This window comes from Pseudorca crassidens, chromosome 10, assembly GCF_039906515.1.
Source record: "Pseudorca crassidens isolate mPseCra1 chromosome 10, mPseCra1.hap1, whole genome shotgun sequence".
In the NCBI taxonomy this organism is placed as follows: domain Eukaryota; kingdom Metazoa; phylum Chordata; class Mammalia; order Artiodactyla; family Delphinidae; genus Pseudorca; species Pseudorca crassidens.
Window position 1 is genome coordinate 25,633,053 of NC_090305.1, and position 278,001 is coordinate 25,911,053.

A 278,001-nucleotide genomic window follows, 5' to 3' on the forward strand; every position below is an offset into this window, starting at 1 on the left:
ACTCCCCTCCCATCCGGGCTGCCACATAGCATTGAGCAGAGTTCCTACAGTAGGTCCTTGCTGGTTATCCGTTTTTAATAGCAGTGTGTACATGTCAATCCCGAACTCCCTAATTATCCCCCCCCACCCCCCACCCCGTAACCATAAGTTCATTCTCTAAGTCCATCACAGCTTCCCTTGTAGATTTTTCTCCAGGGTTAAGGGTGTGTTGGTGTGTCAGGAGCATTCTGGTCCTCCTGGAAATTATTTTCTTCTTGTAAAATAACAGATATCTCTGGTTTGTATATATGTCTCTTATGTGTGTTTTATTGTGGTAAAATATGCATGACTTAAAATTTACTGTTTTAACCATCTTTAAGTGTACATTTCAGTGGCACAAAACACATTTCCACTGTAGTGCAACCATCACCATTTTCTGGGATCCTGTTCTTTCTGGATTCTCTAACCACAGCCCTCTTCCCCTTCACAATTAGTTCTCGGATTTATGTAACCTCTCTCTACAGTTTGTCCTTTATGCCTCGTATTTAACTGTAGTAAAAGCTTTGTCCCTTCAAAAAGGAATTTCAGATCAGGAAATAGGTATGGATATATCAGGGATCAAGGGTCCCTCATGCTGTAACTACACCACATTGAGATTAGAGATTGCTTTAGACAAAGGTCATGAGAAAAAAGTAACATTTACCAGGCATATTCTATGGACCAGGCTCTCTTCCAGGTGCTCTATATCTATTATATGATTTAATCCTTTCAACAACATTCCAACAGGCATATGATCATTTGAGTTTGCACAGGTGAGGAAATTGAGGCCCTGAGAAGCCTGAGGACTGAGATTCCCAGAGCCAGGACCCGGACGAGCGGAAGAAGCCAGGCTTGCTCCTGCCAGGGCCAAGGCGCCTTCTTCCAAAGTTAATAAAAAATGATTATAAAACACAAGGCTTTAAAAAGATCCAGAAATTGTTGGGGAGAGAGCATTCCATCTCGTTTCCCAGCATGACCTCTGATGGCATTGAGTCCAGCCCTGCAGGGACCTCCTTGTTTGGCCTAGCCTCTGGTGAGGGCATTCTAATAAGCAGGTCCTCTAGACTGGTGGCCCAGGGTGGGAAGAGGGGGGTGGGTGATTCACGTTCACTTCCCTGGTAGTGGTGGTGGTGTTACTGTTACTGAGTCCAAGCTCATACTGCTCGCTACACAACAGGCCAATAAATCGAGAGATGAGGTGTTGGGACAAGGAATAGAGACTTTATTCAGAAAGCCAGCAGACCAGAAGCTGGTGGACTAGTGTCCCAAAGAACCATCTTACCTGAGTTAGAATTCAGGCTTCTTTTATACCAAAAGGGGAGAGGTGTGGCTGGTGGCTGCAGACTTCTTGGTGCTGGTCAATCCCCAGCAGGGATGCGAAGCCTTTGTTCTTGCAGCTGTCCATGTAGGTCTGGTCACAGTGTTCTTGTACATCTCCAACAAGACAAATATTGTTCTCTGTTCTGTAACTTTTTATCTCTGTATGAATGGAAAAGTGCCATACTTTCAAAGGTCAGAGTCTTGAGAACGGGCTACTCTGTGTATTTCAGCCCACAGGCAACCGTCTTTTACAAAAGGTGCAGAGCCAGCATGACTAAGCACAGGAGAAGGACCAGATCTAATACGGAGTCAGGTTTGTTCTTCCTTATTACAAGACAGTGCTGCCTCTTTCCTGCTGCGTTGCCCATCCTCAGACCTCTCTCTATGATCCGCCAAAAGGGAGGGGCAGCCCTAGTCTCTCCTGGGGAATGGAATTACAAAGCCTTTTTCATGCGAAGGATTACCCCCTACCTGAACAATTTCCAAAATCATCTTCTGTTTAATCAGGGAATCTACATCAAGAAGAGCAAAAAGATACCCTTGCAGTGTCCGGTTTGTCTATAAACTCTAAAGACAGATGTTTATTCACACACGTGAAATGAATTTAACAAAAATTAAAAATCAGGCGAGTTTGTGAATCCAATGGCAGATTTAGGCTCCATGCTTGGCGCACAGCAGACCCTCCTCCGTAAATCTCAGTTTTTCTTTCCTTCCAAACCTGCAACGGGGTGTAGAGATTTGTGCTGATGACCCTGAAGATGACAGCTGCCTCCAGGTCGGCCAGTGTGAGCTAGGAGGGCTAGAAATCCACAACAGAGACACGTCTGGTGGCAGCACGGCGGCTGGTCCGGGGCAGGGAAGCCTGTCTGCTCCCAAGTGCCTGCCAGGCCCTCCTGCAGTTGGGGTTTGCCCCTTAGGAGTCTCTCTAGGTCTGGGCCCACAGTTCAGGCCTGCTCCCTGTAATTCAAAAAGAATTAAGTATTGAAGAGTGGGATTGTGGGGAAGGGGGTGCTTTACTCTAGTGACAGAAAGATGAAACGAGATGTCTGCATCCTTTAACACAGGTATCTGCTGGAAACTAAATGTTCTGCCCCACGTGTCAGAACACTGCAGAAATCGCTGATAGAAAAGAAATAACACCCCGAGGTCAACAATTCTGGCTGAACAGTGCCTTGTGTGTCTTTTGCCCAAAGCGAAAGATTAAGACCAACAGCCTGACTGTAATCAAGGCAGAAAGCTGTGTCTGAAACCCGATTCTTGAGACTTCAGCCGCGGGCCCCAGTGTCTCCCACCCATCGTGGCGTGGACGGCTCCGTCTGGAGAGCACTCGGGTCTGAACTACTCACATGGTACACGCTTATCCCTCAAGCGCGGCCCCAGACCAGCGGCGTGGGGAGCCCCTGGGAGGTGAAAGGCAGAGTCACAGGCCTGGCCCCAGACCTGCTGAATCAGAATCTGCATCCTAACGAGATCTCATGTATCTATGTGCCCACTGAGGTTTTAGACACGGCCTGTATTCTTACTCATCTTTCCAAACAAACACAGTCTCGGCTCCTCATGTAGAATGTGACCCCCACCAGGTGTGAGAATGTTCTGTCTTCTTTCATCCCCTGTTTGCTGTCTATACCATAGGAATCATCAAGCATTTGCTTATTAAGGACAATTCCAAAACCCTGCCTCCGACTCAAACTAACCAGACACAGAAGGTACCCAGGAGTAGGGTTGTAGATTTAGCCAATAAAAGTCCAAGATGCCAGTTAAATTTGCATTTCAGATAAGCAACAAATCGTTCTTTGGTACAAGTATGTCCGAAGTGTTGCCTGTGTCTACTCAGGAGTCAAAGTCCTGGGCTGCCCAGTCCACCTCCCGGCTCTATCTCTGCCTGCTTTGTATTTGAGACCCTCACATGCTCCCAGTGGTGGTGGCTTTGGTACATGTTTCAAACCCCAGTTCATGGCTTGCTTCCTTTCTTCCACCGAGGGTGAGAGGCATATGGTGAAACTGGCATCAGAAAGACCTGGCGTCTGGCTCTGCCAGATTGGCGACGAAGCAAGTTTTATCTTTCTGAGCCTCTGTCTCCTTCTCTGTAGAATGAGGGTATTGGTCCTCGCAACGCCATATAGATAGTGCCTGGAACAAAATGCATCACCGCTCCACCTCCCTGGCGGCCTTGATTACCTCTTCATAACTGTTGTACTTGGGTCCATACCCTTCTCCAGTAACAACTCCAGAGAACGGGATGTGAACTGCACTTAACGATATAAACCTGCGCTGCCTCCACATAACATCTGTTACTGGTCTGCCCTGAATTCAGCTCTGATTTAGGCAGTTCCTGGGTTGCAAATTTAGGTTGAGATTCTTTACTCTAGTTGCTTCCCAGGTAAAATGTGGTAATGACATGGTTGTTATTTTTGCAACTATGGCAACCTTTTGTTTGAGAGGAACCGGTGTTTAACCACCACCAATCAATGAGTTTTCGTGTCAGTGGTCTAAATTGCATTTCTAGCTAAAACGTGTTTGGGATTTCCATGCATTCCACAAGGAGCGTGTCTTTTTTTTCCCCTTCCATTTCCACCTGCTTTTTCTGTTCTTTTTAACCACAGTTGCTGACACCACTAGAGGTTAGCAGAGGCAAGAAAGCCCATTCTATCCCTGTTGGCAACTCAGTGAGAGAGGAAATTGAATTTTTCAGCGGTATTTTTTCCCAAATGGGAAAAAAAAGCTGAAATTGATGTATATATTTAATTTTTATTTTTATTAAGTATTTGTACAAGCCATATATATATATTTGATAATATCTGAATAATCAAAAAGTTAAAGAAGTACCAGTTTTATGAAGTGTGTTGCTTCTACAGTTTAATTTGATTTTAAGGTAAAATTAGTAGAGAGTCCCAGCACCAGCCCTTAACGTTGCAGACGAAGCTTAGGGGTCTGGGTTACAGTTAAGGAAACAATATTTCAAAATAATGAGAGGAGCTTGGATTAAAATATTACGTCTGGGGCTTCCCTGGTGGCGCAGTGGTTGAGAGTCCGCCTGCCGATGCAGGGGACACGGGTTCGTGCCCCGGTCCGGGAAAATCCCACATGCCGCGGAGCGGCTGGGCCTGTGAGCCATGGCCGCTGAGCCTGCGCGTCCGGAGCCTGCGCTCCGCAATGGGAGAGGCCACAACAGTGAGAGGCCCGCGTACCGCAAAAAAAAAAAAAAAAATTATGTCTGCTTGCTTTTCCTCAGTCAAGACTTTGTTTTGTTTTATTTTTTAATATATTTTTTATGTGGACCATTTTTAAAGGCTTTATTGAATTTGTTACAATATTGCTTCTGTTTTATGTTTTGGGTTTTTGGCCGGCAGGCATGTGGGATCTTAGCTCCCCGAACAGGGATCGAACCTGCACCCCCTGCATTGGAAGGTGAAGTCTTAACCACTGGACAGCAAGGGAAGTCCCTGGTTTTGGGTTTTGGTTTCTATAAACCCATCTAACATTGTTCACAATAGAGTAGTGCCTATCAAGGGCCACTATAAATCTCTTTCAGACACCCGAGAACTGGAAAATTACTGAAGACTGCAAGTCTGTTCTCTGAAAATCCACATCCTGTAGAGACACAGCCAGCCTGGGTACTGCTGGACCAGAATAGACATAAACCCGCCCCCTTTTCCTGCACCTTGCCCTTTGAAGCCCAATAAAAGACTCAAACTCCCACTCTTCGGTGCCGATGCCACTCTATGTGCCTGGCCCCTTTCCTCCCTTGGAAAGTAAATAAAAACTCTCTTTTCTCTCCTTGCTAATATTTCTGTGAATTCTTTCACAACCTATGTTGGCTCACCTAACAGTTTCCAGCTTGCCCAATTTTTGTTAACACAGATATTTTGACCCATGGGTTTGCATTTCTAGCCTGGGCCAGGCTTGGTCTTCTCTGTTACAGACACTCACTCACACACAACATAACTGTAACTAAAAGGAAAGTTTTAGCAAAAAGTACTTAGCCTTACTATGTATGATACACCTTGGTATTTATTATTATATTGCAATTGAAAAATGGTAATTAGAACCCGTTGTGTTGATTTCACAGTCCACAATGGGCCACAACCCATAGTTGGCAAACACTGGTATGGAGAAGTTCCAAGACATAGGTGTCAAATAAAAGTGCATTTGAATAGGTTCCCCACTTGTTTTAGGCTAGTCGCTTAACCTCTAGAGACATCAAAATCCTCAACTGTAAACTTAGAATAATAACAGAATTTACCTCAACTGATTTTTATGAAGATGAAATGAGGATAAAAATGAGAAATGCCCACTCTGTGGTAGACACTAAACATTTGTTAGTTCCTTTCCATATACTATAAAGGGAATGTACTAACATCTCTTTCTCTAGATGGTAAAATAAAATTCACCCAGCAGTGAAAAAATATAGAATTCCAATAGAAAAAAAGGAATGAGCTTCCTCTTCTGTGGAGAGAATTTAGAAGGGTTTGGGGACAGTCAAGGCAGGATTCAGCCCCAGTTAATGTTTTTGAACAAGTGCGTAATGGCAGCCAAAGACTGACACTGCTCCCTGCTCCTCTCCGTAAGTGAAGTTTTCTGGTTTCAAAGCCCCTCACAGGCCTAAGGTGACAGCTGTGTAAGAACAAAGCTTCTCTGTTTATGTCCTCAGAGTGAGGACAGATGCAATCTGAGACTTGGTTTGGTGCAATTTCACAATGATGCCCACTGATAGGTGAGAATTTGGTCCAAGGAAGAACCATGTGGGACCCCTCCAATGCCGCCATGAAGCAGGCAGACACTACCCCTTCTGCTCGAACATACGTTATAAAGTGCAGTTTGCTTCTGTGGTCTGATTCATCCAGCTTCACGGTAACTGAGGGACTGCTATCATGGCAGGAAAGCCCAAGCTTCACTATGTCAACGCATGAGGCAGGATGGTGGCCATCCGGTGGCTCCTGGCTGCAGCTGGAGTGGAGATAGGTCCTCCTAACTTGGATCTAAATTGACTATCAAAGTGCTTTTCTCGTATAAGCTAGGAGACTTCCACACTTGGGGAGCTGGGGATGATTTTTCATTACATAAAAATAGCTGCACATTAGAAAAGAAATGGACTGATTTGACCAAATGAATACGTAAATAATCTTGCCTATGGAAGAGCAGGAAAACAATTTTTTTTTCAATTTTAAAGGAAACAAAAGAAACATCAACTAATCCAATTGCGTGAACCTTATTTGGATTTCATTTCAACAAACTGTAAATATTATTTGTGACACATACAACAAGTGGAAACTTGATGGTTGATTGAGCATTAGTTATTAAAGAACTATTGTTAATATTTTAGGTGTGATTTTAGGTTTATTATTGTGTTTATGTTCAAAATAGTTCTTACGTTTTAGAAATATGCATCAAGTATATAAGGATGAAATGATATGCTATCTAGGATCTTCCATTTTTACAAGAAGGGGAGGGTGGATGGGCATATAGATGACACAAGATTGGCTTGAGTTGATCATTATTAAAGATGTAGGAAGGATATGAGAACCACTGTACTTTTATTTTTGTACATGCTAGAAATTTCCACAATAAAAGGATGAATGTATATAATATTAGAAAATAAATGTAGTTAAAGTTGATATAATCACAAATATGGGAATGAGCCAGCTGTAACGAACCATCTGTTAAAGATTTAATACGTTCACGAAGCAATGATTTGGGGGGAGGGCACCTCTAGTACCAGGCTCTGTACTAAGTTCTGGGGATACAGAAATGAATGAGACAGACACAGTCCTTGCCCTCAGGCAGCTTACACTCTAGTGAGGATGCAGACAAGGAAGTGGGGGATTAAAAGAGGGGTGGGAGCCTCTAGGAGGACACCCAAGCATTTTTACAGTGTTAAAATGCCATATTCCCTGGAGCACATGTGGGACTCTGTTGAGTGCTTCCCTCTAGAGGTATCCCTGAGAAAAGCACATCTTAACTCAGGTCAGAAGGACACAGCAACTCTGGGCTGGTTTCCTGGGAGAGGGAGTCATGGACAGACTCCAGAGATCTGGTCCCTCAGGGGAGAGCAAGCAGTAAAGGAGGGTTTCAGGTGAGGTGTTGTCCTGCAAAGGGAACCTCCAGTGTGCTCTTAGCCTCCCAACAGCGTGTTTACCTAAGCCTCGGAACCTCCAGTGTGCTCTCTTGGCCTCCCAACAGCATGTTTACCTAAGCCTCGGGATTACACTTTGTCGATTGCTTCACGAATGCACAGGACGTTAGCCTTGTCCGTTATCAAGTTCATGAAGAAACAAGTAAATAAAAATGCAAACAGTGCCAGTTTAGGTTGTTTAATTTCTATAAATCAGCAACCACAGTTTTCGTTGTGGTCCAGCTTTGGGGTTCAAGGATGTGTTCAGAGCCCCCAGGCAGGATGAGTTCAGCACAGGAGGCTGAAGTAGGGGGGGATTTTGAGAGGATCCCAGGCCTCCTTTTCTTCAGCCCAGCCTGACAGAGGAGGGTGTGGGACAAGGCTTACCAGAGGCTCTTGGTCAGGACTTCTGGGTTCTCTGGGCCCAGAGGCAGATCCTCACAACCCCATCTCCGTCGGTCTCACAAGCAACATCACACCAGCAAGTCCCATCCTACCTCGGCCACCCTCCCACAGTGACCACCCACCATCCCTTATGTTGTCTAGAACTGGGTGCTTTATAAATTGTTGCCCACACACCTCACTGTCTGTATAATCTGACCCTATGGGATCACGTAGAGCCACAATAAACTGTTTAGCAAGTTAGAAATGCCCAGTTCCCAAACTTTTCACCATCAAGACCCCTTTTCAAAATATAAAGTGAATGGAGGGAGGTAATATACAGCAGAGGCCCCTGGTGGCAGCATCTTGGGGGTCAGTGGCCCCATGGGTACCCCTTGCTGGGGGACACCCAATACTCTGTCCTGATCTCACAGGGAGAGAAAGTCTTTCCAGAGATATTAAAACTCCATAACTAGAAGAACTTCCCAGTCCCTTCCCACCAGTGATATCCCCCTCCCAAATCACTACCTAATCACTGACAGAGGTGGAGGCAGGGTGGAGGTGAATGGAACTTGCAAAATAAGCAGTTACGTGCTGCAACCCCTGCTTTTATCTTGGTGGCTCTAATCCAGATTTCCAGGTGGCCATGATCACTGTCTTCTGTGTGATCATCCTGCCAAACTCAGAAATCCTACAGCCTCCATAGTCTGCACCAGACAGAGGCCAAGCTGTGGAATGAAATAACAAAAATGCTATGGAATGCATGCTCAGTAATGCTGTGGAATGAAATCATAAAAAGTCACTATTTCTGCTTTCCAGTTTGAAGAGATATTTACGGAAACTTCAGAAGACTTGGATAAGTTAAGAAATGGTAAGACCAAGAAACTAAATTCCTCTGATGGGAGGATCGAGTACAAGTCATAAGTTGAGGTCTGAACCCCAGCAATGCCATGTGTGTGCATGGTGGGAGTGGGGTCAGTGGAGAGGGAGAAGCATGGTTAAAGGTAAGGAGTGGGGCTTCTTGAGCAGGTCTTGCAGCTCACTCAGGACTAGGAAGGGCTGGAACTCTGAGTATTTGCTAAAGGAGCCGGCCCGGGCGGTGCCCTGTGAATGCCCTCTCTGTGCACTCCCTGCCTTTCTGCACCGCGAGTGACTGTATCAGTCCAGGATGCCACACAGCCCTCCCACCCAAGGAAAACAAATGCATTAGAAAGAAGAGGGGAGAAACAGGCCCAGCAGTTGCCTTGAATTCTTTTCTCTGGCAAGTTTGACAAGGTAACATCCTAGCAGTATTGCGGAATTGGTGAGCAGGGAAAGGGTCCTCCACGTAGAAATCTCTCAAAACCTGCCTTATATGACGTGAGACTTACCTGAGAACTTCCCATTTGAAATGGCAACCTACTGCAGCTTCTTCCAACTTCTTTCTAAAATATCCGTGAAGACAAATTGACACAGAATTAAAAGGGACCTCCCATGTATCTGAATGGGAAATTAAAAGAGAAATGAAATAATAAGTTCAAAAGTAAAAGGCAGATTGATAGGAAAAAGAAGGACTATAGCAAGCTAAAACCAAATGCCATCCTGCTTAAGCGTTCCAGATCATTTTAGTGTTTCATTTTATATCTGCGGTTATTTCAACATCTTTTCATCCTAGAAGGGTGTAATTCATCAAATGCTTCACTCTATTTCTTTTCTTCTTTCCAAAGAAGGGAGTTTGATGTTCCAGCAAGTGCCCATGGTTGAAATTGATGGGATGAAGCTGGTGCAGACCAGAGCCATTCTCAGCTACATTGCCACCAAATACGACCTCTATGGGAAAGACATGAAAGAGAGAGCCCTGTACGGTACTTTTTCTGTTCTTTCATCAATGATTAATAGGAACGATCTAGGTCCTTCCCTGAGTGATCAGGATGTGCTCACACGGATCATGACCGACAGCCGTATAGACCTTAGTGGGTATAACTGAGTACAGCAGAGACCTCTGAGGATGAGGGAAGAGTGGAACTTGGAGTGGAATCAAGAGCTTATGAAAGAGGATGTGGTCCATGGATATAGTACAGTGACAGAGGTTTCCAAACGCAGGTGAACTATAAAGCCAGGAGGATGCTGGAACCATGACCTCAGGAGCTCAGGCTGGACACCCACCAACAGCTAGAGACAAGGGACAAAGTGTTTGAGTGTCTAGAGGATAAAGACTGGAAAGGGAAGGATCTAAAGGAATTGATTCTTAAGTTTCAGAAATTTTAGGATGATGACCAGGAACCTAATTTATCAGTCCTTTATATGGACTGGCCACTTGACAGAGTAAACAAAGGCTGGTCCTCTAGATGCCAGGATTATCTGCAACATTTTACTGTAAGTCTGAAGCAGCCAGATTTATTCAATACAAGCATATTTGAGGGAAATTTGTTCTCTGTTGTGATGGGGCCACATGACTGATACTAAAATCATGTACTGAACTGTGAACAGTTACTCAGAAAGTTAAACATACAGTTACCATATGACTCAGCAATCCCACTTCTAAGTATATACCCAGGAGAGTCAAAAATACATCCACACTAAAACTTGTACACAAAAGTGCACAGCAATGTTGTTCATAATATTCAAAAAATGGAAGCAAACAAAATGTCCAACAACTGACGAATTGATGAACAAAGGATGTTACATCCATACAATGGAATATTTTTAGCCATGAACAAGAGTAAAGTACCAATACATGTGACAACATGAATGAACTCTGAAAAGTACTAAATGAAAAACACTGGACACAAAAGGCCGCATACTGTATGATTCCAAATGTATGAAATGTCCAGATGTTCAAATCCATAGAAATAGAAAGTAGTTGAGTGGTTACCTGGGGCTGGAATGTGGAGGAATTGGAGAGTGACTGTCAAGGGTACTGGATTTCCTTTTCGATAAAATGATAAAAATAATGTTCTGGAATTAGAATGTGGTGATGGTTTCAGGATGATAGTACAATTTAAAGGATGAAAATGATACCATGTGAATATATTTCAATAAAGTTTTACTTTAAAAAACTCCTATAGGAAGCCCTGTTTGGAACAAAAACAAAAAATCACCCGGAATATACATTGTTGAAACTGTGTGAAGATTTGCACTATTTCACAATATATTTTGTTTTTTTTTAAAGATTTACTTATTACTTATTTATTTATTTTATTTTATTTTTTGGCTGCATCAGGTCTTAGTTGTGCCACACAGGATCTTACGTTGTGACGTGCAGGTTTTCTCTCTCTAGTTGTGGCGCACAGGTTCCAGAGTGGTGCGCTCTGTAGTTTGTGGTATGCAGGCTCTCTAGTTGTGGCGCTAGGGCTTAGTTGCCCCTCCACATGTGGGATCTTAGTTCCCTGACCACGGATCAAACCGCGCCCTCTGCATTGTGAGGCGGATTCTTTACCACTGAACCGCCAGGGAAGTCCCCTGACAATATATTTTGGGTGGAGTCTTGAGAAATGCAAACAAGGCCAGAGCCAGGCAACCGTATGTGGAGACAGTTGTGGAGTCATGTTCTGTGGGAAATAGTTGGAGGAACTACTGATATTGGGCATCTAAATGGTCCTGGTGGTGTAACAGGATGGGACAGGGAGAGGGATGTGACTGGGACCGTGGTGCCAGGACTCTCTCTGGACATGACTGAGGTGGTACTAACGCAACACACTGTGCACAGAACACACCACAACAGACATGGCAAACCCTATGTGTGGTCTCAGTGGTTACCTGTAGTGATTCACCCATTTCTCTCTTGCCTCTGACTCTGGATGGTTCACCGGTGTGCTTTGTCCCTATATTTGATTTGTGTATAACCAAAATATTAGACATATGTCTACCTTAATGGCTTTGTTCTAGAATGAAATGTTAAAATTAGTAAAACTCATAACTGAATGACTGACATAGAAAAATGCACCCAGTGGAGGAGAATTACTTTTATCACCTCCTGATGTCCCACTCTTATCCATTCTTAAACTATAAAATCTAAGGCAGGAGACATTTGACAATTTGGTCATTTTGTTTTTCAGGATTGATATGTATTCAGAAGGTGTGACAGATTTGGGTGAGATGATCATGCTTTTGCCAGTGAACCCACCTGATCAAAAGGATGTCAAGATGACGCTGATCCAAGAAAGAACAACAAACCGCTACCTCCCTGCATTTGAAAAAGTAAGTGGACTGTTTAGTGTTTTTGGCACTGAGATCAGAGGACCAAGAAAAATAGTGCCTGGCATTGCAGGGGCATTGACCTTCACCTCTGTGAGTATTTCTGAATACTAATGTAACATCCTGATTCTCAAGGTATTTTATAAAAATCGACTATGAGGAAGAATTGTACCAGTTTTACCCAAGTTCTAATTTTTCAGCAAAATTTTGATTTACTTAGACCCAGTCTGGAATTCTCTACTTGATTGAATTTCGTGGTTGTACTTAGAGCTTGGGCTGAGAGCCACACTGGAGCCTGGAGTAGATGGATCCTGCAGAACACAGTGCAGGGCCTTTGCTCCAAGAGGAGCACAATGACAGCAATGCATCAGAAAATATTCTGGTAGCATGTGTAGGGGGACATGAGACCAGCTGCCCTTCAGAAGAATGTGGTACTGTTTCAGGGATGAATGAGATGTTTCTAAATAGAGATGGGGGCAGTGGGGTGGGGAGGAAGAGACAGAGGAAAAGCTGTTCAGGAAAAAATAATCTACAAATTTTGAGGACATGGCTCTCAGAATTTTGAAGAAAATCATACAAAACCAAGGAAATGATGTTCCATCATTATACCTAGTATATATCTTAGTTAATGTTTCTCTTTGAAGGTAAGAGGAGAACATTTCAAGATCAAAACTACCTGAAATCACGTGAAACAAAAATCATGAACCAAAAAAAAATGACTTAAAGACTTACATATAAATAAAAAGATTAACATCAACACCCACATCTTTATAAAGCATAGGGTCATTCTTTCATTTATTCAGCAAATGCTAATTCATTGCTTGCATGTCCAGCCATGATATTCAAGGAGTGAAGAATTTAACAGTAATCACAGAGCACACCCTCCTGGCCCTTGTGGTGCTGAGGGTTTATGGAACCTTCACATGGTGATAAGCTCTTCAGTGATTGCAGTTTGAGTCCAGCTATACTTTGAAAACAAAGGGCCCCATGACAACATAAGTAAAAATTATATATTACAAAATACGTTTATTGTTTGTTTGGCTGTACTGCGCGGCTTGCAGGATCTTAGTTCCCAAACCAGGGATCGAACCTGTGCCCCCTGCAGTGGAAGCATGGAGTCCTAACCACTGAACTACCAGGGAATTCCCTATTACAGAATACGTTTTGATGTTATTATATTCTTTTCCAAATAATTATCCATTTGTCCATACTTCTATATGTATACATAAGCTGAAAGTGTATTTGCCAAAACGTTATTATCTTTAGTTGGTGGTGCTGTGTGTGTTTTTTCTCTTTGTACTTTATGATTTCCAGATTGGTGGAATATTTTAATAAATATCACATATTTCCCTAACATATTATTATAAAAAGTTTCATACATGCAGAAAAGTTTAAAGATGTATAAAATGAACTCATATGAACCCACCACGTGGATACCAAAAAGCTTTGTTTTCCATTATCCTATGTCATTATCTCTCCATTCTTGTTCTGTCAATCAAATGTATTATTTTGGATAGATTTCAAAGTGACTTTAAGTCATCAGGGAAGTTCATTCCCAGACATTACAGCATGTGGATCGTACCATGCTGCAAGTTAGGAGCGCAAGCATGGAGTGCAAGTTAGGAGTCAGGGAGACGGGAGTTCAAGTTGATCCAGGTTTATTTCAGGTCCCAGAGAGAGAGACCAGGAAACCAGGAAGCAGAAAAGAGGAGAAATGTAGACTCTGAAATGGTTTTCTCAGGGTTGAAGAAGACTGTCCAGAAGTTGGAGTCACCACCCAAGGGAGAAAGATGAGAGAGATATGAAGGGCCATGTCATGAAGCCCAGGGCTGCACACTTTAGGGTGTGGGGCAACAGAAACACTGTGCAGACGGTGCTAAGCCCTTGGCCCAGGGGAAGAAGCAAGTAAGTCAGCCAGAGTGAGGTGGGCCCAGGACAAGGAAATGGTGGCCGGGCTTCCACGGAGGATGAGGAGGGAACACCAGGAACCCACTTGGCCTGTCTTACTGATTCAGGGGGAGCAGAAGCCTTCTTTATTAAGAAGCCTCCTCAATGAAAAGCCCAAGTAGCCCCCACTCGCCACAACTAGAGAAAGCCCGCCTGCAGCGACGAAGACCCAACACAGCAAAAAAACAAAACAAAACATGTCACGTTTATGGCAACACTATTTAAAAAAGCGAAGACATGGTAGCAACCTAAATGTCCATCAACAGATGAATGGATAAAGAAGATGTGGTACATATACACAACAGAATATTACTCAGCCATGAAAATGAACAAGATGGGGCCATTTGTAGAGACATGGATGGACCTATAGACTGTCATACAGAGTGAGTAGGTCAGAAAGAGAAAAACAAATATATATTAACGCATATATGTGGAATCTAGAAAAATGGTACAGATGAACCTGTTTGCAAGGCAGAAATAGAGAGACACAGATGTAGAGAACAAACTTGTGGACACCAAAGAGGGGAAAGGGAGGGTGGGATGAATTGGGAGATTGGGATTGACATATATACACTAATATATATAAAATAGGTAACTAATGAGAACCTGCTGCAGGGAGGGAACTCCACTTCGCTGCACAGTAGAAAGTAACACAGCATTGTAAAACATCTATACCCCAATAAAAAAATAAATAAATAAAATAAAATTTATTATGTAAAAAAATGAAATAATGCCATTTGCAGCAACATGGATGGACCCAGAGATTATCATATTAAGTAAAGTAAGTCAGACAGAGAAAGACAAATGTCATATGATAATATATTGCTTATATGTGGGATCTAAAAAGGAAAAAAAAAGGATACAAATGAACTTATTTACAAAACAGAAATAGACCCACAGACCTAGAAAAAAAAAAAAACTTATGGTTACCAAAGGGGAAATGTTGGGGAGGGATAAATTAGGAGTTTGGGAGTAACATATACACACTGCTATATATAAAATAGATAACCAACAAGGATGTACTGTATAACACAGGGAACTCTTCTCAATATTTTGTAGTGACTTACAAGGGAAAAGAATCTGAGAAAGAATATATATGTATATATATGTAAATATGCATAACTGAATCACTTTGCTGTACACCTGAAACCAATACAACATTGTAAATTAACTTCAATTAAAAAAGAAAAAAAAAGTTTAAAAAAAAACGGAAGGAAAAAAAAGCCATACTTCAATATTTCACTCACTGGCAGAAAGGGTCCAATCAATCTGAAATTTTGTATTTAATTGCCAACCTTGAAAAGATATTAACCAGTTGTATCATGATAAGGGAATGACTCATCATTTTTCTTTTTTTAAATCTAGCATGGAACCAGTGGCCCTGAATGCTGTGGGAGGGGCTTTTCCCTAACCCGACTCTCCCGGCTTCAGAGAGGAGGAGTTCAGTCAACTGTAACAACAGCTTATAAACACATGTGGACTTGGCTTTGAGGTGCTGAGCCAAGTGGGAGACAGACTTTCATAAGGTACGTACTGATTTTATACATCTGTATAGTGTGCTCATAGCACAAGAAAAACTGTTTTATACTCACATTGTGCCTTCTTGCTGTGCTTAGGGGACAATTTTAGTCCATTGCTCTTGGATACATCGTTACAGAAATGTAAAAATGAAGAATTTAGAAACTTAGGCATGAGAATTTAGATCTGAGAAAAATTAATGATACGAGGAGAAAAAAGAATGATAGCATTTTAAACAATCGGAGAATATGACCAGTGTGTGAGAGAGTGTAGGTGTTTATGCTGGGGTCACTTTCTCTGTAGAAGTAGTCAGTTCACAACAAGTGCAAATTGTGATGCTGTAATACTGTGTGGGCTGTGAAAAATCAAAATTAAGATTCATTAAAATGGGAATAAGTCTGAATGTCAACAGAAAATTAGAGTGGGCTGTGGCAATTCCCCTTCTCTCTCTGGGATTTAAGCAACTCATGGCAAACCTCCAAAGGAAGTCTTGATGGGAAAACTAGATAATACGGGAGCAGAGAATTAGCTTTTAAAAAATATAGAAATCCACCTGGCTAGAAGGTACAAGTCATTCAAATTGGAATGTAGGCGTGAACAATGTGCTGTTATAAGTATTAATGTTGGGGGGAAAAAACAAAGGCCTTAGACAGGAGAGGTTCGGTGAGATCCCGTGGAAGTCCTAGAGCTGTCCAGGGCAGGATGAATTCACGGGAGAATTATAGTATCTGAGACTGAAAAGAGAAGATATGGATACAGCAATGACGAGAAGCACTTTGCAAGATGCTACAGACAGCAGCATTCGGATTGCATGACACGTGGGGTAGAGTCATTAACTTGGAGGCTGAGATGCAGTGGAGCTGAGGCCACCTGGGCAGGTGGGCAGCAACCTCTGCTTTCTCAGCCTACAGCCGTTCCCCTTGCTCTGCCCTGCTTGGCTAAGAGAATCATGGTTCTTGGGTAGAACCAATAAAGTGAAGTCACTGATGGGCCCTTTATGCGCTGTCAGTTGTCTACAAACCTGTTTTTCTGACTAGATTTAAACCCCTTTAGGCGGCCACCACATCAGGCTCCTATCGTGTTCCCCAGCAGCCATCATTTCTTAGCACAGGAAACTGCCCAATGAGTCTTAGTTGAGGAAGTTTGAAGGAAACTTGTTAAGAGAAGGAAATACGTTTATACGTCAACCAGAAACAAGGTGTTCAAGAAGGATCAGAGAAATGTCTGCATTTCCAGGGAAGAAACAGGAGGTAGGAGACAAGGGATCTTTTCCATCAAGTGTTGACAGTGAGACCCTGAGCTTCTGCTCTAAAAAGCAGTGGGTGGAACCCACTGCCATGGCTGGAACGCATGCAAAGGGGCTGGGGGACCAGCAGATTCTGGAGTTGTCCAGATCAGGGAGTGAGTGGGGCTGGGGCCAGGCCTGAGGGGAAAGGCAGGTGGGGTGCATGGTTCAGGGGCAGAACCAGGGGTTAGCTGCGGTCCTGGGGTTTCGAAAGGCTGTGTTCAGTGCTGTGCCAGACTGCACTGAATCTTTGCCAGAAACTTCCTGAATTCCAGGTTAACTAATCAGTGAACATCACTCATCTTTCACACAAGCCAAATAAAAAGGGAGCCATTGTATAACTTGGCTGAAAAAAGTCTGGATATGTATAAAGTCTCATTCCTACTGGAGCTATGGGTCAAGAGGTAGGTAGGTAGATAGATAGATGTAGATAGACAGACAGATACAGACAGAAGAAAGAAAACGCGTGGGCTATCTGGTGTGCTCAGAGACTCGCCTGTCTCTCAGGAAATGAGAGCAGGAGGGAAATTGGATTTCCTGGTCCCTATTATGAATTTTTTATACCTTATCTAGTTTTCTCAACCATCCTCACTAATAGATATAACTATATAACTATATAACTATATAACTATATATATATATTTTTTTTTTTTTTTTTTTGCGGTACACGGGCGTCTCACTGTTGTGGCCTCTCCCGTTGCGGAGCACAGGCTCCGGACGCGCAGGCTCAGCGGCCATGGCTCACGGGCCCAGCTGCTCCGCGGCATGTGGGATCTTCCCGGACCAGGGCACGAACCCGTGTCCCCTGCATCAGCAGGCGGACTCTCAACCACTGCGCCACCAGGGAAGCCCATTAGGAGGTTTTTAATAAATACTAGTTCTCTAGTTGTTCTGCTCCCAAACCCCCAGCCATGCATCCTCACCACAGACTCACCTCTTAGCCTGCCAAGACAATCAGATTTTACCCAATGGAGACTGGACAATGGTTTGTTGCAATTTCCCACAGTTGGCTATCGGGGGTGGGAATTTGGGCCAAGGCAGTCATGCCAGGGACTCTTCCGACTCTGTGACAAAGGAGGCCAATACTTCTTCAGCATTGTTGGTGCTGTTCAGTCATATATCATAAAGTACATCTTGCTTCTGTGGTTTTATTCTTTGTTCATTCATTTACTCATTCATTCATTCATCCATGAAGGTTTAGAGAAACCAGGAGACTGCCATCATGGCGGGGAAACCCAAGCTTCACTACTTCAATGGACGGGGCAGAATGGAGGCCATCCGGTGGCTCCTGGCTGCAGCTGGAGTAGAGGTAGGTCCTGAGTTTGTTCATCTGAAGTTGAATCTAAATTAACTGTATCAAAGTACTTTTCTTACATAAGCTAGGGGACTTTTCATACTAAATGACCTGTTAAGAGTTCTGCATTAAAACAAATCTGTCAGTTATTTAAGAGATAAACAGATTTGTCCTAATATGTTATTAAAATGTCTTCTTATTAGAGAGAATAAACAGAGTAAATTTAAGAAACTAATCACATCGTGTGGGCCTAATTTGGATTTTGATTTTTAAAATTATAAAATATTATTTATGACATTTATATAGCTGTCAAAAACATGAACGTTAAATATCAGTTGATATTTAGTAAACTTTGTAAATGTGTTAGGTGCTATAATGTATTGTGTTTATTTTTAATAGTTTTAATGTTTTAGAAATATACACTGAACTATTTAAAGTTGAAATAGAAGATATCTGGGATCTCTTTCAAATTATTACGAAGGGGAGAGGGGGTAGGCATATAGATAACTCACAGCTGGGTTGAGCTGATAATTATTGAAGCTAGTTGATGGGTACAAGGAGGATTATGATAATTTGCTGTTCATTTTTCTGTATGCTACAAATGTCCATAACAAAAAGACAAAAATATACATATTAGAAAATAAATGTAATTAAAGTTAAAACATAAACCAGAAATACAGAGAGAGGCGGATTGTAACAAACTCTCTGTTAGATTTAATGCATTCACTCAGCAATGAATTCGTTGGGCACCTTGAAATGCTAGGTTCCCTGCCAGGTCGTGGAGATATGGGGGTGAACTAGACAGACACAGTCCCTGCCCTCAGGCAGCTTACACTCTAGTGAGGATGCAGACAAGTAAGTGGGTGATTAAAGGAGGGGTGGGAGCATCTAGGAGGACACACAAGCACTTTAAAGTGTTAAAATGACGTATTCTCAGGATCAAGTGTGGGACTCTGTTGAGTGCTTCCCTCTAGAGGTGTCTCTGAGAAAAGCACTTCTCAGCCCAGGTCAGAGGGACACAGCAACTCTGAGCGGGATTCCTGGGGAGGGAGTCATGGACAGACTCTGGAGACTTGGTCCCTGAGGGGGAGAGCAAGCAGTAAAGGAGGGTTTCAGGTGAGGTGGCATCCTGCAAAGGGAACCTCTAGTGTGCTCTCTTAGCCTCCTAACAGCATGTTTACCTAAGCCCCTGTGTTCAGAGCCCCTGGGCAGGATGAGTTCACCACCAGAAGGTGAAGTAGGGGGAGATGCTGAGAGCATCCCAGGCCTCCTCTTGTCCAGCCCAGCCTGACTGAGGAGGGTGTGAGACAAGGCTTACCAGAGGCTCTTGGTCGGGACTTCTGGGTTCTCTGGGCCCAGAGGCAGATCCTCACAACCCCATCTCCGTCGGTCTCACAAGCAACAGCCCACCAGCAAGTCCCATCCTACCTCAGCCACCCTCCCACACTGACCACCCACCACCCCCTATGTTATCTAGAACTGGGTGCTTTATAAATTGTTGCCCACACACCTCACTGTCTGTATAGTCTGACCCTATGGGATCATGTAGAGCCACAATAAACTGTTTAGCAAGTTAGAAATGCCCAGTTCCCAAACTTTTCACCATCAAGACCCCTTTTCAAAATATAAAGTGAATGGAGGGAGGTAATATACAGCAGAGGCCCCTGGTGGCAGCATCTTGGGGGTCAGTGGCCCCATGGGTACTGCGTGCTGGGGGACACTCAATACCTTGTCCTGATTTCACAAGGAGAGAAGGGCTTTCCAGAGATATTAAAACTCCATAACTAGAAGGACTTCTCAGTCCCTTCCCTCCAGTGATTTCCCCCTTCCAAATCACAACCTAATGATTGACAGAGGTGGAGACGGTGTGGAGGTGAATTGAATCTGCAAAATAAGCAATTACGTGCTGCAACCCATGCTTTTATCTTGGTGGCTCTAATCCAGATTTCTAGGTGGCCATGAGCATCGTCCTCTGTGTACCCTGCCAAACTCGGAAATCTTAGCTTCTCCATAGTATGCACCCGACATTGGTCATTCAAGCTCAATAATGTTATGGAATGAAATAACAAAAACTCATTGACTGTTTCTGCTTTCCAGTTTGAAGAGATATTTATAAAAACTCCAGGAGACTTGGATAAGTTAAGAAATGGTAAGACCAAGAAACTAAATTCCTCTGATGGGAGGATCGAGTACAAGTCATAAGTTGAGGTTTGAACCCCAGCAATGCCATGTGTGTGCATGGTGGGAGTGGGGTCAGTGGAGAGGGAGAAGCATGGTTAAAGGTAAGGGGTGGGGCTTCTTGAGCAGGTCTTGCAGCTCACTCAGGACTAGGAAGGGCTGGAACTCTGAGTATTTGCTAAAGGAGCCGGCCCGGGCGGTGCCCTGTGAATGCCCTCTCTGTGCACTCCCTGCCTTTCTGCACCGTGAGTGACTGTATCAGTCCAGGATGCCACACAGCCCTCCCACCCAAGGAAAACAAATGCATTAGAAAGAAGAGGGGAGAAACAGGCCCAGCAGTTGCCTTGAATTCTTTTCTCTGACAGGTTTGACATGGTAATATCCTAGCAATATTGCAGACTCAAATAACCAGGTGGTGTTGAATTAGTTCGAAGTCGAGGTGAACGTGTGAGGAGGGAGATAAAGAGCAAGGACCAGCATCAGTGGAGTTGGGAAAACAGGCCTGTCCTGCACACCATCCAGTGGTGGGATTTGAAGGGCGTACAAAACACTCTATGTAGGAGTCTCTCTTAGAACTGGCCTCAATGCCATGAACCCCATGAGACTTACTTTGAGAATTTCCCTTTTGACTTGGCAACTGGCTGGTGGAACTTCTCCTACATCCTTCTTAAAAATCCATGAAGACAAATCAAACACATAAAATAAAGGGACATACCATGCTCTGAATGGGAAATAAAAAGTTAACTGAAATAATAGATTGAAAAGAAAAAGGCAAATTGATAAGCAAAAGGATTACAGGAAGCTAAAAGGTATTTCCATTGAAATTTTACCAGGTAAGATTTTTGTTTCCTTTTATGTCTTCAGTCATTTCAACAAAAATTTTGATACATAAAATGTTTCAGTTTACCTTGACAGTATGATTCATCCAACATTTCACTCTATTTCTTTTCTTGTTTCCAAAGAAGGGAGTTTGATGTTCCAGCAAGTGCCCATGGTTGAAATTGATGGGATGAAGCTGGTGCAGACCAGAGCCATTCTCAACTACATTGCCACCAAATACAACCTCTATGGGAAAGACATGAAAGAGAGAGCCCTGTACGGTATTTTTTCTGTTCTTTCATTAATGATTAATAAGAACAATCTAGGTCCTTCCCTGAGTGAGCAGGATGTGTTCACAGGGATCGGACAAGGGACAAACTGTCTGAGTGTCTAGAGGATAAAACCTCAGAAGGTAAGTATCTAGACAAGGTGATTCTCCAGTTTGAGAAATTATAAGAATGATAACCAGGAACCTAATTTATCAGCCCTTTATATGGACTGGCCACTTGACAAGGGTTTGCAGAGACGGAGCCCACGATGCCAGGGTTATCTGGAACATTTTAATATCAGTTTGTAGCAGGCAGATTGATTCAATACAGCCATATTTGGGGGGGTCTCCTCTGTGTTGTGATGGGACCCCATGATTGAATCATGGAATGTGGCAGTTACTCAAAAAGTTAAACATAGAGTTACCATACAACTCAGCAATCCACTACTAGGAATATACTCAAGAGAATTAAAAATATTAAAAATACAACCACACTAAAACTTGTACACAAAAGTTCATAGCACTATTGTTTGTAATATTCAAAAAGTGGAAACAACGAAATGTCCATGAATGGATGAACAAAGGCAGGCACATCCGTACAGTGGAATGCTGTTTGGCCATGAAAAGGAATGGAGTCCTGATCCGTGTTACAACATGGATGAACCTTGAAAACATTCTCTTACAGAAAGAAACCAGACACAAATGATGCATATTGTATGATTCCGTTTGTTTGGCATGTGCAGAACATTGCTATCCATAAAACCAAAAGCAGTTTAGTGTTTGCCAGAAGCTGGAGGGAGGGAAGAACACGGAATGCCTGAAAAAGCACTCAGCGTCTCTTTTGCAAGTGATGAAAATATTTTGGAATTAGAGTATGATGATGGTACAGGATGCTGTGACTTTACAAAGAAAAATCACACAATTTTACACTTGAAAAGGGTGATATTCTGGTATGGGAATTATATTTCAATAAAGCTTCCATTTAAAAAGACTATTGTAGGAAACCATGTTTGGAAGAAAAACAGCAAAGTTACCTGGAATATATACTGTAGGAACGAAATGAAGAAACGCACGATTTCGGGGGATATTTTGGGTGGAGTCTTGAGAAATGCAAACAAGGCCAGAGTTGGGCAACAATATGTGAAGAGGGTTGTGGAACCATATTCTATGGGAAGTAACTGGAGGAAGTGCTGGTTGGGCATCTAAAGGGTCCTGGTAGTGTAACAGGATGGGACAGGGAGAGGGACATGGCTAGGTCCGTGGTGCCAGGACTCTCTCTGGACATGACTGAGGTGTTACTAATTCATCACACTAACTGTGCACAGAACACACCACAGCAGAGATGGCAAACCCTAGGCATGGTCTCAGTGGTTACCTGCAGTGATTCCACCCGTTTCTCTCACGCCTGTGACTCTGGACAGGTCACTGATATGCTCTGTCCCTACATTTGGTCATGTATATAACAAAAATATTAGACATATATCTTCCTCGATGGCTTGCTCTAGAATGAAATGTTAAATTTAAGAAAAATCATAACTAAATGACTGACATAGAAAAATGCACCCAGTGGGGGTGATTTACTCTGCCACCTCCTGACGCCCCATCCTTACCCATTCTAAACTGTAAAATCTAACGCAGGAGACATTTGACAATTCGGTCATTTTGTCTTTCAGGATTGATATGTATGCAGAGGGTGTGGCAGATCTGGGTGAAATGATCATGCATTTGCCACTGTGCCCACCTGATCAGAAAGATGCCAAGACGACCCAGATCAAAGAGAGTATAACAAACCGTTATCTTCCTGCATTTGAAAAAGTGAGTGGACTGTTCAGCGTTTTTGGCACTGGGATCAAAGCACAAAGAAAAATAGTGCTTGGCATTGCAGGGGCATTGACCTTCACCTCTGCGAGCCTTTCTGAATACTAATGTAGCACCCTGACTCTAGGGCATTTTATAAAAATTGACTATGAGGAAGAATTGTACCCAAGTTTTACCCAAGTTATAATTTTTCAGCAATTTTTTTTTTTTTTTTGGCGGTACGCGGGCCTCTCACTGTTGTGGCCTCTCCCGTTGTGGAGCACAGGGTCCGGAAGCGCAGGCTCAGTGGCCATGGCTCACGGGCCCAGCCGCTCTGCGGCATGTGGGGTCTTCCCGGACCGGGGCATGAACCCATGTCCCCTGCATCAGCAGGTGGACTCTCAACCACTGCACCACCAGGGAAGCCCGTCAGCAAAATTTTGATTTACTCAGACCCAATCTGGAATTCTTATACTTAGAGCTTGGACTATGGAAACTCTGAGAGCCACACTAGAGCCTGGAGTACATGGATCCTGCAGAACACAGTGCAGGGGCTTTGATCCAAGAGGAGCACAATGACAGCAATGCATCAGAAAATATTCTGGTACCATGTGTAGGGAGATACGAGACCCTACCCATCAGGAGAATGTGGTACTGTTTGGGGGATGGATGAGATGTATCTAAACAGAGATGGGGGCAGAGTGGTGGAGAGGAAGAATCAGAAGAAAAGTTGTTCAGGGAAAAATAATCTACAAAGTTTGGGGACATGGCTCTCAGACTTTTGAAGAAAATCATACAAAACCAGGAAAATAATGTTCCATCATTATATGTAGTATATATCTTAGTTAATGTTTCTCTTTGAAGGTAAGAGGAGAACACCTCAAGATCCAAACTACCTGAAATCATGCTAAACAAGAATCATGAACTGAAAAAAAAATGATCGTAAGAGATGCAGAAGGCTAACATAAAAATAAAAAGCTTAACCAACACCCTCATCTTTATAAAGTTTAAATCATTCTTTCATTTCACAAGTATTAATTCATTGCTTATGTGTCAGGTCCTAGTTAAGGAGTGAATAATAGTAATCAGAAACTACATTCTTCTGGCTTTATGGTGCTCAAAGTTTAGGCACATTCACATGGTGGAAACCCCTATAGTCATTGCAGTTTAAGTACATCTGTGTTTTGAAATCAAAGACCCCCATGATAACATCAATGAAAAATGTATATTACAAAATAGCATTTGATGTCTTACTATGTTCTTTAATTTTTAGCTATACTTCTATGTTCATACATAGTCTGGTAGGATATTTGCCAAAATGTTATTATCTTTACTTGGTGGTGATATGTGTGTTTTTGCCTCTATGATTTTCATATTGTTGCAATATTTTAAGTAAGCATCATATATTTTTTCCAATATTTTATTATGAAAAATTCAACCATAGAAAAGTTGAAAGAGATGTACAATCAACTCATACATACCCACCACCTAGAATCAAAAATTAGTATTTTGTTATTATGTTTGCTTCATCATGTATCTCCCTATCCTTTTCTCCTCTGATCAAACATATTATTTTGGGGGGTGTTTCAAAGTAAGTTGCAAACATTAAGTGCAATCACCCCTAGACAGTTCAGCATGCAAATTATAATATATTCCACAGTGTTATTGACAGAGACAGGTGGAATAGGAGTCAGAGTCGATTTTGTCAGGGAGATGGGAATTCAGGTTGACCCAGGTTTATTTCAGGTTCCAGAGGGAGAGACCAGGAAATGAGGAGAGCAGACAAGAGGAGAGAAGAAATACAGACTCTGCAATAATTTGCTTAGGGTGGCAGAAAGCTGTCATGAAGGTGGAATCACTGCCCAAGGTGGGGGAGGGGAGAGAGAGAGATGGATGAAAGGCCGCATCATGAAGTTCAGAGCTGCATGCTTTAGGGTGTGAGGTCAACAGAAACACGGTGTATATAGTGGAAGCAAGTAAGGCAGCCACAGCGAGGTGGGAACAGGAAAAGAAAATGGTGTCCTGGCTTCCGCTGAGGTTGAGGAGGGAACAGCAGGGACCCACCTGGCCCGTCTCACTGATCCAGGGGCAGCAGAAGGTCTGAAGGTCCACACCCACCCAGTGAGGCACAGAGGGGGAAGTGGGGCAGGGGAGACAGAGGAAGAGCATTGGGCCCAGCCTGCCCGGGCCTGTGTTCCTGATCTGACCCCTCCATTCGCCAGGTGTTGAAGGGTCATGGACAAGACTATCTTGTGGGCAACAAGCTGAGCAGGGCTGACATCCACCTGGTTGAACTTCTCTACTACGTGGAAGAGCTGGACCCCAGCCTTTTGGCCAACTTCCCTCTGCTGAAGGTGAGCTCTCTCACAGCCTTTGGGGGGAGCCCACATCTCCCACCTCGGCATCTGCTCTCTGGACCCTGGGACTGTGATGCTAGGGTCCCTGACACTGTCCAGGCCTCACTGCCCCCAGGTCTCCACAGTTCACTCCAAGGCCTTGGTCTGGGGCATGGAAAGAATCTGGTCACGCCAAAGACATTGGAGATGGTCGCTGCCCCAAGGAGAATGACTTGCCTTTTCCCAGGAGAGAGACCCAGGACTTAGCGCCTCTCTCTGCCCCGGTTCCATTTCAGTCTCTTTCTTCATTTCCCCTTTGCTTCCCTCCCTCCCAGGTGTGTCCTCCTCTTTCTTTACGTGAGTCTGTCTGCGCAGGTCTGCCACCATCTCATTTCTTCCCCTCAGCTCCTGTTCCTTCTCTTCCAAGTTCATTTCTCTCTCCCCATCTCTCCCTCTCTCCGAGGGCAGATTGGTTCTTACTGGCCCCATTGTCTACCTTTCATGTTTTCTGTCTTCAGTTCCAGCCCAATTCCCCTATACCTTCCTGTCTTGATATCTTGGAGCCTTTATCTGTGTTGTCGTGTGAGACACGTTACTCTTCCTCGTATCGCAAGACAGGGTGAGTCTGCAGAATTTACGTGTAGGAAGAACATGAGGAAGACTTGAGCTGAGTGAAGTCTTAAACTAAGACATCTCTGGGGAAAACGTTATTATGCTTTTATCTTCCTGCCTCACTAGGTGTCTGTGTCCAGCCTCATCCTGGTGCTGATGGAGGGGCCTCGGCTGGCCCTTTTCTGGGAGGGTCTCAGAGTCCCTGGTTTGTGCTCACGACGGGGCTGGTCTTTGGCTGCACTCTGAGCTGTGCTCTTGTGCGTTGCAGGCCCTGAAAACCAGAGTCAGCAATCTCCCTGCCGTGAAGAAGTTTTTGCAGCCTGGCAGCCAGAGGAAGCCCCCCATGGATGAGAAAAATTTGGAAGAAGCAAAGAAGATTTTCAGGATGCAATAAAGCGGGCGTGGCTGCCCAGAACACAGGGGAAAACTTCAGGAGATGGAAGTTTTCCAACAGTGAAGTGCTTTACCTATACGTAGATCCTGGCTACTGTGAAGCTAATGAATATTCCAAAGTAGAAGGGCTCATTTAATTAGAATGCAGATTCAGCTGCAGAGCAATCCATTTTGTTTTGATCACATACGAAATCATGATCTCCGCCTAGAATGTGCCTGGGACTTAAACATAAATAAAGGGAGAGAAAGTGTCATGGGCTCTGATCTGTTCAAAAAATTGTCATACACCAACTATCATAGTCAGAAAGAGTTAAGTAGAAATTGTCATCTGGTATTCTTGGTGACACAAAGATAGTCTTTTTTGAATTTTGCTGCCTTTCTGACCCACAACCTAAAAACTTTTCTTCTCTTTTTTTTTCAGAGGACCTTTTTCCTTCAGGTAATCAAACTTTTTTCCTATTCAGTTATGGAACTAATATTTATTTTATATCTAATATGGAACATTCTGTGCTCCAGGAGCTCAGTAACTAAGGATAAATAAGCCAGATATAGTCCCTGTCCTCAAGGAGGTTACACTAGTGAGAAAAACAACAAAATGGGTAATTCTAATCCAGAATCATGCTAGCCTTGTGTATCATGCTCCTACAGATGCTGTAACAAATGACAACAAGTATAGTGGTTAACACAATGGAAATGTATTCCCTCACAGTTCTGTAGGCTCTTCGTGTGAAATCAAGGTGTGACAGGGTCATACCCTCTCTGAAGGCTTTAGAGACGATCCTTCCTTGCCTCTTCCTAGCTTCTTTTTTTAAAAATTTATTTATTTATTCATTTATTTAATTTTTGGCTGCACTGGGTCTTTGCTGATGCACGTGGACCTCCTCTAGTTGCTGAGAGCGGGGGCCACTCCTTGTTGCGGTCCACGGGCCTCTCATTGCAGTGGCTTCTCCTGCTGCAGAGCTCGGGCTCTAGGCGCACAGGCTTCAGTAGTTGTGGCTCACAGGCTCAGTAGTTGTGGCCCGCGGGCTCCAGAGCACAGGCCCAGTAGTTGTGGCGCACGGGCTTAGTTGCTCCACGGCATGTGGGATCTTCCCGGACCAGGGCTCGAACCTGTGTCCCCTGCATTGGCAGGCAGACTCTTAACCACTGCGCCACCAGGGAAACCCTCTCCCTTTTTCTTAGTTTCGTGATTCACACGCCTTTCTTACCAACATGCTGTCACACTAATCCCATCCAATCCTGCTTCATTTCAAAAGGTCAGAATTTTCATGAAATAAATAATGTATTATCAGTGACAGCCCTCCCCTCTCTGGAGCTCAGGCTTGTGAAGAAGGCTCTGAAAAGGCTCCAGAGTCTGACGTTGGGCAGAAATGCAGCGTGTGGCAGGGCAACCTGGATGAGTCCCAAGAGCGGCATGGTAGGGATATGAAGAAAATTAAATAGGGTCTGTAACAGAGACTAACTGTGGGGGGAGGCGAGGGGAGAGCTCTGCTCTATTTTTTCCTGCTTTAATGCAGTATAACTGACAAATAGAATTGTACAATATTTAAAGTGTATCATGTGCTGTTTGATATACACCGTGAAAGGATTGCCCCCATCAAATTAATTAACACATCCATCATCGCCTTACATATTTAATTTTTTTAAATACAATATAGTGTTATCAACTAGAATCACCATGTTATACATTAGATCCTCAGACCTTATTTATCCTATAACTGAAAGTTTGTACCCTTTTCCCAATGAGAGCTGTACTTTATTTTTTTTTTTAATTTTTATTGGAGTATGGTTGCTTCACAATGTTGTGTTAGTTTCTGCTGTACAGCAAAGTGAATCAGCTATACATATACATATATCCCCTGAGAGCTCTACTTTAGATGGATGGTACGGGAAGGTCACTCTGGGGAGGTGATAGATAGGGTGAGACACAAAAGTGAGAAAGAACCAGACATACGAGAAGATGGGCAAAGAGGGGTCCAGACGGAGGAACCAGAATTTTCAAAGCCTTAGCATGGAAAGCAGTGTCTTTGGTGCACCAAGCCAAAAGAGACATTGCTGGAGAACGGGTGTGCCACGTGGCATGAGAAGGGGCAGCAGACGGCAGATGACACGCTCCTTCAGTCCTGTCAAGGAATTTGGATTTTATTCTAGGTGAAATGGGAATCCAATGTCTGGCTTTCTTCCATAAGATTTTGCCCAGATGATACAGTATTTTGGGAGGTATAGTTTCACACTATAGCTATTTGAAAGCATTGCTTGAACTAAAGAAGTAAAATTCATCTGCTTCTGCACCAAAAAAGGATGGAGAGAAAACTGAAAACCAGTCACAGAGTGTGGATTTGCCAAACTAAACTAAATTAGCTTTCTGGGGTTTCATGGATAAGTATGCTGGTATAATTTGTAAAACTTGTAAAATAAATGAATTGTAAATGACATTAGAAGGACAGGGGTCGAGAAATCGCTGGCGGTCCAGTGGTTAGGACTCTGCACTTTCACTGCCGAGGGCCTGGGTTCAGTCCCTGGTCAGGGAACTAAGATCCCACAAGCCGTGTGGCCAAAACATAAAATAAAATTCTTAAAAAAAAAAAAAAAAGGACAGGGACCAACTAATAAGACTACTATTTACTATTTGCTGGTATAACTCACTGAGAAGGTAAGTGTGGATCAAAACATTTTAATAGAATCATTTAAATATACTCAGGGAGCTATCTGCTTAACCTCACCAAATCATTTCAAAACCTAAAGCAGCCCTGTAATAGTGGGAATAACTGCCTCTAATATTGTTTCTGTTTTTGTCTTTTTTGCGGTACGCGGGCCTCTCACTGTTGTGGCCTCTCCCGTTGCGGAGCACAGGCTCCGGACGCACAGGCTCAGCGGCCATGGCTCACGGGCCCAGTCGCTCCGCGGCATGTGGGATCCTTCCAGACCGGCGCACGAACCCGTGACCCCTGCATCGGCAGGTGGACCCCCAACCACTGCGCCACCAGGGAAGCCCATTTTTTGTTTTTTACATTTTTAAATAAATATTTTAAATAACAAGATCTTGTGACAGGTCTAATAACTTCTGTGATTTTGAGGTAGAAAAGAGTGCAAACAATAACAAATGGATATTTTTATGCTAAGCTTTCTTGAAACAAAGCTTCCAGTACAAGAATGTATTTGTGGACTTCCCTGGTGGTGCAGTGGTTAAAGAACCTGCTGCCAATGCAGGGAACAACGGGTTTGAGCCCTGGTCCGGGAAGATCCCTCATGTGGCGGAGCAACTAAGCCCGTGCGCCACAACTACTGAGCCTGCACTATGGAGCCCGCGAGCCACAACTACTGAGCCCGTGTGCCATAAATGCTGAGGCCCGTGCACCTAGAGCCTGTGCTCCACAGCAAGAGAAGCCACTGCAATCAGAAGCCCGCGCACCACAATGAAGAGTAGCCCTCACTCGCCGCAAATAGAGAAAGCCTGTGCACAGCAACAAAGACCCAAAAATAAATAATAAATTAATTTTTTAAAAAAGAATGTACTTGCGCATTCACACAGATGCTCCATGCACACATACATCCGTGAAGAAAGCATGTACTAAACGCTGATGGGCTGCATTGCACTTAATTGCGAAGTTCCATATTTTAAAATTCTTTGAGAATTTAAAAACATTAGCTAAGGGATAGTTAGGGAGTTTGGGATTGACATCTACACACTGCTATATTTAAAATGGATAACCAACAAGAACCTACTGTATAGCTCAGGGAACTCTGCTCAATGTTATGTGGCAGCCTGGATGGGAGGGGAGTTTGGGGGAGAATGGATACATGTATATGTAGGGCTGAGTCGCTTTGCTGTGCACCTGAAACTATCACAACATTGTTAATCGGCGATACTCCAATATAAAATAAAAAGTTTTAAAAAGTAAATAAAAAAACATTAGATTGATACATAATATGTCATTGGGATTTCTTAGAGAATTGATTTTGCCTAATTTTTTTCCAATATATTTTAAATAAATTAACTTGTTTGCTTATCTAGATATTATCTGATTGATTGGTGGATTTTATATATTTTTTTACAAAGCCTTATATTCCACTGTCAGAAACAATTTAGTTCCTGGTACCAGTGATCCTTCTGCAAGGAGACTGAAGCACAGACCTTTCCAAATCAGAGCAGCGTGTTCTAGGACAGCATCTTTATGGAACAAAGCAAACCTCACTTTATGTCATAAGCGGGACATAAAGACTTTCCATAAACCAGAAAATATATATTCAATATCCCTTAGATGGACACAGGAAAATGAACTGTGTACCAGGTTACTAGACTGACTTTCATAGAAAGGAATATCCGTAGTCTTTCTCTTAAATTACCCAAGAATTCACATTACTAAAACCCAATTTCCATGGACAACACGGAATGGAGGCATGATGCCAAGACAATTGGAGACAAAGTTCTAGAATGTAGGCTGAGGATAAAAAAAAAATAAAGGCATGCAGTTACTGGTCTACTTAATTCCTTTTATTCTTACACACTTTAAACAATGGATTATGCCCTTTAATTTTTTGACTTCAAAGGCACATTTGAAAGGTGTTTAGACAGTGCCCGCAGGGCTTGAAATCATTAAACCTGAATTCAGAAGGCTCATCTGGGTGGAGCATTGATCACACCCGTTCATCCCTAAAGCTGCAGTGAACACAGTTCCAAGTCTCATGATTCAGAAGTCACACCAGGGCCTTTAAAGCTTTAATACATTACGAATAACATCCGTTTTTGCTGAGCAATTAAAAATATTTTTTATGATGGGAAATTTCATACATTCACAAAAATAGAAAGAAGTGTATAAAAAGCCCTATGTACCCATCACCCAGCCACAGCAATTAGCAACAGAATGTCACTCACGTTGCCTCTGTATTTCTACCCACTCCCCCTCACAGCTGGGTTAATTTGAAGTAAATCCCAGTATCATATTATTTCATCCATAAATACTTTGACATGAGTCTCTAAAAGATAAAGATCCTTTGGGGAAAACATTCTATAATATTATTATACTTAAAAAATTAACAGTAATTCCTTATATAAATGTTCAGTCATGGTTCAAATACTCCTGATTGTATCACATTTGAAAAGAATAACTGCTATGTCAGAACGAGAAGCTAAAGGGTCTGCACATTGCATTCATTTGAAGAATGAATCCATTCTCCTAAATCTCTTTAACCTACAGGCTCCCCCGCCTCTTTGATTTTCATGCAATTTACACATTTTCTTATAGAAATATAAAAGTAGAGAGTCATTTGAAATGTATTAATCACTTGAGCTGGAGAACAGTGCTTCTAAACTTGAATGTACATACAAATTCCCAGGGGTCTTAAAATACAGATTCTGGGGTAGCGTTCGAGTTGCTACAACCTCCCAGGTGATCTGTATGTTGCTGGTCTGGGGACCACTCTATGAAGAGCAAGCCTGTTGAGTTCCACATTATAAATATTGCTGATTTTGCTGATTACATTCCTGAGGTGCTTCTCTGTTTCCTGTGTTTCCTGTAAGTTGATATCTAGAGCTCTGAATGAATTCCAGGTCAATTATTTTGGCAAGAATTCTTCATAGGTACTGCTGCATGCTTTCTATTGCTTCACACCAGGAGGACCATCATGTCTGATTGTCCCACATTTAGTGATGTTAAATATTTAGGGCAGTCAACCCCGATATTTCCACTACAGAGATCCCTATTCGTAGTTTTAGCAGCTATTGACATCATCATCATCCTGATGAACGGTTCTCAACACTGGCTACACAGTAGAATCAAGAGTTCTCTTTGAGATCAATTATATCAGAATCTCTGGGGTTAGGCCCAGGCAGAGTGTGTGTGTGTGTGTGTGTGTGTGTGTGTGTGTGTGTGTGTGTGTGTGTGTGTGTGTGTGTGTGTGTTCTTGCACACTCGTGTACCTGAATGTGCTTTAAACCCCTCACATGGTTCTAACAGGTATCATGTAGGGCTGAAAAACCATTGGCCTAGATCACTTTTTTTCATTCTGGTTTCCAAATGGTGATATTCTCAATCGATCCTTTTTTCTTCATTTATTTTGCTGAGCTCTTAATGTGTGGAAGCTTTGGCTTAGAAAATGAGCCAGGTGACAGGCTACAAAATAAATCAGCTCCCATTCATACCATGAAGACACTCCTCGTCCTCCCAAAGCCACCCCCTACCCTCCCCACAGCCCTCCTTGCTTTCAGGGACCCCCCTCCCCAGGTACCTCAAGCTGTCCAGAGCCTATCACTCCACCAGGTCTCCCCCATCATGCCCCATCAACCTCCCAAGGCTATCTTGGGGAGGTGGGGATGAGCTTCTAATTTCTATACTATTTTACCTTCTTCAAAATGAGCATGGGTTATGTTTCTAAAAAACATTTTCATTTTCAGAAGAAAAGGAAAATGTGAAAAGACCCACTTTTTCTAACTCTGCACTTTTGCTTTAAATCCCCAGGAGTCATTGAAAATCCTCTTGATTGACGTCTTTGGGCTACAGATGCCAGCATTAAAATACAGAGATGACTGTAATTTGGAAAGTGAAAAACCTCAGCATCCCCTAATCTCACCCCATTTCACCAGTCAAGGCTTGTCCTGGAAGGAGGATGATCTGCAAGTAGATAAAAAGAGAAAAATCTGAAAACCTAAAATCTTGCCACTTGTCACAGGAGGAAAGCTGGTCAGAATCTTATTCTTCTATCTTCCTGGCTTCATCACTCTCATCCTCTTTCTCTATTTTAAAAATATATCAGTTATTTAGGGCTTCCCTGGTGGCGCAGTGGTTGAGAGTCCACCTGCCAATGCAGGGGACACGGGTTCGTGCCCCAGTCCGGGAAGATCCCACATGCTGCAGAGCGGCTGGGCCCGTGAGCCATGGCCACTGAGCCTAAGCGTCTGGAGCCTGTGCTCTGCAGCGGGAGAGGCCGCAGCAGTGAGAGGCCTGCGTACTGCAAAAATAATAATAATAATAATAATTGAACACTTACATGTTAAAGATGATTTGCGTATACAGAGAGGACACTAAAATGAGAGAAACAGGTTTAAAACAGAAGTTCTTTTATTTGAATACTGAATACATTCTGTTGGTACAGAGTGTGCTGAGGATGAAGTATTTTAAAGAAAGAAAAAACACTGGTAGCAATACAATTAAAATGGAAAAAAAATAATTTAAAATATAACACAAATGACAAATAGATACATTAGCATTCTGTGAAGCCCACTTAGGGCATTCCATCATCTGTAGGTTGTAGTTTAATTTAAGCTTATTTCAGACATGAGTATTTGGAACTGTCAAAAAAAAAACCCCAAACCAAAAAACACACAAAACCACATGACACAGCAAATCAAACAGTGTATCACGATTTATTAAATACCTTTAATGAAACCAGTACCTGACGATTAGAAAACAGTTAAACCATTTGTTTAAAAAAAAAAAAAAATCCCTCAAACCAGTGTCCATATTAGAGGTGACAGTGTTTCTTTTGCAGTTTCTACCATAAAATAAGACCACGGTGAACATTCCATATTGGAATTTATCTTTTCAATACAAAGAGTAGGCTCTGCCCATTACAGCAGAATGACTCAAATTTAGTTTTCAGTTCCTGCGGATTCTCAGAGCAGCAGTAAGACAAGTCTCAGGATCATCATGAGGCTAGATTAAAACAAAAGATAGGCAAGGGGAGGGTGACTCAGGAGGTGTGAGACGGAAGGGTTGTGCGTTCACCTAACCCATGTGGTACTAAACCCTGGCTCCCAGCGTTCTGCCCTGCTTCTACTCCCTGGGGCAGGGGTGATCTCACCATCCCTGGATCCCTGTACTTGAACTTCCAGATGTGACTGAATTAAAAATGTTCACTGAATGAAGGAGAAAAATCAGAACTCACTGTTCTGAAAATCTGGGATGAACCTTTGTGAGAGAAAGGTTTGGAAAGAAATACAAAACTTTCAAAAACTAGTAAAGGCAAGCAGCTTGAAAAACTAATCAAGGGGTGATCTAGGGATGTCATAATTACAATCTCAGCTTCTTTCCACGTTTAGGGTCTTGTCTTCTCGACCTATAAACCCTACTTCTGACCCCTTCCACCACCAAGTATCATTATTAGAACAGGGCTATCATTAGAAAGCAGTCCTTTATAATCACACTTTCATTCCCAAATCATAAACATTATATCCAGCCACACTAGAAAATTCTATTGAAAAACAGAAAGGAGAAAATTACCCATTGCATTACCACCTAGAGATTACTAACAATTTGAAATATTACTTCCTATCTTGTTTTTATATACCCAGACTTTTAAAAAATTGAGATCACGCTATATTTGCTTGTTTATTCTGTTTTCATTTCCTATTATGTCAATATTTTCTAATGACACTAAACAGTTTTTGAAAACATGACATGTAATGCTTGCTCAATATTCCATTAAGTGGACAAAACACCTATTGAACCATTTCCTTACTGGTGAATTTTCAAGCTGTTTCTAATTTTTCAGTTCATCATGTTTTCCACTAGAAATAAACTTGCAATAAACATCAGTCTTTGTATACATCTCATTATTTCTTTGGAATAAATTCCAAAAAGTGAAAACGTACATCAAAGAAAATGAACATGTCGATAGCTGTCAACATATAAAGGCAGCTTCCAAAGAATTTAAAATGTTAAGTATAAATTTTTACTTGGTAATGTGCTTAATCTCATGGACAGAATTACTGAGATTAAGAGAAACTTGAAGCTCCCTATTTATCTTTTTAAAAAATATTAAGTTTTCTCCCTTACAATTTCAAAGTAACTGCGACAGACTTTCACTTTGTCCAACTCTCTAACAGAGATTATCAGATTTAAATGAATACCTTTACTGTCTCAGACAGGTAAATCCTGAGAAAAAATGAGTCTGAATTTAATTCTTTATTCTGAAAAAGGTAACTGTGTACATGTGATCAGATAGCACAGCAACGCTAAGTGTATTTGATAAAAATGTTCACTCGCACATAAATGTCAACGATTAAATGGATGGTATTTTAAGGGTTTATAATCATGCTGATTGTAATACAAATTACTTTGACCTTTTAAGTTAAAACAACTGACTTTTGCCAAAAATTCAGCACTTCAAAATGACGGCAGAGGAAAGAATAGATCAAAATAAGTTTTTCTTACCTTAAACCTGCAACCAGCCCAGCTGGCATGATTTTCTTGGATCTCTTAAACCTCACCCCCATTATGGTGGCCAGGAAGAAAGCTGTAACTAAAAACCAAACCGGTGCGTGAACCAGCGTTTCAAACATGTTATCAGTGCTTGCTTGGGGAAAAAATGGATTTCATTTCAGCTTTCTAATATAACAACTATTATGTATTGGTACTGAGTTGCTATTTTCTTGAAAAGATAAAGTGCTCTATTAAAACACTTTACAAAATAGCTTATCAAAATAGTTTCTGAGGAAACAAGCACGTTAAAATCCATTCCTGAAATAGCTTCAAAAGAAAAAGTCTTTTTCTAACTTAATTTCTATTTATAGAACACTCCTGGGAAGGTCAGGACTGTGTCTTATTCAAGTTTCCTTAGGAACACTAGGCAGTATACCTAGACCCACAAGAGACAGCCAAAAAATGTTTAGTTAGCTGAATGGAAGGAAAAGAATCAGTTTCTAAAGTAAATCTTTAAAGTAAGACCTGATTAATAAAATAATCCTAAGAAAAGGCTGACTGTTTTTATTTTATAGCATTCCATTTTGGAAATGTGATGCCTGAAGAGTACATAAAAACAGCCTAATAATATTAAATTCAGAAGCATTATACCAGCCTTTAGAAGCTAAACCAGCATGATGAGAGAAGCAGTTTTATGGAAGAGATTAGGGCACTGATGTCACAATTTAAGAACTTTCAAGGAAAAATCACTTGCTGATATAAAAAACATGACTGACAATAAAAATACATTAACTATTTAAGTGCATATGCATAAAAAGCCCTATGTATATATACATACATATATATGTGTGTGTGTATATATATATATTTTTTGCTGATATATTTTTATCTTCTGACATAATGTCATTATTAAAAATATCCCTTGCTCCTATTTAAAATAAGGGGAAAAAATCCCACTTAATCTCTTCCTCTCCCTCAAACAAAGAACTGGTACAATTTGTCTTCCTTTGTATTTTCTTCCACACCCACCAGGGCACTTTGAATAATCATCAAGTTAAACAGAGACCATTTCCTTGGTGTAGTTTTCCAAACCTTCCCTGTATTTGTCTTTCAACCCAGACAGAAGAAAGCCAAGCATCCTGGGACTTTAAACACACACAAGTTTGGTCCATTTTCCCTGTGGACATTCTCCTACTATAAGCTCAACAAGGGAAGAAGCTAAAAGAGTCAGCCTTGCTTTTCTAAATCTTAAGGCAAAGTGGGACCTAAAAGCTGTTTGTGAATTAAATAAAGTAATGCAAGGCTGTCTCTTTTTAGATATTTTCACAGTAACACAAACTATGCTAATATGCATTTAGGAGCATTAGCAGAAAATCCAGACATAATTCCTTGCTTTTTCTAATTTTATTTTATTTTTCTAGTAACAAGTTTTATAGAAATATTCTTCTGAGTTGGAAGGCCTGGCAGCAACATCATTATTTTTGATCAGGTCTGCGTAGAAAGGAACAAGAACAGTGTTCTGTCTCCGCACATGCATATGCCCACCTGCCATGTCACCAGTATCTTCTAGTACACCGAGGCTAGGTATCAAAAAATTATCCCCAAGCTTTGATTCTCCGTAACTGGGAAATTGCCTTACTCACACAGGGACAATTTTACGTCTCGCTTGTCATTGGAGACACGGTAAGCTCCACAGCCAGCCAAAAATCCAACGGAAAGACCAGCAATCAAAGACAGAACACCACCTGGTGAAAAAAAGTACGGGCTCAGAGAGAGAATCCCCAAATGAAAGGTATACCTTCATCACTCCACATGTGGAAAAATGCATTTCTTCCTGGGCACTGTAACTGGACAAAGCCAAGTTAGGTATCGGCTATCCATGGACAGTTTCTAAGACATGACTGTTTCATGGTGAACCCCAAATGTGAGGCAGAGGAACCCCAGGCACATAGCAATGGGAGGGGTAGGTATGGTGATAAAGCCTGCCTGTAGTATTGCTTCTGACAGTGACTGCATGGTCTTGGACAATTACCTGACTTGTTTACGCCCCTCTTTTATTCCCCGTTCTCCTTGCCTCCATTTTTTTACTGAGGTTGTGATGATAAAAATAAGATGAAATGATATTTTCAACTCATGGAGATAGAGAGGGGGGCCTATTCAAACCAAGCGATGGTTCTGTCCTGAATAATTAACAAACCTTCCAGCCTCAACACATCAGGACTCAGGGATGGACTGTGACCACAGAGTAACAGGAAGAACCTGGTCACTGACGCAGCCAGCCAGCCACCAATCCACCCCCTCCCCCACCCAGCGCCCGCCCTGCTCAGCGCTGCCTGGGGCACTGTAATAGACACGAGCACTGCAGGGTGCACGTGCCAGTGCCACTGTCACCAACACACACAGTCCCCACTTCCGGGCACTCAATCTATTTAGAATCTTATCGGATTGGAATCCCTAGGGTCAAGGCATCTCTGGGGTTTTTTGTTTTTTGTATTTTTTTAGATTTAAATTTATTTTTTATTTTTATTTTTTTATTGAAGTATAGTTGATTTACAGGGTTGTGTTAGTTTCCGGTGTACAGCAAAGTGATTCAGTTGTAAGGTATCTCTGTTTTTTAAACAGCTACAGGAAAGTCAGATTGCAGCAGGGTTAAGAACCACCCTTAAATTCAGATCGCAGCACCTCCCACACCAAAACACACAACCCATCCAGAACAAGAAGCCAAATGCACTAGGTTGTAGTCTAATTCTACAGGCAACAAGTGAAGGAGGATGCCTGATAACAGAAGTAATCCTCTCCTCCCACACCCTCCAGCAGCCCCAACACATGCACGCACACGCACGCACACACACACACACACACTCACACTCACACACTCTCTCTCTCTCTCTCCCCTTTTCCTACCCTTTGAAAAACCGCTAACGAAGGAAGTAACCCTGATAACCATATAGACCTGAAACTCAAGTCCCCCAAGGTCACCAATATAACACTCTTCGAAATATAACTTCATTTAATGAATTTCTTAAAAATATAAGAAGCAAATATGAGACACCATGACTGCAAACGCTTTTACCTTAAAACAAAGCAAAATAGAAAACTTGATCTTTCATTTTTCTCCATGAAAATCCTTCAATTTATCAACTGGGTTTTTTTTTCCATCTTTGCACAGAGATGAAGAAACCACTTCAGATATGATATCTAAGTAATTTTCCTTTGCAACACACAGTATCAACATAATTCAGTTTTTTGACACTATGAGTATGTAAACAAACCAAAAACCTCACTTGACAATGAGTGAGTAGCCCTGAAGAGGGTACGTCAATTAATTATGCAATTGATATTAACAGGTAAAGGGAGACCCAGATGCCCAGGCTCTGGAATGACAGGCTCTGTCCACCCAGCCCCATGGAACCCCCATCCTTCCAAGAATCCCATCCACCACGTGCTTCTTAGCTTCTCGTCCTATTTACAGACCCTCAGACAATCCTAGCACAACCACCAACCTCCCACCAGGTCGCTTATTAGCTTCTTGTCCTGCTTACAGACCCTCAGATGATCCTAGCACAATGACCAACCTCTCTTTGATGAAAAATCTGGTTTGGGCTCACCTCTCCGCTTATATCCCAAAATGCTTCCGAATGTCACCAGGGCTGCATAACCAAAACCAATCAGGTCCATTGGCAAGGTTCAAGTCTAAAGCAAGGTGGAAGAGACATATATTACAAGATAAGACTCTGAGGGAGCAAATGTGTATAAAAATGATATGCATTCCACAGAGTTACAGAAATGAATTTCTCTAACCTACTAAGAAAAGGGCAGCTAGATCTTCACTTCTCCCAGCACTCAGTCCCGCCACCCTCATCACTCTCAAGAACGCTCAGGGCGACACCTGAGGCTGATTCTCCTTCCTTATCTTCAAGACTTGCTGTTCCCTCAGCTGTGTACTCCCTTCCACTTCTGCATGAGGACTTCTGCTCTGGTTAGCCGGGTCTGCCATCTCCGCTTTGCACTCCCGTGCCTGGAATGTTCCCCCGCTCCCCCACCTCCATCCCCAGCCGCCCTCCAGGCCCCATCTCCCTCTGAACCTGCTCCCCTTGTCAGCCGCCCCACAAGCTCCTTAACCACTCCTACCTGCACCGTCCACCTGGTCTGCAGCATCTACTCTTCTTCCTCTAAATTCCCTGATCTCAGCAACTCCACCTTATAATTCTTTCTTTCGTATTTGTACAGATATTTGTCCCCCCTCCTCCTCACATCGAAAAACAGGAAAGGGGTAATGTGGACGTTTGCTTGTTGACTGGAACAAAGATTTCCTTTCTGTTTTTTTTTTTTTTTTTTTGGCTGAGCCATGTGGCACGCAAGACCTTAGTTCCCTGACCAGGGATCAAACCCATGCCCCCTGCACTGGGAGCGCTGATGGAGTCTAAACCACTGGACCGCCAGGGAGTCCCCAAAGATTCCCTTTCAACATGTGCTTTGCACTAGCTTGGTTATGAGACAGCTCTCCTGTGGTGGCAGAGATGCCCACGCTTGGTCCATGGTAAACCATTAAAGGGTACAATGCAGCCCTGGCACGAAGTTAACTGAGTGACCGTGACATTCTGCAGGCATCACAGCAGCAGCTGAAACATCCAGGGGCTGGAAGTTCTAAGAAGCTCCACTGAAATCCTGCCTGGGATTCTCTAAGATGTAGGAGAAAGTGTGCTAGCTACAGGCTGGAGACACGGGTTCTGGTCACTAGCGGCTGCTGGGCCCTGGACCACCCCCCATCCCTAAGAACAACTCCCCCAAAGTGAGGGAAATAGACAAGATAAGCTCTAAGGTTCTTGCAGCTTTTTAAATTCTAAGATTCCTGGTGGTGATTGCACATCTTAAGTTTTTTACATCTCTATTTCCTCCCTGGAGAAAGTAGTTCTTTGTATCTACGAGGAATGGTATATGAGAATTCTTTGTATTTTCACAATTTTCTCACTGCTGCCATTCAGGTTAACCTGGTCTTTAATTCTCTGTAGCAACTGGTAACAAACTGACCCAGAAGAATGGAAAAGGGGTCTTGAGTTGATCTCAGAGAGTAAGCTAGCACTTAACTGTGAGGAAAGGTCTGGGGAGGGAGCCCAAGGCACAGGAGGAGGTGATGGCACTGAAAAGGAGGCAATGATGGAAAATCCTCAACGTCTGTGGGACAAAGAATTAAAACAGGATAGTTGTCGATGCCCAAGAAGTTGTCCAGTGGGATTGAACATATAGGAAGGAAGGACCTGTGTTCAAAAACCATTTGTTGACTGAATGAGGGATAAACAAATAATGAGGATGATGTTTCTGAGCAATCACCATGTGCCAGGCACCACCCTAAGGCCTTATATGTAACAACCCATTTAATTATCACCACAACCCTAAGAGGTAAGTACTATCCCCATTATTATCCCCATTTTCCAGATGAGGTGGCTGAAGCACAGAGAAGGCAAGCAGCAGCCCCGAGGTTACACAGCAAAACCAAGATTTCAGACTCAGAGAAGTCTCATTCCTAACCAGCAGTACCTCTGAAAACTGAGTTAGCTGCTGAAAGAATGAATGTGAAAGTGAGCCTGAGGTTCCTCAGAGTTTTGAATTCTGGATTAAGTAATTCTGCTTGGCCTCGGAGCTTAGCCCACGCTGCACCGTCTTCCACCTGGTGACCTACCATCTTCAGCCCTATGAGAGCCTCATGTCCAGTCCTACTTCCTGTCTTTCTCAAAGAGCTCATCACATTCCACAATGCATGCTTGGACTTCAGTAGCATGTGATATTAGGCAAGTTCCTTAATCTCTGTACCTCAGTTTCTCCATCTGTAAAATAGGGATAATAAAAATATCTACCACACAGAGCTGTTGTGGCGATGAAATGAGTTAATGCTATAAGGCACTCAGAACCGTGCCTGGCACACAATGAACACCCAAGAAATACCAACTGCTCATATAATGATTCCTCTCTTTCACACTTATATACATTTTTAAGCTTGACATAAACAAGGGCAATACCATTTCAGCACAGCGAGAAATCAACTGAGGTAGGGTGGATTCATGATGCTGGCATTCATAGACTCAAACCATAATAGTACAACCTGCACTTATACCAAATTCCATCAACGACTTTTTCTTGGGCGTCTTCTGTGTGCAGGCAGCAGGAAGGGATGGAAAGCCCCACTGATGGACACGGTCCTGGTATGCCAGGACTTCCAGTGCAGCACCATGGAGGCGGCAGCTGCGTGAGGGAGCCCTCAGGAGGATAGGCACAGGCAACGCAACCAGGAGCTGCACCTACTGAGGCTTGGACCCTAAAGGAAAATTCCTCCAGGAAGCAGGGACCCAGCTGAGGTCACGGGGAGGGCAGGAGTAAACCAAGGGAGGAGGGTGGCAAGGAAGCACATGTCCTAGGCAGAAGGGAGACATGTGCAAAGGCCTGGTGGCATGAGAAAGCATGGCATGGTTTCAAAATGGAGACAAGTGCAAGGGTGTGAAAGTGCGGGGGGGCTGGTGAGCAAGGGCCAGATCACCCCTGGAAGCCCTGTAAAGGGAGTCTGGTGAAGACAGGCTGGGAGGCAGTAAGCCAAGCAAGGGATGATGGTGGCCTGGCCTGGAGAAATGAGGGTGGAGCGAGGTGGACAGATGTGAGAGGTCAGGAGGTTGACTCAACAAGCCCAGGTGTGGGGAGGGAGCAGGGGGGATAAGCCTCTGGCTTGGACCACTAAGAAGAGGGGAGCCTTGATGCTGTTCCCTGAGACAGGGAACAATGGAACAGCAGCAGGTGTGTGGTGGGGGCAGGAGGGGGGTGCCCTGGAATGATGGAGCCAAACTTAAACATAATCAGTCTGAGATGCCCAACACACAGTCAGGAAGCACCCTTCCACAGAGATGTGACGCTTATGAGAGAGATCACTCCTCATCAGGTAGTAATTGAGGGACCTAATTCTCTCCTTAAGTTAATCACCTGGGGTGGAAGCCTGGTTCTTCTCCCTCCTCCGAGTCCCCCAGTTCTTCCTCTGACCCTCTCTTGGGGCCCCATCCCTTCTACCTGGTGTAGACTTACTTCCCTTGAGCTTCTCTCTCCTCTGGGCCAGTCAAGCTCCTTGAGGACTAAGCTCAGGTTCAATTCATCTTGTCTTCCTCACAGCACCAAGCCCACTACCGAGCACTTAGGCAGGTGCTTAGTAAATGCCTGCTGAGTGAATGAGTAAGTGAACCAAAGGAATAACTTCTGCCTTAAGACATTATGTAACTGACCTACCCTCGGTATAGCTCTAGTGCCAGGAAAAAGCCCTTCATCGCCTTAGTGAACTGAGTGTTGTTCTAAGGAGGCAAAATAAATCTATTCTCAATCCTTGTAAGAAGTTTCGTGCTTACAGCGAAAATTCAAACAAAAGGCAATCAGCTCTGGTGCTCCTTTTCCGTGGCAGGACCGTATGTCCTGCTCAGAATCACACAGGAAAGCCAGAGGCTGCGTTAACAAGGGCGGGATGGGCGTGGGTACGAAGCATCACGCGTTCCCATCGCAAACGCTATGCCCAGCCCTTGGAAAGGCCAGAAAGCATCTTGGGTGCAATGCAGCAAAATGATTTACTGCACAACGCACAAAACCAGATGAAGGGGCCCTGCCTTGCCCTTAGCCCTCCAAAATTTGGGGAAACCACTAAGAGATTTCCCGTAAGCTATTATATAAAAAGCATTTTCACATGCTGAGTATCAATAATTACCTACCTTTGAACTCCTTGAGGCTCGAAAGACACATTTTCGAGTGAAGTCTGGATGGTGCTGGGAAGGTTTAAAACCCTGCCAAGCATTTCTAGATGGTCCAAGAGCCCCACCCTCTTCCCCATCTCTCCTTAGCTCTAGGAAGGTAGGAAGGAGAACAGGTGGGAGATTCAGGACCGCGGAAGGAAGAAACTCCGGCAATTCCCAGGAGGAGGAGAGAAGCGATTCCCCGGGAGAACAGACTCCACCCCCTGCAAAATCCTCCCAAGGTTCTCTGCGTCTTTAACTGCCTATTTCTGCACCGATGCAGAAAATTACGGGCAGGAAAGTCTCGATTGCGAGATGTACAGCTCACCTGCAGCCCCGAGCTGTCTCCGCGGCTGAAAAGAGCAAAGTCGGGAGCTAGGTGCGGGAAAACTTCGTACCTGGAGAAGGGAAGCTGACCCCGCCGCCTGCGCCTTCTACTCTGCGCGTTACCTCCCAGTACTGGGTGGGGCCGCTGATTCCGGGAGGCACCGCCCCCGCCTCTCGCGCGCGCATGCGCGGCACTCCTTCCACTGCAGCTCAGCCCTGGCCCGCCCACGCCCGCCGGGCGCCGTGGAGGTTAGTCGGCTCTACCACTTGCAGCGCCTGACTGTAGCATCCCAGGCGACGGCCACACCTGGTCACTCGCTCCGGACCCGGCCACTCGCTTCGGCGACCCGGCTTTTGGTCCTGGCCCTGATCCCGGGACTCGGGTCTGGTGCCTCCTGCCGGACGGACCTGGAGTGACATGCATTCGCAAGGAGTGGGCCTGGGTGTACCAGGGATTCCAGATGGCGAAAGATTAACCGTTGAAGAAGTTCCTTCAATATTTAAGGGACGTTTGTGGGACCTCTCCAGCAACCCAGGCCTTTTACATACTCTCCACCAGATTGTCCCCATTTTCAGCGGAGGGAGGTAAGGTTCAGAGAGGCGAAGGGATTTCGTTGTCCACAGACTCAACTCCACAGGGTGCAAAGGCTAGAGCCCGAGTTTGTCTGGTTTCAAAGCCCGAGCACCCTTTATTACACCGCACCATCTACGAAGGCATCTAGATGTGGTGGGGAGACCAGGATCCCGGTTTCATACTTCAAGCCCAGGATTTGCTGGACTTAAGTACCTGAAGGGGAAAGGTACAGAGTGCCAGAATTGAAAGGCACTTTAAATCATCTTTCGTTCCAGAATAATACGTTCTCAGGGATGAACCTTAAATTGATCTGGAATCCTGCATCCTGGCTACAACTTCTCATCTCACTCCAGTTTTGCCTTCCAGGCCACTGACAGTAACTCCAACCCTCTTCCTTATATAACAGCTCTTCAGAGATTTGAAGAAGGCTGTCATCTAGGGCTTATCAAGCAGCTCTAGGGGTGCCGTGGGGCTGGGAATAATAGAATTTCTTAAAATTAAAAAAGAAAGAAATCTTAAGAATATATCTTATATCTTGTGAAATTTGCTGAATCTATTCCTTGTGTTTAAAAGTGCTTCAAGGAAGCAATGAGACTATCTAAGATGAGAAGTCTAAGGTGGGCATAAGGAAATAGGGTTCTGGGAGATTCACAGGAGAGTTGATGGCAGGTGCCAGAATGTGGATGGAGGAAGTGGTATGCTGAACTTTGGCTCCAGGTTCTCCCAGCTCTCCTTCTCATCCCCTTCTTTGCCCATCCTTACCTCAGGGCATGCTGGCACCTTTGCGGGTGCATGCTGTCACTCTGTCTCTCTCTCTCTCTCTCTCTCTCTCCCCCCACCACCCCACAGACTCCCAGGACACTTTCCCTAACCTGAATAAAACCAAAAACCCTCTTGGGATGCCTCAGTGTCTTTAACTAATATGAAACCCCCCCCCAAGTAAATAACTTCCCCCTGGACCCCAGTGCCTGGATGTATAAGATGCTGAGATCCTTGAAAAGAGCAAGGTGAACAACATGCGGGAACAGGAAGGTTCTTAGGCAAAAGGGCCACTGTCCTCTCAACTCACATGCCTCCAGCTGACACCTACTCCGTCTAATGGGAAGGTTAGACAGAGCATGAGACGAGAGTGCAGTAAAGCCTATTCACCTCCAGCTCTTTGTAAAGCTGTCTGCTCATGATCCACAGCATATTCTTAACTTCCAATGTGCCATCAACCCTTGGGCAGTCTGGACAAATGTACAAGATAAAGTATGTAGGATTGACAAGGAAGCCAGTTTTATTGAAATAAAGTTATCAAAATATTGAACGTTTAAATCTGTGATATAAGATGTGCTTCATTATTAAATTATGAGATCTAGAAGTGGGTTTTAATAATTACCATAATTTCCAAGTAGTTGTGCACATAAACAATACTCTGAGGTGTCTGTAACATGAATATCTGATTCCTGGGGATGACAGTCACGGGTTCTAGCACTGCTGTGGTTTGCTGCCAATTTTCCTAATGGAAAGAAATGCTAAATTTTACTTAGACCTTGGTGAGTACAAAAACTTCTTTTTCCCATCCAAGTTCTCAGATCTTCTGATTTCTATCCTCAGGCTTCCTTGGATTTGCAGAACTCCCAGTCTCTAGTGATGCAGGGTTTCCTAAGTTGTATTTGGTGGACTTGGATAAAGGGAAGGCAAGGCTGAGAGCCCAGGCAGGACCTCCAAGGACGTCTGCGCCTCAGCGAGTGATCTGGGATCCTCAGCCTGGTCCTCATTTTCAAATGTTCAGAAACTCAGTTTATATCCATTCTTCCAGGGGCACCCTGGCTTTGGAAGATTGAGTCATAAAAACCAAAGTCACAAGGGACTTACTGATTTTTAAGCAAACAAACAAAGCCTGTTTCAGGTCCTCGATTCTTCTCTTCAGATCCCACACGATTACTTACCATTTAGGCCTCTCTCTGCTCATCAGTCCAGAATGAGACAGGCAAGTGCCTCCAAACCAACCAAAAAGTTTACATTTGTGCTATCTGACGAGTCTGCACATAGATGAGCGAAGTCTAGTTCGTATTTGGGCAAAATACCAACAGCCTTTTGTTTTATGATTTCGGCAGTTTCATTAAAATCCTCATAGAAATCCAGAAGACGATCTGAAACTCCATTTTTCAAGTCAAAGTACCTGAAAGCTAGAAAGAACATTTTTTTGTTGCCATGATTTGGTGCATGGCTTGCAGCCGATATACTATAGAAAGCATGATGGTTGGTGAGAGATGACAAAATCAGCTCTACACTGTAAGGGACCGACACATCTGTTATCAAAATTTCTCCTTCTGTTTGCGCACAGAATATTTTGGTCACAACCTCTGAATCAGGAAAAGTGACTTTACTCAGCTTCATAGAACAATCAAGGCAGCCATAGGACAAGGCATGTCTGTCTGTGTAGGACGCCCATGCTAATTCACCAGCTGCTACTTTTGGGTGAATGCTGATTTCATTTCCCAAAAAGACACCACCTTTGGCTGGTTTGGGGGCACTTGCCTGTCTCATTCTGGACTTGTGAGATTGTCTCGAAATGCGCTTTCACATCCCGTTCTCCACCACGCCCCATCCCAAATTCTTTCCCACACAGTGTGCAGGATGCTCTGTGTGGGTTATGTACGTCCCTGATCCAGTTGTATGTGTCCTTACATTTGTCGTTAAAATAACACAGTCGTTTAGCCTTCTTTTTTGGTGATGGGAATCATGCTTGCGTTAGTAGTATAAACGTTCTTATTTTCGTTATCTGACCTCTTAGAAAACATGGTCACAGTTCTCACAGTGTTTAAAAAAAAAAAAAATTAAACTAGCACTCTTCTGATACAAAGCACAACAGTTAATCCCCAGGCTGGTATCACAGCTCATGCCACCAACGAACAATTTTCTGAAATGGTCGGGTGAGACACATGGCCACAATAAGTCTTAACAAGGAAGCCATGAGCTTTGAATGTCTTACTAGAAATCCATGAGCTAAGGTAGGGCAAGATCGCCCAAAGCTTTCACTGGAAGGATTACAAATAAAGCCACCATCCAGCAGCAAAAGTCCACTCCCACGCATCCTAAGTATGAAAGATTGTACCTTGGAAAGACGTTAACAAATTTATACCACCTCCTTACTGAGATCTCAACTCCACAGCCCCTCCAGGCTGGGAGGGGAAAGAAAGGGCAACCTGGCCACAGCGGAGGCCACAACTGGAAGACACCCTCCTATCAAAGTGCTATCATCAATCTCTATCTTCCTCTGTACCCAGATGTTGCTGTCGAGGAACTTGGCCTTCCTGGGGCAGAGACTGCGGTCACACAGCGAGTCTGTTCCCAGCGGGAGGGGAGGATGGAGGCCCTGGGTAGGGCGCGGCTGGACCTGGCTCAGACCCAGTCCGAGATCACACCTTGCTCCCGGCCACCTACCCTCTGGGCCAGGCGGTTTGGGGACTGCGCCCAAAGCCACCCAGCGACTCCCGCCAGCTCCCCAGCCCCCACCCGCTCCCTCCTCGCTCTTGCCGGGTTCTCGGGGCGGGTTCTGGAGGCGGCCCCGTGCCTGTTCTCGGCCAGGCGCGTCATCTCCACGGGCTGCTCGCCCTCACCTGCTTCTGACGCGCAGGTCAGACCCTTTTGTCCCCTCCCCGCCGAGGACGCCGCGGAGACCGCTGGTGGGCAACTGCCCCGCGCTCGACAACTGGCCCAAGCATCTTTACGCGAGCGTTTCGGAGCGACCGTTTATAAGGCCCAAGTCCGCTGGGGCGGGCCCACTTTTCCTAAAGCGTATGCTCATTGGCTGAACCCGCCTGACACTCAGCCCTGGGCCGGCGTCCTGTTGACCCTGACGGCGACCTCTCAGAATCCTGGGAAGTTTGGCGTCTTCGAAGGCAGCGGAGCCGCGGCGCCTCAGAGGGTTCCCGAGGGCCGTGGAGCCTGCGAAGGCTACCTCCGCCGGCTGACGCCTCAGCCTTCGCCCCGCGCGCCGGTCTCGGGCTTCACGGAAATGAAAACAAGCCAAGAGTAAAACAAAACCAGTACAAATCCCCAAGTCAAAGCAGCTACAATCAAATTCAAGGAAAGCAAAGGTAAATGAGTTTTCTCAGTATAATTAAGCAAGAGTCATTTTTTGGCAGAGGCAAAGTAAACAACTGAATTTCAAGGGGGTGAATTCAAGAAAAGGTGAAACGGGAATCTAACTTCAGTTATAGGATATTTATACCGATTTCTTTTTAGACCTTGATAAGCAGAAGTTCGCTGTCAAAGAATCCAGCTTTTCTTATTTGGTTGCCTTTCCTACAAACGGCAGCAGGGGGCACTAGATGCTCTAGTTTCATTCAGGTAGGCGAGGCGTTTTAAACCTTGTTAGAGTTATTATCAAACTCCAAATGGTTTCCTCTTAGAAAACAGGGCGGTGGTCTGACTAAAAGGATGTAGGAGGACTTCCCTGGTGGCGCAGTAGTTAAGAATCCACCTGCCAATGCAGGGGACACAGGTTCGAGCCCTGGTCTGGAAAGATCCCACGTGCCGCGGAGGAGCTAAGTCTGTGAGCCACAACTACTGAGCCTGCGAGCCACAACTACTGAACCCCACGCGCCTAGAGCCCGTGCTCCACAAGAGAAGCCACCGCAATGAGAAGCCCCCGCACCGCAACAAAAAGTAGCCCCCGCTCGCCACAACTAGAGAAATCCTGTGGGCAGCAACAAAGACCCAACGTGGTCAAAAATAAATAAATTAATTAATTTTTAAAAAAGAATGTACCAAAAAGGTAACAATTTCTGCACTACAACCTGTTGACTAAGGATTACAGTTTCCTGAAATATTGTGATGGGGAGAAAAGGTCAATTACAGGACCTAAGGGGGAATTTTAAGGTGGGCTCTAAAAGAGACAGGCAGTGGAGAGTGAACAGGGTACCGCTGACTCCCTGTCCTAGCCCTGCCATCTGGACTCATTTTGAACTTTTGCCAGGAACACGGGACTTTCCGTGCTACTGGGACTGAAAGGTTTCCTGGAATTTGGCACTTTACTATAAACAATAATGATAGTTACTAACGTTTAATGAGTATTGTGGGCCAGCCACCTTCTGAGCATTTAATCCTCCCAATAACCCTCCGGGGTAGATACTGTGTCATCCCCATTTTACAGAGGAGGAAACTGAGGCAACTTGCCAAAGGTCATGCACACAGCTGAGACGTGTCAGATCCACGTTATAGAAAGGAGTGTGCATGCAGGCTCTGCAATCATTCTGCCTGGGCGCCAATCATGGCTCCACTGCACATTTTATTAAGAGAGGAAAGCACAAAACATTATGACTGGCACAGAGGAAATACTCAGTAGTGTTTGCTATTATTATTAAAAGTGGTCCTTGCTCTACAAGAGTTTAAAATTTACTTTAAGAGGTTGGTAAGATTCATAAGGCAGTAGAGATGCCTATTGAATGGGTGAATGGGACAGAGAAGAGATGTGTGGAAGTATTTGGAGGAGGGAACAGCTGTGAAACAAGAGTGGTTAGGTCTGGGTCACAGGTCACTCAGCATGGCCCCTGCTTAAATGAGTAATCTGCATGTCATCATTAGAAGGTGGTCTCAGATCCTGAATGGCTTGAGCTAATCACTATAATCTTTGTGTTTGGTTATCATATGGGTGGGTGTGTTTAATTAAAAATGTAGTCGATTTTTACTAGTCACTAAAATTGTCTTAAGGAATGGTATGGTATCTACTCTTTTAGCTAGAGGAAGCATTTATTAATTTACTAATTTTTCAGAGAAAGCATTTATTAATTTCACAAAACTGTTGCATGTTATATGGTCAGGCCCTTCAAGATGGCTGTTCTCCTGCTCTCTGTGCATCCCCTGCTTGACCAGGCCCTGCTTCCCTCACATAACTATTCAATCCTCTTAATTATAGGGCTGAATTAGTCCCTGGTAACTGAGCCCACCTGATGTCAATCCCCCCTGTAAATGGTAGCCTCCTTCTCCCCTGAGTAGCAAAGACTGTTGCCATGTCCTGTCCTCTGGACGCAGTGGGGAGTTTCTCCAGGACCCTTTGTAGGATTCCCCATGTCCAATAAACCATTGATGTCTCTGTCACTGTCTCTGGGCTCTGCCGTCCCGAGGCTGGACAACTACAAGACTTGCAGGCCTGTGGGATACAGCCCAACAGATGTCAAGCCATGGAAAAGGAGTCTGAGTTAGAATAGGACTCTGAGAGTTAGAGACTGACTCTCGAGGGGGATGGCAAGAGGTATTATAATTGAAACCTGAAGTCTGAGAGGCAAGAAGTCAGGGGAACCGCATTGTGGGTAGCAGGAATGGCCTGAGCAAAGGCCCTTCGGTGGGGAAAGGGCTCCATGCCTTCTGAGAACCAAAGGAGGGTGTTTGGTTGGGGCTAGAGACTTGTGAGTTAGAAGCAGAATAAATTGGTTTAGCAACAAGCTGTGTTCATAAAGAGCTGGGCTGAGTATGGTTTCCTGCTTCTGAGTCTTCTATTTAAACCTGGACTGTGCAGTCGCCAGATGTTGCTGCGGGGAAACGTCCCATCATGGGGTGAGGGGTAATCTTTGTGTGCATCTTGCTTTCCATTGGTTGTCCTTAACTGAGTTTAACGCTCTGTGTCTGTGTGTGCTTGAACCCAGAAGAGCCTCTGTTTTGGATGAGGATGACTCCTGACTCTTCTCTTTTGCTTAGCAGGAAAAGAATGGTAAAATGGATTTACATTCATTCACTAGCATACTTGTCTAACTTCATCTTCCCCAAAAGATTTCTTAGAATAAAAAATAAAACCAAATATTAGGGCTTCCCTGGTGGCGCAGTGGTTGAGAGTCCGCCTGCCGATGCAGGGGACACGGGTTCGTGCCCCGGTTCAGGAGGATCCCACATGCCGCGGAGCGGCTGGGCCCGTGAGCCATGGCCGCTGAGCCTGCGCGTCCGGAGCCTGTGCTCCGCAACGGGAGAGGCCACAACAGTGAGAGGCCCGCATACCGGGAAAAAAAAAAAATTAAAGATAGCTCAATTTTGGGACTTCCCTAGTGGCGTAGTGGTTAAGAATCCGCCTTCCAATGCAGGGGACCCAAGTTCGATCCCTGATCAGGGAACTAGATCCCACATGCATGTCACAACTAAGAGTTCGCATGCCACAAGTAAGGAACCCGCCTGCTGCAATTAAGACCTGGTGCAGCCAAAAAAAAAAAAAAAATCCTGTTCCTCTACATCCTCATCAGCATTTGGTGTTGTCAGTGTTAAAAAAAAAAAAAAAAAAAGCTCAATCTTTCCTATTCTGACGGCCTCCATGGAGCCACTACTGTACTTGTAGTGTAAAAATCAAACGTGAGAAAGAGGACTTGATGTACAGAGTTAATCCATGTGTCTTCTTCAGATCTCTTTGAGCAAACGACCCTTAATGCAATAAAACTGGCATCTTTGAGGAAAAGCAGATTATCTTGTGTGATAAGGCTGCCTTTTCTCATTACGTTAATGTTGCTCTGATCATGCGTTTAAGCAATGTTTTTAATTTAAAAGAAAAGGTCCCAAGAGACAGGGCATAATAATACTTGGAAACATGCAATGGAGAAACATTCTGAAAATCCACTCAGCAGTGCAGCAGGACTCACTGTAAAGGTGAAATTGGGACCAAATTTAAAGAAAAGAAAGATTCAGCCCCTTTCTCTCTCCTTCTTTTTTTTTTTTTTTTGCGGTACGCGGGCCTCTCACTGCTGTGGCGTGGCCTCTCCTGTTGCGGAGCACAGGCTCCGGACGCACAGCCCCAGCGGCCATGGCTCACAGGCCTAGCCACTCCGCGGCATGCGGGATCTTCCCGGACTGGGGCACGAACCCGTGTCCCCTGCATCGGCAGGCAGACTCTCAACCACTGTGCCACCAGGGAAGCCCCTCTCCTTTCTTCTTATAGTTCATTCTAAGGGGCTAATTGTTAGAGCAAGTTTAAGTGGTATATCTAACAAATTTCATGGAAAGAAAGGCAATGAATATTAAAAGTTTCTGAAATTCAAACCAGATGTGGATGGAGAGTTAATTTAAAAACAACCACACACCTGTAACACCTTGGGCAGGTTCTGGAACATCTAGCAGCATTTGTATAACTCATCTTTTCAGGCTGGATTTAATAAAGATTTGGGGGATGAAGACGGTTAGGAAGAAATTGAACTATTTATGAAATACATTTTTTAAAATTGGTAAATTATTCCAATTAGCAAAGTGGTTAATAATGCTGGCTTTTAGGCTGAATTTTTCAATTTGTGAAGCTTCAAGGCTAGGAGACTGCCAGGTGAATAAGAAACGGTCAGGGCTTCTCCCTGAAATTGACTGGGGCTGTGGTCAAAACGTAATAGGATGCTTCTGTGTCATTCCCTTTTGCAAAGATGTCGCTACAGACAGAACTTCAGGAAAACTCTATTTCATTCATCTTAAATTGTCTCCTTGGAGGCTTCTGAAATGCTTAATTCAGTGGTCCCCAAATTTGCTGCCCATTGGAATCACCTGGGCATCTTTGAAAACTACTGATGCCTGGCTCCCATCTCCTGATATTGTAATTTACCAGGTATGGGCTGCAACCCAGGCATGGTTTTGTTAAGCTTTTTATATATACATGGGTTGTAAGAAATCATACAGAGAGATTCCTTATACTCTTTATGTTACCCCATGGTAACATCTTCCAAAACGGTTATACAATATCACAACCACCTTATTGACATTGATACATGCAAGATCTGGAACATTTCCATCACTACCAGGATCCTTTCTTCTTGTTGGCCTTTTATAACCACACCCACCTCCCCACCCACTCCAACCCCCTCCTTAACCTCTTGGCAACCACTAATCTATTCTCTATTTCAATAATTTTGTCATTTCAAGGATATGATATACATGTAATCATACAATATGTAACCTTTGGGGATTAGCTTTTTTTTCCACTCAGCATAATTCTCTGGAGATTCAGCCAGGCTGTTGCAGGTATCAATATTTAGTTCCTTTTTATTGCTGAGTAGTGCTTCAGGGTGTGGATGTACCACAGTTTGTTTAACCATCTGGATTGTTTTCAGGTTTTGACTATTAGGAATAAACTGCTATAAACATTAATATGTACATACTTTTGTGTAAACATGCACTGTCATTTCTCTGGGATAAATGTCCAGGAGTGGAATTGTTGGGTTATATGGTTAGTGCATGTTTAGTTTTTCAAGGAAGTGCTGAACTATTTTTCCAGAGGGGCTGAACCATTTTTACATTCCTAACAGCAATGTATGAGTGATTCCATTTCTCTGCATCTTCGCCAGCATTTGGTGTTGTCGGTCTTTTATATTTTAGTGTAGTGATAGCACGTTGTGGTTTTAACTTATATTTCCCTAAGGGCTAATGAAACTCCTTTTCATGTGCTTATTTGCCACCATTTGATGAAATGTCTATTCATGTCTTTTGCCCATTTTCTAGCTGGAGTATTTATTTTTTACTCTTGAGTTTGAGAGTTCTCTATATATTCTAGATGCTAGTCCTTGGTCACATTTGTGGTTTGCAAATGTTTTCTCCCATCTGTAACTTGTCTTTTCATGCTTCTGGTGGAGTCTTTCCATAGAGCAAAAGTTTTAAATTTTGATGCAGTCTAATTTATCATTGTTTTATGGGTTGCGCTTGACATTATTCAAGGACTGTCTAGCATTATGCACTAAACAGACATTTGGTCAAATCATCAGAGTCCCTCACTACAAAAAGCTTTCATGTTAAAACTTTCCATCCAGATGAAGATGTTTCCTTCTGTTGTCTTGTTTAGGTGTGTTGACTTTTAAAAGATATATGTGGTTTCAGAGAAACCCCATGGACATACAGATAAACTTAAAACTTCCAAAGATGTGAACTTCAAGACTACTATTGCTTATCAGATCTTGTCCTTGACATTCTAGACAGGCTTCTTTCAAAGAAAGCTCTTTACTCATGGGGATAAGGGAGTTGATGGATAAAAGAGAAATTTCTGGACTGTCACACAGAGGCAATACAACTCCCACCAAATAAATAGTTCATTGTATAAAGAAGAAAAGAACTGTTGTCATGATGGGAAGAGGTCAGGAAAAGGCTCAGATGTCCCAAACAGAATTAAAACTCATTCATTTGAATGGAATTACTACTCATTCATTTGAAAAATAAAATAGGGGGATTTAAGCACAGGCCATGGGGATTATGAATTATGGTCAGTGTGTCCCTTTATTTAGAATGTTTGGGGAGGAAGAACTTTTGTATAGTCGGAGGAGTGTTTCCAGTTACTAGAGATTTTCAAGAAGACCCTGGACCACCACATAGCAGGGGTGTTGGAGAGGCGAGTCAGACACTAGAAAGTAAGGTATACAAGGTGAGCTTTGAGAACCTATCTAAATCTAGTGTCTCTGGCATCATGACCTTTCTCCAGTGCAAGATTCAGAATATCCTGGAAAGGAAGAGTATAGGTAGGACTGATCCCAAGAAATATAGGCAAAGCACCAGGAAGAAGCCAGATAACTGGAGGAGAGACTTATCTAAAAGTTGGATTTATGGAGCTGGAAAAGACTTTGGCAGGCAGCTATCTTGCTCTTGATAAAGAGATGGAGGGAGAAACTGTATTAGTCAGATAGGCTAGACTATGATGCACTAATAAACCATGAAATCTCAGTGGCTTAACATAAGAAAACTTTATTGCTCCCTTGTGCAAACTCCTGGTCAGGCATCTCCTTCAAGTGATGACTCAGTGATCCAGGTTCCTTCCATCTTCTTGCATGTCCTTTCAACACATGGCCTCTAAGGTCCATGGGAAAAGGTAAGAGGATTGAGGAAAGGCACCTGGCTACTTTAGACATCCAAGCCCTGAGTATTCCATTCATCACTTCCACTCGCATCCGTTAGGCAGAATGCATCCATCCCACAGCCAACCCAACTGCAAAGCAGGCTGAGAAACAGAGGACCACACAGGTATCAGTGGCACACCTATAGTTTCTGCCACAGGAAGCCAAAACCTAGAGGGATGCCATGATTTCATTATGACCATTGTGTTAATGTTGACAGAACTAAGATCAGATTCTAGATAGGATGACCTAGAGGGTTAAATGTAGTATATGATGAAGCCTTCTATGGCTGGATCCTGGTCATTCCAAGATTCTTTTCTGCCCTTCCCACTTGGCAGCTAGAACCTCAACAAAACAGAACTGTTTATAGTTCCCAGTGCCTGCTTTGCTCCTGCAGCCCCTTACTTGTGTGTGAATACCTTCTACTTCTTCACCTACCTCCCCTTTGCCTACTTATTCTTTAAGACTTAAGCATCTGTGCTTCCAGGAAGCTGATCTCAATCTTCTGATGCCCTGCTCTCCAGATTGGGTTAGGTATCCTTCTGTGCATCTACAGTATCCTGTCCACCTCTAACATCACAGTTACTAACGGTTATGTCATTATCAATTTTTTATTCTACTTCCTGCCCTAGGTTGTGTGCTTCTTGTAAGTGAAGGACATTATTAAAATTGTAATAATTTAAAATTTTTTTGACATACAGAAAATCTGACTTTTTGTGTACAGTTTATGAAGTTTAACAATTGTATGTATTTATTAGAGTTGAGATTTTCCTGGTTCTTAGTATGCTGAATAATTTTGGATTGAATCCTGGACACTTTGAAATTATGTATGAGACTCTGAGTCTTGTCTGAATCCTATAAAATGTTGACATTTCTGTTTTAGTAGGCAATCAACCTAACTGGTTTCAGGCTTCAAGGTCTGACCAACTTGCTGTGGGAGGTGTTTGCAATATCAGTTCTGTTTTCAAAGCCTTTGCAGGGCTCTTCTGATCTATCTGGTGTGTACACCACCTAGTGGCCAGTCTGACGGTGGGCGGTGATCTCTCCCAGTGGTTTATTTCTCAGTCTCCCATAGACTTTTCATAGTCAGATTCACACATACACAGCTTGGGAATAAGCCCAAATTCTTAAACAACTTGAGCAGCACCCCAAGCTGCCTCCTCTCTGAGATCTTTTGAGATCTCCCTGGTGCTCTCTGGTTCCCCGAAGTGTCCCTTTTTGACCCTCATCTGCTATGCATTTCCCTTAACTGTGCCCATGTCTGGAGCTGTTGGGGTCACTCAGTGAGAGTGAGATAGACCCCCATATTAGTTTGGATATTAAGATCAATAATGCCACACATACAACAATAGGGCATGAAAAGGTTTATTATTCACATTCTGGAGAGAGCAGGGAGAGCTCCCAAGCTGGTCTGAAAATGGCTTGAGAGAGCCAGGAAAGAAGGCCGGCTTGGTGTTCGTGATGCTGGGGGGTGAGGCTGGGGTGAGTTCCTGGAGCTGGAGCTCCATGGTTTGAGCCGCCTGCTAGTTACAAGGGAGTATCTGAGCTTTCTATCAGTTTTGCCCAGATGTGTGGCAGAAAGGGAATGGGGAGTGGTAAGGCTTGAGAGCTATGAGCAATTGAACATCAAGAAGAGAATCAGATCCATAGTTACAAGGGCCAAATGGCGGGAAGACAGAAAAAAGCAACAGGCGTTTGTGCTATTCTCTTGGGCCAGTTCTTCTGATTGGAGAGGAAGATTCCTCTCCCTCAGAGTTTTTAGGTACCTGTGGGCCATCACAGTCTAGGTCGTGTGAGAGATTAAGGAGAAGAAAAAGAAGGAAAAAGAAAAATGGGGAATTTTCCCCATTCTCTCTGAATGTCAGGAGACCTCTTTCTCACTCCTCGTGTCAGAACTAGACGGCATCTCCTGGAGCCTTCATTCTCCATCCTTGCCAAGGTTCACCTCTGGGTCTGGGGCTGCCCTGAGGCGAGGCCAGGCCAGGGGATACCAGAGGGGAAAAAAGTGTCAGACTCACCACCAGTACAGTGGTACTTCAAATTCTGGTCTTGTCTCCAATCCACCTGCTACTATTTACTTTTCATTGTAAATACCTGCTCCGTGTATTCCGTCCAGGTTTTATAGCTGCATTCAGTGGAAGACACAGGGCTGCCTACCCCATCTGACATAGAACCAGAATCTATCTAATTTCATTTTACTCACCTGGGCCTAGCACAGGGCCTGGCATATGGAAGAGACTTAACAGATTTTCATTGAATGAACAAAGTGAACGGATGAATGAACGAGTGAACAAATCAGTCATATGATTTATTTACAAATAACACAGAAATACTCATGTTTCCAAAGAACAAATTTCTGATGACCATTCCATGGTCAATTCTTCTCTCTTCTCTTCCTGGGAGAGTGAAGCATACAGAACAGATCTAGCCTGAGTTTATTTAAAAAATAATTTTTCTTGTTGAATCTTTAAATCAGATAAGTATTTCAAAAACCAAAGTTGCTACCTCTTTGGAAAGGGTTTGGGTTGCATAGGTTTCAATGAACTTTCTTAAACTCTTTTACCTGTTCTAGGATTAAAAGAAAATAAAATGAAATTGATGAGGTACTTCCTTTAGTTGCACGTGTTTACAGTCTAATTACCACCTAAACAGGCTGAAGGGTAAGTTTAAAAAAACTCTGCAGAGCTCTATGGCCCATTCATCTATCTGCATATAAATTATTGGAATCCATTTACAATCACAATGCAAGAAACCCCCAGGTTCTTGAATAGCAGGCTCTTTTATTTCTGTCTCTTTAATCCTAGGCTGCTCTGACCCTTGCCGGCAACAGAATTTAGCTGGTGAGTTCAACATGAAATCGACTAGGGTTCATCTTTTCCATTCTTGAAGTTGGCTTTGACAGGGACCACAGGAGTCAATGGGACCTCTGTGCGTGGATGGGATTCCCAGGAGAGTCAGGAAGGGACGGATGATTCATGAGATAAAGCATCCCAAAGGGACTCCACTTCCCTTTTAATTTTGTGCCCGTGTGAGGAATTTTGAAAACTGATGCTGCTGAAGACAAAATTCCCATCATGAGCTAAACAGGATCCCTGACAGAGAGGAAACACAAGCTTCTGAGAACCAGGACCCAGTTCTCTTTACATAGAGGCCACACCGGTGGAGAAGGGCACCCAGCCAAGTAGGGTGCACACTCTTTCAAGTGAGTTGAGGACTTGACCCCCTTCTGAAGTCCCTTTTTTCACTCCGTCTGATTCCATAAGAACAAATCAGTAATCTGCTCTGAGTGATCAAATGCCATTTCTCTCCGAGTCTGCTTTTCTCTGCTTCCTTTTTGTTCTGTGTGGCTGCTTTGGGTTTTTGAATGGCTTTTTCTGTCCTGATTTATCACAGGTATGAATTGCATCCATATCAGGAGTTCTCTCTTATGGCAGGTTTGGCACCAAACGGAGAAGTTAAAACCCTTCCTAAGTCAAATCCACTTCCAGGGAGCTCCAGGGAACTATCCGTGCACTTTGGATGCAGTGGTTTTGGTTTTATCTGAGTTTTGTAAAATTTGCTGCAACCTGGAACATACTTGATTATATAAGAATTTTTATCGACATGGGGCTGGTCTGGCCACAGAATCCACTCCCTGCCCCCACCCTGCAGTCTCAAAAGCCCAGCAACCTGCTGGGGTGCATCCTCCAGATGGGCTGCCATTTAGTCTAAGCTGACTCCTTGAGGAGGGCTCCTACAGGTGGACTTTCTTCCTCTGAAGACCCGGCCCCCTTAGGGGGACCTCCCCGCCGCCACAACTTTCCGGTTGCTCCCTGGGAATGTTTGTTCTTTCATTTATATATGGATCCGGCTAATGGAAAGAGAATGTGACAGATAGTCTATGTTTAGGATTTTTCTTCCTTTATTTCTCCTCTCCTCCCGAATGCAGAGAAGGGCAGATTAGCATCATAAATAACGTCTTCACCGCAGGTATTGTGTGGCCCTCCAATTTTCTTTTGTTTTAGAGATTTTCCCCTCTTGTAAAAACTGCACGAGTAAAGCATGTTTGTTGCAGAAAAATTAGAAATAAAAAGAAAAAAGAAACATCCCTTTTTTTTTTTTCATTAAAATATCAGGCTGAGGTCACTTCCCTCCTTCCAGTCTTTCTGACTTATCTCCTGCTTACTTTCATCGAGTACTGATCTTGCCTTGCCTGGGGATGGCGCCCCTAGCAACCAACATTGTTTTATTCCTAAATCACTGTAGCAAAGGTGCTTTAAGGAAAGTGTTCTCCCACATTAAGTACAAAAGGAACATGTATCCATGATAGAACAAAATATTTTAATGAACAGTTTAAACAGCTCTCTTATAAGGAAGCTTCGAAGTGTGCCACGACACTGCTTCTTAGGTTGGCTTCCTCTGACCAGCCTTGGTCCTGATATTTCTTGACCCTGGGTGATTTGTCTCTTGAGGGTAGTGTCCAGAGTTCCCTTCTTAGACCCTCTGAATGGTGGTTCCTTGCCAGGCTGACCGGGCTCTCAGCTCCCAGTCTGTAAGAGGATGCCTTTCCTTGCACATTCTTCTTTTTTTTTTTTTTAATGGGCTTAAATAAATTTATTTATATTCAAAATAAATTATTTTTTATAAAAATTTTTATTGGAGTGTAGTTGATTTACAATGTTATGTTAGTTTCAGATGTACAGCAAAGTGAATCAGTTATACATATACATATGTCCACTCTTTTTTTATATTCTTTTCCATATAGGCCATTACAGAGTATTGAGTAGAGTTCCCTGTGCTATACAGTAGGTTCTTATTAGTTATCTATTTTATATATAGTAGTGTGTATATGTCAATCCCAATCTCCCAGTTTATCCCTCCCCTTCTTGTATATTCTTAACCCCACGTCTCTATAAACTCCTTTTCCCATTTTTGGGGGCAAGTGTATCAGGTATGAACCTCAACTTATAAATTCAGGAAAGTAGACATTTAATATTCTTTTTTCTGTAAACCAACTTATTTTCTACTTCAAACCTCCATTTCATCTGATGGCAGGAGTTTAGTCTGTCAAAGTGGGCTTTATACACACGCACATATCCACCTAGTCTGGGTCACCATCTATCCATGCTGGCCTCCCCGCTATTATGCCTGCTCCTACCTGGCCTTTGGACTGTCTGGTCACTGCTAAGTGATCACTGACCCAAGGCCTCCCCAGTTCCAGCTTGCTGTCAGCTCAACTTCTTACTACTTTGAGTGCAAAGGATGGGTCTTCTTTTCCCACGTGGTGCTGGGAAAAGCAAAAGCCTCCGTGGGGCTAGCTTTGCACTTCCTTTCATCTCTGCTATTCTGGGGTGTAGAGGTCTCTGTGGGCTATTTCAAGCCTGTGTTTGGGGCAGGTACATCGTTTGCCAGACTCCATGCAAAATGAAAACACTGAGCTGGGTTGGGGCTGGGGAAGTCAACATCCCCTTCCCAAGGGCCCACAGTGCCTGCCCACAGCGGACAGCCAATCCTCAAGGGATGGCCACCTTCACGCCGGTACACATGTACATACTTGGTCCTGGATGGGTGGGCAAGAGACCTCACCAAGTTGCACACCCCATGATGTCTGTGGTACCCTCAGCCTGAGGCCAAAAGGCAGATTCCTTGAATCCCACCCCCAGATGCCGTGGGGTGGGTGCACCAGGCCCTGACACCCCTAGTGCCCACAACCGCGCCCAGGCCCACACCAGTTGTGGAGAGAGCTAGCGGAGCACGGCGCAGGCAAAGGGAGGCTGGCAGGGCCTGTGGCACCAGGGTACGGGGGGTAGGGGGGGCGAACCTCAGGGATCCCAAGCCAGACACAGTGGAGGCAGGATGCACAAGAGCTGAGGCTCCAGGCCCCCGGTGCAAGCTCCAGTGTCCTGTGGTCTGCTTCACAAGTCAGGTTCAAAGCTAAGACTATTAAGAATTTCAAGGTAGCCACCGCAGAGCATCAGACCCAAGTGCGAGGGCCTTTTGGGAGCGGTGCCCTGTGCGCGGTACTGGCCACACAGCCAAACAGGCAGGCCTGTGTGATTAGACACACAAAAGCTGGAAATAGACTTCTTGTCTCTTGTACTACCTCAGCCCTTGCTTGGTGCAGTGAGAATAAAAGGGTTCTAGCGTGGGGGGAGAGGTGTATGTAGGGGACGTTCCTAGAGTAATAGGAATTATCAGAAAGAAAAAAAAACCCTGAATTCATATTTTAAAAATGGTTTCCCACCACACAAGCATCAACAGATCCTAGCCCTCCTGGACCCCTGGCTGTAGTCCTGCATCTGATTCACAAGTGGGCTCACCTGTGGGGCACCAGGGGCCCTTCCACCATTGCCCAAGCTGCACCTCCAGCTCTGGCCGGCATCTCTGCTGGGGGATGAGGTGGGAGGTGGAAGGAAGTAGTCTACTCCTAGTCTACTAGAATCTAGGACTAGGGCAGCGCAGTGTGGAGGTTTCATGTCAGCCGGCCAGGCTCTCTCAGAGGTGTATTTTTAAATCTAAACCTGATCTTCAGAGTGGGGTGCCACCCAGACAGAACTGCAGCATCGGCATCAGTTGGGAACTTTTTAGAAATGCAAATTCTCAGGCCCTGCCCCAGACCCACTGTAGCTGAGGCTCTGGGGATGGGGCCAGCAGTCTGTTTTAACAAGCCCTCCAGTGAGTCCAATGCGCAGTGAAGCTTGAGTACTTAGACTAAATGTGTTACATGGGGGATGTTTTCAGGATTCTTCAGTAAGGTTTCATTTACAATCTTATGAAATGACTGTTGGACCTAGTGCTCACAGACAGTTCAGAGAATTCTAAGACGGTTCAGCAACTCCAAGTATGTCCTCTAACCATATGCTACAATATTTGGAATTCCTGCATTAGAAGTTTATTCCTTCAGGGTCTCTTTTAAAAGGTAAAGCTTCTACTGGGTAAGTTCATATAAAAGTATCTGTGATACCTGTCATATTCTGCTTACCATGGCTGGAAGGGAGAGGAGTACATCACAGAATAAGGAAATAGCTGAGCCAAGATAAGCATTGCCTGGGCTTGGCAATTTTGCCTGGAGTCGGCATTTCCAGAACTTGTGCAGCCGCTAGAGTAAAATCATTTGTTTGAAATGGGCCTGATATCTTAACTGTAAAATCAAATGAGGGGGAGAGAAGGAAAGAGTGAGTTCAAGGGTGTGGAGGTAGGTGAAACCTCAGTTCACGTGCTGGCAGCAACTAGCTAAAATCTTAGGTAAGTTACTTAAACTCCATGTCTATAGAATGTGGTGATATAACCCAAAACATTTTATCAATTAGGATTTGGTTGCAAGTGACAGAAACTCCAACTCGAACTGGTTTATGCTGTCAGAGAAGAAGGTTATCTATTGGCTTTTGTAAATAAAAACTCTAGAGATAGTTCAGACTTCAGAAACAGCTTGGACAGTGTTCAGAAGAGGCCACAAGAATGCAGTGGTTCTTCATTTTACTCTCTGCTGCTCTGTGTGTTGGCTTCGTCTTCAGACTATGCAAGTTGGCAGGATGGCAGCCCCAGCTGCAGCCAACATGTCTCGAGGGTTCAAGTCTGGATCTGAGGGCAAACCCTGGAGCCCAAACAAACCCCCAAAAGAGACTGATTGGCTCTGATACGCCTCCCTTGAGTTATGTGCCTACCCCTGAGCCAGTCACTGACCACAGGGGAAGCTGACGCTCTGGATCAGACACCAAGCCTGAGTTGTACACTATCCCTGGGGTGGGGATGGTGGGAGGCACTGCCAATGCCACAAAACCACAGGGGATGGAGGTGGGGCGGGGTGGTTCCCCACGAACATGGGAGGTTGTTACTGAAAACGGAGTGAATGGAGAAGGGCTGGCCAGGAAGCCACACACGTCCACCACGAGGATCTCGGTTCCCACATCTGTATTCTGTGAGGTCCTCCCACGGCCCAGGGTGCTGGTGTCAGAAGCCACATTCATCAGACCGCCCTCCAGATGGAGCCTGGGTTGGGCTTGGGGAGGAAGGAATCCTTCTTCTATTTAGGATGACTAAACTCATCCCCTTCAACAGCTCCGATGGAAAGGCTGTCCCTCCTGGCACAGCAGCCCAGCTTCTCGTTTCTCTGTGAGAGTGCCATCCACACCACACATCTGCTGGCCCCACCCCTCTGTTCACTGCCTTCTCCCCGTCAGCCTCCCTCCGTCCTCCAGCCTCCTCTCTCAGCACATGTGTCTCTCTTTCTTTCTCCCTTCACCCCTGACCCCCTCTGTCTCCTGTTTGGCCTTCTCTGCTGCCTGTCTCTGTTTCTCTCTCTCTATTGCTGACTGGCTGCCTCTGTCTATCTATCTGTCTGTCTCCCTCTCTCTCTATATATATGTCTAGCTCTCTCTGAGCTCCTGTCTCTGTTTCTCTCCATCCTCTCTTGCTGGGATTCTGACTGTCTCTGTCTCATTCATTCTTTCTTATACTGTCTGTTCTTCTCTATCTCTGTCTATTTAAGTACCTTCCTGTCACTTTCTCTACCTGCCTGTTTCATTCTTTGTCTCCTTCCTTTTCTCATCTGCCTTTGTCTCACATTTTTCTTTCTTTCTGAAATAGTTCCCACTGCTCTAGACATGACTCTAAAATGTTCACAATCCATGCTTACTCCAAATGTTTCTTAGCCAACAGACAAAGAGTTTATAAGGATGGAGCAAAGACCGTGAAGGGAGGGAAATTTAGAAAGAAAAAGGAAGCATTAATGGGGCACTGTGAATAAGAGGTTATTCAAGCCAAAAAATACACAGCACACACACACATTAAAGTCACAAGCCACCTTCAGGCAGGCATTGAGCTTCTCCACCACAGTTAGAGTTGGGTTTGGCTGAAGGCTTGTTTTTCTTAGTTTACTTTTTCTTAACGGAATAGTTGCTCCCTGGGTCTCTAAGCAGTCTGGATGTCCATAACTGATACACAGTCTCAGCCTACAGCCAGCTAGTTTACAACAGGGGCAATGAATGTGACCTGACTCTGCTATAGGACACCTTTGTGAGTCCCATCCTGTGGACAGCTCAGTCCTGATTTTCTTTGTGGTGGCCACCCAGGTCCTGCTCCTCAATGGCTAAATACACCTCTGATGCCCAACTCAGCAAGGGCTGACATTGGGCCCTTCTAACAATCTGCAATTTCCAATTCAGTAGGAGACATTGCTGGGTTTTGAAAAATAGAATGTTTTTCAAACATTAGAAGGAAATATCTATCCAATAGGCTTGGCACCGAGATTTTATTTCCATATACATTTAAAAACTGGCTTCACATAGCATCCCGAGGACTGTCCTGATCTTCAATGAGTTAGTCTTCATTTACTCATGTCTACATTTTCAAAGGTCAGACATTGGCTTCTGCAGTCACTAGCATATTTTTTAACTACTATGACGTAAATGGAAAAAAGAGTGTAAGGTCATAGGATCTTTTATTCTTTCCTTTCCAACTTTAACACTTAGCTGCTCTATCATGGTAAGCAAATCAACCTCTGTGAGTCTCAATTTCCATGTTAGTAAAATAAAAGATAACAAGTGCCCAGCACAGTGCCTGGTACTTAATTGGTACTGAGTAAAAATGTGTTTTCATGTAAGAGAATGATGCTCAGCTTTGGCTGCCCATTAGACTCTCCTGGGAAGCTTTTTAAAGCCTGAAGCCCAGGCTGTAGATTAGACCCGTGATACAGTGGATAAGACTGGGTCTGAGACCTGGCAGCAGTATGTTTTTAAAAATCCTAGCACTCATTCTACCCCAGGTAATTATAATATACAGCCAAGCCTGATAACCACGAATTTAAGAGGAGGTTGACCTTAGGTTTGTGATTGTTGTGTGCTTAATAAAGGGTCAAAGCCCTCTTTTTTTTTTTTTTTTTTTTTTTTGCGTTACGCGGGCCTCTCACTGCCGTGGCCTCTCCCGCTGCGGAGCACAGGCTCTGGACGCGCAGGCTCAGCGGCCATGGCTCACGGGCCCAGCTGCTCCGCGGCATGTGGGATCTCCCCGGACCGGGGCACGAACCCGCGTCCCCTGCATCGGCAGGCGGACTCTCAACCACTGTGCCACCAGGGAGGTCCCAAAGGCCTCTTTTTTAAAAAGTGTGCTCTTGGACCATAGTCCTCACGAATCAATTTCCCCAATTTCCAAAGATCGCCTGTTCCTATAAGCTTGTCTACAATTAAAAAAAAATGACCCCTGGGCTTTCCTGGTGGCGCAGTGGTTGAGAGTCCGCCTGCCGATGCAGGGGACATGGGTTCGTGCCCCGGTCGGGGAGGATCCCGCATGCCGCGAAGCGGCTGGGCCCATGAGCTGTCCCGGTGAGAGGCCTGCGTACTGCAAAAAAAAAAAAAAAAAAAAAAAGAGACCCCTAAAAGTTTCTCTTTGGTCAAGGGGAAGTACATGTTAAACACTCAGTTCAACAACTCACACTGAATATTTTCCAGGTACTGAGAATTCTGCTAAACCAAAAGCCTCTATCTTCAGAAAATAAAATCCGTAACTTCAAAAGGCCCACCACAAGTAAAAAGCAATGCTTTGTAAAACAAAGCAAAACAAAACAAAAGAAAAACTTCCTTTCCTTAGAACTTGATGCCTTTAAGCACACACCCTGCCAAGTTAATTTTCTGCTGAATATCAGCTCTCCTGCTGCCTGTAATGAGGGGCCTAAGAAGAGGAACAGGAAGTTTACACTGATGTGGGAGGTTTACTGGAAAATTCTGTGCTAAGAAAATAATTTCAGTGGTCAACATTGCTAACAAAAATACATTGGGCTGACCAAAAAAAAAAAAAAAATCAAACAAGCTTTTACTTGGTGGGACACTGTTTTTAATCGAAAAAAATTATATGTACATTTATGAATTTCTCCCTCATTTTGATACTTTTGACACTCTCTGGAAATGATATGTGTTTCTGTTTTCTTTGTTCTTCACTCTGCATTGGTTGTTCTCAGCCCAGAAAAGAGGTATAATCTCAGAAGGGAAATAAATATATGAAAGGGGATCCAATTCAAGAGAGTCCATCAGAAGCTCCTCTCCTCTAGCGCTGAAGCCCTTGCTGTGGTGTTTGTGTGCAGCATCTCACATCTGCTGCCTGTGTCTCCAATTTCCCCTCACTCTCTGGATCCCCAGATTCATAGTCTAGTCTGGGCTAATTTTCTGCTGGCCAGTCAATAATAACTACTCTCAAAAGAATTCAAACTGTCATCTAGCATTCATGGACCATCTAGTGGGAAAAGATTTGGAGCCAGGAGGCCAGGGTTCTAGGCCCCGTTTTCTTCCTTACCACGTGTATGACACCAAGCAAACACACAACTTCTTTGAGCCTGTGTTTCCTTGTTTAGAAAATGAGTGATACATTACCAACCTCGCAGAATTGTTGTTAAGGTTTAGTCAACTATAGGCTTATTTGTACATGCAGTACAAATGTCCAGTGCTGTTTTGTAACACTATTTTCCCAGGTTTGGAAACATTTCACCCTTAATATGAAAAATTTATAAATGACGACTTAAATGAACCAACTGAACTTTTTCTACGAACGTTAGCCTGCAAACTCCCCAGCACACACCTTAGTGCAATCCTGCCCTTTTGGAACAGGTAACCCTGAATGCACCAGGAAGAAAGTCAGATTTCTAAACACATTACTTTGTCCTTTTCCCTTTTCTCAGGTAATTTATTACAGAGATCTGGTTCGGCTTCAGAGATCTGGTGGTTCTGCAGGGGGTGACAAAGGCAGAAATGGATCTTGTCTTTAAACAAAAAGGAAGGAAGGGTAGAGAGACCTCTACACGCCTGCCCTCCCTGACACACACTGGGGAGCATCATTCAGGGTCTGAGACTCATCTCTGCAGCCTGTGCTGACGTGTCCCCACCACCAGTTCATGGGAAAGCTGGCCTCCCACACACCAGCTGGGTCCCAGATCAATGCTTTCTAGGGAGAACAACAACAAGAAATGGCTTTCCAAGTACACTTTCATCGAGAAGCATAGAAACTGCAGACAATATTTTCATCATTAGTTATTGTAAAATGTTTATGATGTTCTAGGGAGATAAAAGGCGAGGATCGCACAGCCCTCCCACTCCCACCTGCCTCGATCCACCTATAGCCACCTCACCTGTAAAACAGTTCAAACTGGGCTTGTATAAATTCCCCAAAGAAGGTCCAGATTTCAGAGTGTACCTACCTCTGAAATATGGAGGAAGGAACATTCTTCACTGTTGTCCTCTGCTAAGGAGTTAAGGGAAGGCAGTAATATTTACTGAGCTCCTGGCAGATGTCCAGGCATTTTCTCAGATGATATTTAATCTTCATTATGACACTTTGAGGTATATATTCTTAGGCCTATTGATGAGGAGACTGAGGGTCAGAAAGATGAAGAAATTTATTCAAGATCACATAACAAATATTGTTAATTGGTAAAAACAGCATTCTAACCCCAGTCTACCTCATTCCTTTCATTAATTCATCTTCTAAAATATGAATGGAGAGAAGTGTGGCATAAATTACCATTGTAGTTCTTCAGTTGGTGAAATAGAAAAAATATTGACCTTATTTTAAAATCAATCAATCAATCCTGGTTGTTTCCTCCTAAAGGCAATCTTGACCAGTTTAAAAAAAAAAACCTAAAAAATGAAACCTCTCTGGTATTTGAAAATGACCACATTTTTTCAATAGGTGTCAATGGGTCAAATTCTGACATTCCATTGAAATCCCTGAGAAGGCTAGAAAATTCTACCTTTCTAAAATTCTAAAAATTTCTCAAACCGTGAGACCTGACAAGGGAGGAAAAAGCCTTTTATTAGAAAGTCAACACACAGTCATTCTTGGCTCATGAACAAGTGGGGAATTAGTTGTGGTGTGTGTCTAAGCAATTTATTGCCAGTAACAGAAGTTAGCAAATCATTAGTCAATTACAATGGAGTACTCATAAAAGTATACTTTCTACTGTTTTGTATGTTTGAAGTTTACATTAACAAAAAGATTTATTTTGTTTGTTTTTAATTTTCCCCATTTTTATTGAAGTATAACTCATGTACAGTAAAAAGGACCGCTCTTTTTGTTTTTTATAAATTTATTTATTTTATTTACTTATTTTTGGCTGCATCTGGTCTTCATTGTTGCACGCGGGCTTTCTCTAGTTGCGGTGAGCGAGGGCTACTCTTCGTTGCGGTGCGCGGGCTTCTCATTGCGGTGGCTTCTCTTGTTGCGGAGCACGGGCTCTAGGCGCGCGGGCTTCAGTGGCTGTGGCGCACAGGCTCAGTAGTTGTGGCTCACGGGCTCTAGAGCTCAGGCTCAGTAGTTGTGGCACATGGGCTTAGTTGCTCCACGGCATGTGGGATCTTCCCGGACCAGGGCTGGAACCCGTGTCTCCTGCATTGGCAGGTGGATTCTTAACCACTGCACCACCAGGGAAGCCGGAAATGACAGGTCTTAAGTGTACAGTTCTGAGTTTCAGCAGTCACATCTGTCTGTGTAACCCATACCCGTCACGATACAGAATACTGCCATAACCCCCCCGAGACCCCTCAGGCCCATCCCTGTCAACCCCTCCCAGCCCACCACACTCCACAGGCAACCACTCCCCTGATTTCTTTTGCCACAGGTTGGTTTTGCCTATTTCAGAACTTCATATAAATGGAATCAGTATGTATCTTTTTGTACCTGGCTTCTTTCACTCAGCATAACGATATTGAGGCCCATCCATATGTTGTGTGTGTCAGAAATGATTTTCTTTTGTTATTTTTTTCTTTATTGCTGAATAGTATTTGTTTGTATGGAAGGACGTGTTTTGTTTATTCATGCTCCTACCGATGGACATTTGAGTTGTTTCTAGTTTGTGCTATTCTAGTTTTGAAGCCAGGGCTAGGAAAAGAAAAGAGAGAAAGGTAAAATTTTTTGAAATCTAATTTTCTTACTGGAACATTCTGTGTTAGGAATAAAACTGCTATGAATGTTCATGCACAAGTCTTTTCTGTATCCAATGTTTTCATTTCTCCTGGGTAAATACCTAGAGGTGTATTTTCTGGGTCATAGGGTAGGTGCATGTTTAACTTTACCAGAAACGGCCAGACCAGTTTTCAAAGTGGTTGTACAGTTTTACTTTCCCGCCAGTAACATATGAGGTTCTGTTGCTCTACATCTTGGCCCACACTTGGTGCTGTCAGTCGTGGCATCACCTGGTGACTGTAATTTGCATTTCCTTGATGACTAAGCATTGGTTTTCATGTGCTAATTGGCCGATCCTCCTTTGTGAAGTGTCTGTTACAGTCTTTTGCCCACTTTATTGGTTTTTTAACTTAAAAATCATGTAATCTCAACACCCAGAGATAATATTTGAGGCTTTTTTCTATACATTTATTTATTTACACAAATATATTCTTTACAAAATTGGGTCCGTATTATATAAACTGTTCTGTAACCTATTTTTTTTCATTTAGCAATTGGTCATGAACATTTTTCCCTATCAATAAATACACTTCTATGTCATTTCTTTTTCCATGAATGATCATTGCAGTTTTATTCACACTAATGGCCCAAATAGGATACAACCCAAATGTCTTTCATCTGGTGAGTGGATAAACAAAATGTGGTGTATATCTGTACAGTAGAATACTACTCAACAATAAAAAGGAACAAACTACAGGTAAATACGACACACATGCAAAACCATATGCTGAGTGAAAAAAGCCAGACCCAAAAGTATAAATACAAACTATAGTGAAAATGCAAATTTAGTGACCAAAAAACACTTGGGGCTGAGAGATGGACTGCCAAGAAGGAAGATGAAACTTTTGAGGGTGATGAAAATGTTCTATATATTGATTGCAGTTATAATTTCTTTGGTAGATGCATGCATCACAACTTATCAGATTATGCATTTAAAATGGGTGCATATTGAAGCAAATTATGGCTCAATAAAATTGATGTGGAGGAGATGCAATATAGGATACAGGCTAAGCACTGAAGAAAGTGGGGTAAGCATGACTGACACAGTTAAAGAAAGGAGCAGAATTAACTTGAGATAAGAAAGTAGAGTTTTGATCTCAGAAAAAAAATAGTTTTAAGTTGAATTAGGGCTCTTCGTTAAACCCCATTAAAGTTTAGGCTAGAAGGGTCATTTATTCCTCACAGCATACAAAAAAAGATTGAACAGCTGGAACCAGACCCAAGGCTGTCCCTTTTGGTCCTTTGGCTAGAGCCAGCAGGCTTTTCTAGAGCGTGTGTGTGTGTGTGTGTGTGTGTGTGTGTGTGTGTGTATCTGTGTGTGTGCATGTGCGCAGCCATTGGCATTTCCAGATTGCTGGCTTCTCCAGCACCCAGTCTGGGATATATGAGGCAAAAAGAAAACCCAGGGAACTTACCACCTTGTTCCTCAATTCCTGAGGTCTATAGCTGGTCTGCCTTTTCCCCCACCTTTCGGAGTATTCTTATCTTTGCTTTATATAGAATGTCCAGAGTTTTTAGCTGTACTTAGCAGGAGGAGTATGGGAAAAGTATGTCTACTCCATCTTTCTGAAAGTAGAAATCTTCTTGACTACTTTTAAAAAATTGGTTTGTTCATCTTTTAATTATTGAGTCATAAGAGTTGTTCATATATTCTGGATACAAGTCCTTTGTCAGATATGTATGTTGTGAATATTTTCTCCCACATATAGTTTGCTTATCCAATGCCCATTTTTTTTTTTTTTTTTGGCCTCGCTGCACGGCTTGTGGGATTTCAGTTCCCTGACCAGGGACTGAACCCGGGGCATGGCAGTGAAAGCCCAAAATCCTAACCACTAGGCCACCAAGGAACTCTCGTCAGTGTCTTAACAGGGTCTTTTGATGAACAGAAGTTTTAAATTTCGATTAAGTCAATTTTCTCAATTTGTTTCTTTTATGATTAGTGCTTTGCGGGTCCTGACAAAGAAATATTTGCAAAGATAACCCCCTGTGTTTTTTTTCTAGAAGCTGTATGGTTTCTGCTTTTATATTAAAAGCTATGATCATCTCAATGTATTTTTTGTGTTTGGTGTGAGGTATGAGTTGCAATTGATTTTTTTTTTTTCCCCTAGATAGCCAGTTGTTTCAGCACCATTTGATAGAAGTAGTTTTTTCCCTTATTGAGCTTCTTTAGTACCTTGGTCAAAAATTAATACATATGGTTCTACTCTTATACAATGTTCTGATCCAGTGATCTGTTTGTCTGCCTTTATGCTAATACCACACTGTCCTGATTACCATAGGATTTTAGCTATCTTGAAATAGTGTATATCCTCCAACTTTTTTTTTTCAGAATTGCTTCATCTCTTTCAGACCCTTAAAATTTCCATAAAATTTTTATAGTCTATTTGTTAATTTCTACAGAAAAAAGTCCTCTGGGATTCTGATTACAGTTGTGTCAAATCTTTAGGTCACTTTTGGGGAATTGACATCTTAACAAGAGACAGTAAATATTTCTCTCCATTTGTTTTTGTCTTCTTTGATTCTCTTAGCAATATTTTGTAGTTTTCATGGTATATATCTTACATATGTTTTATTAAGTACATATCTGACTTTGGGGTTTTTATGTTATTCTAAATGGCATTATTTTAAGCTTAATTTTTCAAATGTTTATTAGCTAATATATAGAAATACAACCGAGTTTTGTATATTGATCTTGTATTCTGAAACTTTCCTAAATTCACTTAATAGTTCTAGTAACTTTTGTTAAGTTGTCTAAGGTTTTCTATGTATAGGATGATGTCATCTGCAAAGATAGTTTTACTGCTTCTTTATACTTTTATGCCTTTTTTTTCTTGTCTTATTACACTGTTGAAGACCTCTACTAGGAGTGGTGAGAGTAGAATACTTGTCCTGATCTTAATCTTAGGGGAAAAAGTTTTAATCTTTCACTAGTATGTTGCTAGTTGTAGATGTCCTCTATTGGGTTAAGAAAGTTTCCTATTATTCTGTGTTTGCTGAGAGGTTTTATCATGAATGAGTGTTATATTTTGTCAAATACTTTTCCTGCGTCCATGGAGATGATCACATGATTTTTCTTCTTTATTCTGTTATTGCATCAATTTGTATTCAAATGTTAAACTAGTGTTGCATTCCCAGAATAAACCCCATTTGATCATGATAATTATTCTTTTTCCATGTTACTGGGCTCAATTTGCTAAAATTTTGTTAAGGACTTTTAAATCTATGTTCTTGATAATATTGGTCAGCAGTTTTTGGGGGTTTTTTTGTAATGTCTTTTTTTGGTTTTGATATAAGAGTAACTCTGATCTCATAAAACAAGTTTGTAAGTGTTCCCCCCTCCTCTATTTTCTAAAAAGGATTGTGTAGGATTAGTATTATTTTCTCTTTAAATGTTTGAGATAATTCATCAGTCAAGTTTTTTGTGTGTATATGTAACTTACCTTGTTTGTTTCCCTTCTTTCAGGAATTACAGTCCTCCCAGACTATTGTCCAGTGTCTATTTTATATACTGTACCTAGTTTTGTGGTTGTTTATAGTAAGAGGGCTGTGTGGTACCAGTTTCTCCATCATGGATAGGTCAGAGGTATCTAGTAAGAAGCTTGTCTAAATTGATGTTATTATTAGGGAAATTCTAAATTCAGTAGATTCAGTATATTGCCCCAGTATTGAACCTCCCGCAATAGATTGTCGTAATTGCATTTCTATTGAATCTATCCCCAAATTAAATATTAATGTAATTAGTATAATTCAATATTAGCAAAGACTAGTACAATGAACAGAAGTCTAGATTCAATATTAATAACATTGCTTTTACTTACTTCAATATTGATATGCTTTCTTGTAAGGAGTGCAAAGTAGCAAAGTTATAGGTACAATTATTTTGTATAACTCTGATATGCTTCAGGAGAGTGTTTTGCATTCCATCTATTATGCTTATTAATAGGAGATTAAAAGTTTGAAAGCCATTATTTAGAGACTTACATGTTTCAGACAGGTTATTGCTTAAATGTGCTAAACTTTTCTAATAAAAAAGTGTGTATAATTCTGGTATCTTAGCAGAAACAAGGTGTTTCCCAGTAGAGAACTTTGCCATTACATCTTCTGCGTGGCTTTGTTCCTGCTGCTTCTCATCACGGGATTAGACCATGTAGAAAACATTTTACAAAATGATACATAATATTTAGGTTAAGTGGATTTTTTAGGCTCATATCTCTCTGCATAAGGAACCATGCTGGAAAATGAATACTTTGCTTATGAGGCCTATTTTGGGCCTAAATCTACCTTCTTAGACAATCAAATTACTTCATCTTCCTTTTTGGAATTAAGTGGCAATATTAAACAAATGATAAAGTAAAATTAAAAACTACTTGGCAATTGTGGTTCTTGCCTTCAGTTAGGATAGGTGAAATAGTTTAGCCTGTGCTTGCTTGAAGCACCCCACCCTTTGGACAGCCCCAGGGTCTGAAGTCTGCATCCCAAAGTGGGTCCAAAGGGAAATCCTCAGAACTAGGGGTCACCATAGCTATTCCAGTGGGAACTTAGAAGCAGGAGTAGATTAAAAAAATAAAACCCTGACATTACAGATTGTACATATTGTTATAGTGACACTGTAATTAAGGGTAATGTTACATCCTTTGAAAAATCTTCTATGATATTGCAACAGGGAGAACATGTAAGAACAGCCAACTGATTAGCACTGGGGAAAACTGTTTTTTAAAAAACACATTATAATGAATTGAAACAATATATCCCTTTGTTGATAGCACTGGTGAATTCCGACACTGGTAAATTTTAGCTACGATTACTCTAGACCTTTTCCTACCATCTGTCCCCATCAAAATTACCACTAGAGCCATGAGTTCAAAGAGTCTTGTTAATCTCTGCCAACAAATTCACAATAAAAAAAAAAAGACTGATGGTTTATTTAATCCAGTGGATTACAAACCGCTGGTGCTTCAGAATCACCAGGGTGCCTTTAAAAATTTAAATGCCCTGGTCTCATGCCCAGATATTTGGATTTAATTGATCTGACTAGAGACTAGTCATCAGTATTTTTTCATAGAATTTTTTGAGATATAATTTACATACCATAAAATTCACACTCTCAAAGTATGCAACTGAGTGGTTCTTAATGTCTTCACAGAGTTGTGCAACAATCACTACTCCCTAATTCCAGAACATTTTCATCTCCCCCAGAAGAAACTTGTACCTATTGACTCCCCATTCCTTCTCCTAAATCCTGGCAACCACTACTTTACTTTCTGTCTCTGTGGATTTGCCTATTCTGGACATTTCATAAAAATGGAATCATACAGTATGTGGCCTTTGGTGACTGACTTTTTTCACCTAGCATCATATTTTCAAGGTCATACTTAACTGTAGCATGAATCCCTACATCATTCCTTTTTATGATAGAATAATATTCTATTGTATAGCTACACCACCTTTTGTTTATCCATTCATCAGTTGATGGACATTTGGATTGTTTCCATTTTGGCTATTATGAATACTGCTGCTATGAGCATTCGTGTACAAGTTTTTGTGTGGATATATGTTTTCAGTTCTCTTGGGTATACATTTAGGAGTCAAATTACTGGGTCAGATAGTTACACTATGTTTAGCTTTTTGAAGAACTGCCAAACTGTTTTCTAAAGTGGCTGCATTATTTTACATTCCCACTAGCAGTGTATGAGGGTAATCGTTTCCCCACTTTCTCCTCAGTAACACTTGATATTATCTGTGTTTTCAATTATAGTTTCCTAGTGGGTATGAAGAAGTAGTATCTCATTGTGGTTTTGATTTGCATTTCCCTTGTGACTAATAATGTCAAACTTCTTTTCATGTGTTTATTGTGCATTTGTATATCTTCTTCTGAGAAATGTCTATCCAGATTTCTCATTCACTTTTCTATTGAGTTGTATGTCTTTTTATTGTTGAGTTGTAAGAGTCTTTATATATTCTTGATACCAGAGTATAGATTTATTGGTATATAATGTCTAATATATGATTTGCAGATATATGACATATAAATATTTTCTCTCAGTTTTTGGTGGGTTGGCTTTTCATTTTATAGTGCTCTTTGAGGCACAAAAGTTTTTATTTTTATTTATTTATTTTCTGGCCGCGCTGCACGGCATGTGAGATCTTAGTTCCCTGACTAAGAATCAAACCGTGCCTCCTACATTGGAAGCACAGGGTCTTAACCACTGGACTGCCAGGGAAGTCCCAAAAGTTTTAATTTTGATGAAGTCCAATTTATCTGCTTTTTCCTTATTGGTTGTGCTTTTGGTATCAAATCTAAGAAACCATTACCCAGTTCAAAATCATGAAGATTTACACCTATGTTTTCTTTTATAGTTTTACCTCTTACATTTATGTCTCTGATGTATTGCGGGTTAATTTTTTATTTATTTATTTATTTTATTTATTTATTTTTGGCTGCGTTGGGTCTTTGTTGCTGCGCACGGGCTTTCTCTAGTTGCGGCAAGCGGAGGCTACTCTTCGTTGTGGTGCGCGGGCTTCTCATTGCGGTGGCTTCTCTTGTTGCAGAGCATGGGCTCTAGGCACGGGCTCAGTAGTTGTGGCTCGTGGGCTCTAGAGCGCAGGCTCAGTAGTTGTAGTGCAGGGGCTTAGTTGCTCCGCAGCATGGGGGATCTGCCCAGACCAGGGCTTGAACCCATGTCCCCTGCACTGGCAGGCGGATTCTTAACCACTGGGCCACCAGGGAAGTCCTGGGGTTAATTTTTGTATATGGAATGAGGTAGGAGTCCAACTTCATTCTTCTGTGTGTGGATGTCCAATCATCTTAAAATTCTGAATCTGGTCTTACTTTTGATCACCAACTACAATTCTGCACCTAATTCCAGTGTGTGAGTTTTCCCCCTATGTCACCAAGCAATTCTCTGACACCAACTGGGTGTCCTACAATTCAACTCAATATCAGACCCACAAGTTAAGGGCTCAGTCCCCTAAGACCGCCCCCTCCCTAATTTCAGATGCTAATAGCATGTCCGGATTATCACCTGGGCTCTAGCTATACATCAGAGATTCCCACAACGCCTGCTTGAGTTCTAGTAATTGCTGGAGAAGGTCACAGAACTCAGGAGGACATTTGCTTACTAGGTTACTGGTTTATTATAAAAGAATATGATAATGAAAAAAAAAGTCCTCTCCATCTGGTTCTACAAGAATTAAATCACTAGCCACTGTAGTCACTGACCTTTAACACACCCTGAAAGGAGTTCAGGATGGAGATCAGAAATGAGGCACTCTTTGCTCTGGAAAAACTGGCAGAACGGGCCTTTAGATAGTTAGATATTTTCAGAAGAAAGTTTTATGAACCCAATTTTTGCATCTTCTCATATCAAGAAAAGCACTAAAATCACTAACAGAGACATCTGCTCCTTGTTACTAGCAGCAGCCTTCCACCAAGATCTGTGCTTGATGGCATGTACCCCCTTCACCAAATCATGAATATACTGACCTCCATCCCTACCTCTTTGGAGCAGTTCCTCAGAGGCATCTGAGAAGCTGTCTCCACGGCTGTAGTCCTCATTTTGCCCCAAATAAAACTGAACTCACAGCTCTTGAGTTGTGCACTCTTTTTTCAGTCAACAGATATAATTCAGGAATAGCCAGATGGAAGAGATGCCTAGGGCAGGATACAAGTGGAAAAGGGCATGGAAATTCTGTGCCCTCCAGGCGTGCCACCCTCCCTGCTCTCTGGATTGATCCCTTGATCATCATGTAGTGTCCTTCTTGGTCTCTTGTAACAGTCTTTATTTTTAATTCCATTTTGTCTGGTATAAGTATTGCTACTCTGGCTTTCTTTTGATTTCCATTTGCATGGAATACCTTTTTCCATCCCCTTACTTTCAGTCTGTGTGTCTTTAGATCTGAAGTGAGTACCCTGTAGGCAGCATATATACGGGTCTTGTTTTTGTATCCATTCAGCCACTCTGTGTCTTTCGATTGGAGCATTTAGTTCACTTACATTTAGGTGATTATTGGCATCTATGTTCTTACTGCCATTTTGTTAATTGTTTGGGGGTTGTTTTTGTAGACCTATATTTTTTCCTTTCTTCTTCATTTGTTCTCTTCTCTTGTAATTTGATGACTATCTTTAGTGTTATGTTTGGATTTCTTTTTTGTGTATATCTATTAATAGATTTTTGGTTTGTGGTTACCATGAAGTTTTTATAGAGTAATCTATCTATCTATCTATCTATCTATCTATCTATCTATATATATATATATAGGTGATTGTTTTAATTTCAAATGCATTTTTAAAACCCTGCATTTGATTTGTACTCTCCTCCCCTCACAATTACTGTTTGATAATCATATTTTTCATCTAATTGTTTTATCCCTTACCTGCTTATTGTGAATATAGATGATTTTACTACTTTTGTCCTTTAACCTTCCTACTAGCTTTGTGCATGGATTATTTCCTACCCCGTCTGCATGTTTGCCTTTACCAGTGAGCTCTTCCATTTCATAATTTTCTTGTATTTAGTTGTGGCCTTCTTTTTTGCCTAGAGAAGTTTCTTAACATTTGTTGTAAAGCTGGTTTAGAGAATTCTTTTAGTTTTTGCTTGTCTGTAAGGCTTTTGATCTCTCCATCAAATCTGAACAAGAGCCTTGCTGAGTAGAGATTCTTGATTGTAGGTTTTTCCCTTTCATCACTTTAAATATATCGTGCCATTCCCTTCTGGCCTGCAGAGTTTCTGCTGAAAAATCAGCTGATAGTCTTATGGGAGTTCTCTTGTATGTTATTTGTTGCTTTTCCCTTGCTGCTTTTGATAGTCTCTCTTTATCTTTAATTTTTGTCATTTTGATTACAGTGTGTTGTGGTGTATTCCTCTTTGGGTTAATCCTGTATGGGACTCTCTGTGCTTCCTGGACTTGGGTGACTGTTTCCTTTCCCAGATTAGGGGAGTTTTCAGCTATTATGTCTTCAGATATGTTCTCAGTCCCTTCCTCTCTCTCTTCTCCTTCTGGGACCCCTATAATGCAAATATTACTGCCCTTGATGTTGTCCCAGAGGTCTCTTAAACTGTCCTCGTTTCTTTTCATTCTCTTTTCTTTTTTCTGTTCAGTGGCAGTGATTTCCACTACTCTGTCTTCCAACTCACTTATCTGTTCCTCTGTGTCATTTAGTCTACTACTGATTCCTTCTAGTGTGTTTTTTCATTTCAGTTATTGTATTCTTCATCTCTGGCTTTTCTTATATTTTCTAACTCTTTGTTAAAAACTTCTAAATTCTTGCTTGTGCATCCATTCTCCTCCCAAGTTCTTTGATTGTCTTTATGATCATTACCCCGAACAGTTTCTCTGGTAGATTGCCTATCTCCACTTCACTTAGCTCTTCTGAGGCTTTATCTTGTTCCTTTGTCTGGAACATGTTCCTCTGCCACCTCGTTTTGCCTAAGCTGCTGTTTGCATTTTTATGTATCTGGTAGGTTAGTTACATTTCCCAACCTTGGAGAAGTGGCCCTCTGTAGGAGACATCCTATGTGTCCTAGCAGTGCACTCCTCTCTCGTCCCCCAAGATACATGCTCTCAGCGTTCCCCCTAGGAGGGCTGCGTGGGTCCGTCTGTTGTGGCAGGCTGACTATGTGGGTGGTCTGGTAGGCTTGGTTGGCCCCTAGTCTGGTTGGTTACTAGGCCCTGCCTTGTGCAGATGCTGCTAGCTGCTGGGTGGCGGGACCAGGTCATGAGGTGGCTGACTGCAGAACCTCTGGGGCTAGTGCTGGCTCACTGGTGGGTGGATTCAGGGTCTAGAAGACTCCAGGACAGTTTCCCACCCACTGATGGGTGAAGCCAGGTCCTGGGATTAGTGCCAGACTACTAGCAGGCAGAGCCAGGTCCTGGAGTCTGGCTGCAGGGCCCAGGGATCCCAGAGCTGGTGTCAGATCTCTGGTGTGGGGGGCTGATTCCTGACACAGTTGAGTGTGGAGTCCAGGGTGTCCCAAAGCTCGAGGCCATGGCCCAGCTGGTGGCAGGGCAGGGTCTGGCCTGCTATGGGCAGTCTGGGTCAGCAGGCTGTGGGACTGTGGTTTTCTTGTGGCTTGTGTCTACCTCCTGGTGGGCGAAGCTGGTCCAGGGGCTAGGGCAGGCTTCCTGGTGGGTAGGGCCATGTCTAGAGGCATATCTAGTGGTTGCTGTGGGCTCAAGAAGCCTTTGGCAGCCTGGATGCTGATGTGGGGTGGGCTGTGTCCCCTCCCAGTTAGTTGTTTGGCCTGAGGCATCCCAGCACTGATGCCTGCATGCAGTTGGGTGGGGCCAGGTCTTGGTGCTAATGAGTATTTCACAGTGGCGCCTGCCAGCACCAGTGTCCATGCTGTAAAAGAAGCTCCCAAGATGGCTGCTGCCAGTGTCCATGTCCCCAGGGTGAGCCACAGCCGCCTACTGCCTCTCCGAAGACTCTCCAATACCAGCAGGTAGGTCTGGCCCAGGCTCCTATCACATTACTGCTTTTGCCCTGGGTCCTGGAGAGTGTGAAATTTTGTGTGTGCCCTTTAAGAATGAAGTCTCTGTTTCCCCCAGTCCTTTGGGACTCCCAAAATTAAGCCCCACTGGCCTTTAAAGCCAAATACTCTGGGGGCTCATCTTCCAAGTGCAGGACCTTCAGGCTGGGGAACCCGACATGGGGCTCAGAACTCTCACTCCTGGGGGACAGCCTCTGTAATATAATTATTCTCCAGTTTGTGGGTCACCCACCTGGGAGTATAAGACTTGATTATATCATGAGTATGCCTCTCCTACCCATCTCGTTTTGGTTCCTTCTTTATGTCTTTAGCTGTAGAAGATCTTTTCTGGTAGGTTCTGGTCATTTTCATTGATGGTTGTTCTGCAAATAGTTGCGATTGTGGTGCGCTCATGAGAACAGGTGAGCTCATGGTCTGTCTACTCCTCCATCTTGGCCCCATCTTTTCTCTACTCTCTGAATCCTGTCCTTTTGGGGTTTTATGGAGGCTTCATTGCTTAGACATGATGGATTAAATCACTGGCTATGGACAATCGATTCAACCTCCCTGGAGTTCAGGGGAGTGGGACTGAAAGTTCCAACATTCAAATCACAGGGTTGATTCTCCTGGCAACAGCCACCATCCTTAGGTGATTTCCAAAAGTCTCCTCATTAACATAACAAAAAACCTTTATGGCTCTCATCACTTAGGAAATTCCCAGTGTTTTGGGAGTTCTGTTTTGTCCAGCAAATTATTCTCAGAGACTGAGATTGTCTTTGCCAATAATTTGTTTAACACAGGTTCAAGGCAGTAATATAATTTATAATAGTAATATTTCACAAGCCAATAGCATATAGGATAATGTCTCAATAAGCCAATAAAGAGATTTCGTACTTCAAACCAATGATAGATGAATTACAGTACTGCTCCAGGCAGAGGGGAGGTGAAAGAAGTAAGTCCAAATTTAGTTGAGGTGTACCTTTCTACAAGCTGGTTCTCAGTAGAGTCAGCTTAGTCACCCAAGAGCAGATATCCAGCTGCCAGCGCAAACAGAAAGTCCCTTTTGTTGCTAGAGCTCAATGCTAGTGGAGTGAAGGTGCCAGTGTTGGCCAGTAAGGTGGGCTGCTCCGGGGACCCTTACACGACTTGCACCAGTCCTCTGAGGAGTAGCCTCGCCAAGGCAGGAACAGATGTCCCTTCTTTTCCTGAGACTGCTGCATGGTTTAACACCACTGCTGACCAGGAGTGGCCATGGCAGGAGCCAGTGTCTTAAGCTCTTCGGAGAGCTATTTTGTTCAGCAAAGAATAGCCTTGCACAGACTGAATCCTCTCGGTAAACCTTCACAGATACTCGGTATTTAAAGTGTAAATGTCCATCACGTGTTAGCCACTCTTCCACATGTTCTGATCCATGACCCCTCAGCGACACCTCTCAGTAGCTGAACTACTGCATGCTGATCCACAGCAGACGTCAATGACATCACCTTGGCACAGCTTCCTCAAGATAAACAAAGTCACCCTTAGATCAAACGACTTCACTAGAGTCATAAACAAGTGGATTTGAAATCATAACCAATCCACAAGTTTTGTGCCAGAAATGGGGATGAAGACCAAACATATCTTAGTGTGAATCACAGTATCACACGTCCTATCACCATTTGTTGAAAAGACTATTCTTTGCCCACTGAATGTCTTGGCAGTCTTGTCAGCCGACCATAGACACGTGGGTTTATTTCTGGACTCTCAGTTCTATCCCATTGATTTATATGTCTAACCTTATGCCAGTACCCAACAGTCTTGATTTCTGTAGCTTTGTAGTAAGTTTGAAATTGAGAAGCGTGAGTCCTACAACTTTATTGTTCCTTTTCAAGATTGTTTTGACTATTTTGGGTCCCCTGAATTTCCATATGAATTTTAGGATAAGCTTACCACTTGCTGTAAAATAGCCAGACTGGATTTTGATAGGAATTGCATTGACTCTATATATAAATTTGAAGAGTATTACCATCTTAACAGTGTTAAGCCATCAAAACCATTAACATGAAATGTTTCCATTTATTTACTTCTTCTGTAATTTCTTTCAATGGTGTTTTATAGTTTTCAGTGTACTGAAAATTTTGCAGCATCAATTTTTTTAAAGCTCTTCAGATAGTTATAATATGCAGCCAGTGTTAAGGATCATTGTTTAATGTCCTGAAGATTATCCCCCCAAATCACAAGTCTTAGGTTATATGTCCATGTGTGGCTGTGTTAGGCATAAGGAAGTGGGGTTTACTTTGACCAGGATGATCCACTTCTGAGAGATGTCCGTTTCATGACATTCCATAGGAAAAATGTGGTAGTAAACTTTTATTACACCCTATAGAGAATGATAGAGTTGCAAAATCTTAAGAGGCCTGAGAATTAATTTGTATTGGCCAAGTGGGGTGAGATTCTATCCTGTTTTAATGTCTGCTGAGAACAAATGTCCTTTGAACAATCTTCATCAATATAACCCATTCCAATGTTAACTAACTCTCTCCTCTGAAAATCTTACCCACTTCCCTATTTATCACTAGATTTTTAATCCCCTGGGCTCTCTGTCGCATCTGTACCAAAATTATGGTATGTCTAAATTCTGATTGTTAAAACTTAAGGCCATTTCTCAGTGATCTGAGGAACAATCTGTTCACCGTCTCTAGTACAAAGACTAGAAGGACTTTGTTGCTTGTTTTTGTGTTGTTGGTTTGTTTGTTTGGTTTAGTTTTGGTTTTTTCCTTTTGGCTCTTGATTGTCACCCTTCTGACACACACTGCCTTCTAGGCTTGACAAAATCACCATGAGATCTAAAGGGAATGAAGTGACCTCTCACTTTAATCCTACATCTTATGATCCCATCAGTGGCTGAGTTAAGCTGTGTATAGCTGGAGGTGTTGACTTAAAATGCTTTCCTGACAAATGGTCAGTCTATCTCTGGGGAAACTGGAACAAGTCAACACATCGACTTACTTGTGACTGTCATCTATTCCTGACTCCACACCTCTCTCCTTCCCATCACTCAGCCTCAGGGTCCCTCCAGGTCCTGACACCATCTGCACTTCCGAAAGTCCAGTCCACGTGAACTGCCTGGAGATTGAGGATCACTCTGGATTTCTGGGATACCGATGTAGAGATGATCTCTTCAGATGGGACTGAAATATAGGCCCAAGGTTCTCGTCTTTTTCCTACTGCAACATGAATGATGGGTGATGTTCACAACCATGCCGCTCTTTCATGATCTATCCAGATATTGAAAAATATCTGAAAATATTTTACAGAAAAAAAATAAGAAAGTAGTACTACCGACTTTTTCTTCTTGATTTGACATTAATACAATTTTATCCATCTGATAAATCAGTCATTTGGATTTTTAAAAATTATAATACAACATAGAAAACCACAGCGTTTGTCTAATTTTTAAACTTTATTTACAATGCAAGGTGAGTTGTTTTTCAGCTCATTTCTTTACATGTATATTACAATGGCAAGGAAATAATACAACTGAAGAATAAGCTTAGATAAAACTTATCTTAATATGCCATATGTTGATTTTTTTAAAAAATTAGCATTAATATAAATAACATGAGGGACTTCCCTGGTGGCACAGTGGTTGAGAATCTGCCTGCCAATGCAGGGGACACGGGTTCGAGCCCTGGTCCAGGAAAATCCCACATGCCGTGGAGCAACTAAGCCCTTAGTAGAGCAACTAAGCTCTACTGAGCCTGCACTCTAGAGCCCATGAGCCACAACAAGAGAAGCCACCGCAATGAGAAGCCTGCACACCACAAAGAAGAGTAGCCCCTGCTTGCCGCAACTAGAGAAAGCCCTCACACAGCAACGAAGACCTAACACAGCCAAAAATAAAAATAAATAAATTTATTTATTTAAAAAATTTTTTAAATAAAAAAATGGACCAAAGACCTTAACAGACACCTCACCAAAGGACATACACAAATGGCAAGTAAGCAAATAAAAAGATATTCCAGGGCTTCCCTGGTGGCGCAGTGGTTGGGAGTCTGCCTGCCGATGCAGGGGACGTGGGTTCGTGCCCTGGTCCGGGAGGATCCCACATGCCGCGGAGCGGCTGGGCCCGTGAGCCATGGCCGCTGAGCCTGCGCATCCGGAGCCTGTGCTCCGCAGCGGAAGAGGCCGCCACAGTGAGAGGCCCGCGTACCGCAAAAAAAAAAAAAAAAAAAAAAAAGATATTCCACATCATATGTCATCAGGGAAGTGCAAATTAAAATAACAGTGAGATACCACTTCGCATCTATCAGAATGGCCAGATTCAAAACACTGACACCACCAAATGCTGGTGAGGATGTGGAGCATCAGGAACTCTCATTCACTGCTGGTGGGAATGTAAAATGATACAGCCACTTGGGAAGGCAATTGGCAGTTTCTGAGAAAACTAAACATACTTGTACCATATGAGCTAGCAATCATGCTCCTTGGTATTTACCCAAAGGAGTTGAAAACTTCTGTTCAACAAAATTCTGCACACAGATGTTTTTGGCAGCTTTATTCATAATTGCCAAAACTTGGAAGCAACCAAGATGTCCTTCAGTAGATGAATGGATTTGTAAACTGTGGTACATACAGGCAATGAAATATTATTCATCATTAAAAAGAAATAAACTATCAAGCTATGAAAAAACATGGAGAAAGCTTAAATGCATGTTGCTAAGTGAAAGAAGAAAATCTGCAAAGGCTACATACTGTATGATTCCAACTATAAGACATTCTGGAAAAGGCAAAACTATGGAGACAGTAAAAAGATAAGTGGTTGCCAGGGTTGGAGGGTGGAGGGAGGGATTAATAGGCAGAGCATAGAAGATTTTTAGGGTAGTGAAAATTCTCTGTATGATACTATAATGTTGGATACATATGGTTAGACATTTGTCCAAACTCATAGAATGTGCAACACCAAGAATGAACCCTAGTGTAAACTATGGACTTTGGGTGATAATGATGCGTCAGTAGAGGTTCATCAGTTATAATAAATGTGCCACTCTGGTGGGGGATGCTGATAATGGGGAGGCTGTGCATGTGTGGGAACAGAGGTATGTGAGAAATCTCTGTACTTTTCTCTTAATTTTGCTGTGAACTTAAACCTGCTTTAAAAAATAAAGTCTTTAAAATTAAAAAAAAAAATAAAGCACACTACCTGTATAAGAACTGAGAGTGATAAACTGAATCTGCTCTGATTTTTAAAAATCCCAATCCAACTTTTTTTTGCACATACCCCTACCATTAAAAATGTGAGCATGAGCATCCCATATGTGTATGTATATTTATTTTAAAAGTACATTCATGTACCACTGTGTTGATGTAGCCTGTACACAGGGGGAATAGAAATTTTAAAAAGGCGACATGAAAGTAAATACATATCAAAACTCTAATATGTTCTTGCTCCATCTATATGGATTGTGTTGCACAAACCTTGGCAAGTTTATTTTCCCTCCAACTTTCAGTAAAAATAAAGCAGAGAGAGAGAGTTATTTACAGATCCACCAGGGAATACAGGCCTTAAATTTTGCTCTTTGATAAAGAACTTCCAAACTACTAAAGAGCAGGTCAGATGTTTGTTTCTTCTGTGTCATCTGTGTTCTGTGGGTGTCAGGAGGACTTTGGGTCCCATCCAGAAGCTTCCAGATTGGATTGGTTTTGACATCTCTTGTGAACTCTGGAAAGAAGATGAAAATGAGTCATTATAGAGACTTGGGATTTTTCTTTTATTTCTGCCTTTCTTTCCATTGTAGGAATAGCACAGAATTTTATGTAGCTTTCACAGTCTTTTCCTTTTGACAAAACATTGAAATGATGAGCCTTTGTCAATTGTCTGTAACACAAGGTGTGTCATGGGATTCTTCACAGATGTCTGCATTTGACTTTGATCTATCTGTACTTTGTTGTTTTTGTTATTTATGTCTCCAGTGTAAATTATATGGGAATTGCAGTTATTTCATCCTCAAAGGAACCGAACCAATGATATTTCTTTCCTAACTTACTTTTTCTGATTATAGATATCATAAGATATGTCTATATATCTACATATATCTTTTTATATATATTCTCTACGTATATAATCGTGATTATAAAAAATTTGGAAAATATAAGAAAAGAACAAAATAAAAATTTCCTATATGTTTATCAGCTAGAGATAATACCAAGCTAGTTTTTTTTATTATTTTCAAAATTAGTATCATGTTGAATTTCCCATTTTATTTCATCCTTATTAATTAATACCTAATGATTATGAGTATTTTTTCATGTAATAAATTTGTTAAAAACCTAATTTTTAATGATTGCAAACTATTTCATCAAGTATATATGTTAATATCTAACCATTCCCTTGTGATGATTACTTAGGCTATTTCTAGTTTTTTGTGTGTGCTTTATTTTTTCTCTGGCTTTATTGAGAAATAATTGACAAATGTAATTGTATATATTTAAATTATACAACATGATGCTTTGATATACATTTACATCTTGGAATGATTACCAAGATCAAAATAATTAACACATCCATCACCTCACATAGTTAACTTTTACAATTTTTTTTTTAGGGAGAATGTTTTGTTTAAGATCCACTCTCAACAATCTTAAGTATACAGTACTGTATGAATAACTGTAGTCACTATGCTGTACATTAGATCCTCAGAACTTATTCTTCTTTAGCTGAAAATTTGTACTCTTTGACTTATATCTTTGCAATTTCTAATTTATTGAAAACATTTTTGCAGTAATGAGCATCCTTATATGTATATGTTTTATTAAATCTCATATTATTTGCTTAGGATAGACTCCAGGAAATTCAATTCCTTCCTTAGTAAAGAAATTTAAGAATTATGAATACTTTGGATAATATTATAAAATTGCCTTATAGAAAGCATCCACTAATTACACTCCTATTAATGATGTACAGAAGTGCGTGTCACACAACATAATTACAAGTACCGAGTATCAGCTCCAAAACATTCTCAAGAGGGATTGAGTGGGAAGGGAGCATGAGAGAGTCTGCCACGGTTTTGGAAGTGGTCTGTATCTTGATTTGTGTGGTTTCACTGTGTGTGTGTGTGTGTGTGTGTGTGTGTGTGTTGCACATAGGGGTCAAAATTCATTGACTATTACATTCAAGATTTTGCCCTTTCCTGTATGTATATTATTTCTCAATATGGTTTTTTTACATTGTATTTATGTTTTAAATTTGACAACTTGATGGGAATAGTATGTTTGTTTGTTTGTTTGTTTGATCTTACTAAGTGAGTCATTATGCCTGAAAGAGGAATCACAAATTTCTTTGATTATCAATACATTTTTTTTAACAATTATAATTTCCCACTCTGGCCAATTAGTGAAAGTCTTATTTGTATTGTATCTGCAGATCAACATTAAATCTTCTTGGTGGATGCTACTTTTGAACGTTGTAATTCATTGTCTCTTTCCATCTTATTCATTGCTTTGTTCAAACATTGTTTTGTTATATTCTCCAGACCACATCTATAAAATAATTTTTAAGGGTATCAAAGCTTTGAAACTCTAGGTACAATTTCAGGGTTTTTAGAATGTAGAAGAATGCAACTCAAACTTGAATGCATGTACAAATCCACCTGGGTTTTTGTTTTCTGTTTTTGTTTTTCATAAAAGACATATAAAATTTACCATCTTAACCATTTTTAAGTGTACAGTTCAGTAGTGTTAAATATATTCATATTGGACAGCAAATCTCTATAATTTTTAATCTTGTGAAACTGAAACTCTAAACCCATTGAACAATAACTTCCCATTTCCCCCTCCCCCTAGCTCCTGGCAACCACCATTCTACTTTCTGATTCCGTGAGTTTGACTATTTTAGATACCTCATATAAATAGAATAATACAGTATTTGTCTTTTTTGTGGCAGGCTTATTTCATTTAGCATAATGTCCTCAAGGTTCACCCATGTTTTATCATGTGACAGGATTTCCTTTTTATTTTGGCTGAATAATATTCTATTGTGTGTATATACCACATTTTGTTTATCCATTCACCTGTTGATGAACACTTTGGTTGCTTCCATCTCTTGGCTATTGTGAATAATACTGTAATGAACATTGGTGTGCAAGTAATTCTTTTGGATATATTATCAGTAATGGGATTGCTGGATCATAAAGTAATTCTATTTTTAATTTTTTGAGGTACCTCCATACTACTGTCCATAGTAGCTCCACCATTTCGCATTCCGACCAACAGTACACAAATGTTCCAATTTCTCCACATTCTCACTAACACTTGTTATTTTCTGGTTTTTTGATAGTGTCCATCCTAATGGGTGTGAGGTATGGTTTTGATTTGCATTTCTTTGATTAGTGATGCTGAACATCTTTTCATATGCTTGTTGGTTGTTTGTATATCTTTGAAGAAATGTATATTCAAGTCCTTTGACTATTTTTTAATTGGGTTATTTGTTTTTTTGTTGTCAAGTTGTAGAAGTTCTTTATATATACTGGGTATCAACTCCTTATCAGATACATAATTTGCAAATATCTTCTCCCATTTTGTATGTTGCTTTTTCGTTATGAGAATTGTTTCCTTTGATGTGCGGAAGTTTTTAAGTTTGATGTAATCCCATTTGTCTATTTTTGCTCTTATTGCCTATGCTTTCAGTGTCATATCCAAGAAATCATTGCTATATCTAAAGTCATGAAGGTTTTCCCCTGTTTTCTTCTAGGAGTTTTATAGTTTTAGGTCTTACACTTAGGTTTTTTATCCATTTGGGTTGATTTTTGTATATGGGGTAAAGTAAGCATCCAACTTTATTATTTTGCCTGTGGATTCCCAATTTTCCCAAAGCCATGTTGAAAGGACAGTCCTTTCCTTTTCGAAGGGTCTTGGCATCCTTGTGAAAAATTCCTTGACCATATATGTGAGGGTTTATTTCTGGGCTCTCTGTTCTATTACATTGGTCTTCATATCTGTCTTTATGTCATTCCCATATTGTTTTGATTACTGTAACTTTGTAATAAGTTTTAAATTCATGAAATATAAGACCTCCAACTTTGTTGTTTTTTTCAAGATTTTTTTGGCTATTAGGGGTCCCTTGAGATTCCCTATGAATTTTAGGATGGATTTTTCTATTTCTGTAAAACACACCATTGAAATTTTAATAGAATTGCATTAAATGTATATATCGCTTTTGGATAGTACTAACACATTAACACTATTAAGTCTTCCAATCCATGAATGTGGGTATCTTTCCAGGCTTTCTCCCTTTTAAGAATAGTTTTTTTCATATCCCCTGCCTTTTCCAGGCAGTGTTAATATCTTTCATTTTTCAATGTTATTGAACTCTTTATATATTCAGAACATTAACCTTTTGTCATATTGTGACAAATACTTTGCCCAGCAGTATACTAATTTAGACTAAATTTGGGCTATAAATGAGGTCAAATCCTCTTTAAAATGTATTGGACAGTGGTATTTCCTTTTTTGCAAATTATGTTTGTATCATTTTCATTTTTAAGTTGGGGGGTGGCATTTTAAATAATTGATCTGAAAGAGTTAATTTTATATTGTAGCAGACACCTGTTAGCTTGTCTGCATAACACATCTCGTTAGTAATTGCCCTCTCCTCTGCCCATACGGTTGCAACAGGGATGCCATGATTTCACGTGAACTTCTGACCCACCTCAGTCAGTTGGTCACCTGGCCACAGTCAGTTGGTCCTGGGATAGACATCAATCCAACCAAGTTAATCACAGCCTTCCCCAGGGAGTTGGAATAGAACCAAGAGAGTCAAGTCATCTTCTCCCCAAGTAGCTGGACAAGTTATGGTAAAACTTGGGTGCTTCTGGGGGCTCTTTGACCACAATGTGCTCTGGGAAACAGAGATGGAGACCTGCAGGGAAACATAAGTATGAAGCAGAAGAGAGAGAAAGAGAGCAGTCTCAGATTCTGAAAATGTTCTCATGCTGGTTCTAGTAACTGAGGTCTAGCTGCCTTCCCACCCTTAGTCAATTTTAACTTAAGGTAGCTCAAATGGTTCTCTGTTGATTGTAATAAAAGTACTAATTAATAAGTATATTTATTCTGAGTACTATATGCAGATACTGTTCCAGATGCTGGAAATAGAGACGTGATCAAAGTAGACACAACACCTGCCCTCACAGAGGGTATGTTCAAGAGGCATGTAGACAGAAAACAGAAGAACAAGTAAATATGTGGAATGTCAGTGAGGACTGGTGCCATGGAAGAAAATAAAGCAAGCCCCCAAGGAGGGGTAACCATTTTTAAAGTGACATAGGGGTCTGAAAAAAATGAGGGAGAGAGGCTTAGACAAAGGGAACAGCAAGAGCAAAGGCCAGGGAGTGGGACTGTGCTTGGTGGGTTCAGGGTACAAGATGGTCAGTATGGTTGGAGTGAGAAATAGAGGGAAAGAGTGGGAGGAGATGAAGACAGAGGTGGCACAGCCTTGAGGCCGCTGGAAGACTTTGGTCTCTGCTTGGAATGAGATGGAGTTCTTGGAAGGATTGAAAAGAGGGAGGTGGTCTCCTATGCTGTAAAAAGATCACTCCATCTGAATCTCTTTGTCACGTATGTTGAAGAAGTGCTTTTCAGTTCTGCCTTCATTTCATTTGGATGGTGGTGGTTTGATATGCAGAAGCAAGGCTGTGGGGCTGGGCAAGCTCCAGCAGTCACCATTCCTCCTTAATCATGTAACTCAGAAGCCCCGTAAAAGAGTTTTACTTTTTTCTATGCTCAAAACATAATCTTTCCTCTTATGACCTCTTTTTTGTTTATGTTTAGAATGTCCTTCTCTCTAAATATCAATTATATCTTAATCTACATTTTCAAATAAAAATTGTATGTCTTATGGTTATATGGAAATTTTGAGGCCAAAATTTCTGGAATTAGGCTTGGCTTTATCATTCTTTTCATATAGCCAATTAAAAATATATATCATCTGTTGAATAATCTTTCCTTTTGTCATTGGATTGTGATATTTATCTCACATACATATATTGATAGAACTGTTTTAGGACAGAAGTTCTATTCTGTTGTATTAATTCTTCTTTTCTTACAACAATACCACAACATTTAAAAAACTGACATTCTGTGTTATACTTTAATATGTAGTGGAACAAGAAAAATCTTAATTTTTCTCATCATTCTGTTCTTTCAAGTGAATTTTAGAATCATGTCCTCAAATTCCAACAACAAAACAAAATTCCATTGGGATTTTTTGATGGGATTGGCTTAATCTTGTAAGTTAATTTGAGAAGGATTTGTTCATCCTTTCCAACAGTTTGTTTTTTTTTTTTCACCCAGCAACATAATCTACCTCTCCATTTACATATTTCTTAATAAAGTTTTGGTCATATCATGCCTGTGTATTCTAGGATGCTTTATGCTCTGCTGCTGCTATTATGAACATAATTTTTTGCATTAGTGTCCTCCAATCAATAATTAATCGTATATTGGAAAACTAAGCATAGCTCTGGATAATTTACTCAATTTCACTTTATTCTATGGGGGGTTGGTTCTTACTTACTTCTAAGTTTACTCATTAAGTATGTCCCAGTAATAAAGGTTTTCAGAAAGAAAGTCTTAACACTTTCATTTGGTTATCTGTTTTGTAGTCTCAAAACACCAACTAGTGGAAAACATGGTTTCTTAGTCTCAATAACACCAGTGGAAATTCTTCCTTGAGAAGTCTAAATTTCCTTAAGAATTTTTTGTTTTCTTTTTCCTACATGAATTTGGCAGATAGCTAAGTGAGATCCTCAGTAACCCTAAAGCCTGTTGTCTTTCAAGTGAACTTATATTTTATAATTAATACTAATTTATAATTATACAACAAATGCATGAATATATCTGCTTATAAAAACATTATAGGGCTTCCCTGTTGGCGCAGTGGTTGAGAGTCCGCCTGCCGATGCGGGGGACACGGGTTCGTGCCCCGGTCTGGGAGGATCCCGCGTGCCGCGGAGCGGTTGGGCCCGTGCGCCATGGCAGCTGAGCCTGCGCTCCGGAGTCTGTGCTCCACAACGGGAGAGGCCACAACAGTGAGAGGCCCGCGTACCACAAAAAAAAAAACAAAAAAAAATTATAAATAAAACTGAAGACCCCACTTTGCCCTCACCCCCTATCCTGTTCTCCTCTCCAGAAGTGATCACTCATCCATTTGCTATGTATCTTTCCAGAACTTTTTCCAATACATTTACTCTCAGAAAAGATATAGCATTACTCAAAGTTAGTTTTACCTTCTCTTTTTTAATACTTAAAGGTTGTCAAACTGTCCATATTATCCTGCAATTTACTTTTTCCACTCAACTGACAAGGAGACTTAGCCGCCTGAGTACTTATTAGTACCCATTAGTACTTCCTTTTCCTCTTTGTATGATATTCCACAACATGACTACACATGGGTCATTAATCATGACCCATGATTAAAGGGTCTTCTCCCATTAATGGATATTTAGGTTGTTTTCTGGGTTTTTTCCAATCACAAGCAATGTTGTGGTAAGCATCTGTGCACTTGCTTCCTAGGGCAGATAGTAAGTAGCGGGATATCAACTGAAATATTGACTTCTCATTGAGTTGCTAACCTATTTTCAAGGTCTTGGATCATTTTCATTGTTTTTTCCATTGTTAAATAGTTAAACAGTGTTGAGGCCCAGAGTTATCTTCTCAGACTGGAATTGGTTAACAAGCAGACTGGGCCGTTGTTTATTGGGCAGGGTGATTCCTGGAAACCTCTGCAAGCAAGCTGCTGCTGTTTGCTTTTTACCCTGGGCGGTTTGACTTGGAACATTTCTGAAGTTGTTCAGTTCCTGCACATCTAAATGAACGGCTGTTTCTGGGTACAGGTTGGTTGGTGGTTTTTAAAACCTGGACATGGGCCTCTGTGTTTGGAGGACTCCGTTCTGTGTACTTGTGTTCTTCCATACAAGGGAGCCTTATGTAAGGAGCCATTCATCACGCCTCCCAAATGGGCCATAGGAGAGAAGCAATTTCCCTCCAACCAACTGGTTATTACTATAAGGTGTGGGCCTGAGTTGAAGTCAGTGGGGGAAGCATTAGTCCTCCTCATTTTGCATGGTTTAAATTCTGCTCACCCGTATCTCATCAGTACAAATCACCCCAAAACACCCCTCACCCTCTTCCCTGTACATCCTTCCTTTACTTGTTTCTTCATCCAACGCCATGTGTATCTGTTATATACCTACCAATCTAGGCAAAGCATAGAGCAGCCTATACACCTGGACATATGAGGAAGGGTGACAGAGAGGAAATATCCTAAAACATCTTTGATTAATACAGAGTAAATTTCAACTAAACAGACCTTAAAATTACCTGTTCTAGTTCTGGGTTCAAATTCCAGCTTTCTTTGTTCATAATAAACAAATATTTACAAGCAACCCTAAGACCTCGAGCCAGTTGCTTAAACGGAGTCACTTTTCTCATCACTAAAATGGATGTAGTAGTAGGTATCTCACTCAATGTCATGTGAGTGTATGAGTTTGTAGTGAGCACTCAACCAGCGATAGCTATTATCTTTATGGCAAGAGTTTGATAGGAAATACCACCAGATGATAGACTAGTCTCTGTATTCATTTAGGCAAATCTCCTATATTATTCTCTTAAGGCCCTATAAGAGCTTGGATTCTCAAAGACTGACTCAGTTGGATTTCTCATACTTTTAGGACTAATGCAGGGAAATTGATCAAACATCTTAACAAGATCATGAACAATAATCCTAGAAAGGAAGACCTTACTTAACGCTCCCAAGCACTCCACTTCGGATTTGTGGGACTCGGGTACAGCATTCTCTAGATGAATCTGCTGCTTCAAACCCATCCAGCCTAAACCTGTTAGCCTCATTGATGAGATCTCCAGTGATCTGGGCTTGCTTCCCTCTTCAGCCTCTCTTGCAATTTCCCTACACACACCACACACACCACACACTTGTTTCATATTCCATTCTGATTCACATTCTCTAAGTTACTCAAACCCAACCTGTTCTCATCACCAGGCCATTGAACACACTGCGTTTTCTGTCTGGTACACACTTTCTTCAACTTCTTGCCTAACTGCTCACTTTAGATGTCATTTTCTCTGAGTGATGTTCCTTGACTTCAGCAATGCTGGATTAGCCGTGGTTCTGTGCTCCCGTCACATCCAGTGCTTAATTCCATCCAGTGTTCCTTCTGTCATTGTCATGGTCAATTCATTTGGCTGTATCCTTGTCTAAAGAATAAGCTCTTTGAGTGCAGAAACTGTACACCATCCTTTATCATAGCACTGCCACACAGAAGATATCCAATTCATTCTTGACTAGATGAATAAATAGACTGGACATAGAATTTTAGCATAATAATCTGACCAATTTGTCTGAGCAGAAAATTTATAACGAGGAGTTGTGGGAAGAAAGATCAGAAAATAAGTTAATTCCAAATTTAGAAGCTCTTGATCTTGAGTTAAATTAAGAGTTTGATCTTTATCCTGTAAGCAGTGAAGAGCTATGGGAAAGTTTTAACTCCATGAAATGACATGATTAAAATGTTTATTTAGGAATCTTATTTTGGCCAGTGGAATGCTTGATAGAGAAAGTAGATGAGATTTCAGGCAGGAGATTCAAATTGGACCTTTAGTTTCTCACATGTGAGGAAAATACCTGAGAAATATTTGATAACTGTGACGCTTCAGAAGCTTTGTAAACTTCTTAATGGCGAGAACCAATTCTTCTTATTTCTGTCCACTTCTTAGTCTTATTTTTATCCACTGCAACCAATACAACGGTTTGGATTTCACTGATGCTTAGTAATTGTCACTAAGTAAATGAATGAGGTGTATAAAAAAGGACAAATGCACAGGCTTTGGAAAGGAAGACTTGATAAGACTTGACTGATTGCCTCTGGAAAGGTGTCAAGTAGAAAATGGTCCCTTTGCTAGAAACAGAGGAGACGGGAAGAGGATCCAGTTTATGGAAAAAGTGAGTCCAGAAATGCACACTTTTTGTGGATCTTTTTTCTAGAAGGGATGGACATAAAGCACTACATTCTCATAATATCCTTAGGCCTGAGAAGCCATTCGTAATATCCTCACTCTCCTTCTCACCTTTAATGGCAGGAAGAAAGTTGCCAGATGGTTGAGTGAGTCACCCACAATCATAAAGCCAGGAGAGGCTGTCCTCAGAACAGAAGCACGTTATCCAGGGTGGAGACCATGCCATCTCCTTGCTCGCACTAAAAAGCAAATTCCGTCTTTAAATAAGCACATCGTCATACTCTGGTTGTGTTACGTGCTCTTCAATTTTTCACCAAGGTTCAGGGAGATGAAACTCTTAACTGCCTGCCATCTTAGTAAATGGCAAAAGTTGGAAGGAAAAGGAAATAAAACCACTCACTGCTCTTAGCAGAATCCTCCGGTGGGCTGTTTTCAGGAAATGCTTTCTAGGGTAAAGAAGTGAAATGTGGTAAAAATAGCTAACTTATAACTAAAGGAAAGGGTGCAAGTGAAGCCTGGTGATGTGTAGTCCAAACTGGGATTAAGTAAATGGCAATCACACTCGATATAGGTTCAATTAGGGGCGTTTCTTTTTCTTTCTTTCTGTCTTTTTTTTTTTTTTTTTTGAGGCATAAAGATGTTAATTTTCACATGTATTTGACCAGGCGTCTGTGGACGTTGCCTGCCAGCTGTGAACCACCTGCAGCCCTCCCAGACTGCCTCCTTTTCTCACAAATGCCCCGGCTGGGTCCCCTCATGTCAGGGAAACTGGCTGCGTAATACACAGGGCAGGCCATGGTTATTCATTCACACACAAATATTTATAGAGTGCCTACTTGCCTGACACTGTTCTAAGTCTAGTGGAAATGGCAAAGAGCCATAACTTCCAATATGGGGAAAGCATTCCCTGAGCCTGAAAGGAGCTTACCATCTACTCTGGTAGTCAAAGGCATCCCCTGAGAAAAAAAACAGTATAAAATTGTAATCAACATTATAAAAACAAGGTAAGAGGTGTAGGTGGCCCAAGAGAATATGCTAGGACCTTACAATGTGTGGAAAAATCCAAAGGTAGTTTGAGTTTGTAGGACAAAGACAGAGCTTATTTTTCTGTTGGAAGGAAGATCTTGGGAGGAGGAGAGAGTTGAGCTGGACTCTTTTGCTGTTATTACCCAAACCTGGCCTGAGGCTAAGCTAAAGATGTATGAGTCACCAGAGATAAAACAATTAAACAACAGACTGCCTGGCTTGCACAGCCCAGCATCCGGACCTGAAGGCTTTTCCTCTGAATGACCAGTTGTTCTGATATCACATAGCGTCAGCATACTGAGGCTATGCAGTATGCAATGCATATTGCATCCTTTACTATTTTAAGACTTTAAATTTACTGAATTTACTGTTTTAGGACTGGTACGAGCTTTTAGTTGTTGTTAGGAATGATTAGTCAAATCTCTGCATAGTTACTTAGCAAATGGAAGGCAGCTCTCCCTAGAATTCTGGACTGTCAAGGCCCATCAGGGAGAACCCCAGAAGCCAACAGAACATGCTCGACCTGATGAGTGACCCCAGTCTAAGACTCTGACAGCAGACAGGAGGTCCACTGCCCCTTCTGAAAGGGCCTTGGTTGGGAAGAAATGCTCTAAGGTGGGATACCCAGTGTTCCCTGCTCAGTCCCTCTACTGAGAAGTTTGGAAGGACAGTTTGGGGTCTTCAACTATGTAAAGTTGCTCAACTTCTATCTCAGTCCAGGAGCTGTGCGAAATTAAAACCCAATATGAACTTACACCATGGTTGTTATAGGACCTGGGAGCTCACTCAAGGCCTTTCTACTGCAAGCCTAGGGCTTTTCTTTTAGCCTAGTGAGAGGGGGTACCCCATCTAGATGGTGAGATCTGAGAGGTACAGGGGGAAGGGAGTGATTTCAAGGGCAAATCCTCAGAGACAGGTATCGCCAGGCCTCTTGTTCACCTGCAAACTCCTCTTCACTCAAGCTTCATCTACTCCTGAAGTCTTTTCTGCGTGTGTCCCCTTTGAGCCACCGTGGTTCCCTGCCTTACCCTCTGTAATTGCACATCACATGTAATGCAATGCGATGAGTCATTCACCCACGTGAATCCCTCCTTAGTGAGTTCACGGAGGGAGGAGACTGTCTTAATCACCTTCCTTCATATGCTCAGTGCCTCCCTCATGCCTGATACACTGTAAGGGTTCAGTAAAGGTTTATTGAAAGAATGAGTCCTTGGGAATAATACTTGGCAAAGTTGTGGCTGAGGGACATGTTTCTCCAACTAGGATTGTCAGAGTCCTAGAGCCCCAGAGAGGTGTCTTGGGAACCCTTGTGGGAATGTGGGGAAAGGTGTTCCCAAGGGCACCTTCTCCTCCTGTAACTGTCTGTGATCTGAGTGGTTCTGCTTTTGTCTGTTTTACATATTAGGGGTCTACATCTGGTTTTGCTTGAAAACCTCTAGAAAAATCCTATAGGTGGGAGGAGGAAGAGCTTTTGGGTCTATATGGGATATCAGCAGGATATCATCACAAGATAAAGAGGAATGAGGCACTCAGGTGCATCTGAGCATGGTCACAGCCTCAAGACTGACTGCAGGCCAGTAGAGAGAAGACCTCAGGAAGAGAAAAGTGGCCAAAGGGGTCTCCAGGTCACTTCTCAAGGGCCTCCTTGAGAAGGTCACTGGCCATGGGCCAGAATCCTTAAGACAGCAGACAAGGCCTCACTTCCTTCTCTTGCTGTTCCTGTTCTCTCGACACTGCAGCCACTCTTCCCTCAAATACAACACAGTCTTTCCTGCCTCAGGATCTTTGCACAGGCTGTTTCCTCTGCCTGGTAAACTTCCTTCCTTCTCTGTCCTGGGCCAGTCCTTCTTTAAGTCTCCACTGAAATGTCCCTGCCTGACATCCTACCTCCCTCAACCTAGACCAGATTGGAGCTTTTATTCCCTGTATTTCTAACTTAGTGTGTTTATCACCAATTGCAATAATCTATTGAATGCCTGTTCCCTTTCCCCCAGATAGGTTGTGAGTTGTGATGAGAGAAGGGTGGTCGTCACTATATCCCCGGCACCTGGCACAGGGTCATGAAGCTAAGAGGGGCTCAACAAATTCTTAACACATGTGATTGGCAACCTCCGAGATGGCCCCCAAATATCCCCACCTGCTAGTACTCACAGCCTTGTGTATTCTCCTTACCTTGAGAAACTTGCTTCTAGACCATGGGATATGGCAATGTTGAGGGTATCTCACTTCCATTATAAAAGTGAGATATAAAAGAGTGTAACTTCCATCTTGCTAGTTACCTCCTCAGCTTACATGCTTTGATGAAGCAAGCTGCCATGTTGGAAACGGTCATGTCGCAAGGAACTGAGGGAGGCCTCAGGAGGAGCTGAGGTCCAGTCCAACATCCTGCAAGGAACTGAATCCTCCCCACAACCACACGAGCTTGGAAGTGGATGCTTCCTGACTGGAGACTCCCAGCCCTGGCCGACGCCTTGATTACAGGCTTGTGGGGAGACCTTGAAGCAGAGGACCCAGCTAAGCCACGCCAGACTCTTGACCCTCAGAAATCAAGAGGTCATAAATGCATGTAGTTTTAAGCTACTAAGTCTCGGGGCGTAATTTGTTACACAGCAGTAAATAACTAATAAGACAAATAAATGAATAAATCAGTACATGAATGTATGAAACTGAAGACCTCACCAAAAAAAGGGGAACTTCAGACTTGGGGGAATGAACTGAGGTGCTAAGTCAAAGACAATTGCTAATGCTTCCTGTTTGTTTGCTAATGTTTCCTGTTTGTTTCTCCCGGCTACAGAATCTGAAGGTGGGATTTGGGGGAAAACTCTTCCAGAGTTTTCAGGATCAGAAATTCACCAGGTCAATGGACATCTTATATGCCCAGATCCTATCTGACATCACTCACGAGAATTTGTGTTTGTAGATGAATACCAGAAATACATCCTCAGTGATGCCAGTTTGGATCCAATTTATGTCAAAATGAACAGTCTGGCTTGGAAGGCCTTTATTGTAAATGGTTGTATTTTAAATCTTGATCCAAGTGACCCTCTCAAAGCATCTCTGTCTCGTGTATTTGGCTGCAAGAAGAGTCTTGTGTGACTTTGAAAATGGAAACAGCACTAATTACCTGGAATGGATTAGTGGGCATTGATTGTGTATATAGTCTAGATGTAAATAATATAAAATCCTTGATGGAGCTATAAATACCAGCTTTATCAATAGCTCTCATAGTTTATAATTTCCCACTGCATTTCAAGATGCCAACTCTCACCTTTTCCCTAGATTGATTTCCTTGCTTCAAAGTAATAAAAGGATGCAAAAATAAATAATAATAATAAAATAATGATATACTTTAAAGTGCATTTGGGTTCCAACATCTGATTTTAATAGAGGTGTACAAAGAAGTTCCTTTTCCACCTTCTTAAATCTCATATTTTTTCCTGCTCAGTTTCACATGGAAAATATAATTGCCTATTGCGTTTCCCTGGGTTAAGCTTATTTCAATAGGAACTACTAATTACTTGATCACCGTGGCACTGTAACATGCAACATTTAAAGTTTCTTTGCCCTTGGGCTTCCGTGGTGGCACAGTGGTTAAGAATCCGCCTGCCAGAAATATAGATCAATGGAACAGGATAGAAAGCCCAGAGATAAACCCACGCACATATGGTCACCTTATCTTTGATAAAGGAGGCAGGAATGTACAGTGGAGAAAGGACAGCCTCTTCAATAAGTGGTGCTGGGAAAACTGGACAGCTACATGTAAAAGTATGAGATTAGATCACTCCCTAACACCATACACAAAAATAAGCTCAAAATGGATTAAAGACCTAAATGTAAGGCCAGAAACTATCAAACTCTTAGAGGAAAACATAGGCAGAACACTCTATGACATAAATCACAGCAAGATCCTTTTTGACCCACCTCCTAGAGAAATGGAAATAAACCAAAAATAAACAAATGGGACCTAATGAAACTTAAAAGCTTTTGCACAGCAAAGGAAACCATAAACAAGACCAAAAGACAACCCTCAGAATGGGAGAAAATATTTGCAAATGAAGCAACTGACAAAGGATTAATCTCCAAAATTTATAAGCAGCTCATGCAGCTCAATAACAGAAAAACAAACAACCCAATCCAAAAATGGGCAGAAGACCTAAATAGACATTTCTCCAAAGAAGATATACAGACTGCCAACAAACACATGAAAGAATGCTCAACATCATTAATCATTAGAGAAATGCAAATCAAAACTACAATGAGATATCATCTCACACCAGTCAGAATGGCCATCATCAAAAAATCTACAAAAAATAAATGCTGGAGAGGGTGTGGAGAAAAGGAACACTCTTGCGCTGCTGGTGGGAATGTGAATTGGTACAGCCGCTATGGAGAACAGTATGGAGGTTCCTTATAAAACTACAAATAGAACTACCATATGACCCAGCAATCCCACTACTGGGCATATACCCTGAGAAAACCTAATTCAAAAAGAGTCATGTACCAAAATGTTCATTGCAGCTCTAGTTACAATAGCCCGGAGATGGAAACAACCTAAGTGTCCATCATCGGATGAATGGATAAAGAAGATGTGGCACATTTATACAATGGAATATTACTCAGCCATAAAAAGAAGTGAGATTGAGCTATTTGTAATGAGGTGGGTGGACCTAGAGCCTGTCATACAGAGTGAAGTAAGTCAGAAAGAGAAAGACAAATACCGTATGCTAACACATATATATGGAATCTAAGAAAAGAAAAACTGTCATGAAGAACCTAGGGGTAAGACAGGAATAAAGACACAGACCTACTAGAGAATGGACTTGAGGATATGGGGAGGGGGAAGGGTAAGCTGTGACAAAGCAAGAGAGTGGCATGGACATATATACACTACCAAACGTAAAATAGATAGCTAGTGGGAAGCAGCCGCATAGCACAGGGAGATCAGCTCGGTGCTTTGTGACCACCTAGAGGGGTGGGATAGGGAGGGTGGGAGGGAGGGAGACGCAAGAGGGAAGAGATATGGGGACATATGTATATGTATAACTGATTCACTTTGTTATAAAGCAGAAACTAACACACCATTGTAAAGCAATTATACTCCAATAAAGATGTAAAAAAAATAATAATAAATTTTTTTTCTTAAACAACAACAAAAAAGAATCCACCTGCCAATGCAGGGGACATGGGTTCGAGCCCTGGTCTGGGAAGATCCCACATGCTGTGGAGCAACTAAGCCCATGCACCACAACTGCTGAGCCCGCATGCCGCAACTACTGAAGCCCGTGCGCCTAGAGCCCATGCTCCACAACAAGAGAAGCCACAGCAATAAGCCCGTGCACCGCAACGAAGAGTAGCCCCTGCTCGCCGCAACTAGAGAAAGCCCGCGTGCGGTGACGAAGACCCAATGCAGCCAAAAATAAATAAAATTAAATAAATAACTTTAAAAAGTGAAGTTTATTTGCTCTCAAGTAAAGGACATTTTTTTCCTGTTATTTATAATCATTTTCTTAATCTCCTAGCAGCCAAATCCCATTTCAGTTGCTCATTATGAAAAACTCATATTGCTTTGTGAAATGCCGAAATGCATCTAAAGGCATGATGTACCTTTGTGTGTATCCAGAGAGAAAAGGAGAGGGCTCATTGAAGAAATATGGATGGTGAAATCCTGAACTTAAAGACAGGTTACAGACTGCCTATTTGAGTAACAAACTTTTTATTTATTTATTTATTTATTTTTGGTTGCATTGGGTCTGCGTCGCTGCGTGCGGGCTTTCTCTAGTTGCGGCGAGCAGGGGCTAGTCTTCGTTGCGGTGCGCGGGCTTCTCATTGCGGTGGCTTCTCTTGTAGAGCACAGGCTCTAGGCCCGCGGGCTTCAGTAGTTGTAGCTCGCGGGCTCTAGAGCGCAGGCTCAGTAGTTGTGGCACACGGGCTTAGTTGCTGCACTGCATGTGGGATCTTCCCGGACCAGGGCTCGAACCCATGTCCCCTGCATTGGCAGGTGGATTCTTAACCACTGTACCACCAGGGAAGCCCTGAGTAACAAACTTTTAAAAATCATTATTTGCAGAGAAATGAGTTGCACTGTTGGACTATGGTTGCGAGACCATGATTCTTAAAGCTGCAGTTTTAGAGGCTACTGTCAAGAGGTAATAGATCAGAAATTAAGATAAAGTGGCTGTGAAGTTGTAATGGGAGTGCACCGGGGCTGGAGATTTATACACATTATGCTCAAGTTAGCTGAGAAAACAACTTTTGACTTCCTCTCAAGCTCTCGCCTACTGACTCACCTTAGTCTGCTGCAATAATGCAAACAATAATTGAAGGAAAATGCTTAGGCTTTCCGATTTTGTTGCCCTCACCTTTGTTTCCCCGAGATGGGATTGCGGGGAGGGATGTGCTGACTGAGTCATCATGGGACTAGGGTAGAGGGGTTCTACAATCCAGAAGTGTCCCTGGTGCTCGATCCCCACCATTGCCCATCGCCCCTCCCTGCTGACCTTTGCATACAGCCAAGTGGACTGCAGATGCACTCAACATATGGCCTCTTGGCCAGGGTTTGGGGCTGATTCCTGGCTGCCTGGCTTCTGCAGCCTCTTGTTGGTGTTAAACCCTCCAAGCCATGTCCTCTGTCCAGCCCCTGATCAGGGGATTAGCCCATGATCCCTGCTCTAGGGTCACCTCCCCTGGTCACAGTGGGCCACTCTTAACTCAGCTGCTTCTTCTCCTTCCCCTCCACAAGGGGACTTCTGGGGCCCCTCCATGCCACATGGGAACTGAAATAGTTGTGGTGCTACCAGGCTTACTGAGGAGTGGTTACCTCCAAGGTTTGGGGCAGGGAGGTTGCAAGGCAACCTCATCCCGGTGTCCAAGCCATGAATTGAAACAAATAAATGAAATGCCCCTGCCCTTGGCATTCCTCTCCACAGCTCCCCAGACCTCCCCTAAAATGGAGAGATGGAGAGCCATGTGACTCACTTCCTGCCTCACATGACTCTCTCCTCCTCCCTTTATCCATTCAGGTAAGAAGGGGAACTTGTGCTTCCCCTTTCTGAATACCTGAGATCTCCTTGCCAACCCCAGACTCAAGACTCAGACTTAATGACTGATAGACAGTGTATGAGAAAAACCCACTTACCCATAAAGGAACTACTCGGGAGGCATTTGAGAAAATTGTACCTCTTCTATAAGTCAATGGGAAACATATCATCTGATTTGGAATGAAAATTGTATCTTGGTTCTTTAAATCTACTTAGAAATGTATTGGATGTCAAGTATATGCCAACCTTTAAACATGATGAGTTTTCTCCTACATACTGTATGGTTCCATTTATATGACATTCAGGAAAAGGCAAAACTATAGGGACAGAAAACAGATCAGTGGTTGCCTGGGGTTAGGGGTGGGGAGAGGAGGTGATGACAAAGGGGCACAGAGGAACTTTGGGGGGTGATGCATCTTGATTGTGGTGGTGGTTACATGATTGTATGTGCTTGTTAAAACTCAGAAATGTACACCAAATGGGGCAATTATCGTACATAAATTAGACTTAAATAAACTTGACTTTTACCAAAAATGGTGAGCTTTCACATTCCCAGGATTATAGTTGACATGTATTGAACATTTATTAAATAGTGTACCGTTCTACCACTTTGACTGCATTAGCTCATTCAGCCCTCAGAATAACTCTATTTGGAGGGTACTCTTGTTATCATCATCTCCGTCTTACTGATAAGGGAACTGAGACCTAGAAAAGTTAGGTAACTTGCCCAAGACCACACAGTGAGTATAGCTGGAATTCACATTCAGAGCTGTCTGATGCCAAAGCCTGTGAGTTTCACTGCTATGTTATATATGGCCTCTCCAGATAAGCACGTTTGGGGACTTCTCTGGTGGGCCCGTGGTTGAGACTCCGAGCTCCTGATGCAGGGGGCCCAGGTGTGATGCCTGGTCAGGGAACTAGATCCCACGTGCTGCAGCTAAGAGCCCACACGCCGCAACTAAAAGATCCCACATGAGGCAACTAAGACCCAGCACAGCCAAATAAATAAATAAATATTAAAAAAAAGTTTAGGCTGATAAATATTTAAGAAGTAAACTGGTAATGTTTATGTTTGCCTGTAACTTGCCTTACCTAGAGCCTTTTTCGGTTCAATCACATTTGCTCTCCGATCAGAAAGTACGTGGTAAGCCCCATCCCCAACACACACACACACAGACACACACAGACACACAGACACACACACACACACCAGGAATGTATTGATATTTCTCCAGTTGCCCCAATCCAACATCCTCAGTTAGACTGAGAGACCCATTACTGACAGTGAGCTAAGAATGTGTCAGGGGCTTCCCTGGTGCTGCAGTGGTTAAGAATCTGCCTGCCAATGCAGGGGACACGGGTTCGAGCCCTGGTCTGGGAAGATCCCACATGCCGTGGAGCAACTAAGCCCGTGTGCCACAACTACTAAGCCTGCACTCTAGAGCCCGCGAGCCACAACTACTGAGCCCATGTGCCACAACTACTGAAGCCTGCATGCCTAGAGCCTGTGTTCCGCAACGAGAGAAGCCACCGCAATGAGAAGCCTGCGACTGCAACAAAGACCCAATGCAGCCATAAATTAATTAAATAAAAAAGAAAAGAAAGAATGTGTCACACTGGGGGACTGTTGGTGAGGAAGATCCCCTGGAAAGTTCCAGGGTCTGTGTGGCCCACCATAGCTCAGACTCCTGACCAGGCCTCCAAACTATACTCTCAACTGGGGGTCTTGCAGTTCCAACCCAGATAACCACCGCAGCCTGGTGTAACAACAGTGGCAGACTTCTCCTCTGCTTATAAGAGTTTCCTTCTCAAGTTCTTATTTGCTTGACTTGGGTCTGAGAACTCCAGCTCATGCTGCCTCTGACAGCAAATGACAGTAACTGTTCTCATTAGTTGCTGGTGCTAGCACAGTGGGATTTCTGAGCGTCTTCCCATCTGCTTTTCTCTACTGCAGAGTGCTTTCCATAATAAATTATGGAGCTTGATGTAGGACAGTGGTAAGATATGGCAAACTGTGGGAACTCGGGGCTGGTTCTTGCCAGGGGAAAGGGGCACCTGGGCCCACATCTGGTCTTCTGGTTCTCCCAGCCTGGTACGTATGGTGCAGAGCCCAGTTACCATTAGCAAGGCGGTCGGTCAGGGAGTGCACAGCATTATGACAGAGGCTTTGGGCATGTGCTGAATCCACTGCAGGGAGAATCTAACTGGTCATATATCAATTTGCTCATCCAGGGACCTTGGATCAGAAGTAGACAGTTCAAACATGCTGAAAGGGCAATGATTCACCCCAGCAAATACCACCTTGTGTTTCTTCTTATCTGCTTTACTTAGGGAGCAATTTGGTCCTCTGACGCTCCTGGTGAGTCACCGATGTCCATAGGGCCAGAGGAAGGTGCTGTGCAATTGAGGGAAGATCACGTAGGCCCCAGCTTCACTTATCTGTCATCAATCTTTATGGGGCCCATGGACCCAATGGCAGGGTTGCTTACATTGGGTGATTTGAAGGTCTATCATCTCAAAAATGCACTTGTCTTTAATTCTCACTATTAAGGGGCCTGTTGGTACATTTGGTCAACTTATGACAAAGATGCTGAAGGCTGGGGCAAGGTTGGGTAAGTTCAGATAGGATGGTGAGAGGGGGAGAGGTATGGGGGTCAGGGTGAGTCTGCAGGTCGGGAGCCTTCCCTGAGGTAATAGAGAGCCTCAGAGATGTGCTCTGGAGACCAGAGACACCCTGACACTAAAAACAGAGGATCAAAAATAGTCAAGGAGAGCCTTAGGAGACAAATTGTTCTGCTCAGAGTTTGGCCTGGAATGCAACCTCTCTGGGCTACTCTAAACTTATCAGTTGTTCATACCTGCCTATAAAGGAGTTTTTCCTTTTTCTAGAGGAAGCCATGAAAATAAGGGACAACTGATTGGCAGGGTCGGGGGTCTAGGTCAACAAAGGACCCAGAGGAATGAAGACTGGAGACAAAAGAGCAAATGTCACTTATATTGACCTTTGGAGACAAAAGAGCAAATGTCACTTACATTGACCTTTGCAGGATGAAGGGTATTCAAATCTGAGTAGGCCTGGCAAGAAAGCAGCAGAGAGATCGGCCAAGTTGGTAACAGAAGGCCAGTCTTCATTCCTGAACAGAGGGTTGAGGGACCTGAGAAGGCAGCCCTCCTATAATTTTATTTTCTCAAACATTAGAAATTACATGTGTGAAACCTATAAAGCCATCTTATATGTGTAAACATAAAAGAACATTGCTACATTTTAGAGCCAGCTCTTTTCCCGTTTCGCAATCCATTTTGTTTTTTCAGACCTCCTAAATCTTGTCTCTTAAATATTCTTTTATTCTGTTTAACAAATAGGTATTGGTGACTGCGTATGTAAACCTCTCTGCAAAGCTTGTTGCTACCAGTGGGAAAAGATGGCAATTTCCTAAAATTGCTCTGTGCTTTATGCTCAGACCATTATGAAAGAAACATTAGGGTATTTTTTAAAAATGAGTATCTACTGTGTACAAAGCACCCTGCTGATAAGGAGAGGACTGTGTTTATCCAGAGTTACGTGCACTATCTCTTCCAAAGATTGGGAATCCCTGAAGGAAAGGAAATGCCTTGGAAGGGAAACTGAGTTATGAAGTTTCCATTTCCGTGATTAATTCTACCCTCTCCAACCTCCCTACCCAACCTGCCTTTTCTCATCTATAAAATGCGCACGATCACAGTTCATTGATTTTGGTAGTCTGCTCATTGATTTGTAAACATGGATCAAAATGCCAGACCATCATTTATGCAAACTGGCCTTGCTCACAGACATAGAAACTAAAATAAATCAGACCTTGGGCCACAAGCAGTCAGCATGACCTCAGGAGGCAGAGGCTGGGTGCTCCCCACGCGCTGTCTCCCTGCCTCCTTCAATGCCAAATGGTGGCTCAACGCCCACCTGCCTTGCCAGCTTGATCTCCTCAACACCAGAAGATCCTAGCCCTCCCTCCATCCCCAAAGGTTCAGTTATCTGCAGAATGTACCTGTCTAGACAGTATCAGCTCTTGAATGTTAAAGATTCCATTCTAGTTCCCAGTACCAGGGAAAAGGCCTGTGCACTTCCACAGTCCAGAATGTTTCAAGCGTAGCCTTTAAAAAAAAAAAAAAAGAAAGCAACATACGTTCGTTTGTAGAAGATTTGGGAAATACAGAAAAGCACAGAGAATCAAATTTGCCTTTAACCATGTTTTCTAGTCATTGTTATGCTTATATATCAGTCCAAGCCACCTTTAAGAATGTATTTTAGAGCAAAATCTGGTAGTTTTAATACTGTTGTTTCTGTTTTTTCTTTAAGATTGCCGGAGACTGTCCATGAAATCGTCTTCATCCTTTGCACTACTCTCTGACCTGCTCTAGTGTAAGACCATTCTTGGTGGGCGGGAGCAGAGGGGACAGTTAAAACCCTAAATACCGTACGGCAGTCCTTTCCCAGTTATTTGGGGTCATGTAAGACACTTCCAGGAAATGCAATTCCCCGGTTTTATTTTAGGTTTTTGGCGGGGGTGGTGTGTGTGGAGGAGAATGCCAGGACGGTACAGGAGTATTTCTTAATCCAGAGGACAAGCCTCAGGGACACGTCGGAAACACAGACTCCCGGGCCCCACCCCAGAACTACTGGTTGAGAATCTGCATTTTCACGAGATTCCCAGCTGTTTCCAAACTGTGCCTCTGAACTTTGAGAAGCAGTGACCTGTGCAACCCCTTTCTGGCCTTCCTCAGGTGGTATTGATTGTCAGGATTTGTATGTAACGTTCACACCTCCTTGATGTTGAAACTAGCAATAAAAATCCCACCTCCAAGGGAGTAAACACCTTTTGCTAAGGCCACAGCCCACATTCTTCTGGGAAAACTCCAAGTGTGTTGCCTTCTCAATGCCCTGGAGAGTTGCGGAGTGCTCCAAATGGAAATCGAAGGAGGCGGCCAACCTTTTATTTTGCCCTCCCCTCAAAGTCCATTCCAGGGTCAGAGCTGTCATGGTAAGTCATTCACCCAGGGGGGCAAGAGAGATTCAGGACAGCGCTCTGTAAATTCTGTTGGAAAAAAATCCACTGTCCCCCGCCTTCCCCTCTGCACCACCACAGCTGCCCCATTTTCGGCCTCCACTGGTTCCTTTAACGTTGGTGCATCCACCAGGGGGCCCCAGGAGGCACAGGCAGGGCCCAGGGATTGTGACGACCCTAATCAGGCTGACTGGGATCAAGGACTTTGAGTGCAATGCTGCTGATAGAGGGAGAAGAAGAAACGACAGAAGCCCAAACAGTCGTGTCTGTCTGCGTCACCAGACACAACCACGTGTGTGCATCAGGATGTGTGTCAGCCCAGCCTGGGCAAAGCCCCCATGGGGCTGCTTCCCTTAGGTCTCTGCCTGACATCCCCAACCAGGAAGGTGTTCCCAGGTGGCCGTCTGAGCAGCATCCCCGCTCCCCCAGGACTACCTGCACCCAAGTGAAGTGTCATTCTTCTCTCTCCTCACAGACATGAAAGGTGTCACGAAGCCTTTGTGCCCGGGCACTACAGTTCCCTCTGGGTTCTGGCATCGGGTTCTCCTCTACCTGTTCAGCAGCATCAGACAATCTCGCTGGCACCCGGCCCTGGCCTTGGCTATAACGCTCTCATCTGGCGTCTCTCCTCTCCCAGGGTTGGCTTCCTAAGCTCTGGTGTCAGATCTAAAAATCCTTCCGTGGGAGCACATGGGACACTTAGGATGAAGGATGGTTAGGAATGGCTTCTTCCTGAGCTTACAAATATCACCTGATCCATCCTGGCAACACCTGGTTTATAAAGCAAGCAACTACAGTGGTCATCTTCTTTCCAGAGGTTATGGTACATAAAGGGTCGAAAACTCAGGCCCTGATGCTGCAGAGGCCTGCACTCAAATCCTGGCTTCCCATCACTAGCTGGGTGATTCAGCTCTAAAATGGGGATCCCAAGACCTCACACGAGGATTAAATGAGATGCTGGATGGAAAGCACTTAGCACAGTGCCTGGCAATTACTGAGTGCTCAGTGAAAGGTAGCTGTCGTTGTTGTTGTTACTATTACCTAAAAGGGACAGCAAGTCAGGCCAGATAACCCAATGAGTCTGTGCTGTAACCCACAAGGCCTGGGTTTCCATTCTGGATCTGCCTAGAATCTTGTGTGCCTCAGTTTCCTCATCTGTAAGGTGGGGATGACGCAGTCTGGTGTTCTGATCTTGCTGTAGCTAAGGCTTATCCATGCGAATTGTGTACCAGGCACTGTTGTAAGCACTTCTCGTGTTAATTCTTTTGATTCTCGGCACATCCCTCTTTGACAGACGAGGAGACCGCGGCAAAGAGGTCCCGTGCCCAGGGTCAAGCAGCTGGTAACAAATGGAGCTGAGATTCCAACCCAGGCGGTCTGGCCCCAGAGCCTGCATTTCTACCTTTCTTACTGTGGGGAATCAAATGATATATTGATTATGGAAGTGCTTTGGGCGTGGGAAGTATGATACAAACACGAGATTAATTCAAGTCTCTCGGTGTTTGGTCTTCATCTGGAATCCTTACTCTTTCCTGGCAGGGCATAGAGTTGGGGGCTACTTGAGTTTTTCCTGAAGCCTTTTAATCACTGGATGTTATGAGTTGAATTATGTCCTTCTCAAAAAATATATGTATGGAAGTTCTAGCCCCTAGTACCTCAGAATATGACCATGTTTGCAAATAGAGTCTTGACAGAGGTCATCAAGTTAAAATGAGGTGATTAGGATGAGCCCTAATCAATATGCCTGGTGTCCTTATAAGAAGGGAAAATTTGAGCACAGACGTGCACAGAGGGACGGCCATGTGAGGTCACAGGAGAACGCCACGTGCAGATGGAGGACCGGAGTGATTACCCCCAAGTCAAGGATCACTGAGGCCACCAGAAGCTAGGAGAGAGGCATAGAATAGATCCTTCGGTGGCTGCAGAGGGAGCGTGGCCCTGCCACCACCTTGATCTTAAACTCCTAGCCTCCAGAATTGTGAAGTGAAAATTTTCTGTTGTTCTAAACCATCCGGTCTGTGGTACTTTGTATGGCAGCCCTAGGAGACAAATAACACTAAGATCAAGGGGGAGGAGGTGAGGCGAGAATGGAGATGAATGGGAAAGTCAAGGCTGACGATGGGTGATGAGAGGCTGCTGAGAGGGGCTCGACACTCCCACGTGTGCCTGTGTGTGTGTGAGCACAGGCGTGTGTACACTTTGACTGTGAAATCTGATCTGTGGGCTCACCAAGCCTGCAGAACTTTCCTCTACAAGATCACGGGTGAGGCAAAGCAAACGTTAAATCTATTCTATCTCCACTGAAGCAGGTAGGAAGAGGAGTCTTCTCTGGGAGAGCATTTCATCGAATCCCACCCCTTTGTTCTGCAGTGGAGGATGTGAGAAGTGGGGAGCTGGGTTCCCAAGACCCTTTCAGCGGTGAACAGCAGCAGTGGGGTCGGAGCCAGTGTCGCTCTGCGCGTTGTGCTGCACTGACCCTCAGGGCTTATTTTTGGTTGGCACAGAGGAATTCACTGTTTTGCTGTTACAGGTTACTTCATAAGATTACATTCTGGTTTGTGCGTGTGTGTGTGTGTGTGTGTGTGTGTGTGTGTGTGTGTTTAAAGCAAACGAAGGTTTATTTAGGGAGATACACACTCCATAGACAGTGTGGGCCATCTTGGAAGGCCTGGTTTTTGTGGTTTTTTTAATGAAACTTTTGAATGAAATATTACAGACATACAGACATGTCATAGATCCTAAGTGGACATCTCAGTGTGTCTCCATCTGTGTAAGCAGCACCCAGACAAAGAATGAGTATATCACTCGCACCCCGAAGCCCTCCTGCCCCTCCCAGGCACTAACGCCAACAAAGGAACCACTATCCCGAGTTCTAGCAACACAGATGGATTTGCCTGTTTTCGAGCTGATATGAATGGGATTCACAGGCCTCCTTTGTGTCTGCTTTCTTTCTCTCTACCTTATGTTTGTGAGGTTTCTCTGCATCTCGCATATGGAGCAGTTCATTCTCACTGCCAGAGAGTAATTCATGCTTCTTGTCTTTTGAATCAAATCAAGAGGTGCACAGAGAGAGAAGTGTCCTGAAATAATTCAAACTGGTCCTTTAAGAAAAAAGTTAAAACCATCCAATTGCTGAAACAACAGCAAAACAAATTAATCTTTACAAATTGGATCCAATTTATTGGCCATTTATTAAAAGCCACTTTCCCAGATCACTTCCAACCCACCCTTTCCTTTCCCCTTTCCCTGGATTCCCAAGGCCCAGTTGTGTCACCCTGGGCTGACCCAGTCTGGACCTAGGGGATGAGGTTGTGGGTTCACTAGCTGGGGTTTACCTGGGTGAACCCATCTTGACCCCAGAGTAACTGGGAGCCTGGACTGTTACTGAGTGCACCGTGGCCGAGAGTCACTCCCACAGCTAGCTCAGGCTCTGGCCTGCTCCCAAGAGCAGCTTGGCTGGAAAGGGGCGGCACCCCCTTCCCTCCTCGGTCCACGCCAGACCACAGTTGGCCCGATTTCTTTATGCTGACAAGCCTTACTGGGGTCTTCCCTTTTGCTGGTAGCAATGACCTAATCCCAAAATGCAATTTTCAGGGAGCCCCAATGCAAATCAGCGGGACTGCCGTCCTGAGCCTGAGTCCATATATGGTGCATTCTCTGAACCGGGACAGGGATAGTGCTGAGTGCAGTGCAGCACAGCTGATTCTCCAGCTGGCCCTCTCCCTCCCTAAGCTGTGCCTGCCCACTCCAGTTTCCAGTGATGTCAGCGCTGTACCCATAAGGAAACCTTAAGACAGTCCCAGCGCAGCACTTCTTTGTGCCTTTGGGAGGAGCAATCTAGTTGTTACTTCTTTTTAGGCTCCCCAGTTCCTGGGGGGGGGGGGGGCTGTACTTTCTGGAATGTGATAGAATAACAAGATGACTGGTGCTTTTTCTTCAGTACTGCTCTGGCTGTGGGTGTAGTCGGAGAGAGGACAGTTGCTCAAACCCAGTTGCCAGGACTGTTTTGAACTGGAAGCAGTCACAAGGCCCCACCCTGGCACTGGGCAGAGATCAGTTTTCACAGACCTTAGTTGGAGCCTTGGCTGTTCTTTGGTCTCCACCCTCAGCTAATTTTTATTTGTTTGGCCTTCTGTGTGAGCGGTGGAACTAAGGCATTCTCAGACATGGGAAGGAATGCTGAAGTCTGGTTACCAGCTCTGTTCCAAACTCATTAGTGGATGAGCATGTTCTTTTTATTAGCATACCCACCACCATCCTAGAACCAATTAAAAGCAAAGCCTCGGACTAGACTCCAGCAGTGCACGCTGGAGCTGGCTCTAACCAGTTAGGAACCTAATTGTTAAGTTTCCAGGAAACTTGCAAGCCGATTGTTAAACACAACAATTTTAAAGATTAAGTTACATAAAATTAAAATAGAAGCAACAGGATTTAAAACAAAGGTAATAAATGATCAAAACTCATTCATTTCCTAATGATTTTTACTACATTTTGCTGTTATCTGTGCTCTCTTTTTTAAAGCTATTAATTTTTTTAAATTTATTTATTTATTTTTGGCCGCGTTGGGTCTTTATTGCTGCACGTGGGCTTTCTCTAGTTGCAGCGAGCGGGGTCTACTCTTTGTTGCGGTGTGCGGGCTTCTCATTGCAGTGGCTTCTCTTGTTGTGGAGCATGGGCTCTAGGTGTGCGGGGTTCAGTAGTTGTGGCACACAGGCTCAGTAGTTGTGGTGCACGGGCTTAGTTGCTCCACGGCATGTGGGATCTTCCCGGACCAGGGCTTGAACCATGTCCCCTGCATTGGCAGGCAGATTCTTAACCACTGCGCCACCAGGGAAGTCCCTATCTGTGCACTTGAGGTTACTCACATCTGTTGTATATCTGTACGGTGGAAACATCCTATAACACTGTGCACTGTTCACTCTTCCCAGCCCCTGGTTCAGTAAGGTCACATTGGGACATTGAAATCAGCCACTATGGGGTATTTACCCCATGGAAAACACTACAAATCAGGGCTACCACCTCCAACCCCCAAGCCAGTTTTTGACCTTGACCTGCACACCACTGACTCTGGGGGTCAATAAGGAATGACTCACTCCTTGCCCTCAGGGTGTTTATAATACATGGAAGGGGATAAGTCCTTCATGACTTGAGTTGGGCAGTGTCTTCTCTAAAATGTCAAATGGAGGAGTCAGAGGACATGGACATTGAAGTCAGAGAGACCTACATCAGCATCCCAGTTCTGCCACTTGCTGGCCACATCCCCTTAAATACGTTACCTAATGTTTTTGAATCATTTGCCAGATGGGAATAATAGCATCACAAGATGGTCGCGAGGATTTAATGGTGAAAATATGAGAGTGTCGAAAGAGCATTTCCAGTTGAGGGACCAGCATGAAGGAACAGCATAGAAGCAGGAAAGTGGAAGGACTATTCAGAGAATGGCCAGCAGTCTAGGATGTTTGGATATTACGATACACCAGAAGCATCAAAGTGGGAAGAGCACAGGTAGGATGTGACCCTGGAAATGCAGGATTAACAGAGAGGAAAGAGCTGAGACTCCTTGGGGCAGGGCTGGGGAGACTGAGCCACTGGGAGGGCAGCCAGCAGTCCAAGCCACCAAGTTTGAAGGATACAGCAGGTTCAGGCATAATTCAGACAATCCTCTCAACCAGGAGGTGCAGTCTAGCAGGCAGCATCAGGCACTATGGGCAGTCTGTTCCTCTAAGACGAATCCCCAGCCGTAACTGGAAATGCAGGGTCCTCCTCCAGCCCTAAAGAGGGGGCCAGTAGGAGCCAGGTTAAATATGCTAGGTTGGTTCAGTGGCTCAACACTGTCATCCAAAGGCCAAGCACTCTCTTTTCACTCTGATATTCCCACTACTATTCTCTGTGTGTCAGCTTGTATTCTTGGTGTTGATGCCTAGTGTGGCACAATGATTGCCATAGCTCATAGCCCCTCAATCAAAGCAGGTAAGAGTGCGGCAAGCCTCAGAATCGTTATATCAGGGAGCGAAATCTTTCCCCAAGCCCCAGCAGGTTTCCCCTTGTATCTCATCGGCCAGAGTGGGTCACATGCAGTAGCAGGCGGACAATGGCCTATAAAGACCCTCACACTCTTGTCCCCTGGAGCCCGTGAATTTCTTACCTTACACGACCACAGGGACTTTGTAGATTAAAGGTAGGCTCTCGGGGGCTTCCCTGGTGGCGCAGTGGTTGAGAATCTGGCTGCTAATGCAGGGGACATGGGTTCAAGCCCTGGTCTGGGAGGATCCCACATGCTGCGGAGCAACTAGGCCCGTGAGCCACAGCTACCGAGCCTGCACGTCTGGAGCCTGTGCTCCGCAACAAGAGAGGCCGAGATAGTGAGAGGCCCGCGCACCGCGATGAAGAGTGGCCCCCGCTCGCCGCAACTAGAGAAAGCCCTCGCACAGAAACGAAGACCCAACACAGCAAAAATAAATAAATTAATTAATAAACTCCTACCCCCAACATCTTCTTTAAAAAAAAACAAAACGGTAGAGTCTTTCTCTTTTTCTTTTTCGTTTTATTTATTTATTTATTTATTTTTTGGCTGCGTTGGGTCCTCGTTGCTGCATGCGGCCTTTCTGTAGTTGCAGTGCGTGGGCTTCTCATTGCGGTGGCTTCCCTTGTTATGGAGCACGGACTCTAGGCGCGGGCTTTGGTAGTTGCAGTGCGCAGACTCAGTAGTTGTGGCTTGCAGGCTCTAGAGCGCAGGCTCAGTAGTTGTGCCACTCGGGCTTAGTGGCTCCGCGGCATGTGGGATCTTCCCGGACCAGGGCATGAACCCGTGTCCCCTGCATTGGCAGGCGGACTCTCAACCACTGCACCACCAGGGAAGTCCCAGTCCCCACTTAAAAAAATATATTTATTTATTTAGCTTTACAGGGTCTTATTTGTTTCGTTGCGGCAGGCGGGATCTTTAGTTGTGGCGTGCGGGTTCTTAGTTGCAGCATTTAGGATCTAGTTCCCTGACCAGGGATTGAACCTGGGCCCCCTTCACTGGGAGTGCTGAGTCTTAACCACTGGACCACCAGGGAAGTCCCAAAAGAAGACTCTTGAGATGGGGAGTTCAACATAATCACATATGGGACTTACCGGTGGTCCAGTGGTTAGGACTCAGAGCTTCCAGTGCAGGGGGCATGGGTTCAGTCTCTGGTCGGGAAACTAAGATCCCTCAAGCTACGTGTAGTGGCCAAAAAAAACCCCCAACAAAACAAAAAAAACAAACCATAATCACATAAACCCAGCTGAGTGACGGAGATGGCCGCAGGAGGGGGATTTGTCGCTGGTTCTGAGAGTGAGGGGGCTATGTGTAAGACCTGGAGAGAGGCCACGAGACACTAATAGAGGCCCCCTGCTGACAGCCAGCAACCTCACTCTTACAGCTGCAAGAGACTAAATTCTACCAATACCTAAAGAGCAAGGAAACCAGTTCTTCCCCGGAGGCTCCAGGAGGGAACTCAGCCCTGCAGACACCTTGATTTTAGCTCAGTGAGATATGTACCCGACTTCTGTCTTACACAACCATAAGATAATAAATTTGTGTTGTTTCATGCTTATTTGTTACAGCAGCAAGACTAAACTAATATACATGCCCATCCCTTAAGCCAGTAAAGGCAAAGGAGACTGAGATAACCTTGCCTGGCTTAATCCAGTTGGGGATTTTCCCCTGGGCCTGGGTGACAGGCCACGTTCCCTGAGGGTGCAGGCAACGGTCCATAAAATCAGGAAAGAGTACCACAACCAGGGTGGGGATCAAGTAAGCTCCAGGACAGACATGCCAGTGGTTTTCAGCCTTCTGTTTTGATTGGTCTAGTCATTAAACATTTTAAGGATCACCCGTGGTTGCAACCAGAGATCCATAAAGGCCCCCAGAAATCACCCCCATTACACCAGGACCCAGGCCTGATTGGGGGAAGAAGATGCAGAGAATGGGCAAGCAGCTTCCAGAGCTCAACTCTGGAAAATGCTACTTACCATACTTCATCAAACCCGAGATGCCTTCATTTGTAAGCTACGTCGTTATTCCATGAACCAACAAAAGAAAACAGTGCTGCCAGATAAACAACAACATGCCATCGATTGCATGATCAGTGTTAAATGAGTAAGATGTTAAAATGAGAAAAAGGGTGCATCTTAGATTCAACCAAATAGGATGCTACAAATCTGCCACCAACAGTCATAGTTAATTCTTTTTTTTTAATGAGACCTCTCTATTTTTATTCATTTTTACAAATTTATTTATTTATTTGTTTATTTTGGCTGCACTGGGTCTTCTTTGAGGCGTGCAGGCTTTCTCTAGTTGCGGGGCACAGGCTCTAGAGCTCGCAGGCTCAATAGTTGCAGCGCATGGGTTTAGCTGTGCTATGTGGGATCTTAGTTCCCTGACCAGGGGTCGAACCCGGGCCCCCTGCATTGGGAGCACAGAGTCTTATCCACTGGAACACCAGGGAAGTCCCAAGAGTTAACTCTTATGATGCTGCCAGCTCAGTCAAAATTGGCAGGGGTGGTACTTATGAGTTTCTAGGGAAGATGGAGGCCAAGGTGGGAGGGTGAGAGTGTGCCTCTGGTGTTCCTTGAAGCCAAGACAAAGGATGCGGGCTTCCCCCTGTAGGCAATGGGCAGTCACTGAGGGGCTTCTGGCAGGAAGGAGGGGAGTAGGACATCTCTGGTCACACGGCCCCTAGTTTCTGAAACGGTATTTACAACTCCATCTCATAGCAGAGCATGAGAGACCATTCCCCTTTTGCCCAAGAGACTTGGCCTAGAGCAACCTCTAAGCTCACCTTTGACTAGCACTGGTCACCCCTGGCACAAGTGAGGACGCATTCAAAGGATAGCTCTTTTTTAATAAGGAGCTTGGGTTTACCCATCCTGATGTGCATGGTCTGTGTGTCCTCTGAGTTATTAGGTGACGGACAAACCCTCTTTTCCTCCACCCCAGGACTCTGGGGCCTGGAGGGGTAGGAGGGATTGCACCAGAGGCCTGGTCTGGACAGAGGGAAACATTGCAGATGGAGCCCTGAGGGGTCACCAAGCATCGGTTTTGCCACAAACTCCATCCCTTTACCTGGGGTTGGCCCCGAATCCAGGAAGTTTGGAGATCTTTCTGACTACCGTTATTTTATTTTAACTTTTTATTTCATATTGGAGTATAGTTGATTAACAATCTTGTGATAGTCTGAGGTGTACAGCAAAGTGATTCAGTCATACATATACATGTATCTATTCTTTTTCAAATTCTTTTCCCATTTAGGTTGTTAAATAATATTGAGCAGAGTTCCCTGTGCTATACCTGACTACTTTATAATTAGGAAAAAAATCACAGCGTTACCACCTGAAAGTGCCCCAAGAAATCACCTCATTCTCTTAATTTTTCTGATTGGGAAAGAGTGCAGCTGGCCTGAGGTCACCCACCTGCAGAGTGGCAGAACCAGTCTGGAATCCAAATCTCCTGCCACCCCCAGGGCACGTCTGGAGAGGCAGGGATGGGGACAGGAGTGCCATCCCCAGGCACACCCTGCTCTGCCTCCTACTGGCCTGGGGCCTTGGGCCTGTTACTTAATATCTCTGGGCTTCTATTTCCTCGTATGCAAGTTGGGGCTACCAGCAGTACCTGTAGCCGAGGTTGTTGTGAGGATTAAGTTTAGAAGTTCGTGAGAGGTCAGAGACAATTGCCTGCCAGCTAGTAATTGCTCCACCCAGAGCGATCGCTGTTGCTATTATTTTTCTGTGCTATCTCAGGCCGCCTCCATCACTTAACTCCTGCTATCAAACTGGAGGTCTGAACTTTGAGACTTTGGAACTGAGGCATCCGTGGAATTTGCTCCCCTTGCTAATCTGGCAAAGTCAACAAACTCTTTCCGTCCAACCTGACGGGAGCCTCTTGGAGATGTTAGGTCATGGCATGGAAGAGTTTGGTGTGAGGTCCCAGGGAGCTGGGCGGAGGGAGAGTGGGCAGCCCCACTGGGGGAAAGAGGAGGCTTTCCAGGGGCTGGGGGAGACCAGCTGAGGGTGCAGGAGCCAACAAGCGCTGGGTGGGGCACTTGGCATGTGAACTGAGTGTGGAAGGCCAGGAAGGGGGGTGTGATTGGGCCTTCACGCTAGAAAGGAAGGGGACTGGAGTCGATGAAAAGAAGCATTTTCTGTGGCGCTCAGGAAGGGCCTCTCACTGGGGATTTCCTACCCGGGGCCGCAGGCCTTGGCCGCCTTCCCGGGGAAGGTGGCGCTGGTCATGAGGAGCTTGCACACTGCGAGGCTTCCGTCTAGGGACGGAGGGTGTCCACTCCTGTCTCTGGCGCTGCCGGGCTCCCTGGGCCTTGTTCAGCTGGGAACAAAAGGCTCTTTGCTTAAACCGCACACTTCAGACGTCTCCATGCAAGACAGGGACACTGAGGTCCAGGCGGAAGTGGAAGAGGGGACTGGAGACGATGAATAGTGGGGAGTAGGGGAGGTCAGGGCCTCGCAGGGCGTGCCTTGGAGGCTGAGCAGAGGGGCTGTTTCCAAGGAACAGGGCTTGGCACAGGGTCTAGCGTGGCCCTAAGACTGCAGGCCAGCCCCAGACCACTGGTCATGCCGACGTGGCTGGTCCAAGGAGCTCGATGTGGTCTAAGGCGAAACCTCCTTGGAGAAAAGAATTTCAAAATTAAAAAAAAAAAGAAAGCACAATCAACTCCCTTTTTCTCTTTTTCCCAACCGCAGTCAAAAAGTACTGTATCTGCTATTGAAAAATCACATCTCAGAAGCAGCACCACTTGCTGACAGCATCTGCCAAGATTTCCGATGAGGCTGATGGAAACTCGTTCCATTTTCATGCTGTATAATGAGTAGATAGAGTCCTCGCACATCTGCTCAGGCGAGATAATGATGATATTATTACTAGAAGCATTGTGCTGCAAAGAGAATCTATTTTTTTCCTCTCTCCTACCCCCTGCCTATATCTAGCCTCACTTTCTTTCCACTCTTCTCTCTTTACTGTCCTGTGTCTCTCTGCTTCTCGTGTTTATTTTCTTGCTCTCTCTCTTCCTGTTCTTTCTTTCTTTCCTCACCTCAGTGCCCCACCCAGCTTGTGGAAACCCAGGGGACAAAGTGAGGAATTCTTCTCCTATGGAGGAGGGACCGCTGAGAAGGCGCTGGGGCCAGGGGCTGGCTGCCGAGATCAGGGGAGAGGGGTCTTGGGTCCCTCCTCCGAACCCTGGGGCCGCCTGCATTGGAGGGCCCTCTCCCACTCCCCAGCAAGAGCCCTTCTGCCCCGTCAGAGAAACCTCTGGGCTTGCCCTGTGCCCAACCTCATCAGCAAAGAATCAAGTGAGACAGCAGTGTGACCAGCTCACTTCTGCCAGAGAGACAACAGATGGAAAGGGCTTCATGTATTTAGCATCCAGGAATATTTTGCATCATAACTGGACACTTTCTGGATACGTGACTGATTTACAAAGGGATGAAATTTTCACGTTGGAATATAGTAACAAAAAATCAGAATGTGGGGGGGAGTATCAGGGTCGGGGGAGCCTTCCTTGTGTTTCTCAGATCATTCATTCATTCATTTTTGTCAACAGTCTCTCAGCACCTATTCTGCGGTAGGGAATGAGCTGGTTGCTAAGGCACACAGATGGAAAGCTATGGCTCCCGTCTCCCAGGGCCATAAATCTACCCCACGGCTAAGTTCTACCCAACCCAGATATATCTTTGTTCTTGAACATGCCTCCTGTGTGGAAGCAGGATCCCCTTGGAGCCCCTTCACTATGCAGTTACCTTGGGCACCAGTATAAAGATGGAGTGGTATGAACTCCCTCACGTTGATCCATTAATCCATCCGTCCATTTGCTCATCTACCTACCCATCCAACCATACACCCTTCCACCCATCCATCCATCCATCCATCCACCCACCCTTCCACCCATCCATCCATCCATCCACCCACCCTTCCACCCATCCATCCATCCATCCACCCACCCTTCCATCCATCCATCCATCCACCCACTCTTCCACCCATCCATCCATCCATCCACCCACCCTTCCACCCATCCATCCATCCATCCACCCACACTTCCACGCATCCATCATCCTTCCAAGCATGCAGTAGGAGGTCAATTAACAGCTCAGTGAGGAGCGGGGCACCCCTAAACCATTATTGTGGTTGGGAGCTAGGCAAAGACACACCCAGTAGTTGCATGTAGTGTTCATGATTGACAACTTGCAAGTGAATGGTTCCTGAATCCTGGGCTGTGATGTGAGAAAGAGAGATGGGATGAATTTCAAGGACTGATTACAAAGGTTCACAGGGAGCTGCTAAAATTTAATCAGAAGAGTGTCTGCCTTTCTCCCCAGACTGGGCGAGAGCTGCTCGGGGAAGGCAGAGGCTCGTGTAAACTGTCCTTCCACAGAGTTCTTGCTATGGAGCTTTTCCTCGCAGTGATGCCCACTGCATCACAGAGCTGCCATTCTGATAGTTCTTGCTTTCTTCTTAAACAAACTAAGGCTAAGTTCCCCAGAGAGTTTCCATTGAAAGATGCCCCCCAAATTGGAGAACTCGGTGGAAATCAAGATCTGAAAACATTCCTTTGCTCCCCAAATGTTGTATTCCAGTATTTTCCTGGTTGCAGGAATTCTGACTGAAATGTACTCATTTCTTTTCTTTTCTTTTTTTTTGGCCGAGCCGTGCAGCACGTGGGACCTTAGTTCCCCAGCCAGGGTTCAAACCCACACCCCCTGCATTGGAAGCACGGAGTCTTAACCACTGCATCGCCAGGGAAGTCCCCTGAAATGTACTCATATCTAATGTTAATTTGAGTTGTGTTTCTTTTTAAAAATGCCCCCCACTTCCCTTCTGAATGTCAGGTGGCACACTCATTAGTCGTCTGGAATAAGTCTGTCTCCAGCTGAATGAGACTTGGAAAGAGGAAATAGGGGGCAGTGGTTAGAGCCCTGAGTGGTCAGGAGTCCTGGTTCCCATGTCTTACTCTGCCACTGAGTCACTTGCTGCCACTGGACAAGCGACTTGGTTTTTCGGAGTTACCGCCTAACTGCCTAAGGTGAGTGAGTGTGGCAAGCAGGCATTTTGTACTCTGTTACTGTTGTCTTACTGTTTACATTTTAAACAAAAATAAGAGCTGCCAGTGGTCACAAAGAATGACAGAATTAAAGTAACAAGTTCTGTTTCTTCATCTATAAAATCACTGTTATCTTTGTTTGTTTCCAATTTGTGGTTCAAACCCAAGCTTCTGTCACAATGGAGACCTGGCTGTGCTGGAAACGAGCTAGGCTGATTCCAGATGGGTATGAACTTACTGGAAACAAATATGTGCGTCTGAGACCCTGTGTATTAGGAGTCGGCTGTATATATGAGAGTTACTAGAATTAACTTTCATGTAGGATGCAGTGTTTATTAAAAGATAAATAGTAAAAATGGGCAAGGTCGAAATTTACATACATATTATTAAAACTCAACAGCAACAACAATTGTTCAGAATTTAGACCAAAAGATTAGGGGAAGTATTTTTACCTCTAACATTGTTTAGAATTGCCATGGTGGTAATTAAAAAACAAAGAATTTTAGTCACTTTTGTCATTTAAAATTTGCTTCTAACTTTGAAATAATTTTGGATTTACGTGAAAGTTGCAAAAATATTATGGAGAGTCCTCATAAACCTTTCACTCAGCTTCTGTAACCATGGTACATTTTTCAAAACACAGAAATTAACATTGGTACCATACTATTAACCAAACTACAGACTTTGTTGGGATTTCAGCCATGTTTTCACTAATGTCCTTTTTCTGTTCCAGGGTTAAATCCAGGATACCACATTGCCTTTAGAGGTTTATCATTGTTTTAAAATTCTTTATAGATCATGCAACGCCTTCATGCGTGCCCCCAGGGCTGACTGCTTCCACTGCCCTGACCTTAGTATACCACTGATTCCACTAAACCGCTGTGGTATCAGAGGCAAGAATGTTGTGCCTGATATGATATGCTGGACCATCGGAGCACCAACACTACACTTTGTCAAGCTGGAGCTCCATCAGTGAGACACTTCAACAGTGACTGGTAGGTGTGTGACATTTGCAAAGCTCATGTGTCTACTGTACGGAAACCAGAAAGCAAGACTCATTTTGGGCAAGAGTGCCATGAGTCCCTTGAGGAAAAGAGGTGAAAATATATAGAGTAAAAAGCCCTGACAAAAATTATGGTGCAGATGCTTCTGGATGCCTGCTCCATACTAGTTCCCCACCTTTTTTCTTGCCAGGACCTAGTCAGGATCTTCAAAGCAGGCTGAAAGTCTCCTCAGCTCCTCTGAGGATGCCTTCCTGGTGAGGTTAATCTAGTCATGTCAGTTCCACTCACCTTGCCAATGACTGGTTTAGGAATGGGCATGTGATGCATTTCGGCCAATGAGGCATGAGGGGAAAGTCTGGGATTTCTGGGAAAGTTTTCTTCACTCTTCAAAATGCCCCCCTCTTTCTTGTCTGAATTTTGGGTCTTGTTGTATGAAAGATAGAATGCCTGGAGCTGTTGCAGCCGCTTTGTAACCATGAGGGACAAGTCTGAGACAAAAGCAAACACAGAGTGGCAAAATGGCAGGACAGTGAGAATCCAGGTTTGGATGAATCACTTACCCCTGGGAATGAACTAATTCAGGACTTCTTGTTATATGAGAAAAGACATTTTCCATTTCCTGGGGTTAGTGGTCACTCTTATACCGGCCATGGCAACAGCATCTCTCTTTCAATCGTTTATTCACTAAAACAACACTCAGTGAGAACACACCATGTGGGATTATTGTGTTTGGTGCTGATGGAATATGAGAGCGAATGGCTAGATTCCTGCCCTAAAAGGTGACACCATCCAAAGGGTGTGTAAAACTCATAGACAAATCCACTGATTGCAGGAGAACTTGCTGCTACCTGAGAGGTGTGCACAGGTGCTATGTGACCCCTCCAGCCTAAGTGCCCTGAAGACAGCTTTGTGAAGGAAGAGGTACACACCCTTTATCTTCAAGGATAGTTACCTTTATAGGCAAAGGGACATAGCACAAGGGCCTTGTGAGAGGAACAAAGACACAGAGATTGGAAACTGCAGGGTCTGTTCTGGAAAGAGGGGCTACTCCAATCTAGTTAAGCACTGGTGTTTCAGAATTATCAGCTGCCATGATGGGACAGGTGGGGAGAGACAAATGGTGCTCACTTGATCAGTGCCATGCTCTAGGAAGTCTGAAAGGCTCCAGTTTGGGTGGGCAGAGGGGACCCTGTGCTGGTCTCTAGTCTGAGTCCTGTTTCAGCTACCTGCTAATTATGTGGCCCTTTGTCTTTCATGAGTCTCAGAACAGCTATAAGAAGGGGCTGGTAATCACTGTCTTTCCTCCCTCACAGGGTAACTGTAAAGCACAATATAAACATGAAAGGTTATTATCTCCTCCACGTCCAGACCTAACTATAGATTCACCCATCTTAGGTTGTTGCCCCAGCCTCAGAGGAGTGACCCTCAGGCCTCCTCCTTGGTTTCATCCATGATCTCCCATATTTCTAGTATTTTAAGTATTTCCCTCTCTCTCTCCTGAGTGTTTTTTCTCTGTCTCCAAATATGCTCTGATCTTAAAAAATAAAGATCCTTCCTTGGATCTTCTGTATCTCCTAAGACACTATCCATTTCCCTTGTTCTCGCCAAACTTCTTAAAAGAATAGACTATTTTCTCACCTTTTCTCATCTTCTACCCACTGTTAACTATGCCTCCTCCAATGTCCAATTAAGAGTGGGCCCTCAGAACTCTCCTACAGTGTTGGTGGGAATGTAAATTGATACAGCCACTGTGGAGAACAGTATGGAGGTTCCTTAAAAAACTAGAAATAGAGTTACCATATGATCCAGCAATCCCACCCCTGGGCATATATCTGGAGAAAAACATGGTTGGAAAGGATACATACACCCCAATGTTCATTGCAGCGCTGTTTACAATAGCCAAGACATGGAAGCAGCCTAAATGTCCATCGACAGATGAATGGATAAAGAAGATGCTGTATATACACACAATGGAATATTACTCAGTCATAGAAAAGAATGAAATAATGCCACTTGTGGCAACATGAATGGACCTAGAGATTATCATACTGAGTGAAGTAAGTCAGACAGAGAAAGACAAATATCATATAATAACACTTATATGTGGAATCTAAAAAAATGATACAAAGGAACTTGTTTACAAAACAGAAATAGACTCACAGATATAGAAACAAACTTACGGTTACTGAAGGGGAAAGGGGGAGCAGGGATATATTAGGGATGTGGGATTAACAGATACACGCTACTATATATAAAATAGATAAAAAACAAGGCCCTACTGTATGGGACAGGGAACTATATTCAATGTCGTGTAATAACCTATGATGGAAAAGAATCTGAAAAAGTATATATGTGTATATATATATAACTGAATCACTTTGCTGTATACCTGAAACATTGTAAATCAACTATACTTCAATTAAAAAAAAGTTTTTTAAAAGAGTGGGCCCTCAAAGGCCATAATGCCAGCACCTAGGGGCTTCATCCTCTTATCCTGCCTGGTTTAACCTGCCCTGGTGAAATGCTTGCATTATGGCTTCCTCAACCCGCCCCCCTTTCCTTTTCCTTCTCCCCCCTTCTCGGAGTTGGGGGTCCCTCAGATTCTGCTGACCTCGGGCTTTTCCTCACTCAGCACACTCTGCTGGGAACACTTAGTTAACCTCATGGCTTCCACAGTCCTCTTGCAGATGAAGCACAAATACCTTTAATTCTGACTTTCTCTCCCTTAATCCAGTCCAATGGTTTCCAACTGACCTGTCAAAGCATCGATTTGAACATCCTGAGACTCCTCAGGCTCAGCTTGTGCAAAGCTGAGGCCAGCTTCTCCTCGCTTGTGACTGTTCTTTCTCTGTTGTTCCATATACGTGTTTTTTTTTTAAAAATTTTATTTATTTATTTATTTATGGCTGTGTTGGGTCTTCATTGCCGCACGTGAGCTTTTTCTAGTTGTGGAGAGCAGGGGCTACCCTTTGTGTGGTGCGCGGGCTTCTCATTGCGGTGGCTTCTCTTGTTGCGGAGCACGGGCTCTAGGCACGAGGGCTTCAGTAGTTGTGGCTTGCGGGCTGTAGAGCGCAGGCTCAGTAGCTGTGGCGCACGGGCTTAGTTGCCCCATGGCATGTGGGATCTTCCCAGACCAGGGCTCGAACCCACGTCTCCTGCATTGGCAGGCAGATTCTTAACCGCTGTGCCACCAGGGAACTCCCCATATATGTTTTTTAATGGTCCCTCCATCATTTATGTCATTGTAGCCTAAAGATTTGACTCCTCCAACTCCTATACATCATATATTAAAGCAATCACCAAATCCAATTAATTAACCCGTACAATTGTCCCTGAAATAATTCACCTCTCTTTTATTCTTATCGCCACTATTCTTTGAGAAGGGGTTTGTTTTGTTTTGCTTTGTTTTTAACTGGGCTGTTCTAATAGTTTCTCAAGTGGTCTTCCTGATACCACCCTTTTTACCTTTTTTTTTCCTGCGGTACGCGGGCCTCTCACTGTTGTGGCCTCTCCCATTGCGGAGCACAGGCTCCGGACGCGCAGGCCCAGCGGCCATGGCTCACGGACCCAGCTGCTCCGCGGCATGTGGGATCTTCCCGGACCGGGGCATGAACCAGCGTCCCCTGCATCGGCAGGTGGACTCTCAACCACTGCGCCACCAGGGAAGCCCAAGATACCACTCTTTTTAAATCAAAACAATCTTTCACATTCCTGATGGTTCTCTCTTTAAAGACAGATTTGGTCCTGCTTAAAAAATTCCCATTGTTTGCAGAATAAAGTCACAATTCTTTAAAAAAAATTTTTCAGCTTTATTGAGGTATAATTGACAAATAAAATTGTAAGGTATTTATGATACACTGAAAGTCACAGTTCTTTATTATGGCATTTGAAACCTGTTACAACCTAGCTCCATCTTAAGCCTCCAAAATTCATCTCCCACCCTGCTCCTGCATTCTCTATCAGTAAGATCCTACCAGATAAAGGTCCAGCCCAAATGTCCTCTTCCCATTACCCCAGACAGAATTAAGTTACCTTTTCTTTGCACTCATAGGGTATGTATTTCAAGTTGTTCTTAGAGTCACCATCATCACACTGAATTGTAATGATGTCTCTGTCTCTTCTAATAGATTGTAAGCTCCAGCATACCTCTTGCTGCATAACCAGTGACAACAAGATTCAGTGACTTAAAGCAGCAGATATTTATTAGCTCACAGCTGCTGTGTGTCAGGAATTCGGGAGTGGCTACCTGTCTGGCTCTGGCTAGGGGGTCTCTCATGAGGTTGCAGTCAAGAGGTCAGCAGGGCTGTGGTCATCTGAAAGCTTGACCAGGGCTGGAGGATCTGCTTCCAAAATGGCTCATGCAGAAGCCTGGCAAGTTAGCACTGGCTGTTGGCTGGAGGTCCTGGTTCCTGTCCATGTGGACCTCTCCCTAAAGCTGCTTGAGTATCCTCGCAACATGGCAGCCCACTTTCCCCAGAGCAAGTGATCAAGACAAGAGAGACAGGAGAAAAACAAAATGCCTTTATGACATAGTCTTGGAAGTCACACACCATAACTTATTCTATTTGTTAAAAGTGAGCCACTAAATCCAGCCCATGCTCAAGGGGAAGAGGGGAATTAATTGCTATCTCTTGAAGGTTGGAATATCAAAGAACTTGAGGACATATTTTAAAACCACCAACAGGGGTTGTCCTATCTTTGTCTTCAGTAACTAGCACAGCATCTGGCACTTAGCAGGTGCTCAGTAGATGTTTCTAATGGAAAGATGTGTTGAAGGGGGAGATACTGGAGGCAGTGTAACCATGGGTAATTTGTGTGGGCCCCGTGAAGAGTGGTGGAGGTGAGAGTTGGTGGGAGAGATTCTGAGGTAAGAATTCATGGGACTCCATGACCGATTGCATGAGAGGGGTTGGGAAGAGATCCATTTGGGGTTGAAGGTCTTGAAACTAGGACTTAAGAGATGGTTGCGATGGATGAAGTAGGCATCTAGGACTTCCTCCTTGGGGTTTCAAGGTAATGAAATATTAAATCATACAGCTAAGAACCCCGTGTCTTTGGGGTTCTTTGGAAGGGTCTGGAGCTGGCGGTCATCAGTATGAGCCCTAAGTCATCCCCTTTATTTCATGTTTCTCATTTATAAATGTGGAGGTTCTAGTACCTAACTATGTCCCAGGACTTCCCAACTAAACTCTTAATGTTAAGGGGATAGCAACATCCCACCTTTTTCTTTTCTTTTTAGCATCCCACCTTTGCAAGAAATTCCCACCACCACATCCTCTACAAACGGTCATGTGGAAACACAAGGGAACTATTAGGTTGAACCATCTGAAATGCTAGTGTTCCAGTTTTGACCTATAAAGAAGTCAGTTTCATAGGGTTCAACCTAATAGATATGGCTGCAGTTTGAAGATTTGAACACCTTTTCACAGATGGAAAGTTGAGATGTTCCAGAGTTCTGGATCTTTCTATTCCTCAGGAGATTAAGGTCCAACTTTAAGAAGGGTCAGTCTTGAAGTTAAATTAGCTTTAGTCCGATATAGGCATTACTTCCTCATTTCCTTATGTCAGATAAAGGAATTAAAGACCAAAGACTAAATACTGGAGTCAAGAAACTTAAGATGGAAAATTTATCTCGGAACTCCAGATAAGTCCAGACTCAATCACATTTCATACACTGTGCCATTTCTAAGAAATTGTATTTACTTAGAAGTGAAATAGCTGTGGACCTAATAAAAAAGGGACTAGGAATTAAATAGTTCTTTTCTCATTTTGTACCTCTGGAAAGTGATTAGTTGACTCCTTCATTACTGGTAGGACTAAATCCAATATTTGCCAATTTAATTTATGAAAAATACCTTTTGTCCTCCATGAGTAGTTTTTTTTTTCTTTAATTTATTTATTTTAGGCTACATTGGATCTTCGTCGCTGTGCACGGGCTTTCTCCAGTTGCGGAGAATGGGGGCCACTCTTCGTTCGGGCACTCAGGTCCTTCATTGCGGTGCCTTCTCTTGTTGCGGAGCACAGGCTCCAGGCTCCCGGGCTTCAGTAGTCGTGGCTCGGGAGCTCCAGAGTGCAGGCTCAGCAGCCATGGCGCACGGGCCCAGGGCCCAGCTGTTCCGCGGGATCTTCCGGGACCAGGGCTCAAACGTGCGTCCCCTGAATTGGCAGGCGAATTCTCAACCACTGCACCACCAGGGAAGCCCTCCACGAGTACTTTTCAAACTTAATATTAAACAGAAACTTTCAATGAGAAAGTTCTTTTCTTCTTCAGTGTTTATTCTTCCACTTTTTCGGATCAATTAACATCGAAGGTAGACTTTGGGTAAAACGTGTAAAACTAATTTATAGTAGCACAAAGTTCTCAAAAGTTAAGAGAGCACAACTGCACCGATCCATCCATTCCCGCCCATTGGAAAGCAAGTTCCCCGAGGGCAGGGTCTTTGCTGCATATTCCTAGCAATCTGAACCGTGCCTAACCCCCTCTAGCTCTCAGTGAATACTTGGTTAACCGTCCATTCATTATCATCCGTGCAGGCCGCTGTGGCCAACGAGGATGCCGGCCAGCACCGAACCTGAGCGGCTCTCAGCCCCTCAAGGCCACAGCCCGCACCTCCGGAAGCACCGAGCTGAGCTGCCCACCCCGCGGCCAGCCCGCGGCCTCCGCGGCCCTTCCCTTCCCGCGGAGGAAGGAGCGGCCGCCGAGGAGTGGGAAACCCGGACCCACTTCCTGTCCGGGTAGGGCCGTGCGTCCTTGCGCTCCTCTGCCAGCTCCCGGCCGGGAGAACGCGGCGGGGCGCGAGCGCCGGGCAAGGGGAACCCAGCCTGGCGCACCGCCCTCCGGCCCCGCCCCGGCCCCGGCCCCGCCCCCTCGCGTCCCCGGCGGCGAAAGGGTTAACCGCGCGGGGGGCGGGGCCCGAGCGAGCCAGGCGCACCGAGTGCGGGCCGCGGGCGGCGAGGGGGCTGCGCCGGGGGCCGTTCCGGACGGCGGGGGCGGGGGCGGGGGCGGGCGGAGGAAGGGGGCGGGCCCCAGAAGTTGTTGGGCGCTGGGCCGGCGGCGGGAGGGCGGGAGGGCGAGAGGGCGGCGGGCCGGCGGGCGGAGTGGGCCTGGGCTCGAGAAGTTTGCGCGGCGGCTGGTGAGCGCCGGGTGCGGGCCCCGCCGGCCGTGCGCGCCCGCTGCCATGGCTTTCCGCCGGAGGACGAAAAGTTACCCGCTCTTCAGCCAGGAGTTCGTCATCCACAACCATGCGGACATCGGCTTCTGCCTGGTGCTCTGCGTCCTCATCGGGCTTATGTTCGAGGTGAGCGACAGCGGGGCGGTGAGCGCCCCTCTCGCGCGCCGCCCGGCGTCCCCCTGCGGGTCTCCGGGGTCCGCGTCTGCGCCTGGGCGCCCGGCCGCCGTGTCGGTCCCCCGCACCCCCGGCTTTGTGCACTGTGCGCCCCTCGGCCTCCTAGTCAGCCCAGACACCGCCGCCAGCTCCGCGCCGTGCCCGCCTGCCCTGCCGCCCTTTTGGGCACCTACCGTACCCTGCAGCTCTCCCTGCAGCCCCGAATCCTCAGCCTGGCCTCGAACCAACCGCAGAGCTGCCACCCGGCCCGCCCAGCGCGGGTTCCTTTTTGGTGTCCGGGAGCCAAGCCCGGAGACTCCCAGACCCGCAGTCATTGCACAACTCCCCTTCCCAAGCCGTGGCTGCTAGCTCCTCTGGGCTTTTCCAGTGGGAGGGACCCCTGCCCTTTACCTCCTCCCACTTGATTTTCGGGGTCTTTTGCATCCTCCGCTCTGGGCCAGACTCGGGGTGTTCACGTGTGGCCCTGACCCCATCCCAGCAGTGCACTTCTGCCGTCCTCCCGCCACCCTCCCCCCCCCTTTTTTTTTTACTCTTGCCCAAAAGGCCAGTTTTCATAAACCCTGTTTCACTCTGTGAACTGTTCATTCAGATCCAGCTGTGGTGGACCCAGAGCTTCTCCTGTGACAGGAGCAAGGCGTGGACCAGGGATACCCTCTGCTTTTAGGGGAAAGGTGATTCTCTCAAAGCTATTCGGGTAGGGGGAGACCACGGGGTCCTACTCAGGACAGCTGGGGCAGGCCTCATAGAGCAGGGAGTTTTAGTAAGCCCGAATGGGGTCAGAATCCAAGGGGGCTGATGGGAAGGATTCCCTACTCCCGACAGCCAGAAAAATGTGATATTCACAAGTAGGGAGAACTGGCAAACGCTGAGTATAGGACTTGCTGTGGTCTGTCTTGTCTCAAGGGTCAGATACGTGAGTGACACTTCGTGGGCAGCTTATCTGCATTCTCAGGAATGGGTTAGGAAGCTGTAACTCTCTATAAATTGCCTTGAAGATGGAAGATTCCCGGCGTGGCTAATCACCTCTTCTGTGTGCCTCTGTCTCTGGGTTCCCTGTCTCCTCTCTAAGGATGACAAGGGCCCTGCTTGGTCAGCGAAGCTGCCCTCAAGCTGGGGACATTCTTGTGGCGGCCGAGTCAGCGTTGGATGTCTGCATGTGTCCTTGGCTGGGCTTCAGGGTCTGCAGGCCTCCTTTACTCCTTCCACCCACCCCGACAGCTCTCGTGATGTATCGGCGGCGAGGGCTTTGTCAAGCCAGGGTGGTCCCCGTGTCACGGTCCCTGCTCTGTCACTAATTTGACGAAATAAAAAACAGATGCAGCCTCAGTTTCCCCATCATTACAGATGAGTAAAACCTGTCTTCCTCACAGGGTTATTGTGAGGTTTAATTGAGATCATGTGAGCAGCAAAAGCCATAACAGGTTCTACCAATGTGAAATCAGGTCCTTTGCTCCTGAAACCCTGTTATTGTTGATCATAATAGCTTAGCGGGATAGGAGAAAATTTGTTTGGTCCAGCCAGTGCTCTCAGTGTCTCCTTGCTGTCCTCCATTCTAAGAGGCCTCCCAGTGCCTTGTCACCAGACTTGGAGGGTGTGGTTGGAAAGACACGTGACAGCTGTAGCCCTCACAGCCAGCGACGTCTCTTGCATAGCCTGGTGGGTCTCTCTGCTGTGTGTCTGGCACTCATTAAGGATGGTGGCTCTACCTGCTTTTACCTTTGCTCAAAGAGAGCTGCCGAGTATTTGAGCTCGGTACCTCCTTCCCTCGCTGCCTCTGGTCTGGTGGAAAGTCCTGTTGGTTAAACCTGGCCGTCCATGGGAGGTGGAAAGTGCAAGGAGCCCTTAATTCCAGTACATGACAAGAGGAAGGCCCAGGGTGGGAAAAAACCCCCGAAAAAACTGCCCTGCCCTCCTCCCCCTTTTGGGATTGAACTGGGGAGTGTGGAAAGGGCCAGGGCTGAAATGCCTGCCTCACGGCTCCCTGTCCCACCACCCTCTTCTGGTAGAACCTTCGCCCCGCGGCATCTGTACGTACAGGACAGGTTGTCTCCTCAGGAAGGTGCACTGGAGGTACGTTGTGGGTCGGTGCAGGCTGGTCTGGGAGGAGGAGGGCCGTGTCCAGACCTCCCTTATGAATCACGTGTGTTCTGCTGCACTAGGCACACAGTAGGTCTTCATTGTCTGTACCTACCAACTGACTCTCCACAGAGACAGGTATCTGCGGGGGGGACTCAGATTTCTGGAACTCTGCTCTCCCTACCAGATGAGAGCAGGACCTCAGAGAAACACATGTGGGCATCCTCACAGTTGGGGTAAACCAGCCAGGGACTTACAAGCTATCACTCAGGGTCATCTGGGTTCTTCCCTGGAGGGGTGGTGTGTATGTGTGTGTGTACCTAGGGATGCAGATGGTGGGGGGCAGGCCAGCACTTAACACGACTCACTTTTTCTTAGGAGTGAGGACAGAAGGAGATGGAAAGGGGAGGGGAAGGCAGGGAGAGAGGACGGCAGGCTTTTGGGTTTCTAACTTGGGCAGGGCTAGGATGCCTTCATTCAGAAGCTGAATCAGGAAAACTCAATTATAATTCTTCCCACAAAGAGCGAGTCTCCTGGCTACTTCTCCCTCTGGGGTCCCCTGCCTAGCCTCTGCCAATGAGCTGGGGCCCTCTCCCCCCCACCCCAGCCAGCCACAGCCTGGCCCTTGCATCTTAACTGGTCTCCACTTCTTCCCTGCCTCGCCCCTTCCCCAACTCACTGGTCAGCTTACCAGCGTTCAGAGGGGCTTTCGTTCCCCCGCAGGAACCCCAGGACTTTAGTTCTGTCCCCTGGGAGATGATGACTCCAAGTTCCTTCCCTTGGGATCACTTCCTTTGGGGAACACACATGAAAGGGTTGCCCTCCCACCTCTGTGTGGTTCAGTTTTGAACCCTCCTGAGGTTCCTTCTCCCATTTCCGAGGCCAGGGGCAGGCTCTTCCCGCTGAGCCCAGGTTTTCTTTCCATCCTGCGGGCTGTTTGGAATAGAGCTGTTCTGTGCAGCCACAGCACTTGGCTAAAAAATGTCAGGAATGTGGAGCTTTATTTTCCCCCCTCCTTCCCTTCCAGCTTTCTCTTTCTTGACTCTGCTGGGGAGAGGTGGTGCAAGGGGGATTTCTACTCCACACTTTGGTCCTTCAGGCCTGTCTGAGGTGGAGCCCGGCCGGAGCGGCCTTCAGGGTGTGGGCAGCCAGTGGGGTGTGTGTCAGATGTGAAAGCCGCCTCCCCTCTCCTTTCCCTTTCCAATGTCCTGTTCCTTTGGTGCCACAGTGCCACGTTTCAAACTGAAACAGGCAGGGGGAAGAGAGAGGAAAAGGCGCTCATTAGCGAGAACAGAGAATGAGAACAAGGGGGCACATCCAGCAGAGAGGAAGCCACTTGTACATTACCTACAAAATGTCATTTCGAGACAGACTTTTTCTGTTTGTTGCAAAGCTCATTTGCAGGCGCTGCTGGCTCTGCAGCACGGAAATGGTTCTGAAATTCTGGGCCCGTCATTTGGAGGTTGGGTTCCTGTTTGGTCTGTGATGACTTTAAGAATTTAGGGCCCAGAGAACTTTGGGGGTAGTGGTTGGTTTTTGCTTTTTAATTGTTTTGGAGGCAGATGTGGTGGAGCCACCTTTTCTCCAGGAACTGCCTTCTTCCCGGTTGCTGACACCACGGTCAGCTTGTCGGGGTGATGTGTTTGCAGCGTGCATGGTGGGAGCCCGTTGTGTCACGACCTGGCAGGACACGGGTTCCGTGGCACCAGTGTACATCCTCCCAGGCATCCCTGCAGACATCACAACCTGAAGGGAGGCTGCTGGTCCTGCCCCTTAGCATTAGTGCTGTAAGACAGCTCTGCTTACATTCTGTTATTACAAAGAGCCGTGCACAGGGCACAGATGTACATCTGAGGGCAGATGTCGCTTTTACTTTAATTCCTAATCGCTTTTGAAGATGTTCTTCTGCCAGCTGTTACAGTTCCTGACTTACGCATCTTCCTCTCCAGCCTCTGACGTGGCTCATCAGTGGCGTTCTAGAGAAATGAGTCAGGGGAAGCCGAGAAGGGCCACTTAGTCTCTTAGGTGCCCTTGTTCTGTGGTTGGATTTTTACCCGCATTTCAGTGATCTGAACAAAAGAGCAGAGATTTGAAACTAGTGTACCTCCTGGTCCAGCCTCAAGTGTAAGTAACCCTGTCCTGTGGGATGTAAGGGCACCTCGGTGATCCCCGTTTCTTCTTTTGGCAAAAATGTGACATCCAGAAAGGTGGTGTTTATCAGTGAGTGAGTTTTTAACCCTCACAGCACGATGAAGGTACAGGTGTCCCGCACTGGGCCTGGCACACGGGCGCTTAATTGATGGTCTCAGCAGCCACGCGGGTGGCCCCTGTTATTGGCGTCATTGCTGGGTGTGTGAGAACACCGTCCGCCATCAGCCTGGCTTGAATTTCAGTTTAGATAGGACCTGTTTTTTCCATGAGACCTTTCCCCCAAGTTCTCCAGTGCCAGCTGTCTGCTCCAAAGCGGGCGATCACTCTGCCCTGGGTGCCTCTTTCCCCTGCTCCACAGAGAACATCTGTTGTCCCTGTGCCATCCATCTTATTGGAAGGTGGGCTGGGGGTGCTGGAGGGTCTCAGAGCTGCCGCTGTCAGCTGCCCCGCCCGCTCCGTCGGTGCCACTTTCCTCTTGCTCCCTCTGTTGTCTGCACCCTCGGCCGCTGCTTCCTGGGGGCACTGTCCGGCCTGGTCTAGTCCTGCCTGTTTGCAGAGTCGCATGTGTTGCTATGGAGAAAACTTCACTCTGGCAGGCATGAGCTCCTTTCTGATCTGCTTCGTCGTGGGCAGGGGCCCCAGAAATCAGTCTGTGGCAGAGCTGATATATCTCCCGTTCCCACCCTGATAAATGCCTCAGCTGGAGGGTTGATAAGAGCGGATTAGAGTTCCCAAACTCCAGAAGTGCTTTCTAATCAGCCAGAGTGCTATTAGCAAGCTTTGGTGGGAAACTTTACTGATACGATCTCTTAACCTTTTCATCCAGCACTGTGTATCTGGTGTCCATTGGTACCTAATGGTTAAAGAAAAGGGGGCAAAAAAAGGGAAAAGAAAACAGTAAAGCTACTACCACGGCTCCTGACACAGCCCGTCTCGTTTCCCGAGCAGACCTTTGTCTCTCACACAGCCTGTTGCTTTGCCTTGACTTACCTCAAAGTCTCACGTGTCCCCAGTGGAAGGAAACCCAGCCCAGCTTAGTCACCACTGGTTAACATTGGGAGTTGACGTTGCAGTTTGAAGAGCTCTGCAGGCAGGTCTCCTGGACAGTGTAGGTTCACACAGCTTTCCTGCGTGAAGGAGCGGAGCCCGATTGGGAGTGGGGGGCTGGGAGGCCCCTGGAGGGAACTTGGGGGCACGCAGGGTTAGGTGAGCCGCTGCTCTGTGGCTCTCCGCCCGAGCCACGTTGCCTCTTGACAGCTCCCCTCATCTGTCTCGAGGGGTTGGCAGCATTTTGCGTCTGCGAAATGCTTTACTAGCCTCACCCTGTAATCTGGATGGTTTATGGGGGTTGTCATACCCATCCAGAGCCTGGCTTCTAGAGGAGAGACTTGGCCAGGGACCATCCGCTCCGAGTTAAGAGTTGGAGCCAAAACAAGAAGCCAGCCACGTCTGGCTCACATTTAGAGCTCAGCCCCGATGCTTCCACCAATGGGGCGTCTGCAGAACGTAGCCACAGGCCGCTTTAGTTTTCTCTGTCTGAGTGGAATCTGTTTATTACCTGGAAGTAATGTCTACGGGTCACTGTTCCACTTGGAGGCTTTTCTGTCTGGAAGAGTCGTTGCCATTTGCAGTGACTCCCTGAAAGACTCCAGAGAGTGACCCAAACGTGTGTATCACGTGTGACCGTGGGCGAGTGGGCAGAGGCTTTACCTCCTGTTAAAGTCACTGTCTGCTGTTAGCCCACATCTGCGTGAGAGTTGCTGCTTCTGCCTGCTGTATCCTCATTGCCCGTCTCATCAAGTGAATATCATGGCCATAGCTCAAGGGCACATCTTTTCTTCACGTTTTACAAGTCTAAGGGCTAAAGGGAAACCTAGATGTCATCTACTATGTTTACAGAAGCGGAAAATAAGACCCCAGAGGTTGGGTGATTTGCCCAGGGCAGCAGAGTGAATTTCTGGTAAACTTGGAGCTTGCACCCACATCATCTGACTCAAGCCCAGTGCGTTTTTACACATCTGCTCACTGGCTTTCCCGACGCTGCCTTTGAATGCCGTTGTGTGTGCAGAAGCCTCGAAATTGACAGATCCTTCCTAACTGTGCTGCGTTTGTGGACTGGGTGCCTGCCGTGTGCTTGTGTGGAGCTCTGGGAATGCAGATGAACCAGGTGGGGTCCCTGTCTTCAAGGAGGTCACGATGTGGTAGCTTAAAGCTGATAGACTGTTTGTGGATAGAAGTGAGGTCTTGAACTTGATGAAAGTGGCAGGTGCAACTGACAGATCATTGGGCCTCACCCTCAAGCCATTGCCGTTGGTGGAGGGGGGAGTTTATTGAATAGAGACCCAACACCCTGAGTGGTCAGCAGGCAGAAGACAAGCACGGCGGTAACTCCTGGGCATCTCGTGTGTCACAGCCTTGCAGATGAGTGAACTGACCAAAGGCAGTGAGTGTGTATGTGTGTGCAAGGTGTGATTTCTGGCACTCGGAGGCCTTCATTGATTGGAACCTTGCTTGAGGTTCAGAGAACTCTTCCATAGGGTTTCTTAAGATTTCCAACATCAGACCCCAGCGGGATCTGTGATGTGCCGTTTGGGTTAGTGGGGGTGAGAGTCGCACCTGAGGTGAGAAAGGACATCATCCTCAGAGCCTCAGTTGTCCTGCCTTTGAAGAGGGTTTCTTAATAAAGTTCCTTAAGTTTTAAGGACAGAGTATCATTAGTTTAATCAGTTTGTTCTTTCGTCTTTATCATAAAGGCGCAGATACTCTGTTTTCACGGAGAACTTTAAAAAGAGACTTTTTAATGATGAAGACTTCCGTGGCTCTGGGGAGGGAGAAGGATGTGCCTCCCTATGGGCAAAGCGTGGGGACGTAACATATAGCAACATGCCTATTCCTGCTCTGTTAACCTCTGCCCTCTTGCTTTGAGGAAAGCCCGCGACCTCACTGGTTAGTTAACAAGTGTTTCTGGTCTGTTGTGCATGCCCAAGCACAGTGCTGGCATCTTCGAAAAGATAGCATTGAGAGTCAGTGAGAACGTGGCTTTGGGGTGAGAGGTGACAGGGGATGTATTATCAGCTCCTTTCCTGAAGGTTAAGGGCAGTCTGGGCGCTCCTGACCTGGAGGAGCGATCCCAGGATAGGCAGGCCTTCGCTCCGTGATTCCCGGAGTCCTGCGGGAAGTCGCGGCGTCCCTTCACGATGCCCTGCAGAGAAGGATCTCCTCTCCGAGGGACTTCTTCCTCGGGACTTGGGACGGGATGGGGCTTTTCAGACCCAACACTTCTGGAGTTCAGAGTGTTTGGTTTGCTCTCTGACTTTGTACCGGGTCAGCTTTTGACCTCGATGGGCAGGGAATAACTTGTTTGTATGCTGGTTGGAAGAGGGGGTGGAGGTGGAAAGGAATGAGGGATCGCTGATTTTTTCTTTTCTGTAATTGCAGTTTGGTCTCTGGTTTGGCGTGACGTGCAGGCACGAGCTCCTCTTCCAGGGTCCCCGCGACAGAGCCCGGGCAGGGAGCTGTGCGGTGGAGGGGTGAGGACTGGGCCCCGGGGCCTCTGCCCCTAAGTAGCTGTGCGGTCCCTTCTCCAGTCTGGGCCCCGCTGCTTCCTGGGAGTGTCAGTTGCTCTGCGTCTCAGTCATGCCTTCCTAAGATGCTGATGCAGAACAGGGCTGGGACATATGGGTAACACTCCAGTTGAAGGAGCACCTTCCCCACAGCCACACAGATTCAGGGTTAATGAGAAAAACGTTGCCCTCCACTACCTTCTGAAGTTGAGGTAGTGGTCTCAACTTCTGCTTTTGGTTTCATTTCTTATTTGAGTTGAAATCTAGCCTGAATTTGGGTTTGACATGTCATGGAGCTTAGTGGAACCAGTGGTGAGGGAGGAGAAAACCCATATGTTAGAAAGGAATCACCTGGGATGGGAGAGGGGGTGGGCTCTGTCTGTGACTTTGGAGTCAGAGGCCGTGTGGCCCCTGCCAGGCTGACAGGGGACCCGGGAAGAGCTAGAAGAGGTCTCTGTCTTGGGCGGCACGGCCAGCGCCTGCCCTGCCCACTCAGCGTTCGTTGTGCCGGTGCTCAGGGTGGTCCGGGGCCCTGGCTGGAGCGTGTGTGCACGTTCAGGGACCCGCTCGTTCCCGCCACCCCTCGCGCCCCTAGGGGCCGGTTTATTTCAGTCAGTAGGGTGAGCCTAGAGTGTGAAACGCCCCCCAACCCCGCACCTACAGCAGCGTGCTTAAGGCGTTGCCCAGCCAGCTGATAACACTCCCACTCCATCTGCAAGGCCTGCAGCTCCTCTACCCACGGGCATGCTTTCTGCCTCGAAATTATGAGAGGGAATTAACACCAGTACTGGAGGGGGAGAGATGTGAGGAGATGCATCAGCACTTAGTGACTTCCTCCTGAAGCCTAGTTTCAAGTAGGAATTATCTGCTATGGTTAACGTTTGAAATGTCACAGTTTTGGACTCACCAAATGTAGGCCTCACCTGTGCCATCCAATAGGCAGCCACAAGCCACACCTGGATATTTATTTATTTAGATTAATTAATTTTTGGCTGCACTGGGTCTTCGTTGCGGCGAGCAGGGGCTACTCTTCATTGCAGTGCGCGGGCTTCTCATTGCGGTGGCTTCTCTCATTGTGGAGCACGGGCTCTAGGCATGCCGGCTTCAGTAGTTGTGGCACATGGGCTTAGTTGCTCCGCGGCATGTGGGATCTTCCCGGACCAGGGCTTGAGCCCCTGTCCCCTACATTGCCAGGCGGATTCTTAACCACTGCGCCACCAGGGAAGCCCACACCTGGCTATTTAAACATAAGCTCGTCAAGACGAAATGAAACGAAAGATTCAGTTCCTCAGTCACACCGGCCACATTTCAAGTCCCCAGTAGCGCTGAGATGGAACATTTTGATCATCACAGAAAGTACTGTTGGACAGCACTGGTCTCCACGTCGCTTCCTGAGAGTTTGGTTTTCGTTTGTGTAGTAATAGGTAATGAGGGGTCCTTGTGGTGTGGTTCTGTTAGGGACTGTTAGAGGCATGGATTATAGGGCTGAGGTCGTGGGCCTGGAGCCACATGGCCTGGGTCTGAATTCTGGTTTTCCATGTCCTAGCAGTGTCATCTTGGTAAATTATTTAATCTCTCTGTGCCCCAGTTTCCTCATCAGTAAAATGGGGATAATACTATGTCTGAGAGTCGTTGGGAGGATTAGAAACATCAACACAAAATACGAAATTTAATACAGACACAGCGCTCGGAAGACGGCCTGTTGCAGGATGAGAGCCCAGTGCGTGTTCCCCATCGTTCCTGTTACACTCGGGAGGTGTTGGAGTGATGCCTCGACCGTGTGGGGCTCCCTCAGCATTTGGAACACAGCTGGGAACGGGATGCATGGAGAGGTCAGCCCTGTGCCCTGTCCTGTGACCTCCACACCGGGCGAGTCACTCAGGCCCTTGCTGACAGCCACCTGCACTCACTTTACGTACAGTTACAGGAAGCTTGGGTATCTGGTCCAAGGTTACAGAAGAAAGAATACGTTAAGATGGGAGCAGTGGCTGGGGCAGGTGGGTGGTGGTGGCCGACAGCTTGAGACTTTCTCCCGGAGGCAGCGGGGGTCTTTGAAGAGCTTCGGGAGTACAGTGATGTGAGGCTGTGTCCCCTGTTCCGGAGATACTTGGAGGTGAGATTGGAGGTGAGTCTGGTGAGGAGGCTGTGGCACTGACCCCCAGGAGAACTCCCCCAAACCCCCGACACAATTTCAGTCTCCACCCCAACTGAGAAGTATGCCCCGGGACCCACACACCTGAACTCCCTGGTGTCCACTCGGTGTGGCAGGCACGCTGTGCGCCCCGGCAGTTGTGAGGGTCAGACTAGGGCGGGGGTGAGGGGCAGGGAGGGAGGAGGGCTCCGCCTGGGAGCCGCTGTACCCCGAGGCTGCCCGGTGCGGGGCTGTTCTTGAACTCCGGTGTCTCTGTGCCACTGTGTGGTGCCAGCTTCGCGTGGCTTTATCACCAAAGTGTCCTTCGGACTTATTCAAACAGTATGTTTTGCATCTAATGTGATTTCTGATTTTTTAAGAAGTCGGGCCTCAGCCAGGTGGAACATCTCCCCCCCCGCCCCCCGCTTTTTTCTTTCGGCTGCATAAGCCGTGAAGAGGCTTACGCTCAAGTATGGCGGCCTGACCCGAGGAAGCCGGGTTTGTTCCAGTGCCAGAGGATGCGGAGGGCGGGGGGGCTCCTCTGGGGAGGTTTCCTAGGGATGGGCGGGAATGGGTCTGCAGGGGGTTGACTGGGGACAGAGGAGGGAGCCTTGGCCTGTGTGCAGCTCCGTTCACAGAGTTGCTGCCCTCACTGTACGTGAGGGGCCGCCCGCGCTCTGCCAGGCGGTGCTGACAGGTGTCAGTCGTCATTCTTTGACGTGTGCTGGACAAGGTGAGGGCTGCCTGATCTGCCACATGCCTTCCATCTCTGAGCTGGTGCCAGGCCCCTGGGAACAGAAGGAGGAGATTTGCCCCTTGTCTGATTTCTCGCCCCCTGGTGGAACCCTGGGAGGCTTCTTCCCGAGGCCTGGGGGTGATCACCCATGATTTTATTAAATCCCCCTGACCCCCAGTGCCTGTAGTTTACATGGTGTGCAGAGGAGGGAAATGCTTCAAAGCAAGTGCATGTGTCAGAGCAGACCCCCGCGGTCACTGCTCCCTTGGCCTCGCCCCCGCGTCTGGTCACTAAGTCCCACCAGCTTGACCTTCTGCGCTGCTCTGTGTACCCGCTCGAGCGCTGCTCTTCGGCCTTGGCTCAGACCCTGGGCCTCTCTCACCTGAACAGTGACAGTGAGTCCTACCTTGGTCCTCAGCGTGTTGTCTGGCCTCCCCTCTGGCCCCTCCTCCACGGAGCTTCCGCTGATGTCCTCAGACTCGGAGCTGGGCCTGGGTCTCCCTCCCTTACAGCCCTTTGGTGGTGCCCACCCGAAGTCTGGGCTGCTCGGCATGGCATTCAAGGCTCCCCTGGAGTCTGACCAGCCTTTGTCCTCCACGCTCGGCCCGCCCCTGCCCTGACCCCTTGTCACAAACCATCTAGTGGTTCCTGAACACTTTTCTTTCATGCCTCCCATTTGCTTATGCACCCTTCCCCCATCTTCCCTCTCCCCCTTTCATTGGACTGACTCGCGCTTCTCCCTTGATGCCCACCTCCTGTATCGCACTGGTACCACCTGCTCAGACGCTCTCCCTGGCCCCTAACAGAGTTCACACTTCCTTGCCACCTGCCTCTGTATTTCTCTCATTTATTCATTGAGCCCGACTCGCATTGAGCATTTGCTCTCTGCCACGCACTGTTCTTGGGGCCAGGGTCACAGATGACGAGGCAAAGATGCTGCCGTCACAGAGCCCGGAGTCGTCTGGGAGGGGGCGGTATCGTAGGTGCTCTCATGTGCACGGGTACAGTGTGAATCAGAGGGGGGCGCAGAAGCCCCCGGAGGGTTGGGGACAGTTCACTGTAGACAGGAGAAGTTTGCGCTGGGCCTGGAGGCCTGAGGGATGCTGGCCGGGCAGATGGGCAGGGGAGAGGGTGTTCCAGGCAGAGGAGGGACCTGTGTAAAGGCCAGAGAGGTAAGGGGGTGGAAAGTGGCTCTGTGTTGCCAAAGCTGGGGAGGTGCTTCAGGAAGGAAGTTATGGAAGATGCGTCTGGACTGGCAGGCAGGGCCGCGGAGGCCCAAAGTTTGGATTTGCTCCCCGGCTTAGGTAATAGGGAGCCACTGCAGATTCCTGAGCACGGGAGTGACTCTATCAGAGTTGTACCAGGAGAGTCACAGGCAGAAGGGACAAGGCTGGTTCCTTGCACTTGCTATGAGTGCCCCCTGGAAGGAAGGTTGCTTCACATTTTCTCGGTGTCCCCCACCCCTCTGTGCCTGACACGTAGCTGGCGTGAAACGATCAAGGCTGGGCCAGCGCACACACAGGGGAGTGCGTCTTGAGCTGCCTTTCTGCTGCTGCTGGTGGTCGTTTGCAGCCTTTCCATCCATGCTTTCTTCTCTGGGTTCTCAGCTGCTCCTGAGCTCACTAGGAATGCTGGCTACTTTAGCGTGTGCGTACAGACGGAGAACCTAGAATCCTGGCCTTTTAAAGCTTAAAAAAAGAATGTTTTTGAACAGGTGATATTTGGCAATACAGTCACATTGTTCAAAAATCAAAAACATGTAAGAAGAATAGATTGAGAAATGTCCCTCCCCTACCTCTTCCCATCCAGCTCTCTTCCCCTGCCCCCAGGTAACCACTTTTATTAATTTTTGCATATCCTTCTTAGGTTTTCTGGAAAGCCCCCTTTGCCCTGGGTGGGGTAGTTGCTGCTGCCTCAGCGCTCCGGCCCCTGTGCCCCCCCCATCTCGGCCCTTACTGCCCCACCTCCACCGTCTGGGACAAGCAGCTATAAATATATGATAGATTTTCCACATACACACATGTATATATGTATGTGTAGTTATATGTGTATGTATGTATATGTGTGTGTATACACATACACACGTATATAGAGAGAGAGGTATATGTATACGTATTCCTGCCTCCTTTCTTACATGCCTTGCCTTTTTCTGCTTGCACAATATCCCTGAGATCTTTCCATGTCAGCACACAGAGAATTTCCTCATTTGTGTCCAGGGTTGCTTAGTCTTCCATTGTATAGATTCTCTGTACTTCATTTAACCAGTCCCCTTCAGATGGACACTTGGGTGGTTTCCAGTCTTTTGCTCTTATAAACAATGCTGCAGTGAATATCTTAGTACGCACATCATTTGGTACCTATACAGGCATATCTTGTAGCATATTTTCCCAGAAGTGGCATGATTGGTTCCAAGCATAAGTTCATTTGTATTTTTGATAGATATTGACAGATTTGTCCTTGTCCTTTTAAAATACCATGTTCAAACCAAGGAATCAGTTAGCCGTGGCCCATTTATCCTGTAGCCGTGAAAATACACGTTACATACTAAAAGCTGTGCCAGTGTCTGCATAGATCTGGTTCCCTGTTGTATTCTCAGCATCTAGCCCGATGCCTGGTACATAACAGGAGTCAAGTACTTGTTGCATCTTTAAATTACATCATTTGGCACGTTTGAGTAACAAGGCCCTTCCCTATTGGTTATCTTTCAGCCCCGCTGTGAGGTTTCTCTCGCCTCTGTCCCTTCATACAAATTCTTCCCTTAGGACACTCTGGCTTTGCATTTGGTCAGCTGGTCCTCGATCCTCAGGCCACAGCCCCCTTTTTGTGGAAAGCCCCCCCTTTGCCCTGGGCAGGGTCGTTGCTCCTGCCTCAGCGCTTCATCCCCTGCGCCCCCCCATCTCGGCCCTTACTGCCCCACCTCCACCGTATGGGACCTCATCACTAGGGCAGGAGAAGGGCTTGCTCACCGCGTGTCTCCAGCGCCCAGCCCAGCACTTGGCGTTCCAGTGGTTTGCACGTCGTATTCTTTCAGTAAAGAAGTGGTAAAGTAGAATCACCTACTGATAACCAGTTTTGAAAGAATCTTTTTTGCATATTTAATGGAGATATAATTTGTATACTATAAAATTCAGCATTTTAAAGTGTATAGTTCAGTGGTTTTTTTGGTATATTCACCATGTTTTGCAACGATCACCGTTATCTAATTCTACGTTTCCATCAGCCCCCAAACAAAGCAGTTAGCAGTCACTTCCCATTGGTCTTACCCCAGCCATGAATCTACTTTCTTTCTCTTTGGATTTGCCTGTTCTGGACGTTTCATGTAAGTGGAATCATACAACATGTAGCCCGTGACTGCCTTCTTCCACTTAGCCTAACGTTTTCAAGGTTCATCCATGTAGTAGTGTGTATCAGAGCTCATTCTTTTTGACGGCTGAGTAATATTCCACTGTGTGCAAATGCTGCATTTCCTTTATCCCTTCGTCAGTTGGTGGACATTTGGGCTGTTTGCATCACATCACATGAATAATGCTGCCATGGACATTTGTGTACAAGTTTTTGTGTGGACATAATATTTTCAGTCTTCTTGGGTATATACCTAGGAGTGGAATTGCTGGGTCATCAAATAATTTTAATATGGGAAAGCAGCCGGCATGGAAACTATATTGAACTATTTGTCTTTTTGGTCTGAGAGTTAAATCTCAGGGCCAGCACTGCAAATATTGCCCACTACTATCCAGGCTTCACACAGCAGCGCTGGCTTTTGAAATTTATATTAGGTGGACTGCATCCCAGTGACCATCTGCGACCCAGAGGCAAATACTTTTGGAGTTTACACAGTAGGATTTACTGAATTCTCACCATGTGCACAGTGCCACCTCTATGAAGATGCGGAAATAGAGGGCACAGATCTTGCCCCAAAGTCATCATTCATTTGAAACAACCTAAGTATCCGTTTATATTGAACCAGTTAAGTAAATTATAGTATAGCCATATGCTGGAATACTCTATAGCTGTTTAAGAGAGAATAAGGTCAATCTTTATGTATTGACATGGACTGATATCTGAGGAAAAAAATAGATTAGTATACAGAGCATGAGTCCATTTTAGTAAAGAAATTATGTTTATATATGCAAAATCTGGAAAGATCACAGCAGACTGTCAACATTGATTGTCTCCAGGAGGTAGTTTATGGAAGACTTTAGCTTTCAACGTTATATCTTTCCCTTAAAAATTTTTTTTTACAGTAGGTAAAAAAGTAGCTTTTACTTATTTTTATTTAAAATTTATTTTATTTTTATTTATTTTATTTTTTAATGCATTGGGTCTTTGTTGCTGCGCGCGGGCTTTCTCAAGTTGCGGCGAGCAGGGGCTACTCTTCATTGCGGTGCGTGGGCTTCTCGTTGTGGTAGCTTCTCTTGTTGTGGAGCACGGGCTCTAGGCCCGCGGGCTTCAGTAGTTGTGGCTCGCAGGCTCTTGAGCGCAGGCTCAGTAGTTGTGGCTCACGGGCTTTAGAGCATGGGCTCAGTAGCTGTGGCGCACGGGCTTAGTTGCTCTGCGGCATGTGGGATCTTCCTGGACCAGGGCTCAAACCTGTATCCCCTGCATTGGCAGGCAGATTCTTAACCACTGCGCCACCAGGGAAGCCCCGTTTGTAGCTTTTAAATTCATTTAACCCCCCCCCCATTATGTTTTGGAAAAAAAGGAACTTGACATAAGATTTCTTCTATCTGAATCACTAGATACCAATGTAGGATATAATACTAGACATCAGTGTATGCCTAAACGCCAGATACATTTGTGGTGAATATAGTGGTCTTCCACACCGCGTAAGCCTGGAGGTGAGAACGCTTTTAGATTCCCGCAAGGGAAGCTTCATAAGAGAAGAGTGGGACTTGGCTTGGGCCTTATAGGATGCTGACATTCATATAGCACTTTACAGTGTTTAGGGTCAAAGAATGAAGTGTGTTGAGTGCTGACCTTGTGCCGAGCACTGCAGTGAGCGCTTTCCCTGTATCCTGTCATCCCACCCTCACTGTCACCCCTGGGGTGGGTACCGTGACTGCTCCCATAGTACAGTGAGAGAACTGAGGTCTAGAAAGACCAGGGAACCTGACCAAGCTTCCATTGGTCAAGAGGCCAGAGACAGAATTCACAGCCCACTTGTCTGATTTCAGAGCCCGAGTCCTTACTCCATTCTAAAGGGAAAAAGACTGAGGCTGAGAGAATTCAAATAACTGCCGGCCATCACACAGGTAGTAAACCGGGGAGCCAGGTCTGCGCTTACCGATATTCCGAATAATCCGTCACGTCTGTGACACTGATGTTTCCTGTTATGAGGTCCAGGCTGTTGAAATCCCCAGGGGTGGTAACAGGAGGCTGTAAGGTTCTGGGTCACAGAGGTACGTGAAACTCTTCCTTCCAGGCCCCCTTCCTTGGAGATTCATACACCACATATACTTATTAAAGAAGCAGAACCTCTCAGACCTATCGGCCATCTCTTTCCAGTAGGATTTAGTAACATCCACAGATCTGCTCTGTGGAACGCCACCCTTCCATCCTATAGGGAGATGGGAGTGAGGGAGGTTTGTGGACAGCTTTCTCTCTCCCGTCACAGGTGAGAGTGCCACCTCTAAGGTCTGCGGTTGGCAGGCTGTGAGGAAGAGTCCAAATTCTTGGGTGGATTTGGGGCCTCCTCGCTAATGCTTTAGGACACCAGGAAGGACCTACTGAGTGTCGTATTTGACATCTGTTTGTGACATTTTGTTTCAATGAATCATGATTCACCATTGATAACAGTTACCTAATTAAACCCACCCCATACTTCTTAAACTCCAATTATTCAACCCACACAATGCCAGATTTCATACAATGAGTATTAGAAGTATCTGAGTGCCACCACTGTTTTTTTCTGTAATACATGCTATTATCGTTTTCTTTAAATTGTGGTAAAATATATATAACATAAAAGTGTCTTACCATTTTAAAAGGTTTTAATTATATTTAATTGAATGAAAAATTCTTTAAATTCTGTAGTGCTTTACAATATTCAGAAGTTTCACACTCATGATTTCATATAACCCCATAATAACCTTTTTCCCCCTACTCCTATATTACCAATTTTCAAGTGTACAGTTCGGTAGCGTTAAGGACATTCACATTGTTGTACAACCACCACCAGAACTCTTTGAAATTTATTCCCTAAATATTTATTGAGCGCCTGCTAATTGAAGGTGCCTGGGACCTGGAGATGGTTGAGACAGGCTCCGTGCTTGGGCTCAGGCAGGGAAGGGGTAAGAAAACCAGTGGTTACCGTTCAGTGTGGCCATAGTCATGAGGGGCTCTGTACAGGTTGAATCCTTGCGGGGCTCTGTGCCTGGGGATGGGGCCACGTTTCCACCTCGTGCTGCAGGGCTCCCTCCCTCCTGGCTTCCTATTGGCTCCGTGCTGGTTGGTTCTCACCCCATCACTCCCTGGAGTGGTGGTACTACCTCTGCTCCCTAGAGCCCGGGGAAGAGTCGGGGATTGTGCCTGCGTGAGAGCCAAGCCCTAGAGCCACGCGGCCTGGATGGGGCGGGTGGGAGAAGGGCGCTGCCGCCCAAGCCAGAGCTCTACCAAACCCCCAGTCAACGGTTTGCCCAAATACCGTATCCTAGCCCTTCCACCCGGCACGTTTAAGTTAAATAGACTGTGTTTCAGCTTGCAAGCTCTGCTGCCTCCAGGAATGACCTCTGTGATTAGTCATGAGTGCCTTCGCTCCACTTTACTGCTAAAAAATGACCATGGTGACGTGGCCGAAGTCCCAGACGAGGGGCACGTGTAAACTAAACTAAATAGATCGGAGAGGACTGGCTCTAGGGCGCATTTGGGTTTGTGCATTTCCATGGTGACCTCCTGGAAGTGAAAGGCAGTGGTGGATTTCTTGTATAGGTTTATTACGATGGTTCGCTCCCAGGCTCTCCTCCCCCTGGAAAACAGACTGCAGGTGTGAGGCTTGGCTGCCCTCGACGTCTGGGTGGGCACCCCGATTCCCAATGTCACGTTGCTAGATCGTGCCGGGCTTGTAAATACCATGAAGTGTGTACAGGTTGGGGGTGCAGGCTTTGCGTTCACATTGACTGGTCCTTTACCAGCTCCCACACTTCGCTAGATAATTTAAGTTACTCAACTGTACCCCATTTTTTTGGTCAGTAAAATGGGAATGAAAGTAATTGTGCCTACCTCATTGAGTTTTTGGAAGGATCAAGTGAGCTAATAGTGCCTGTACATACAGTGTTTTTTTTACAGAGCTTGATATCAAGTAAGGACTCCATCGATGATTGTTGTTCGTGAATATTAATTAATTCCATGACCATCGCAGCCGTCATTAGGCAGCTACTTTTCTGTGCCTCTCATTTTCATGTTACAGTTATATATAGTCCTGGTGCATCCATGCCACACCAGACACGCCATGTGCGCTCAAACGCTGCTTCCAGGGCCACCAGGACTGCTAAGAAATGTGGACGTGGAGTCCATTTGCTGAGGGTTTCTCCTGGGTGGGCTCTGAGCCCCCAGCCCGTGGTTCAGTGGGCTCCCTCAAGTGCTCAAGCCTCAGAATTACCCCTCACCTCTTCCCCTTCTTCTCAAAGATCATACGGCTTCAGACCACGGTCTCCTTTTCCCCTTGGGAAGAAAACTGTGAGGTCCAATGAAGTGGAGATCAGCTGCTTGAAATATTTTATACTAAGGCGTGACCTATCATAGCATTTTTTAAGATAATGAGGCGTTTGCGTTTTACGAGCTATTTTTGTTGAACGACTTTCTTTGCTGTTTGAATACCACTTTTATAAACATTTCTTCGCGCTCTCCCACTTAGCACAGTTGGTTTAATTATGCCTGGACACTATGGTTTTTCATGATTGTAATAAAAATGCACAGACCAAATTCTGACCTTTCCCCCACTCAATGGTATATCCAAATATTTTGAGACGTTAGCATTTTTAAAAGATGAGCTTGTTCCTAAATGCCTACCAGCAAGGGATTGGTTAGATCAGTTGAAAATGGTGACATAAATCTATATGCAGTGTCACAGAAGGATTTCCATAACGTATGGGTGTGCGGGGTTTTTTTTTTTTGCTTTTTTTTTAAGCAGGTTATAGAATGTCATGTCAGTGTGGTCCTCTCTAAAAGTTTGGATTTGTTTTATTTTTATAAAAAGACAGCTGTAAGGATAATGATCAAAATATAGTCAGTGGTTTTGTTTTCTACGTGTGGTAGAATTTCAAGTAATTTTAATTTTTTTCCCATGCTCGTATCTATCATACATGTATATATTTTCAACGAAATATATATCGTTTTGCTAATCAGAAAAGGCACATTAAGGCTGTTATCATTTTGTAGATGGAAAGAAGGAAAGTTTGGATTGGTGCAGAGCCTGTTGCTTGGAGAGCAGGAAAGGCGAATGGAGAAATGGGAGAGAGGCTGGAGGTGGAATTGGGGTGTGTGTGTGTGAGGGAAGCTGGAGGAGGGTGTCCGCAGAGTAGCCAGGGGATGCTGTAAAGATACGCTCGTGCCCGGATCTTAGAGATGTCATTCCCACCTGCTATAAATAAAAATCTGCTTTTCAGAAGCCTTTTGAAGAGTGGCTCAGAGGGTGAAATGGGGGTATTTTAAACCGTTCAGAGAAGCATCTACAAACGCATTAAGAAAAACACAAGTTGGGATTGACCAGAAGTGGAAATGAAACTTCTCAGTTCCAGTTATTAACTGAACAAGTCACATGAATGAAAAGGCCTGTGGTGAAAATTTAAGCTTTTAAAAACAGCAGTTGAAAAGTTCAAGTTTAAACCCTAACCCGCACGGCAGCCCATTGTTGCCCAGCGTGGGCCTGTGTAAAGGGGCCGCCTGGTCCACTTTTTGGGTGAGACCCACTCGCTTTGGTTTCCTGAGAGCCTCCCCACCCTTCCAGGGTTGCAGAAGGTGGACAGGTGGTGGGGGGCAGGGCAGGATGGTAACGCCTCGGGGGAAGGGGTTCTGGGAAGTTATGGGACTTGACTGCCTTGAAGATTCTTTGGACAGCCTCTCCTCAGTGCTCATAGCCCGGGGCTGCTGAGTCCTCTTCCCTGCCCAGGGGTGCACTCACCTGCGACCTGGTGGAAGGGGAGCTGTTGGTGGTGGTGGCCTTATCAACACACTATTTGTTAAACCTGATTATGTAGAGGGGGTCGGGGGAGAAGCCTTGGGGCTTTCAGTGGTTTCCCATGGAAAAGACGCACAGAAAATGATAAATGACAAAGCATTGATAACAAATTAGAAGAAAAATGGCTAATTGTTACTTAGTGAATGTGTGGTGTGCCCGGCCTTGTGCTGGATCTGACCTTCTAATTGCACTAATCCCCGTAACAGTTCTCTTTAATAGATCCTGTTATCTCTGTCTACACAGAGCAAGCCGAACAGCTCCATCTGAGTTGCTGAGGGCAGAGCTGGGATTTAACACAGTCTCTCTGAATTCAGAGCCCAGGCTCTTCACTAGGCCTGGCAGTGCGGGCTTCCGGGGTGACGGAAGGAAGCAGCACGGATGGCAGGGTGGGCAGAAGGCTTCCAGAGGAGGTGAGGCCAGAGCTGGCCCTCAAAGGGAAGTCGAGGCAGAGACACAAATGGAAGGCAGAACAGAGGGCTGGCGTTCTGGGCAAGAGAAGGCGTTCAGAGAACCGAAGAAAGCAGTTAAATAGAGGAAATGCTACAAAAGTTCCTGGGGCCGGGTACTTTTGGGAAATGTGAGGCTAAACAGATTTATTTACCGCAGGACTTGTCAGAGCCTTTAATGTAGTAGTAAGCAGTAAGGAGTCTTGTATACCTGCACCAAACATGTTTGTTGACCTTGGAGAGTATTTCATGGAGTAATATTCTAGAATATTTTTTAGGACATCCGGGGCTGTTGTACTGAGTTTGGGGGGTTGTGATAATCAAGGGTGGAAAGGGAAGGAGGTTCAGGACTGTCAGATTGAAGGGTTAGACATTATCTTGAAAGCAGAAGTGAGCTTGGAAGGGGGTTTATATTGTTCATATTATATATAGCGTGGCTGTTCTATCTAGGATGGTGGGAGGAGAGGGAGGAAGGTTGAGTCCTAAGGGAGAGAATCCAGTTAGAAGCCTCTTCTGTAGGCTGGTGAGAGATGAGGGTGTGACTGGAAATAATGGATTTAATAACATAATAAAGGAAAAACCCAGCAGGTGGCTGTAAGGGACGGTGGGACTCCTTGCCTGCAGCCTGGGACATGGGCAGATATAGGGATGTCTCTTGGGTACCAGTTTTTGGAATAAAGATGCATAGCTTGATTTTTGGCATGCCGAATGGAGTTGATGGTGTGATGTTTAGGTAAAGATGCAGGAATGTCCCCCAGCAGAAGATCTGAGTAGGAAAAGTAGATTTGAGTGTCACTGGAATAGAGGTGGTCACTGGGGCAGGATTTCTAAGGGAGAAGGGCCAAGCCTTGAACCCTGTACCTTGCGGGGGGGTGTGTGTGTGTGTGAATCTCTGTCCTGGAAGCATCTGTGTGTGAAGGAATCCGAGGGAGCAAAGGGACTTCAGAGAACACCCTTTAAAAGAGGAGATGGGGCTTCCCTGGTGGCGCAGTGGTTGAGAGTCCGCCTGCCGATGCAGGGGACACGGGTTCGTGCCTCGGTCTGGGAAGATCCCACGTGCCGCGGAGCGGCTGGGCCCGTGAGCCATGGCCGCTGAGCCTGCGCGTCCGGAGCCTGTGCTCTGCAATGGGAGAGGCCACAACAGGGAGAGGCCCGCGTACCGCAAAAAAAAAAAAAAAAAAGGAGACCCCCCCCCCCCAAGGCCTTGTGAGCGGGGTAGTAGCCTGAGGCTCACATCTGGTTTGCGGCTGAGCTCCTAGGAACAGCCCCCCGCCCTGTGCTGTTTTCCTTCTGTTCTGCAGGGCCACCTGTTTCCTCTTCTTGGTGGTGTGTATTGCGTTGTGGTGACATGTTTGCAGGTGCTTCAGGAGGGCTGCAGGTGGCTTCCTTGCAGGTGTGGCCACCGGTACCCACCAGGACTTTGGACTTGGGTCACTTCTTGTCCCCCGCACGCTCGCCCTGGGCAGCAGAAGGGCGTGAGGGTCTGGTGGGCTTGTGGTCTCGTCCAGTGGCCCGTCTCCTCCAAATCCTTGTCTTCTGGACTTCGCATGGGGGAGGCTGAAGCCTCTGTCTTTAGGGCTGGAGATGGGCTGGCCGCTGGGACTGCGGAGTCTCTGTGCCCTGCCTGCCTGGCCTCGGGCTGGGGCCCAGTGTGGCCTGGGGCCTGCTTGTCAGCACGTGGCTTGGGTTTCCGCGTTAACGTTCCCACGTGGGGATCGCAGAGGATCGAGTGTCGAGCTGGCTGATCGCGCTGAGCCTTCTGGAGCAACCAGCTGTGGAACTTCCAAAGGGCCGTGTGTAACCGGCTTGGGAGATGTGGTGGGTGCCAGGGGCACCGAGATGGGGACAAAGAAGCCAGTTTGTAGAAGGAAAAAAATAAATGAGCATAACAGTCTTGGGCCGTTTGGATGAGGCACGGCGCTTGGGCACCTTGGAACCCCTTTCCTCTTCCCTTCGGATTTTTCCGCTTCCAGAGCCCCCTTTGGCCAGTGACCCCTGCAGACCCCCTCTGGGTAAATACAGCCCCTGTCTCCTACCACCTCGCTCATTACGCATTCCTTTAATCCGGCCCATCTCCAGGTCGCCAGCTGGCAGAGACTCAGCAGATTCCAAACCCCAGCTGGTGCCAGAGTGTTTACACGGGGAAGCTTGGCAGACAACTTGCCCCCAGGGTGCTCAGCTGGAGGAAAAGGTAGAAGGACGTCCCAGAGCTGAGGGCCAGTTTGTTTGCAGACTTTCCCTCCTCCCTCTCTCCCCCTCCCCTCTCCCCCACCCTCCTTCAAGGCACACTCTATCCCCACAAAGTAAAAGGGAAAAGAATCCCCTGTGTCTGAGGAGGTGCTGGGCTGGGGATTCCCCGGCTCACCCCTTCCACCCACTTTCGCAGCGCTTGGAGCACATGCGAGCCGAGGGCCTTTTACTTCCTGTCCGGAGCAGATTGGATTATTGAGACCTTATTTGTCAGTGTAAAGTCAGACCCCAGAGTGGGTGTGACTTTCCAAAATCAGGGCTAGAAGCTCTGTGCTCGAATATCTGTGGCCTGGGATTCCTTCCTGCAGCCTGAGGGCAGTGGTGTCCTCAGTAAAGGCCCCTGAACATGCAGGCGGGTGGTCGCTGGTCCACAGCGGGGGCTTGTCTTGATGGGAGTTTGTGAGAAGCCAGTCCCAAGGCTTCCTGCACAAAGAAAGCGGTTTCTCTTGGTTGTCAGCATCATCGGTCATTGGGAACTCAGAGAGTGACTGTGCCTGCCTCCCCCTAGTTTCCCAGGTAATATTCCCAGCATGTGTGGATGGGAGAGCATTTTGCTGATTGGAAGTGCCCTGTTGCCAGAGGTTGTATTGATGAGGTTAATGATTATCATGTGGTGTTAGTATTAAGCCTTTTATTTGAGGAGCCAATCGGCTTCCATCAGGGTCCCACAGGAAACAGATGGGGTGATTGAAGGTTATTGAAGGCATTCTTAACAAGGGTGGGGACGGGATGAAGCAAGACAGATTAGGGATGGTAAACCCCCAGGGCTTGCAGTCGTGGAAGATAGCCCTAAACCTGAAGAGACCGGGGATGGAGTGGATGCAGAACTTGTTGAGATGTAAAGGAGAGGGAGAGGGAGAGGTCATGGCCGCGGGAGCTGTGGCTGCAGGAGGGGGGCTGGACCTTTGGTACTGGATCTAGCCACTGCCACATCGCCCAGTGGGAAGGGAGCCAGGCAGTGACCCCCCTCCTGGTGCCCTCTCACCTCCTGTGGATTCAAGCGAAGCCAGGGGTCCAGGAAGCCCATTGCTGCACTCCATAAAGGTCATCCGCCCTCTGCTCTGGGCCCCGGGCCAGGATGGAGACTCAAGCAGCCCAGTAGCAGTTGCCGATTCTCTTCCATCTCCTGTTTGAGTCCTGCCTCCTTTATGCCCACGGGCAGTCAGAAACGGGGTGGGGAGGGGGCGAAGCGAGACCGGTGCTCCTGAAATACTGCAAACGCTGACAACAGCCCTTTGGGGCAGATGTTTCCTAATTGCAATAAGCCAAACCATGTAACGTGTTTACTTTAAGCTACTTATTACCCTGATCTCTGGTGAGACCAGAATTGTCCTGGCTTCTGAAAAGTGGCAGCGTGTTAAATGCTTCCGCATCCCCCTTTTGCCCCAGTTCAGACAATACTCAAGTACCACTTAAACCCATTTCCTTCTCGGCCAGTGAGTGCTCTGTGCTCCCGGCCCTCTGGGACCAAGAGGAGGTTCCAGGGGAGCATAAATAGGATTCTGATCATGTGTCCGGTTACCACTAGTCTTGGAATATCTGTATCCATTGGGAAATTACTTCCCTGACAGTTTCAAGTGGGGGAGCTCAGACTCACTAGACCGTCAGGTAACTGATAAAATTTAATTGGTAAATTATGAAATGCGGGACAGCCTGTAGAGTGTTGTGGCTGGAAATGGAGTTTGAATTTCTATGTGACAGTGTTGCCTCCCTAATTGAAGGAAGCAGTTGTTTTTTCATCTGGGCTTGGCTATTTGGGGAAGCAAGATGTTGAAATGCCCACGATGCTGGAATGGACAGCATCCCATTGATGAACTCAGTAGGCAAAAAGTTGACTTTGGAGCCCGGTAGCTTTTAGAATGAATGGATGCATGCAAGCTCCAAGGGGTCTGAGGGCCAGATTTCCTTTCCGCTTCCCGGTTTAGACTAGCTTGTTTGAAACACAAGGGGATCTCAGCTGTTCTGAAGTTGGCCCATGCAGTAGATGGCCCCCCAAAGCCGCCATGATGCACTAAGCCAGCTGGTTCTATGTGGAGGCCTCCCGCACTTTCCCAGCACAATCGTGATTCTTCTCACCCTCCCCCCTCCCCTCTACCACAGTCTTGTACATCTTCCTGGCTCAGCTCACCCCGTCCCAGAAGTCTTTCCTGAGGAGATCCATAGATCTCCATACCCAGAGCACTTACTGATATTTACTGAGACCCTCCTTTGTGCCAAGGACCCTAGGGGTGCAGAGATGAATGAAGCCATGGTCTACTGCCTTGGGGAAGTGAAAGAGCCCCGACTTGTCCTTTGTCTATTCATGTCCCGATTCATGACATCTTTTCTTGTTGTCTTACAAATAATTCTTCACTCGGCAAAGTCCCCATCATTAGTTTTCAGGCCCATTGTTCAGGTGCACGTGGTTAGGAGTCCACAGGTCGCAGTCCGGTGAACCTTGGGTTCCAGTCCCACTTCTGGGGCGTATTAGCTGTGTGCCTTTGGGTAAGCTTCCTAAGCTTTTTGAGCTTTGATTGTTCTGTATAATAGGGCTTCTGGGAGGATTAAATGAGAGAGTTTCTGTTAAGTGTTTACAGTGATTCCTGGCACGTAGTAGGAGCACGATAAATAGTAGTGGTAGTAGTGGCAGTGATAGTAGCAGTAGTAGTTTCTCTTAGAGCTGGAGGTTAAATGAGGTGCAGCTGTTTGGTGTTTAGCACAGGGCCCAACATTTAATGAGATCTCACACATTCAATGTTGTTCCTTACAGACTTGTTGAGGTAATCACATAAAATACCTCAACCTGGTCCAACTTGCAGTAAATGTTCAATAAAGGGCGGTCAGTTTTGTCACCTCTGAAATTGAGGAGTTGCGCTAGATTGATAGCTTCGCTTCTGATTTTGGTCTCTGAGCCTTTGAGGGAAGGAAGTGGGTCTTAGAATGTTTTTCATCTCCAGTGGCATTGTGCCTTGCCCAGGGCATGCACGCAGTAAATATTCTGTGATTGACGGGTTGCTTTTACATTTTTAAAAGTTTTTAAAATTCTTTAATTTTTAATTCTTCAGTTCTAACCAAAGGTACGTTTCTGGGGTGTGAAAGTCTTACCAGCCTGCTTTGCGTGCACACGTGTGCGCGCGTACACGCGCACTTCTAATGCTTTCCTGGACACATCCGTTAGAAACCCCGGTGGGACCACTGGCAGATCCAGGAGAAGGCCCCAGGAGTCCCCTCCGTGGCAGTAGTGACAGGCACTGCAGGCCTCAGAACGAGGACCCTGGCCCTCGGCCACATGCTTATCTGCGTGTCTGAGGGCTCTGATTCCGAACCCCATCAGCCCGGCTAGAGATGGTGAAGGCTGACGGAGGGATGGGAAGCCGGAGGCCTCCTGTGGCCAGCACCCTCACGATTCCCCCGGAACCCGCGGAACAGACATCGTCCTGTGAGTCCATCCAGGTGGCCCTGCCTCTCCCTCTTGGGCCATGACTGAAGGTGAAGCGATGGCCTCGGAGAGGGGCAGAGGAAGCGATTGACGAGACAGAGATGGTGCCAAGCCCTGTAGCGCCGGACGGGGAGGGGGTGTTAGTTTTGGTTTTGCCTCTCCCACCACGTGCTCCACAGCCCTTTGACTTCCTGTTTCCCCCTCTGAATTACATCACTTTAAGGCGTGCTGGTGGAGCCTCTGCTCTGGATCTAGACAAGTGTCAGAACTTCAGAGGGGGCGGGGCCTGAGGGGGGAGCTGCCCAGGGCCGGTGTTCCCCTCAGCCATCCCTCTCCTGTGGTCCTGGAGCTCATTCCCTGAAGAGAGCCCCCTTGAGTAGATGTATTCCTTGCAGCTCTCCCGTTTCCTGCATATCCAGTCCCTTTTCCTCCAGCGGTCTCTCTCCTCACCACACGGAGGTTCGAGTTCTTGCATCCCTCCCTGACCTCCCGACCGCTGGAACAGGCGGTGCAGGCTCATTTCCCCTTCTCTCTCCCCTTCACACTCACCCCGTGCACCAGCTTCTGCCCCCTCCTTCTCTGCAACATTTACTCAGCAAGGTCCCTGATGACCTTCCCATCCCCAGATCGGATAGACTCTTCATGTACTCTTTCATTCCACAAATATTTATTGGGCTTTCGCTGTTCCAGCTGCTCTGGATCCATCAGGAAAAAAAAAAAATTAAGACCCCTGCCGCCTGCAGCAGGCATCTCAGCGCCAGGCTGACTGGTCCTCCCGGAGCCCGGACTCCTTCCGCCGCTCTCCTGCCCTGGCTGCTGGGCCCCTTCTGCTTCCTCCTGCCTCTGTGACTGGTCCTCCTCGGCCCACTCCCTCCCTCCCCTCCCCCTCCCAGCCCTGGACCACAGCTGTTTTCCCTCTCAGTTGATGATCCCACCACGCGCAAGGTTCGGAATAGCCATCCTAACGCCAAGCACGTCTCACTGACGCTATAGGTTTCTACGACCGTTTCCTGAGCAAGACGAGAGCACTGCTCCTGGCTACTCCCCGCCTGAACTTACTGTGCCGTCGAGCCCTCGGAGAACGACCCCACGCCGCCTGTGTGTGTGGCCGTCACCTTCATGCAGGCCTGTGTTATCCTTCCTTCCTACTGGCTTCCTGCTCCCACGCTTCCCCAGCCCGTCCTCTGCGCCCGGAGCGGCACGAGCTCTCTGCAGTGGAGACCTCATCGTGCTATGCCTTGCTTAAAGCCCCCTGCAAGTCAGATAAAGCCCACTTTTTATACTTGCCATAAAGGGCCCTTCACAGGACCTGGTTCTTGCCAGCCTTCCTGCCTCATCACCTTCCTCACACAGACCATCTCCCGGGAGTCCTGTTTCTTCTGCTTCTCTGCCTGCCTGCACGCAGCCCCTTCCTGCCTTCTTTCAGCCTGTCCATCCCTTTAGGATACAGATTGGGCAGAACCTCCTGGCTGAAGTGCTCCACGGCAGGTGGGACCCCCCTCTGGTCTCCCGAGCTGCTGTAAGGTACCCTCTAATAATGACCATGTTGTGTTGCAAATGAGCTTTTCCATACTGATTTGTCTGGCTGGGCTCCAAATTTGGGTAGTGCCTTTCCTGCCTGGGTTGGCGTTTGGGGCGGGGGCATTCCTGTGTCTGGGAGTTGAAGGGGCAAAGCTTAGAAAGCTGAGGTGGGGTAGCTGTGGAGTCCTGGGATCCAGGCAGGGGGCCTGATTCCTTTGTAGGCACCAGGGAGTCATGGAGGACTCTGGAGCGGGGCCTGTGGTATTTTAGGAAGGCAGATCTGTGGTCTTTCTCAGTCAGGGAGGCGGCGAAACAGTACCCAGGGTGGTTCCCCTCTGCAGGCCGTGGCCTTGGTTCCTACCATAGGGTGTGGGTGCAGAGCAGTGGCTGAAGAGCTGTCTCCCCTCCCAGGCCTCGGCAGGGAGGAGTCCCCCGCCCTCTTGCGTGTGCCTGTGTGCTGCGTCCTCCCCTCCTGCCTCTTGCTGTGTGGTTGTCTTGCAAGGAGATCATCTGTGCTTCTCGGCCAAAGCTTAAGGTCACTGGTGGCCCTGGCAGTTCCTGTTCCTTCTTGTGTTCCCCTGGAATAGAGTGGGGCACACCTGGCCCCTGACTCTTGCTCCAAGGCCTGGCTTCACCAGCAGGTGCGGGCGGGGCGTTGCACACCGAGCGTCGGATGAGGGTGCCTGCAGCCTCCCGTCAACCTCTGAGGACCCACTGTGAGTTCAGACTCGGTCCAGCCTCTCCCTCTGCGGTGTGGCTTTCTTCCTGGGCTGCCTTCGCCTGTGTGAGGTCACAGGCAGCCTCCTGGGGTGCTGAGAGGCTGTGATGGAGGCTGGCCTCCGGGGCAGAGAAGAAACACCACACATTTTTAGCTGTCATTTAAAATACCACGTTCAGTTAGTAAAATGAGATTTTGTACTAACATACATAGCTTCATCTGAGTGTGCGTATGTGTGTGAGTGTGAGAGAAAGTATCTTAGAATACAGCATGTAACCTAGATATCAGCGTTTGCCTGGGCTTTATTCATTCAGTTGAGGGGTGTGGAGGGACTCTTGCGGCAAAGTGTGGGTAGTGTTTACCTCAAGCAGTGCCTTTGGGGTTCGATTTGTATTTTCTGTTTATCTGTAGCACATTTTTCTGGGAACTCTTGCCTTTTATGTTGTTATTTTCCTTCTCCACTTTGAAGACGATTTGGGGCATCCCCTTGTGAATATTATTGGCTGACAAACAGGGCTGTTTGAGTGCTGGGTGTTTCTTATTCACCTTGATGGCCTTGATTGAATTCACCTGAATCGAATCATCATCCGTTAAGTTCTCTCAGGTGCTCTCCTGCAGGGGGTCTTTGTAGACTCAGGCAGGATAGGCTGGATGCCCGCCCAGGGCGGGGTTATAAGGCACGTCCCGCGAGAGTGGGAAAGAGGCAGTTCAGAATTAGGATGCGCAGAGCAGAGCTCCCGGCCTGGCCTCAGTTTCCTGCGAGGGTGGAAGGTAAGGCTGGTATGAGGTGGCACCACAGAGGCCGTTTCTGGGGCCCGTCACCTAATCCCTCACCCCTCGGTGGGGTAGGGGTGTGCAGATACGGGACGGCAGAGATCACACATCCTCAACGCCAGAGGAATGGCGTATTGTAGAAACTCGCTTATTTGCCGTAGTTTGCTCAGTTTGAGCGTGGGCAGAGGTGGACAGCCTGGGTCAGGGCCCTCCCTTCCTGTGCCCAACACAAGCCAGAGAGGAATCTGAGGGTTCCCGTGGGAATCAGCCTCTGCCCCGCTGATGGGCCTGGTTGGTGGCCCCTGGAGACGCTTCTTTGCTGTCTCAAGTTCGTTTTTCTAGCAAGCGCCGCTCCCCACGCCTGGCTCTTCCGTCAGAACTTGGGGATGGACGTGCTGATGTTCTGAGTAGGAAACTTTCCAGACGGTGGAGAATAATTAAACATGGTGGCCGTCGGTCACTGTCTGCCTGCTCTTTTCCTCCTAAGTTGTAAATAAGCAAATGAAGGCAAATCCACCTGGGCCCCGCCTGGTCCAGCTACCTGGCTCTTCAGAGCTCCTGGATAATCCTTTCGCTTCCCCCATGCCGGGCAGCCTCCCTTGACAGTTGCCAATGATGAGTGCCTGGCCGTTGCAGACACATCTGTGCTGGTTAGAATTGCCCCGCTCTTTGTGCTGATGGAGTTAAAGCTTCTTTAGAAACTGAAACTCAGACAACCTGTGATGTATTGGTGCCGTGGTTCCTTTTCTGCAATGAAATCTAAAATGTTACTTAATCGGAGCCCTCCAAAAATCACTCGGAGCCTAAAATTCTACACTCCAAAACTTTCTTTTTTCTTTGTTGATTTTTAATTTATTTTAAAGATCATATTGCATCTGAACAGGTGGCTTTTGCCCAAAAGGTAAAGATATTTTGTCCTGACCCAGATGGGTGTTTTAGGAATAGCCACAAAGAATCTGAACTCTGCTATGTGGTGCAAGAGAAGCACATTTTAAGAACACTGACATTCTAAAAAGTTATTTTGTGTGAACACTTCCTTATTTTGTTGTTATTTTAAAAATTTTAATGACCAAGCGCTTCTTTTTTTCTTTAGGTTTTAGCTTCTGTGAGGAATGGTTTATGAGTATATGCTGACCCACCCAAACAAGCGGAAAGCTCCTGGGGTTGGGGGTGAAATATATAATCAAGTAAGAGTGTTTGAAATATTGACCCAGGGCTCTTTTTTGAGGGAGCAGGTGAGAGTGTATATATCTTAAGGCCTCCAGAGAAGAAGTATATTTATTACATGGAATGTAGGTATTTTATCTAAGGCTATCGGTAAGGCACATAGTAGGTCAAGTTCAATAGGACTCGGTGCTTTCACTGCCGAGGGCCCAGGTTCGATCCCTGGTGGGGAACTAAGATCCCATGGCGAGGCCAAAAAAAAAAAAAAAATTAAAAGCTCAACTTCAGAGATTTTTAAAACTCTATAAGTGACCCTTTCTAAATTCCTCTTGATCCCAAAATAAAGTTTAGACCTTGGAACCAATGAATGTCCTAAAGCAAGCACTATCATTGCATTGCAGCTGCTCCGATGATACAGGTTTTTCTCATAAATATACAGTGTCGTTTTTTAATCCAATACAAAACTGCAGTCGTGACCGTTAATAGGGAGTCTTCTCAGCCTGGTGAACACAGGCTTGTAGAGAATCTGTTTTGTGTGTTTGGGTAGCTTTGCCTAGTTCTTACATTAAGGCAGTTTTTCAAGTGAGAAAACTGAATCTCCAAACGTTGCTAAAAGCCACCCAGAAGGTCCTGTCAGCATCCTGCCCCTGGCTGCAGGCACTCGGCCCTCCCCGCCAGCCCCTGGTCATCCAGACGGAAAATTTCAGAAAGCAAGCATGAAAAGCATCTTTGTCTCAGCTGTATCTGCCTTTTACTGAGTGACAGTGAGGCTGCAAACCTCATACCTCAAGTACTGGCCCTAAAAAGGTGTGTGCAGGTGACCAGCCCAACTCATAAAGCCAATACTTCAGGAGAGAAGGGCTAAAAGACTTTTATTAAAAAGAAAAAAAGAAAAAGACAAAAAAACCCTTCCTCGTCAATTGGGCATGACTTTTATTTATTTTTTTAATCTTTTTTTCTTTGCAGTTTTTTAAAATTGAAGTATAGTTGGTGTACAATATTATGTTACAGGTGTACAGTATAGTGCTTCACAATTTTTAAAGGTTATACTCCATTTATAGTTATTATAAAATATTGGCTATATTCCCCATGTGGTACAATATATCCTTGTAGCTTATTTTATACATAATAGTTTGTACCTCTTAATCCCCTACTCCTGTGTTGCCCCTCCCCCTTCCTTCTCCCTGCTCGTAATCACTAGTTTGTTCTCTATACCTGTGAGAGGCATGACTTTTTTTTTTTTTTTTTTTGCTGTACCCGGGCCTCTCACTGTTGTGGCCTCTCCTGTTGCAACGCGCAGGCCCAGAGACCATGGCTCATGGGCCCAGCCGCTCCGCGGCACGTGGGATCCTCCCGGACCGGGGCACAAACCCGCGTCCCCTGCATCAGCAGGCGGACTCCCAACCACTGCGCCACCAGGGAAACCTGAGAGGCATGACTTTTAAATGTTCTCCTGTCTGACTGAAATTTTTCTATCCACCGCCTGGGCAGAAAGATGCAAAATCAATTTTGGGAAATTCTGAGTGGGGGTCGTTTGGCTTCCTGAGAGCAGGCTGGGCCGGGAGAGGGGGACAGGTCACTTGGCTCTACTTGTGCCCCTGAGGACCAGAGCACGAGCATCTCTCAGTCAGAGGGGTTCCGGGTCAGCCACTTGGACTGTGTTTCAGCCCCGGGGTGAGAGAGGCGTTGTTCGTGGCACCGAGCAGTGTGGAGAAGGGCTGCCTTGAACAGGGGTCCTCCTCCCCGCTCCTGTCCTTGGGCTCGTCTTGCAGCGCAGCCCCTTGTAAGGACCAGTGCGTGAATGTGGCCAAGAAATAAACAATAAACCAAACCAAAGGTCAAATACTGCTTACCAGGAAAACCATGAGACTGCCTTCATGACATCTTTCCTTTCTTATCTTTGGTGCCCAGATATCAGCTTGCAGTGTAAAAGGGCAGATTGGGGTATTGGGAAGCCCAGGTGTGCCCGGTATCTGGGGCTTGCGGGCTGGCAGGTTGACTCGAGAGGCCTTGTTTTCTCGCTGTTATATACAGATGACACCTGGGCCTCATCTTCACAACCTGCAGAAGCAGGAATATATTTTAAACTTGTGGGAAAACCTCTCAGCAGGCTGTCAGCGTGAGGCTGTGTTTTTGGCATTGACAGGGAGTGGAACCAGGAAATGATAGCCTTTTGGAGCTGAAGGTGGAGAGGACCTTTAAGGACATCCGTTCTGACCACCTGCTCCTTTCTATGCTTATCTGTAAAATGGGAATGTTACGAGTGTCTGCCTCTAGGGTGGTTGTGAGAACCGCCTCAGAAGTAATTTCTGTAAAGCACTTAGAAACGTGCGTGGCACTGAGTAAACCCTTGATGACATTCACAGCCATTATTTTTGTTGTTCATGGATGAGAAGACTGGGGTCCAGAGGTAAAATGCCTTGCCTGAGGTCTCCCAGCTGCCGCCCCAGCAGAACTGGGACTGGAGTCCAAGTCCACTGTGCTCTTCTGGCATCCTTGGTCTAGCTGCAACTGAGAGCTCAGATTCATGTGCCCCTAATAGAACATGGCATGTGGAACGGTTTTGGTTTTGTTATGGCTACACAAGCATGCTCGGTGTCACTGCCTTTGTGCTTGATGCCCTGTTTGAGTTAAAAGTTCAGTGAGGCTTCCTCTGTGTGTGCGTGCGTGTGTGTGTGCGTGCGTACATGTATGTGTGCGTGCATGCATGCGTGTGTGGTGGCCCTGCTACATAATTTAGTGTTCTCCTTTGCATTAGTGTATTAGCATGTTTCCACTTTTAACCTTTCACCCACTGATCCAGGCATTTAAAATGCTTTAAACTCAATAATGTTTCCATCAATAGCCTTAGAGGTATGGGAAGTAATTGGAATGACATTTTTAATGGGCTCCTGTTTCTCAGCCCTCTGTGTTACACAAACCCAGCCAGCGCTGGCAGAGGGGGGCTTGTTGGCCGTTTCGCCCCTGGTCTGAGGTTGGGAAGAGTTGGGAGTGAAGTTTCGGGGTGCCAGAGGACCTTTTAAAGCACAGAGAGTGGTTTTTGTGCTGGAAAGGTAGAGTTGCTTTTTTAGGGCAGTCTTTATTGTTTTCTTATTAATGGGCGAGGTGAATCCAGGAGCTGATCCCTGCTGCCTCCTGATGGCTTCGAGAAAGCTTAGGGCCAAATTTCTGGGGACCTTTAGCCAACAAGTTGGACTTTCTTGAATGAGGTTTTGTGGATCAGCCTCATTCCGACTCCTTTGCCTTCAATATATATTTTTGGTTGTCCTCTCCTGCTTCTGTTTTAGGTCACCGTTCTATTTTATGTGCTGTATTGTGTGTCTCCGAAATTTGTTTTTGGAACACAGTTTTAAAAAATCAAATTGAACGTTGTCTTTTCTGTTTGTAAAGTTGTGAGGTCCTGCTGGGGAGGGGACCTCTCTGTGCCCCAGGTTTAGCCTCTTCATCGATAAAACAGGGAAATGGACATTATCTTAACGAGACGTGTAACGTGGGAGTGAGCACAGCTGCCTGAAAGAAGGTTGCACGGTTTGGAATGGTTTCACCTGCTACGATGAGGGGCGTAGGGATGGAAAAATGCTGGAATCTCAAACTTTTTGCTTTAATCAGAGTCCCAGGTCCTATTCTCTTAGAATCATGTTCAGAGAGCATTTGTTAAGCATTCGTCTGCGGTTATTAAATATTATAGCTGCTTGCAGTATTCGCTTATCAAATAGGCATTTATGAGAGACCTACAACGTGCCCAGCGCTGGGACGGACCCCAGGGAGAGAGAGGGGACATGCACAGGGGAATGAATGAGGGCAGAGGACAAGCTGAGGGTCAGGTGACAGTGCAGTACTGGCTCCCCTGCTTAATCATGTCTGCATTTATCAAGTGCTTGCCGAGCACGGGCCGTTTCTGGGCACTGTTGCAGGCAGTGGGTTGAAGTTAAGATGAGTGAGATCCCCACTTTCTTAGAACTTACATTCCAGTGAAGGGAGAGTTTAAAAACGAGGAAAGACAAACCCCATAAAGCTGTCTACTTACCAAGGGTGAATTTTATGGTGTGTAAATTACACCTCAATAAAGGTTAAAAAAGAAAAAACCCTCGGCCCTCATTGGCCTTTGGGTTTGCCGCAGGGCAGCTGACCCTCACTCTCCCGCGCCTCTTGGGTGTGCACTGGGGCTGCTCGCTGACATGTATATGTGACCTGAGAACCTGATCTCCGGGTTTTGCGGTATCTGTGGACGTGCACAGGGCGGTGAGATGTGTGGCTCACCCAACGAGATGTCCCGGATGAAGGGGAACCCGGCGACACTCTGCCTTCCTGGTCCAGCTCCTTCCGTGAGCAAGTGGCTTTTTGCCGTCTGTTTAGTGCCACGTTCTTGCATCTTTGTGCCTTTTGTCAATGACTTGGCTGCTTATAAAATGGCCCTCACGCATGGTGCTGGGCCGCCGCCTCGGGGTCCTGAGCATGGGGAGGCCGGGAGGGGCCTGGCGGAGAACAGAAGCGTGTTAGAAGGGCTTCCTTCAGGTGCGAGCCCCAGGTTCAGTGTTCACACTTCAACAGCCTGCGTTCCATACAGCGTCTTTCAACAGGAACACACGTAAACCAAGGTTACATGTTGATTGGTTGATGGAAATGGACCAGAGGCCTTTAGGAACCTAACCCCTAGGAGCAGGGGTCCTTTGTCGCTGGGATCACGGTAACTTCCAGAACAGAACGACTGGGAGTAACAAGAATTGACTGGATATGCAGGGCCAGACCAAGGGCATCTGTCCAGCCCATATGCCAAACGGCTGTCCTCATTAAAAAAAAAAGGGGGGATTATTCTTCCAGCAGTTACAGGCTGATGCTCTGTTGTGTTAACTCCTGTGTCAATAGCTGTTCCCCTTAATTCAGGGTACAACTTCTTGTGTAGGACAGCATTACTTCACATACCATTTTTGTGGGTGTTATATATCTGACTTGGGGCTAATTGAGACAACACAGCTGCGTTGTGGTCTTTGTTGCTGCGCACGGGCTTTTCTCTAGTTGTGGCGAGCGGGGGCTTCGTTGTGGTGCGCGGTGTGGTGCGGTGGCTTCTCTTGTTGCAGAGCACGGGCTCTAGGCGCGCGGGCTTCAGTAGCTGTGGCTCGAGGGCTCTAGAGTGCAGGCTCAGTAGTTGTGGCGCACGGGCTTAGTTGCTCTGCGGCATGTGAGATCTTCCCGGACTAGGGCTTGAACCCGTGTCCCCTGCATTGGCAGGCGGATTCTCAACCACTGCGCCACCAGGGAAGCCCACAGCTTTTTTTTTAAATTGAAGTGTAGTTGATTTACAATGTTGTTTCAGGTGTACAGCAAAGTGATTCAGTTATACATATATATATCTCTCCATATATTCTTTTTCATATTCTTTTCCATTATAGGTTATTACAAGATATTGAGTATATTCCCTGTGCTGTACAGTAGGTCCTTGTTGATCTGTTTTATATATAGTAGTGTGTATCTGCTAATCCCAAACTCCTAATTTATACCCCTCTCCCTGGCTTTCCCCTTTGGTAACCATAAGTTTGTTTTCTAGGTCTAGAAACACAGCTTTTTAATTTGTTTAAAACAGACTTTCTGCCTGTTGCATTTTGTGCTTTTAACCAATTAAAGAAGCCAGTGGCATTCTTAGTTTTATCTTGTCTATGTTTTCCACTAGTATATCCCTGTGATTTTTTTTTGTGCCCTTTGTTAACTGCCATCTTCTAAAATCTTTTTCAATAAAAAGAAAGGATGCAAAAAAAAAAAAAGTCCACACATCTGTATACACTTTCACAGTGAGCCCGTTTTATTTGGCCAAGCTTTTCAGTGTTAAACATTAGGGGTAGCCCTGTGGGAAACAGTAATGAAAAGCACTAGTATGTATAGGAAGTTTTTATTATATAACCACTTATCTCTACGTTGACATCAGTAAACGAAAGGTTGACCTACATGTTTTCTGTGTCACTATACTCTGAATACTTTCATGTACTCTGAATATTTTTGTGCCTTGGTCTTTATGTTCCTGTAACAACCATTAGATTAACAGAGCTAAGAAAGTGATTTAAATAGTATTTAATAAGTTGTAGCTCTTATACTAAATAAGTCAGAAGGAGAAAGACTAATACCATATAGTATTGCTTATGTGTGGAATCTACAATATACAAGTGAACTTATTTACAAAACAGAAACAGACCCACAGACGTAGAAAACAAATTTATGGTTACCAAAGGGGATATATTAGGAGTTTGGGATTAGCTGATACAAACTACTTTGTATAAAATAGATAAACAACAAGGTCCTACTGTAGAGCACAGGTAACTATATTCAATATCCTGTAATAAACTATAATGGAAAAGAATTTGAAAAAGTATATATGTGTATGTATATGTTTATATATGTGTATATGTATATCGCTGAATCACTTTGCTATACACCAGAAACTAATACAACATTGTAAATCAACTATACTTCAATTAAAAAAAATTAGAAAAGGAAGTTGTAGCTCTTGTCAAGTGGCATAAACACAATCCAAGTTATAATGTCAGAGTAAAATGAAATAAATTCCGAGTGTAGAAATGCATGGGAAAAGCTCTCAGAGAACTGACCCCATACATGTGGAGAGAGGAAAACCAAGACCGTAGAGTGAATATTTGGTTTTTAACTTTACGTATTTCTGAATTGTTTCACTTTTTAAAAAGTATGTTTCTCTTGAAGTTAAAATAAAAACTGACCTAAAACATAAGTTGATTAAATGAAATGAATTCTCTGGGGGACACAGACAGTGACTGGCCAGAGAGGGCTGCTTTGCGAGGCTGGTGAAGGTGGGGCTCCCAGGCTGGGCTACGTGTGGGCTGCTCTGGGGAGCTTGACGACTCCCTGATGCCCCTGAGGGGCAGGGTTGATTGGCTGGGGCAGCCCAGGCGTCGAGATTCTAGAAGCTCCCCCAGGGGTTCGAATGTGCTCTACGCACGGGATTCTGATGTCTCTTAGGAATGGACTCTGGCCAACTTCAGGAGGCCGTCTGCGGTTCATACAGGTGATGGGGTCTGTGCTCCAGGGCAAGGCTGTGGGAACCCCAGCAGAAAACTCTGGAAGGCACTCAGGGCTAACCAGCTCTTCCTCCATCCCTGCTCAAGATTCAGAGCCCAGGAGAGGGGGTCTGATGGGCTGGGGAGAGGGTCTGCTCCCTGTATCCTCCTGGGAGGGCCGTGGTCACCACAGTGACACCCTCACAACACACAGCTGGGGAGAGTTGTCTCCTCTGGAAGTCCTGGTATGTTGGGAAGGGGCAAAGGGATACTGTTCAGCCAGAACCCCACAGAGGTCCACTTCAGCCCACCAGCTTAAAAGACGAGTGTGTTTCCTGAATGAAACTGAAGGAGAGATTGTGCCTTGAGCATGTACAGCGTTTGGTGGAGGGGCTGGAAGGCATCATCCAACCATTTCTCTGCTGCTTCTGCCACAGTCCAGTGCGTTTCCTCCACACCCACAGTGCACCCTTCACATCTTTTTGTTTAGAGGAGAACCAGTAACGCTACTGATGAGATGTCCCCAGGGGCCTCCCAGAAAAGACCTGGGGTCTGGCCGCCCCTCACCTGGCCTCCGCACCTGCTCCAGAACCGTGTGGGGGCGCTTCTCAGCCCCAGCTGCACGTCAGAAACATCTGGGGAGCTTTAAACAATGCTAACAGCTGGGCCGTCGCCACCCAGACCAGCTGGAGTAGCACAAGTATCCCGCCTTTAGAGACACGGGAAGTGAGGCTCCAGGTGTAAGACCACGGCTCCTGGTTGCGAGGTGGGCAAATGCAGAGGCAGCGTCTGAACCTAGGCAGTCGGTTCTTGAGTCCAAGCTTCGAATCCTGCACCTTGTAGTCTCTCCCCTGCAGGCTGAACTGCAAGAGGACTGAGCTGCCTACTAATAACCAAGTGACGACCTCAGTTCTTCCACAGCACAACCGAGATTTGAAAGGCAGCTTTCGAAATAAACAGACCAACAGAGTGGAGTGTTATGTCCTGCCCCCCAGTAGGGCGTATGTGAAATTAGCAGCTGGAATTCTCTGTTTCTGAGGCTCAGGCCTCAGAAACTTTGAGGGCTGCCGCCCACGGTGCAGTTAGCCAGCGTGCTGGGGAACCTCGGCGAGGTCCTAAGTTCTGGAAACCTCTGGAAGGCTGTGACCTTCATCTTCTGTTAGTTTCTGTCTTCACCAATGCTGGGGACTTAGAACCAACTTGATAAACACTTGAATGAATGAATGAATGAATGGCAGACAGATTTGCACCCTTTGCTGGTGAGCTCTCGGCCGGCCGAGCACACCTTGTTGTATTCCATCTGCAGCGAGTACAAGTCTAGATGCCATCCAGGACTTGGGATTGTTTCTTTTGCTTTTAGTGCAGGTATTGGGAGGGATGTCATTCAAGAAAATGGGAAAAAAACATATGGTGCTAACTTGTGCTCTAGGTGAAACCCTTCATTGGAGAGGCCTGTGGGTCTGAGATGTGAAAGGCGTGGCCCGAGGGCTGGTAGCAGGCTTTGCTTGTTTCTTTTGATGTGGACAAGAAGCTAACGTGGAACTTTTTCCCTCTATTTCACAGGTCACCGCCAAGACTGCCTTCCTATTTATTTTACCTCAGTATAATGTTAGCGTGCCTACAGCAGGTAAGAAAAGCACTGGTCTCTATCTTTCCCGGGCCCTGGTAACCCCCAAGTTCTTGGAAAACGTCCTTTTCCTGTGTACGTGTATGATCATTTTAGATACTTAGACTCAGCATCCCACTCCCTGTTGCTGTGAAGATGCAGCTTCGGGCCACGTCTAGCCCTCAGCCCGAGGCTCTGCAAGCTTGAGGATCTCGGGTCCACCTCCAGGAACTGGGCATCGCCGGTGCCCTCACGGTGAATAAAGGTGGAATGTTCTTCACTGAGGCCAGCCCTCCCCTCTTCATTCTGCAGTGGACAGGAGAGTTGTCTGGACTTGGAGGTCAGATTCCTTTCCTGGCCTGGCTCCACCAGCGGCTAGCTGAAGGTCGCTGGGGCCAAATCCCTCAACCCATGGTCTCTGCAGGACGTGGCCGGAGTCTTTCCTGTACTCTCCTGCCCCTGCAGTCCCTGTAGCCAGGCTCTGGGGGAAGTCACCCCTCTGGGACAGCCAACTCGGCCCTTCATCTAGAATCAGAGCGAGGGACGCTGGCAGGAGAGGGACAAAACTCCACACTCGTGAAGGAAGAGACAGGAAATGCCATGGCCAGCGCCGTAGTCAGGAGACTAGGCAACACCAGCTCATCCCCAGGCACACGCCAGCCTGGCAGGCACACACACTGTCTTGTTTGATGCTGTGTGGTCCAAGGTCAAATTCAGCCTTCTCTACTCCTGTCTCTTGAAAATCCTAATAACTAGGACACCTCTAGACCCATCTGTACTTATGATTTACGGATTTAAATTTTTCTTTAAGTTTTTTTTGGTTTAAAAAAAAAATTGGGGTAAAATACACATACCATTTACTATCTTAGTCATTTTTAAGTGTACAGTGACATTGAAGTACCTTCACTGTGTTGGGCTGCCATCACCACCATCCATCTCTAGAACTGTTTCCATCTTGCAAAACTGAACTCTACCTCTTAAACAATAACCCCCACTCTCCCCTCCCCCACCCGCTGGCAACGGCCATTCTACTTTGTCTCTATACATTTGACTCTTCTAGGGCCTCATATAAGTGGAATCATATAGTATTTGTCCTTTTGTGACTAGCTGCAGTTTATTTTTAAATAAACATTTTCCAGAGTATATTTATGACTCTCACAGGAAATTTCTAAAATACAGCTAAACATGAGAAGATAAAAATCACACATGACCCCATCACCCAAAAACTGCAGTTAGCATTTTGGAATCTTGAGTCATAAGCAGTTCTTTGCTGTTAGCAGATGGTGAACCCTCTACCATGTCCTTCAGTATTCTTCCGTTCAGTAAGACATTCTGAAAAGCTACAAGTATTAATAGGGTTACTACAGTTACTTATTCAACCCATATTGTTGGATATTTCTAGCTTTTATAGTGCTACAGTAAACATTCTTGTGACTTCCTGCATTCATGATTATTTTTTAGGATAAATTCCTATTACTGGAATTTCTGGGTCGAGTAGTATGTACATTTTAAAGGTTTTATATACGTACTGCCAAAATACCCTCGGTCATCTTCTTATGACCCATAAATCCCGTTTTTCGGTAAATATAAAATGCATAGGCTTCTTTTTTTAATGCCAAAATGCCAGTTTATTAATTGATAAAGAGATAGCCACCTATCAAAGGTTGTGCTCGTATTTTCATTACATTTCTGACCAAAGTCAATTTCCTTTTATTAATTTTTAAAATAAAAAAAATTTTTTTGGCCACGCCATGTGGCACGTGGGATCCTAGTTTCCTGACCAGGGATCGAACTCGTGCCCCCTGCAGTGGAAGCGCGGAGTCGTAACCCACTGGACCGCCAGGGAAGTCCCTGGATTTAGAGGGGATGCGAGATCATAGCCCAGCACTGCTTTGTTAGCTACCAGGAGGAAGTGTTGTCCTGGGGACCATGGCAGTTGAAGTACATGTGAGCGGGACATGCCTTTATTGTAGGAAGGGCCTGTTTGTAAAGCCAGATCATGACCAGAGGATTGATTTTTTTTTTTTTTTAGTTTGAAAAAAGACTTTCCCAGAGAAATTGGGAGACAAGTGATATCCTAAACGCTTCCCTCTCACGTAGCGTGAAACAAAGGCTTCACGTGAAGCTCCAGGGCTGCGCCCAGAGCTTCTGAGCAGGAATGTCCCCCCAAGTTCCTATCATGCCCTCAATTAGTTTGTTTTAACTAATTAATTAATTGATTAATACAGACATATCTGTGTGCCTGCTGTGTGTCAGGCCTGGACTATAAAGTAATTATAAAACATGTCTGATCTGTGACTCACGGAACTTACTGTTTATTAGGGAGAGAATAGATAATACACAGCAAACAATAAATAATTATAGTTGTGATAAGGGTAGTGAAGGAAATATACAAGGTTGTGTGATAAGGAAAAATCAAAGGGTGATGACCAGGTGTTTCTGGGAAACTGCCTTTTGAACCGAGCGTGTGTGCAGGTGGTGTAGGGGGGTTTAGGGAGGGGGTCTGGGCAGAAGAAGGAACGTTCCAGGCACAGGGATCGGCATGTGCAGAGGCCTCAAGTGAGGCACAGACACCTTGGCGCACGCTAGTCACTGAAGGAAGGCCAGTGTGACAGGAGCCTGCAAGGTTCGGCATTTGTCTAGGGTGGGGCGATGCAAGTCTACCCCTAGAATCCTCCTCCAGGCCAGAAGAAGGCCTGGGTAGAGGTGAAGGGACATAAAATCCATACTGAAAGAGAGGATCAACTGTTGCTACGGAGCCTGACTTTTATTTAAATCTTGCCATTAGGGGCTGTTTGAAATAGGACAAGCAAATCATCCAGAGAGACGGTGCAGTCAGAGTAGCCTGTTTAATTTTGTTTTGAGCGCCTTGATCACCAAACCCAGGGTGGTGATGTTTGGTTTATAAGTTGCAGAGGAGGGCAGATTTCTCACGGGAAAGAAGCGGTTCATAACCGAGGCCCGTGGAGGTTGCGAATTTAAAGCCCTCCGCCCACAAATCGCTTTAAGGCTGCAGGTGCCTGGGAATGGATCCTGCTTGTATAACCAGGGTCAATTCTGATTTCTAAGCTGCTGCTTTAAGTGGCCTGTAACTCGTTCAACTCAGTGTTTACAATGTGAATTTTAGGAGAGCAGTAACGGTTTTCATACAGCGTGATCTACTGTTTCTAAATCCCTCATCCTCCCTCAGCAGAGGTTTTCAAGTTCTATAGAGAATAGCCGGGGGGAATGCTGATGAGGTTTTTTACCTGCTTCCTTTCCTCCCTCTCCTTCTCTCCTGTCTTCTTCCCGGCTCCCAGCACGTGCTTATAGGCCAGTGGTGACAAACATACCACAAGGTGAGTGGCTTAAACAACAGAAATGTAACGTATTGTACAAGTCCAAGATCAAGGTGTCAGCAGGGCCATGCTCCCTGGCTTGTGGCAGCGGGACACCAGTCTTTACCCTGCGTCCATGGTAGCCTCTGCGTCCCGTTTCCCCTTTCTAAAGGGACACCAGTCATACTGGATTAGGACCCATTCTACTCTACTATGGCCTCATCTTAACTCTTTACATCTGCAATAACCCTAACTCCAAATAAGCTCACATTCTGAAGTGCTGGGGGTTAGGAACTCATGGGAGTTTTGTGGGGACATGGTTCAACTCATAGTACTAGCTGTAAATATATGATTCTCTCACATTATAATAGCTAGTTAAGAAGATTAAGCTCTGTTCATAGAGATGAACTCAAAGAGGAGATGGGCACAGTTGTTGCAGTCAGAAGTTGTGCATCTTGGGGGCAGTGCCAGCGTCCTTGGGGTTTTCTTTAAGGTCAACAGCGATGAAGCAGGAAATGGTTTTTTTTTATTTATAAATTTTAATTAATTTATTTTTGGCTGCATTGGGTCTTCGTTGCTGTGTGCGGGCTTTCTCTAGCTGCGGTGAGCAGGGGCTACTCTTTGTTGCACTGCGCAGGCTTCTCATTGTGGTGGCTTCTCTTGTTCTGGAGCACGGGCTCTAGGTGTGTGGGCTTCAGTAGTTGTGGCACATGGGCCCAGTAGTTGTGGCTCACGGGCTCTAGAGCACAGGCTCAGTAGTTGTGGTGCACGGGCTTAGTTGCTCCGTGGCATGTGGGATCTTCCTGGACCAGGGCTCGAACCCGTGTCCCCTGCATTGGCAGGCGGATTCTTAACCACTGCACCACCAGAAAGGTCCCTAAGCAGGAAATGTTCTTGTCACCATATCCTGTCTCTCATTCCCACCTGTTAGGGTTGCCAGACTTAGCAAATGAAAAATCCAAGACCACCTGTTAAATTGGCATTTCAGATAAACAGCAGGTACTTTTTTTAGTGTAAATATATCTCAAAGTATATGTGGGGCATAATTATACTAGAAAAGTATTCTCTGTTTGTCTGGAATTCCAGGTTCACTGACCGTCCTGTATTTTATCTGCAACCGTACACCCAGCCCAGCTCCGGCAAGGAATAAAATGTCGTGTGTCTGGTCTTGCCATTACACTCCAAGTCTTTCTGATTCAAATACCACAGAGTATCTGCTGTTATGGCCAGAAGTATATAGACTGTAAAAGGTCAGCAAAGAATAGAGGCTTGAGTGTTCCCACAGACAGACTCATGGCCTGCTGGCTCCCCTTCTGATGTAGAACAGGTGACCCCAGACAGGCTAAAATGTACCAGGTTCTTTTGAGTTGTGCCACTAGTTTGCTGAGTTGTCTTGGGCAAACTGTGTAGCGTCTGGGTCTCCATCCCCACCTGTCAAATCGAGGGTGGAGGTCGCTGTGTCAACCCCAGCGATTCCTTAAGACAGGAGTCCAGGAGGCACTTGCTACGCAGGTTGTCCACAAACCAGCATCACCTGGGAACTTGTTAGAAACACAGACTCCAGGCCCCACTTCAGACCTTCTGCACCGGAACCTTCATGGTAACGAGATCCCCAGGTATTTGAAGTGCTGCTGCCCTGGGTGAGAAGCTCTAAGTAGACTTGCGGATGACCCTGTGCTTCCAACCCCAAAGGTAAGAGAGGGAAACCCCGTAAATCCAGTAACTCATTTGCATCTTTCTGTTCTCGTCCAGTTTTGGTTTTGCTATAACTGTTGCGTCTAGGAGCGGGGGAGGGGGTGCCGTCACTGGGTGGATTTGGTTTCCAGCTGGGCCGCTGCTGCCCAGAAGTCATGGGCACCTAGAGCGAGATGGCTGGGCGCGAGGGGCCTCTTGGAGAGAAGGGTTGGTTTCACAGTAAGCAAAGGGGACAAGGACCCATCCCCTGGCTCAGTTGGTCCTGGTGGTTTTATCACCACCAGCTGCTGTGTAGCATTTAGCAGCTGGAAATGAAAAGCCCGGGACCCTCCCACACCATAGCGTGGCCCTTGTTCTCACAGCCCGTCCAAGATGAGACACACGGCCCCATCAAAACAACCTCAGACAGATGGTTTTTGGTTTTTTGTTGTTTTTTTTTGCGGTACGCGGGCCTCTCACTGTTGTGGCCTCTCCCGTTGCGGAGCACAGGCTCCGGACGCGCAGGCTCAGCGGCCATGGCTCACGGGCCCAGCCGCTCCGCGGCATGTGGGATCTTCCCGGACCGGGGCACGAACCCGTGTCCCCTGCATTGGCAGGCGGACTCTCAACCACTGCGCCACCAGGGAAGCCCAGACAGGTGGTTTTAAAGCCTCATTCAGTGAAGGCCTTTGTCCAGGGCTCAGAGTGTGTTTTGTTCCCTTGCTAGCTGGTGGGAGTTAGTCTTGTCTTGTGCTTGTATCATGTACTTGGAAGATTGGCATCACATATCAAACCGAGCCCCTGTTTGTAAGATGAGCTTGTGGGGGACAAAAAGGGAAGAGACAGGTGGACGACAGGGGCTCCAGAGGAGGAAACCTGACTTGATTACAGACGAAAGCTGCCCAACCCGGACCTGTGGTCTGTCCAGCTACAGGAGACTTGAGACTCAAAGAGCCTGGCCTTGTCCTTTTATACCAAGGGAGAGAGTTGCTGGGCATTCCCAAGGATACAGCAGTAAGGGCAGAGGAGGGGGCTGGGCCCCTCACACCCCGTGCAGCACCAGGGCCCAGGGTAGCTGTGGGAAGGTTGGGTTGCCAAACGGGCTGGTGGGCATGGCCCAGAGGACCCAACGAGGAAGGCAGAGATCTGGGTCCATCCTGGGCCCTCGGGCCGAACAGCGGCCAGGATCCCCTTTGGCCCTAAGGTCCTGTCCATGTGGATAAGAGAAAATAAACCAGAGTCTTCACTGCCGTCGCTGTATTGGCTGGCATCTGAGGAAGAGTGGGGCTTATAGCCAGACCTGGACTTGATCTTTTATTTTATCAGTAAGCAGAAACTACTTACTAAACTTCCTTAGTCTGTTCAGGCTGCTATAACGAAATACTGCAGACTGGGTGGCTTATAAACAGAAATTTACTTCTCACAGTTCTGGAGGCTGGACGTCTGAGATCAGGGTGCAGCCTGGTCAGGTGAGGACCCTCTGCCAGGTCACAGACTTCTTGCTGTGTCCTTACGTGGTGGGCGGGTAAGGGAGCTCTCTGGAGCCTCTTTTTTTTTTTTTTTTTTTTTTTTTGCGGTACGCGGGCCTCTCACTGCTGTGGACTCTCCTGTTGCGGAGCACAGGCTCCGGACGCGCAGGCTCAGCGACCATGGCTCACGGGCCCAGCCGCTCCGTGGCATGTGGGATCTTCCCGGACCGGGGCACGAACCCGTTTCCCCCGCATCGGCAGGCGGACTCTCAACCACTGCGCCACCAGGGAATCCCTGGAGGCTCTTTTATAAGGGCACTAAGTCCATGCATGAGGGCTCGCTCCATGCTTATGGTTTATAAACACCTCCCCAAAGGCCCCACCCACTAATACCATCATCTTTGGGGGTTAGGATTCCAACATGTGAACTTGGCAGGGGACACAAACGTTCAGACCATAGCAGTTATTATTTAAGTATAACAGTCGTGCAGGAAAGTGGAGGGACTGTAAGAGGTCACCTCCAGGTAACAGCACCTCGGAAGTGTGTCCCCTTCCCGCCTAGACTTGATTTTTGTCCAGTCCCCTGTTACAGCCCGGAGAATTTATCCCACGTGGAGCTTCTAGAGGTTTCAGCAAGAACCACTGAGTTGAGTCACTGTGGCTAATTGTTAACCAGCTGAAGCTGACCACGCCAGTAGCATCTCTGAACGGCTGCCTCCCCTCCCCTGCACTCCCATTTCTCCTGATCAAATCTTTTCTTCTCCTGTCTAGCCAGGATCATGTTTTTTTCTTACTCAGTTGTTCTTACTGAAATAGTTTTTTGTCCTTAATTTAACAATGAACTTGATGTTATTTTTATCCAAGTTAAAAAAAAAAGGCCGTGACTTTAGACATTTTTTGGTATGTGATCTCGAGGAGCTGTTTCCTCTTTATGGCTCTCAGTGAATTAACAAAAAGTTCACACCTTCCGCCTCGCAGGTGCTCTTCACGCGCTGCATGTTGTCTGCCCAGGCCGGTTGTAAGGAGAAGCCTCAGACTTAGAAACAGCCGTGGGGCTGAGTGTGGGCCTGGCACCAGGAGTTACTGAGATATTTCTTTCTTGAAGGCCACAGGCCGGGTTATATTAGCCTTATAAAAGGGAATGGTACATCAGGAAAACTACGTAGAGGCTGGGCACTCTTATTTCCAAATTCTCTTTAGTGCATCTCTCATTTTTGCTGCATCTCTCATTTTTTGCTACATTTTTACATCATAAAAATATCCCTGTCTTCCTACCTTCTATAAAACTGGAGAAAATAGATTACAAATCATGCAGTCTGGGGTTAAAATGGTAGCTCTGCAGATTCTTTAATTCTCCGGGCAGCCTGGGAGAGGGAGGGAGGGAGGGAGTGTGTGTGTCTGTGTCTGTGTCTGTGTCTGTGTCTGTGTCTGTGTGTATTAGTTTGCTAGGGCTGCCATGATAAAGTACCACAGACTAGGCGGTTTATACAATAGTAAAGCACACACGTTCTTAAGGGCACAGTGTGATGAATTTTTACATCTGTGCGCACCAGGTGGGGAGACAGCGCTCCCGACCTTCTCAGGCCCCTGCAGTCAACACCCCCTCCCAAAGCAACCGCTCTTCTGTTTTCACGTTTCCTGCTTAGTTTTACCTGTTCTTGCCCTTCATTTCTCCCTGATTTTTAAAAATGGCTCCACTGTTTATATCAGTACGTGTGTCAGAATGCCCTGGGGAATTTAAGCACAGATCCCTGGGTCATGCCCAAGTTCCTGATTCACTGGTCCTGGGGTGGACATACATGCAGCAGTGTGCACCCCTGGGATCCACGGAGAGGCTGGCACTGTGGTCCACAGCCACAGCTTGTTACAACTGCGTGTTATAAGCCCCCGTGTTTATAACTCTGGTCTGTTTACCCGGTCCTCCCTAGATGAAAACTTCTTGGGTTGTTTCCATCAGTTTATTGTCAAAAACCGTGCTGCTGTGCGCAACCTTGTGCATGTGTCATTTTGAACGTGGCAGGTACGGCTGTGTGATAAATTCCCAGAAGTGGAATTGCCACATCCAAGGGCTGATGTGTTTGTAATCACGATGGAAATTACCAAATTGCCCTTCCGAAGAGGTGGTCCATTTTGCATCCCACCAGCAGTGTGAGAGCCTCTTTCCCCGCAGCCTCAGCAAGAGTGCGTGTCAAGCTTTGGATTGCTGCCAATCTGATAGGGATGACGTGGTATCTCATTGTAGTTGTAGCTCATTTCTCTTCTTTTTCTTTTTTTTAAACAGCATGTTACAGAGAAGAGTGGCATTTTTTTTTTATAATTTTATTTATTTATGGCTGCGTTGGGTCTTTGTTGCTGCGCGCGGGCTTTCTTTAGTTGCGGAGAGCAGGGGCTACTCTTCGTCATGGTGCGCGGGCTTCTCACTGCGGTGGCTTCTCTTGTCGTGGAGCATGGGCTCTAGGCACACGCGCTTCTGTAGTTGTGGCACGTGGGCTCAGTAGTTGTGGTGCACGGGCTTAGTTGCTCCACAGCATGTGGGATCTTCCCCGACCAGGGCTGGAATCTGTGTCCCCTGCACTGGCAGGTGGATTCTTTTTTTTTAAAAAAACATCTTTATTGGAGTATAATTGCTCTACACTGGTGTGTTAGTTTCTGCTTTATAACAGTGAATCAGCTATACATATACATATATCCCCATATCTCTTCCCTCTTGCGTCTCCCTCCCACCCTCCTTATCCCACCCCTCTAGGTGGTCACAAAGCACCGAGCTGATCTCCCTGTGCTATGTGGCTGCTTCCCACTAGCTATTGATTTTACATTTGGTAGTGTATATATGTCCATGCCACTCTCTCACTTCATCCCAGCTTACCCCCACTATGCCACTGGGGAAGTCTGGCATATTTTTTAAAAATATTTATTTATTTATTTGTTTATTATTTTTGGCTGCATTGGGTCTTAGTTGTGGCACGTGGGATCTTCATTGCGGCATGTGGTGTCTTTCATTGTGGCATGTGGAATCTTTCGTTGCAGCACGTGGGCTCTTCGTTGCGGCATGTAGGCTTCTCTCTAGTTGTGTTGTGTGGGTTTTCTCTCTCTAGTTGCAGCGCATGGGCTCCAGAGCTCATGGGTTCTGTAGTTGTGGCACGTGGGCTCCAGAGCATGTGGGCTCTGTAGGTTGAGGTATGCAGGCTCTCTAGTTGAGGCGTGCGGGCTCAGTAGTTGTGGCGTGCGAGCTTAGTTGCTCCGCTGCATGTGGGATCTTAGTTCCCGGACCAGATATCCAACCCCCGTCCCCTGCATTGGAAGGTGGATTCTTTACCACTGGACCACCAGGGAAGTTCCTTCATTTCTCTTCTGTGTGAGGTTGAGCATCCTTTTAAATGTATAAGGGCCATCTGTGTTTCTTTTCTCTGTGAACTGTTCGTTCATACCCTTTGCCCATTCTTCTGTTGCGTTTGTTACCTTTTCATGCTTAGGTTCTAGGTGCTCTTCATACTTTAGCGAGATTAGCCTTTGTTTATGATCCGAATTGTAAACATTTTCCCCTTGGTCATCACTTGCCTTTTGATTTTGCTTATGGTATTTTTTCATACCTAAGTTCTGGATTTATATATATTGTAAAAGATTCAAAATAATGGGAAAACAGAGTTGGCCAAAAGCACAAAAAGCAATAGAAAGTAACTTTTACAAATCCAGGTTTGCAGGGCTTAGGAAGAAAGCCGGGAGAGAAAGGAGGCATCCACATTGTGCGGTGATGCTCTTTAAGCCACCAGGTTTTCGGACAAAGGCAGAAGCCTCGTTGGCAGGTGCCCAGACTTTAAGGGGATGTAAAGAGCAGATGAAGCGTCAGCCACAGGTGGCCACGGGCCAGCTGAGGTCCCGGGGAGGAGGTCAGAGACTGCACAGCTGTATCCGGACAAGATGGGACCTGTGAAGGCATGCGGGAGAAGCTGCTTACAGGTGACACCAGGGGAAACAAGAAAATGTCTATTAGTCATAGGAAACAAAACAGGAGGCCAGTAAGAGCGCTGCTCCTAAAGGGCCAGCTCCACCTGAGGTTGTCAGGACAGCCAGGCCCTTATTGATCACGTTGACTCTCTTTTTAAACTTTGATCAGAGATAAACAAAGCAAGTGTCACTTTTGAATGAAGACAGGATAACATCCACAGAGGGTGGGTCGTTATTGAAGGTGTTCCTTCCAGGGTGAGGTTAACCCTTCAGGGGAATATACTGACCTACTCCATGGTGTTGCATAGGAAAGAGGGCTCACAGAATATGGGTGTTGGGAGGTGTCAGGGGTCGTCTGGGCTAGGGATTGCAAATTGGTGGCCTGTGGTCAGAGTTGGCTTGTGTATTTTCCTTAGCCAGTTTGGTGTTGGCCCATAAAGTGTTTTTACAATTTTGGAATTAGTCACCGGCATTTTAAAATCAGATGATTCACGTAGGGATTTCTCTCTTTGCTTTTGAAATATGGGGCCACGCCCCTCCCAGCGCCTTCCCCACTCCTTCCTTCACCCCTTGGGACATGCACTCTGCACTTTGCCACAGTCTCCACTCCTCTCTAATGTCTTCCCGACATTAAGACTGCCTGGCAGCCACCATGTATCCCAGTTTGAATTGTTTTTCTTTAAGTAAGGTTGAAATGGAAGTGGATCTTAAACTTGTTTCTCTCTCAAAGTAGAAATGTGGAAGACAGACCAAGCGGGCCCTAGAGCTAAGGAAAAACAGTGGGGAGCATATTGTGGCACTGAAGACCGTTCCCTGTTTAGTGCAGCGGCCTCTGTGCTGAAAGGATTTATCTTAAGACGCACGGACCACTTTGCTCATTGCATTCCCCACCTGGTCTCTGCGGGCGTTTTGCCGTGACTCAGGGCCAGAATCGCTTCTCTGGTCTAAGAGCTCAGAGATGTGCTGAAACATACTCTTCTAAAAAATCATAGTCGCTCACTGCCAGACCATCGCCGTTCTTTCTGAGACCTCATGCAGGATAGGGGCACTGCTTAAAGGGTCAGAGCTCTAACTTGGGGAGTGAGAGGATTTTTATAAGAATTAGTGAGCAGCCAAAAATTTAAAAAGAAAAAAAACCCCAAAATATCCATTTGTGTATAGCCTCTTGGAAAAACACAAAGTTCCAACCTCCACAGCTCTGTGGCAAGCAGAAGGGGCCAAACCAATCTACTTTCCTGCCCTGTTGAAAAGCAGGCAGGCAGCAGACAAGGGGCAAGCAGCAGAGGTAATCTGCATGCATCAGAGCACAGCCCGTGAGTATCTGGATACCATGCTGCTTGTTCTGTTGTAGGGAGAGAGATCAAAGCAGCAGCTTCTTACCAGCAGGGGGGCGGGGCGGCCAGACACTGGGAGATCTGAGAAATGGCCCCTGTCCCTTTACCCTGTGAACCCTGTTTCTTCATCCCCTCTGCCCACGCTGTGGGTGGTTACAGGGATCAAATGAGACAGCACGCTGAAGCATTCTGAAAGCTCGGGGGCTACAGAGGGCAGACAGGTGCCAGAGGGAACTTCAGGGTCTTTCTCCACGGCCAGTCTGCCAGCTGGTCCTTTTGGTTCCATCACCCACACCTCTCCCAACTTGTCTTCTCCACCACACTGCCGCCATCTGAGTGCAGGGCGCTCCCACCCCCCAGCCTGGGCTCCTGTGAGTGCCTCCTGACTGCCCTCCCGGTCCCATTCCGGCCCCCCAGCCCATCCACCTGGCAGGAAGAGCGCGTCTGTGACTCAGTCCTCCAGAACCTTCCCTTGCCTTTGGAAGCGTGACTTAACCACGACCTGTCGGGGGAGCCCCCCGTGGCATGGCTTGCCCACCCCTGCTCTGCAGGTCACGCCAATCCTCTGTCCAACTGGACCTTCCCCGGATGCCTCCGCCCGGACCACTCCACCCTCACCAGCTCTCTGGCCTGCGTTCAGTGACCCTTCCTCCCCAGGGCCCTGCCCCTCCTCATTTCCTGCCACATCACAGCACTGATCACACCTGGCCTGGTGTTTTTTTTAAATCATAGCGAAATACACATACCATGAAATGGACCATCTTAATCATCTCTGAGTGTACGGTTCAGTAGTGTTAAGTACATTCACACTGTTGTGCAACCTCCAGAACTCTTCATTGCAAAACCGAGACTGTATTCGTTAAACAGCAACTCCCCATCCTCCCTGCCCCCAGCCCCTGCCAACCGCCGTTCTTTCTGTCTCTGTGAATTTTCCTCCTCTGGGAAGCTCCTGTGATGGAATCATACAGTATTCGTCTTTTAGTGACGGCTTATTTCCCTTAGCGTTATGTCCTTTAGGTTCATCTCTGTGTGGCATGTGACAGGATTTCCTTCCTTTTTAAGGCTGAATAATGTTCTGTTGTACGTATAGACCACATTTTGTCTTTCCATTCATCTGTTGATAGACACTTGGGTAGTTTCTACCTTTGGCTGTTGTGAATAGTGCTATGAACCTGGGTGTACAGATATTTCATCAAGATCCTGCTTCCAGTTCTTTTGAGTCTGTATCCAGAAGTAGGATTGCTGGACCATCTGGTAGTTCTATTGTTAGTTTTCTAAGGAATCATCTTGCTGTTTCTGATAGTGACTGTACCATTTTACATTTTCACAAACAATGCACAAAGGTTCCAATTTGTCCACACCCTCGTCAACACTTGTTATTTTCTGTTTTTTGTTTGTTTGGTTTTTTTTGTTTTAAATTGTGGCTATTCTCATGGGTTTGAGATGGTTTTATCTATAGTAGGTTGTATTTGCTAATCCCAAACTCCTAATTTATCCCTCCTCTCCCTCTCCACTTTGGTAACCATAAGTTTGTTCTCTGTGTCTGTGAGTCTGTTTTTGTTTTGTACATAAGTTCGTTTGTATCATATTTTATTTTATTATTTTTTTTTGCGGTACGCGGGCCTCTCAATGTTGTGGCCTCTCTCATTGCGGAGCACAGGCTCCGGACGCTCAGACTCAGCGGCCATGGCTCACGGGCCCAGCCGCTCCGCGGCATGTGGGATCTTCCCGGACCGGGGCACAAACCCGTGTCCCCTGCATCGGCAGGCGGACTCTCAACCACTGCGCCACCAGGGAGGCCCCTGTATCATATTTTAGATTCCACATATAAGTGATATCACATGATATTTGTCTTTCTCTGTCTGTCTGACTCACTTCACTTAGTATGATAATCTCTAGGTCCATCCATATTCCGGCAAATCTTTGCCCATTTTTCAATCTGGTTGTTTTTTGTTTTTGCTGTTGTTATTGGCCTCTGGTTTTTAGGTGTAGAGAATTTGGTGTGCACTGGCTAAGCTCTGAGAGGGCAGGGCCATGCCCTCGTACCCTGCTGTCCCCCAGCACGGGGCCCTGCACGTGGTTTATTAGTGGATGAATAAACATGCAAGGAGCTCTCATCAGCAAAGGAAAAAAGAATGTATTAGTCTATCCATCCATTCTTGTTTCAAGAAGGTTTCAAGGCTCTGGTCACATCTCTTTGGAACCATAGTATATGGGGTGACGAATGGAGGTGACTTGAAGAGGCTTTAAGATGGATAATCCAAAGTCTTGACACGTCATTTAACTGCTTTGGGACCATGCTCGTTTGATTGAGGATAAATCCTATTTTGCCTCATAAGGCTGGTCTCGATGGTGAAACTTTGCATGTGTTTAGTTATTTTGTAGTTTCAAAATATGCTGCCATCTAATTAGTCTCCTTTGATCCTCCCTTATGAAGAAGGCAGGGCAAGGGTAATGCCAGCCCTATGATGGAAGGGCAGGAAGGAGAGGCTGACCCATACGCCCATCTCTTCCCTTCCTCGCATGTTTCCTCCTCGGTCCTCGGTGCTGATGCCCATCTCTTCCCTTCCTCGCATGTTTCGTCCTCGGTCCTCGGTGCTGATGCCCATCTCTTCCCTTCCTCGCATGTTTCCTCCTCGGTCCTCGGTGCTGATTCCCCTCCCTGATCTCAGTCCCTTCCCGGGTCAGTCACCTAGTCTTACCAGGTCTCTGCCGCTGATGGCCCTCCTCCCTCCCTGTTCCGTTTTCCCCTTTAATTCAGGTCCCTGTGGTTCCTTACCTGCATCACTGGTGTCTACCTCCAGGCACGATGCTGTTTACTGCTGCCAGAGTAAACTTTCTGAAGCCCAGATTTGTTCATTTTCCTATTGAGTTTGAATTCTTTGATGTTTCCACCTTGCCTTCAGGATAAAGTCCACACCCCTTGACGTGGTACCCTGGCTGCCTGCAGCACTGCATCCTCCTTGCCTGCATCCTTGAGATGCTGCGTCCTCCGCCCAGGATGCCCTCCTCCCCACACCTGACTGCCCCAGCTTGTTCTCAAGTTTCTATATCTTCCTGTTTACCCTGAGGGGCTGCCCCAGCTGGAGTCGGCCCTCCATTGCCTTGGCTCCCTGTGTGGCTGTCTGCCTGTCTGTAGGTCATTGTACATTTATTTGTCAGTCTCCCCACTGGTCTGTGCTCTCTGAAGCCAGGGCAGCGTCTTTTATCTCCGTGTTTCAATAATTAGCCCAGTGGCTCTCACAGAGTAGGGTCTTTGTGGAAGGTAGGAGGGAGAGGAAAAGGGAAAGCTTGTCTGATCTCAAAGTTCATGCGCTCCATGTCTTTACTGCCCCCTCCCACCCCACCCCCACCCCCCGACCACCAGTGCATTCTCCCAGTCCAGGGTGGCGGGGTCATGGGTTGACTCCCAGAGTGACCCAATCAGCTCTGCTTCACTCTGCAGCCACCCTGAAACTCACCCACCCTGGCCTGCCTTCTGGTAAACGCATCCCAGCAAAGAGAGATGACTCGTGTGTGACTCAGCACGAAGGCAGCACAGCTGGAAAGGGGGCCAATGTGTCTGCTTGGGGGAGGGCGGGCCACAGAGCACCAGGGATCCAGGCCTGCCAACTGGAACGAAGGCACGAATCCTCCTCTGTCCGCGGAGAGAGAGGCTGTAGTAGCAGAGCTTTACAAAACTTAGATACCTGGGATTCCATCTAATTTATTACTACGAAATAATATTTTATTAAACTACTATTTAGTGCATGCCTACCATGGTTATAGGCACTGATAAGTATCTTGCATACAGATTATCTCGTTTAATCCTCACAATAGCCCAACAACCACAAAAATAATAGCAAATACATGTATAGCGCTTACTGTGCACCAGATACTATTCTAAGTAAGCACTTTGCACTTTTGAAGTCACCTCATTCTCACAGTAACCCTGCAGTACAGGAACTGCTGTTATCCTCATTTTACAGATGAGGAATCTGAGGCACAGAAAGGTCAGAGGTGCTCCAGAGTCACACAGGAAATAAATGACATTTTCTTTATCCATTTGTCTGTTGATGGACACTTAGGTTGCTTCCATGTCTTGGCTCTTGTAAATAGTGCTGCTGTGAACACTGGGGTGCATGTATCTTTTTGAATTAAAGTTTTCATCTTTTTTTTTTCTGGATAAAGAAGGAGTTTTATACACGCACACACAATGGAGTATCACTCAGCCATAAAAAAGAATGAAATAATGCCATTTGCAGCAACATGGATGGACCTAGAGATTATCATACTAAGTGAAGTAAGTCAGAGACAAATATGGTATCACTCATATGTGGAATCTAAAAAATAATACAATAAATCTGTTTACAAAACAGAAACAGATAGACATAGAAAACAAGCTTATAGTTAGTTACCAGAGGGGAAGGTGGTGGGAGGGATAAATTAGGAGTATGGGATTAATAGATGCACACGACTATGTATAAAATAGACAAGCAACAAGCATTTAATGGATAGCACAAGGGACTATATTCAATATCTTGTAATAACCTATACTGGAACATAATCTAAAAAATATATATAGCTGAACCATTTTGCTGTACACCTGTAACTGACACAATATTATAAATCAACTATACTTCAATTTTTTTGAACAAGAGGGAGGTGTGGGTTCCCTGGTGGCCTAGTGGTTACGATTCCGGGCTTTCACCCTGGGTTCACTCTCTGCTCCAGGAACTGAGATCCCACAAGCTGCGTGGTTTGGCAAAAAAAAAAAACCCATCAATATCAAAAAAATAAAAACAAAGAGGGAGGAAATAAATGGCAGAGCTTTGATACAAGCTCAGGTTTCTGAGTCCACACTCTTTTTTTTTTTTTTTAAATTATTTTAATTTTTGGCTGCGTTGGGTCTTCATTGCTGCGCGCTTTCTCTAGTTATGGAGAGCAGGGGCTACTCTTTGTTGTGGTGCATGGGCTTCTCATTGCGGTGGCTTCTCTTTGCTGCAGAGCACGGGCTCTAGGTGCGCAGGCTTCGATAGTTGTGGTTCGTGGGCTCTAGAGCACAGGCTCTGTAGCTGTGGCACACGGGCTTAGTTAGTCCGTGGCATGTGGGATCTTCCTGGACCAGGGATCAAACCCATGTCCCCTGCATTGGCAGGCGGATTCTTAACCACTGTGCCACCAGGGAAGTCCTGAGTCCACACTCTTAACCCTGCATCATGCTTCCTCGATGAAGTATAACTGCAATCCCATTTTTACAGGGAAGGCTATTACGGCTCAGAGAGGTTGGTCACTTTTCTATAGTCACACAGCCAGGGAATGATGGAGGTTGGTGGTCTCCAGTTGCTGGCTGCAGCCACTGTGCCTTCCTGCCCCGATCAGGAGACATCGTCATGATATGCCGTGTGCTGGTTTCTCCTTTCCCCTCTGCACTGGTGCTCCCAAGGGCCAAGTCCAGAGGGTGGGTGGGGTTCTCGGGAAGAACATCCTCTAAGTCTGGGGTTACAGCCAAAGGGAAGCGTTTGATAGCACATTCTGCTCCAGATCTCCTTTCAGTTTTGGGTCCCAGAGCACTTCCTCACCCAGGGATGCTGACGTGGCTCTCGTTGCCTCCACAGATGGCGAGACGGTGCACTACCACTACGGGCCGAAGGACCTGGTCACAGTCTTGTTCTACATCTTCATCACCATCATCCTGCACGCTGTGGTGCAGGAGTACATTTTAGACGTGAGTGACGTGTCTGGATTCCGAGATGGGAAGCTGGGGGGTTCGGCGGGTGAAGCAGCTGCAGCTGTGAGGCCTTCGCTTTGTTTGGAGGCCCTGGTTGGTCCTATAGCAACCGGATCTCCTGCACCACAGTTTGGTCTCCGTCCCCCTCAAAGCCTTCGTAGCACGTGGGACCACAGTGTTTATTACACGGGAGGGAGCTGCCTGACGTATGACGACACGGTGTCCTCAGGGGTCGAACACAGCAACCCTTGGGGGATGTTTTCTTTACATCTCAGCTAAAGACATTCATCTCGCCGCTTTCTCAAAATGCTTGCCTTAAACTAAACACTATACGCACACACGAGGCTTCCATGAAATAACTTGGATGAGGCTGGCTTCAAACTTCAGCCCTTTTGTGGGGAGAAAACAGGAGTTTGAAACCTGCCGTTACCTGTACACTCATGTTAATATGCAGGATTCTCTTCTTTAGAAAATCAGCAAACGGCTTCACCTCTCCAAGGTCAAGCACAGCAAGTTCAACGAATCTGGACAGCTGGTCGTCTTTCACCTCAGCTCGGTGATCTGGTGCTTCTACGTGGTGGTCACGGTGAGTGGTCTTAGGGGCTGCTGATGGCTGGGGCCCGGGCTGCCATGTTATCGCCGGGAGAGAGGAGTCAGTGGTTTAGGTGCTGTTTAATAGCTGGGGAGCGTCCTCTGGTCCAGAAGTAAACACTTGTTGTCGTTATGATGTGATGTCACGGTGATGACAGCGTATAGCTCCACAGCTCTGTGTTCCGTCCTGGGGCCCTTGCACGGTGCTGTCCCCTGAGCTGAGTTTTATGTTCATTCCGGTACCTGTGTTATGGATTGAAGAAATCCAAGCTCAGGCCCCATGGTCACGTGGCTCTGAAGTGGCCAGGCCTTGGACTTGAGGGTCTGGTTCTGTTGCACCACACCGGCCTGCCGAGGCTCGGCCAGCATCCCCCTGCGTGCACGTCAGGTCCCGTCAGAGTCAGTGCTGTTTCTACGAATGCCTGGAGGACCAGACAGTTGACTCACCTCCCCTTTTGCACAAGAATACTCTTATTTCAAGCAACCTTTGATACAGCAAAATTCCTTCGTACAAAGGAATGTGGACAGCCTTTCGGGGTCCTTTGTAACAAGCCTGTCGTCCTAGGAAGTGTTTAATCCCCTCCATCCCCCCCAACCTGGAGCACCTCCTGTCTGTAACCGGGTCTCTTCCTCAGGAGCTAGAATTGTCCTGTGAGAAATCCAGGGCCAGGGCTTGGAAAATTCAGCAACCCTGTGACCTCCTAGAAGCTTCCTTCCCTGCCTCCCCTGACCTCTCACCCCCTTCCCCTTCCTTAGCAACAGTGATGAGCTTTCTCGTCTTCAAGACCAACCTATCTGTCTGCGAGCTGAACGCTGAATCCATATTCTCAAAGCGGGACTCAGCATGCCCTTTTGTATATTACCTTTATTTCTATTATCATTTAATCACAGAACAATAGGAATTTTAAATGCAGGGCCCAAGGCCTCTGTGCTCTGGAGCAGGCCTGCCACATTATACTCCCCCTGGGGCAGACTTTGTGTGTGGTCTGTGTGAGTAGCGCCCCCTACCTTTGTGCAGCACACGTGCGGCCCCGGGAAGTCTAGGTACGGCTGGGCTCAGGCCTCTCCCAGCCACTGGGTGTTTGGTTTACGCGGCCTCTGGAGACCCCGAGCTGCCTTGAAGCAGAACAGCCCTCGGGTCCCACGGACATTTAACTGCTCTTGCAGGAGAAGCGTTGCCTCATCTCTGAATCACTTTTGCTCTTTCTGCCTCAACCCACCGTCCACCCCAGCTGTGACCCAGTTTCACCAGATTCGCAGGCCAACAGCCAAGGGACTTCCCCCCAGTTCCAGAGTGTGCAAGGCTCCTGGGCCGTCCAGGGCTTAGAAATGATGCTCGTTAGTCTGGAGCTGCTACGCTTTTCTGGGGACGTTTATAACAGGCTTTTACCATGGTGATAGCCAGGTCTCCACTCAGCATCTCCAGAAGGAGAATAGAGACCAAGGGAGCCTGGAAAGTTCCAGTGACCCCAGGTCCTGATACATCGTGTGGCTCTCAGACCTCACCTGCTCCCTCCAGGCCATTCTGCACAGAGTGAAGGTGACTGAAGAAGAGAGGGTCGTTTTGTAAAAGGAGTGAAAACAGCTAGTTTTTTAAATCCTATGTTTCTGTTATGATGAACTCGTTCTCGATTCTTCTCTTTCGCTCTCCGGTCAGTCCATCGGCAGGTTCCCCCACCCACTGCCACCAGCACATGGAGCGTCTGTCGCTGCTCTCTGCCTGCACCTCTGCCCCCGGGCCCATGGGTCTCTCCAGGGGATGCTTGACAGTATGCTACCAGCATCTCGTGGGTCGAGGCCAGCGATGCAGCAGAATGTCCTGTAGTGCCCAGGACAGTCCCCACAGCAAAGACAGTCTGGCCCCAGGTGTCACTAGTGCCACGGTCAGGAGGCCCTGAGCTGCATCTCTTGCTGGACCACTTCTGGAGGGAGGCCGTTTCCACTCCTGTGTCCGCTCACCCCAATCCATCGTCTGCCCAGCCAGACAGATCTTTTTAGAACATAAACCAGGTCTCGCATCCCCTGCCTCAAATCCCGTCGCGCTCGTGCTGAAGTGGGTCTCCCTCCTCACTCCTGTGCTCCGGGTGCTGCTGGCCTTATCTGTCTGGCTCGCTGGCCCCAGCCCCACTGTTCCTCTGACTCTCCTGGCTCTCCTGCCTCCTGCGCTTTGCAGGGGTGCTTCCTCTGCTGCAGTGCTCTGTCCCCTGACACCCCGTGCCATCCAGGTCTCCACCTACACGTAACCTCTGCAGAGAACTCCCCGCACACTTGTGTCTGCTGCACCACGCCTGTTGCTGTGGCATTTTCTTGAGCTGTGTGTTCTCTGCTGCCTGCCTCTCCCTCATACTAGCCCCCGAGCTGCTGGGAGCAGGCACCGTGCGCACTGCTATCCCCCAAGCGCAGTTCCTGGTGCACGCTAGGTGCTCACTCAATATTGTCCTGAGAAGGGAATAAGTCGACTGCGAATGCCTCTTCTTGTTCCAACCTTCAACAGTTTTTAAAGTAATGAATTGCTTGTTTTTATGAACATCATAGATGATCATTTAAAAAAAAATAAGCCATACATAAAAGTTTGAAAAAGAAAGTAAAAATTGACCCTAAACCCCTCCCCCCACGAAATAACCAGCTTGATCTTGGTGTTGAATTCAGACATTTCTCTCTGCATTGATCCAGGCAGGGTGACGGGGTCGTAGATGGGCCAACTGATAATTTAATAAGAATGTCGACCTCCTACCTTTAGTCTAGCTCTCAGCTACTGTTCATCGTTCAGGGGAAGCAAAACGCTGTACTGGGAAAGCAGGGTGGGAGGGTGCCTGGCTTCCCAGGGTGCCTCCCTTCACAGTTTAAACCTGCAGCCCAGCGCTCAGCGGGAGCGCCTCTGAGGCAGGGGCTCAGGTAAGGGCTGCCTTCTGACACACAGACTGCCTGCAGCAGAACCTCAGCAGTGGGTGTTCCTGAAGGACCACTGGGTCCAGGCAGCAGCTGGCTGTGTCAGGACTAGATGCTGCTCTCTCTTCCTGTGGTGCTTTTTGTTCATCCACTGGAAAGGAAGACTGCAGGGGAGGGGAGGGGGTGTGCCAGCCCGCTGAGGCCTCCCTTGCTCCTGGTTGATTTGTAGAATCAGGAGAGAACAGAGGATCTTAAAGGCCGCCCCCCCAGACGGCAGGCCCACTGGCGGGTGGGATCTGGGGGCGAGCCCACACTCGGTGTGCTGTGCTGAGCTCCGAGGGGCCCCGGCCCAGCCTCCCTGGGCGGTTGCCTGGCCCGAGGTCTGGAAAAGACTGTTCTCAGTGAGTCATTCTTCCTCTGGCCGCCTTGCTTGCCTCCCTCCGCCCGGGACTGCCCCTCACAGGCCGGCAGCATTGTTCTGGGGCGTTTTCTCTGCTGGTTGGCTTCACAGTTCTGATTTCTTTGTCTCCTAAGTAAAGCGCCAAGCTGGGGAGGGTCCTTGTTTAAAATCACAGGATCGTCTGGGCTTTTTGAGCTCTTAGATTTCTGTCAGGGCTGCTTTTCTTGGCCAGTCTTTTTGGCGGAAATTCTTCTCCCACTTCGATCCCAGAAGTACCATTTTCATCCTTAAATACATTGGTGTTTCCTCTAGGAAGGAATGGCCTCCCCACTTTGGTTTCCTTGGAAAAGGGGGTAGGGAGGGCGAAGGCCGTGAACCTGTGTGCCCGGGGCCGGCATCTGATGCAGGCGGCGTGTGGGGGGCAGAGAGGGGTGGCCCCAGTGTGGGTGCGGAAAAGCCCTCTCCTCCCACCCCCGCGCGCCCCAGAGCCTCCCACCTCTGCCGGACTCTGAGGGGGAGATGGAATGTGGCCGGGAGGGTCTGGTGGGGAGACCCTTTCCTTCAAACCCAAGTTACTGTGACTGCCCTGGGGCCTGCGCCTGATGGGACCCGTCTGTTGAGTCATTGTGCTAATGAGGCCCTGGTCGTATCTGAAATGTCCAGGGGCACTTAGGGACTCAGGGTCTGGGTGGGAGTATGACTGAGGCTCCAGTAGTCACCTGGAGGCTCCTCTGGGAACTGCTGGGCCTCCTCCCCGCCCAGGGCAGCCCCGTCCTCAGTCCCGGTGGGAACATCTGAGGCTCTGGGCCTCCTCATCAAAGCCACCAGTCGGTTGGTTTATTTCTGACTCACCAGGACAGCCAGGCCTGGGGCGCTTGGACCAGGAGGCTTGAGGCGCAGCTCAGAATTCAGTCGTGCTGCCAAGAAGCCCCCTTGTTTTGGGAACTCCCTCCTTTCCCTGTTTCTAAAAGGAGGTCAGGCTGGCGTCACCTCCTCCGCCCTCTCTGAGCGTCGCGTGGCGTCAGCCTCCTTTTGCTCGTGGTGGGCCGTTTCCGTGTATGTTCTGTAATCTTGGATTATAAACTCATCTTTGGCAAGGTTGTGTGTGTGAGAACCCTGTATGTTCTCGGATGGAAGTACGTCCCGATGGCCTCACCGGCCCACAGATACTGTTAATACCAAGTTCTTAGCGTGAGGGCGCCTAGACACACAGGTGATGTCCATTTGAGCTCCAAACCCACGTGAAAGTGAATCTGAAGTTACAGATTTTCAGGGGGTCATATTTTTGTTTCCATCCTGAGCCCCGGGTGAGCAGACGTGGTCCTCTTCTCCCTGCCTTGCTCGTCGGACCCTTCCTAGTATCCCTTTTCTCTGGGGTGCTGGCCCTTTAAGGGTCTTCTGTTCCCACGCAGGCGCGAAAGCTCTGGCCCTACAGCCTCACCCGCTCAGGCTTTTAGCTCCCTACCCTCTTGGGCCCTCGGGTTTTCCCTTTCTTATTGTGAGCTCAGCTTTGCATTGAAAAGAACATTTGTTAGATTGCATCCAGCATGTCCAGATGTTTTGTAACAGGAGGGTTTTCAGGTCACCTCCCCTACTCTGTAAGAGGACCTGGGCTAGATACTGGAGATGCAAGGAGGCGCCAGAAAAAAGCCAGAAAAGAAGGCACGAGCAGAGCCCTGGCGGCCGGCAGTGATGGTGCTATGTGATAAGTGTCACACGTGAGGCCCGTTGGGGAGGCCTGGGGGGTCCTGCCATACTTTTTATTTGTGGTGGTGTGAAAAGCCAAAGTAGGCTTTTCGTTTTTCCGGGGGACGGTGGCTCTGGAGTCCATTTGCTCATTCACTCTACAAGCATTTCCTGAGTGCCTGCACGCCAGGCATAACACTCGACGCTGTCACGTAAACATAAACTGTCACATTTATTTCTAACAATAACTCTGGAGGGTATTTTGATCCTCGTTTTACAGAGGAGCCAGCTGGAGCCCAGGGAGACCGACTCGCTCAGAGGACGCAGCTGATCAGTGTCAGACCCACAGTCAGACTCGGGTCCTCTGACCCCAGAGCAGGGCTCTTCCTCCTACATCACGGCTCTCTTCCATAGTAAAGAGACGGGCCAAGTGCCAGAGGGGTTCCATGTTCATGTTTCCTGTTCCTTCCTCACGCTGGCAGCTGGGGACTAGGTGCAACCCTGACCCTGACCCCTGACCCCCGGGCCCGCCCAGCAGGCCTCACGTTCACATTTCTAAACGTCGTCTCTTCCCGTCCACTACAGGAAGGATATTTAACAAACCCAAGGAGCCTCTGGGAAGACTATCCGCATGTGTACCTCCCGTGAGTATTGTCACCCTCGGTCCCCAGGGAGGAGCGGGCTGGTGCACTGGCTTCTCGCCCCACAATGTGGGCAGAACACAGGCCGGCGAGCCCGAGGACCAGAGCGCCCCCGAGCCTGGCAGGGCCCAGTGTCGTGGAGGCAGACGTCTGGGAGCTGCTTCCTCCCCGTGTTCTTATGGGCAATTCCTGAAATGACACGTCAACTGCAGGAGACCGGGCACAGGGTCCTGTCTCTGCCCAGGCTGCCCTCACAGAGCACCGCAGGTGGCAGGGTTCCCAGGGGCTTATAAACAGCAGACATCCCCTCCTCACAGTTCTGGAGGCTGGCAGACCCAGTGTCTGGTGAGGCCACTTTCTGCTTCATGGATGACATCTTCTGTGTCCTCACGTGCAGAAGCAGAGAGGGGCCTCTTTCACAAGGGCACTAATCCCACTCTGGGGGGCTCCAGCCCCGTGACCTAATCACCTCCCAGAGGCCCCACGTCCCGGTACCATCACCGTAGGGGTTAGGATTTCAACGTGTGAATTTCGAGGGGGTGCAAACATTGGGTCTGTAGCAGGTTCCTACAGCGCCTGGGAGGGGCGGGGAAGCAGAGCCTCTGCACGGAGCTTTCTGGGCTGCGCCCTCCTGGCACCTGCACACGTCTGCACCCATCTCCCCTCAGGCCTCCACGGGAGGCAGTGCCCCTCCTCTCCTGCGCCGACAGGACACCGGGAGGGCAGAGCTGGGCCCACATCCCCCAGAGACCACGGCCCTTAGAACAGCAGCACTGGGGACTGAGCAGAGTTAGGTCCTCCCTCTGGTGCTGAGACCCCTTTATTCCTCAGCTCATTCCTGCCACCTGCCATCTCCTGCCCCGACAGCACTCTGGATTCAGCCCCCTCCTCAGCCTTCCCTCCTCTGCTCTCTCTTCATCCTTCTTGTGTCTTTTCATGGACTTTCCATGTCTCTCCACGTGCATGGTCTTGTGTGTGGAGCAGTGTCCTGGGCTCGGGCGTGGAGCTCACCATCCCCCCGCCCCTCCATTCCTCCCTCTCGGCCCAGCTCCTCACACCGCCTGGCCCTTGCCCCCACCCCACCCTGTGCTTGGCGAGCACCTGTAGGCGCTTCTCTCCATCCCTCTGGGTGACTGGTCCCCTTGTCTCCAGCTTCCAGGTGAAGTTCTTCTACCTGTGCCAGCTGGCCTACTGGCTGCACGCACTTCCTGAGCTCTACTTCCAGAAGGTACGGAAGGTGAGTACTGGTGGCCCCTCTGATGCTGCTGGCCCTCCCTCTGGCCGCCCACGTGTGGGGGTGGACACGGGGGTGTGTTGGCGGGTTGAGTGAGATGCTGAGCCAGTGCCTGTTGGAATCTCCCTGACCTCCAGGAGGGGGGCTGCCTTGTCAGACTCCCACACGAGACATGTGGCTTTGGGGGGCCTGACTCATCTTCGGGGGAGCGGATGGAGAGTTCTTTGCCTTTCCTTCAGTTTTGTTTTTTTTTTAAAAGCTTCTCTCTGGCTGATTTCCTAAAGCCCTGTTCCCCAGTCCCTGTCTCTTCTTTCTCAACCTAGTCCCGCCCCCTGACCACTGAGTCGCCTTCAGACTTTGTGCAGCCAGGTGCGCGTGTCCCCGGTGGGACCTGGGGCTGTCTGGCAGCCCCGCTCCGCAGGCCTGCCATGTCCTTCTGCACTCCCCCTGTTCCTCTGCCTCCCCCTGCATCTCCAGTTAGGGAATGAGCACATGTCCTGTTTGCCTCTCTTGTCTGCAGGAGGAGATTCCCCGGCAGCTCCAGTACATCTGCCTGTACCTGGTCCATATTGCGGGCGCGTACCTCTTCAAGTGAGTGACACCCGGAGCGGGCCAGATCTCCCTGCCTTTTATGTCTGTGCCTCTCTCCACACAGTCATTTAATCAGGAGGCATTTCTTAGACACTTACTGTGTGCCGAGCACCATGGTAAGACCTGGGAACACACAGATGGATAATGGAGGGTTCCTTTATGGTTACTGGATCATTCTCTGCCAAGCAGGAGAGACAGTTACAGACAAAGGTAAAGACGGTTAGTGGGATGAGCACTGTGCTACTGTAGGGACCACCTGCCGTGGGAACCTAGAGGAGCGACTACCTCAACCCGAGACAGGGCCAGGGAAGGATCCCAGGGACGCGGGCCGTGAACCAGGGCTTTGCCGGTTGAGGGCAGCCTGAGCGGGGCTCCTGCCCCGTGCATCCCGCCGGCGGCGCTGTCAGAGCTCGTGGCCCCGGACTCCCCTTCCCTTCGATTTGTAATGAAGGGTAGAGTCATCACTGCTTGGTTGTCCTCACGTCAGCAGAGTTGCTGTTGCCTTGAGTGTCTCTGTTGTGAAGAGAATCACTGCTGAGCAGGACCTGTCCTTCTAGTTTGGACTTTCCTTGGGCTTGGCTTTTGCGGTATAGGAGAGCACGCGCTGTATAACCTGCTCAGGTGCCCGGGGTCTCCTCGGTCCGCATGGCAGGCATCCCGTGAGAATGACTGACCCGGGGGACCGGAGCCGGGTCTGCTCTGTGGTCTCTGGAGGCCGAGAGCGGCGTCCGTGCCTGGCTGGGCCTCTGAGGGGCAGAGGCCGTGTGGGTGCAGCTCTGCTCTTGTGTCGCAGGCTCCTGTACGGGTGGGTGTGAGGAAGCTGTGCCGCGAGGATGGGGACGGAGAGGAGCAGGGCAGGGTCTGACCCTGTTTGGGCCGAGTTCTTGTTCTGGAAAGAGGCTAGAACAGAAGGCGGAGCAGCCGGTCCTTCGCAATCACGCTGGCCCGGCCCCAGCGAGGCCGGCCCGGCTCAAGGTGCGGCCGCCTCTCTCCACTCCTTTTTTTTTTTTTGCGGTACGCAGGCCTCTCACTGTTGTGGTCTCTCCCGTTGCGGAGCACCGGCTCCAGATGCACAGGCTCAGCGGCCATGGGTCACGGGCCCTGCCGCTCCGTGGCACGTGGGATCCTCCCGGACTGGGGCACGAACCCGTGTCCCCTGCATCGGCAGGCGGACTCTCAACCACTGCGCCACCAGGGAAGCCCCTCTCCACTCCTTTTAATCTAGTTTTCAGAAGTGAGTGAGTGTGGGGAAAGGAGAGACCCTCGGCTGCAGGATTTCCCAAGGAAGACAGAACTTTGAAGTGGCCAGCGATGCGGGGTCTTGTTTGGGGAGAGCTGGGCCCTGGGGGCCTTCACTCACCCGTGGGCCCAGCCCTGCTTCAGGAGGGGCAGTTCCATCTGGGTGAAGGCAGACAAGGCCCTGCTCTCCTGCTCTGTGGGCCGGGGGGTGGACCATAAATAAGGAAATGAGAGAGTTTCCCCAGGTGGTTAAGTGTGAGGAGGAAAGTAACGCAGGGTGATGGGACGGCTGACTCGTCCACTTGGCCCCCTGTGGTGAGAAGAGCTCTCTGAGGAGGGGACTCGGGTAGAGAGAGGCGCGAGTGACAGAGCCAGGCAGGTGGATACCTGGGCGGAGCTGTGCAGGAGAGGGGACCACAGGGTCGGGGCCCTGAGGTGGGAGCAGAGCTGGGCGGTAAGGCTTGAGATGGTCAAGGGCAGGATCCTGCTGGCCACCTTCGGCTGTGTGGAGACACTGGGTTTTCACATCATTCTCTTGACCGTTCTCAGAATCCAGTGACTTTGCTGAATGACTCCACACTTCTTTGGTCCCCCTGGGTGGAATCACGGGGTCCCTCTTCAGCATGGCCCGCGGGTTTTCCACCCAGCCCCCCAGTATCTCCCTGACTTCCCAAGGCCCTGCCTGCTCAGCAGCACCTGTAACTTCACTGTGCAGCCTTCTTGCGTCTGTTTGAACCACAGCCAACCATTGGCAGCAGACTGCCTGGGAAAGTCAGTAAGAGCATCGTGACCGGAAGTGAGCAGGGGACATGGGAATGGGGGCTCGTGTTTGAAGAGGTTGGTTCACTAGCACATATTTTGATGTTGTGTTGAGTTTTGCTTCTTCGTATACCTCTTGGCTGTGAAGACTTGGATGACAAAAAAAATCAGACTGTAGGAATCTCCTCCCGCAAATCCCTCATATTTCTACACGCAAAGCTCAGCAGTTTGTTCTGAGCACCTTTTCTGTGCGTGGTCCCGTGCCAGGTGATGAACACAGAGTGACAGGTGCTGCGAAGGCAGCCAGGGCCACAGTGGGAGCAGGAGGGGCGCTGGGCCCAGACGGGACAGGTGACATATCGGTATTAAGGAAAATTCTTGAAGGTGTGGCAGCAGATCTGAATCCTGAAGGATGAGGCGGGGCTCGCAGGGAGGGCGGGAGTGGAGAGAGGAGCCCAGGCCCCTTGCCCCCCGCTCTCGCGGTGCCTCGTGGGGACTGTGAGGCTTGTCTGTGTCTCCACAGCCTGAGCCGCCTGGGCCTGGTCCTGCTCCTGCTGCAGTACTCGACCGAGTTCCTCTTCCACACGGCTCGGCTCTGCTACTTTGCAGACGAGAACAACGAGAAGCTGTGAGTGATGTGGACGGGCTGAGGCCCGGCGAAGGGGAGGGCCCCGCGCTGGCGGTAGGCAGGGCCCTGGGGTTATTTTTTCCTGGAGCGTCTTACTCTGGACACCTCGTCCCTCAAGCACCCTCCTCGGCCACCCTTGGACCCTCTCCCCGCTTGCTGCCTGAAGGCTGACGTACGTCCCCCGCTCCTCGGGCAGGTTTAACGCCTGGGCTGCTGCATTTGGAGTCACCCGCCTCTTCATCCTCACCCTCGCCGTGCTGGCCATTGGCTTTGGCCTCGCTCGCGTGGAAAACCAGGCCTTTGACCCCGAGAAAGGGAACTTCAACACGTTACTTTGCAGGTGAGTTGGGCAGGAGCCTCCCGAACTCGGCACAACTTCTGCCGAAGGTCAGGAGGCCGCAGACCGCTGGGTCTCCCGCACCGTGATGTTCAGGGGGGGATCTCAGACATCTGGCCCGAGGGGAGAAGAGATGCCAGCCTCCTGCTTCCATCACATCCGTCTTCCCTCCCTGGCCCCGGTCCGTCAGGCTGCAGGCCTGGTGCTGGTGCCGCTGGGAGCTCCTCCCCTGGCCTGCGCCTCACTGGGGGTGCCGGGTTCACGTCCAGCCTCTCAGTTGGCTGTTACAACCACGCGTGGGCTCTTTACAGCGTGTTCTCAACGGTGTGGCCAGTGGCCTCGCACAGCGGCCAGGAGGGCAGCGAGGAGGCCACGGTCTCCATGACACCCGGGGCCCAGCAGGGGTCAGAGGTTTGTCCAGGTTGCTCAGCTTCTACGTGGCTCGCCGGGTGAGAAGCCGCACTTCTAGAATTATTTCTGCTGCATTGTAGTTCAGTTCACTTGAATCCTTCCGACGTACACGGGGCTTACATGGGCCGTGCTCTGCGCTGTGGGTCCAGCAGGCATGGGGTGGTGTGACAGGAGCTGGACCCACATCTGTCACCTCCTCCCGCTGGTCCCTCCGCCCGCCCTGAGGCACTGGAGCGGAGCCTGGTACGGGCCACGCTCTTCCCGGAGGTGGTGGCGCGCCGGGCACCGCGGGGTCCTGGCCTGCCCCCTGCCCAGGGCACGTGCAGCCAGAGCCCACCGAGCCCTCTGCCCACAGGCTGTGCATGCTGCTCCTGGTGTGCGCCGCCCAGGCCTGGCTCATGTGGCGCTTCATCCACTCCCAGCTGCGGCACTGGCGCGAGCACTGGAGCGAGCAGAGCGCCAAGCGCAGAGTGCCCGCCGCGCCCAGGCTGGCAGCCAGGCTCATCAAGAGGGAGTCGGGTGAGTGCCGGGGTGGGGCGGGGCGGGCGGGGACCCCCCCAGGGCCCTGGACCAGGCCTGCCCCGTCCCACTTCCTCCCAGGCCCCGGGCTCCTCGGCTCGTGCCAGGGCCTGACTGGCACGTGGCCGGGCACACACGGCTTGTGGGTGGGGCTGGCCGACGCGGCGGGGGCCCTCGCGGCCGCGGTGGGCAGGGCAGCGGCTGGGTGGGGAGCTCTGGCTGGAAGCATGTCCACAGGGTGGCCTCAGGGACCCCATCAAGGGCGGCTGATGCTCTCTGGGTCCTCACCCGCCCCCATGCTCCGCATCTCGGCCTGGCCATCTCCCAGGATGCTGGCTCTGCCTCTCTCTTCAGGGGTGGCCTGAGGGGACACAGTGCTTGGGGGGCTGCGTTCGGGAGACAGCCGCTTCTCCTCTGGCCCCCGCCAGGTCCTGGGGCGCTCGCTGCCAGCCCCGCGCTCTCTGTCCAGCCTGGGGGCCTGTCTGCACCAGGCTCTGTTTCCTGAGTCGCCGGCCTCTCTCCAGGTGTGGCCTGCTCGGCAAGGGCGCGTGCGCGGCTGCGTGTGACAAGGAGTCAGGCCCGGCTGGCGGTGGGGCGGGTACGGGGTGGGGGGGGCTGCAGCCAGGTGTGCCTGACTTTGAGCGAGCAAACGCTGTGTTTAGGGCAACAATGAAAAGCACGCTTTTGCTGTCAGAGGAGCGCCAGGTGAAGAGTAAGGCCTTGTCCCTGCAGCCTCTCTACCTCCTCCTGACCGTTCCGTGTCCTGGGACCTTTGCTGAAGGGGGCTGGTGCCCCGCAGGGGCCCGAGAGGAGCTGAGGCCTAGGCTCTGGCCCCACCTCAGGCCTGGGCGGGTGGCGGGTGGGCCTCTGCCTGTTCCCTGGTGGCTGTGTGTCATCCAGCCCCTCCCGCGGAAGGACAGTCGGAGACTACCCACCTCAAGTGAAGCAAGACCCTGGGGGGGGGGGGGCAGGAGCCCCTGGGAGCCGCCTGCTGGTGCCCTTTGCTGTGGGGGCTGCAGCCTAGGTCCCCTCGGCTCATCCTGTGCGCAGCCTCCCGCCCCTGCCCCAGCGGAAACACTGCATTTGTCTCCCTTCATTCCCAGGTTACCACGAAAACGGAGTGGTGAAAGCAGAGAACGGAACCTCCACACGGACTAAGAAACTCAAGTCTCCTTAGGGCCGAGGTGCTGAGAACAGGAATGCTCTCGCGGGCCCAGCAGGGAGGCCCCCCTCCTGCTCCGATGCCCCATCTCACACAGCAGAAACCTGTCTTCACACAGGGCCTTTTCCTCTTCTTTACGTCTTGGCTTTCTCTTCTTTCTCTGTGAACCATTCTCAATAAAACCAAAAATCTTCCTCTTTCCCTCCCTCCAGCCACCTCACATCCTCACCTCTGTCGGGTTTTCTAGAAGCCTGGCCTCTCACGGTTACCTTTCTGCTGGCCTCCTCTTTCTCTTCCTTCACAGCTGTTTCCTTCTCTTTTTACTTGTTAATTTACCTTACTGTGCAATTTTTCTGTGTCTGATTTTTACAACGAGAGGAGGCGAAGCCTGTAGTGCTGGCCGTCCCCCACCCAGATCCCCAGGACCTGTCCGGGTCGGCAGCCTCGTGCCGGGGAGCCTCCACCAGGGCCGGCGGCAGATCCCCGTGCGGATGGGCAGCAGGAGGGGAGACTGGCCCTCCTGGATCGTCGTCTCCTAGGTGCTGAGGAACTGACGAGAGTATGATTCCAGTTCTGCGCGCACCATCTTGAGGCCCCGCGGGGCCGCTGCTAGTTGGAAGCGCCAAGGCATTTGGCTTTGGGACGTGATGACTCAGTCCAGAAGGATGGTGCTGTCTCGGGTCCCATGACTCGGGAGAGCTCACCAGTGGCCGGTCCTGGACACCAGCCTGCTCTCTCTGTCGGGGATGTGCTGAAGGAGGGTGAGTCTTCCCACTCTGCAGCAGCGGCAAAGCGACCAGAGTGGCGGGCCCTCCCGGAAAGTAACGCAGCAGAAACAATGGAGGCGCCAACCTAGCCTTTCTTCGGCAGGTCCAGCTGCATGGCTCTTCCCACTGTTCACCAGCGTCCAAAACCAAACCAAGCAGCAGTTAACAAAGCAGCCTGGCCGGGGACGTGCTGGTGCTAAACCCCAGGCCCAGCAGCCCAGTTGGGCGCCGGCCTTGCACCTGACTTCATCTCTCTCGCGGCAGGAACACTACGCCCCCCGTGGCCCCTGGTGCCCCAGGGTCGGTCACCTGGGCCCCCTGTCCTCTGGCCTCACTTGCTGAGTGTCCTTTGGAATTGTCGTTGTCCTCTGCTGAGCACACCCACAGCGTTTTAGATGGTTTGAAACCAGGCTGACTCAGAATCGCTCTGCTGGTTAGATGGGCAGACACAGCCGTGCTGATGTGCATATTTTGGCCCCCTTCCCGCACGTGGTCTCCCCCTCTCCCCAAAGACAAGGCCTCCAGCAAGGAGCTAGGCTCTCAGCAAGGAGGCCTGAATGCTGTGGGCACAAGAATGTTAGTGTCATTTGATGTGCTGGTCCTCTTCCTGACATCACAGTAGAAACCAAACTGGATTATTACCCAGAAGGCAGGGAAGTGGGTCTTTTCATCAAGGCAGCTCCCTTCTCCAGATCACTTGCATCAGAGAGAAGTTTTAATCTACCAGTGCCTGGGGACTTGCTTCCTGACACCCTGGTAGACCCTCATCTCTCTGTTCAGGATTAGGCCGGGGAGATGGGAAGATCTTATTTTGATTACCCTTAGGAGAGGGACAGCGCTTTTGAAAATGCGAATTCTTCCCATCTTTCCTTCTCCTTCCCTGACACTTATCTGGGCTGCAAAGCAGAATGTTGGTGGAAGGGCGGCTTGTACCAACCCCGCAGGCCCAGTCTGGAACCCCTCAGCCATTCAGTCAAATGGTCCTCCCTCCCCGCTCGAGGCTGTGGCTGTGACTGTGACTGAGCCGGTGTTCCTACTTGGCCCAGGGATGCTGTGCAGCCCACGTCAGCCTGCAGCCTCCTAAGCCTGGCCCAGTCCTCTCCAGGCTGTGTCCCTGGCCTTGGCACTGCTCCTGCTGCGTGCAGGAGGCCGCCCCCCCACCAGGGAGCACTGCTGAGTCATGCCTTCAGCGGGTACCTGGCCTCCTTGCTGTGGGCTCGGGAGGTGGGAGCTGCAGCCGAGGTCCTGCCATCGGGCAGTGACTTTTCTCACGTTCAGAGGTGATCGCCGCCAGAGCACACGTGCTTAGTGTGCCCTTGGTCTCTTGTAAGTTGGCCCCTCATACTGTGCGCCTCCTCAAGGTAGTACCACCAGCCCGGGGCCGGGCTAACTCTCGCCACCTCCTAAAGGACGGGGTTGGGTCCCTGATTGAGAGTTGGGAAAATCTTTCCTGCTGCGTGAAACCCCTGAGACCATGCGTGAGGCTAGCGTCCCACCGGCCAGTTTCAGGAATGGTTTGAGGGGAGGGTGAGAGGGAAACTGTAGGTGTTCTGTCACCCCGGGCGTGCCTGGCGTGTTTGCTTCAGAGCAGAGCCAAGCCATGGCAGGCTGGCTCGAAGCATGTTACCAGGGGCCGAAAGAACTCACTTCCAGTTCGTCCTGAGAGCCTGTTGGGTTGGCTTGTCCTGATTTGGCCGTTCTATGTTCTTCAGTCTTAAACACTCCTTCTGAAGGCCCGGCCAGACCCCCAAGTTTGAGAGGCCACTCAGTGCCATCCGCCAGGAGGAGAGCAGATGCTAACCTACCTCAGCAGCCCCCGCCCTCCCAGCATCCCTGGCTGGCACGCGTGCAGGGGCGCCGGGCAGGGTGGCGTGGGAGAGGCTGGGGGATGGACGGGTGATCCCAGCTGCCAGTGCCCCTCCTTGGAGGCTCCGTGATGGGAAGTTATTTTTACCCTCCAGGCTCTGATAGCTACACTATAGTAGGTTACAGGTGCCCCTTCTGAAGGCAGGGCAGGTTCTGGGGGAAGGAGAAGCAGGCTGAGCCAGACCTGCATCTTGGGGAGAACCTTTTCCCTTCCTGTCCCAAGGTGGAGCTACCAACGTTTCAGAAACCAGACTCGACACCTGTGCTCTGGCCACCTCTGCAGATGCTCCTCTTGACTTGAAAGCCTTGGCGCCGGGCGGGCTGTTCTGGGATGGCCCCGAAAAGCACGGGGATTCCAGCTCTCTGCAGCCCCTTTTTGCCCCGAGCTGATCCTGTATCTTTTTGTGTCAGAAGTGCCTTATGTGCCATGGTCTCCTGGCCTCCACTTGCACTGTGTGGCCAGCCCCCCGGGCCCTGGCACAGTTACATGTTAAAGGGACCGGATTGTGACAGTTTCACCTCATTCATCTTAGCCTCACCGCCACTGTCCGGGTCTGGTGGTGTCCGCTTTCTCCCTTGTGTCTGGTGGCTGTGAGGGCCCCTTCACGGGCACCTACCTGTCAGAGAAGCTCAGGGCTCCCAGGGGCACCAGACCTCCGCGCCTCGGCCCACGTGGTAAGCCTTGCTCATCCAGCTCCCCTTGCATGTGAAAGAGGAGGCACCCTGGCTCTAGCCTCTTCTCATCCATACTGCTTCCCGTTCGACCCCGCGTTTCTGCGGTAAGGTGTTTACTCTCACTTCCCGGTCACAAGCGGCGCTCACAGATGCCCGTCTGATGTGGGTCCGGGGGGACTGTTGCAGGGCACCCCTCCCCCCCACGCAGTGTGCCCGCCCCTCGCCTGCCTCGTCCTTGCTCTTCCGGGTTGTGCAATACCTCTCCTAGCCAGTGGTCTTTCCCACAGGCCGTCTGTCCCTTCCAGTGCCTGGCCACTGGGGTGGACAGGACCCACGGGAGGGTGGTCGTCATCCCCACAGAAGAAAGTAGCCACGCTCCCTCTGTTGCTGTCATTCTTGTGACCCTGGTGGCACTCTAAGTGGAACACTGTAGCATCATCTTTGAAATCCATATAGTTTTAAAACTGTTGAAAAGGAAAAACATCCTCATGATGGGGCATTAATAAGTCAGCATCTGGGAATAAGATCCGTGTGACACCTGAGGCATCACCATCAGTTCGCTGTAAGGGTTCTAGAGTTTCTTGTTCGTGTGGAGAGGAAGGAGGTTTTCCTGGGAATCGGCCACACATGGACAGCCCTGGTCATCTGATCAGATCTGACTGGTTGTAAGTACCACCATTTCCTTGGGTACAGATTCAAGTGTTTATGTAATGAGACTACACACCTCATTTTTTCAGTTCCTCTTGTTTAACAAACATCTGAAGGATGAGCTGAGGCTGCCGGTGCCCTGAGCAACTCAATGCAAATGTGGACAAAGCGTTTTTTTGTTTTTCTACTTTAGCCTGTTCATGTTATGGACCAAATTTCAACAAGGAACTCAAGGAAAATTTGTACCTGCCATATTTATAGTTTCATGTAAAAGGGTTTTTTTTTGGGAGGGGGGGCTCTTTTTACTTTCAGTGAACATTTTTCCAAATCCTTTTTTTTCTGTCCGGTTTTAAAACAAATTACGGTTTTGTATGGATTTTTTTAAATGTACATTTTGAAACAAATGATCGACAAATATTTTTGAAATAACTGAATAAAAGGCCTTGAATTATTCGCCTGCTTGTCTCGGGTATAATTCCTTCTATTCCTTTTTATCTGGATGCTCACATTTGCTTTTTTTTTTTTAAGTTGCAAGCATTATTTTATTCCACCTCTTAGATGGCTATCTGGGAATTGATTAGAGTATGTTTCTCCCCTGAAGACTGAAAAGGATAAGAGCGCTTTAAAATAATGATATTGCTGGCAACTTTATTTTTTGCAAGACTTTGCATCAACTAGTCTTGTTTGTATTGCTCACATTTGCTTTTATATGAAGAACGAGTTTGCATCAATTTCAGCCTCATTTCTAACATTTTTCACTCTGTCATTTCTTGCATATCTTTTGAGATATATATTTGTTCGTGTGGTCATGTGAGTTAGGGAGTTGGAATTAAGGACGGAGAAGGAGTCAGTTACATTGAGTGGTGGGTAGTAATAAGCCTCATTTTTACTGGTGTCTGTAACAGGGAAGTGTGAACGTGGAAAGGAGTGTGGTGACATGGGGTGTGTGGGCAGGAAGCGCCACAAGGAGGCGCACTGTGCCTGATGCCTGCTGTACGGCTGCCCCCATCATCCATGGGAATGTTCCGAGACCCCCCCCCAGTGGATGCCTGAAACCCCAGAGAGTTCTGGGCCCTAAATATGCTGTTTTTTCCTACACATACCTACCTATGGTGAAATCTATAAATTAGGCACAGTAAGAGATTAACAATGATAACAAAATAGAACAATTATAACCATATACCATAATGAAAGTTATGTGAATGTGGTCTCTAAAAACATCTTACTGAGCTGCACTCACCCTTCTTCTTACGATGTGAGGTGACTGAGTGCCCAAGTGACAAGGTGGCGTGAGCTGGATGATGCAGATGCTGTGGTGGAGCGCTGGGCTCTACTGGCCTTCTGATGACGCGTCAGGAGAGGATCACTTGCTCCAGGTGACCGTGGATCACTGAGCCCTGACAACGCCGACAGCTGGGGATCCCGGGAGGGACAAAGTGGGAGGGCGCAAGATCTCATCACACTACTCAGAATGGCACACAGTTTAAAACAAGAATTATTTCTGGAGCGTTCCATTTAATATTTCCAGACCATGGCTGACCATGTTTAACTAAAACTGGAAAGTGAAAGTGTGGATAAGGGGGACGACTGTGTTATGGTGTCACTTGGCTAGGAGAGGATGGGGCTAAGTCTGTGTGTAAAAGCCACCAGATGTCAGTGGAGGTGCTGAATAGATGCTGAGTGTTGGTACCAGCAGTGGGCACAGGACACTGCTGGCATCAGATGGCCTGTTGCCCATGGCTGTCTGCTGTTTTTCCAGAACCATCTCCAGAGAGCGCTCAGGAGATGAGTGCAGTTAGTTGAGGACAGGCATGGGCTATGAGGACCCAACAGGAACCATGTACCTGAGACAAAGGCACGGTGCCAACAGAGAGCAAGCGGCTCAGCCGGAGAAGCTGGTGACCTTGGGCAGTCGGCCTTTCTGAGCCTGCTTGCTCATCTGGGCTCAGCATTTTGGGGGTGTGTCGGCTGGCTGGTTTGCTTGTTTTCACAGGGAATGGTGGTGGTAAGATTTAGGGATAGTAAATGCTAAGTTCATGGTTCAAATAAAGCACTCAATAATTTCTTATAGGAACATGCTCGTGCTCCTACACCAGCAGGCTAGTCACTCACCCAAGTGACCCTTGATTTTCTGGAAACATCTAGAGACATCTTCTCAGGTACCCCTAAAGCCTACAGATACGGGCTTGATACACCCTAATTAGATGGTATTTTCAGGCCCCTGGTGGTACAGACAGAGTACAGGTAGGAAGGAATCAGAGACAGCATTTATAAAGATGAAGTTGGTGGCTGACTTCAACTAAGGAGCAGCCCTGCTTCTGAAAAGTCCATCAGAGCTCAGTCGATAACCAGTAGCTGCTACTAGTCTTTTCTGCCTATCTTGAGGCCAGGCTCTCTAAAAGCAGTTTTTCTAAATTTTTTTTTTTTTAACTACAGCCCACATAAAGAAATGTTTTACATCATGACCCAGTAAATACACACTCATTTGAAACAAAAGTTTCATGAAACAAATCAGTGTACCACACTGTGATATTTTCTATTATCACAGTGTCTGCCTGCCAATGCAGGGGACATGGATTCGAGCCCTGGTCCAGGAACATCCCACATGCCGCAAAGCAACTAAGCCCGTGCACCACAACTACTGAGCCTGCGCTCTAGAGCCTGTGAGCCACAACTACTGAGCCCGCGTGCCTAGAGCCTGTGCTCCGCAACAAGAGAAGCCACTGCAGTGAGAAGCTCACGCACCACAACGAAGAGTAGCCCCTGCTCGCCGCAACTAGAGAAAGCCCGCACGCAGCAACAAAGACCCAACACAGCCAAAAATAAATTTAAATAAATAAATAATAAAATGAAATAAAATGCAGGTCTACTAATGGGCCTAGAACTGCAACTGGAAAACATGGTGTTTACTTCCTGGCAGGGCGGGCAGCACCGTCTGCAGCACCACACCCGACCTGATGTCTGTCTGAGCAAATTCCATGCATCCTTCTCCTGATCTTGGTCACTCTACACCTGCATTAGTCAGGGTTCTTTCTCCAGAGAAGCAGAACCGATAGGCTGTATATACAGAGAGAAAGAGACTGACGATTAAGGAATTGGCTCCTGTAACTGAGGAAGCTGACAAGCTCCAGTATCTGTAGCCAGCGACCTGGAGGCCTCTGAGGGCTGACGGAGTAGTTCCTGTCTGAAGGCCAGCGGGCTGGAGCCCCAGAAGAGCCGATGTCTCAGTTTGAGTCCAAAAGCAGGAAAAAGCCGATGTCAAAGCAGGCGGGAGGAATTCTCTCTCATTAGGGAAAGGTCAGCCTTTTTGTTCTATTCAAGCCTTTAATGGAATGGGTGGGGCCCACCCACATTGGGCCCACCCACATTGGAGAGGGCCATCTGCTTTACTCCATCCACCAACTCAAATATTAACCTCATCCAGAAACGGCCTCACAGACACACCCAGAAATGTCCAGGCACCCCATATCTAGTCAAGTTGACACATAAAATTAACCATCACAACACCCCTATCTCCCCTCCCTAAATAAGGCACCAACCTTAGCTCCTACAAGATCCAATTTAATTTAGACTTCAGTGGTAAAAGAACCAAAAAGGAAATATAATTTCAAGAGCTCTGTAAATGCCTCTATGAAGAGTACAGGTATACGTAGGCCCAACCTCAAAATACTGTGCTTTCTGTCCTCAGCAGGTCAGCTGGAGAAAGCACGGACGAAGTTATAGTAGTCAATCTTGTCTTCTCCGTGAGAGCACATCCTGATGAGCTGTGGGAGAGAGAAGGGGAGCCCGTGAGAGACAGATGGGCTGCCTTCAGCTCAGCTGCACAGCGCTCTTTAGTGCCTGTCCCTGCCTTTGTAAACCAGCTCAGGCTTTTTATATATCCTTGGCTGATTCTGAAATGATCCTGTAAACCGGGAAGGTAGGTCAGAGTATCCCCATCTTCACGAAATCAAAGCTCAGATGGAGTAAATGGCCTGCCCAAGGTTTCAGGTTTGACATTTATAAGAGCACTGTCATTTCCAAAGCATTTTTGTTCTTATATTCAATTACAAGACTTTGTCCATCCAGTCAGCACAGAGTAAGACTTAGAATAGCAGAGGTTGCTGCTATCACAGCCTAAAAGAAAAATCTAGTCATGTCACTGCTCAAACCAAGTCCCCTGAAACACCTGTGAGTGGCAGTAAGCACACCGATCTGCTGTGGCTACTTTAAGGACGTGTGCAAATCCATCCCGCCCCTGCTTTCCCTGTCCCACCTCCCCTGACTGCAGCTCCTCTCTCCCAGGTCAGGTCACGGATAGCACAAATGACCTAAGAAATCGAAGGCTGGGTGTGCTGTCAGCCTGAGACTTGGGAAGCTAGATGGGCATTTGGCCCACTTGAACTGTTATCCTTCTACCTGCCTCCCTCACTCCTTGCTAATGTTCCCATCTGAAAAACCCTCATCTCCAACCTAGTCACACTGGCCCCAAACAGAAGGCTTCCCTAAATGAGACCTAACTTCCAAACATCCCTTTTTCCTAACGTATCATTAAGAAGGACTACAGCATCACAATGTTCTTAATCAGTGAGAATGTCTCAATAACATTAGCCACCATCGTTGGCAACGGTGGGAGTTTGTCCCGACTTCTAGGGGAACCATGGTCAAAGGGGTTTATAACGAAAAAGAGGTATGAAATGCCCTCTTCAGCTCCCTCATGGAAACTCTCGGAGGAGATCGTCCATGTCATCCCTCCACTGGCAGCTGACCATGGACCCCTACTGGCGGATGCTGCTGTCCAGGGCAGCGGTCACGCCCTCTCCCACGCCAGCCCTACTGATGGGCTAACGTAGGCTGTGAAGCTGTCAAAGGTTCCCACCATCCTGCTCAGTCCACCTTTTCAATCTGCCCTTGGCAGCCACCCTCCTTTAGCCCTGACATGGTTCACTGGCTGCTCTGTGCTGTCTGGCCCCTGCCCACTTAAAGAGATGCCCTACAGCAGCAGTTAGGAAAGGATGCCAATGCTAGAGTCGAGGGCAAATGCCATAATCAGGACCAAACAGCAGATCTGATGTGAACACCCCAAGTCTTCCCCAGTTAAAATGAAATACAAATGCAACTGCCTTTGGGAACGAGTGAGCGGTGCCCAGCCTCTGCAATCAACCCCGAACAGGAAATCCTACTCACCTCCTTAACCAAGGAATCATCAACTGGGAGGTGAAAAGAGTCACAGATTTTAAAGAACGTCTCCCTGTCCACATGTCCTGAAGCTTCCTTGTCATAAATTTGAAACATCTTGCAGATGTTGTCCCTGCACGGGTGATCTTTCCCTTGCCTCTGGATCGTGTCTATCAGGGCCTCCAGTTCCTGCACGCCTGGGTCCTCTTCCGTTTGCTGGCTGTGGAGAGAGGAGATGGATGGATGTGGTGTTTATTCTCGAATGGTCTTACCTCAGTGACCGAAGTTCTCACTTGGTGAAGTTGGGGGAAGCATCTGACGACAAACAGCTCTGATGCTGAGCTGATCAACACTTGCCTGCAGGGGCTGGCAGATGGCTGAGCTCACGGCAGGAACCTTGACTAGGCTCAGCCTCCCTTGCTGCCGTCTATTAAATCCCCGCAAAGAGCCAAATCTACCACCACTACCACCCCCAAGTCTGGTGTTTGTGGGAGTCGCACGATTGTCATCATCTATGTTACAGAATCTAAAAATAAATGTTTTAGAAACAGACTTAAAAGTAGTATGATGGGGACTTCCCTGGTGGCGCAGTGGTTGAGAGTCCGCCTGCCGATGCAGGGGACACGGGTTCGTGCTCTGGTCCGGGAAGATCCCACATGCCGCGGAGCGACTGGGCCCGTGAGCCATGGCCACCGAGCCTGCGCGTCCGGAGCCTGTGCTCCGCAACGGGAGAGGCCACAACAGTGAGAGGCCCACGTACCGCAAAAAAAAAAAAAAAAAAAAAAAGTAGTATGATGAAGAAATCAAAGAGGATCAAAAGGGAAACAAAATATCTAGAAGCAAAAATGGAAATACAGTTGACCCTTGAACAAAGCAGGGTTTAGGGGCATCAACCCTTCACACAGTCAAAAATCTGCATATAACTTACGGAACCACATATTTGGAGGGCTGACTGTATCTGCAGATTCAACGCATTAAGGATTGTGTAGTAGTATAATACATATTTACTGAAAAAATGTGCATATAAGTAGATGACACAGTTCAAACCTGTGTTGTTCAAGGGTCCCTTATACTACACACCAAAATTTATGGGATGCAGCAAAAGCAGTTCTAAGAGGGAAGTTCACAGTAATAAATGCCTACATTAAGAAAAAAGAGGGAGTTCCCTGGTGGACCAGTGGTTAGGACTTGGTGCTTTCACTGCTGTGGCCTGGGTTCAATCGCTGGTGGGGGACCAAAGATCCTGCAAGCCGCATGGCGCAGGCAAAATAAATAAATAATAGAAAAAAGAAAGATCTCACATAAACAACCTAGTTTATACCTTAAGGAACTAGAAAAAGAAAAAACTAAGCCTGAAGTTAGCAGAAGAAAGGAAATAATAAAGATCAGAGCAGATATAAAGAGAGACTAGAAAAATTATAGAAAAGATCAGTGAAACTAAGAGCTGTTTTTTTAAAAAAGATAAACAACTGACAAACTTTTAGCTTGACCAATTTTTAAAAAAAGAGAAAAGACTTAAAATCAGAAATGAGAGGAGACATTACAACTAATACCACAGAAATACAAAGGGTTGGAAGAGACTACCATGAACAATTACACATCAACAGATTGGATAACCTGGAAGAAATGGATAAATTCCTGGAAACATACAACCTACCAAGCCGGAATCATGAAGAAATAGAAAATCTGAACAGACCAATAACAAGTAAGGAGATTTAATCAGTAGTCAAAAACCTCCCAACAAAGAAAAGCCCAGGACCAGACAGTTTCATGGTGAATTGTACCAAACATTTAAAGAATTAATACCAATCCTTCTCAAACTCCTCCAAAAAAGTGAAGAGGAGGAAACACTCCCAAATTCGTACTACAAGGCCAGCATTACTTTGACATCAACACCAAACAAGGACACTACAAGAAAAGAAAATTACAGACCAATATCCCCGGTGAACACAAAAGTCCTCAACAAAACACTAGCATACTGAATTCAACAGCACATTAAAAGGATCGTACATCATGATCAAGTGGGATTTATCCTTACCATGCAAGGATGATTCAACATACACAAATCAATACACCACATTAACAGAATGAAGAATAAAAATCGTATGATCATCTCAATAAATACAGAAAAAGCATCTGACAAAATTCAATATTCTTTCATGATGAAAACTCTCAACAAATTAGGTATAGAAAGAATGTACCTCAATGTTATAAAGGCCACACATGACAAGCCCCCAGCTAACTTCATACCCAGTAGTGAACAAGACAATGATGCCCACTCTGTAAGATCAGGAACAAGACAAAGATACCTACTCTTGCCACTTCTATTCAACACAGACCTAGCCAGAGAAATTAGGCAAGAAAAAGAAATGAAAGGCATCCAAATAGGAAAGGAGGAAGTAAAACTTTGTTTCCAGATGACATGATCTTAATACCATATATTAGTCTTTAGAAAATGCTAAAGACTACCAAAAAACTGTTAGAAGTAATCAACAAATTCAGTATACAAAACCAACATACAAAAATTAGTTGCTTTTGAACTTCCCTGGTGGCACAGTAGTTAAGAATCCACCTGCCAGTGCAGGGGATATAGGTTCGAGCCCTGGTCCAGGAGGATCCCACATGCCGCAGAGCAACAAAGCCTGTGCGCCACAACTACTGAGCCTGCACTCCAGAGCCCGTGAGCCACAACTACTGAGCCTGTGTGCCACAACTACTGGAGCCCACACACTTAGAGCCCGTGCTCTGCAACAAGAGAAGCCACTGCAATGAGAAACCCGTGCACCACAACAGAGTAGCCCCCACTCGCTGCAACTAAAGCCCGTGCGCAGCAACAAAGACCCAATGCAGCCCAAAATAAAATAAATAAAATTTATTTAAAAATTAGTTGCTTTTCTATATACTGACAATGAACTATCGAAAGAAAAATTAAGAAAACGATTTCACTTACAATAGCTTTTTAAAAATTACTTAGTAATAAATTTAACCAAGAAGGTGAAAGGCCTATACATTGAAAACTGTAAGACATTGATCAAAGAAACCGAAGAAGGCAAATGGAAAGATACTTTGTATTCTTGAATTGGAAGAATTAACACTGTTAAAATGTTCATACTATGCAAAGCCATCTATAGATTCAATGCAATCCCCACCAAAATTCCAATGGCATTTTTCACAGAAATAGAAAACAAATCCTAAAATTCATATGGAACTACGAAAAACAAAATAAAAACCCAAATAGGCAAAGCAATACTGAGAAAGAAGAACAAAGCTGGAGGCAACACACTTCCTGATTTCCAACTGTATTACAAAGCTATAGTAAGCAAATCAGTATGGAACTGCTATAAAAAGACACATAGACCAAAGGAATAGAACAGAGAGCCCAGAAATAAGCCCACACATATATGGTCAACTAATCTTTAACAAGGATGCCAAGAATACACAATGGAGAAAGGATAGACTTCAGTAAATGGTGCTGGGAAAACTGGATATCCACATGCAAAAGAATGAAACTGGGGGCAGAGTCAAGATGGCAGTGTGGGAAGACACAGAGTTCCTGTCTCCCCACAACTAGGGTGCCTGCTGGACACTGGTGGGGGACCTTGATGCCCAAGGAGACAGGAAGAACCCCCAAGCGAACTGGTAGGACATCAGGGGACTGAGTGGGGAGGAGAAGTGGAGGCCAGACAGGACCAGAGCCCCTGAGGGGCGGCTGAGGAGGGGGGAGGGGTTCGCACACCTGGAGGCACCCTCAGGGGCTCAGATCGGTGGGGAGGGCACCCAGCATTTCCCCTGCCCAATGGGCCAGGGAAGTCTGCCCGACTCTCAGGCCAGGTCCTATGCCCTCAGAGGACCCCTGCAGGCCAAGGTGGCCCTGGGGGTGTAGGGGGAGAACAGGAGAGGCAGGTGGGAGAGACCCTCCAGGACCAGTGGGTGTCTGCCCCACCCACTCGAGCCCAGGAAGCCTACTGGGCTCCCAGGTGGGGTCCCCTGTCCTCTGAGACTGGAGGCAGGAGGGACGCCTGGGCCCCCTCTGTTGAGCCTAAGCCCCACCCCCAACAGCCTCCAGGACCTTTTCCAGCCCTGTGGGTCCTAAGCATAGGCCCTACCCACCACCCAAACCCCACTCCTGTTTAGGCCCTGCCCTCCACAGCCAAGGCCTTTTCCACCTTTTTCTAAAAAAAAATTTTATCCTCCTCTTTTTTACTATTGTGGTTCTGTTTTATCTTCTGGTTGTTGTTTCATCTATATTTTTATTTTTATATTCTTTCTAACATATCTGTTAGTTTCCTAGTCTAATTATATTTTTTACTTTGTTATTGTTCTCCTTTCTTTTGTTGCCGCCCCGCACGGCTTGTGGGATCTTGGATCACGAGCCGGGGTTCAGGCCGAAGCTCCTGTGGTGGGAGCTCTGAGTCTGAACCACTGGACTAACAGAGAACCTCAGACCCCAGGGAATACTTATAGGAGGGAGGTCTTCCGGAGGTCCTCATCTTGGCACCAAGACCCAGCTCTACCCAACAGCCTACAAACTCCAGTGTTGGAAGCCGCAGGCCAAACAACCAGTAAGACAGGAATACAATCCCACACATTAAAAAAAAAAATGAGATGACAAAAAAATATGTCACAGATGAAGGAGCAAGGTAAAAACCTACAAGACCAAATAAATGAAGAGGAAATAGGCAATCTACCTGAAAAAGAATTCAGAGTAATGATAGTAAACGTGATCCAGAATCTCAGAAATATAATGGAGGAACGGATTGAGAAAATACAAGAAATGTTTAACAAAGATCTAGAAGAACTAAAGAAGAAACAGAGATGAACAACACAATAACTGAAATGAAAAATACACTAGAAGGAATCAATAACAGAATAACTGAGGCAGAAGAACGAATAAGTGAGCTGGAAGACAAAATGGTGGAAATAACTGCTGAGGAGCAGAATAAACAAAAAAGAATGAAAAGAATTGAAGACAATGTCAGAGACCTCTGGGACAACACTAAACGCACCAACATTCAAATTATAGGGGTCCCAGAAGAGGAGGAGAAAAAGAAAGTATCTGTGAGAAAATATTTGAAGAGATTATAGTTGAAAACTTCCCTAACATGGGAAAGGAAATAGTCACCCAAATCCAGGAAGCACAGAGAGTCCCATGCAGGATAAACTCTAGGAGAAGCACACCAAGACACATATTAATCAAACTAACCAAAATTAATTTCAAAGAAAAAACATTAAAAGCAGCAAGGGAAAAACAAAAAATAACATACAAAGGAATCCCCATAAGGTTATCAGCTGATTTTTCAGCAGAAACTCTGCAGGCCAGAAGGGAGTGGCAGGATATACTTAAAGTGATGAAAGAGAAAAACCTACAACCAAGATTACTCTACCCAGCAAGGATCTCATTCAGATTCGATGGAAAAATCAAAAGTTTTTCAGACAAGCAAAAGCTAAGAGAATTCAGCACTACCAAATCGGCTTTACAACAAATGCTAAAGAAACTTCTCTAGGCAGGAAACACAAGAGAAGAAAAAGACCCACAAAAACAAACCAAACAGTTGAGAAAACGGTAACAGGAACATACATATTGATAATAACCCTGAATGTAAATGGATTAAATGCCCCAACCAAAAGACACAGACTGGCTGAATGGATACAAAAACAGGTCCATATATATGCTGTCTACAAGAGACCCACTTCAGACCTAGGGACACATACAGACTGAAAGTGAAGGGATGGAAAAAGATACTCCATGCAAATGGAAATCAAAAGAAAGCTGGAGTAGCAATACTCGTATCAGATAAAATAGACTTTAAAATAAAGACTGTTACAAAAGATAAGGAAGGACAGTACATAATGATCAAGGGATCAATCCAAGTAGAAGATATAGCAATTGTAAATATTTATACACCCAACATAGGAACACCCCAATACCTAAGGCAAATGCTAACAACCATGAAAGGGGAAATCGACAGTAACACAATAATAGTAGGGGACTTTAACACGCCACTCACACCAAAGGACAGATCAAACAGAAAATAAATAAGGAAACACAACCTTTAAATGACACAACAGACCAGATAGGTTTAATTGATATTTATAAGAACATTCTGCCTGAAAGTAGCAGAATACACTTTCTTTTCAAGTGCACATGGAAGATTCTCCAGGATAGATCACATCTTGGGTCACAAATCAAGCCTCAGAAAATTTAAGAAAACTGAAATCATATCAAGCATCTTTTCTGACCACAACGCTATGAGACTGGGAATCAATTACAGGAAAAAAACTGTAAAAACACAAATACATGGAAGCTAAACAGTGCGCTACTAAATAACCAAGAGATCACTGAAGAAATCAAAGAAGAAATAAAAAAATACACAGAAACAAATGACAATGAAAACACGACAACCCAAAACCTATGGGACGCAGCAAAAGCAGTTCTAAGAGGGAAGTTTATAGCAATTCAATCTCACCTCAAGAAACAAGAAAAATCTCAAATAAACAATCTAACCTTACACCTGCAGCAACTACAGAAAGAAGAACAAAGAAAACCCAAAGTCAGTAGAAGGAAAGAAATAATAAAGATCAGAGCAGAAATAGAAACAAAGAAAACAATAGCAAAGATCAATAAAACTAAAAGCTGGTTCTTTGAGAAGATAAAATTGATAAACCCTTAGCCAGACTCATCAAGAAAAAAAGAGAGAGGACACAAATCAATAAAATTAGAAATGAAAAAGGAGAAATCACAACTGACACTGCAGAAATACAAAGGATTATAAGAGACTACTACAAACAACTATATGCCAATAAAATGGACAACCATGAAGAAATGGACAAATTCTTGGAAAGGTACAATTTTCCAAGACTGAACCAGGAAGAATTAGAAAGTATAAACAGACCTATCACAAGTAATTAAATTGAAACTGTAACTAAAAATCATCCAACAAACAAAAGTCCAGGACCAGATGGCTTCACAGGCGAATTCTATCAAACATTTAGAGAAGAGCTAACACTGATCCTTCTCAAACTCTTCCAAAAACTTGCAGAGGGAGGAACACTCCCAAATTCATTCTACAAAGCCACCATCACCCTGATACCAAAACCAGAAAAAGATATCACAAAAAAAGAATATTACAGACCAGTATCACTGATGAAGACAGATGTAAAAATCCTGAACAGAATACTAGCTAACAGAATCCAACAACACATTAAAAGGATCATACACCATGATCAAGTGGGATTTATCCCAGGGATGCAAGGATTCTTCAGTATACTTAAGTCAATCAATGTGATATGCCATATTAACAAATTAAGGAATAAAAACCATATGATCATCTCAATAGATGCAGAAAAAGCTTTTGACAAAATTCAACACCCATTTATGATAAAAACTCTCCAGAAAGTGGGCATAGCTGGAACCTACCTCAACATAATAAAGGCCATATATGACAAACCCACAGCAAACATCATACTCAATGATGAAAAACTGAAAGCATTTCCGCTAAGATCAGGAACAAGACAAGGATGTCCACTCTCGCCACTATTATTCAACATAGTTCTGGAAGCCCCAGCCATGGCAATCAGAGGAGAAAAAGAAATAAAAGGAATACAAATTGGAAAAGAAGAAGTAAAATTGTCACTGTTTGCAGATGACATGATACATAGAAAATCCTATACCACCAGAAAACTACTAGAACTAATCAATGAATTTGGTAAAGTAGCAGGATACAAAATTAATGCACAGAAATCTCTGGCATTCCTATACACTAACAATGAAAAATCAGAAAGAGAAATTGAGGAGACAATCCCATTTACCACTGCAACAAAAAGAACAAAATACCTAGGAATAAACCTACATAAAGAGGTGAAAGACTTGTACTCAGAAAACTATAAAACACTAATGAAAGAAATCAAAGATGACAGAAACAGATGGAGAAATATACTATGTTCTTGGATTGGAAAAATCAATATTGCGAATATGACTATACTACCCAAAGCAATCTACAGATTCTATGCAGTCTCTATCAAACTAACGACGACATTCTTCACAGAATTAGAACAAAAAATTTTACTATTTGCATGGAGACACAAAAGACCCCGAATAGCCAAAGCAATCTTGAGAAAGAAAAATGGAGCTGGAGGAATCAGGCTCCCCGACTTCTGACTATCCTACAAAGCTACAGTAATCAAGACAGTATGGTACTGGCACAAAAACAGAAATATAGATCAATGGTACAGGACAGAAAGCCTGGAGACAGACCCACGCACATATGGTCACCTAATTTACGACAAAGGAGGTAAGAACGTACAATGGAGAAAAGACAGCCTCTTCAATAAGTGGTGCTGGGAAAACTGGACAGCTACATGTAAAAGAATGAAATTAGAACACTCCCCAACACCATACACAAAAATAAACTCAAAATGGATTAAAGACCTAAATGTACGATCAGACACTATAAAACTTAGAGGAAACATAGGAAAAACACTCTGACATAAACCACAGCAAGATCTTTTTTGACCCACCTCCTAGAGTAATGAAAATAAAAATAAACAAATGGGACCTAATGAAACTTAAAAGCTTTTGCATAGCAAAGGAAAACATAAACAAGACCAAAAGACAACCCTCAGAATGGGAGAAAATATTTGCAAATGAAACAATGGACAAAGGATTAATCTCTAAAATATACAAACAGCTCATGGAGCTCAATATCAAAAAAACCAAATAATCCAATTAAAAAATGGGTGGAAGACCTAAATAGACATTTCACCAAAGAAGATATACAGATGGCCAAGAGGCACATGAAAAGATGCTCAACATCACTAATTATTAGAGAAACTACAGTGAGGTATCACCTCACACTGGTCAGAATGGCCATTATCAAAAAATCTAGAACAATAAATGCCAGAGGGGATGTGGTGAAAAGGGAACCCTCCTGCACTGTTGGTGGGAATGTAAATTGATACAACCACTATGGAGAACAGTACAGAGGTTTCTTAAAAAACTAAAGTAGAACTACCATATGACCCAGCAATCCCACTACTGGGCATATGCCCTGAGAAAACCATAATTCAAAAAGAGACGTACGGGGCTTCCCTGGTGGCGCAGTGGTTGAGAGTCTGCCTGCCGATGCAGGGGACACGGGTTTGTGCCCCGGTCCAGGAAGATCCCACATGCCACAGAGCGGCTGGGCCGTGAGCCATGGCCGCTGAGCCTGTGCGTCTGGAGCCTGTGTTCCGCAACGGGAGAGGCCACAACAGGGAGAGGCCCGCATACCGCAAAAAAAAAAAAAAAAAAAAAAAAGAGAGACGTATGTACCACAACGTTCATTGAAGCACTGTTTACAATAGCCAGGATATGGAAGCAACCTAAATGTCCATCGACAGATGAATGGATAAAGAAGATGTGGCACATATATACAATGGAATATTACTCAGCCATAAAAAGAAACGAAACTGAGTTATCTGTAGTGAGGTGGATAGACCTAGAGTCTGTCATACAGAGTGAAGTAAGTCAGAAAGAGAAAAACAAATACTGTATACTAACGCATACATATACAATCTAAAAAAAAGTGGTACTGATGAACCTAGTGGCAGGGCAGGAATAAAGACGCAGACATAGAGAATGGACTTGAGGACATGGCGGGGGGCCGGGACAGAGGGGGAAGCTGGGGCAAAGTGAGAGTAACATCAACATGTAACAGTTAGCTAGTGGGAAGCAGCAGCATAGCACAGGGAGATCAGCTTGGTGCTTTGTGACGACCTAGAGGGGTGGGATAGAGGCTCAAGAGGGAGGGGATATGGGGATATATGTATGCATATGGCTGATTAACTTTGTTGTACAACAGAAACTAACACCGTACTGTGAAGCAATTATACTCCAATAAAGATCTATTTAAAAAAAAAAAAAGAAACTGCATCCCTATTTTATACAATTCAAAAAAATTAACTCAAAATGCATTGAAGACCTAAACGTAAGACCCGAAACTGTGAAACTCCTAGAAGAAAACATAGGAAAAAAGGTCCTTGACACTATTCTTGGCAAGGATTTTTTGGATATGACACCAAAAGCACAGGCAACAAAAAACAGAAATAAACAAGTAGGACTACATCAAACTAAAAAGCTTCTGCATGGAAAAGGAAATAATCGACAAAACAAAATAATCAACAGAGTGGGAGAAAATATTTGCAAACTGTCTTCGTCCATTCGGGCTGCTATAACAAAAAACTAGAGACTGGGTCGCTTATAAACAACAGAAATGTATTTATCACAGTTCTGGAGGCTAGAAGTCCAAGATCATGGCGCCACAGATTCCATGTGGTGGCTAGTGAGGGCTCTCTTCCTGATTCATGGCCAGTGCTTTCTCATTGTGCCCTTGAAAGGTGGAAGGGGGCTAGTCAGCTTCTGAGGCCTTCTTTATAAAGCCATTAATTACCTCCCAAAGGCTCTACCTTTAATAGCATCACATCAGGACATCAAAATGAATTCTGGGAGGACACAAACATTCAAACCATAGCACAAACCATATATCTGATAAGGCCTTAAGGTCTGAAATATATAAGGAATTCACATGTATCAACAGCAAAAAACCCAAACAATTCGATTAAAAAATGGGCAGAACTAAAGAGACATTTTTCCGAAGAGGACATACAAATGGACAATAGGTACAAGAAAAGATGCTCAGCATCGCTAACCATCAGGGAAATGGAAATCAAAACCACAGTCACACCTCTTAGGATAGCAATTCCCAACAGTGGTGGGAATTGGTGCAGTCACTATGGAAAACAGTAAAGAGGTTCCTCAAACAATTAAAAATAGAGCTACCATATGCTCCAACAATCCCACTTCTGGGTGTGTGTATATATATATATATATATATATATATACGAAAGAAACAAAATTAGTATCCCAAAGAGACATCTGCACTCTCATGTTCTTTGTAGCATGATTCACAATAGCCAAGATATGGAAACAACCAAACTGTCCCTTGAGAGATGAACGGATTTAAAAAAGAAGTCCTGCCACTTGCAACAACATAAATGAACCTGAAGGACATTACGACTAGTGATTTTAGACATATTAAAAAATGCTGAACTCATAAAAACAGAGAGTGGAAGGGTGGTTGCCAGGGGCTGGAGAGTAGGGGGAAAAAGGAGATGTTGGTCAAAGGGTACACTCAGTTACAAGGTGAATAAGTTCTGGGGACCTAAGGCACAGCATTGTGACCATATAGTACTGTATACCTGAAATTTGCTAAGAGAGTAGATTTTAAGCATTCCCACCACTCGCCCACAAGAATAAATGGTAACTATGTGAGATGGTGGATGTGTTAACTGACTTGACTGTGATAATCACTTCACAATGTATATGTATATCAAATCATCACATTGTACGCTTTAAATATATACGGTTTTGTCAATTATACCTCAATAAAATTGGCAGAGGAGAAGTAGTATGATGAATTTGGAGCCAAGTTCCGGGATGACTGGTCTGGTCACTGTGTGCAATGGATTAAGGAAGAGCGTGGAGGTGGGCAGATGAGTCAGGAGGTGCTGTGGGTGCCTCAGCAAACACTGGTGGGTACCTGCCCAATATTCACCCTCTCCTTTTTCCTAACAGAGCCCTCACTTTGTCTGGAGCAGCAATCAGAAGCGGCCGAGTGATACAGCCCAGACAATGAGATGTAAGGAGAAGTTGCTAGGTGGTGCTTCTGGATAAGCCCTTTAAAAAGAGGAAAGACGTGGCAAGATTGGCTTTTCAGTCTCTTACCCCTTTGTCCTTCCCCTCTTCCTGCCTGGAATATAGATGCAGTGCTGGAAATGGAACATTCACTTGTAACCACAGAGAGAAAAGCATGAGGACAAAAGCTACTTGCTCAGAACATCTGAGGAGAGAGAGAAGTCAGGTCTCTGTTGGGCTGGGAAAGCTCTGGACCACTGACCTCCAGACATTGTGTTCCATAAGAAAACATAAAACTCCACTGGGTTAAGCTAACATAAATTTGTTTCTGTTGTTACTGCTGCTGTTTGTTAAGTTCAGATAAATGCAATTCCAAACTGAGTGCTTTAAATTAGGAAATGGTGGTGAGAATGAAAAGAAGTCAGAGGCAAGAGATATTGTAGAATAAAATAAAAGAACTTAGCAGCATATTGAATATGGTGCAGAATAGAAGAGGAGGTTTCAAATCAAGGTAAATGGAGCCTTGAGGTGACCAAGAGAAAGAGGGGAGCTGACATTCACTGCTTGCCTCCTGTGTGCCAGACACCAGGCTGGTGCTTTACACACATTATCACAACTCACTGTCATCGCCACTTGATGAGACAGATGAACAGAAAGAAGGAAGAAGGATGAAGGAACAGCAGGTGTGCCAGGAAGGTGAAGACAACAGTGGTCTCATTTTTAGCTGTACGAAGTGAGAGGTGCTGGTGGCTCAGATGCATGGAGACCCATCGAGCAGGCAGACAGGAGTCTGGGAGCAGAATCAGGAGAACGTCAGGATGGAGAGCGACTTATTCAGATACTCTACGATGTGATGAGATCGTCCAGAGTTTAGAGAAAGAGAACAGGAGGACCAAAACCAGAACCTTGAGAAACACCAACCTAGTAGACAGAAATAGGAAAAAGAACAAGCTTCCAGGGAAGTAGGAGGAGTATCAGAGACTCTGACTTTCTAGAACTCAAAAGAAAGGGTTTCAAAAAGGGGGTGGTAAAGAGTAATTTACATTATATGTAGATCAGAAAGGCTCAACACTAGACCAGGGGGTTGGCCCAGAGGCCAAAGCCAGCCGGCAGCCTGTTTTTCTAAATAAAGTTTAATCAAAATACAGCTACACCTACTCATTTATACATTGTCTATGGCTGCTTTCACCCCACGGGTGCACAGCTGAGTAGTTACAACAGAGATTCTGGTATGGCCTACAAACCTGAATTATTTACTACTCGTAGCAAAAAAGTCTGCCAACCTCTGCCCTAGACAGTGAGCTCCTATTCCCTCACCTGGCTGCCTAGATGTTTATTAAAGTCTGACATATGGTGCAGGCGCCAGTATCACTGAATTAATGAATAAATGACAAGAGACCATTAGATTGGAAAACAATCAGTAACCTCAAGTAAACAACTTCTGAAGAGTGTCTGGATACGAGAGCAGTCAGAGGAGGCGGTGACAGACACAAAAGAATTAAATTTGGAGAAATGGGAGCTACTTAGCTGTGAGAAGAAGGTAAAGAGATAAGTAAAGAAACACTCTAAGGTGAAGAGTAGGAAAACAGAAGCAGCTCACACTGGATCACTGGGTCTGTCTGAGACCATCTGCAAAGTGAATATGGAGGCGCTTGGGGCTTCAAGAAAATGGAAAAGAAAGTGAGAATATTTGGAAATGCCTATATGGGAAAAATTGCTGGAAGTGAAAAAGAGAGGATGAAAAGGATCGTCGAGCAGGGGAGGAGGGTCCTCCTGAAGCTGAAGAGCACAGACGGGCAAGTCAACCAAACAAGGACAAGATATGCGAACACACGGGTGTTCATGCTCTTCACACGGGGAGGGTTTGTGCAGAGGAGTGGGCTTATGAGCAATCTGTTATCTGTAAGTCTGAGTTCAGTGTACAGCAATGAAGACACAAGCCTGAAAAGAACTTCAGATGAAGTCAATACTCCAACCACTTGTGCACTGTTTTAATCTTCCAGCTCAGAGAAGGAAGATGGCTAACTGCAAATTTCATCATCCTGTAACTAACACTTGATATAAAAAGTTCTCAGGCCTGACAAGTACTCAGGATCCCTTTTCATTATTCTTAGCAATGATTACTCAAATACAGGATTTGTATTTCCTTAGAGCATGACCTTTGTATTCATATCACCTTCAAGCATCTTCTCTCATTCACCTCTCTGACCCATCACAAGAGAAGAGGGGTAAAGTGAGGATCAACACAAGGATAGCCATGGATTTCTTAACCCAGAACTTGAATTTCTCTTTATCTTATTCTAAGACACCAATACCTTCTCTTGACCCCACTTCGCCGGCCAGCTACTCCCCCATTTTTCTGTTCCCCTTTGCACCAACTTCCTCAAGAGCGGGCTATACTTCCAAGCTCGAATTCCTCTCCTCCCATTCTCTTAAGCCCACTCCCGCCCCTCCTATTCCAGTGGAAGTCTGCACTGAGGTCCCCAGTGTCCCCTACACATTGCTAAATCCCCATGTGACACAATGAATCACTGTCTTCCTTGATTTGCAGGCAATTCTTGTTTTTGCAAGGCTCAGATATGCATGAATTTCACTTACCACCATCTGGTTAAATAACCCAGTCCCTCAACAACACAGTTCAAATTTCAGTTAGTAACTGTGAGTAACTGCCTCAAGTGCAAATTGTCAGATTTTCAGTCCACGAATCATTACACAAATAATAGATGTGCATCACAATCAGCGACAATCATATCACTTCTTTGAAAGTCTGTCAGTGACTGATCACTGGGCATCTGTTTTTCAAGTCACACACAGACAGCAAAGTGTGTAGCTTATGTTGCCTCCTTTTCTCTAAAGGATAAACTCAAGTGACATTTTACAAAAATGGATAACTGAAGAGAGAACTGGTCAACAAAGATGAGAGCGTGGCAAAGAAACCAAAAGAGGTAGAGCTAGAAGCAGAATTCAAGTCAAACACAACGGAGTTAGAGAAGAAATAGCTGACCGTGGGAATGCTGACACTGCTGTGGTTTAAGAGACTCTCGATGTGCAGGCAGAGGACCCTAGCAAAGGCTGGCTTATTGACATAAATGAGGGAAGTGGTCGTAACGAAAAGGATGAAGACACATGCCTTGGAGCAACTAAGCCCGTGCACCACAACTACTGAGCTTGCACTCTAGAGCCCTCGAGCCACAACTACTGAAGCCCATGCACCTAGAGCCCATGCTTTGCAGCAAGAGAAGCCACTGCAATGAGAAGCCCGCACACCGCAACGAAGACCCAATGTAGCCAAAAAAAGAAAAAAAAGGATGAAGATATCCCAGATGCCAGCAAACAAAAAACTTCACATTAAAAGAACTCTGAGATACTTCACTCATTAAAGGAACTCTAGGATGTATTTCGCAACATTGAAAGCAAAAATAATAAAATGTTGGAAGTCAATCCAAACTTGGAAAGGAATATGACAATTTGCCGAGGCACAGAAAAGACGTTCACTCTGTATCATAAGTTACATGACAAGAAGGCAAGCACTGTTCCAACTACTCTTAATATGCTTTTTATAAAGAAATAAAACACTTTTAATTCTCAATGTTGCCAATGTCTTAAATTACAGTGCACTAGTAAAACTCAATTTTACTATTTTTCATTTCCCTATACATTTATAACCATCAGAGCTTTTCATGTTTTGACAAAAATTTTTTAAAGTTGCAGAACAGCAGTAAATTTTCCCATTGGTGCTGAGATTGTTCTCATGGTCACGTTTACAGTCCCTACTGTGCAAAAGGGGACAGCCTGGATTCAGGACACCACACCCACTTGGTTTTCTTCCTGCCTCACTAGTCGTCCTGCTCAGTTTCTCTTCCCAACTCAGTGCTGGAGAACCCCAGAGCGCAATCCTTGGAGCTATTCTCTCTTCTTTGTCTATAATGACTACCTGAGAGATTTCACCCAGTCTCATGGCTGAAAATATCATCTATATGCCCACAACTCCCACAGCCCCAGACCTCTCACCTGAGCTCCAGATTTATATATCCAACAGCCCGTTTGATCTCTCTATTTGAGTATCTAATAGGTATCTTAAACCTAGTACATTGGACTTCCCTGGTGGCGCAGTGGTTAAGAATCCGCCTGCCAATGCAGGGGACATGGGTTTGGAGCCCTGGTCGGGGAAGATCTCCAGACCCATGGAGCAACTAAGCTCGTGCGCCACAACTACTGAGCTTGTGCTCTAGAGCCTGCGAGCCACAACTACTGAGCCCGCGAGCCACAACTACTGAAGCCCGCGCACCTAGAGTCCATGCTCTGCAACAAAAGAAACCACTGCAACGAGAAGCCTGCACACTGCAACGAAGAGTAGCATCCTCTCGCCGCGACTAGAGAAAGCCTGTGTGCAGCAATGAAGACCCAACACAGCCAAAAAATAAATTAAATTAAATAAAAATTAAAAAACAAAACGAAAAAAAAAAAAACCCTAATATATCCCAAACTGAAATCCCTCCTGCCTCCGCCCTGCCAGAAAAAACCCTCCCCTACCCACAGTAGACTTCTTCCCCATCTCAGTTGGTGGCAACTCCTTTCCAGCTGCTCAGGCCAAAAACCTTAGTCATCCTTACCTACTCTCTTATCTCCCCTATATCATCTGTCTGAATCCTTATTAGCTCTACCTTAAAATATACCCCAAATCAGACCACTTCTCCCCACCTTCACGGATACTACCCTGGTCCATGCACCGTCATCTCTTGCCTAGATCACTGCCACATTCTCCTAACTAATCTCCCTCTGAATCTATTCTTAACACAACAGCCCCTTCTTTTAAAACACATGTCAAATGGTGCCCCTCCTCTACTCGGAAGCCCCATGGTGGCTCTCGCTTTCACTCAGAGGAAAGCCACCACCCTTCCAGAGACCTAGCAGGTCCTACACAACCTGGGCCCTTGCTAACTTCCTACCTCCAGCTTCTGCTTCTCTTCCTCACTCCTCCACTGCCGCCACTCACCGGCCTACTTTTTGCCAGTGTTACCTGTGTGCTCCAGGTGTGCTAATACGTAGGGTCTTAGCACTCACTACTCCCTCTTCCTGGAAAGCTCTCCCGCCACACGTCCACGCAGCTGACTCCTTTACCTTCACGTGTCTGCTCAGTGCCACTTTCTCAAGGTGTGACCACCTCCCCCAACCAACTGCAACCCACCCTCACCTTCCAGAACCCTTATCACCCTTGTTTTGCTCCACTTTCCCACAGCACTCATCACCCAACACACTGCATAACTAACTTACTGGTGCTGTTTATTAGCTATCTCCCGCTGCTTAGAGGGTCAACTCCATGAGGGCAGCAACTTCTGGTCTATTTTGTTTACTGATAAAAGCCTAAGGGCCTAGTGACAGTGTCTGATACATATAAGGCACTCAATAATTATTTGCTAAATATATGAAGTTGAAAAAGTTCTAAGTTACTAGTTATTATATTGGACCCAGGTAACCTAGGTTGTCTAAGACCTTCCATTGGTGAGGGAAATCTGAAAATCTAAAATGTGATCATCCATTCATTTTAAGAACTGCTTCCTGAATATCTCATTGTGCCAAAGCCAAAATGGACCTTAGATGGTCAAACATACTTGTCCAATTCTGGTGCAGGGGCTTCTTGCTTTCGAACACGGCTCTGAATTGACAGGAGTGCTTCTGGTGAATACTGGGCAGCATTGCTCTCCATGTATTTCAGAACACAGTCGTCTGTATCAAGGATGACGAACCGGTGGCCAAACACTGGGGAAAGGGTAGAAATACACTTTGCCTGGTTATGTTCTTATCAGGCAACTGAGAGTAAAAATTCACAGATATGTATTTGTGACCTAGACTAATGAACTTTCAGTTGCTCTCTAAACTAATATGCACTAGTTCGCTCGGTGTTTAGGGAGCTCAGAGTTTCCATCTACAGCCAACAAATGCAACCAATTTACAGTTTAATTGATAAAGGAGATTTAGACACTATACCACATGTACAGCTGGACTGCAGACTAACTGCTTCCTACAAGGGTTAACTGAATTAAATTCCCAATAAGAAGAACCCATTCACTTGGCCAGAAAGAGAGCCTAAACTGTGTTGAGACTTACCCTCAATCACAGCACCAATGAAGAAGTCACTGGGGCTATAATAGATGGGGTTTTCCACCGAGGAGCCTGGTTTGACAACTTTAGTTCTGCCAAGATACTTGCCCCCAATGATACCAGAATTGCGAACAGGAGGCTCAAAGATACTGATCATGTCAGTGGCTAGAAAATAAGAGAAGACAAATCGGCGGTCTTTGTCTTCTGGGATGGGGGATTCCTGGAAAGGTGAAGAAAAGAGGATATTACGAAGGTACGTGATCTATGCAGAAGCCTCAAACTGAAATATCTACGGGGACTAGGGTACAATATAAGCCTAACATATGAAGTATAATATAAATGAACAGTATGGGGTGGGGCTCCGGGGGCCGGGAAAGGACATACCTCATCTAAGGAAGGCTGCTGCCATGTGGGAATGAATATAGGCCCAATGTTGCTAGATCCAATTTTTCATGAGAAAACAGAAATCTGGATTACTATATAAAAACCCTGACTTTAAAATGTTGACTTCAACACTTTAAAAGCACCAGGCAGGCCAAAGAAAACATATAGGCTACATTCTGTCCACAGGCTGCCAGTCTGAAACCTCGTGGCTGACATTATGTTCAACTTCGAGGACACTAAAGTGATTATGCAAAGCTTATGCCTTTAAACAAATCCATTTTTATACATAATTTAAAAAAGAAAATTTAAGAAGGGAGGAAGGAGTAATATGTCATAGAGTTGAAGTGATTCTGAGAAACTACGTTGTTAAGACTTTTCCTAAATCAAATCACCGAGAAACAAATTCCAGACTGAACAAGCCTAAATACAGACATGCTTATTCTTGACTAAAATCCTCTCACATCACAATTTCAGCACATACCTTCTCATTCAGACCATGGAATGATTTGTGTCATAATTTCTCATTTAGTTGAGAAAGTCATTGGATTTCCTCTTAGTAAAATAATTTCCTCATACCATTCCCTAACTGACAGTCTCCAAACTTTTTTTGTTGAACACCCTTATAATAAAAAAAATTTTTTTTTAACAAATAAAAATAAAATCACATCATTCCTCTCCTCTCAAACCTCCAGAGGATTCCCATCACACTTAGAATAAAATAAAGTTCTGAGCAGGACTACAGGCACGGGTGTACAAGGGGGTTGGGAGCAATAGCTCACCCTGGCAGGAAGGAGTATTTAAAAATTTTTTAAAAATTGTTTTTGCCATTTTATTTTGAAATAAGTTTATCAGACTTACAGAAAAGTTGCATAGTTGAGAATTCTCGTAAGCCCATCACCAAGCCTCACCTAACAGTAATACCTTACATAATCATAGCACAGTTATCAAACCCAGAAAATGATGGTATAATGCTTTAAATAAACTACTGTCCTTATTCAAATTTCACCTGTTTTCCACTTATGTTCTTTCTCTGTTTCAGGATCCTATACTGCATTAGTTGTTATTTCTCTTCAATCTCATCCAATTTGTGACAGTTCCTCAGTCTGCTCTTGTCTTTCATGACCCTGACATGAGTACTGGTCAATTATTTTGTTGACTGTCCCTCATGCATCTCACTTTTGCATCTTTGGCAAAAATACCACAGGGAAAAAAAAAAAAAAAACCACGTCCACCTCTGTGCATACCAAGGAGTTCATGATAACAAAACATCTTTTTATTGGTTATGTTGAACTTGATCACTTGGTTAAGAAGATGCCTGGTGGGTTTCTCCCCTGTAAAGTTACCATCTTTCCCTTTGCAGTTAGTAAATATCTTGAGGGAGATACTTTGAAACCATGAAAATCTTGTTTCTCCTCAAAGGTTTTCCCACTAATTTTAGCATCCGTTGATGGACCTTGTCAGCAACAAGGACTGCTGAGGTGTGTGCTTAATGGTAATTTTCTATTGCACTCTTCTCTTCTCCATTTGTTCATTGAAATTCTACTGTATGATAATCTCCAGGTCCATCATGTTGCTGCAAATGGCATTATTTCATTCTTTTTTATGGCTGAGTAGTAGTCCATTGTATGTACGTATGTGTGTCTGTGTGTGTGTGTGTATATACATACATACATACATATATATGCCACAACTTCTTTATCCATTCATCTGTCAATGGACATTTAGGTTGCTTCCATGTCTTGCCTGTTGTAAACAGTGCTGCTATGAACATTGGGGTGCACGTACCTTTTCGAATTATATTTTTCGTTAGGTTGAGCGCTAGTCCTGCCTCTGTCTAAGCAGTTAAGACCTGGGACACACCAATTAGTCTCTGATTCTTATGTTTTGAAACATAAAATGAGTATATTATATTGCCTGACTCACAGATAGTGTATGTGTAAATAAATTCATTTACCCATTCATCCAACAGTTATTGAGTGCCTACAAAGTCTAAAGAGACATGACCCCTGCTCTCAAGGAGTTCATAGTTACTATGTCATAATTCAACAAACCTCTTGAACTTTAACAGTAACTCAAAGAACTTAGCAACAATGCAAAACCTTCATTAATCAGAATTCTTAACGTATGGAGTGTTCTAGTTGACCTAGAATTTGCTAGAACTCCCTTGTTTCAAAGCTTTTTCAATATTTAAAAAATACATTAGTCAACTATGTTCTCATTTAATTTTTATTTTTTCAAATACATTTCTATTCCCAGAGTTAACTTATTTCAATTTCTATTTATGTCTATATTTCTAAATAAAATGGTTATATTTCTATTTCTGCTTTTTTTTCTATTTTTAAAGACATTATCCTTTGAATTCTTATCAGTAACTTGCTTCAGGTAATTCAGCCAGTGAGTGGAACACTCAGGATTTGAATTTATGTCTGTTTCCAAACCTCTTAGCCACTAGCCATATGACCTCTCAAAGTTCACATCTATTAAATTAGTATGATTCCATTTGTTACATTTAATGAATATAAAATACATCAAGCTAGATATCACCAATGATAAAAATTAGTAAGACATGGTCCCTACCCTCAAGAAAATCACAGTTCACTGGAAAGGCACAAAAATAGATAATTTGAATGTAAGTCAAGCTTTCATAATTGCTTAATAAAAAAGGCCAAAATGCCTGTCAAAATTTGAGGGATAGAGAGATTAACGATTTAAGAAAGACTGTGAGGGCAGATAGGACTTGAGCTAGGTCTTGGTTCAAGGGCACCATACTTAATACTATCCAACCTGCCTGAAGGTTGGAACCAATGGTTGTTTAAATAAACACATAACTCTGACAGCTGTTACTCTAGAGCTTACAGACAAAACGGACAACTATGCACAGTACTGAGACAGAACAGAATCTTAGGATATAAAAATTGTCCTTGGGGCTTCCCTGGTGGTGCAGTGGTTGGGAGTCTGCCTGCCGGTGAGGGGGACGCGGGTTCGGGCCCTGTTCCGGGAGGATTCCGCATGCTGCGGAGCGGCTGGACCCATGCGCCGCAGGTACTGAGCCTGCGCTCCGGAGCTGGCGAGCCACAACTACTGAGCCCGTGTGCCACAACTGCTGAAGCCCATGCACCTAGAACCTGTGCTCCACAGCAGAGGCCTGTGCACCACAACGAAGAGTGGCCCCTGGTCACAACTAGAGAGGGCCCCCGTGCAGCGGCGAAGACCCAGTGCAGCCAAAAATAAAGTAAATTAAATAAATTAAAAAACAAAAATTGTCCTCACCAGTGCAGCCAAATAACGAAGCACCTTGTTCTCATTCATCAGCATTTTAATAACATCTTTTTTTGGAGGTTTTGGAATGAGCGCAAAGCAATTCTGAGCAGAGTCCTCAACTAGTCCATAACCGTTATAGGGAGGTAATTCCTGAAGAAACACAGAAAGCAAGAAATAAAGCAGATGCTCCGTGTTCTAAAAATTAAAGGTAACTGTAAGTTTCTTTTTAAAATCTAGAAAACATTTATTTAAAAGCAATTTCTACATATACAAATGTAATCAGAAAAAAATAACATATCACATACTCCATTCCTCTTTATAGATTTTACACCATGATCACTGCTCATAAAAGTGACTGATGATGCTACAAAGTAACCCTCAGGGCTGGATTTAATCTATCACTGATGTCCACTGACCCCTTACTGCCAAAGCAGAGCCTGGCCCTGCTCCCAGCCCCAATCCTGGCCCCTGTGGCCCTCCAGCACGGTGAAGCCCATGGGTCTGTCTGTGACTTCTTTGTCTGGGGTGTGGGTCTCAGCCTGGCAGATCTGGAAACTGTTTTCTCAATTCACCCAAAGTGGGCACGTGTGTGTGTCGGAGGTAGGGGTAAGGTGGGGGTGTCAGGACTTGGTTCATGCTACTTACTTCCGAGTTACCTCCGTATTTCTAATATTTTAATTTCTTTTTAAAAAAATTTTAATTTTATTTATTGATTTTTGGCTGCGTTGGGTCTTCGTTGCTGCGCGCGGGCTTTCTCTAGTTGCAGTGAGCGGGGGCTACTCTTCGTTGCGGTGCACAGGCTTCTCGTTGCAGTGGCTTCTCTTTATTGCGGAGCACGGGCTCTGGGCATGTGGGCTTCAGTAGTTGTGGCTTGGGCTCAGTAGTTGTGGCGCACGGGCTTAGTTGCTCTGAGGCATGTGGGATCTTCCCGGACCAGAGCTCGAACACGTGTCCCCTGCACTGGCAGGCGGATTCTTAACCACTGCGCCACCAGAGAAGTCCCTATTTTTATTTCTTCATTTTTGCCTCAGAGAATGATAGCCATACTTCACTGAGAACTCACACCCCCCTGTCCACACAGGATTCCCCTTTCCTAGTGAAGGAGCAAACTCATGGAACTAAATTCCAGATGCAAAGGTTATTTGGTGAGTGTGAAAATTTAGGATGAACGTATGTTTTTCATTTAGGTTCCATGAAGGGCTGAAAGCACCGCTATAGGATGCTAAGATCTGTTTGTCTAAAAACTTAAGTAGAGAGCTTCCCTGGTGGCGCAGTGGTTGAGAATCTGCCTGCCAATGCAGGGGACATGGGTTCGAGCCCTGGTCTGGGAAGATCCCACACGCCGCGGAGCAACTAGGCCCGTGAGCCACAACTACTGAGCCTGCGCGTCTGGAGCCTGTGCTCCGCAACAAGAGAGGCCGCGATAGTGAGAGGCCCACGCACCACGATGAAGAGTGGCCCCCACTCGCTGCAACTAGAGAAAGCCCTCGCACAGAAACGAAGACCCAACACAGCCAAAAATAAAAATAAATAAATTTTTAAAAATAATAATAAAAAATCATGTATCTAAAAAAAAAAAACTTTAGTTCAGAGGTTATTTTCCTCCCTCTCATCAATGCTAGGCGGACTGCAGCTGAGTTCTTTTTCTCTGACTCCTTTCTGCTATGCTTTCTCAGCAAACTAGCTTGTACCATGCTTTTACTTGTAGATACCCTCCCCAAATCTTTTAATATACTGTATTCAGGGACTTTAACAAGTTAGTCTATATGAGCCCTGCTCCATCTGCAACAGGGGACTCCCTCAGGAACCAGGGACTCTGCTATGTTCGTCCAAGGTGGGGTGCTTAGAACACTGATCCTTCACCCACTTCCTGGGCTGTAGTTAACGTGATCTTCATGGCTGGAATATGACTAATGGATCCAGTAGATGGACGATGACTTAATTTGCTCCAAATACAAAACCACTACTCAGTGAATACACACGGTTGCCAATGGACAGAAGGACTTGGGGTGAGACACTGCATGCTAAGCTCTGGCTTACTCTGGAGGTGGGCGGAAACGCACAGTGGTGGAGACCAATATCAACACACAGTGAGAGCAGCCTGGTTGGGAGGTGTGGGGGGAGGTTAGGGAGTTTTAAAATAGGGAGGTAAGTTCCTGAGCACCTTCCTCTCAAATTCCTTTTGTTTTAACAGGCTTCTACCTAGTTTTCCCAAGTTGCATCTCATTTCCTCTGCTTGGAATAAAGACCTTCTCTAAATATCAGCCCCTGTGCCTGTGGTGCTGGCACCATGCTCTTCATGCTCCAAGCTACCGCCTGGGTCCTGTTCTAAACTAGAACCATTCCTCTGACTGGACATTATCACGCCTAGACACTCCTATTCGTATGACCCACCTTCCAGAGCTTCTGCCCAGGCTTTCTTAATGATGCACGCACACACACAGTCTTACAGTCCCTCATCCTTCAGATGCTGCCTTCAGAGGCCAGCTCCACGGCAGATGAGCTCTCCTGGTCCTGGCTTCTTCCTCCTTCCTACTAGCATGTCTCCAGATGGATCCAGCACATCTGGCTTCTGGATCCATGTGGACTTACTCCTGATCTGGCAGATCAGCCTGACCTGGGTATCGAGATTCTCAAATTAATATATGCACTGCATATCCACTTCTGTCCCTGCCCATCAGCTTGACTCTGGCTTGGTCCCTCTAGAACCTGCTACGGCTCTCATCCCTGTGTTCCAACTACATTGTGTAGAGTTCAGATGACTGAGAGGTAATGATTGAGGAGAGCTAAAAGGTGTTTGCTGCTTGGTAAGTGGAGCTTTCCTACTCATTTCCAACAAAGACTTTCATGGACAAGCAGAGAGGATTTATTTGTAGCAGAATTATTTATTATAGAGAAAATAAACTGACCAAACACTATAATTAATGTGCCATATGTAAGGATGGAGAAATCATTGTATTATACAGAGTAACTGAGACAGGGCAAAACAAACCAAAATCTATAGTGGTTCTTCAGTTCTCTCTGCTCTCTATCCAAGTCTTCCCTCCCTTTCTTTAGAAGACAAGTTTGGGGGGTAGAAAGGTGATAGTAACGAGGATGGAGAGCAGGGCTCTTCTAGGACTCAAAGCTTTTATCAGCTCAAAACACAGATCAAAGCCGTCCATTAGGAAAAGTGCACCAGTGTGCTACAAGCCCTCCCCATCCTACTTCCTGGTTAGGTGAGACTCCTCCTTATGAGAATGTTTGACATTTAACAGGATTACCCTTGTACTTTTCATTGTGATGCCTGGACTGCAACTTCACACAATACTCATCTATAAACTCAAGTGGTGGAGTAGTTTGGCTGATTAAAATCTAGATCTGTTCACATGGTATTTTTCCTGTAGACTGCATCAAATGCTGCCCCCAAAACTGGGGCATAGGGACATCGGTTTTATTATAATTCTTAATCCATGAGCACATTCATGGGTAAGGAGTTCTATCAGAGGAAAAACTGACAGCAAGAGGCACTATCATCACCCACACTCCCTTCTGGAAGTTTTATTGCCCCAGGAACGCCTAGCACCAAAATCCAAATCCTTCTTTGTAATTGTTTTTATGAGATGTTGTTTCTAAAAGCCTTGCCTAAGATATCACTTGCCTTTGAGGGGAACAAATACATACTGCCTAGGCAGTCTTCTTCAGTCTATCCAGGAAACACACCACATACCTCCTATTTGCCAGGCACTGTGCTAGGTGCTAGGAGCACAAAGATGAACAGTGGTCCTGCTGTCAAGGAACTTAGTCTCATAGAAAAATTCATAAACAGATGTTTTAATACGACAAGTGCTAGTGGAGGGAGGCACAGAGTATCCCAGGAACACAGACGATGGGGTGCGAGCCCTGCCTGGGACTTCAGAGAAGCCTTCTTGGAAGAGAGAAAGCCTACACTGAGTTGTGAGAGTTAAGAAAAAGCCGTGTAGAGAAATGATGGAGAAGTGGTTCAAGCAGGAGAAAGAGCATTAGCGGAAGTCCAGGGGAATAAAACAGGATGCAGAACCACCTGTAATTCAGTAGAATTGGAGGCTAAACGCAAGCAGCATGGGCAGCAGATGCGGGGAAGGCAGGGGCCCAGGCTGGAGGAATTCAATCATTCCATCATTCCAGTAGTGTCTTTCAAAAAGAAAAAAGCCCACGGACATTATTTTATACACACGCTGGCAAAATAAAGATGGGCCACAGGTGCTAACACACTATTTTATACATGGGCAACAAAGAGGTTGTTTGAGTTGTTCCTGCCCCAAATAGGTACAACAAGCACCAGTGTTTTGGTCTACGACACTGTGGCCTTAATACTTTAGATGCTTGTTGAATCTGCTGTGTAATGTGGAATTTTGAAAACATGCGATTGTCATTTCAAACTCTAAAATATGTGGCTGAGCCACTCTGAAGGTTCAAGTTTATTAAATTACTATTTTGGTGCATTAAAGACACCATGAACTTACTCTGAGAGTGGACTTTGAGGTGCACAGAACTGAATTTTGGGGTTCTGCGTGATTTTAAGGAGAGCGATGTTGCAATTAAAGAACACCGTCTTCCAACATCTTCAGTGAATCAGTTTTTGTTTTGCTCCCAATCACTTTTTTTTTTTTTTTTTTTTTTTTGTGGTACGCGGGCCTCTCACTGTTGTGGCCTCTCCCGTTGCGGAGCACAGGCTCCAGACGCACAGGCTCAGGCATGTGGGATCTTCCCGGACCGGGGCATGTGGGATCTTCCCGGACCGGGGCACGAACCCGTGTCCCCTGCATCGGCAGGCGGACTCTCAACCACTGCGCCACCAGGGAAGCCCTCCCAATCACTTTTTAAGTAAAAGGGTTTGATAAATAGGCAAGAAAAAATGAAATGCCTTAGGGGTCTGGAATTTTAAAAGATGTCTTTTTTTTAATCAAAAAGTTTTTAAATTATTAAAGTAACACAAGGCTTGGTATAAAAACTGAAATTGAGGGAACTCCCTGGTGGTCCAGTTGTTAGGACTCCATGCTTCCACTGCAGGGGACATGGGTTCAAGCCCTGGTCAGGGAACTAAGATCCCATAAGCCATGTGGCATGGCCAAAAAAAAAAAGCAAAATTACAACCACACAGTACAGAAAGAAAGCTCCCTGGTCATCTCCCACTTCCCTCCCTCCCTCCCCTTCCCACGGTGAACTAACCACTGTTAATAGTCTGGGGAAACATTCCTCCAGGTCTTTTCCTCAGTAATATACACAGATGTTGTATACAGTAATCTACAAAAATAGTGCCATGTCATGTATTCACAATCCCTTAAAAATGTTATGGACATTTTCTCATGTTAATATGCATAGACTCCCTCTTTTTTTAACAAGTCTTATAGTCCTCTAATTATATGGATGGATATACTATAATTTATTCTGCCAATGTCCTTACACTTTATTATAAGTAATGCTACACTACACATCCTCACATATATCTATTTATAATCCCCAAACCAGATTTTCTGGGTCAAGAGATACGTGATATTTTATTTTGAAAAAGTTTAAATGAGACAAACTGCCCTTCAGAAAAGTTTTTCTCATTGTTCGCCTATTAACAGTACACGATGCCTACTGCATCACACCAGGGCAAACACTGGATATTGTGAGTCTTTTTAGAGCAAACAGATCCTAAACCTCATTATTTTCATTTCTCTTTGTTTGATTATCAATTGAGGGTCTTTCCGTATGTTCATTAGCCATTTGTAGTTCTTCTTTTGTGAACTGCTCTATTTCACATGCTTTGTCCATTTTTTTTATTGGGTATTCACATAAGAGACTTTTTTATCCTTTTCCTTAAATTTCTATTAATGCATCAGAAGATGAACTCTCTCTCTAACCTCAGAACCAGTGTCCTGTTACCTGTTTCACAGGAGGTGGTTCCTTCTTGCTCACATCAATGCGTGGCAAATCGGAGATTCCAAATTTTTCTTTGTAATACTGCCGAGTAAATGGATCACAATCATAAATGAAGAAAGTTCTCCCAAGTATAGTGAGTGGCTTCCCAACAATGAAGTCTTTGGCAGTATACCATTCCAACACCTCCTTGTCTGAGATTTCCAGCACACACCGAGGGAAGTTCTCTAACAAAAGACAGCAGGGAGAGGAAAGAAAAGGAATGAGGATGGGAAGAAAGACTGACACACGGCAGCCAGGCATTCCTGAGAACCAGAGGGAGTGCAGGCTTCAGCTCTGATCGAGGGTCAGGGACTCCTCCACACTCCCTGCAGAACACAGGGCTGAGTACTTCCATCTGCGAACAGGACACATAAATAATAACCCAGATTGTTTCTGTAAAGTCTCTCTCCCATATTCGGCTTGAACTATCCCTAGAGGTCACCAATCTTAGTAGAATTAATGCTTAGAAGGAATCATTACAAGAGAAAAGAATAAATGTCCTTCTATAAAGACAGAGTATTGGATCTATGGTGGGGGGTCCAAGTCATTTACTTCAACCACCCACCCATTTATCCGTTCATCTAACAAATTGTTAGTGACCACATATACCGTGTACCAGGTACACTGCTGAATACAGAGATTATAACAATTAACAGTATGGATAAAATTCCTGCCTTGATGGAGAAAACATTCTATTCGGGGCCACAGACCCTAAACACACAAAACATGGTTTCATTTCAATTGTGGTCACTGCTACGAGGGCAGTCTGATCTAGTCCTGTGCCAAGAGGCAGGGACAGTCAGCACAATGGTTCCGGTAATCCGTTCATCTGGGAAATCAACAGATTTTCAAACGTAGAATCAACCTTCCATTTTTGGAATAAATCTAATTTGTCACACTCTCTTATGAAAACTAGGTGTTGATTGTTTAAGACTGATTCCCTGCAACTTGGCCTCCATGGAAACCATAAGATCATCAGTCAGTTCTAGTAAGGTGCCACACTTTGTAGCTGGAACCACAAAGCTTGGCCCCAGAACTCTGATGACAGGGAGCATGAGAGGGGGGTTGGTACTATCCTAACTGATAATTGCTAAGAAAATAAGGAAGGAGACTAAGGTTCTGCTACAGCATTCAGAAAACCTAACACTCCAGCCCTTGATTTGCCAAAAGAAAAGGGTTGGCTGCTTCCCAATCACGCATCTTAAACGCCCTATAGACCAAAGGTTCCTTCTCCCAGTGTCTAGTGCCCAACCCTACTAGAGCTCTCTGAGTTACCCCAGGAAGTGATGGGCAGTGGAGGACACAGCTCATGACTCTGTGGCATTGTTTTCTTTTTTTTGGCCACACCATGCAGCTTGTAGGATCTCAGTTCCCTGACCAGGGAACAAAGCCACGCCCTTGACAGTGAAAACACAGAGTCCCAGCCACTGGACTGCCAGAGAATTCCCCAATAATTATTACTTTAAATGTAAGTGGACTAAATGCTCCACTCAAAAGACATGGAGGGGCTGAATGAATAAAAAAACAAGATCCATCTACATGCTGCTTACAAGGGACTCACTTCAGACCTAAGACAGACAGACTGAAAGTGAGAGGATGAGAAAGGGTATTCCATGCAAATGAAAATGAAAAGAAAGCTAGGGTACCAATATTTATATCACACCAAGTAGACTTTAAAGCAAAGCCTGTAAAAAGAGACAAAAAAGGGCATTACATAATGATAAAGGGATCAATCCAAAAAGATGTAATAATTGTAAATATATATACAGCCAACATAGAAGCACCTAAGTACATAAGGCAAATATTAACAAACAAAAGGAGAAACTGATGGTAACACAATAATAGAAGGGGACTTTAACACTCCAGTTACATCAATGGACAGATCATCCAGACAGAAAATCAAAAAGGAAACACTGGCCTTAAATGACATTAGACCAGATGAACTTAATAGAAATATATACAACATTCCATCCAAAAGCAGCAGAATACATTCTTTTCAAGTGCACATGGAACATTCTCCAGGACAGATCACATGCTAGGCCACAAAACAAGTCTCAGTAAATTTAAGAAGACTGAAATCATACGAAGCATCTTCTCTAATCACAACACCATGAGACTAGAAATCAACTACAAGGAAAAAAAAAACAAACTGTAGACCTTGAGATTACCTTACTAGTTAAGTCAGAAGGAGAAAGACAAATATCATATGATATGACTTATATGTGGAATCTAAAATACGACACAAATGAACCTATCTACAAAACAGAAACAGACTCACAGACAGCGAACAGACTTATGGTTGCCAGGGGCGGGGTCGGGGAGGGATGGATTCTGAGTTTGGGGTTAGCAGATGTAAACTACGATATATAGAACGGATAAACAACAAGTTTCTACTGTATAGCACAGGGAACAATATTCAACATCCTGTGATAAACCATAATGGTAAAGAATATAAAAAGAATGTGTGTGTGTGTGTATATATATGTATATATATGTATAACTGAACCACTTTGCTGTATAGAAATTAACACAACATTGTAAATCAACTATACTTCAATAAAAAAAAAGAAAAAACACTGTAAGAAACACAAATGTGTGGAGGCTAAACAATATAGTACAAAACAACCAATCGGTCACTGCAGAAATCAAAGAGGAAATAAAAAATACCTGGAGACAAATGAAAATGGAAACACAATGATACAAAATGCTATGGGACACAGCAAAAGCAGTTCTGAGAGGAAAGTGTATAGCAGTATAAGCCTACCTCAGGAAATAAAAAATCTCAATCTAACCTCACACCTAAAGGAAGTAGAAAAAGAAGAATAAGCAGAATCCAAAGTGAGTAGAAGGAAAGAAATAATAAAGATCAGAGAGGAAATAAATGAAATAGAGACTAAAAAAACAACAGAAAAGATCAATGAAACTAAGAGGTGTTTCTTTGAAAAGATAAACAAAATTATAAAACTTTAGCCAGATTCATCAACTAAAAAATGAGAGAGGATCCAAATAAATAAAGTCAAAAATGAAAGAGAAGTTACAACTGACACCATAGGAATACAAAGAATCAGAAGAGATTAGTATGAACAATTACACGTCAGCAAAATGAACGACCTAGAATAAATGGATAAATTCCTAAAAACACACCATCTCCTAAGACTGAATCAGGAGGATATAGAAAATATGAATAGACTGATTATTAGTAATGAAATTGAATCAGTAATCAAATAACCCCAAGAAACAAGTCTAGGACCAGAGGGCTTCACAGGTGAATTCTATTAAACATTTAGAGAAGAGTTAAAACCTAACCTTCTAAAGTATTCCAAAAAATTGAAGGAGGAGAAATGCTTCTGAACTCATTCCATGAGGACAGCATCACCTTGATACCAAAACCAGACAAAGGCACCACAAGAAAAGAAAATTGTAGGCCAATATCACTGATGAACATAGATTCAAAAACCCTCAAAAAATATTAGCAAACAGGATACAACACTATGTTAAAAGCATAATACAATATGATCAAGTAGGATTTATCCCAGGGGTGCAAGGATGGTTTAAAACCCACAAATCAATCAATGTGATTAACAAACTGAAGAATAAAAATTATATGATCATCTCAATAGGTGCAAAAAAAGCTTTTGGTGAAATTCAGCATCCACGTATGATAAAAGCTCTCAACAAAGTGGGCAGAGAGGGAACTTTCCTCAACTTAATAAAGGCCATACATGACAAGCCCACAGCTATTCACACTCAACAGTAAAAAGCTTAAAGCATTTTGTTGAAGACTAGAAACAAGAGAAGGAAGACCACTCACTCCAATTTTATTCACCATAATATTGGAAGTCCTAGCCATAGCGATCAGACAAGAAAAAGAAATAAAAGGAATCCAAGTTGGAAAGGAAAAAGTAAAACTGCTACTGTTTGCAGATGATATGATACTATATATATAAAATCCTAAAGGTGCCACAATAAAACAGAACTAATAAATGAATTCAGTAAAGCCATAAGATACAAAATATACAGAAATCTGTTGCAATTCTATACACTAACAAAGAACTAACAGAAAAAGAAAACAAATCCATTTACAACTGCATCAAAAAGAATAAAATACCTAGAAATAAATCTAACCAAGGAGGTAAAATACGTTTACTCAGAAAACTGTTAAGACTCTGACGAGAGAAACTGAAGACAACACAAACAAATGGAAAGATACACTGTGCTCATGGATTGGAAGAATTAATATTGTTAAAATAAACATATTACTTAGCCTGCAGATTCAATGCAGTCCCTATCAAAATACCAATGGCATTTTCCACAGAACTAGAATAATTCTAAAATTTGTATGGAAACACATAAGGCTCTGAATAGCCAAAACAATCTTGAGAAAGAAAAACAAAACTGGAGGTACCACGCTCACTAATTTCAAACTATACTACAATCCTACAATAATCAAAACAGTATGGTACTGGCACATAGATCACATAGATCAATGGAACAGAACAAAGAGCCCAGAAATAAACCCACACTTATATGGTCAATTACTCTATGACAAATCAGGCAAGCATACACAATGGGGAAAAGACAGACTCTTCAATAAGTGGTGTGGAGAAAACTGGAGAGCCACACGTTAAAAGAATCAAACTGGACTACTTACTCACATCATATACAAAAATTAACTCAAAATAGAATTAAAATTTACATGTAAGAATTAAAACCATAAAACTCCTATTAGAATACATAAGCAGTACATTCTTTGACATCAGTCTTAGAAACATTTTTTTTTGGATATGTCTCCTCAGGCAAGGGATACAAAAGCAAAAATAAACCAATGGGACTACAACAAACTAAAAAGCTTTTGCACAATGAAGGAAACAAGGAACCAAACAAAAAGGCAGCCTACTGAATGGGAGAAGCTATTTGCAAATAATACATCTGATAAGGGGTTTAATATCCAAAATATAGAAAGAACTCATACAACTCAACATCAAACAAAAAACCCACCTGATTAAAAAAAATGGTCTGAGGACCTGAAGAGACATTTTTCCAAGGAAGACCTACAGATGGCCAACAGGCATATGAAAAGATGCTCAACATCACTAATCATCAGAGAAACACAAATCAAACCCACAATGAGATACCACATCACACCTCTCAGAATGGCTATTATCAAGATGACAACAAATAACAAATGTTGGCGAGGATGTGGAGGAAAGGGAACCCTGTGCACTGTTGGTGGGAATGTAAAATTAGTGCAGCTACTATGGAAAACATTATGGAGATTCCTCAAAAAATTAAAAACAGAACTATCATGAGATCCACCAATTCCACTTCTGGGTATTTTTCTGGGGAAAAAAACCCCACTAATTCAAAAAGATTTATGCACCCCTCTGTTCACCACAGCATTATTAACAATAGCCAAGATATGGAAGCAATCTAAATGTCCATGGATAGATGAATGGATAATGAGAAAGTGCTGTACACACACATACACACACAATATTACTCAACGATAAAAAAGAATCTTGCTATTTTTGACAACATGGACCTAAAGGGTATTATGCTAAGTGAAATAAGTCAGACAGAGAAAGACAAATACTGCATTTCACTTGTATGTGGAATCTAAAAAAGTAAAACAAAAGAATAAACATACAGAAACAGACTCATAGATACAGAGAACTAACTGGTGGTTCTCAGAGGGGAGTGGGGTAAGATGATGAGTGTAATTGATGAGGAAAACTAAGAGGTACAAACTTTAGTTGTAAAATAAATAAGTCATGGGGGTGTAATGTACAGCATAGGGAATATAGTCAATAATACTGTAGGGACTTCCCTGGTGGCGCAGTGGTTAAGATGCCATGCTCCAAATGCAGGGGGCCCGGGTTTGACCCCTGGTCAGGGAACTAGATCCCACATAAACGCCACAACCAAGGAGCTGGCAAGCCGCAACTAAAGAGCCCACGTGCCACAACTAAGCAGCCAGTGAGTGGCAACTAAGGAGACTGTGAGCCACAAATAAGAAGCCCACCAGCCACCACTAAGGAGCACACGTGCCACAACTAAGACCCGGCCGCAACCAAATAAGTAAATAAATATTAAAAAAAAAAAAAAGCCTGGCTATGCATTAGAGTTGTCAGGGGAACACTGAAAATAACAATACTACTGCAAAAACTTTGTGTGGTGACAGATGATAACTAGAATTATCCTGGTGATCATTTTGTAATGTATAAAAGTATCAGATCACTGTGTTGTACACCTGAAACTAATATAGTATTGTAAGTTAATTTTATTTCAATAAAAATAAATAATCCATAAAAATACCCAAACATTTTTCAAAATTTGTTCTTTTTTAATCCTATCACTGCTCTAATATCATTACTGTAATATACTTTAATTTTACTTTGATATGTTTTAAGCCCCTCAAATTTAACATTGTTCCTTTAGTTTGTATAGTCAATGTTTATTTAGATTTACCTACATTTTACCATTTTCTTTATCACTTCTTGTATCTCAGATCTTACTTCTGGAATCACTTCCTTTCTATACATTAGATTTTTCCTAGTTAAGGGTCCATTGTTTAGGTCCACACCCAGCTTTCCTGCAAAGCCTTTAGTCTTTCTAGCTCACACCTCTTCTTCTGAGCTTTGTCTACATGACATAACTAGTTAGCAATCAGATAATCTGGAGCACCTGTGTTACTGTTTAAGAGCTTTGAGTATTTATATTACTTGTCTCCCCAGCCGCTACAAGTGACTGAAGGACAGGGATTCTAGGTCTAGGAGTTACATTTTCATCTTATCCTCCATAGCACAGCACTTAGCACGTGACATAGTTCCCAGAGCAGATATTTAACCCTTGTTTAACCGAATTCAATAAAAATTATCCATTGGATTAATGCCTCTGGGAGTCAGTCAGACACTTTTAACACCGTGGTTCCAGTTAAAGGAATTATTTAGCTGATGGAAGCTTAGCCTTTTCTATCTGCAAGACTAACAATAACTTTCACAAAAAGATATGTGTCCTACCTTTTCAAAGGACCCTACATAGGTCACCAGGCTGCCTTTCCATCTACCCCTGCTGAAAATTGTTAAAATTTGGAAAGTTATAGATGAGGATGATTACATCTTGAAAAGTCTAAACATAGGCCACAATCATAAGGCACATTGATAAGGCAGACACAAACATGGAACCTGAGAGTTCAAGAGATTTACTGACACTTTTTTCATGCCATCCTGAATACGTCCCCATTCTTCTTCTTAATCATAACTCTGACGTTTGTTAGCTCCAGATGGCAGGCATTGCAGGCTCATTTAAGCATTCTGGAAGGCCAGAATTAGTATATTAGTCCCAGTGTCACAGAACTCTAAGAGGGTTCTATGGGAGCTAAGTAGAAGAAACACGGCAGGCAGCAGCCAGACTAAGTTGAACTAGGGCATGGATCCAGTTATCGCTATTTGAGAATGTAAACTGTGTTAGCAATTATTCTCATTTCTCAAAAAAAGAGGTGCTTAATGTTAAGTCTCTTAATTTAAAAATGACAATTTTTACTCCCTTTTATCCTTTTCCCCAATCTCATTCTCCTCTGCCTCACCTGCAACCATGCTAATGAGCAGCTTTCTGATTATCTGCATATTTACACTGTTTTGTGTGCATTTTACTTCATGTAAATGGTATTGCGTTATACATCTCCTTTTTTTTCTACACAGCACTATGCATTTAAGATGCATCCATTTGCTTTCTTGTACATTTTCCTTCTATTACATATTTATCAGGATATACCTTCACCACATTCTGATTATCCACTCTCTCAGTAATGGAAATCTCCACCTCCTTGCCCCCAGATAACTGCATTTTTAAAAAACACTGTGCAGACCAAGCAATACATGTGAGTAGGCTGGATTTAGCTTTCAGACGGCCAATTTGTTTATAACCTCTAAGACAAATCTCTTGCTCAATACCTGGAATTTCTTATCTCTTAGTTCCAAAAAATAGAGTTAAAAAACAAAACAAAAAAACCCCAAAGTATTTATTACAGAGTTCTGTCAGCCATCCAAACATTGGTCATTACATGTGACCAAGATGACACTTTTGTAAGAGAAAATTCTTAAACTATTAAGTCAATAACTAAAGCAAGTCTACTTATTCCAGAGAAGTAGTGACAGACAGCCTGTCTCAGCTGCATTTTGTTTGCATTCTCACACTCCCATTGATAAGGTTATTTTATATCAGCAAAGACAGACCAAGGGTTGATACAATGGGGATCCACCATTATGAACAACAGACATGCCTTTTCCCATCTGAAGTTATCCCACATAGAAACTTCCTGATTAGGAAGTGGTTGAGGTGAGAAGCAAAGTCTGAAAAGCACATAAGGAAATGGTAAGCTGTATCTCTGAATGAAAACAAGCTTGTTTCAGAAATGCATTAAAAATCTGACATGAAATTGCTTCAGCTCAGAAGCCTTGCTCTTCCACACTTTAAATAAATCTTCCACTGCTCTTTTGGTTTTGTTCCCCTGATCTTGGTATCAGTCATCTCTGCCAGACCATTTCAGATACAAGCTTGGATCGAGGGGCCAGTAAAGGAGGGAAGTTATGGGAAAGCCGCTTTTTGAGTACCTAAGAGAACACAGCAAGCACCTCCCAAGTGTAAAGGGAATGACCACACTGATTAACTCCTTTGAGATCCAGGAAAGGTCCCAATTAACAGAGGATAAACTGAATCACACATACTTGCATTCTCCACCAAAACCTTGGGCATGCGCTGGCGGCTCATGAGGAGTGGGAAGGGATCTCGTCCATCATTCCGTTCGTGGACCTCTCGAATTTCCACTGTATCATCCATAAGATAGTAATGAATAATGTAGGTCCGACATTCACCAAACATGCTGTCTGTATCATCCCAGATCGCATAGAATCGAAGAACCTTTGAGGAACCCAAAGCAGCGACTTAAGTAAAAATTCTACAGGTGGAGAGTTTAACTTAGCTACTTTGGCATTTCTGTATCAGACAATGATGAAAAGATTAACCAGAAAGACTATGACATAATCTCAGATGGTTAAAAACAAAGTATTCACCAAAGATACAAAAACATCTGAAATCACATGCCAGATGTCAACAGCTGGAAAGTATTAAATAATAGTCTTACAAGCTTGTGCTGAGAAAGAATGATTCATTTTGATCCAAAATATTAGTCAGTGAAAGAGAAGCTGAATTAAAAGAGCAGTGGACCCTTTGTTCAGTGCTTTATGCGTATTAATAAAGATACATGTGAATGGTTTGTATATAATTAGTATGGAAAGAATTTTCATTTATTAATCAGTCTTTTTTTAGTTCTTTCAACTGTTCTTTCTAGTAACAGTATCAACAATACAATCTTTAAATACAAAATAATGACAGACATATGACTGATATAAAGAATGTTCTTAAAAGACCTTGCTAGTGCTAGGTAAAATTTTCTGAACTAAAAGGAATTAGATGTCTGAGAGAAAAAAGCAGCAAAGAAACACTGAGGGTGATCTGTTTTCTCTTTCCCTTTAGTACAGTAAAGGAGAAGACTCAAATACACCAGTCCACAAGGGGAAGATAGGAAGGTTGGAACAGAGCTGGAAAATACCCAGAACATTCTGTACTCACACATCAACATAAAATTGAACAAGGAAGCATCTGCAATGGGAATGCTGTGAAATTACTGGCTTAACACTAGAAACCTACATATATGCAATAGCTTTGAAATATCCCAATAATTCATTTAAGGTTTCCCAGAGGATTCTTTGACATTAATTCATATTTGAGAAAAGAAGTAGGTGGTTAGAAGTAAAAAGCAGGGAGCAGATGTTGCTCAGCAATTGCTTTAAGATTTAAAAGTTTGGTGGAGCTCACAAGACTTAACTCCACAATCATCTTTGAACCTCTGATATGAAATTTAGGCATTCCTGTACCTCTAACCCCAGAAAGATAGCACTGTATCTGACCAGTTAAATTACAGATATAATGTTTCAAAATACACATCTACCAAAATAACTTGCTAATAAGCAGTGCTGCATTTGGAAACAAGTAAACCTACTGGGTCACTTACTTGTTTGTCAAAGGTGAGAAACTGCTTGAGTTGATCAAAGTCTGTTGGGGTCACATACTTACGAAGAGGCTGTTTCCGGAGTTCAGTGTAAGGATCGAGAGCCATCTTCTCTGGTGGATTTAGTTCAATTCCTTGACTTTCCAAAAATACCTACATAATTCAAAATTAATAATGATTATCTTTCTTGAAGCTTCTCAAAGTAAATATTAAGTGATGCTGTAAAAATAAGTATAATAAGAATTTCTAAGCTACTGCCCACCTTAACCATTAGTTTGCAGCTTGAACATGTCTTAGCAGTACTAAGCCTTTGATTGACCCAGTTCTATAATGCAGATAATAATTGATAATTACCTTAAGTATAAATGGAAGACATGATGGTAAGGTAACTGGCTTCAAATATGAATTCAGATCAATTAGATTTAAGTAGGTGCCCAGGAACAGAGGGAGTACTAGGACTGCTTACATACATACATCGGGAACCTAACCATAGTCTGAACAAAACGTAATTCATATCAGGTTTGGGGGCAAGCTGCACAATGGCAAAGTTAAGCTGAAATCAAATCCCCAGCTTTCCATCTCATTTAAAACAAATATATGATTAAGTACTTCCCGCAAAAAAAAGAAAAGAAAGCATACCCACTAATTATTTTAGACCAAAAAATATTTCAGCCAAATAGGAAAGACGAATCAAGTGCTCAAATCTCACTAAAAAAGTTAAAGAAAGCATCTGAACTTGATGTGATCACTGAATTTTATTTTGCTAATTATGAGTAAATAAAATATTTTAAGTCACTATATATTTTAATACAACTTGACAATTCTTCTTAAAAGCACAATAAACTATCTTTTTTGTTGACCAGAAAAGAACAATTTCCTGGGATCTGTTTACACTGTGGAACTGGAAATTAATCTGAAATCTGGGTTTCTTTTGGGAATTGTGTGGTTTGCTTTTGGACAATTCAATAGAAAATATACAGAACTCAGGGCCAAAATACATGGGTTCTAGTATCAGCTCTGCTAACTAGCTTATAATCTTAGTATTTAAAGTTTTATTAGGCAGTCTCCAATATCCTTTCTTTTTTTAAAAAAATTATTTATTATTATTATTTTTTGGCTGTGTTGGGTCTTCATTGCTGCATATGGGCTTTCTCTAGTTGTGACGAGCAGGGGTTACTCTTCATCGTGGTGCATGGGCTTCTCACTGCAGTGGCTTCTCTTGTTGTGGAGCACGGGCTCTAGGTGAGTGGGCTTCAGTAGTTGCAGCAGGGGCAGGCGGGCTCAGTAGTTGTGGCTCACGGGCTCTAGAGCGCAGGCTCAGTAGCTGGGGCACACAGGCTTAGATGCTCCGTAGCACGTGGGATCTTCCCGGACCAGGGCTCGAACCTGTGTCCCCTGCGTTGGCAGGCAGATTCCTAACCACTGTGCCACCAGGGAAGTCCCCCCAATATCCTTTCAATATTAAAATATTATGATCTCAACATCTACTAAAAGTACTGAACTGCAGATGACAATAAAATTCTCCCCTCTCTTGAGATGGTCTACTAGTGTAGCAGGATTACTGACTGAGAAATTTAATGGGTGTTTTATTCCTTTTTGTTGCTTACAACTGATAACCAGGCCCTTTGTTAACCTTACTTTAGGGATTTCGGGAGGAATGCAGAAGCTTCCTGAAGTTGACTGTTCTTCCTGTCTCTTAGAAAAAGCCTAAACTCTTTGAAGTGATTATTCTAAGGTGTCCCAGGAGGAGGGGAGAGAAGGGAATGTCTTTGAGGGCAAGGAGACAGAAAGAGGGAGACTCCCCCAGACTGGAAAACAGACACAGGTTGGTGGGCCTTAGAAGAGCAAGACTCCCCAGGTCTCTGCAGGGACGCTCGGAGAACAGGTGCAGCCAGTCAGCACAGGTGCTCAGAGTCCAGTCTCTCACTCAGCACCAAGCTTCAGGGAGGTGCCCTTGGTCACTGGACAACCTAGGGGCCCTGCATAGATAACCCCTTTGGGTCTGCGAGTGCTGCTGCTTACTTGCTATCCTTAGGGCTTAGAATCTTTGGCAAAGCTGAGGGCGAACAGAAACACCAGGTCAGTTTGACTGGGGCTCAATTAGGTCTTAAGTTACTTTTAAAAAACAAAATAACATTTCTTGTGCACCTGTATCTGTGGAGTAGGATTCACATCTGTGACACCAGCAGTAATACTTTAGTGAAAATAATAAATTCTAGCTGAGTTCTGGAGCTCTATTTTTTAATGTGTTCAGTTCATTCTGTCTATAGGACCATTTATGTGGAGCCATGAGTAGGGGCGTGAGAAGGGATGGTGATGATGATATGTGTGAATGGAGGTGGTTCCTTGTCCAAATCACACTATAAAGCCAGTCTCCTCCTTATCCACTCATAGGTCCAGCTGTAGTGAAAACCATCAAATTAGATAAGATGTGAACAAATCTCAAACTGTTATAGAAGCCAACTTGTAACCTAACATCAGTTATTGAAAACATAATTCAATCTAATCATCAGTGCCTGAAATACTCAGCTCTTGTCTATCATTAGTAATTAAAATACAGCTGATCCCCATTATTCACAAATTTCTGCATTTACAAATTTGTCCGCTTGCTAAAACTCATTTGTAATCAACCCTTGTGGCGCTTTTGTGGTCCTTTGCAGCTGTGCACAGAGCAGTGAAAATTCTGAGTTGCCAGCTGAGGCTGAAAAACGTGAAGTTCTGCCTTCTTGTTTTCAGCTTTCCTGGTGAAAAAGTGTCCTTTTCATGGTCTACTTGGAGCCACTTTTTCTCACTTAAGTGCTTTCTGTTGGTGATTTTGCTGTCTGAAGTAGCCCCCAAAGAGCAGCGCTGTTTTCTGTTCTCAGTACAAGAAGACTGTGATATGTACTCAGTGCCACTGCACTGTACATCTAAAAATGGTTAAGGTGCTAAATTTCAGGTTATGTATATTTTACCACAGAAAAAAAGGCAGCTGTGATGTATCTTAAGGAAAAAATACAAGTGTCAGCTAAGCTTCATTCAGGCATGACTTACAGTGCTTGGGCCATGACCTCAATGTTAATGAATCAACAATATATTTTAAATATGGCGTCTGTAAACAGAAAGAACACACAGAACAAGGTAACATTTTGACCAGAGGCTTGTAGGAACCTAACTCTGTATTTCTCTTAGGAGCAATGGTTCAGTATTTGCTAACTCAGTGTTGGTGGCGACTGCACTGAACGTAACTACCATTAATAATGAGAACTGACTGTAACTGGCTTAGCTCAATGGCTCAGTGATCAACTTGCAAATGTTCAAACTGTCTGTAAAGACACAATTGTAAAAACAATTGTAATACCTTAAATTTATACATTTCATAATTTTTCACTGTCGGCACAATTCTGGAACTGCCTATGATAAAAAGAACTTCAAAACCTAAAAAATAAGAGATCAGAACACATTTGAAGGGGACAGTATCTCCAAGATGGTCTGGCACCTCCACCTTCTATATGGTTTTCTCGGCAGCTCTGGGGCGACAAGCCAAGGATGCCATGGCTCCTTTCCTCACTGCCCTGAGGTCCTGTCCCTGCATCATCTCATCAGTGAGGCCCTCCCTGCCCAGCCTTTACATATCGTGCCCCCCCCAACTCCCACCTCCTTTACTCTCTTTAGTTCCTTCCATAGCTCTTAGCAGCATCTGACATATTATACATTTGTTTGCTTATTATTTGTCTCCTCCAACCAGAATGTAATAACCTCCATAAGGGCAAATACTTATACCTGGCACCTAGAACAGTGCCTGGCACACAGCAGGCACTCAGTCAGCATTTGCTAAATAAATTACTAAATGAAAAAAATAAATGAGTGAATTCACAGGAGCTCAGTGCATGGTAAAAATTAATCACATTTGGCATTAGGTCACATGGGATTAAAGGCATAAAAAATTCAGGAACTATATTTTTGCTACTAAAATTTATTTTAAGTGAAACAAATTTGGAATTGATTTCCTAATACCTACACTTTGTGCTAAAGAAAGTGCTCTCTCTCGCTCGCTTCTTCCTCTCTCTCTCTCTACAATTAAGTATAAGTTATCAAAAAATCCATATTTATGAAATAGAGAAATGGAGGATTTTTCTCACTATAAAAAAGTGTATTCCTTTAAAAATGTTTTTATTCCAGGAATTCTTTAGATAGCAAGTTTCCCTAGAACAAAGCAAGTATGAGTTACGGAAAAAATACAAATTGTACAAAATATTTTAGGCTCATATCTGCTAATAGTGGTAGTGCTATTTTTGTAAACCCAAACTTCAGCTAAATTGCCCAGTGCCTCTTCCATATTTCTACCCCATCAAGGGAACTAGCTCCCCTATTCTCTATCTGAACTGGCATGTGAACTGATTTCTTATCAAATGATTCAGCTGTGAAGGGAATTTAACTTTATTTGAATGGATATGTAGCAATATCATTTTGAAAAAAATGATGTCACTACATAGCGATGGCACATAGGACATAGACAAATGCCAAATTAACCTACACGATAATCCACTCAGGACAGATGATCAGTGCCCTCCTCTTACCCTAACAAGTGACATGCATCCTTCCGTAGATTAGAATAATGCCTAAGCACCACAGCTTCCAAAAACATATACTATACCTGTGTGAACTTGTCACAGTCAACAATGCGGAAAGTTCTGCCATAAATTGTGATGTTTATTCCTCGGTTTAGGTCTTTCCAATGGTAATGGTCTCCCCGGTCATTCTTGGCTAGGCGCTGCCGTTTGATTAACTTGCCTTGAGGGATCCCGGAGTTTTCCACAACAGGCTCTATGACAGACATGCTGTCATCTTCCAGATGGTAGTAAATGTTCACTTGGCGGATCCTGTAATGTTCCTCAGTTGACAGAGGAACATCTTCTTGGAAATAGGCATCAAATTTCAGCACCTGTAATACAAAAAGGAGGGAAAAATGGTGTATTAGTGTCTCATCCAAAAATACCAAGTACCTTCCTGTGCCAAGAACCACTCGGGGAGATTCGAATACTCATCACTCCCATCTTCTAAGTCAAGGGCTGCCAAACTACGATCATGGGACAAACCTACCCCTGCCACCTGTTTTTGTATAACCTGCAAGCTAAGAATGTTTTCATATTTAAATTGTTGAAAAATCAAAAGAAGAATAAAATTTCAAAACACATGGAAATTATACGACATAATTAACACGTAATTGCTAATGGTTGCTTTCCCATTACGAGGGCAGAGCTGAGTAGCTGGGCTGCTGCTATGGACTGAACTGTCTCCCACCCCCACAATACTCATATGTTGGAACCCTAACCCCCAACGTGACTGTATTTGGAAATAGGGTCTTTAGGAGGTAATTCGGATTAAATGAGCCCTAAGGGTGGGGCCCTAATCTGACAGAACCGGTGGCTTCGTAAGAAGAGGAAGAGAGCTCCCCGCTGTTAGCCCACAGGCACTGAGGAACGGCCACGTGAGGACACAGCAAGAACGCATCTCTCTGGAAGCCAGGAAGAGAGACTTCACCAGAAACCAAATTAGCAGGAGTCCTGATCTTGGACTTGAAGCCTCCAGAACTTTGAGAAAATTAATTTCTATTGTTTAAGTCACCTGTTTGTCTGTATTTTATTATGGCAGCTCGAACAGACAAAGACAGCTGCAAAGCCCAAAATATTTATTATTTGGCTCTTCACAGAAAAAGCCTGCTGGCCTCTGCTCTAAATATTCAAACTACGTGTAGACTGTTTATTAACACGTTCCTTGACAAGATGGCTTAAAGATCTTAACTCTACTAGCTTTACTTCAATGTCAAAAATCCCTCTTAGAATTTCCAGAAAGAATAAGAGACTATGACTTTTGGTTTCAAAATGAAAATGAAGTCTCCAGTCCGTTTCTTTAGGAGTGCAGTCCCTTGTAGATGCACATTAATGACATATTCATTCTTAGAGACTTTGTATGAATGACTCTCAAATCAACAATCCACCACAGACTCTTGGGTGGCATGTCAATACCCTCATTGTGCTCAGAAACATCTATCCTAGATGAAGCAAATCCTAGGTTCTCTGGAAGCATCAGCATCAGTGTAAAGTCAAAATGACACATCTACTGTACATTTGAAAAAATAATATAAAAAGCTTATGTTGGGAATTCCCTGGTGGTCCAGTGGTTAGGACTCTGTGCTTTCACTGACGAGGACGCCGGTTCGAGCCCTGGTCTGTGCACTAAGATCCTACAAGTGGCGCGGCGTGGCCAAAAAAAAAAAAAAAAGCTCATGTTGACATGCGTTGGGATTTTTAAATGTCTATAATTCTATTTTTAATACTTCTTTTCAGGGCAAGAACGTATTAGAATGATGCTTCAGGGAGGCAAGAGTGTTAACCCAAACCTCTACTAGAGTAAGAGGAACAAACCAAGGAGACTCTTTAGTGAAGACAATTATGGTTCAATGGATGGGAAGATGAGATAATGTATAATGTCTGCTGTGGAAGAACAAGATAAAAAGCAAAAGAGAACGGGCAGTTGCATAGGAGAAATATGAATATAATGGAGTCAAGACCTTAAAACTCCTAATAAAAAGATGAGATGGATGAATGTAATGGAATGTTTAAAGGAGAAAAATCATATGGTAAAAGCAAAAGACAAAGATCCTTTTAAAGTAACATTTTACAACAGTTGCAAAGAATTGAAAGAGGACATGATCAGTAATTCATGTACGAAATGGTCTGTACCTGAGCCACAGGCTTACACAGTTTTACCTGAGAAGATAACTCTGTAGAGCAGACGGTGAGCTGGATTTTAGACTTCCTGAACTCAGCATGCACAGTTACTGTGGCAGGAGGCAACCTGAGACGCAGGGCTGGGTTTTGGGAAAGAAGTCAGTATTAGAGGAGAATCAGGATGACTCAACATTCTGACCTGAGCAACCGAGAAAATGGAACTGCTATCAATCTGATACAGAGCAGAATGCAGTGGAGCAGGTTTGGGGGGGGTGGGAAACAAAATTAGGGGTTCGGTTTTGAACACGTTTAGTTTCAGATATCCATTGAACATTCAAGAGGAGATGTCAGATAGGCAGTTACATGTAGAATTCAGGACACAATTCACTGTGTAAAGCAGGGGTCCAACCCCCGGGCCGCACAGCAGGACATGGGTGGCTGGCGGGCAACTGAAACTTCATCCGTATTTACAGCTGCTCCCCATCGATTGCGTTACCACCTGAGCTCCGCCTCCTGTCAGCAGAATTATTTCATTATATATTACAATATAATAATAATAGAAATAAAGTGCACAGTAAGTGTAATGCGCTTGAATCATCCCAAAACCTTTACCCGCCCCTCTCCCCGGGGTCCGTGGAAAAACCGTCTTCCACGAAACCGGTCTGAGGTGCCAAAAAGGTTGGGGACTGCTTGTGTAAAGGACATTTCAAGGCATGAGTCTGGACCAAAGTAGTGAGCATAGACAAAGAAGAAAACGAAAGATTGAAGCCTGGGGCACCTCCAGTTTCCTATGCCATCTGTTTTCTAAGATGAAGGGGATGAAAATACCTTTGGCAACAGGAACCCGGCCTCAGAATGGGAGGCTGGGAAAAGATACACACACATTTTAAAGGCTCAAATAATCAGAATTTTTTGCATTCTGTTTTTTAAAATGTTAATGATAATGAGTTATTTAAAAACAAACCTTATAGACTTATGCCATGTGATCAGTACAAGTGAATCCTAATCTCCTATCTTTGTACATTTACAGTAGTGAATTGTGACCACATGATCACTTTGTAAAATCCAAAACATTCCTTTTGAAGCAAAGAAAAATTAAATAATGCAAAATTAATGCACAGTAAAAGTGTTCGCTTTATATTCATTCTAGTACATTCAAATTGTGCAGGGAAAAGAAGTAACTGATTATGTATATATGGTATATTTGGCATTTATTGAAGAAACTGACTATTCAGTTAACTAGGGCACTAAATTCTTATGTTCTCGGTTATTTGGGAGTTTGTTGTCTGACATAAACTGTAAGTGGTAAAAAATTTTACCCATTAAAAAAAAAAACCCTAGAAGTTTTTTTCTGTCTGTACATTTATCTCTGATTTTTTAATATGAATCAGTTTGTGCAATAAAGTACTTGGGTTTCCTCTGGCATATGATCTATACGTATGGCTAAAACTACATGTTTTCACCACGTAAGTCATATTACAGAGAGCCAGACCAACATGTGAAGACTCAGGAAGAAATACTCTAACCCTGAATGTACTTATTTATTTGACTGTTAATCAAAAAGGCACTTAGGGGCTTCCCTGGTGGCGCAGTGGTTGAGGGTCCGCCTGCCGATGCAAGGGACACGGGTTCGTGCCCCGGTCTGGGAAGATCCCATATGCCGTGGAGCGGCTGGGCCTGTGGGGCATGGCCGCTGGGCCTGTGCGTCCGGAGCCTGTGCTCTGCAGGGGGAGAGGCCACAGCGATGAGAGGCCCGCGTACCGCAAAAAAAAAAAAAACCCCAAAAAACAAAAAGGCACTTAGCTACTTATTAAGAACAGAATTAAGAGTTCTGTGCTCCACCCAGAAAGAAATGACTAGAAAAGAGTTAATCTAGGAAAACTGTTTAGCAAGTAGTTAAGATAACATTAGCTTTCCCAGGTAGAATAAGAAGGAAATATATTATGTAAAAAGGAAGGAAAAAGTAATATTTAGATACTGTGTTTAAAAATTTATTTTTCATGGAATTTTACAGCTGGATAGATTCCTACATGTATTCTAACTAATTATATAGATGAGGACACTAAATACTGAGAGTCCTCAAGGTGCCAACACAACACCCAGAATTAGAATCCAAGTCTCCTAACTCCCAGGAAGTGCTCAGAATGCCCCAAGAAACTTGGAACTACTCGCAATGATGTCAAATTGATGGGGAAGATGCTGAATATTTTCATATCACATACAATTATAAAAAGCCTAGGTACACTTTTTAAATTATTTTTTAGTTTTCTCTATTATATCTGTGCATTGCATGCTCAGCTTGCCAATTTTCAGCAGTGACACTAATATGTTAATTTTATTTCTTAAATAATGATTCATCTCATTTTTTTCAACTAATATTTATTGAGTACCAATCACAGAATAGACCAGATGAGTCCTTGCGCTAATGAAGTATACACTCAAGTAGGACAGATAAACACTAAACAAATCAGCAACACAAACTGTAATACACCACTGTGAAGGAAACAAAAGAATGATAGAGAAAAATACGGAGGGACCACCTTAGCATAGTGGCCAGAAAAAGCTTCACAGTAAGTCACACTGAAGGATGAGATGGAGTCAGCTGCTTAAGAGCAGAGGGAAAGCTATTCCAGGAACAGCACATGCAAAGGTCCTGGGGTGGTGTATTACAATCTCAAGAAAATAAGGAAAATAAATCTAGTGTGACTGAAACACAGTGGGTGAGGAAAAGAGAGGCCCAGGAAAAAGCTGCAGAAACAGCAGGGAGGGCCAGGTCTCGTGGTGACTGCAGGGAACCTGTACAGTTGTATATATGATGAGAAAGCCGTGGAGAAGTATTTTGGTCAGTACGTGACATGTTTTGATATTTATTTTTAAAAGACAGGCCTGGTTGTTCTGTGGAAAATTAATTAATGTTAATAGTGGAGTTGGAAATATGTAAATGGATTAGTTATATATTTTAGAGACAGAAATGACAGAGCTTGATGATAAGATTGGATGTGGGTTTTGAGGGAAAAGAAGAGTCAAGGATGACTTTCAGGAAGTGGGGGATAAATTAGGAGTTTGAGATTAACAGATACATACTGCTACATGTGAAATAAATAATCAACAAGGACCCACTGTATAACTCAGGGAACTATATTCAATATTTTGTATAATAACCTTATAATAATGAGGGAAAAGAATCTGAAAAAGAATATATATATATATATGTATAACTGAACCACTTTGCTGTACACCTGAAACACACATTGTAAATCAACTATACTTCAATTAAAAAAATAAAATTAAAAAAATTTTTTGAAAAGGATGACTTTCAACTGGGGGCTAGAGCAGCTGGGTAGTGGTAATGTCCCCCCAGAGAAGTGATATCATCAGAGCTGTGCTTTGGGGAATAAAGCAAGCAGTAGACCTGTTATGAGCATAAAAAACATGAGACTAATACAACAGTTAACGACATGTTAGCTGTTAACACGCTGCTTGTCTGAACTAAGATAGCGGGAGAGGAAAGGGAAGTGAGAGACACTCGACTCGGCAAATCACTGAATGTGGGGAGTGAAGCAAGAAAGAGCCAAACGCGGCTCAGGTTTCAAGCTCTTCAAGCTTGGATTACCGAGGGGAACACAGAAAGAGCACATTTGCGGGGAAAGGTGATGAGCTGAGCTACAGACACACAGACCCTGAGGTGCCAACAGCTCATCAGGTTAAGAGATTCCGCGGCAGGTCTGGAGTTTCAATAAGGTCAGAATTGGAAATAAACATTGATAGTTGTCTACCTTGAGATGACAGCTGAAAACACAAAAGTGGGTGAAATCTCTCAACAATACAGAATAAGGAATGAGAACAGAACCTTGAAAACACTTACCGTTAATAAATGAGAGGAGGAAGGAAGGCCAGAGCAGGAGCATTGAGAGAGATAGAGAGAAGAAAACCAGGAGAGTGAAGAGTCCTGGTAGCAAAAGAAAAGCAGAGTTTCAAAGAGGAAAGGGGGTCAGCAATGGCAGATGTTGTAAACAGGTAAAAGAGAATGCTGGTAAAGAAAACCTCTCCAGATCTGACAAGTAAAACAACACTGGCTACTAAGAAAAAGTAGTTTGGGGCTCGAGGGTGAAGAAGTCAGCTTCTAAGTGAAGTGACAATCAAGTGAGGAAAAAAGTTGCTTAAAGGGTTACAAGTAGAAAGAAGGTTTCTTAAGACAGGATGGTATGACCCTAGGTAGAGAAATACTCACCTGAGTGTTTGAAATGGCAGCAGGATGGAAGTTAAAGATGAAGAGGATGAAAGAAGAACACCAGGAACACAGAGTGGGAAGTTAGCCTGGGAAATGGATACAGTGGGTGATGATGACGAGAACCGTACGGGAGCAAAAGAGACAGATGCAGGCACTCCTTGGAGATATCCTGGTCTTTATAATCTGTGTAAGAAATACTTACATTCTAAGGATGAGGAACGGTACAAAGAATGTCCAAAACATGGACAAATATGTTGGCTAGTATGTGGACTTCTGGGTATTACCAAAAACTTTAAACTCTGATCTAATCCAGAAAACCCACAGTTTTCTTATCACAAAAAAATTCCTAGTTTCAAAACCATGCATTTAACTACTCTACCTCATTATCTATGGTAGGAATCATTTATAGAAAATGGTGATGATCCACGTAAAACGAATAGGAAAACAAAAATGTAAATATTCACGAGCACTACCTTTAAAGAAATGAATTACAAATAATATTTTAAAAGTATAAATTAAGTAATGACAATTAGCATAAAATTACATAGAAAGACAAAGACTGAGAAGCTTATTTCCTATTCTGGCACAATTCTCCCTCTTTGAATTTCATTAATACTTTTTTTCTTAAGTCTTTACTGAATTTGTTACAATATTGCTTCTGTTTTATGTTTTGGTTTTTTGGTCGCGAGGCATGTGGGATCTTAGCTCCCCGACCAGGGGTCGAACCTGCACCCCCTGCATTGGAAGGCAAAGTCTTAACCACTGGACCATCAGGGAAGTCCCTCATTAATACTTTATCACGTTCTAGTTTACGATAGTTATTTGCGATTGTTTTCAGTAAAAACTGAACCTAACCATTTGCATCTTGATAAACTGTTAAATGCCTATCCCACTCCTCTCTTGTATTTTCCCCCCTTTCCCTTTTCTACTGGTTTTGCAGTGCCTGTCACAGCTGTAAATAAACAAGAGAAACAAGAAAAAGGTAAAGAAATACCCAATCATATCATTGATATGGATGTTTAGGTTCAGCCTATAAGTGGACATGTCAACGTGTTTGTATCAAATGAGTTAGTTGAGATGGGGAAGGGGAGATGATATAGATTATGTCTGATACATTAAAAAAATTTTTAATTAAGTGATTATTAATGTAAATGGCATATTTTCACCACTAGATTATTTTGTACCTTCCAGCCTCTAGCTTCAACAGAGGCTGGAAGGTACAAAATACCTTTATTAATAAATTTTTATTTATTAATAAAGATTGGCCAGCTGGATGAAAATGGTATAGACATTTAACAAAAATAATAAAATGAAACGTAAGACCAAAAAAAGAGAGAAATAAGATAGGCTAGGAGTAAATGAAGAAAGCTAACTTGTAAAAACTAGTCAGTAGTTCTCACAGCCAGTTATACACAAAAATCATCTAGAAATTAGAATCAGTGAGGGCTGGGGCAACATTCAAGTTTCTTAAAAGTCCCACCAGTAATTCTGCTGCATGGCTAGGGTTAGGACAAGCTCACCTTAGTGAAAAGAGGAAGCTCAGTGACAAGGAAAATCAAGGATGCTGTGGAAATGTTAACAGACGGAAATAAAGTAACTCACATTACAAAAGCATAAGGGTAAATAAGACACAAACAAAAATGTTATACTACCTTTTGGTTATATTATGCCAAATCTGAAATGTTCCCTGAAAAACAAAACTTATGGAGACAGCCTGGAGAAAACCAACAACAGATGAAGTCATTGTCACGATGACACTCTGCACTACACAGAGATTAAGGATTTGTCATTACTACAGAATACAGGATTTTTAAAAAGTAGAAAACACAGAACAGGTAAACATAGCAATATGAACTCAAGAATTCAGAACTCATCCAACTTTTTTAAACTGTATTTAGAAAATATTTCAGTGACGTCTACAGGGAATTATTTTCTGTAATCGGCTTCCTGAGTAAAGAAAGGGTCTTTCAATCCTGAGTTCAGCTGTCTATGACTAAGGGTTGAGGCATTTGAACAATTTTCTCCTCAGAGTATCTGGAAAGGCTGTGGTTTACTGTTGACTTTTCTGCAAACAGTTGGCTCTCAGAGATTTGAATTCAAGGGGTACCCTTCCATCCCAGATGATACCTTTTTGTCGAAAGCCACATAGGCAGGAATGAATTCTGCGCGCGGGGCCTGCTTGGGCTGGCCGTACGTGAGGACTGGTGCCTTGCTGGCCAGCTTGTCCAGCTCAGCCTGAGACAGCTGGCTGACCTGGAGCCGGTCTCCGCTGATCCCAACTGTTGGATGTCGAACAACTGCATAGCCATTCCTATAGCCAAGCGTCTGGCTTCTAGGAAATGCTGTTTTCTGAAGAAAAAAACGAAGTGTGTCTTTATATTATAAATATTTGTTGGGTAAAAAAGCTAACTTTCAAAAATATAACTTCAACCTTTGTTTATAAACATCCACAAACCTTACATCAAAAAGTTTACCTACTTTAGAAGGTTCTTGTATTTTAAGCTAAAACACTCGGCCAGAAAGGAGGAGGGATGCAGCAGCCTGAGCTTAAAATAAAACTTAAAGCCCTACTGCTGAAAGTCCAATTTAATTACCAGCTCACTTTCCACAAAAGGCTAAAATATTATCTCACGTATACTCCTAATTTTGTACTAGTCTTCCCATGTTTTTCATTTTATCTGGTGGTCATAAACCATGGAACTGAGAAGATCTAGTTCTGTGAAATGAATTTTTACCTGAAATGAAACAATGGCCCTCTTGCTACAGTGATGCTAATATATTCATATAACTTTTTGGAAAGCAAATGGATATTACAGACTTAAATTGAACAGACTTGAACTCAATAATTCCACCCCCAATCCGTTAAGGATATAACCCAAAATTACAGGAAAGAACAATATGCCTAAGGCTGACCATTATAATGTTCAATAGTTATAATTATAATAGTAAATTATAATAGTTATAATTACAATAGTAAAACACGCCATGGGAAACAATCTAAAAGACAAGCATGAGTAACTGATGGAAAGCTCACCTAACGGGCTATTATGCAGCCATTAAAGACCATGTGGTAATCTGGGAAAAATATTTATGATTTAATAAGTCCAAAAAAGCAGCTTACAAAATTATATGCATATTAATTATAAGCATGCAAACACGTGCACAAAAAAGGCTAGACTTGGAGAATGTTCTCTGTCTGTACTATACATTTCTGAATTATGGTTTCTTTTTTTTTTTTTTTTTTTACAATCAACACATTTTTATTGGTAAATGGAAAAAACAAAAGATTACAGAAAAAAAGTGGAAAGGAAATATTTTTGAAGGCAGAGGAGACCAAAACAGTGGCATAGGATACCCAGCCTCCCCATCCCTCCACAAAGATCAGTGGTTGGACAGCTGTCCATGAACACCTCTGGAAGAGGTCCAGAGTCCATTCAGGAGGTTTCAGCAACACAGTAAAACAAAAAACTGAGGATATTCACACAGCAAGAGAAGGAAGACAACCCATTTTCTCTGCATCATCCCATCCCCCAAGCCAGCACTGTTCAGCCCCAGGAGGCAACCTCCCCTCAACCAGGAAAGGAAAAGCAGGGTGGGCAGTCAGCTCTCCAGTCGTTTGGAGACACTGCATGAAGGTCCCACCTCAGTTTCACCCCACAGACTAGTGAAGTAGAAGTGTACAGAGCCAGTTAGGAACAAGGAAGAAAAAGGTAGGGGCTACTGGCAGCACCCATTCAGTGGGAGCCACTGTGGTTCACAGAGACCTGCTTGGCAGACAAACAGCAGATTTTGACCCACAGCCAACAGCCAGCATAGCTGCAGCTGCCATGTAGCCCCTGCAGACTTCACCAGCTTTTGTCCCACAGGCATTCAGGGTTGCCCAGGCCACCACCTGAGTCCCTCCTGGCTCCCTCCTCTCCCCTGTCCCCAGCAGAGCCCAGGAACCACACAGGCAGCCAGCTTAGGCCTCTAGAAAGCGATGAAGAAAAAAACTGCCAACCAAGAGTACTTTACCCAGAAAAGCTGTCCTTCAGAAATGAAGGCAAGATAAAGACTTCTCCTAATAAGTATAAGCTAAAGGACTTCGTCACCACTAAGTCTACCTTACATGAAATGCTGAAAAGAGTTCTGAGCTGAAACAAAAAGGTGTTTATTAGTAACATGAAACTATACAACACACTGGTAAAGGTAAACGGAGACACCCTAATACTGTAACATGGTGATGTGTTATCTACTTTACTATAAAGACCACTTAACCCTAGCTTCAACAATTTGTTAATGGATACACAATACAAAAAGATGTAAATGGTGACATCAAAAAATAAGGGGCGGGGAGTAAAAGGGTAGATTTTTATGTGAACAAATACGGTTGATCTGAAGGGCGAAATAGACAACAAAACAATTATAGCAAGGGACTTCAATACCCCACTCTCAACAATGGACAGATCAGCCAGATAAAAAAAATCAACAAGGAAAACACTGCACTTGAACCATACTTTAGATCAAAGAGACCTAACACACACATACAGAACAATCCATTCAACAGCAGTACTCTTTATTCTCAAGCATGTGCAAAACATTCTCCAGTATAGATATGATAGGCCACAAAATAAGTCTCAGCAATTTAAGAAGACTGAAATCATACCAAGTGTCTTTTCCAATTACAATGGCATGAAACTAGAAATCAGTAAGTGGAGGAAAGCTGGAAAATTCACAAATATGTGAAAATTAAAAAACACACTCCTGAACAACCAATGAGTCAAAGAAATCAAAGGGAAATTTAAAAAATCTTGAACAGATGAAAATGGAAGCACAAAAATGAAAATCTACAGGATGCTGCAAGAGCAGGTTTAAGTTTATAATGATATATGCCTGCATTGAGAAATAAGATCTCAAATAAACCACTTCGCTTTATACCTCAAGAAACTAGGAAAAGAAGAACTAAGCCCAAAGTCAGCAGAAGAAAGGAAATAATAAAGATCAGAGCAGAAATAAATGAAATAGACACTAGAAAAACAATAGAAATGATCAAAGAAACTAAGCTGTTTTTTTGAAAAGACAAAACAAAATTGACAAACCTTTAGCTAACTGATTAAGAAAAAAGAGAGAGGACTCAAATAAAATCAGAAATGAAAAGGGAGACATTATAACTGGTAGTATAGAAATACAAAGAAGCATGAGAGTCTACTATGAATAATTACATGCCAACAAACTCGATAACCTAGAAGAAATCGATAAATTCCTAGAAATGTACAACCTAGCAAGATTGAATCATGAAGAAATAGAAAATCTGAACAGACCAATAACAAGGAAACTGAATCAGTAATCAAAAACCTCCAAATAGAGAAAAGCTTGGGACCAGGTGGTTTCACTGGTGAATTCTACCAAACATTTAAAGCAGAATTAATGCCAGTCCTTCTCAAATGCTTCCAAAAAACTGAAGAGGAGGGAACACTCCCAAACTCATTTTATAAAACTAGCATTACCCTGATACCAAAGCCAGATAAGGAAACTACAAGAAAATTACAGACCAATATCTCTGATGAACACAGATGTAAAAATCCTCAACAAAATACCAGCAAACCAAATTCAACAGCATATTAAAAGAGTCACACACCATGGTCAAGTGGGACTGATTTCTGAGATGCAAGGATGGTTTAACATGTGCAAATAAATAAATGTGATACATCACATCAACAGAATGAAAGATAAAAATCACATGATCATCTCAACAGATGCAGAAAATGCATTTGGCAAAATACAATATCCTTTCATGATAAAAATGCTCAAAAAATTGGGTATAGAAGGAACATACCTCAACACAATAAAGTCCATAGATGACAAACCTACAACTAACATCATACTCAAAGGTGAAAGGTGGAAAGCTTTTCCTCTAAGATCAGTAACAAGACAAGAATGCCTACTCTCACCATTACTATTCAACATAGTACTGGAAGTCCTTGTTAGAGCAATCAGGCAAGAAAAAGAAATAAATGGCATCCAAATAGGAAAGGAAGAAGTAAAACTGTCTTTGTTTGCAGATGATATGATCTTATACTTATAAACCTTAATGACTCCACCAAAAAACTGTTAGAACGAGTCAACAAATTCAGTAAAATTCCAGGATACAGAAATCAACATACAAAAAATCAGCTGTGTTTCTACACACCAACAGTGAACTAACTGAAAGAGAAATTAAGAAAACAATCTCATTTATGATAGCATCAAAAACAATAAAATACTTAGGAATAAATTTAACCAAGGAGGTGAAAGGCCTGTACACTGAAAACTACAAGCTTTTGATGAAAGAAACTGAAGATAACACAAATAAATGAAAAGAAACGCATATTCATGTTTTGGAAGAATTAATATTACTAAAATGTCCATACTACCCGAAGCCATCTAAGAGTCAATGCAATCAGTATCAAAATTCCAATGGCATTTTTCACAAAAATAGAAAAAAAAAATCCTAAAATTTTTATGGAGCCACAAAAGACTCTTAATAGCCAAGCAATCCTGAGAAAGAACAACAAAGTTGGAGGCATCCTGATTTCAAACTATACTTCAAAACTACAGTAATCAAAACAATATGTATTGGCAGAAAAATAGACACATAGACCAATGGAACAGAATGTAGAGCCCAGAAATGAACCCTCACATATACAGTCAACTAATCTTTGGCAAGAAAGCCAAGAATACACAATGAAAAAAGGATAGTCTCTTCAATAAATGGTGTTGGGAAAACTGGATAACCACATGCAGAAGAATGAAACTGGATCCCTATCTTACACCACTCACAAAAATTAATTCAAAATGGATTAGACTTAAACATAAGACCTGAAACTGTAAAACTCCTAGAAGAAAACATAGGAAAGCTCCTTGACATTGTTCTAGGCAATGATTTTTTGGATCTGACAACAAAAGCATAAGAAACAAAAGCAAAAATAAATAAATAAATGGGATACATTAAAAAGCTTCTGCACAGCAAAAGAAACCATCAACAAAATGAAAAGGCAACCTACAGAATGGGAGGAAAATGTGCAGATCATGTATCTAATAAGGGGTTAATATCCAATATATAAAGAACTCATACAACCCAATAGCAAAACAAAAACAATCCAAATAAACAAAGTCTGGTTAAAAAATGGGCAGAGGAAAAAAAAAATGGGTGGAGGAACTGAATAGATATTTTTCCAAAAGAAGACATACAAATGGCCAAGAGGTATGTGAAAAGGTGCTTGACATCACTAATCATCAAGGAAATGCCAATTAAAACCACAATCAGATAACATCTCACACCTGCTAGGATGGCTATCATCAAAAAGACAAGAGCTAACAACTGTTGAAAAGGATGTGGAGAAAAAAACCCTTGTGGGAATGTAAATTGGTACAGCCACTATGGAAAACCGTGTGAAGGTTCCTCAAAAAATTAAAAACAGAACTACCATACAATCCAGCAATCTCATTTCTGGGTATATATCCAAAGGTAATGAAAAGAGGATCTTGAAGAGATACCTGCACCCCCTTGTTCAATACAGCATTATTCATAATAGCCAAGTTATGGAAACAATCTGTTTCAAGCAATGGATAAAGATATGACATATATGTGTGTATGAATGTGTATATACATATTTATACATGTATATACAATGAAATAGTATGCAGCCATGAGAAAGAAGGAAATCCTACCATTTCTGACAACTTGGATGAAACTTGAGGGCATTATGTCAAGTGAAAAACTTCAGCAAGAGAAAGACAAATACTGTATGCATGATATCATTTATATGTGGAATCTAAAAAATCCAAACTCATAGAAACAGAGAGTAGAGTGGTGGTTACCAGGGGGTGGAGGTAGAAGAAATGGGGAGAGAGTGGTCGAAGGATACAAACTTCCAGTTTATTCAGTTATAAAATGAAATCATTCTGAGGATCTAATGTACAGCATGATGATTATAGCTAACAATGGTGTATTATATACTTCAAAGTTGTTAAGAGAGTAGATCTTAAATGTTCTCATCACAAAAAGGAAATGGTAATTATATGACTGGATGGAGGTGTTAGCTAATGCTATGGTGGTGATCATTTTGCAAAATACAAGCATATCAAATCAACAGGTTGCACACTTTAAATTTATACGTCAATTATATCTCAATAAAGTTGGAAAAAAGTGGAAGGGAAAATTAGAGATTATGTTAATTTTATGGAAATTTTTTTCCTTTTTCTGTTCTTCGCAATGTTGCTTTCAAAATCATATTTACACACATACATATATATACACGCATAAATCATAAAATGTTTTTTATGAAAAAAATTACTGACTTACCTACCTAATTTCTTTGCAGCCCAACCAACCATCTCTCAGGATCTGTACTAGCATAAAAGGTGCAATAGAGTAAACTTCTTTTGCTAAGAGTTATGGACTGTGAACTTTATTTTATGGGTTGTACATTCAGGGTCACATATCAGTTGACAGGACATAACACAAATGACACAGAACAAAATGGGCTGAGTTGACTTCATCACTGGGTAACCTGTGTAACTTCAAGCTCCTCTTCTCCCACCTCTAAAGACAGAAGCAACATCAGCTGCTTCATTTGCTTTTCCCGTTTGAGACAGACATCTCTACCATCACTCAGCTATACGACCTTTATCAGTGGACTTCAAGGGCACCCCAGGCAAGGCCACCTCAGGCTCCCCACCTTAGTTCCTGTGGTTCATCTTCTGAAGGTCTTGAGAGTTACACACACCTAGTCTTTCAGGGCTGAAGATAGTGATGTTTTTCACATATCAAAATAAGGCAAATTGGCTGACACTTGGCCAGTGTATTTAAAATCTGAAATATGTCCAATGCACAGTTCATCTTACTTGTAGTACGGCAATATATGTTCTCAGAGCCTGGCACCTCCAACCCACACCTCTGTAATCCCAAATCAAATCAACCCTGCCCCATGGGTAACCCACACTCACCAACAGCAAATGGTAAGCTGTCCCTGCACAGGGCAGGAACGTGCCTACAACATTTTTAAGTTTCATAAAACTGAAAAGTCCACTGAAGCAAAAAATCTACAATGCTGTGTCTTAATGCAGGAATAACTATGAAGAAGAGATTCAGAATCCAAATTCCCTCACCAAACATTCAATTTCAATTCATTCTCCCAAAGAAAATAAATTGACTATGTATTTTATCTGACCTTCATGATCAGGGAGAGGAACTTATAGTTTAAATTATTAAACTATATAAATATAAATTATTATCGTTTCATCTCTGATAATCAGCCTATCGGCCTACTGAATCTTAATGTTGATATTCCAACATATATTTCAGTAACCCTGAAATTTCAGAATTAAATAATAATTTTGTCAAGGGCTAAACTATGTCAGAGAAAAAAAACACAAGCCTATTTTTTTTTCTCTTCAATTTTGTCTACAGGATGCAACTAAAAACACAAAGTAGGGGAAGAGTGAAACAAAATCTAAATAGGAATCTTTTATAAAAATGTTAAAGCGAAAAGAAAAGGGCTAGGAGAAGAAAAAACAGCAACGAATCAACAGTAGTGGAGGGAATTTATGTGGAATTATCTCCTACAAAGCACCTGAGGATGGTTTGGGAGGAAGACGGCCAAGTGCTGAAAGCCTAACTTTTGGAGAAAGAACAACTGGGAAAGAAGGTTAAACAAGAACAGGGTGAAGGTGGGACCAGACTGTAGAAAAGGGATGAGGTGTGGTAGACGCATAAGTAAGAAGGGAGGAGACTGCAATAAAGGACCTGGCAGAAAGAAGCCAATGGGTGGAAGTGGTAAATAAGACAGGAAATGCAGCTGGGAGTGGGGGCGCTTACTAGGTCTAGGATTCAGAAGAGGAAGAACGCGGGCGGGAACGATAGGCCTGGGGAGAGTGGGTGGGCTGGGGCTGTGGAAATAAGGATGAAGGTGTAGAGAGGCTGAGTCGGGGAAAGGGCCCAGACTAGGAGGGAGGGTTTAAGGGTGGAGCTCATCAGAGAAGGGTATGGGGTGGGAGAATGAGCTAGGGAGAGGACCGAGGGAGAGCTCGGGAGCAAGGCGGGGAAATCAGTGATCTAGAGGAGGCAGAGGCTTGAGGAGAGCAGGAAGTAAGAACGCTGGGAGGCCAACGCACTGCCAGGGTGGAGTGGAAAAACTAGAGAGGGATGGGCGGAGGGCAAAATGGGACAGGGAGGGTGAGGCTGGGTGAGGGAGAAAAGAGAACAAGGTTGGGGCAGAGGGACGGGTTTGAAGGGAAAGAGGACAAACTCGAGCAGACGAGAAGGGAGACGCAATCTTTCGAGCAGCTGCAAGCCCTCCGAGGCCGCCCGGGGGTGGGGGCAGGGGGTTGGGCAGAGAAGTCCTCACCGTGGAGTCCTTAAAGGACATGCCCGGGAGACAGGGCAGGCCATGCACTGGGTTGGACATCATCGCAGCCGCTCTCGCCGCGGCCACCTCGGTCGGGTTTGGTCCTCCCGCCTTGCCGGGGGGACCAGCGGCTCCTTGGTAACGCCAAACATTCCCAGCGCTCGCGGCAGAGTGCCCGGGCCTGAGGCGCAGGCGTGCTGGGTCTGCGCGTGCGCAGCCCGCGGGACTGGGCGCTCTCGCGGGAGTGTGGCCTCGGCGAGCTGGCCCCGCCCCTCCCCTCTCGGGCCACAGCGAAGTGAGAGCGGGTGGGAGGGGCGGGAGGAGGCTGTTGTGATGACGGGATGGTTCTCGCCTTGAGGTCCGGGGTCGGGGCGGGCCCTTAGATCAGTTAGAGGGGAAGGGGCGGTCCTTCCTTCGCTCCAACGCAGTCCTCACCGCGCTCCGCCCGCTCTCTCTTCTCCCACCTGTGTCCCAGTTCACACTGAAGTGTCAGTGGTTGGTTCCGGTTGAAAGTGTTACCTTTCTCGGACCCGTGCTTCCCTGGGGCCAGGGGTTGCGGATTATTCGTGGTTATAACTCTGTTGCTCAAGGATGTTCAATGAACAAATGCAACCATCTGGTCCCTAATCCTCCCACTACAGCATTCTGTTTTTTTCCACTTTACCTTTCTTTATTCTACTGTCAATCCCTGCACTTCTGCACCCTCCCAGTTGTTGGCCGGGCCTTTGGGTCTTACACATTCACCGCAGGACACTCAATATTTGTTGACTGAAGAGCTACAGGGCGCTCGTGTCAATTCTCCACGTCTCTAGTATCTACCTACTTGCAGCTGTAATGAAAAGATCAGAACCAAGAGGGGAAACGCATCTCCTTCAAAGAGAAAACTAAGTCATAAGAAAAAAGCAAATAAGTGTGGCGACATATTATCAAAATCATAGGTACTCTTTTTACAAAACTTGTTTAAATTACTATCCCTGAAAAGAAATGTAATCCTATTCCTGAAACATTTTCAGGAAAGAAAAAACAAGCTATCCAGCAGCACTGAGGAGCTTAAAAAGAAAAAAAGCAAACAAAACCCAGCTGCCCAGACATTGGATTCATCGGGTCTGAAATGAGTCTCAGGCATCTGATTTTTATAACAGCTGTTTCTGATAATGAGCCAGTTTAGGAACACGATAAAGTAACAGACCTCAATCAGAAGGCATCCGCGTCATGCGGTAGTTTACTGCCAATACAGACACAGCAGCTTTAGTTTTACTGCTTCTTGTCCAAGCAAATCCCCCTATTGGGTTTCACTAATAGGTGTAAACCTCATGGGGCCCAGGACATCAATCCACTAGCGGTAACTGAAGCAGTTATTGGTGGCTGTCTCCACACCCTGCCCAAAGAATTTCTTTCCTTTTTTTTTTAATTAATTAATTTTATTTTTGGCTGCATTGGGGCTTCGTTGCTGCACGCAGGCTTTCTCTAGCTGCGGCGAGCAGGGGCTACTCTTCATTGTGGTGCGTGGGCTTATTGTGGTGGCTTCTCTTGCTGCGGAGCACGGGGCTCTAGGCACACGGGCTTCAGTAGTTGTGGCACGTGGGCTCAGTAGTCGTGGCCTGCGGGCTCCAGAGCCCAGGCTCAGCAGTTGTGGCCCATGGGCTTAGCTGCTCTGCGGCACGTGAGATCTTCCCAGAACCAGGGCTCGAACCCGTGTCCCCTGCATTGGCAGGCGGATTCTTAACCACCACGCCACCGGGGAAGCCCCGAGTTTCTTTTCTAATAACACTTCCTCTCCCCAACTACTTCTAGTTCCCATTTTTGTCCCCTCTCTTTCTCACCTTTACAATTTTTTTTAATTTCTACTGGTGTAGTACCTTAATGTAGGTGTTTAAAACATTTTTTTTAAAAAATCAATGCATTGTTGAAGATACTGAAGACTTTTTTTTTTTTTTTTTGCGGTACGCGGGCCTCTCACTGTTGTGGCCTCTCCCGTTGCGGAGCACAGGTTCCAGACGCGCAGGCTCAGCGGCCATGGCTCACGGGCCCAGCCGCACCGCGGCATGTGCGATCTTCCCGGACCGGGGCACGAACCCGCGTCCACTGCATCGGCAGGCGGACTCTCAACCACTGCGCCACCAGGGAAGCCCCTGAAGACGTTTAAAAGTATCTGTCCATTGCATTATATCTTAGCCACTGACCTAGAAGGGAAGTGTGGACAAAGCATGTCACCTGCCATATCAGTAAATAACGGATCTCTCCAACCATCAAGTCAGCAGCCACTGCATCTCCCCACAACTGTGCACCCTGTGGGAATTCAGGATGGAGAAAAGCAGGCTACTGGCCCAAATAGCTAAGGTGCATATAAAAGGAATGAGTTCAATGAGCCCAGACTCTGGCACCTTCTGATACAAAGAAAAGCACTAAATTCATTAACTTGAGATGTCTGCGTTTTGTGACTAGCAGTAATCTTTTTTTTTTTTTTTTTTTTTTGCGGTACGCGGGCCTCTCACTGTTGTGGCCTCTCCCGTTGCGGAGCACAGGCTCCGGATGCACAGGCTCAGCGGCCATGGCTCACGGGCCCAGCCGCTCCACGGCACGCGGAATCCTCCCAGACCGGGGCATGAACCCGTGTCCCCTGCATCGGCAGGTGGACTCTCAACCACTGCGCCACCAGGGAAGCCCTAGCAGTAATCTTTTGATGTTCCAACTACCTGGCTTTTGTTGCAAAAACTATGTATTGGGGCTCCTCCCTTACCTCTTTGGAGCAGTCCCTTGGAGCTATCTGAGAGGCTGTCTTCCTGGCTGGAGTCCTCAGAAAGTCCATCGAATAAAACATAACTCTCAACTTTTAGGTTGTGCATTTTTTTTTTTCATTCAACAGAAGCCAGCCACTGGGAGAATATTTCAAAATGGCAAGTTCAACCTCAGAATCACTGGGAACTGTAATCCTTGCTGACTCTTCATGGTAACCTTACTCTTCCCAGTTACATGATCCCTTCCTGCCCTTTCTCTTAATAAAAGTAAATCCATGGCATTAGCATACACTCAGAAGAGCCCTCCTGGACTAACTGCAGGGTGGCACTTGGGTCTGTATTCCCTGGGCTGGATAGGGAAGGAGCCAGTGGGGCTTGGAAAAGGTGAATCGTGCCTAAATATATTGTTCTTTGTGGCATCTGTTTCTATTGGAGGAGTGCCTTCTGCTCAAATGTCTTTCTTTCCCAGAAGAGCACACTAGTTAAATGGTTAACAGAGCGTTTTAACTACTTTCACGTACACACGTAGAAATGTAAGGTGAAGGAAAATTCTCTTGGCCTGCGGCCTTGTAAAAATGCCATCACCTCTGAGGAGGGGAAGCCAGGCCATACTGCATCAGTGCTAAAAAGCGCAGGTACAGGTCTGTGAAGAGGAGGGAAGAAAGGGCGTCAGAAAACTGCTTGAACCCTGAGAAGGGTGGGTGTGATTAAGAGTTTACAGCCTACTTCTCCCAATCAGGATGACTCAGCATGGATTGCACTCACCATCAACCTGCACTCACCACTTCCCACCTGTGGAATATATAGGAGAGGGCGGGAGCCTGACCATCCCCAGCAGCTAAAGTAGAAAGTGTGATGTTTGGAAGACTGTACATAAAGCCTGGACTCAGAAGGCCACAGGGACGTTGCATGACCTTAGAGGGTGCTACAAAGCTTGGGGAATGGAAAAAATGGGAAGATCAGACTGCCAGGAGGCCAAACCTGAAAGAGGGCCTCTCTGGGGCTGGATGACGTCTCCCAGGGACTCCTGATGGGAGGGGTCGGAAGGCAGAGGCTGCAAGCAGCCACCTAAAATAAAAGTCTCCTTTTTCAGCATTTTTCCCGGAGCTCGCTTTACCTAGAATTTGTTTAAAATCCTGGGACGTCCTTATTCTTCAGTACCTAATATCACAGGACAGATATCAAGCAGGTTGCATGCGCGCGCGCGCGGGGGCCTTTCTGCAGTGATTGTGGTGCATTACTGTCCTCTGCTGGAAAAAAGCGGTACAGCAAGGTTTCTGGAAAGCAAACTCAATGACCCACCTGCAGGTTTGGAAGTACTGGGGGTGTGGCTAGTGAGTGACTATGGAGACGACACCTTGCAAGGGCGTGTCCCTCAGTCAGATGCTCTCTACCCTTCATTTCTATCACTCCGTGGTCTCTGGAATCGATTATCTGAAAAGCGTGCCTGTCAACCACTTTGATCTTTGCAATGGAGAAAGGTGAGAGAAGCCCTGATTTCCAAGCAGATTCTGGAACAGATTTAGGACCCACAGGAAATCTTCATTTGACACAAAAATCACACAGTTTGGGTTTAGACTATTTTAGTTTTGCAGTGGGCTCCTGCCAGGGGGTTGAAAAAACTTGTGTTTCTGACGCTTTTTCCTCTAAGTCAAACCCATTCTATGACTTTAGCTGATTTACTCAGAATTCCCTTCCCTCTGAAAAATCCTATCAAACATGACCTCACAGAATTAGAGGTTCCATAGGATGTAAGCAGAGGATAAGTGCTTTGTTTTGTTCAGTGCCATTTTCTCAGCTTCCACCACAGTGTCTAACACCTCTTAAATACTCAATAAACAGTTGTAAAATGACTGACCAAGTAAATGAACAAATGATGACTTGAAAATCACCCAGTATTTTTCAAATAGCCCGTGGATCCCCATTACTAGGTCTTAAAACCATCTTAATGATTGTGACAACAACTAGAATTTTTTAAAAAAAGAAATAGAGTATAAATGATCAGGACGCATCCCATGTTGAATGGGTAAGAATAATTCAGTGAAAAAGTATTTTGAGATGTATAAAAACATACGCGTTGGCATCATGGATATTAGTGCGGTCAGAGTCAAAAAACTTGGAAAGTGATTAACACAACCCAGCCCCTCATTTTACTGATGAGAAATCCCCAGATCAAAAGAGATTAAGAAACCATGGGTTAATGACTGGTTACTAATCGGGTATTTCTTACACTCAACCTCAATCGTCACACAGCTGGGGAGGATATTCTTCCTTCAGCACATGAGGGATCATTGATCTTAGCATCCAGCTTGTAAGACATCTGTGCCTTAATCAGGTTCTTCACAGGATGGAGAAATAGAAGTGTTAGAGTGATATGGCAGTAATATTGATTACAGGTTTAGATTCCAAATGTGGACAGGGCACGAATCCATTGATCCAGGTCAATGGCAACCTTGAACATGGGGAAATGCCTCTGATTCCTCCTCTCCCTCTGAATATCTCAATCCACTCATCCTTCTCTCCTCTCACATATGCGGCCTGGAACAGAACGTGAAATGCCCGTTTGGGAGTCCTGAGGGCTACATTCATGTCCTCACTGTGTCTTGAATATTTGTGTGAGCTTGGACAACTTACCTACCTGCGTTTCTGGTTTCTTCATCTCTAAAATGAAAAGCCTGGACCAGAATTAATGATCATTAATCGTTTTGAAAACCTAGGGAAAGCTATGGGTCCTGTCTCCCCCAAATGTGCATACTCACAGGTATAAATGTTAGTTATGATTTTATGGAGCCCCAGTGGGTCTAGGGTCTAGAACTGTTCCCTGTCTGAAATACAATACAGAAGGAGTCCGTATCATAGCTCCCCAGAGGCGGAACGACGTGTAGGTAGAGAGTACTGACTGTAGGAAGCTCTTCAGGACAGATGACCCTTTTTTTGCCAACAAATGAATTGCAGGGAGGGGGGCAAAGAGTGAAGCGGAAGGGAAACCAATAGTTTAAAAGAGACAAATAACAAGTCGACCGACTGCAACTTGTGGGCCCTGTTGAGATCCTGATTCAAACAAATACACTTTAAAAGTAACAATGCCATTTATGAGACCGCTGGGAATTTGAGTGTGAGAATGTTAAGAAATTGTTCTTCAATTTTTTAGGCATGATGGTTTTGCAAGAGTGTCTTCATCTTCTCTAAAACCTTTTAGAGATACATACCCAAGTGTGTGTCATGGAGAAAATGATAAGATGTCTGGAATTTGTTTCAGAATAATAGGAGAAGGAACAAATAAGTGAGCACAGATGACACCAGACTGCACGTGAGTTGACCCTTGTTGACATGACTAAACGCTTCATTAAACATTTCTGTCTACTTTTGTATATACTGAAATTTTCTATAATAAAAAAGTTAAAAAAATAAAAAGTATGGACTCTGGAGCCAGATGGCCTGGGTACGGGCCCTGATTCTATCACTTACCAGATCTGTGAACTGTGGGAATGTCTTAACCTTTCCTTACTATAAACATATAATAATAATTATTTGCAACTCATAAGGCTGTTGTGAGCATTAAATGAGTTAGTATATGTAAGTATGAAGCATGGTGCCTGGCACATAGGAAGTACCCAGGGACTGTTTGCCATTAGTGTGGTCGAGGAGACTCTTCTGAGTGGACTGTTTGGAGAGTGACTGGGGACTTGGAAGAATTGTGGATGATCAACTAAATACAGGAAGGTAAAAGGAAGACAGAGAAGGGGGCAAGTGTGTTAGGCCTTTTAAAGCCTGTGTAACATTTAGAAGGTTTGGCACATGTGACTTAGGTCTTTCCTCTTGTACCCTCCAAACATCTCACAGAGACAGACACACACACACACAGACACAGACACACACAGACATACACACACAGATAAACACAGACACGCAGACACAGAGACACAGAAACACAAAGATACACACAGACACAGAAACACACAGATACACACAGACACACACACAGATACACACAGACACACCCAGATACAGACAGAGAAACACACAGATACACATAGACACGCAGACACACAGACACAGACACACACAGATACACACAGACACAGAAAACACAGATACACACAGACACACACACACAGATACACACACACACGCAGACTCACAGACACACAGCCACAGACACACACAGACACGCAGACACACAGATACACATAGACACAGAAACACACAGATACACACAGACACACACACAGATACACACAGACACACACAGAGACACACACAGACATGCAGACACACACACAGACAGATACACAGAGACACAGACACACACAGATACAGATACACAGACACACAGACACAAAGATATACAGAGATACACACACACAGATAAACACAGACACACAGATACACACAGACACAGAAACACACAGATACACACAGACACACACAGATACACACACAGACACACACAGATACACAGATACACACACAGACACACACAGATACACACACAGACACAGATACACAGACACGCAGACACACACACAGATACACACAGACACACAGACACAGACACACACAGGTACACAGAGACACAGAAACACACAGACACAGAAACACAGACACACACAGACACACACACGCACCCCAGATCCCTTTAGGGGGTGGGGCTCCAAACTCTCCTTGCGGTTTGGGTTACAGAAAAGCAGCAGCCTCCTCCCGTGTGCTGTGGAGGAGACTGGGGACCAGAGCTTCCCACAGCGCCCCGACCTTTGCCCTGTTCCTGTGGTCACCACCTCCCTTCTGTCACCACCGGGATGGAGAGCAGACCGTGGCTTTGCAGCCTCTGCAGGCGAAGGTGAAGGCACGCAGATGGACGGGTCGCTGTGGAAGCTGAGAAGAGGCAAGGACCTGGGAGGGAAGCTGCCACGGGGCCCGGGGGCCCCTGCTTCACTGGGTGGAGTACTGGAACTGGCCTTTTGGAATTTCTTCTCTGTATTTAACCTCCTGCCACAGAGGTGCTACTGCATCACACGAGTGACAAGCTTCCCAGGAGTATTTCCACTGAGTTCACCCATGAGACCACAAATCCCATTTCTCCCTTTAATGGAGTGTGGGTGGGGACAATGGGGTCTCCACGTTCTCTCCTCCCCCTGAGGCCGCTGAGCCCAGGGCCACTGGACAGCCAGATTGTATCAGCTGATAGAAGTAAACACTGAGAACAGCCTTGAACCAGGTGTTAATTTCCTAGGGCAGACATCACACAGCACAACGGAGGGGCTTAAACAGCAGAAAGTTCTGCTCCAACAATTCTGGAGGCCAGAAGTTGGACATCATGGTCCCAGCAGGGCCACACCCTCCCTCCTGGCCTCTGATTGTTCCCGTCCACCCCTGAACCTCCCTGCCTGCATAACTCCAGCCTTGGCCTCTGTTGCCGTGACTGTTCTCCCCCACGTGTGTCTCTGTGCTGTCACGGGGCTGTGCGTCCTCACCTTTTCTCCGTGTCTCTCTCTTCCTATAAGGACATCGGTCACCTTGGACTAAGGGGCCACCCTACTCCAGTATCACCTCCTTACATCTGCAGCTGCCATTTCCAAAGAAGGCCACTTTCTGGCTTCTGAGGAGACCGTGAGATGCAGAGAATGCTTTATTTGATATCCAAGGACATCCACGATGTACTTCTTAGCCCCCAAAGAAGTGATACGACCCTGGCTATTCTCCGAGGACATCAACATATCTTTGGGGGGGGATGTAATTCACAACATCACGGATGTGAATCGAGAAGTAAAAAAGGAGGGGAGGGATAAATTGGGATTGACATATACACACTACTATATATAAAATAGATAACTAATAAGGACCTACTGTATAGCACAGGGAACTCTACTCAATACTCTGTAATGGCCTATATGGAAAAAGAATCTAAAAGAGTGGATATATGTATATGTATGATTGAATCACTTTGCTGTACATCTGAAACTAACACAACATTGTAAATCAACTATACTTCAATAAAAAAAAAAAGTAAAAACAGTGAGTGGAGCAGTGGGGTTTCCTCCATAGGCTGAGAACCCCTGGGGACCACAGTGTAAAAGGACCAGACTGCTAACCTGTCCAGGTGGGTCTGGCCACTGCAGGAAGGTTCTCTGCCGATGCTTGTGAGGGTCTGTGACATGCAGACAGAGTGACGAAGGAGGAACTCCCACCCAAACACACGCAGAACCCTGGGGGAATGACACACGCCTGAATCTGTCATGGATGGAGAGCGACCCTTCCCCAGGGCATTAAGCTCCCACTCTGGAGAAATTTCGGGAGCTCACCGGGCGGGTGGGCGAGTTTGCATAGAACCCACAGTTCCCTGCTCAGGGGAAGTGGTGGAAATCATAACAATTAAGACAATTGCCACTTGGAGTGATTGAGCACAAACTTTGTGCTGTTTTTTCCCCCAGAAGCAAAATTAGTCAGATTCTGAACTAATTTGTTCTTGTTGGAAAAAGAAAATACACTGAATGGAGATGTTTTGCATGTTGCTATTAAGTTGCTTTTAAGAAATTGTTTTAACTGGAATAGTGTTCTGATTGACTTTGAGGACTATGGTATTTTTAACAGGTTCTGAAGGCAAAGAAGGCTTCACGGGAGAAGCATAGGGAAATGATGTGAGGAGAATCGGTGGTTCTTCGAGCTGCCTGGAGTCCTTGGAGGTCATCCAGGTGGTTACAGATGGCCTCTGAGACCTACGTGATGGCCTCTGAGACTAATGTGACCAGGTGTGTGTTGGAGTCCAGCACAAAGTATATTTAAGAATCTCACCATTGGCATCACATCAACGGTCACAGCCTAGGGAATGTTCTTGGCCAAAGTGTCTAGAAATGAACCAAAAACTGCCTCTTTCGGTTTATTTCATTTATCAGAGGAAAAAAAAATCCTCATTACATTTCCCTTTCATGCTACAGTTTTTCCAGTTCACCCAATTGGTAAAGGTCTGAGTTTCTGTGAGATTCTATTACTTAATAGCAGGTAGTTTGGGGGAAATTTATTTAATCTACCAGTTTCCTCATTTATAAAGTGGGAGCAGTAACAGTACCTACCTCCCGAGGATTACATGAGGGTTAAAGGAAAGAATCTAAGCAAACAGCTCCGTGAAGGACTTGGCAAGGAGTGAGCACGAAATAATGTACACTGTTCACGTTGTTATTATTCCTGGTTTGCAGGTTCTGCCCTGGATGTTTCACTGCATTTCTGCCTGGAGGATTACCCAGAGCGCAAACCGGGGTCAGTAGGACTTAAGGAAGCATTCAAAGCCTGCCTGGAAAGTGGAGGTCAGCGTTCTGTGAGTTTAAAAAATGCTCTGAGAATTTGGGAAGAATCGTGAGCACGAGACTGTGTCCACAGGAATGCAACCTATAGGGCTAAGCCCACAAGGAGAATAACTTAATGATAACCTGGTTTTGGGTAGATGGCAGGCAGCAGAATTTGCTCTACATTCTGCCAGCAAAGGTCATGTGCAATTAGTAATTAGTCCACATAGATAAATGGCTATCCTGCAGTTTTCTTGGGCAGGATTCTTCCCCAGCATTCCCCATCCTGAAGTTACAGTAAAAGCCGGGTCCTTACAAGGATCTCACAATCTGTCCTCACCTCTGTCTGACTCCTCGACCCCTCTCGACCCCTCTCTGTTCAGGCAGGCTCTGGCCTCAGGGCCCTTGCAATTCTTCCCTCTTCCCCAGGGGAGAAACACACACACACACACACACACACACACACACACACACACACACACACACACACACACACACACACACACACACACACACCTCTTTCTGTAGTCTCCCCTGATTCTGGTTAAAGTTGCACACTCACTCCATCCCTCTGGCCTCTCCTTCCTTGCTTTCTGTTTCTCCTTGGCACCAACACCTTCTAACACCTTAACTCTCTGATGTATTTCTTTGGTTTGTCTTTTTTTTTTTGGCCGCGCAGCTTGTGGGATCTTAGTTCCCCCACCAGGGATTGAACCCATGCCCCTTCGCAGTGAAGGCACAGAATCCTAACCACAGGACCGCCAGGGAAGTCCCGGTTTGTTGTTTATCTTGCCCTCACCCCCCACTGCTGAGGGTAAGGCTCTGTCAGGGCTGGGATTTGTTTTATCCATGGCTATATCCCTGGTGCCTAGAACATGGACTGGCACCTGTGGGCTCAGTGTTTGTGGAGTGTGGGGCTGGATTCACACAGAGTTCTTTCAACTCGAGATAATGTATCATTGGCTGTGTTTCATGAGCCCTTGTCCCAGCCACAGCATCAGCAAATTACCTTCGTAAATGTCAGAAGGGAGTGTCATGTGACTGTAAACTGAGCCAGACTGTTGATTGATTTTTTTTTGTACTTTACAGAATCAAAGTATTAGGTTGCCTAAAAATTCCTAACTTCTGGCTTTTCAGGAAGCTTTATATCACACTGCTAATTTACGTATTGACAACATTTTGACATGGGCTTATTCTTACTCTGAAGGGACTCATTTTAGTGATGTGTTCATGAATTATCCTTTTTCTCCAATTTTTTGCATTTTCTTTAATAAGCCTTTATTACTTGGAAATGAGAAATAACCAATGACTTTCGAGGGGGCCTTCCTACTAATGTGTGCAAAACTCTTTTATGAGGCAGAGAAACATTACGTGGGCCTTTCACTGTTGTGGCCTCTCCCGTTGCAGAGCACAGGCTCCGGACGCGCAGGCTCAGCAGCCATGGCTCACGGGCCCAGCCGCTCCGCGGCATGTGGGATCCTCCCGGGCTGGGGCACGAACCCGCGTCCCCTGCATTAGCAGGCGGACTCCCAACCACTGTGCCGCCAGGGAAGCCCCCAGAGAAACATTTTTAAAGTCATTGTCACTTGTCAGAATCCCTGGGAGAGCCAATCGTTTGAAGAATTGACAATCCCAGTGAAAGAGCAGAGGGCAGTGTTGTATCATCTTGGCGAGATTATCAATACTTGGTTTCTCTTCCCAGGATTCAAAGGTATTTTCAAGAAGCCATGACCGGAGAGTGAGATTTGACTTTAAAATCTAGGCCACTGAGGGCCTACAGCCAATGGAACTTTCTGGCTTCTGAGGAGACCATGAGATGCAGAGAATGCTTTATTTGATATCCAAGGACATCCACGATGTACTTC

At 45.2% G+C, this 278,001-nt stretch overlaps 4 protein-coding genes, 2 long non-coding RNA genes and 1 pseudogene across 25 annotated transcripts; 4 read left to right on the plus strand and 3 right to left on the minus strand.

Annotated features, from left to right (window-relative positions):
• The first annotated feature begins 6,209 nt into the window (after positions 1-6,209).
• LOC137231880 (glutathione S-transferase A2-like) lies at positions 6,210-15,465 on the plus strand (annotated as a pseudogene).
• On the plus strand, positions 15,327-26,708 carry LOC137231879 (glutathione S-transferase A2). Its single transcript, XM_067752692.1, has 7 exons — positions 15,327-15,480; positions 17,953-18,066; positions 20,149-20,200; positions 21,192-21,324; positions 22,990-23,131; positions 25,336-25,467; positions 26,330-26,708. The coding sequence occupies exons 2-7, from the start codon at positions 17,980-17,982 to the stop codon at positions 26,453-26,455; spliced, it is 672 nt and encodes a 223-aa protein (XP_067608793.1). The 5' UTR covers positions 15,327-15,480; positions 17,953-17,979; the 3' UTR covers positions 26,456-26,708.
• Positions 26,709-33,798: 7,090 nt separating this feature from the next.
• TMEM14A (transmembrane protein 14A) lies at positions 33,799-43,855 on the minus strand. Of its 10 annotated transcripts, none has more exons than XM_067752694.1 (6): positions 43,677-43,835; positions 41,275-41,419; positions 39,203-39,287; positions 37,238-37,339; positions 35,607-35,694; positions 33,799-34,106 (listed from the first exon to the last, which is right to left on the minus strand). In XM_067752694.1, the coding sequence occupies exons 3-6, from the start codon at positions 39,270-39,272 to the stop codon at positions 34,067-34,069; spliced, it is 300 nt and encodes a 99-aa protein (XP_067608795.1). In that variant the 5' UTR covers positions 39,273-39,287; positions 41,275-41,419; positions 43,677-43,835; the 3' UTR covers positions 33,799-34,066. The 10 variants fall into 10 exon arrangements, with proteins under 10 accessions (XP_067608795.1, XP_067608797.1, XP_067608801.1 ...); XM_067752696.1 differs by lacking the exon at positions 41,275-41,419 and adding an exon at positions 40,683-40,769 and having other exon boundaries at positions 43,677-43,828; XM_067752700.1 differs by lacking the exon at positions 41,275-41,419 and adding an exon at positions 40,683-40,769 and having other exon boundaries at positions 43,747-43,794.
• Positions 43,856-45,505: 1,650 nt separating this feature from the next.
• On the minus strand, positions 45,506-47,998 carry LOC137231882 (uncharacterized). 2 transcript variants are annotated; one of them, XR_010946774.1, is made up of 2 exons: positions 47,858-47,998; positions 45,506-46,064 (listed from the first exon to the last, which is right to left on the minus strand). It is a non-coding gene; the product is annotated as an uncharacterized lncRNA (long non-coding RNA). The 2 variants fall into 2 exon arrangements; XR_010946773.1 differs by having other exon boundaries at positions 45,506-46,423.
• A 119-nt stretch (positions 47,999-48,117) lies between these two features.
• Positions 48,118-198,478, plus strand: TRAM2 (translocation associated membrane protein 2). Of its 9 annotated transcripts, none has more exons than XM_067752722.1 (14): positions 48,118-48,337; positions 106,867-106,929; positions 108,048-108,395; positions 167,701-167,764; positions 185,080-185,189; positions 185,662-185,778; positions 191,344-191,402; positions 192,552-192,636; positions 193,154-193,224; positions 195,746-195,850; positions 196,047-196,190; positions 196,954-197,117; positions 197,546-197,641; positions 198,221-198,478. In XM_067752722.1, the coding sequence occupies exons 3-13, from the start codon at positions 108,393-108,395 to the stop codon at positions 197,620-197,622; spliced, it is 999 nt and encodes a 332-aa protein (XP_067608823.1). In that variant the 5' UTR covers positions 48,118-48,337; positions 106,867-106,929; positions 108,048-108,392; the 3' UTR covers positions 197,623-197,641; positions 198,221-198,478. The 9 variants fall into 9 exon arrangements, with proteins under 9 accessions (XP_067608823.1, XP_067608824.1, XP_067608820.1 ...); XM_067752723.1 differs by having other exon boundaries at positions 108,210-108,395; XM_067752719.1 differs by lacking the exons at positions 48,118-48,337; positions 106,867-106,929; positions 108,048-108,395 and adding an exon at positions 128,717-128,947.
• Positions 121,653-125,448, plus strand: LOC137231888 (uncharacterized). The gene is made up of 2 exons (XR_010946775.1): positions 121,653-121,903; positions 125,178-125,448. It is a non-coding gene; the product is annotated as an uncharacterized lncRNA (long non-coding RNA).
• A 7,297-nt stretch (positions 198,479-205,775) lies between the features above and the next one.
• Positions 205,776-266,327, minus strand: EFHC1 (EF-hand domain containing 1). 2 transcript variants are annotated; one of them, XM_067752704.1, is made up of 11 exons: positions 266,119-266,327; positions 257,879-258,100; positions 249,444-249,731; positions 244,811-244,960; positions 243,465-243,657; positions 234,703-234,923; positions 228,820-228,960; positions 225,172-225,385; positions 224,676-224,823; positions 207,402-207,612; positions 205,776-205,999 (listed from the first exon to the last, which is right to left on the minus strand). In XM_067752704.1, exons 1-11 carry the CDS (start codon positions 266,179-266,181, stop codon positions 205,928-205,930), a joined length of 1,923 nt encoding a protein of 640 aa, XP_067608805.1. In that variant the 5' UTR covers positions 266,182-266,327; the 3' UTR covers positions 205,776-205,927. The 2 variants fall into 2 exon arrangements, with proteins under 2 accessions (XP_067608805.1, XP_067608806.1); XM_067752705.1 differs by lacking the exon at positions 257,879-258,100 and having other exon boundaries at positions 266,119-266,326.
• Between the last annotated feature and the right edge of the window lie 11,674 nt (positions 266,328-278,001).

Bases quoted from the DNA above. Each gene is read 5' to 3' on its own strand.
- LOC137231879 (XM_067752692.1), top strand. From the start codon at position 17,980: ATGGCGGGGAAACCCAAGCTTCACTACTTCAATGGACGGGGCAGAATG. The intron at 18,067-20,148 runs GTAGGTCCTGAG...TCTGCTTTCCAG, and splicing joins TGGCTGCAGCTGGAGTAGAG to TTTGAAGAGATATTTATAAA. The intron at 23,132-25,335 runs GTGAGTGGACTG...TCCATTCGCCAG, and splicing joins ATCTTCCTGCATTTGAAAAA to GTGTTGAAGGGTCATGGACA.
- TMEM14A (XM_067752695.1), bottom strand. From the start codon at position 39,272: ATGGACCTGATTGGTTTTGGTTATGCAGCCCTGGTGACATTCGGAAGC. The intron at 37,340-39,202 runs GTGAGCCCAAAC...TTTTTTCACCAG, and splicing joins TTTGGGATATAAGCGGAGAG to GTGGTGTTCTGTCTTTGATT. The intron at 34,107-35,606 runs GTAAGAAAAACT...GTTTTAATCTAG, and splicing joins GGGCTGGTTGCAGGTTTAAG to CCTCATGATGATCCTGAGAC.
- TRAM2 (XM_067752715.1), top strand. From the start codon at position 130,811: ATGGGAGGTGGAAAGTGCAAGGAGCCCTTAATTCCAGTACATGACAAG. The intron at 185,190-185,661 runs GTGAGTGACGTG...TCTCTTCTTTAG, and splicing joins TGCAGGAGTACATTTTAGAC to AAAATCAGCAAACGGCTTCA. The intron at 185,779-191,343 runs GTGAGTGGTCTT...CGTCCACTACAG, and splicing joins GCTTCTACGTGGTGGTCACG to GAAGGATATTTAACAAACCC.
- EFHC1 (XM_067752704.1), bottom strand. From the start codon at position 266,181: ATGATGTCCAACCCAGTGCATGGCCTGCCCTGTCTCCCGGGCATGTCC. The intron at 207,613-224,675 runs GTATGTTTGACC...CTCTCTCCACAG, and splicing joins CCTGCACCAGAATTGGACAA to CCAGCAAACGGAAGAGGACC. The intron at 206,000-207,401 runs GTGAGTAGGATT...TCTCTCCCACAG, and splicing joins ATGATTCCTTGGTTAAGGAG to CTCATCAGGATGTGCTCTCA.